The sequence below is a fragment of the Onthophagus taurus genome, chromosome 1 (genome assembly GCF_036711975.1).
Source record: "Onthophagus taurus isolate NC chromosome 1, IU_Otau_3.0, whole genome shotgun sequence".
Lineage (NCBI taxonomy): Eukaryota > Metazoa > Arthropoda > Insecta > Coleoptera > Scarabaeidae > Onthophagus > Onthophagus taurus.
The window spans coordinates 9,647,975-9,933,435 of record NC_091966.1 but is presented as its reverse complement, the minus strand read 5'-3'; the positions used below and the strand labels follow the sequence as shown (position 1 = coordinate 9,933,435).

The window sequence follows — 285,461 nt, the reverse complement described above, 5'->3', positions numbered from 1 at the left end:
CCTTCTCTTCCCCACGGTAGTAGCTCTTTGGGAAAATTTTCCGGACCTGGTGAATTACCGTTTTTTAGTTGTTTAATCTGGAATGTGAAATTATAAATAAACATAACGGAGGAAGTATATTATATTCTATTTCCTCGACTTTCTCAGCATCTGCTCTCTTTAGTTTTTGTCTTTTAGTCCTATCACTTGTCCGCTGATATGTTATTTTGGGTCACTGTTTCGTTTATATTCTTTTTTGTTGCTTCCAGATTCGATTTTGGGTTCCAATGTTATTTCTATATCTCCCCTATTCTGCTGTTTGCTCTCTGCCGTTATTATAATGTTTTCTTGTTGCGGTAGCTTTTCTATTAACGACTGTAATCGTTTGTAAAAACCTTTAGCTTCCTGAAATGTCTTTCCGGTGTTTGGAGACTGATATTATGTGGAATATGATAACAATATAGAATTATTGACCAGTTTTAGTTTTACTGGTTTTTGTTTTGTGGTTTTACACATAAATCACACAAATCGTCATCATTGGAACAACCACAATGAAACCAACACCACATCTACGACATTGTACTCACTCGTCGGTTTTGAATGATTTGAACTAATTTTCACCGCAACTCATTTCCTTTATGGAAAATTTTCTAGGCTCCTTTTATTGTTTTAGATGTTTTCATTTCTATTTGTTGCTTATGGTTGTTTCTTTACAACTTAGGTTTTGAAAAAATTGCAAGCCGCCGATGGTTTTCCTCGGCTATTTCCCTGATTTTTGGGCTGAATGTACTACCTCTCTTATCTTTGTAGGATTACGGACTACGGGACTACGGAGATCCATAAATCTCTGGTTGAGAAATGCGATTTATTTGAAGATAGTTTGGAGAAGACATAAACGGAATTCTTCTAAAACTTAGCACGATTAATAGAAATTCCCTCATCTGTTTGAGGTAAAACATCTGGATAACTCATTAAAATGAGGGCAGCTGATTGTGCTAAATTTGTCTTCTACCTTTAATCTACCTTTATTAAATTTGTACTTTATTTTATTGTGTTCAGCAAAAAGTAAAGAATATGGCATTTTTAGCCAATATTCTTACAGGCTCATGTAACATTAGTTTTTATTTGATATCATACGCAAATATGATGACGTATTTACTCAAGTTAACGTATTTATGTATCAGGCATTCTAATCTAATCTATTCAAGTTTATTTAGAAATTCCAGAATATCATTTGGCCTCATTATCTTCTTAAAATTACACTTTGGATAAAATCAACATCAACATTTAGCACGTTCTGTTCTTTTTTATACACTTGACATTTCGTTTACCTGCGGCAATAATTCGATATAATAATCCTACGGATAAACACATGTTACAAAAACTTTCTTTTAATTCGATTTGGTGGGCATATACAACCAGTAACTTATTAGTTCTGAATGGCTTCTTCTCAAACTACCGTATCAATACAGTTCCTCATCTCTAATAGATAACATTTCAGACTTTGATATACATAAATAATTATTACCGAACGCACCGAATAGATTTACCCATTAAACTGTTCCTTGACTGGAACGAGTTGTCTGGTATTTTCTTCATGGTAAGGTTGGCCCTACGTAGTTTTCTACTTCGTTGCTATAATTCTAAATTTTGACACGTTACAAATAATAATGGTTTAATGTCAATATATCCATAGATGAGTATCAACATGAAAATTAATTTAAAACTTAATCACTATTGTAACGTTGCCTCAATGATATTAAATCTTAATCACATGTTCATCAATCTCAAAAACTTCTTGTAAGTTGTTGCCTTCAATATTATTAATTTTATTTTACTTTAACTTTTGTAATACATAATTTAATGAATAACTCAGAAAATTTCAACTTTTAAAAATGATTACTCAGTAGTTATAAATAGTCAATTTAACACTAACTAAGTAAATATTGCAAAATATTTCATAGAAAACGTTATCAATGGATATGCAAATGAACTTCACCAAAACAAATTGCACGTGGTAGCCAAGTTAGAAATAGATCACGGTTAAATACCCGAAATTGTTCAAATTCACTGTTGCAGTTATTTACTGATTGTTTACGCAGAAATTTGACGGAATATTATGGATTTACCTCAAAAATCATCAGATTCTTAGGTGTAAACAAATTTGCTAAGTAGACAAACATATATTAATAATTATGTAATAACAAAATAAATTTAACATTAATAATTACTTCTTAAAACTTCTTTTTCGATGATAATCATAAACATCTTTTTACTTCATTGAATAACAGGCGGAAAACCCGTTTATTTATAATAGTGCTATTATCTTATGTATTCCCCTGAGGCGCTAATATTACAAGATATGTATTAATTAGCTTACCTTTTGTCCTTGACGCTCGTACAAATACGCTGATTTTAGAATGAAAATTGAGATATCTTTTCACCAAACTGTAGCATAGGTTTTGATAAATTATAAATAATTCTACAATACTTTTTAATATTTTATCATAAAGATTATTAAACAGTTTATTTACACAGTTAAGTTCACACAGTATTAGTTTATACCAGGTTATACTAATTAAAATGGGGTATGAAGCCAATTTCAAATCAGATCAAATTACTTCAAATAAAATTTAATGCTGAATTAATCACATGAAGAAAAAATCATTTTTATCAAATAAGTTAAATATTACAGTTCATATTTGAACATCTCTGATTCTTACTTAATCTGATTTATATCTATAATATTTGCACAGATAAACTGTACCTACTGGTAAATGTGCTAAAAAATAAAAAAATATTAATCTTAAATAAATTTTCTTACATAAAATAGAATTTTGACGCGCCGTTTAACCTCAGAATTTTATTACTATGTAAATTACTATCATGTGGTGTATCTGAAGCGATTAAAAGCGGCGGGCGTGGAAGTCGCGTTGTTCGAGAAGCAAATTAATTACGCTATTCGCTTGGAATAGTCTGCGAAGTTCGATTTTTTAAGATGATTTTTTTTGAAGTTTTGCCGAATAATAAGTTCGTTGAACAAAAGAATAAAACCTGTTTATTATAATTTTTTGATGTGAGACTTCCGATTTTAACTACACAAATTTTATGACCATTTGCAAAAAATTAGACCTCTCAACGAGTTGATGAACTCGCCAGATCCTGGATGTAGTTCTCCTTTGTACGATAGTTTACAGATTTTCGAAGTAAAAAGATTTCAAAGAAAAGCTTTAAAAAACAGTACTTAATTATGAAAAGGTTACGTTTAAATAAGATAAATAAAATGTAAATAAAAAGATCAAAGAATATCTTTAAACCTCGCTGTCTTATAAATTTACACTCATCCCTTTACCGAGAATTGCACCATGTACATACAAGATTAATGTTCTGCACATATTGGTTTATTTGTGTTGTGCTTGCTTTCATCATGGGTAGTCGACATTGATATTCTTTATGCGAAGTAAATATTTTTCTTCACATTTTTGTCAGCACATTGCTCTTTATGTAATCAACATATTATATCGTGCAGTTAAATACAATCTCTACATAAAATTAAGTGAGTGCAATAATAATTAAGTCATATAATTAATAAAGTTAAAAATTGTTGTTTATTATTATTTATTTCAATAATTAAAGCCACCAATGTCATCTGACTTGTTATCAGTGGATTTATTTTAATTTTCTTTCATTTATTTTTTTATTACATTTTAAGATATCATGAAATAAACAACATTTTAAAGTAAATTTGATGCAGATTTAATGAACCATAAATAATTTCATATTTTCCATAAACATTATTATTATGATTATTTAAATCCAACTCTGCATGTTTGCTTGTTATAGATATGAAATATAAACTCTAAAAAATCGTATCTCAAGAATGCATGGAGATATCATCATGAAATAACGACCATTTTGAAGCAAATTTGATGTAGATTTAATGTGCCATAAATAATTTGTTATTTTCTATAAACATCGGTGTTATGATTTTTTAAATCCAATTTTGCATGTTTGATTGTTATAGCTACAATAAATATTTAAAGTTGTTAAATTTACTTAGAAATGATTATCACAAGTCTATGCTAACTGGGAATTCCTTTGAATGCTGTTGCAATGAATTTAAGAGAATTAAACATATATTACGTAATTGTTCAAATATAAATCAATAATCTCTAAAAATAGCTTTCTTAAAATAAATAACGAATCAAAATTCAACATTCTTTATTAAATAAAACAAATTTCATTCAAATCAGGGTAAGAAATATGTTAAATATGCTCCTTGACATATATTTAACTATGTTAACCAAATTGTGTGTTAGATAATTCCCGCCTAAATATTACCAAACGCACAGAAGATTATTTAAAGAGCGAATGTTAAACTATTACAATACTTTCCTTTTCTATATTTTATATATCATACAGAATAACGCTAGAAACCTAACTTTTTACATTTATGCAAAAGAACTGATTAATAAAACTGAACCAAAACAAAATGAGATTTCTTGAAATTGAAGATATATTATTAATTGTCATTACAAGTAAGAGTTAACCACAGAAACCGCTCTCCATCTGTTGTGAACAATTTTGTTTTAAAAGAGCGTTCCTTTTTCAATGAACAAAGTAGAACATTGACTCACAAACGAAAACACAACTGGTGCTTATACAAATCGAGTTTCTTTCACATCAGCAGACCGTGATCATTATTTTCAAGTTAGCCCTTACGTAAAGTGACGCGAGGCACCTGCCTTTCCCGCCCAGGTAAGTCAATTTTAAGAAGAAGAGGTAGCACGCGACCTCCACTCACGGAAACTCCTCTTGATTCTTCGACCAACAGGTGTTAACGTAAAAAAACTAAAATAAATCTCGCTGGAATCTTCGAGATTTTTGTCAATACCAAAGAGAAAATACGTTATGAAATGTACGTGGTATTCTATTCATTATTTCAATAAGGTTCTCTTGAGTAGCGTTTGCGACGGCGCAATTACGTTACGTAATTTATAGACCGTTTAACAACGAATTTCCATTGCTGCTCGGTGGCCGTTGTCGGTGAAAGTATCGATCGTCACCCGACGGTAATTTATTCCCTTCGTGGAAAGGAACCGAACGGGTCTCTCTCCATTCATTGTTGTCGCTGAATGGAACTACCGTCGTGGGCGGAACCTTTTTGTATTCTTAAGCGGTCCTCATGAAAACTGCACCCATCAAATATCATTTCAACATATGATTATCTAAAAACGCAAAAAGATTATAATTTAAATGATTATTATTACTATATTAGCAGATATGAAAATTAAGCGTAAAATAACATTTTAAAAAATCAGGATGAAATCATGCATTTATTACACGAAACACCCTCGATAAAAAATTGGGACAAAATTTATTCCAGGTCTTACATTTAGTTATGGAATAGATCGACACGAATTTATTGACTACACTCCCACGTGTTGGTGGGAGGATTATTACGATCGAAAATCGGAGTAAGTGCTCTTAAAATTGAGAGTATAAACTCAAAATTGAATTCTACTCACGATTAGACATTAAGTAGGAACATTATGTTCTTATTGGAAAACCCGATAGCTACATTAGTACTATGTCTCTATCTTATACCTCACTGTATCACCTGTTTAGAAAACTATGGTGGAAACATCTTGTATGTTTTTGCTGCTAACGCAGAATCTTCGAAAAATATGTAATGATATAATTTTAAACAAATTGTAATGATATTGAGGAAAATAATGCATTTTACGAGACTTGTACAACGTTCAATGGCAATGAAAGTATTTCATGTAAAAATATGGAAATTGCTGAAACCTCCGCATTTATTCAGTTGCTACGTGACAACAATTAAAGTTCGATGTAAATAAATTTGTAAATAACTTTAATCTCTAAATTTATGCTTTGTTTAAAAAAAGTTATCAATAGTAACCAATACGTTAATTTACTAAGGTTTCATTTTATAAATCCTGTTTCTATTTGTTCCAAATAACATGTTCTACGGTAATTCGGTACAGCATAACACTATACCCCAAACGTGTCAAGCATCGAACGTGTGATAAACACTTACAACACTCCATTAATTAATGTTTGGTGAGAGCTCTTTCGGCTTTTATTACAGCCATTATTCTTAGATGCTATGCTTTCACTAAGGCGAGTTTTCATTGATGCGCATCCTTTCAGGTAAATTTTAAGTCATCTCATAGATATAGGGACATTATAGATAGTGTTTAAGAAAGTTGTTCTATTGGAATATTTAATTAATCATTTGTTCATCATTAAACTCTTCATCCTGTGACCAAAGAAAAAATGAGTGTTTTACTTTGAGCAAAAAATGTCCAAATCAGTTCATATTCTAATATATCTTATTGTCAGCGTAATAGGCTTGTAACAGAAAAATGTGCTGTTAATGTTTTGAAACCTTTACCGTTTTCACAACATTTTTTTAAAAAATTTTATCGGTGTGATTAACTATCTTTGAGATGTTTTTAATAAATTACAATTATTTTGATGCGCACCAATCATCTTTAACCACTTTCTCAAAGTTTTGAAACTGCCGGAGAAGATCACTTCTAGCTTTTTCAGCCTGTTTTGACCTTATCAAATATCATAAACTTCTACATGATCAACTAGAATCATGACACACACCAACTGACTCTTTCCATTTCTTGCTAACTTAGAAACACTTTCAAAAAGCATTAAAATGTTTTTTTTTAATTCTATCAGTGTCGTTAAATATCTTTAAGATGTTTTTAATAAACATTTGTTCCCCAAATAACTAATTGTCGGGCAGTGCCGCTTTCTTGAGACTCTGGAATTGGTTCTAATTGATCAGAACCAACGTTTACTTGACGAATACGTTTATCGGACCGAATGTCTTATCTTAATTTAATTAGAGTTCCACGAATTCCTGAATGAGGAGTACGAACTGATACCAATGAAGCTGGGGTTCCATAATTTAAAGGAGAACTTAAATCTATTTCACTCATTCCAGATGCTGCTGCTGGACTTGTAGCTATAACAGCGGGTGAAGAAGAACCAACTTCGCTATTCCTCTGAGGAGTATCACCTCACCGCATAGGAGTCGAATGGTGTAAGACTTTCATCCGGTGAAAGCGTAAGTCTGGCATTTGCTGAATATTTTAACTCAGGTTTTGATAATGTTTAAAAAAAACAATAAAATAGACGCTCCATCAATATTACAATCTATTGGTTTCTATGTCCCTGTGTATTCTGGTCTTCCAAAGCCTTTGTTTTTTGTGAATCGTTTCTACTTATGTTATTGTACAACTATTGTATGTATGATACAACTATTGTATGTTTAGCGGTTAACTTTGTATTACCGATATTTTCACTGTCCTACAAACTCTTCGGCGAGAAATGTCTTTTAGCGCTTGCAGAGTCTTGAATATGTGTTTTATTGTTGTTGCTGTTATTCGCTTAAGTTAAATGATTTTTTTTTTATTTTTGTAACTTGATTACTTAGTTGAAATATGTAATTAGGGAAATCTGTTTATTTCAATAAATAAATATCACTTCCTGCATCACCACCTCTAGAAAGGGTGGCTTGGCCTCTTCGACGAGTTCCATTAGCACCATTTCTAGTTTTTCAGGAAGGAGTTTGATCTTGTCTATTTGGAGTGTTTGCTGCACTACGTCCTCTTCGAGATGGTGTACCGAGAGCATCTCGTTTTGGTGTTCTGTTTACGTGGTTAACGATTTAAAAAGATTTAAGATTAAGATTGATTTTTAGAGATTCGTGGAACTCTAAATTAAGACCAGACGTTCGGTCCGATAAACGTATTCGTCTAGTAAACGTTGGTTCTGACCAATTCCAGAGTCTCAAGAAAGCGACACTGCCCCACAATTACTTATTTGGGGTACAAATGTTTCCGTAGCTCATTGCAAAAAACAATTTAAAGAATGTTTTTAATAAATTGCAATCATTTTGATTCGTACTAATAACTGTATACCATTTTCTCAAAGTTTTTAAACTACCGGAGAAGAACATTTTTAACTGTATCATCTTGTTTTGAACTTGTCAAATGTCACGGAGATCTTCTGATCGACTACATTTAATTTGACACAGGCCAATTGATTCATTTCGTTCCAAATGGACCATTATTACCAATCCACTCGTTTGGAAAATATTGGTTTAACCACTCGACAATTACTCTTCCGCGATGAGGTGGGTCACCATTGTGCTGGTACCACATATTTTGAATTAAGAAAATATTAAAAAGTATATCTTCAAATAAATCAAAAAGTGTGTTATTCAAAAAAATCTGTAATTTACAGCGTTCAAACGTCCATCAAGTATTAATAATAAATATTCCACACCAAACGTTGATGGTGAAACGTTGTTGAAATTTCCTTGGTCTAATCGGATGCGGATTTGTAATGCCCAGATATGTTCATTATGGTAATTATTTATACCATCTCGTGTAAAACATGATTCATCTGTCCAGAGAATATTTGAAATGAAGTCATTATTTTGGGCATGTTGCTGCAATAACCATTCACAAAATGCTAACCGTTGCTGATTATCTCCTGGCTGTAGAGCTTGACCATTCTGTTTACGATACGGATGAAGGACTTCGCGATTCAATACGCGCCATACAAAATTTTGACTTACATGTATGTTGTGTGCTATTCTTCGAATGCTGATGGAAGGATTATCAATGACGGCATTAATTACAGCTTCTTCGTCCTCTACATTATCTACATGCGGTTGAATAGCTTTTGCTGGAGCAGGATTACCTGTTTCTCGAAGTCTTGATATTCTCGTACTGATTGTCGACCATTTCCATTGCAAAAACCATACACGAAAATTATGTCAGCATACTTTTCAGTGCTCTAAGTGTACATTTTGAGTTTCTTCTTGTATGTAATAATTAAATCTTACAGGAAACTGACATATTATAATGACAACTTTGTTTTTGTTGAATCTTTGATTTTACTGACTATTAATAAATTCGCTGCAGAAAACTTTAAAGTGTTATAATTTCGTAAATAATTGAAATAGGACATCTTTTTTTGGTATCTGGATTAGCTATCATATGTCAAAGTTTCATGGTGAGTTAATAAATCATCCTGTATAAAGGTATGGTTTCTTACATCACCTATCATCGTACACTAATCTAAGTACGTTTAAGACAATGCCAGCAAACAAGTTTGTTTTTTACATAATCCTGGGACAAATAACTCAAAGTAACAACCACATTTAAATCACAATGTTACAACATAACAATATAATTTTTGGAAATTGTCATCTTATGCATCAGCAAAATTGTGCAGGAATAAGTCAATAAATCACTCAACTAGTATAACTAGTGCAACGCAAAGGCATGCAAACGGATCTAATAAATAACAATTAAATGAAACCGGTTCTCGTGGTACACAATCTATGTATACAATTAGGTTTAATCTATTTTATTACATACAAGTTTAAAGTATATCACAAACAAGAGAAGAAATTTATCTTATAATTGGTAGGAACAACAAAATAATACTCTTATAAGTTTAAAATTGTTTCAGAGATATCGAAAACTAATATAGCCTTGAATTAAATCAAATATGTTAAACGTTTCTTATAAGAAATTTTTATCGGTAGGTTGGTCGTTTGGTTAGAAATGTCAATATAGTTATCATAATTTGGATATTCCTTTTCACAGAAGACAAAAATAAAAATCATTTGTTGATGGGAGTTTTAAAATATGATTTTGAGAGTTACAGGTTTATTAATGATTGTAATCAACGTCAGGATTAGTCGATGCGATATGTTACGATGTCGCCGTCATGTAACGTTTTAAGGTGCTAAATATACTACATTCTACGCATAGAGGATGGGTATTAATAGTTTCCGTAGACTTCCTATACAACAAGCCCCGTGACTCGTTAGCATCAGCTGAGCAAGGAGGCGATTTTGGTCACATTTGACTGAACCCGACGCGTGGGCAATGTAACTTGTTTCGTTCGATGAACCCGGTTCATTTTTAAGTTTTAAGTTCTCGCTCGCCGGCCAACAGTATCTAATTGATCCTTAGGAGATTTACTTGTTTGGATGATGGCGACGCGACGTGAGAAACTACATAAATGGTTTTTCAAAGATAAATGCCCCACTTAGGTTGGGATAAGAAAAAATATCTCTAAATACAAACTACAAATATCAGAAAGTTTACGATAATCAAAAATCTTATCATTATTCAAACTCAAATAACAGAAAATCTACTACGTAAAATGTATGAATATACTGGTTGTAAATGCGCAGAAAATCTATATCTAATCTAACCGATATTGAGAATCGAACCAAAGAGGAAGATCGCTTACTCGGCGTTACTTGGAAAAAAGTGAAAACTAAACTTCGGTCCGGTCAGATAACCCAACGATCAAATTTCGCGGTTTGGCGTAAACAAATGCCGGCCGGCGACCAGTGGCGGCGGCAACGCTAGCAACGCAACCGGAGGTGCGCAGTCGTAACGGCGGCGATGGACCGCTACACCGAGTTCATTCATCTCTGATCCGACCGTAGTCATCGTCGTCGTCGACAACGTCGTCATCTGACATTTCGAGTATCTGTGCCAACTGTAGCGTTAGGCGCAGCGCCGCCTAACGGCCGCGTTTTTCCTTTTCTCTCCCTATACTTTGTTACGACACGACACTGGAAAGGCTATCGTTCAATAAAATTATTTCACCTTGGAAATGATAAAAATCCGTTTCTGCAATCACTCAAGGACGTATGCATGTACATAATTGATGGAACGTTAGAAATGTCTTTGTTGTAAGAGAATGCTTTTACTTCCGTTATAAATTTATAACTAGAGAGCATAGTAAAAATTTTTAGAGTTAACATTATACCATCGAGATTTATCTTGTCCACTGTGAATACCTGTGCTACAACGATTCACAGAATTACACGTAACCATGATTTCACAACGTTCTTAGTACTGTTTAAATGATGAAAATAAACGTTTTATGTATTGAGTATTTAATTATAATGGGAGGCAAATTAAAATGATTGACTGACATACTGGAACTACTTTAATGGATGGCATCGACTATCAAATTTAGAAAGAATTTCCTCAGCCGAATCTACATATATGTTAAAAACATTTTACATAAAAAACTTAATTCTATAATTATTAAACTTACGAAGAAGGATTTTGAATCCCTCTTCTTTGAATTTGACTTCCAGTATTTTCACTAAAAATGTTTTATGCAAGATTTATTTCAATATGATGTACTCAATTTTTCATTATTAAGTTTTTTATGTAAAATATTTTTAACATATATGTAGAGTCGGCTGAGGATGACTGTTTAGTCGAAACCGGTACCGAGAAAATTTAATATAAAAAAGCAAGAAAGAAGTTATTGTCTTTTATTTCTTAATTATTATCAAATTTTAGTCACTATCTTAACACCAATAACATCACAACAATAAAAATGGAGAACCGAGCGTCAAATATAATACCAATAGCAGATGGCATCAATCAGAGAGATAGTCTTAGCCCAATCCTTTTTAACTTAGTCATGGATGAAATAAATAGCGAAGTCAAAACCGCAGGCAAAAGATACTCATTGGGTCAAAGCGCTTCCTAAGAACAACCAAAATGAGAATGCTGCTGGCAATAACAGGCCATCCCCTACGTGACCACAAGAGAAACGAAGATATAAGACAACAGTGCGAAGTGGAAGATGTAGTGAGATGGGACAGAGCTAGAAGAAAAGAATGGAGAGATCACATGGACAGAATGGCTGACGATCGGATAGCTAAAATCGTAAAAAAAACCAGACCAAATCAAGGAAGGACTTCAGGTAGACTTCCGAGGAGATGGTATGAAAACCCAAAAACAAAACCATGTACTAAATAAAGAATTTGTACAATTTGTACGCAAATTTGTACACTTTTGTGATAACTCACAGCTTTTATGACTCAAGCTATTGTAAAAGGATGCTAGTCGGCTTGTATTAAGAGTTTTAACTCATGAAGATGCAAAAAGGTGGTTAATTCTTTGGCACATCGTGAATTATACAAAGATAAGTACTGTACTGCGCGTGTATTTCGTGTCGAACCACTTTTAAGTCTGCCCACAATTGCAGTTTATACCGAATAGTTTCTTTACATAGATACTAAAGTACACAAATATCTGTCACACATGCCGTAGTATTTACAAAAGTAATTTGTGACTCAATGGAAGGATAGTGTATGACGAGGGTTTTTTTCTTGCGAATTTTATGCAATTGTCTTGATATCTTCCCAACACAATTATGCTGTGAATTGAATCTGCTTTTAAGTACTTTTTTCCTATATTATATTTTGTTCCATAGCTAACGCAAAAATACAATTTGATAATTTAATGTTATGTTAATGCTATTGATTTTTAAGGCATGTGCTTTTGAAGATCACTAAGAAGGAATCTAATAATAGAAATGAAAACGTGACTTTCTAAACGTGCTTTAGATTCAGGTCATATTCAACATGAAACATCTTCATCATTTAAATTTTAGAATACCAGGTTATAAATTTTAGGTTTTGTTTTAAAATACAGCTAATTGGGGCCACAAAATACTGCTTGGAGATCAATGGTGTATATGTTACAGGTAAAGCGTCCGTTTCAGTGAATGTACACATTAGCCAGTCAATGTATATATTAACGTAACGTTTTACTGAAAGCATTTTCTGATCATAGAGTGTATACATTTACTAGTAAATGTGTACATAAACTAGGCAGTGTATGCATTTGCTAACAGATGTTAGTAAAAGTTATAAGAAAGGAAATTGGCGGTATAATTTTTTTAATGGAAGCGATTGCATGTGATGCAAGTAGTAAGTAAGTATAGTAGTAACAATTTTATTTTGAAATAGTGATTTCTTTAAGACTTTTTTTAATCCAGCGACTTTGTAATACTTTTTTGCATGATCAAAAAACGCAGACCATAGCTTTTTAACTCTTCTATTATTTTATTTACAAATTCTCGTCCGTTGTCATATTTTGATAAACTCATTTGAAAGCAAGTACTCTTTTGTGGAATTTTTTCGATACAACTATGAAATTTAATTTTCATTTCATTTTTATCCATTTTACTAACTTTTTAGTTAACCAAAAGTTAAAAACTTATTTTGAAACTTCCTAAGAATAACTATTATTCTAATTTACTGTTGGTGCTTTTATTTTGACAGAATCATTCTACAACATTCGTTATGAAATATATTATTAAACTTTAAACTTTAACTGGGCGTCAGTAGTAATTGTATACATCAACTAGTAAAAGGTTTACATTTCGTATTTTATATACACATTAACTAGGTGACTTAGTTAATGTATGCATTGACTAGACAGTGTGTACATTCACGGAATGAATGCTTGAACTGTAACATATACACAGCTCTTGCCATCTAAAGACGATTCAGTCGCTTCTGTGTCTTTATTTTGTATTTCGCGCGCTTGGCTTTTCCTAGTGATGTGCTTTTCATAAAGCCTAGCTTCTATATCTCCACTTATGTGCATCATTCATGAATTACATTGATCTTTCTTTGTAGAGTGTACATCATGAATCTTTCTCCAAGTATACGATTTTTTGGTATTTTTTGGTTATCGTGCCTGACACCTTCTAGAATTAAACATCTAGCTTAACTAAATCTTCTTAAAAACTTTTTAAATATACTATGATTTTTGTCTTAAGATATTGTCAATGTTTGCCAAATGTTGTCTTTTTTGTGTATACCATAAAATATTTTTTTGTTAGTAAAGTATGTGCATAAAATACTAAAAAATTTTTTGAAGAAGTATTCAACTTACTATTAATAGATACTTCCAGTTATATAATGGAAGGCGTTATAGGCCCTTCAGTCCAACCTCATGACATGACAATGAATTATGTAAGTGTTTAGCTCTAATTATACAAATGGTCCATAATCAAAGGGGTACACTCAAAGAACAAGTTAAGCCCAAGCAAGAAATTAGTTTTGCTTTTTTCTGGTAATTGAAAATAACAACAATATTCCTTTTCTATATTTCATTATTACCACCTTCCATTCGTTTGGTTTCTAACGTCCATGTTTTAATATTATAGCATATATTCTTTGTGAATACGAATTCCCATATTCAAGGTATGCTTACTTAACTACTGAATAAAATATGGTATGAACGAAACGTCGCATCGTTGGAAAACGCCTGTTAGCCAAAGTGTTATCAAAAATTAAAGCTTTTCTGGTTTAGGTTATCTTATTTTTCACAAGACGAAATTGAATTATTAATTATAATAGTTGAATTATTCTGAATACTGAAAATTTAATATCCAAAAGTACTAAAAAGAGCGTTCGAATAACATGATTTGCACTTCCGTTAGACAATTTCGAACAAACAGATCAAATAGAACATCATTTGATGATGAAGCGTTTTATTATGAATAGAAAAATGTCCGCAATCGTTAATGATTCCGGGGTTGTTTTTGCTGGCCATGCCGTTACGAATTCTACTACAACGGCAAATGCGATCCTCTTTTAGTAAGGGGAACTTTAAATTCTAATAAATGGTTTCTTCAAAATCTCTTAATCTTAATTTAATTAATTATACAGACGCTCTATCTGTTAGGATTTGTAAATTAATTTTTCAATTTCATAACGCTGTAAAACACCGTCTTCGTTTTTAGTCGTCTTTATTATTTTATTGTCATCCAAAAATATTTTTCTTTGGTTAAGTGTTGCGAACTATGTTAATCGCACTTTAACATTAACACTTTAACGTTAACACTAGAAAACCTAGATTATTCAGACAATCCTCTAGGACGTGCGATGTCTGCTGGAAGAGGTGGATACTGAGATTTTTTGTACAAAATAATTATAAAAAATAATTAAAAAAGACCTATGTGATTTGTGGTTGTCCGTGATTACCTTCAGGTTGATGCATTCCATTTTGCGACAAAATTGGACATAAACCACAAGTTATTACCAAATACAAAGGCCATTGAATCCATTTTTAACTAAACTTTTTGATTTATAAATTAGAAAAGGTGCAAGATTTTGACAATAAGACAACTTTGTCGGAGGTGAAACTAACAGTGTCAGCAAATCTCACAAATCCTTAGCAGTAACAAGAGGTCTTAAAGAAGTTTCTTGTATAGCACCAACACTGTTTAAAATATATTTAGATGGCGTATTACTAAGATAGAATGGAAAATGGCAAATAACGGTAGTACCAATGGATAGTACATCAACACTCTACATCTTGGCATTTGCTTACTTATTGATAATGCTGAATATATGACACGCAAACCAATTGACACTATTGCCTATCTCGGACAAACAAAACATTAAACATTGCAGTTCATATATACTTGGGCGTAAAAGTATCGAAGGATACTAGACCAGGGATAGACGAAAGAAATCTGTAGATTTCTGTAATCTGTAAATTTCTCTGTAAAAACGCCAAAAACGCATCGGATGGTCGTGAGGCTTCATGTCTTGCATTAATTCAACTTTGTAAGCCTTCATGCCGAGGTAAAGGCTTACAAACTATAACGATGATGAGTTGATGTTGATGGATTTTGCGACAAAAACGTGGATGGGGTGTTCCAGTTACACGAACTCGCTTCACGAATTGATCACTTTGACATTTATTCAAAATTTTCCACGTAAATTTCTTACAATTTGGGTTGAACCTGAAGAAGAAAGCTGCTACACTGACAAGGATTAAAAACGAAGACATAAGGGATATAATAAAAGTAAAACATGATAGGGTAGATGACCCAACTTAGATGGTAAGGACACAGAATAACAGTTATTCTGTGGTAAGGACATGTCCACATTGGACACCACAAGGAAGACGAAGAAGAGGAAGAGCTAGGTTGGAGAGCAGGTATTGATAAAGAGATGCGGATGAGAGGGCATCTATCTTCTCAACAGTAATCAAATCACTAAAAATATACTTAAAAAATAACTTCAGAAGGCTTCGACTATCTAACCAATAAATACGGACTAAATAAAAGTGTTCAATAATCTTACATTTAGAAACATAACATTTAGAAACTGCGGCAGTGTTAAGTTTTGAGAATAACATTAAAAACTACCAGTTGTTCTTCTTTAAGCAACTGCAACCCTCCTAAGTACCATAGGAATATAAATTAAATATCTTTGAATCAATCCATTTTTTATAAACCCAGTTAGATAATTTGGGATGACCATTTTTATAATCGTCATTCTTTCTGTTCTTTAGTCGGTGATGACAGTTTGTTGTATTTGTTACTCTATGTTGTTTTTATATCCTGAGTCTCTGCTTCTTACTATTGGGCATTTTTGATTTTTCAAATGGTTTTGCATAAACTCTTTTATTCCAAGCTATCCATACCTTAAGTAGGAACAGTAATTTGATCATTTAGGGTTTATTTCCGTAAGTATTTTTAATTTTATTTAGTTTTAGTTAAATAATAATAGATATTCCTATAATTTGAATGTATTTTAATGGATTCTATTTAAATCTAATGTTACGGTCTATTAAAGAATTACACGGCAATTCAATCTAATACAATAATTATTATTGATCAAATCAAATGGCTAAACGAGAATTAAATGTGTTTTTAATCTTAACCATATTCAAGTTGATTTTACGACTAAGCGCTCTCTCATAGATGTACGATTACCACACTACACGTATATCATTAAGTTCTTATATCTAATTCTTCAGATACTGAAAAAACCATAAATCTATAGATTTATTATACTTTATATATAAATATACAATGGGAGTAAAATTATTTTCTTACAATAATTACACGAGTCTGCATTCTATTTATACTTGTACGCCAGCATTGACATTGTCCTTCCAGACAAGCATTTTTAAACAATCCTAAACTGAAAATATAAATATGCCGCGATTATTTGAACAGAACCAGCTTCTTATTCCTAGGGTATTGCTTTTAATTAAATCAAGTAAAATCTACCTGTATCCCTAATTAGTAATGAATTGGTTTGATTTCGGTGTTTCATTAGACAATCAGGTTGACCTATTCATCGAGATGTCATGAAAATCATTAAATTAATCTTGTCTTGTAGTTGGCATTGAAATAATGTACACCATTAGCATTACATTTTATTAATTGATACTGTTTTATTGTAAAGTACTTGCTTATCAATGTTGTAAAACAACGTAGTAAATCTACGTTGTTAGCACACACTTGTTTCGTAGTACGTAATGCGGAAAAGCTGAATATCTAAATAAATACGCCATAGATATTTTACAACTACGTACAGATACTACAGATCCATTAACGCACGAATGCTATCATAAATACTGAAGGTCGTACGCACGCCTAGAAATGTCACGTGGCTTGCGTAACACTCGCCAGTTATCGGTTCAATATATATATGTATATATTTTAATATCCTCATCTGTGTGGCAAATTTTTTTTCTCTATATGGTTAAATATGAATTTTAAATCTCAAACTTAACGCGTACGTGTCGTGGAATATCTTATGATTATAGCGTAGTTGTTATAATTTATGTCGATAATTAAAAAAGGAAAAAAACCTTTTACCGTTTAGGTTATAATAGTTGTTAATCGTTTAAGTAGCGATTCATACGTTATATACACGCCCGCGCTATCTCCCGACATTTATTTTTGTCAATTAGCCTGATTTTTTTATACATTTTTTTTTAATATTCTATCAGCGAAACCTCGTTCCGCTGTTGCTATGCGATCCTACCTTTCTTTTTTTGCTATTTTGTCACCTGTGTTATACATTAGGTCCGTGTATTCTAATCAGGAGAAAGCGACCGTTAAGATGACGGGACTAAAAATCTCATTTCGAAAAGGTTACTAGACTTCACAGACATGAACGCCGACGATGTTGGGTTTACCGTCTTTGATTCTAGCTGTTCTACCTTTTTGCGAACTCGCTCCAAGTGGTTTCACATTTTAATTAGAACGCAAATTGATTTCTAAATTCGGCACGCTCATCAGCATTAGCCCCCGCGAGGTATAAAGTACAATTGCATCTTTTCTAAATCGACACACTTTCACATGTAAAATGTGGGAGTAATTTCACTTCTTCTCATAACTTTATTTTTTTTTTGTTAAATTCTACAGGATGTGAAAATGAATCGGAAAAATTTAATTTTTGATCATTCCTTTAATAATTTAAGGTGGCTCAAGAGAAAAGGTTAAACATAGAATTTATTTTAGTATCTAAAATTATAAATTACATTATTATTAGTTTCTCTCTTATGCAAAGGATATAGATGTCCAACCAGGTTTATAATATTAAAATTAAAAACATAGAAACTTTTTGCTTGAAATAGGTAGTCTGGCCCAAGTAGGGCTAAACCACCAAAAAAAGTATTTCCAAGAAAAATCACATTTAAAGAACCCCATTTTAGCCAACGTTAATTTATGATCTATCAGTAAGGTTCGAGTTACTTCAGGTTGGTGCGTATGACGTCACGTTGCTACGCGACCTAGCTGGATTCCAGTTGAACAGCTATTACAGACAAGGCCATTGTGGTAGCTGGGTGAACCTTACTGGTTGATCTTATATAAATTTCAGGTATGTTTAAACCCTTTGTGTCTCTACAATTATTATTGTCATGATTCTAACTCAATTAAACTGTGTGTTATTCGATTTTATAAACTTTCTTTTTATTTATACAGTAAAGTTACTTCAAATTGTATATATATTTTTGTGACACTAGTTTACTATCACTACTTACCATCATAGCAGTGCTGGCAACAAATTTATCATCACATCTGTTGTGAATATAATCTGTCTTTAGTTTACTTATACACGATTTCTCAATTAAATAATCAAATACCTAAGAAGTGTCTGATCACAAGAGCGCCATATTTAGCAATTTTTAGGTTATCTAAAAGTTTATTATGCCTTTGATAAATCAATATAGATTATATTAGTCTAAATAACAAACTTAGCAACCTTCCACCAACCCAAAAACTTCATGATTATCATTGTTAAATTCATTATAGCATTTAATGTCCTAACATAAACAAAATCACAACTTCTTAATATGGAGGATGTTGGGTATACTCTCACTAATGACCACAAACGACACTCATGAAGTTGTCAGTAAAACGATTGACAATATTAGTGGCGCTTGCATGCTAGGCAACCTAAACGTTTCCATAAATTGTTGTCCATAATTTCATAGTTTTTTAGGGTTAGTTGTGATATTTCTTTCCATAACTCGCAGGCAATGCTGATGGAACTTTCTGATGGAAATTATTGACAGCAATTCTCCTCAGTCTGTTTATCATATTTTAAGAAAATATCTATAATAAGGTCTGTAGCATGCTGTGCATATGACATAAAAACATGATCGTGTTGCTATAAGAATTATTATTAATATAAATCAATCAATCAAAAGTTGTTGAACAGTCCTGCATTAATTATTCATTAAAAATATAATCGGTAATAAAATAAAACATTATTTAATATATTGTGGAGAAGATACCATAACATGGTACCAAGATACCACAAGATCTCTTTATAAATTTTCCTTAGTGTGTCACTTTTGAACTTACTTCTGAACAAGGTTGGGGGGATCTGAAACATCAAATAATGTTTTAATAGACGCATAGCATTACCTGTAAATTTTTAGTTTTGGTTTTATTTCCAAAAATATCTTACAATTTCATCTGAACCAAACTTTAGACCTTCAAAATAGATACCAAATCGATCATCTATTTAACTCAGGTATCCCAATAACAGTTAGGATTAACCTCCGTGAAGTTTCATACAGATGTCTGTAGAAAGTAAATTACGCCCTAATATCGATATATACATACCGTGCTATTTACTTACCCTTTAAGCACTGTTCATTTTCAAAATACTTCTAATACAACCCTAATGCTGCATGATCAAGTTCTAATACTCTTTGAATGTCTTCTGGATAAAGAAGTAATTTCCAATTGACGAAGTATTTTCTTATCTTGCCGCTTAGTCATCATAAATGAGATGTCAATTCTATTTTTTGATCCCACAAACTCTTTAGCATTGCCTGTATGTGCTAGCTTAACTGGCGCTTCATTGTTTACCATACCGGTATGACGTCTAAGTAATACACCTGAACCCAGGTCAATAGATTTGTCGGCTTCGAACATCTGAAAGACTATCTGAAAATAATTTTATTGACTGCTTATCTTGTTACCTCTTTTTATGGAAGGAGCTATCATTCCTGATAGATTCCATATTTATTGTATTTTCTCCAGCTCAAACAAATCTCATATTAGAACGTAAAATTTAGGTCTATTGCTTGTATCTAGGTACAAGGCAGGCAAACCAAGCGGAGCTTCCATTGATAAAGTTGCAGTTACCTCCTGGTCTAGAGCTTATCATTTTTTCATGAAGTGTATGCTAATAACCAATGTGTTATCAAATGTATTTCATACGCAAATCGCTGTAACTAATATCCTATGGTATCCTATGGTAACTTTCTGTATTTAAAAAAAAGGACAAACCCAAATCTCCCTATCTGACCTCATCTCTGTCGAAACTAAGGCTAGATACTCATTTGGCGGACAAGCCGCGGCGACCAGGTAGCAACGGCCACCCGAACCTCAGCTATCTTTTATAATTTGAAAAACTGCATGTATTTGGTGACAAGCGACTAGCAGCCTATATTATATTATGTCTATGAGATTATTGGCCGCCTAGTACGTACCTAGCCTAAGGATTCATTCCACTCTCAATCAGTTATGCCACAGAATATCACAATCAGAAGACACACTCTATCGACACCTTAAATCTTTTTAAGTTCTAGCACATAATTTGTATAGAATGTATACGAAAATGCTATTCCATTAATATGGCGGACCACTATGCGCAGTGGAGAATGCGCGATTTGTGTTACAAAGGCGAGTTTGTCTTGTGTATATGTATTCTGTGGTCGTGCCCTTGTTATTGTTTTTGTCATTCAGTTGTAGTAAATGCACGATGCTTATTCAACGTCAATTTTTAAATTAAAAATGTCTGTGATTTGAAGATAGTTTTCCATGGCAAATCATGTGTTTACTAAAGAAACGTACCGTCATGAAACATCAATGGTTCCGATAATGTTGTCAAATCTGTTTATTTTATAGTAATAGTAGGTATATAGTATGTATGTAACGTAATCTGATGTTAAATCACAAACACATCTTTAAATAGATATGGAGGACATACGGAGTGACATTCAAGAACTTTTAACACTTTTACCCAATTTAACCCAATTAATATTACTACTGTAGGTATCTTTGACATATACGTTTCAATTAAGATCAATTTCATTGAAAAACTAATGTTATTTGTAGCTATACCACTATTTTGAACGGGATAATTAGTTTAATTGTTCGATTAATTTGTTGCAAATTGTGGAGCCAATACGCCAATCTTGTTGTGACTAAAATTTATTAGAATAATCTAAAATAAGATATTTATTTTGATATAATGTACGAGTAAAGACCTTGCCGTTTAAAATTCGCCTTGACCAAAGAGGATGTTACTGCATACTGAAGAGAGGTCAAGTTCAGGACAAAGGATAAGTAACAGGAGGTTGCGTAATATCCTGCTGATATAGATAATTGAAAGAACCGTGGACCTTCTACGAAAAATGAATAAAATTTAAATTTAAATCGTTGTTGCCACGTGTCTTTCCATGAGTTATTTCTAACTTGGAAGAGAATAGCTGATTACATCACGATCGTATAAACCAATCTAAAAAGATAATCAATGTGTGTCCACTGCGTGCGTTGTGGTTTAAATATTTGTGTGAATTATGAAATATTAATGGTATTCGGTATTAAAAGCATTCCAGTTCGTAAAAAGAAAAAGATTAATTTGCTTATCTACATTCTTTACCCGATTCTAAGTAAATTATAAAGACTTTAAGAAATTGGGTTAAGGAAACATTTAGAATGGTGGGTTTTTTGTGGAAATACCACGGTTTGAAGAAGGAAAACGGTACCGTATACCTGTATATGTGAATTGTTATTAAATAAACACAGGAGGTACAGGTTTTAACAGGGTTTTATGGCTCCGTAAACAAAAGGCAGCAGTAAAAATAGAAACTTTACGGCTAGAACTTTATTGCTCACGACTACTACTTAAACCTCGAAAACTATTTTCTTCCTCTACATACAATAAGCATTGAGATTCCCGTCAATAATCTTACCATTTAGACTAAAAAAAATAACAAAACTTATCACACACGATATTAATGTCCGTTTAAAAATTTTCCATTCAAAAAAGACACTCGAAGATAAAACCGAGTCTTGTATAATCAGCGTGGCATTCAAGATCTAAGATTTATGTGCCCGTATCTTTTAGAAACATATAAAACGACAACGATTTAGGAAGGCACTGACTTTGTGCATATCTTATCTTTTTCAAATACATTTTAATTAATTGTTATTAAAAATAATGTGCACGCGCCATAACTGGGTCGATCGCCTGGAATGTAACAAATTCCTTAGATATGCTAAGTTTACGCTTTTGCGAAAAACCTTGTAAAAACAACATACAAAAATAATTATAAACTTTTTTTAGATTAGAAAACTTAAAAATTCATAGTATGTGTTTCAAAACTAAATAATGTAAACAAAAGCGTCGATTCGACATCTAAAAATAAGATTCTTACATTCTTACGTGCCGCCAAACGATTTCATTTTCAATGCACCCCTTAATACATATTTACGATGTTATCCAAAATCTATTTTTAATCTTATTAAATACCTTCTCGTTGCTTTGTACGTAATAAATAACTTTAAGACATTATTTAGACAAAATGTACAAAGAAGCTTTAACTAATAATAACGGTATATGTAACAAGACGATAAAATAGAATCCGTTTTAATTTGGACCTAAAATCATAACTAATCGCGTTATTTAATTTGTTACGAGAATGAATCTCGATGACGTTAATCAAACAATGTGACAGATCCACAAAACGAATAACTCATCAGTAAATAAAAGCTACGTTGCTTTTAATCACTTATAAAACCATTATTGGTTGATATCGGAATAAATTGTTATGGTGATTAGTTATTTAATAAAGGAATTTATTAATTCTATTAAAAATGTTTTTTAGTAGTTCTAAGTATAACTTCATCGAGGCAAGAACGCTATGCGTTTTTATTCACGTTTTTATTCCCTAAGGCTTACTGACGTGTCCTTAATTGCTTTAACAGTGAAGCTACCTTGACATAATGGCACGCTTGCATTAAATAAAGGTTTGATGCCGCGATATATATTATATAGTTTATTGCCATTGAATGTTTCTTTCTTTCCTAGGATTGTTGATATTTTGCATGTTAGTGACATGTTAGTTTGACAATTGTCGATAATAAAGTCTACAATCAGGAAACAGCTCAACATAGTTGGCATTTAATTTAATGGGTGAGAGAAATATCAAAAATAAACAACTTAGCATATCATTTTACTGCCGATGCGTATCTAATTTGGTTTAATCACGAATTTTGTGAAAGCACGTCGTAAAGAAGGATTTGAGTTTCTAAAAAATAAATTTTCTAGGCTGGGGATAAAATTAAAGAGGGAATATTTGTAGGGCATAAAAATTAATCGATAAATCCTTTGTTTCAACAAGTCTTACTTCTATACAAAAGCTGGCACATCATAAAGTACAATGCAATATATCCTTGAAAATTGATTTTCCACACATTCACACTGCCATTTAACAGCTTTATCAGAAAAACATCGGCTCAGTTTCACTTTTACCGGGAAAGGGCGGAGTTTGAGAATCTATATCAGGATTAACATATCTTATTGAGTTGGAGACTACCCTCTGTCTAATTTATCCATGTTTTGATCTTTGTGTACTGTGTGGTGATTTCAATATCGATTTGCTGTACCTGACGAATGTATAGTGTCATATAGTGTAATGTAGAATTGATGGGGAGTTTTGAAATGGTATTAATTATTGATCAGCCAACAAGAATCACAGCCACTAAAAGTAGTTTAAGTGATGCAATTTTTTGTAATCATCGTGATTTTATCGCTGATCATGAACTTATATTCTGTAATTTTAATTTAACAGTCGAGTCAGTGACTTTGCCTTGGTATATTAGGTCTTTGAAGTATTTTGATCAAGCTCTTTTGATGATATATATCACCTACATGTCATTGACGATAAGGTAAACTTGCTAAATCATTTGTTGATCTCAGCTATTGACATATATGCCACCCGTGTGAGAGTAACTTCTGCCAATAATCCCTGTCCGTGACTTACTGATAATGTTAGATTGATGCGACACTTAAAAGATGAGGTTCTGTCAAAATTTAAAAAAATAAAAAGTCAGTCTGACTGGACCTACTATAAAGAATTAAGAAATCTTGTAAATACCGCTATTAAGTGTGAAAAACGCTTACATTACTCATGCTATACAGAATTCTGTTAACCCGTGGAAAGTGTTGCGAAAAAACAATTTATTACAATGTAAGGTTCATTCCCTTCCACAACACTTAAAAAACGGCGACGAACTAAATAATTTCTTCTTGGAAGCTCAATGCTATGGCCACTGTAGGGTTGATAATTTGATTAATGACTTTGGTAAGGCAAAGTTTGGCCCAGGTGTTTTCTCATTTAGGTTGGTATCCGAGAGTGATATTTTAGCTGAATTACATAAGATAAGATTAAATGCTGTGAGTGCTGATGGTATTGCTATTCAATTTATAAAAATGGCTTGTCCTGTAATCTTACCTCATATAACAAATATTATAAATACTTGTCTATTAGAAGGTGTTTTCCCTTCAATATGGAAACGGTCCATTGTGATACCGGTACCGAAGGTACCAAGTCCAAACGAATACTCATGCCTAAGACCCATAAGCATTCTGTGTTCCTTAACAAAAGTATTGGAAGAGATAGTTAACAGACAATTGACGGAGTGTGAATCAGTCTGGTTTCAGGGACATAGCTGTGAAACTGCTCTGAACAATATTGTGGATGATATTGTTACTGCAACTGACTCCAATAGATTGACTCTTCTGAGGCTGTTGGATTTCTCCAGAGAATTCGATACTCTAAACCAAGATTTGTTAATATCAATTCTTGACCATAACGGGCTTGATTCTGTCTCATTACCTTTTTTCAAAAATTAACTTAAAGGCAGGATTCAATCAGTCAGTATTGATCAGGTGAAGTCGAATTCTTTGGAGATAAAGTCTGAGGTCCCGCAGGGATCGATTCTCGGCCCTACAGTATTTAAAATTTATACGATAAATTTCAATAGCTTCGTTAATTTCTGTAGCGTCCACTATAATGCTGATGATACTCAGATTTATCTGTCCTTTTCTGAAACATGCTGCTTGAATAAGTTCAAGCGTGACTTGTATGGCATTATCGATGGGGCTCGGGAGTATTGCTTAAAGATAAACACTAATAAGACCCAGATCATTCTGTTTGGGCCCCCGAAGTTAAAAGAGAAATTTATTAATGGGTTTTATCATCTGTCGATGGGAGATACTCCTATTCTATTGAGTAAGTCTGTCAAAAACCTTGGACTGGTCATGGATGAGGCGTTGAGCTTTAGGGAACACACTAATCAGTTGATTGGTCGAACTTATGGCTAGTTAAAATTGATTTACTCTAATCGTTATAGTCTCGACTGGCACACTTTTATGCAACTCTCTGGTATTGTCACACTTCAATTACTGTGATAGCATATACGGCTTTTTTGGATTCCAAGCATTAGAGAAAAATTCAAAAACTTCAAAACTCGTGCATCCGTTTAATTTTTGGCCTGAGGAAATATGATCATGTGTCTTTTGGTTTTAAGCAGTTAATATGGCTGAAGATGAAATCTCGCAGATACATCCACAAGGTTTGCTTGTATTATAGGGTCATCACTAGGGTTCGGAATACCGACCGAAAATTGAATACCGGTATTTCGGTATATTTTCAATGTGATACCGGTATACCGGTATTAATACCGGTATTGGAAAAAAATATAAAGATGCTAAAAATCTAGAGGTAAAATAATGAATGAAACGAAATTTGATAATAAATTTATTATAAAAATGTAAAATAAATAAATAATTATTCATTATATATATCAATAAGTCGTAGTGCAAATGCTTAATACAAAATACTTATTTGTAATACGACTTATTAAAATGTGCACTTCAAATACATAGGTTTTCTAATGTATTATCATTAAGTTTACAACGGATTGTTGTACAAAAACTTTGGACTGATGAGAAAACCCTCTCTGATTCCACGCTTGTTGGAGGAATGGTGATTTGATTATGTAGTCATAAATTTTTTGAAGATGACTGCTTGGCTTCCAAAGTGATACTTTTGGAAATTAGTGGAGCAGATGATAATTTTTCGTTAATAGCGATATTTATTCTTATTCACTTGATGTACTAGTTAAATATTTTTGTTCATGTGATGTACTCGGTAGGTTTTTTTTGTTTTCGTCCGTTAGTCTATTTAATAAACTTATAATTTTTTGTCTTATATTCGTTTTGGTTAATAACGAAAAAAAAAAAATATTTTGTGTATTGTTGTGTAGGTATTGTAATACTTGAGACAAACTTGAGTGACGTTCTAATAGTCTCTGTAATAAAGTATTATGTAAGTTTTGCAATTGGGAAATTTGATTCTTTAACAGTTTCTATCATAAATGTTACAGCTACATCTGCTATTAAGAGGTTTGCATCTCTTCGATATAGAGCCTCCACTGCTAATTTGACAGGTGTTAGTGATGATATTGCATCATTAATTTTACGGAAAATAAAAATTTATAAAAATACGAAAATACCGAAAAATACCGGTATTGTGGAAAAAATACCGGTATTAAAATTTGACCAAAATCGGTCGGGATCCCGGTATCGGTATTACCGGGATTCCGTTATTCCGAACCCTAGTCATCACTGAAGGTACCTCTCCATACCTGCACGATAGGATTAAATTCAGAACGGACGTACATAATGTGAATGTTCGCTTCAGGGGTAGACTAACACCTCCTTCCCACCAGACAGAATTTTTCAAACGGTGTTTTTCTTGTCAGATATACACCATATACAATAATTTACCTCGGCACCTGATTGGACTGCCCCTGAACCGATTTAAAAGAGCATTGAAATGTTGGGTGATGGGCGGGTGAAGGAGGGCTTCTGTGTGTAACTAGCTGTCTATGTGTGCCTTTAACTTTTATATCTCATTCTTTTATGAGTTTTCATTATTTCCTTGCAATTGGTATTGGCTTTTTTTTTTCTTTTGTTTTGTCGTTTTTTTTTCTTAACCGTCTTTCTTTCTGTTAGGCTGAGTGGAAGATCAGGGTTGACCTGAACTCCGCCTATATGTTCGGGCTTTTTTTTCAATAACTAAATTAAATTTCTTTTATAATATTTTGTCATAATAAGGCATAAGATTGTAATTATAAAATTGCCCGAATAAAGTGATTATTATTATTATATATTGTGGTACTATACTTTGTTCACCGAACAGATGCAGTGAACCTGAGCAAAGCCGCGCCTATTTCCCCCACTATTACACAATAGCCAGTTTCACACACCCAAAAAAATACATACATACAAAGAAAGAAAATTGGGTATATAAGCACAGAGTGTGATTTCAGTGACACTGGCTTTGTGTAATTTAAAATTTGCTTAATTGTGTGAATATTTTTATAAAAATAATGGTTACCGGCAGTTAGGTTAGGTAACTTAGGTATCAAAAGGCCATTTCAAAGTTTATTTGAGAATTTAATAGTGTATATCAGTGGTCGTCGATAATAACAGGGATCGATAGAAAAATATAATTTTATGTTTTTATATTAGCTTAATGCCCTTTGGCATATTTTTAGCCACAATTCCACTGACAAGCACATTAGAAACTACTACAAGAAAAATGTCACATAAAGAATGTAAATCTATGGAATAGTATGAAATATTCGAAAAGATCAAATAATACGTAAGACGAGTGAAAAAGAATTTGGTTTTCGTGATAGTATTGAAGAGCTAGTTCAAGTATTTGCTTATTTAACAAGCCACATTCAAATTTAGTCGTTGTCGCTCGATGCTTTTTACAACTAGTATTCATTTTTATTATTACCATCAGTAATGTCCTGTAAGAGACAGTAAATTTCCTGTAAATTTCCTAAGCCTGTAAATTTCTTTCGGTAATCTGACGCTGGAATCCACCACACTTCGTATGCGTACCCTTACCATGCTCCTGTTCCTCATTTCGTTGATTCAGAATGGAGAGCTGAAAGGAACAGGCTTTCTCTACCTATCCCCACGAGCAAAACGATAATCGAAAGAAAACGAGGCAAGTAACACCATTGAATTAAAACTGGTTGTATTGTTATACAAGTGTATTTGTCAAATACACGAATATTGGTGATTTATTTTTTGTTTTTAATATTTTTTTACATTAATATTTATTCTGGATTTTCACCCATCTGCCTTAATGTTACATCACGATCCCTGCACACGGTTTGAGAATTAATGATGTAACACTATAATGAAATCTCTTTCGAATGAAATAACACAAAAGAATGAACGGTTATTAAGAAATTTTAGATCTTATATTATCAGGTGTGGGATGATTATCGTTAATGATCTGTAGCGATTTGCTTTAAAAATTGATAATAAATCCTTTCGAAAATTTCTGTATAACTTTATATGATTCTTCATAACACAGTGATAGTCTAGTTTCTTTACTCCTGTTTACCAAACACGAAATAAGATTCAATTAGTTAATATTAACAAAATAAGTTAGAGGTTGCGTATAATTATTAATTTATTGTTTTAATTACGATTTTGACAATTGTAGAAAACATTTAATAATTCTTTTAATTTGTTATACTTTTATTATATAGATAATTCTAAATTGACTTTAGCTTGTTGTGCGGTTCTCCCCTCAAGACCAAAGACGACGTGGAATCATTTTCTTAAAATTTATAACTATTCCAAGAAGGGATTTTTGGCAATACAACATATGTTTATTTTAAAGTATTAAAATTGTTAGTTTAAAAAGTTTTAGTTCGGATACTGTGGTACCAGGAAGTTAGGTGGTAGCGAACGTGTTAAAGGGATTGAAAGGATGTTATACTTCCCAAATTTTCTCAACTTAAGTAACAGTTATATATTTACATTTCTAAAGGCTGTTAATACAATGGAAATTGTTTATAAAATATTTTAATAAAATTAACTTACATAATCCAACTACATATTTGAGTTGAAAACAAAAACCGTAAATCTAATCAAAATTATTATTTTTTGATACCAAACAATTTAAAACATTTTCGTTTATAAACTGCACAATCTTAATTTTGTATACATTACACAGTAAATTATCGATCTGCATAATCCCACTTGAGACTCCTCTCCTGAGACTAACCCGAAGCTGTCACCTTACTGAATTTACAACAAACTCGATGTTGCCAGAAGTTCTTATTGTTCTTGGCCGTCTATTACAGATGTCACAAGAATCGTTCTATTTCTTGGAGTTTCTCCAATGTTGCTTTATCGATATTTAATATATTTATTATATATAGATATTAATCGATTAACGCAAATGAATGACTGATTATTTAGATTATTAGAAGAAATACAATAGAGTTGGCGAACTGGGCTTCAATTTGATTAAACCAAATTTCGGTTGTGTTTGTCCAAAAAGGTTGTAAAATCATTGGTGTCATGATTGATCGATGCAACTGCGTCATTTATTATGAGATTCTTTTAATAGTTTTTTATAAAGATAGGGGTGTTTTTTACCTGCATTGTCGAATCACTAATGATGCTGTTAAAACTACGTCTATGGTTACACCAAGGTGAGGAAATCTAATAATTTCAGTATTCTTCGAAAATTTATATTAAAATAAATTTTTATCCCTTAATCAGATCGGGGTCACCAATTTTACCTTGCCATCACTCTTCCTCATCAACCTACTTCCTGGGTAGTGAATCTGCTTGAGAAGCTTTATTAGAATTAATAAAACAGCCGGCATACTGTTACATAAATCAGTCTAAATAGTTGGATCTCTGGTGAAAACTGTGTGAATTTTTGTACATTTGTATTGATCTCATTCGCTATTTAGACCTAGTTAAAGAGTCGATGATCTTTTCTTACCAAGAGCCTAGGGATTCGATCTATTATGATAAAATGAATTAATCGATTTTGTGGTATCGTTAGAATCATTTTCAAAAGTCTAAAGATATATTAGCTATTATATTAATAAATTTAAAGTTAAACTATAAATAGAAATCAATACGTTTTTTTCTGCAATCCATTTAGAGTACATTATACAGGTTTCTCAGAATCTAAAATTTTGCAAAGAGTCACTTCTGAATTGTTACGCCCCTAATCCCTGCACTAATCGTTCAAAATCATCCAACTACCTTTCATTTGATTTTCAGGTAGTCAGTTATATCCTTTTAAACTATCGAGTATTTTCGAGTACTTCATATATTCTTGCAGCACAATATATGGTAAGTGGATGCATGACTTGTTAGTTTTAGAACATAACAGCGTATCAAAATGGTTCAGTATTGTGATTATTGTCCCTGAAACTAATACTTAAGGTATACAATCCCCATTTCTCCCCAGGGATGCCCATTTTAAGGCCACAATTGGACATAATGGTTTTCACACATTCCTTTGGGTATAATAAGATAATATATAATAAAAGTGCTTCGAAATGCTTCAGAATATCTAATAATATAGTTTAATAGTAATATTTTAAATAGTGCAGTCAAATTCAAATTTAATTCATGTAATTGCTTGTAATATGCGTTAGAAAGAGGTCAAAGCGCCACATGTTCGTGTGAGATATATTAAAAGACTTTTGAGCTAAGATTATTTTGCTTGTAGTAAACCGTAATGTTAAGAAAATTTATTTAAAAAGTGGACCAGGTCAATTTTGTTTTCGAACTTTTTCATGAAAACTAACAAAAGAAATTTTTATTTTACTTCAGTTTATTTTGCTAATGATTTATTTTAAATCAATTAGATCCATATATTATCCATATACCCAGGTACTTGTTCAAGGTACTTCATCAAATAGATGATGTACGTTTCTTTTCTTGCTTTTGTTCATTTTCCGTATAGTTGTGGTGTAGCTCATGGTGTACACAAACGTGGTGCTGATTATACATGGTTCTCAAGAAATTATGAAATGAATAGCGTAGAAATTATAGAGTTTCTTTGGATGAGTGATGACAAGCAATTTGTCTCTTTCATATGAATATATTTTTGCTGTTTCTTAATAACATATCTACTATAACTTATCCTTATAACTTATCTACTTTTGAGAAGCACTCTATAGTAATAATGAAATGAGGCCTAATAATCGATTATTGAATATATAAGCAAACAGTTAGAAGAATACGATTGCTCCTATATTGTTGATTGACAAATTATTATTGGCGTTGAAATGCAAAATACATAATCCAATGCAAAACATGAATTAAAATTTGATAATTTTCAAATAAAACAAATCTAACACATGGTAGGCATTATGTAAAGGAATAACTGTTCATGGTACGAATAGGGACAGTTGAATGGACTAATGGTTTACATTAATCCCACTTGTCAGTCTACTTTTACGTAATCCGTATAAATTAACATTATTTAGAACTCTTATTTTGTTTAAATGATATTTAAATGAGTTGAATGATGATAATAACAATGAGAACAGTTCATTCGTGTAAACCCAAACCGAGCAAAATAATATGTTTGTTGTAATGCTAATTTTGAATATAGTTGACTATTGTGAGTTTGGATACCAAAACCAAAAAGGAGGTACACCCAATGTTATGAGAGGAAGGTTTCTTAAATTATTTGAATAACCAGCCCCCAATGATAATTTCCTGGATCTAGGTATATAGTAACGAGGGACAATGGGCAATTCAAATACATAATACAAATCAAGCTTCATTGTAACCCATAACAGAAGTATCCTCAATTTACACTCTTTTTTAAAGACCTAGAAAATTATGTTGCAGGAAATATTCGCAAAGAACAAATTTTAAGATATTTCAAATCAATGGTTACACATCGAGGGATATCAAACATGTCAACAAACAGTCAACCTGTTGGTTCATCTATTTTTCTTTATTTATGGTTAAATCAACAAGTGCTGTGTAAAGCAAATCGAACAGAATTTTGTCATTCTTATTGAATTTTAATGCATATAAATAACCAAGCTTGGACTTTTGTTACTTGTAACACAGCTTTACGTTTATACCTCTTATTGTTTCTGCTAAATTCCTAATAGAAGATATTTTCAATCGAAGCGTGAAATTGGTTGAGATAATGTTGTTTGTGAATTCGGTGAAAATCGTTTTCAACAAATATTAGTTAAATCACTGCGATTTGAATTCCGTAGTGACTCAGATTTTTAAGAAACCAACGTATGTAGACTTACACAAATTTGCGGGTGCTTCATCAAATAGTTTGGAGCGGTAATTAATCACTGTTGACGGATATGTTTCCAAATCAAATCGCGCTACTCATTAATTACAAATCCTTCGTTTGAAGTTGTTTGCTGCCGTATTGCTTACTCGATTATCTAACTACCACGGAAAAGACAACATCCCTAATGCAGTAGAATTTATTTAGTTACATGTAATAATTCAAATTTTCTGTAATTCGAATTTTATTTTCCGTCCAAGAGTTTGAGTTATTTTACATTTTTTTTTAGATTGAGACTTCCTAGTAATTTATATGTATTATTATTATAATATATACTTTTAATGTAATTATTTATGTTGCAATCACTTTTGCTTATATAAAACACGGTCACTAACTTTCCTTGATTTGTCTTGAAAGAAACCGCAAACTGAATACCGTGTCGTTTGAAGGTATAATAATAATTAGTGAATGAATTGTTAACCTTCAAATATTTTTATATTTAAATTGATTCTAACAAAAATAAAGAAAAAAACAAGTATAGGTGAGAAACAATACGGAAATGAGGTCGCACATAATCAAGTAATTTGTTTTCATAAGTATAAAAAATAACTATATTATCTAGAATTATTTTTACGTTATATCATAGTCCATATAAAAAATTACAAGTGGATGTTTAGGTTAAATACTACTTCTGGTACTTTAGTTTTATCGACAGTTTATGGCTGAACGTTTATCATAATTATAAATGCTTCTTAGAACATTAAATTAATTTATCCCAATTTAAAGTGCCAGCTTAGTAGAGCCTCATAAAGCTGCTCAATTCACTTGACGGATTTAGCCAAAAAGTTGACGATTTCGATCTCGAGATCGAACTTTTGTACGTTTCTCTTTTTATACCTCCCATATACGAGAAACTTAAATAATATATCTAATTTTATGAGGGACTTAACCCGCGTGCGGTTTGCGGTTGAAAATATCAACTTACACTTTAACCAATTCATCTATAAGATTATTAAGTTGAAACGAAAAATTTCATGACGAATTTAAGATATAAATAGTTTCTTAACCGTTAAAAAATCAGTTGTTATAAGCTTTTCAAAACATTGATTTTCTGTTTATGTATAAATTTGACAATTTCTCAATTAAAAACTTTTTTTTCAGGAAATTTTTGTAATCATACATCAACGTTTTTATATCTTATCATAAACTGCAATCTCTTAGCTTGAATTCAAGATATAAATCGTTTCTTAACTGTTAAAAATTCAGTTATTATGGTTTTTTGAAAACATTGATTTTCTGTTTATGTATAGATTTGACAATTTCTCAATTAAAAACTTTTTTCATGAAATTTTTATAATCCTACATCAACGTTTTTATATCCTATCATAAACCGCAATGTTTTAGCTTCAATTTAAGATATAAATCGTTTCTTAACTGTTAAAAATTTAGTTGTTATGATTTTTTGAAAACATTAATTTTCTGTTTATGTATAAACTTGACAATATCTCAATTAAACACTTTTTTCAGGAACTTTTTATAATCATACATCAACGTTTTTATATCTTATCATAAACCGCAATCTCTTAGCTTGAATTCAAGATATAAATCGTTTCTTAACTGTGAAAAATTCAGTTGTTATGGTTTTTTGAACACAGTGATTTTCTGTTCATGTATAAATTTGACAATTCCTCAATTAAAAATTTTTATCAGTAAATTTTTATAATCAACATCAACATTTTTATATCCTATCATAAACCGCAATCTCTTAGCTTCAATTTAAGATATAAATCGTTTCTTAACTGTAAAAAATTTAGTTGTTATGATTTTTTGAAAACATTGATTTTCTATTTATGTCTAAACTTGATAATTCCTCAATTAAAAACTTTTTTTCTGTAAATTTTTATAATCCTACATATATGTTTTTATATCTTATCATAAACCGCAATCTTTTAGCTTCAATTTAAGATATAAATCGTTTCTTAACTGTTAAAAATTTAGTTGTTATGATTTTTTGAATACATTAATTTTCTGTTTATGTATAAACTTGACAATTCCTCAATTAAAAACTTTTTTCTGGAAATTTTTATAATCCCACATCAACGTTTTTATATCTTATCATAAACTGCAATCTTTTAGCTTCAATTTGAAATATAAATCGTTTCTTAACTGTTAGAAATTCGGTTATGATTTTTCGAAAACATTTATTTTCTGTTTATGTATAAATTTGACAATTCCTCAATTAAAAACGTTTTTAAGAAAATTGTTATAATCCTACATATACGTTTCTATATCTTATCATAAACCGCAATCTTTTAGCTTCAATTTAAGATATAAATCGTTTTTTAACTGTTAAAAATTTAGTTGCTATGGTTTTTCGAAAACATTGATTTTCTGTTTATGTATAAAGTTGACAATTCCTCAATTAAAAACTTTTTTCTGGAAATTTTTATAATCCTACATCAACATTTTTATATCCTATCATAAACCCCAATCATTTAGCTTCAATTTAAGGTATAAATCAACATAATAAAATCAACATCAACGTTTTCAACCAATGAAAAGGCTCCTAAGTTTAATCAAATCGGTTTTAACAGTCTAACATTTATTTTCAGTTTATTACCGTGGGGATATTTTATGACAAAAACTAGTTTCCCCGAAATTACTCCCTATGTCCCAGAGGTAACGTCATACCCGGTATAACACAACATTCATCGTAAATTGAGTTCAACCAACATAATCAAAAACTAAAACAAAATCATGTTACATATCTCTTTATAAAATTATATTTAAACTGTGATTAAGTATTACGAGTACTTCACTCAATTAAGATAACACTTACATTAATTAGTTTTATTAATGTACAACGACAAAAACGTAGTCATAAATAGTTCTAATTTAAAAAATCGAGACCGATGGATAAACGCACGTGCTGTATGCAGGTGCTTTCGTGCTTCTCCAAATTGGACACTGAACAAGTTTTATTACCAAATTAGTAGCACGGAGTGAAAATAACCACTTGTGTTCGAGTTTTTAAGTAGACGAAGAAACGTTTCGAGTTAACGCGATTACTTCCTGCCCATAATCCCGCATATGCTTAATTTTAACTGTATATATGTATAATAAGAACGGAATAACAAAAGGTTCGTCCGTAGGTTGTTGATACTTAATACACCTTGAATTTCTTAGGTAGTGGTGCGTTACACAAGACGGACTTGTGTAGAAACTCGTAGGCGATGATGAAGAAATTCTTGCGATCGTATAAATAAAGTAATACACTTATATATTAAATAGAAACGATTTAGTGCTGAATGCTTTTTGAACTCTCCCCTAAAATGAGGAGAATTAATCCGATAAAAGCCGCGGTAGTTTAGTTATTGAAAAAGCTGACTCGTTAACTTTTCCTTTCGACATAAACCCCGAGTAATTCGATACGATATAAAATTACGACCGTTAGGGTCCGTGACTGTCGTCGCAGTCACGAAATTAAGGATCCCCAGATGTTTTGGTCGACGGGGTTTCAAATCTCATTCTCGACCCTGGGACGTAACATATCGACTTTTTTGATAATGACGTTGGCGATAGTCAACCGAATAACGAACGCGTGCTCTATTTTTGATAAAAAAAGAATAGACATTATTTTTATAAATATAGCTCGCAGCGCACACAGTAGTGACTACGCCTCTACTTTACCAGTAGACAAAATTTAGGAAATGGATATCTTTAGATTTAGACGCTCACGTCGCGTTGGCGTTCTTCCAATATGTTTTTCGTGGGAGTCACTTGAATTTTAGCTGCATCATCGTCCTACTAATTGATATTGATCGCTTTTTTTGCACTATTACAGAAAAAATCGAAGACATAAATAACATTGATTTATTATTGTAGACACAATCAAAACAAATATTCTTAGATATTTTCAGAACTTATGTTACAAATGAATTATTGATGATTTGAGAAAAACTGAAACTTTACGAAATCTCTACAGTATCAAGGTAATTTTTGTACGCTGAATCTGAAATTTAACACTATAAAGTTACTTCAAGTTTTGTAAATATAGATTTGGAAGATTTACGTCAAATTTATGTTATTATTTTTATGAAGATCAGATTATGTCTTTGATGTCAAAATATATTTAGACAACTAAGTCAAATACAGCCGAAAATACTCATCACTATGAATAGACTTCTTATAACCATGACGCAAACGACTGGAAATAATGTTCTTGTATTATTATATTCAGGGCAAATTGTACATCAATAATTAATGTACTAGATGTTATAAACAAAGAAACACATCCAACGATAAATAAAACTCTGACTGTTTAATTTCTAATACTAAAGAAATTTTCCTTCGCATAAGTTAATTATTAAACGCACTGTGCAGTATTGATAAAACATTTGTTACAAGTGAACCATATATTTAGAACTCCGCTTTGGACAGCTGATGGGTGGATCGAGTAGCCTATCAGTTTATCACTATCGGTCCCAAACTCGAGTAACATACCAGGAGCCCAATTAGCATTGCTCGACTAACGAAGAAAATATAAGGTGATAGTGACGGCAATACAGAAAAGAAAGGGACTAGGAAAGACAGTTAAAAATACTACATTTATTCTTTATTACAAATCGCTTTAAAAATTGCTCTATTATTACAAACGATTTGCAAACACGTCATTTTCTACTTCTTGACAAAGATCAGCTATATTTATTCTGTGCTACATATTTTCGCCAATCTGGTCAGAAACTGTTTTCAATAAAATGTGACTCAAATCTTTTTGTCTTCATCACGTAGAACTTAAACTTTTTGATGATAGATACTATTCCTCTTTAATAATCTATGAATGTGTATCCTTTTGGAATAATGTTTGTAATGATGGAAATCGAAGGCTTTTACTTGGAACCGTCTCAACAAATTCAGGAATTTGCTCTTCTTGATTGACGTTTAGTGTAGGATAACTCCCTCCATCATTTTTTCACTAACCTCAGTTATTTCATCTCTGGCCTTTGCATCAAGATGCCGACGTTTTAAACAACAACTGCGTTATAATACATGTAACATATCAACATAATCTCGATTACAGTAATATCGCCCCATTTGAAGTATACAATATTGAAGGCAATGTTTTATTTCAATGTTATATAGCTAGTTATACTGCTTTTGTAAAGCTAAAATTTTTAGTTTTTTATTAATAACTCAATAACAAAGAAAAATCATTTTCCGTTGCAACAGTTTCACTTCAACTACTTGCAGAAACTTCAATATGATCGTTAGATCAAAACTGATCAGTATTCCATAAACTGCATTTATTTGAATAAAAGCAAATAACATTTATGCACATTGTTACTGATGTTAGATTTTATAAGAAAGATAGGTATGAAATATTAACTGAATTAAAAGGAGGGAATTAATGTCGATAGCAACACACATAAAGAAACACTAAAATTATGTATAAATAATATTTATGTAAGTAAATAGCTACAATCAGCTATGATTAGGAAAATAACAGCTTGGAAGAATGAATTATTAATAAACATAAAATTAAATGAGTATCAGATTTAATCTTGCAATATTGTTAGTTAAGTTTTAACTTTAATCTTGACTTAATCGTCTGGACCGAGAGGAGACTACCTCATTAAAAATACCAAATTCTAGGTGGAACTGCTTAAGCCGATCATTTTGTGCCGTCAAGATGGGACCACCTTCAAGAAGAATGATTGAGTGAAGTGCAGATATCATCGACCTTCACCTTCAATACGTTTATTAAGATATGAGAACACTGCTGAAAAATCTACTGTATGGTGGAGACAATCCTCTGATTGTAAATATTACCGAGATTAGTTCGCACTTTTGATTTCTTCTCCATTTCTGGATGAGAAGCAGATTCATCTGTATTCAGAAAAAATCAAAATCCAAGTTGAAAGGTAAATATATCGATAAAATAATTATACTACGTATATTTGCGATCTTTATTTCTTACTTGAAAGTTTTGTAAATAATTCTGTTAGTTTTGTTTGATGAGTTATTTCTTGTTATGATTACTTCCAATTTAGTTTTACTAAAATACTTTAGTTTTTGGCATTGTTCAGAATGTTTACATTAGTTTTGGAGTCGTTTCAAATGAAATAAAATTAGTTTTGTAAGTTAACCTTTCCAACTTTTAATTTATTTTTTTTTGCATTCGCAAAGTTTTATTGTCCTTTTTGAGTATAACAAAATTGTTATTGTAACTTTAAAACTGTTCATTCTTTGTCCAGAGATGCGCTTTACCGAATTACATCGGTCATGTTGGACGTAAACCTCGACTTCATTTACCCAGAAAGATTAATTTAGACAGAAAAGCTTTCCCATGATGCCAGAAATCATTGCATAGAACATATGTACAGTCCCCCAATACATTTCTCTGAATTGACACGGCTATAATTCCGCGAATGCCAAGTATGTCAGTAGGACTCTCATGTTTTCCTGAAAGAGTCAGTGAGACGCCTTCATTCATGCCCTCAACAACACATCTTTGAGAAAAAACCTAGTCGGAACAGATCCTGTCGATGTGGCGACTTCTACTAACTCTAAAAGTCTACACTAATGGGCCAAGTTAACTAAACATTGCTAGCTCAAGTGCTAATAGTGTTTAGTTATCGTTATCTTCCACGATCTCCATGCGAGTTTTATACTTTTTATTGACAGTAGACAACTTGGTTTGGCATTAAATAGAGAATTAACGACCTGGGTTAATTATGAATTATGTGTTAGACTAAACCAGGCAACATCAATAGATATTCGAGGTACCCCGGCAACAAGCAAATTGGCAAACTGGTTAAAAAAGCGTTAAGTCAAACGCCCTGTTCGCCAAAATCACTATTTCTTCATTCGATTGCATCCTATTAAGACCATAAAGGAACCACTCACAAAAAATGTACTGATTCATGGGATACAGTACCAGGAAGTCACATTTTCTAAGACATACCTCGACAAGAATTGTCATTTTCGGACGATTCTTGTTGAGGTATGTCTTGGACGTACTTCTAAGCTTCAGAAAATTCGTAAGCTGGTTGATGTAACTAATCTGCAAGTAACGAGAGGATGTACAAAAAGCCCAACGAGGTGTTGGTACTGTGTGCTTTTTAGTATGCTCTTGCCAATCCTCTACATAGTCACAAACGGAAATAAAACAACAAGACAGAACGTATTTCTAACATGTCTTGCAACCTTTGACATATCTGTTACTTGATAGGCCCAGGGCAATACACAATAGCTTTTCTTTGAGTACTAAATTTGTTGAACGGCAAAAATATCTTAAGCCCATTGAATTTTTGCTTAATGTATATAAAAGTGCAGATCATCAAACTAATGTATTAGTATCGTCACTACTTTGTACTTCTTCTCTACCTGTTCAGAAAACTGCTATGATCACCTACTTTTGTTGCTTGAGCTCATAGTTTATTCTATTATCTAGTTCTCCCTGCAACAGTTCTAATAGTATTTGCGTGAAAAATGTTTAATCAAGAAAATTGGATGTGTAAATAATGTAACAAAAGTCATTTTTTTATGTTATTTATGAAGCATGTTTTTAGTCATATTCATACTATAAACTTCTGAACTTTTTGCACATAGAAAATTATCCGTGTGTAGATTAGACTGGTGTTTTCATAAACCAACTTCATACGATTGCGATTAATAGAAAGTGAATATGTCATTCTTGATAATGTGCCAAAAAAATCAATGAAGAAAATGCTCAAAATATAATTTTAAGAATAAGTTATTCTCAGTTTAATGTCATGGTTGTTTCAGCTAAAATTAATTTTATCGGCAAATTATTCAGTTTACTTCAAGTACATAACTAAGGATTGTCCATTTAAGGCCACTTTTACCATCGTCTTACTTAACTTTATGTTAACTAACGTTTAAAACAACTCTAATTGATGCAAAAAGCTGTCGGCTAGTTTTACATGAGGATGATAAATATGATCCATACTGGTATTTGGTACACTACGCAATCACATACTTATTGAGTTTATTTGGAAATGTAATTGAGTGATTTACAATTTGTTAATTTACTATATAACATATGTTTTCGTCATAACTATTTTAGAACTTGCATGTACATTCTTAAAATACATTACAATGGTTATCTTGATTTAAAACAGCGTCGAGCTTTTAAATAAAAATAAAGAAACTTACGACCGAACACGTGCCGCGTAGTACAACCTGGTTTTTTATTTTAATTTAAAAAAGTTGGCAATCAATGTCGCGACAATATCTCACCCGACATAACGGTCATTTAACTTTAGCCAGGACCGCGAAACACGTTAATAAAATTAATTGATGACGCGGTTGCACACAAGGTTGACCACCTGATTTTAGAAACTTGCGCTCGTGAGCCTCCCGCACGAATAATTTATCACGTCCTTGTTGTTACGCATTAGCCGAGGATACGCGAAAGGAAACGTGAATATCGCGGAAAAAGTATAAGTATTCTCGGTATGAGTCAGGCGGTAGTTTTAATTTGGACGCAGATCGGGGAAGAGATTCGGTTGCCAAATTCCAACCTTGTCATTTTTAGATATATGTATGTGTAAACCCCGATGTGGGTGCCAAAAAAAGAATTTAATAAAAAGAAACCTTCAATTTCGTATAGGTTATTAACATTTTAATTTAGTTCATTGACCTGACTATTTTTTTTATAAAATCAAAATACAAGATCTAAGACAAGAAAAAAATTAAGTAGTTTTTTACCAGTTGTTAAATGAGTATAGATACCACAAACAGCCTATTGACGGAACATTTATCGAACATTTTGAAATCCATCATCATCTATACACTTACCTGTTTTAATTAAAAGGATCCTCGCTTTTTGCCGCAATATATAAATCCCAATATTCTGTTGTATTGTGAATTAAGTATGTGGAATTATTAAAAATTTAAATTTATAAAACATTGGCATGGAACATTTTATGGGATGTCTTGAGAATAACAGAAATGGTAAGTTAGTTTTAGACTTCTTTTTCAACAGTAGTCTGGATTTTATAAAATCAACAATTAAGGCAGCTCAAGCGCAACCTCAGAAACACTGATGTGGACAAGTTCAAATATGAGCCATCTGAGTGTTTGAGTGACATGAGATTAACTCAGCCCAATCGAGCTGTGATGTTGAAGAGTGTTCCTTGACGTGAACAGCAGTCTTTAACAAAGCCATAAATTCTAGATTTGATAGGGACCAAAAAATTAGTGCTCGATAATCTCTGAATTCAAGGATTTAGACTAGATTAAGAAATTGGTTTTTCGAATCAATGAGAGGGAAGAATCCGCAAATAGAAGAAGAAGATTTGACCAGAGAAACAAAAAAGACGAAGAGAACAGCAAATAAATGGGGAAATTGTGAACAAGCAAAAAGAATAAAAGGCACAATAGAGAAAATATTGGAAATAAAAGATTTGAGATAGAACATTGAGCAAAATACAAAGAGACAAATAAAACGTGCAGTTCTAGAAAGAAGACATAGAGGAATTGCTGAGAAGGGGAAGAGACCAACAGAAAAAGACCGACGTAAAAAGTGACACAAAAGAAATGGCAACACAAGCAGAAACAAAAAGGTTGGGTTGCGTTGGGTTAGGTTGGGTTGGTACCATACATCGACCACAAGAAACTAGCTGTTAGCTATAGATATTTATGAGAAGAATAGAATTTGCAGCAAAAATGTTAATTATCTATTTTGAAGACTAATTACCTAATCTTCGTAAATGTCTGTGAACCATTATTATATGTACAGAATTCCTAGAAGGTGTGTATAATGCCTAAAATCGGCAGGATATGTTTGAAATTAATTTTACTATACACATTTCCAAGATATTTCATATATTTCTTAATTATTCTAATAAAATGACAGAGTGAGCTTTTTAAGAAATTACATTATTAGCCTCAGTTACCAGTTGCTCTTGCTCCCAGTATTACTTCTTTACTTTCTTCCTTATTTCTGATAAACTCAATATTTTGATCTTATATCTTATCATTTCCTCTATCAGCTCTACCTCTCTTCCACTCAACGCTCTCGTATTCCATAGCTTTGGTCGCTTTCCGTGCATGTCCATGTCCATAGCTAGTCATTGATTCTCTTAACCGTTAAATTCGCCTTGTGGGAGATTAGCGTGATGAAAGTAGCCCCCATTACCATAGTACACCCGGACTGGGTTATTCCTCCCGATACTGGGTTGACATAATTCATTAGTTATCTAGCAGAAGCACCACATGCAGGTGAGGTTGGCATTTGGATATCTGAATGGTATCGACCACTCCTTTGCTCCTACAGAACGTACAGAGTTAAGTAAAAAACAAAGATGCACCTGTACAAAGCAGTATATGTGCAAACATTGATATGTGGAGTGGAAATCTGGCCAGCAAAGCACAAAAACGAAGTAACAGCTGCAGAATTGAGGTACTGAAGGCGAATAATAGACAGGGCCAGAAAGGATAGAGTCACAAATACAACCAAGAAAAGAGATTTTAGTTGGTCGTGATGGGTGATAAGAGGTTCCTAAAGAGGATGCTGGACGCAAGAAAAGAAGGGAAGGGGGAAACCCAAAACGCAGTCGCTGGACAACATCAAGAGTACGATTCAGCAGAAGGGAAGAAACATTGAGAAGGTAAAGATGATGACGCTGAATGGAAAAGAGTACCAAAAATGTAGGTACTGAAATATAAAGCGTTAAAAACTATCTCTTGTTGACATACAATAACCGTATTCAACATATTGCTATCTAGAGGAACATAACCATACCAATTAAAATAACAAAGTGAGAGAACCCAAAAAGTTGTAACGAACCACTTGCGTTGAATATCTTGTGGAATATTGCAAAGCTCTAATCTTACTCTCCACATTAAAGAAAAAAACATCCGAAACTGAGACATAAAATAACGAAAATCACTTTTTTCGAATCATAAACCGGACTTGAAATGATATATATTTTCTTAAACGAGCAGAAACCGAAAATTAAAAACCGAAGTATAAAAAGTAAAACGATTCGAAACCCTGGTTACAATGTAGGTTAAGAATATACCTAAAAACTTGCTCGATGTTAAATTATTTCCAATTAGAGGAGCTACACAGTCTCTAAGATGAGCAAGGATGTTCGCGCATGGCAATTGTGGTTTTTTAACTATACATAATTCCAACTCCTGGAAGCCGGTAATTTCGCGCGCATCTCACGGATCAGCGGCGACAACTAACGAGAGGGGCGCCTGAAGGTTCGAAAACGGCGGTATCCATTCATAAGGCGGTTCGGCGGGGCCAACACTCGCCGCCGTCGGCGGAATTTTCTAATTAGCCGCCTTCGAACCGGTTCTGCGAGGAGCGCGATCGCTCGATTTGGAGCACTTTCTCCCTAATGTATTCGGTAAAGCGGTTTTTTGATACACCCGATAAGAAATACATATTTTCAAACCTGACCAGATGAATCTCATCGTGATACATCATGTCTTTCTAAATTGGATATGAACTTGTATATCGGTATATTACACTTGGTATTTTATTCTAACAGTTAATCTATCTTTTACAGTTACTTAAATAATTAATATAAAATTATTGATCGTGATTGGTATTCAACCTTAACATTGGTAACGTTCATCTATATCCAGTATTTGCAAAAATTATTAAGTAATGCTGTTGAAAAGTTCTTATGACATCAAGTTGCATGTATTTCAAACGCTTTGTTTACCTCTGAGAATGAACCAGATACAGAAACATTTCTTATTTAAATGTTAAAATAATCTTTCATGGTTTTTCATCTTAATATAAAAAAATTATCTTATTTTTTTTCAAGATACCATTATCTGCATTGTCATTCATATATTTCATGACTTATCATAGGGTCTTTCATAGAGCCTCTGGCGTTGAGTGCCGCTACCCGACCACCCAACGGCCCCGTTAGGTTTACAGGCTGGGCTTCTGGTGCTTTTTTCGCTATCCAGGCGCGTTAGTGAGATGGAGGGGGAGGTGTGGAGGCGGTCGGCCACAGTCGGTTCTGAAGGGGCTTTTAAGCGTTGCGGCCTACTAAAATAGATCGTGACTATGCTAGAATTTCGGCCTCTAAAATTTCCGGTTACTATACGATCGCCGCTTCGGTCATAATCTCTTGGGGTTTATGGGAACACTCATTTTTGTTCGGCACCCTTAACTTACCCTATTCAATGAATAGATCATTCTCACTAATAACTTCCAATTCTTTAATTGTACAAAGTCATCAAAACTACAATGGAAATCTTGTGAAATAAACGTGGTTGGTAAAATGGATTTTATTTTCAAATGCTATGCATATCCGATTTTATATTTGTTCTGACCTTTTATTAGACCTATATCTCAAAACTGCTTGAAATATGGATATATGTATGTTTCAGATAAAATTTTTAGGAAATAGAGATCTTTTACAGTATATAATTGCCGTTTGTAATTTACATCATTGGAATTGATATTAAATAAAGACAAATTCTTACCATAATCCATACAGATGGATTCCTTGTTTTTATCAGGGCGATTAACAGCCTTAGATTTGTACGTTTTTGAATAGAACTTTTTGTACTTTTTTTTAACTTCTGATGTGTTGGTTTTTTTAGTCGAAAGAATGGCATATACCTCTTCATTTCTTTTATAGCTTCTGAGATTCTAATTTTGAGTACTAATTGTGCACACTAAAAGTCGCATCCCCAGATCTGTCCATATGTTGATAATTGACAAAATACAAAAATATACATTAACTATACAACTTTACTTGAAACACTATTTAATTTAGTGATTAAACAAGACCAGAAAAAATATAGTTAGAAATATAGCCAAAAAAGGAACTACAGATAGATCCTTTAGTGAATACTAACATCGATGGTAAGAGGCTCCCAAAGAGGATGATGGAGGCAAGAAGAGAAGGGATCGAGGGGAAGGGGAAAATTAAGAACGCAGTGGTTGATAATCTCAACTCAAAAAATATCAACATTAATATTTGCAAGTTTTTATGATTGATAACAATTATTGCATAATTGTTTTCCGTGTTATTGATACTCTATTGCATTCATCAAGGTGGTAATTCATTTTTCTAAATACAAACGTGTTAGTTATTCCACCGACGCCGATGCTACGGTTTCACTTTAGTGCCTATTTTTAACTGTTATAATAACAAACAAGATTTTAGTGTTAGTGTTGATTGTGGATAACACATAAGGGTATGATTTCGAAATTAAAACTGCTTTGTATTAAGAATGACGTAAAATCTATTTTTAACATTTATTATTTCTGTAGATCTCGGAATGTATCGAATTCTGAAGCTGTGACCAGAAGGTTTATTAAAAAATTTTAAGAAAATACGATTAGCACTTTTCAATTAAATTATGCATATGTTACATGTAGAAACTCGCATCCCAAAATAGATACAAAGAAAACCTATAAGTATAGCGAAAAACTACATTAATATTCGTTCAACGTAAAGGTAATTGAGAGTTCGTTGATTCATAACTGATATTTTGGGGTATTCGTTAAAACGATTAACGAATCAAATAACAAGGTGGGTGATTCTTCATGTGAAGTTCAATTATAAAATTAACAACCACAAATTTATTAAAAATTGTTGCACCTTTCAAATTATACAAGATATAACAACTTGAGAATCGCTTGCACAATTTTGCTGTATGAAGCCTTTGTTAAAATGGATTTTCACATCAGGTATAAATTCATCAAAAACTGTAACGTACTAAAATACAGTTAGATCACATGATGTTGATATATTAATATTTTTAGATTATATCAAAAATCAATACGATCAAGTAAAGTGCAATTTCATCTTACACGACCTGGTTAATATTTATATTAAATTTGTTAGTTTAGCTGTATTAAAAATGCAAGTTTATATAAACTTGCACTAAATTTCGACATCGTAACGTATTACGTATTTAAGTTATCGTATTTACACTACGATACATACAAAATAAATATGGAATACGGATTCAGGGGCATTCTTTCGATGGATTTATATCTTAATATTCTTAATCCACCAGCGTTTTAAGATTGTGATTCATTACAACACTTACTTTGTAATCGTATTTTGTATGCATAATTGTGAGATAATAAAAATAATCTTTATTTTGTTTAAGATTTACTAAATAAACAAAAAGGAGAATAAATAATTAAAGCAGAGAAATTTTTCACAAAGAACAAAGTGTACACATAAGTTTTAAAGTTTTAGCACCCATTCAAGTCGAAGATAATGTAACAGTTGAAACCTTTTTTGTCAGGTAGTTGTTCCGCTGACGCTTAAAAGATATAAATTCCAGGAACTAGAGTTATACATCTAAAGAGTGAAGGTTAAAGCAAGGTTTGGATGGGTCTTCTCCTTTAAAAACTCGTTTCTGCGAATTTGGGTGTTACTAATGTGTTTATTTAAAGACTATGGATTCTTCCTGAAATATTTCCTGCTTGGTAGACTACTAAATATGTCGGCGCCGAACCGCGGCATTATGAAAAAAATTCAACAGCAAAGTATTTTCACTTACTAAACAACGTATACATTTGTAAATGGTATATAACACTGCCAACTATCTTTAAACTTTTACTTACACATTACTCGACAGAGTCGTGCCAGAGATAAGAATTCTAGGTAGTAAACAAATAGCGTCGGTTGCAAAATAAACAGCGGCCACGTTCCATATGTATTTTATTTTATTTAAAATGATTTATTAAAATGTAGAATTTTTTACATAAATCCCAGTAACTTTATTATTTTTTTTCATGCACCTGTTCATGTGTTTCAATAAATAAATATATATAAATGAATTTAGGTAGATAACTTTGTTTTCTCAAATTTCTATCGTCTATCGTTTGGTAAGTTTTGCAAGTTAGAATTTTAAATAGCGTACGTTCGGAGTAATATAATGTTGAGACAATTAAAGTTAAATCTTACATAATTAAGTTGATATATACGATTTCATAATATCTGTTTCGTTGCCCGAAACAAAACTAATTGTGCCGTTATGATATAAGATAAACATTAAATATTATACATTAAATAGAGAAATATTAAAAATGATTAATAGTTTACCTATTGAATATCGTTTATCTTGAAGGCAACGAGGTTAAGAAAATAGGTTATCTACTAGTTAAAGTAATATGTCTAGGGGAATTTTGTAGTGACTTTGATGCTAACGACCAAATGAGGTTAATTAATTGTGTTAACATTAACTTAAGTTTATTCTCTAATTCTGTAAAATTCATTCTGGTATGCCTGATTGATTCCAGTTGAGGTTCTTCCAATTACCAAAACAATCGTTCTTCAGGTATGTTCGATAGATTTATGGGGGCCAGGTGAAATTCTCGATTAGGTATAATATTTAGGGTAGTTCGAAGAATTTCTTTCCTCAAATGAACACTGCAATCAGGAGTGATCTGCACTAATAGGTTGCCGGTTACTAATAGGTCTTGAAGTTCTTGTTTCGTTTGGTATATGGGTTCTCCGGTAGTATTAACGTGGAACAGCACCCCTCTCGGCTAAATGTGGCTGTAACTGTTATGCCCTGATAATTCTCGTATTTCTGCTTATCCCCTTTTCTATGGATTGATGAAATAAAGCCGATTTTCTATTCCTCTGGGCTCGGTTTTTCGTTTATGCATCTGATAAACAGCTGGCTTATCCTAGTAAATAGTTTAATTGTTCCGTTTTCTTACTAATTCAAGTTCAATATTTCCCGGTCCACTTACCTTCCTGTTTTTTAATCACTTAATTGATTTTTTCATGTCTTCTGATCTTATCTCCGCTCTCTCCCCTTCTATATTTATTACTTGTAGCTCTTCATTCATGTATGCAGGTCGATCTTCAGTAAGTAGCTTTCTGTAATATTCTTCCCAGTTGTCAGCTGGAATGAGTTGGAGGTTAGTTTTCTTCTCAGATCTTTTCTAAATTTTTGAAGCTTCCGTATATCTTCTACCTCCTATATACACGTAAATTTCTCTACATTTTCGATCTCAGCTCTCTCTCTTCTTTGTTGTATCACCAGTCTCTTTGCTGCATTTCTCTCTCTTATATATGGACCGCGTTATACTTCACTTGACTAAGCGACATGTTATTGTTTTTAGAGATTTTCATGCTGTCTGGTAGGTAAATGTGTAACTTATCTTAGAAAAAATGCAGAATACCGAAAGACCTAAAATACTATTTGTTTTAAAGAGTTAGATACGACACTTAGATACACCAAGAAATTCTACAATAGATAAAATAGATGAACCTACATTTTCGGGCCAGTGTCGTTTTCTAGATGTTAGTATAAAACTAAAAGTTTGTCTTTTATTTTATATAGAATAAATTTAACCCTACTAGTTTCGGCCCTTGGCCATGTTCAGAGACTCTGCAAATAGATTAACATCTCTCATCTTATCCATTTTACAAACGACAGCGGTAGGTAGCGCTAGTTAGCATAAGATATCACTATGTTGCATATTTTTATTACAATAAAACTAGAACTAACACTAGACCTAGAAAGTATCGGGTTTAGCCGTCTTATGAGACGTACAGCTAAATACAAATGTTTCTAGTTCTAGGTCTAGTGTTAGTTCTAGTTTTAATTGTTATGCAGCTCTAGATTGTTGTATATTTTTATTGAACGAAAACTAGAACGAGAACTAGAAACATGCGGGTTTAGTAGTGAAAAAAACTTTCAGTCGTCAATTCATTCTTCATAAAATAACCTTAAAAGTGAGTCCAAACATGACGCATTTATCTCAAAAAACCAAAAAGTTCGAACTTTCAACTTTTAATTTTGACATATTTGTCAACTTCATAAAAATCCTTTGAAATGAGTCCAAACTCGACATATTTAACTTTAATATTAATGGAAATACAATCACTTCCAGTTTGAAACGTCAACGTCAATTTTGACATATTTGTCATCTTCATTAAGAAACCTTTAAAATGAGTCCAAAGATGACGCACTTATCTCAAAAAACGAAAAAGTTAGAATAAAAAACGTTAAACCCTAAGTTAGCAACAATGAAGATAGCAATTTAATTTTTAAATATTAATATTAATATTAATTTTTTTCATTATATTTTTTTTTGTGACAAATATTAAGACATTTTATAAAAATTAAGAATATGTCAAAATGACATTGACATTTCTAACCGGAAGTTGCTTAGTTGGACTCATTTTAACCCTTTGTCTACCAGCGGTATTTAAAAGTCTCGCAAAATATAGATACGTTCAGCTAATCAAAGCTAACGTGATTATTAGAATTTAAGTGGGACTTAAAAGTACCGCTGGATGATAAATGACGTTTTTTAAAATTTAATTCTGGTACGGAAGGGGTTAAAGGATTTTTCGCGACGGTTACAAATATGTCAAAATTGACGTTGACATTCTTAACCGGAAGTTGACCATAACGTCATTAATATTAAAAATAAATATGTCAATGTTTGTACTCATTTTAAAGGATTTTTAATGAGGATTAATGCACTCCAATAATATACAACCAATCAGAGTAACGATCGTTTAAAATTTCGACCAATAACGTGAATTTCTAAGTGGATAAAAGTTACCTATGTAGGTTTTTCAACTGAATAAATCACACGTGATATTTTATAACTGATTAAAACGCGACTACCATATATATACTTTTGTTTACGTCACATTTTTGACAACTATAATTAAGTCAAAAATAGTTAATAAATAATTAAAAATTGTTGATAAATTGTGCAATTGTCGTGTATTAATCTCCCTAAAATACGCTCGAGCTTGATTTTAAATCACGATAATTTTATTTTTAATTCACTCAAGTTTTGTTACCCTTTGGAAATAACTCTCAATCAAAATCAAAAGATAAAATCGCTCCAGCTAAAGCTGTCGCGATTTTATCATGCTTTTGATTTCGAGTTATTTCCATGGTAACAAAACTTTCGTATAAAAATAAAATTATCCGATTAAAAGTCAAGCTCTTGTGTATTTATCCCCGACAAATATTAAGACATTTTATAAAAATTAAGAATATGTCAAAATGACATTGACATTTCAAAGCGGAAGTTGCTTATTTGGACTCTTTTTAAAGGATTTTTCACGATTACTAATATGTCAAAATTGACGTTGACATAACTTCATTAATATTGAAGATAAATATGTCGTGTTTGTACTCATTTTAAAGGATTTTTAATGAAGAATACAAATATGTCAAAATTGAGGTTGATATTTTAAACCTAAAGTTAGTTATCATATAATAAAAGTTTTATAACTGAAGTTAATCTAGTGTTAGTCACTTTTCCGCACTTTCTTTTTATTTTTAACGTGTTTTTTGGGTCATTTCACATTGATTAAAAAAAATCAGCGATTTTTAAACCACATGATGATTCTTGAATTTTTCCCAAGTTTTTTAATATTTCTTTTGTTAGAAAAGTACGTTCTTAAATTTTAACCTGTAAACTAGTAACACTTCGTCCTTAATTTCATTTTACAACATTTTAAACTTTAATTTTCTAAATTAGTAACTAATAACCTGATTTCGACTTTGATATGTGATCTTTTTTAAGAAAACAAAAAAAAATATGAAGAAACTTGTTTGTAAAATGGATAAGATGAGAGATGTTAATATATTTGTAGAGTTTCTGAAGATGGCCAAGGGCCGAAACTGGTTAGACTTAAATTCTATATAAAATAAAAACCAGTTTAAAAGTACAAAATGAAACTCTAGATTATTTTCTTCAAAATTTTTTTCACGAATCGTCATCATTTTGTCTCTAGTTTTAGTGACTAAATTTATGTCACGACTTACAGAAACATGTAAAACGTGACGAGTGACCAAGCGGCTTCTGTGCTTGTGATAGCTGTCATCAGTGTTCTGTGATAAAAATGGACAGGTCAATTTTGTCAATAGTTTAAGCCTGTCTATTCTGAGAAGTCTTATATTTTTAGAGAGATGAAAACGAAAATCCTGTGTTGTTTGTCCGGTCTTCACTGTATTTGGCGATTATTCACTTCAAATAAGCTTTTATACTTGTGATTTGTACCATCATTATCAGGTATCTTCAACTACTTTGGCCTTGAATTAGCAATGGAAAAGCTATTGGTATCAACTTTATTGTTACTAATACGGATGCTTCTCTGACCTTACAAAAATCATCTATAACCAAAAATATGTTGCCAATAGCAAAAAATCTTAAAGTTAGCAACAGTCTATATGTAGATGAGATTGTTTTTTATCGAATAACCACTACTGTATAGAATATGATACTTATCTGTTCGGGGTTGATGTAATATTTAATTTGTGTTTACAAATATTCCTTTGATAGCCGAAATCTTTTGATTCTTCATCTGACTGATGCTGGACATGGTCTTTATTTTGTGTTATTAAGCGCCCACTCCGAATTCAAAATAAATCATTAACCTCCTTCAAACCTTCTTTCTCATCAATTCAAATCGTTTCAAATGCTTTATGGTAAACTTTTTTTTTAAATTTTATCACTGTATAACACCGCTATAACACCACTACCACATCGTTTAAATCACTATTTTGGAATTCGGACGTTTATTATGATTGTTGAACCAATTTTATTCGATAAGTAATCCTTTATGCCAAATTCCAAACCGGTAGGAACAAAAGGCCTAAAATGTCTACCGGGTAGCGCTATCAAAGACATAAATATGATGGTAAAAGACGATTGTTGAGCTACCTATTAGATAAAGTTACCAATCACTTTATCTAGAATTGGTAAAAGTGTCTAATCTCGCTATCTCTCTTATTATCTAGATCGTGGTCACTTTTTTTGTTAACTTGTGTATTATATTAAAATCCACATTTGGTGTAATATAAAAACAGAATACTCCAAGATACTTTTATTATAATAACTGTGACTAACACTTTTGGTTGCCAACTTTACATAGCTTTAAGTAATTGGACAAATTGAGTGTACAAGAAAAGGAAACTCGAACGGTAGGCGAGCGTGTTGAGAATGTTGCTCGACGGGTCTCCCGCGAAAGGTTAAAAAAAATGCATTGGTACGGTGACGTAGTAACCAAACTACATAGATATACCTACCTACTGTCCTAGTACGGTTAGAACTGACTCGGTTTGCGAATAAATTACGGTTTACCAGACATCCTCCCGATTACGCAAAATGTCGTTAACGCGGCGACGTCCTTCACGATCATCGAAGCGAAAGAAGAAGCAATGCCATAAATCTTTCGTCGTCGACTTCATCACCACCTTTCCTAAGAATAAGTTCGTTCAAACACAGCGTAGGTAATTATTTAAATTGTAATGACCTTCTACTTTTGATTGATTTGCAAATCAAATAAGTTTCTTGAGGATTTAAAAAGTGAAAATCCACGCCAAACTTATGCTGAGATACTTTTTAATTTTATACGCGGTATCCCGGTTGTAGGTATAACCGGCGGAGTTGAAAAATACTGTGCGGAGAGGCGACCGTGGCTAATGCGGCGCTCATTAAGTTTGACATTAGTCGACTCCGATGGAAATTGATGTTTTATAACGGGATTCGTCCCGAGCACCGACAGACGTCTTTTTCTTAAACCCCGAAACCCAGATGTTGATGAGTTTAACGCATAATTGGATATTTCTGTATCAAATTGAATATTTCGTCGTTTAATTTGAAAACTTGGCTTCAAATTTAATTCATTATAAAGTTACAGGTGATTTAAAAGTAGAAAGTAGTATCTAAAGTATTTCAATTAAAAAAATTGACGCTTTAAAGGACCATAATTGACTGAATATCTTAAAGGATTTGGTTGACAGCATAAATAAATAAAATAAACTGAACCATCTGATGAGTTCTTCATGAGTTAATCGGTTTTGCTTTCTTTTTGATTTTTTCTTCTAAACCACCGTTGTAGAAGCAGCTCTTTTAACTAGTACGTTTTCAAGTGTTCTTTTATTGTAATTAGTGTTTTTGTTATAGTATTTCGATTATAGAAGAGAACCTGTCAACCGATTTTGACGAACAATATCTCATCGAATGCTTAATCCTTGGCCAAAACGAAAGTGGAGATGCCTAAATTACACTAAAAAGCGAAAATATTGCGCAAGAACACGAAAATAACACAAAAATTACTTTTTTTCCGCGACTATCAAGATCTATACGTCAATCAATTACACCCAAAACTGCAGACTAACATATCTCAATCCATTCCAGAGATACTTTACCTTGAAGCTTTAAGTGAAACACCCTGTATAAGTAAATTTATATAACGGAATAACTAAGGATTTCGTTTTACATAAAAACTGATAAATAAATAATTCGAAAAATCTTCGAAATGTCAAAATGGATGTTTTATAATAAAAAATCCATCTCTATTCATAAAGCTTTAACTGATTGAATAATTCATATTTGTCGATAAGTAAGTTACGTTTCGTTAACTTAATAATAAACGTTAACTATAAACTTTCAAGTTTAGTGATTTTTTGTACAATTAGTTTATTGTGTATGTGACTTGCATATTAAAAAGTAAAAAAAGTAAGAAGTAGTTTTCGAGAAAAACGAGTCTAAAGTTTTTATAATTGTTTGGCATGCGTTTGCTTATATTACTCTTCATTTCTCGTCGATAATATTTGCCTGTGTAACTACAATTTCGTTCCTATACCCAATTTAATTTTTAAATCACCTGTTCGGTCCTATGATCTTCCTTAATTTTCGTGTAACACTCATGGATTACAAAGAGATTTGCAAGAGTTGGGGGATTACTACAATACCACAATATTAATTCCGAACATTTACCGATGCCAATATTTTCAGCAATAGCGATGATAATAAGAGCCAGGATAATTCGGAATTAAATAAGAAAGATTTTGAAATGTACTGTTCTTCAAAGTGCAATACTGTTTTGTGAATCAAAACTCGAACAAGATTACTTATTATTGTTTCAAGATCATTACAATACTCGTGAAAATTTGTTATATCTATTTCGAGGCATTAGAATTTATTATAATTTTTCAAAAATAACGTTGAGTAAGAAGAATATAACTAAATAACTAAATCAGAAATATGCTAGAAAATTGTGATAGCCACACTGGAACTGGTTTTCCAGGGGTTATGCTTTTTTGTTCAATTTGAGCAATTTTTATTCATAACACATTTTTTAACTTTTAACATATTGAAGATTTTTACATTATTAGAAAAGACTAATGCTAGGCTATAACTGGTTATTAATTATGTATTAATTCAATATGAAGAATTTTTGTACATAACAATTATTACAACTAAGCAATATGAGCAATTATCACATACAACGTGTTTCTGGGTCGATTATTGAGTTAGCATAATTCAAAGTTCTTGCTTGAAGCTATTTCCAAACACTGTATACACATATGTGTGTATATCATGTAATTCACATTTATAGATAAATAATCCAGAGTCAAAATACTGGATGATTCTATAAGCTCCCTTACAAAAAGTCGATTTCCTTGATTGCATAGCTATCAATCAAGCAAATACTTAGTAATCAATATGCAATCTAGCAAGATAGCAATGTTATCTGATCAGATAAATAAGTGATTCCCGACAAACATGTCCCAACCTACAATAAATTATTAATTATTAGTATTGAAACAAACTTGGGAACGATAATTGGTAGAAAAAAATTAGTTTGTTCAAATCTCTGATCCAAAAACGGTAATTTTCAAATATCCTATATATTTTGTCATCTAATAATTCTTTTTGATTATTGCTTGTTCATTATTTCTAAACTAAAACAACGATATTGCGTTTACATTATGTTCGTCGTTCGCTAATAGAAACGTTGGTGTTGATGATTAGTTTCGAATTCAAAAAGGTGAGATATTTTCGGAGCATCCGTATGATCAAAATTAAATTCTTCTGATTTTTCTGTGTTTAAGTAATTTACAGAGATAGGTTAACGCAACTGACGTAAGAGTTCTCCGTTCACTTATTCGGTGTTTTAATTCAGATTGCAAACCTCTCCTAAACGATGTAATAATTTTTGAAAGTTCTTCAAGCATAAACTTAAAGCTGGCATCGAGCGTATAAAGGTTGGCATCGTATCAACATAATACATACACTGTAAGTTAACTCCTCGTAGAATTTCCTGACATGGATCCAACAATCATAGTCTTCTGAGCTAAGCTGTTCATAGTTCTATCGAGTTTAAAATAAGGTTTATATTAGTGGTAGAACGGATATCCGGCAACTATCCGGTCGGATAGGCCGGATACCGGATAGTTACCAAATATTCGGCTTTGGCCGGATATTAAAAACTTATTGCTTAGTACTCCACCATTCACAGGAATTAGTATCTCTTTTAGATGTTGGACACTTCAGATAATAATCAAGTTCAACCCCAATAGGACTTTTTTCATTGAATACAGCTTTATTTATATCAGGTTTGTCTTTAGCAACCTCATTGTAACAATCCTAATACGATATATAAAATCTCTTGTTGCAGTTTCATCTAGTTTCCTTCGCTTGTAATTCATCATCACATTCATTACTAACAGAACTGTCACTGTTATCACTTTCAATTATTTATTAAAGTATCCTCTTCTTAATGCAAAAAGCCGTTTTGAAAAATCACTTTCAGTTTTTGAGAAATAAATGTTTGAAATGATCGACAATTTTTTCGAATTTTGCAATTTTCATCGATAATTTTCAAAATTGGCTATAAAATTCACTTCTTGAAGGATGCTTGTGGAAATATCACCAATTATTAATTAAAGTATCCTCTTTTTAATGCAACAAGCCGTTTTGAAAGATCGCTTTTACTTTTTGAAAAATAAATTTATGAAATGATCGAACATTTTTTCGAATTTTGCAATTTTCGCCGATTAAGTTTTAAAAATTCGTATAAAATCCAGTTCTTGGAATATGAGTATGAAAATTCCCCAATGTGTTAATAAAAGTGTCCTCTTTCCAATGAACCAAGCCGTTTTGAAATATAACTTTTAGTTTTTGAGAAAACAATATTTGAAGTTTTGATAAAATTTTCGACGCTGCAATTTTAACGATAATTTTCAAAATTCGCTATAAAATTAATTTCCTGAAGGATCCTTGTGGAAATATCACCAATTATTAATTAAAGTATCCTCTTTTTAGAGGGTACTTTAAATCCTAAAATTAAATGTTTGAATCCTTAAAAAAGTTCATTTTGTATCTTGGATCCAAATAAGTTGACATAATATATGTTATCAGCTTTCTTATTAATTTCATTTTTATTCAAATATCGCAATAATATGGCAATGTAGGTTATCACTTCAGAAATGTACCGAAAATTATAACCATAATGGCTAGATAGATATGCCGGATAACCGCATATCCGGCCGAAGGGGATGCCGAATATCCGGTATCCGGCTTCACTATCCGTTCCATCACTAATTTATATCTTTGCAGTGTTTTCAGTTTACATAGTTCTGAACTTATGCCAAAAAATCTGACTTAACATTGTAAAAATTGCAATAACGTCAACAATACTGATTCGGTTGAACTATTGAACAGATGAATTAAAGGAAAAGGCACTCATAAGAACTGCTAACTGTTGTGGACATTGAGGTTTCCCACTAGCAATCAATTACTTAAGATATTTATGGAAAAGCTAAGAAATCGTGACAAACATTAAAACATGTATAAAACATTTATGTTTTTTTTTGATCTATTCAACCCACTGCGATAATCTGCAGCTTAAGTGTCGTGCTACATCACCCAATCGACTGTTGTGCAAGTGAGAACCCACCTTTAATCCAAAACAAACCCTTTGTTTGACGTCATCACTATTATTCACCTAATTAAGACATCCTTGTAACATAAAAACCGTTCTACTTGTGATAAGATACATAGATGCGTTAAATTAATTGTTAAAATGCCAGTTCAGGCATACTTTTAGATCTTCCTCAAGGATACTTCCTGGATTAATCCAGAAAGTGCCGCAAAGCCTCAGAAGATTTAATTATAAAGTTTTGATCATTTAAGCGATTTCAGGATTATTCTCCCTGAACTAACAGCTGGGGCCGATAAAACTGTTAATAATTTAATTCCTTCAATGTAACGGAGAATCGAGGTTAAAGATCGAATATGACTTATTTGGCAATATTGGTATAAAACAAAATAATGATGACCTGGATATCAATAATTGGTCAACTGACAATTTGGATAGATTGGTATTGCTTGCGTATTTTAGCGAAAAGGTAAGAAATTGGAAAGGTCATTATGTTAGATTATCATCATTATCTATTTTGCAAAAAATTTTATGTTAAGGTTATAATATGTCAAAGTAATTCGTTATCGAATTACTTCATATTCTTTATGTAAAAAAAAATAAAGGGTCACCAGACAATGGTATTATTAATAAATAATCAACTTTATATTGATGATCCTATTAAACGCCCATTTTGCCCTCATTTATGACATATACGGTGCTTGTCGAAGAGAAACTTGCAAATATGTCAGTAAATAATATAGATGATAGGGGTTCAGTACATATTATACTTATCAAATAAACGTATTTTCCTGCCAAAATGGTAACGATTTCGACTAAGTATCTAATAAAGTTTCTATAAAGCAGTAGATAATATTTAAAGCATGATGTATAAATGTATAATATGAATAATATATTGAAAAAAATAACGTGTTGAGTTTAATAAAATTAAAATATAGTCGGTTGAGTGCACAACGATGACGATGAACGTCAATTTAATCATAAAATTAAGTCGCGACATGCGTCAAAATCAGTAAATGAGCACCCCTTTTACGATCATATCGGGGTTACATTAAAGCGCATCCTCTACTATAACATGTTAAAAAGAGTAGTAGAGAAGTAAAGCAGGTCCCTAAGGTTTAATTAAGTTCGTCAGACCGTGACAGTTATAGTTCGTTGGTATTCCGATAAGTTTCTCGTTCGGTCCGGTCTCTTCTCTTGCGTCTTTTTATAATTAGAGGCGTGTGTGGGGCGCCTAACTAAATGCGGAAGGTGCCGTGTATTTTTAGATCTCACTATTAACCGACATTCGACCCAGCCATGGTGTATACGTTAAATAAAAAAAAATTGTGTGATATCGATTTATCGCAATTTGGAGTATTATTTTATTAATTTTATTTTCTAATTTTAATTTTATTGAATGAAAAAAATTGTTTTAAGATAACTGTGGTACATTGCTTGAAGACCTTGAACCGTATCTAAATTGGGAAAAAAAATGACCCTGGGTTTTTTTTTGTCTTTTGCTGTAAGCGGTTGTTTAAATTTATTCCTATCGATAATTCTAAAAATAACACCATTTAATTTACTGAGTTATTTCAATTAAGATAAAAATAAAGATCCTGAAATTACTTTTTATAACATTAAAAACATCTGTATGTTACTTTCAAATATAATAATCGCGTTTTTTTAACAAAGTATCAAAACATGATTATGAAAAATATAGCGGATATTGTGAATACCATCCTCTATATAATTCCAATAAATTTGGAATGAATGTGTTAACCGATTACAAAAAATTCAAATTCTAATGTTACTCAACTTTAAATGACCGTATCTAAATAGTATAAGAGTTGCAAGCGAATCTTAATACAGAAAACTTGTGTAATTTTAATCTTTAAAGTCTTGATAATGTATTCTCATTAAAACTTGAGTCACCTGTATTTAAAAAAATGCATAAACATTAACTATATTACATTATCATTTTTATTATTTCAAAAAGATTTTATGTTTTATTTATGTACATATTGGAAATGTATAATATTACATCAAAAATTCAGGTTGGTGGCTTTAAAGTTTGATAAACAGTTTTTATTTCCTATCACAGGTTCTTTATTTCATACTGTCTAATTATCATTCTGTCATGCTGCCTATTTTTTACTTGTTTCACATTCGCTTTTCTGCTTTCAATCCAATTTTTGCTTAAAATAACACAAAAAGTTGTGAATAACAACACAAATTCCTTTTTTTTAATTTTTGTCCAAACAACATTATTAAAAAACTTAATTACAGTACCGCTGAAAAGTGTATCATATTTTTGTTTGATGTGTGTAACTTTCTTCCTACTTAACTTTACATTTTCTACTTAACATGTTTTGAATATCAAACACACACCAGCTTTTATGACAAATCCAACAATCGAGAAAACACAAAATTGTATTTCTAAAAGCTCAGAACTCTAGAGTATTAATAATAAATTAATAAGAACACTGATAAGATATGTCAACTTATTTGGATCCAAGACACTAAATGAACTTTTTTGATGCTGATTTTTGAACTTAATCGATCTTAATCGATAACTTTTTCGATCATTTCAAAAATTGATTTCTCCAAAACTAAAAGCGATCTTTCAAAACGGCTTGTTGCATTAAAAAGAGGACACTTTAATTAATAATTGGTGATATTTCCACAAGGATACTTCAAGAAATTAATTTTATAGCGAATTTTGAAAATTATCGATGAAAATTACAACATCGAAAATTTTATCAAAACTTCAAATATTGTTTTCTCAAAAACTAAAAGTTATTTTTCAAAACGGGTTGGTTCATTGAAAAGAGGACATTTTTATGAACACTTTGAGAAATTTTCATACTTATACTCCAAGAAATAGATTTTATACGAATTTTTAAAACTTAATCGACGAAAATTGCAAAATTCGAAAAAATGTTCGATCATTTCAAAAATTTATTTCTCAAAAACTAAAACCGGTTTTTCAAAACGGCTTGTTGTATTAAAAAGACGATACTTTAATTAATAATTGGTGATATTTCCACAAGAATCTTTCAAGAAATTCATTTTATAGCGAATTTTGAAAATTATCGATGAAAATTGCTACATCGAAAATTTTATCAAAACTTCAAATATTGTTTTCTCAAAAACTAAAAGTTATTCTTCAAAACGGATTGGTTCATTGGAAAGAGGACACTTTTATTAACACATTGGGGAATTTTCATACTCATATTCCAAGAACTAGATTTTATACGAATTTTTAAAACTTAATCGACGAAAATTGCAAAATTCGAAAAAATTTTCGATCATTTCATAAATTTATTTTTCAAAAAGTAAAAGCGATCCTTCAAAACGGCTTGTTGCATTAAAAAGAGGATACTTTAATTAATAATTGGTGATATTTCCACAAGGATCCTTCAAGAAGTGAATTTTATAGCCAATTTTGAAAATTATCGATAAAAATTGCAACATCGAAAATTTTATCAAAACTTCAAATATTGTTTTCTCAAAAACTAAAAGTTATTTTTCAAAACGGATTAGTTCATTGGAAAGAGGACACTTTTATTAACACTTTGAGAAATTTTCATACTTATATTCCAAGAACTGGATTTTATACGAATTTTTAAATCTTAATCGGAGAAAATTGAAAAATTCGAAAAAATTGTTGATTATTTCAAACATTTTTTTCTCAAGAGCTAAAAGTGATTTTTCGAAACGGCTTTTTGCATTAAATAGAGGATACTTTAATTAATAATCGAAAGTGATAACAGCGACAGTTCTGTTAGTAATGAATGTGATGATGAATTACAAGCGAAAAGAAGGAAACTAGTCGAAACTGCAACAAGAGATTTTATATATCGTATTGGGATTGTTACAATGAGGTTGCTAAAGACAAACCTGATATAAATAAAGTTGTATTCAATGAAAAAAGTCCTATTGGTGTTGAACTTGATTATTATCTGCTGTCCAACACTTAAAAGAGATACTAATTCCTGTGAATGGTGGAGTACTAAGTAATAGATTTTTAATATCCGGCCAAAGGTGGATCCAAATGGCCGTTCCACCACTAGTGAACATCAACTTAATACTTACTTTAATACTGCTATATCTATTAACCCATTGACGCCCAGTGGTGTATTGGCGCACCACTGTCTAATTTCTTTTCTTACACTTACCATTGGCATCATGTGTATTTTATCTGAACATGCAGATCTAAAAGGTCTTACATATTATTTTTTGTTGAAGCATTTTGCTTCTGCTATAGCATTGCAATGTAGTGTTGAATCATGATACGTTATAAGTAATTCTGCGAATCAAAATAGACGTTATGAATCGAAGGCGACTCAGAAGACCTTATGAGTGGGTTTGAATACTATAACGATAGTACGTTAGATAATAAAGACTTAGATGAGTCTTTGGTGAGAGAGTCGGTGAAAAAAACTGATAACAGTATAAAAAGGTTTAGAAAAAAGATGCAATTATTTGCAAAAACTAGCCAGATTTTAATAGCGCTTGCAGAGATGACATAAAATATAATTTAGAAAGCAAATCTCGTTTCTTAGATATACTTTTGTTATCCGGTTACCGTAGACTGCCGCAGATAAAGCGTAATTTGCATTCGTTTAATAGTGGCTGACGTCTTTCTCATCCTAATATAGTTGCACAAAATAACAAATATATGGGAGGCGTGCGCACAAATGATAACGCAATATCAAATTATCAAATAAATGTGCGATGCAAAAAAATGACGGTGGCTGAATGTGTTAGTAATTAATCAAAAAATTGCAAATGAATCGAAAATGTCACAACTAGATTTCAAGTCGTATATTGTGGTTCGTCTGATGAAGACAGAATATAATAATGGTATCAATCAACCTGGATAATCTCTGTCTTCAACATTGGAAGGCTCCGTTGCCGGAGTTAAGCTGACAACGTGGCTCACGTAATCGAGGAAGATGATAATAAAACCAGACGACGTTGTAAATTGTGTAAAAGTCACATTATTTATATGTGGCTCAGGGATACCACATAAACGTATTTGTACATATTGACCAATGGTACGCGTAACTTTTTTATTCTCACAATTTTTTTTGAGTTGATACGTCTGGAATATCCTTAAATTATATGTTTTTCGTAATAATTCCATTAATTTTCTTTTTCTTGAATCTGTGCCAGTAAATATCTTTATTATTATAGTTTTAATATTAACACGAACTTCATTTCAAAATCTTTCTGCAACCTTACGCAATATGTTACCATAGTTATTTTTAAATCGATCTGATTCACCATAGGATAATAACGTGTACAGTGTTTATAGACGAACACAAACAATAAGAAAAACAACTCATAATCATACGCAACATTGCATGCAAAATTAAAAAGAAATGAATAAAAGTTGTATTATTTTGTAATACGTATGAAAATAATTAATTGTTAGGACACTACATAGTTCGATCCTTTCTATCTTCGTAATCTTTAAGAGGAACTCGATTTTGTAAGTTAAGATAAAAATTTCAATGATATTCGTTTATCTCTGGTCAGTACTTGTCTCGAAATCGCCCTCTTTGTCAGGAAGGAAATCGGAAGAGATTCGAAAAGTCAGAGAAAGTTAAACGTAAGTTGAGACAATGATCTATTCTGACAAGTTTTTCTGTATGCGGAATCACAAACGCACATCTACGGGATTGATAATTATGTTTTTGTGAATATGAATTGTATGTATTATTAATCTGCATATATAGATATTTTTATATTCGTCTACATTCAAGAGGTACCACAAACGATTTTTGCGATGAAACAGAAAAAGCTCTCAAATCAAATATACCCGAAATCCTGAACAACCTTTTGACTATTAACGTGGTAAAATCATTTCTAATATTAATGGTGGAAATATCAAAGAAATCGTGACTTCGTTACACAAACTAAACATAGCTATTACTATGAAAATTACTAATATTATCTTTAAATTTTGCGATGAAAAGGAAGAGTACAAATTAGTGCCTAGTCACATTAAGACTTTAATCAGGAACGTATCGAAACGTATCGTGTTTACTGAACTAATATTATCATAGAAGATAAAATGAATTACGAATCAGTATTTATGTTATACAAATCTAATATTGACCTAGTTTGACGATCTGTAACGTTCTTGAAAATTTTAATTTACGCCGCAAGTGGCATTCAGGAGATAAAATGAAACACGATCAAATATATTTCTTGTATTCCTTGGTACTACGATTATTCTTCGTGGATTTCAAAGGAATGGTTATGTACTATGGAAATTTCAAAATTACAAAATCTCATTCTGTAGAAACGTATGTCATTCTATTAAAATTAATTAAGTTCTTAGTTCATTAGTAAAATAGAAACTTATTACAGAAGCATATGCAAGAAATTTTTCCAAGCATCTATAAATTCTATATTATGGAATGTACTCGATTATCAAGATCTATACATCATTATGATTTGCCATCATTTCTTCTATCGCAATCACAAAATTGCAAAAGAGATACTAATTTGCAAACTAAACTGTTACAAATTACAGAGGTATCACACTGCTAAACTTACACCTTAGATCGAAGGCAACTGTCAGAAGAAATGAAGCCTCAAAGTAGGACTCATAACTAACGAATCCATAACAAAAAAGACTCTACAAGATTCCGAAGAAGAGACCCAAATCATCTCAACATAGGAACTATAGCATTCTTATAAGAGCTTGAACAACATATGAGATGAAAACAAATTGAGAGTCATTGAATGACGGATCTTGCATAAAATATATGGACCGATACAAGATGGTGCTGGAATGTGAAGGATAAGAATGAAACGCAAATTGGGCTATCTCAAGGATGGTGCAGACACATAAAAGCACAGAGAATAGCATGGCCATTCAGAAAGAATATCATCAAGAATATTACATTGGATATCTAGAAAGAATCAAAATGTAGGTATCTAGAAGAACAAAATTATAATTATATTGTCTTAGAAGTATGTATATACCAATGGTGTCCATAACGTCGATAGCGAAGCCGTTTTCAGTCGATCGCCAACAAAATCATGAATCTGAAATATCTATATCTGGGCCTCAGAGCCAAAAAAAGAAAGGAAGGTTAGTCTTCAAATGTAAAAAAGATTTAAACCCTTCGGTCGATCTTGGCAAGACATTTATATAAAAAGTCTATGGTATATACCTATATGTATGTATAGTGCGCCCTCGATTATTTGTAGGACTTTAAATGTGACTCGACTTCAATAAGTTTGAAGTAGTCTTTTAATCGAGCAGTTCGACATACGCATTTAGCCAGACCTATGTTTTAAATTTCGATTTAAAACATTAAAATGCATCAAATCATTCTCTAATTGTAGTCGATTTAATCTAAATGAACAACACGGTGTCATTCTAAAGGCTGTACAGAGTTCACGAGAAAGAATTGAGACTTGACATCTTTATAATCGAGTACATTGTGACGAAATACAACAAAAATGTCATTTTTGCGTTATCTTCGTGTTACGTTATCGTCGTTATCGAATCGAGCATTTCCGTATTAACCATGGATTAATCTTTCGAATGAGATATTGTTCATCGAAATAAATCGGGTAAGATGTTCACTTATTATTTTACTAGACATGAAAAAGTTGGAACTAACTTTGCATATGTAGTGAAGAATCGATGATGTAATGATTATTCCAAAAGAAGGACAGCTTCTATTTTCATAATATTGCGAAAATTTAATTATTCGCCTTTAAAGGTGTCCCAAATTACTATTTTGCATGAGAGCAAAATATTCGATATTGTATTGCCTCTGCATGTTGTAATAATATTCTCAATTCTAATTGTAAGATATATTATTCAAACAATAAAATACATAAAACTAGTTATTTATAAGATTTAATTTATATTATTACTATTTAATTGCTAATATTTTAATTACAGTATTTTGATTAAAATGGTTGATTGATGTGATAATTATTTTAAAAATAAAATAATAACCTAGTACTTCACCAGAGTTTAATTTACTTATTTGCCAATTAATAATAAAAAAATATTCCTAAAATTATTCCATCCGTAAAATATTCCTTTTTAGCTAATAAATGATAAATGTAAAATTTCTTACAAATTGGTTTCCAAGAATCTTTACAATAAGACGCCAAAATCGTTTAACATTTTCTTTGCTCTCATGCTTGACTCGATAGGTCAAGCATGAGAAATAAAAGCTATAACCATTTTCTATACAAGTAACAACCATCTATTTAGCCTATTTGAAAAGAAAGATACTTTTCGTGTCGACTAAAATACACTGACTGGCTGGATGCCCGTGGTTCATATTGTACTGAAGTTTTAACTTCCATTGGTTTGATTTAATAAAATTTTCTAAAGAATTAATAAAATATAAAATGGTAATAGATATATCCATATAGTCTCGAGTTTATTTAATTTTATTATTATGGAAGTATCACGCCAACCTGAACATCATTTAATTTTTAAGGTAACGTAATAAATATAAAAATATACTGTTGTTATTATTATTATTTTGATACAATATTGCGTATTATTTCGAATTGTTTTTATTGTTGTTTTTATAATGTGCGTCTATAACCACTGCACTCATCCAGTAATGAATCACATCGATTTAAAAATAATAATGGCAACATATTGCGCAAGGTTGCTAAAAGATTTGGTAACGAATTTCGTATTACGACACCTACAACAACAACAACAAATTAAAGTTAGATATTAAACGGCAAAACATTTAATTGAAAAACACAAACAAAACACTTAAACCACCTTTCTATTATTTTCTAAATTATCAATATGGAACGCGTGTGAAGTATATAAAAAATAATAGGATTTGTTGTGCCAATTAGAATTTCCACGTGGATTTTATTAATAATAAAATTGTATCAATAGCAAATTCCACTTCCTTGACATTCATAAAAGCCTGTAGAATGGATCGTGGTTATATATATATTTTTTTTCGTTTCTTGTCCGTCTAAAGAGCCAAAGAGATTGTATTTACAGTTACAATCAATTACCGGCAATTCATTTCGATGAGGCTGCGGTTTCCGTACGAGTTCACCGAATTTTAACCGCAACCCATTAAAGGTTTAAGAGGAATTTAAGAAAAATCGACCAAACAGAAAAAAAGAGGTTTCGGCCAAAATGATAGTTGCTAATGCCATCTAGTGAGTTTAATTTATTACTACGATCTGGACAATGTAGAAATCTACAAGTAATTTAAATCAATTGTTTTTACGATAGATTTCATTACAGTAGATATCATTTGTATAATAGTTGAATACAATAAAAGTTTAACCCCAGCAACAAATTTATTATTACAACAAAGTACTAATAATATCATAGCGTCAATATACTCACCCAATCTGCGTGATATTGAAGCTCTAAAATCTCTCGCTTATCATTTTGGCAATACACTAAAAGAATTCTGAAAAACTCTGTCCAATTTTGTCCTAACCAAATACGACAACAATACTTAAGCCTACGGAACTTGTTTTCTAGTACATTTGAAGAGTACTTCTTGCAATAATTCATCCGCCTTCTCTCAAAACAGAGCTGAAGCGTTGATGAGGCAGAACAAATGATGACAAAACAAAATATAAGCATGTAGATCAATCAATGATGGATGGAAATGTAAACCAAGATACTCAAATTATCATAATTATTGGAAGGTTTAGCAAAATGAATGCTTAAGAACAACTTTCATCAGTTTATGGGAATAAGTTTAGCATAGCAAATAAAAAATATGTTTGTTAAATGGTGTTTGGTTTGATGTTTTGGTTCCTGAATGATAACAGAATTTAGCAATTAACTTTGTAGTGGGTTAGAACACTACAACAATATTTATAAAACTGAGGGTATCAATTTAAAACGATATTTCAGTTTTTATAAGATATTTTATATATAATATATTATTTTTGTTTATAATAATAAATCATGATAACCTGGATACAAAAAAAAGGTAATTTGATAATTTAACAAAAATGCACACTACAACTATTCCTCCTTCCTATGAAAAAGAATATTCAGAGGTTCAAGAACTGTCGTTCGTATTTACAAGTAAGTGCAGATTTAGAACGGTTCTATTTCTGCCGAGGAATGTGAATCCAGGAAAAAATCGTGGAGCAGCTTTAGCGGCTGGTCAGACAATAGCTCTGCAGAAGAGCAACCAAGATCTCCATTTATTACCAGCTCCGCTGACAGTAATGCCTGTTTTGAGAATTCTGTAAAATTTCTCCAAATAACCATCATTTTAAGAGTAGTAAGTGGAAGTACAAAATTGATTAGTCCCTAAAAGGTTATTGAATTGTCGAAAAACTTGGGACTTGAATTGTCTTCCTTGGTTATAAGTGATGGTGTGGAAGATACCAAAAGTAAAAAAATAATTATGTAGTAGTCTGTGAGCCATAGTGAAAGAAATATTTTTGAGAGGGTAAACTTCAGGCTAACGAGTGCGCTCAGTAACTATGAGAGGGGCCTCATGCCCAGGTAAATGTGTTCAAATCTGCCTCTCAAAATAAGAATTTTCTGAAGATGAGACTTGGTATATTTATGAATTTTTTCACCTTTTTTTCCATAAATTTATATTTTTAGTCATGTGGGGCCAATACAAACGGGTTTTTAAACTGTGAAGCAAACCAGTATAGGAAATATTGTGATTGATCAAATATAGAAAAATTATATTATATTTTTTAGGTACATAAACTCGTGATTCATAAAAGATTCATATTTTGACGGAACATATGAAGACCACTCGTCTTCAGAGATGTCACGAACTTCTGAAACATTTCTCACTGGCGGAGCTGAAAGACATCCTCTTCATTGATGAGAAGTTATTCACGATTGAGCTAAAATGACAGAATTTTCGCGCGAACGGTTCAGGAAGCGTTCAATCAAAAGAGGCAGATCATGAATTATGCCGGAGTGACTTTGACCGGAAAAACATTGACTTTTGTGGATCAAGGAGTTCAAGTGGATTCTGATGAAGGAAGTGCTCTTGGAGCAAGTCTCACTTCAACGGGCGCCCCTGGACATTCCATCAGGACCCAGCGCCCGCTCCTAATGCTATTTGCACCAATTTTCTAGCCATAATCACCTCCACAGTGGCCCACTTACTCGTCTAAATCAGACGAGTATGCACTTTTTCATGTCTCGACAATCAGAAGCGCGCCTTTCAGACTGGGACGATCTCGACGTCGAGTACCTCTCCGCCAGGGTGTCTGCGATCCCGTGTGAAGCGTGGATCCTTCGAACTTTGATTGTACATTGTTGTTTGAATAAATGTAATTTCATGCCTTTATGTGCTATGGACTTTTATGACAAAAAAGATTATTATATTTAATACTAATTTGTATAATAATTCTATTTTGTCTACAATTCATTTGTCACCTGACATAACAACAAATAAAGTAGATTAGTTTATTTTTCTTACAAAATTTCTATTGAGTTCTACCAAGCATACATTATCTTGCAAGTATATTTTAAATTTAAGTGAAACATTTTGCGATAGATTGAGAGCATAAGTTGGTATAGAATATAATTCCTTAATGGGAACAATTTATGACAAATTAACTTTAGATCTTATTATCGTCGTTATTACAATTTGTTACTTAGTCGACAGTGTCTCTGAACGCCTTTAATGCGATTAATTTGTTATACAGGCGAGGCGTTTCTGTAAGTCTTACAGAAACACCTGTATATATCAAAAAATTATCTTATTAAATTCTCAATTTGATTGTTAAATTTTAAATCAAATAATCTTATTATTAATCACTTAGTTATTACATTTATCATGATTCCATTAATTAATTGAATTCTTTAAAATATATATACACCTAAAATTATTATTATACAGAATATATCACAGAATAAAACTTTATTAATCAAATACTTCTTATTTTCTATGCTTAGACTTTTTATGCTTTTTATCTTTACTTTTCTTTTTTTCCTTCTTATGTTTCTTCTTATGTTTTTGTATTTTCTCTATCAAATCTTTTTCAACCCACTGTTCCTCCGCCGGTTTTGAATTAATTTTAGGAGGAACATAAACACAAGTTTTTTCAACTGAAACAGGTAATGCTGGACCATAAAGAAGCGGATCTTTCGTCTCTTCTTTCTGATTCACTTTAGTGTCTTTTGTTGTCATTTCTGGAATTTCTTTTTCGCTAGTTTCTGGTTTTGATAAAGGCGTAAAATTAATATTAGATAAAATCCCTTCTTTCCTAGGTTTAAATTTTATTATTAAATCTTCGGTTAAAACCGTCTTTGTGATAGTTTCTATTAGATTAGAATCTTGATTATCCTCTTGGGATTTTTGTTCAACTTCATCTTCAGATTCTGATTCACTACTACTTAAAAACACCGCTTTAAAAAGATCAATATTTTTGGCTACATCTATTTTATCTGTTTCTTGAATTTGTTTTGGCTCATCATATTTCTTATCTAATGAAAGTCCTTCACTTATTTCTTCCCTCCTTACAAGATCAATTTCGGTAATTGATTGTTTTATGTCTTGAATTTGTTCTTTTTGTGGTTCCATGATACTTTTAATTTCTTCAACACTTTTGATTTCTTCAATATTTTTATCTTCAATAATAGTATCTTCCTTTGTGTTTATTAAACCAGGTTTTAACACTAATCCTTCATCTTTATGTTTTTCATACTCAAAGAAAATTTGATTTTTCTTTTTACCTCTATCTTTCCTATTTTCATCATACACAGGTTCTTTAACATTAAATCTTTTACAAACCAAACTACAAGGTTGCCAATCGATGATAACCCTTGTTAATGGTCCATACATTTTTAACTTAGCAGCATCTCGCATTTCCTTAGTTCCATGTTCTGTATATGTTGGCTCAACTTTTGCTAAAATATCATGTGGATTTTCACTAATACTTGCAGAAACAAATTTATCAAAAATTAAATTTGAAAATCCTGAACTTTCTTGTTTTATTTTAACATTTTCCGTTTTCTTAATATTTTCTTTATTTATTGTTGCGCTTCCACTTGGTGTTTCCTTAAATAATTCTTTTGAAGTACCAGGAACTTCTTCTCCAATATATTTAGCTCTTATAGCTGCATTCATATCCTTCCGTTTAATCTCTTTTTTATCCTCTTCTTGATGAATAGGCTCAAATCGTGATTTACGAATTTTATGTTTCCCACTAAAACTTTGTGGAATTGTGGGAGGTGGATATTTTTTATTATTAAGTAATTGAGATCCTTTAATAAATTCAGGATGGTTAAAGTTACGATTTTCATTTTTCCCCTTTTTTTCTTTGGTAATTTCAAAATCATACTGTGACATATCATCTTTAGCATAAATATCTTCATCATCATTTTCAAAAGCCCCCACACCAAAGGCTTGCCCAGAAATAGCTAATTTACGATTATTTTGATCTTTGACAACCAGTTGAGTTGACTTTCTTAAGCTCAATTCCGATTTATCTAAACCACTATAACCCAATCCGAATGTATTACTTTTAGGTGATTTTATATATACACGGAAAATGTTTGGGATGATGTCATCATTCTCAATATTTCTTTCTATCTCGTATGTTTTTGGCATTACACATCCATAAACTTTAGGTCCACCTTCATGTGAAGCTTCTAAAACTTCCTTTTTCTTTTTTAGATCCATATTTTTCATTAACAAATATCCGATAGTTTCATTTCCCGCTTCAATTAATGATTGTAAAACAGGAATACCTGGAATAGGACCTTCTGAAAAAACTGCTTTTTTTCTTTTTTTAGATGTGGAGTAATCCTTTGTAGCCCGAACTGTTTGTGGGGCAAATCCATGTTCCCCCATATCTTCATCATCCATAAAATCTTCAGGTTTTGCTACTTTTCTTTCAGCCTTTTCAGATCGGGAACTTTTAAACTCTGTGGGTTTCCAACCTTCTAAAGAACCAACAGTATTAAAAAATCCTGCTGAAAACCCTCCGGTAAATGCTCCATGAAATCTTCTTCTTCCATGGTCATCTGTTGCTATTTGATCTTCTACAGGGATTGGTTTTCGCTTTGGAATCGAATCTAATAAATAGCATTTTAGTTTAGATAATGATTTAAAATAATATTTAAAGTTAATATTTAAAAAATCTAACCTTCATCGTATTGTTCCAGTGGTTTTCCATAAAAACTAAACGATTCCTCATCCGAATCTGACATTGTAAACTTATTTTATTGAACTTTAAAAGAATTTTAGAATTCGATTTCTTTTTAGGTTAAGTGTACCAGATGCAAACTGTCACGAAATGTCATAAATTCCACAGAATAGATAATAACGATAACACAGAGTACTCTGTGAACGATAATAACACAGAATATTTAACAGCATTGAGGTTATACAAAAGTGTAGGAAAATAACGTCGTTAAAGAAAAATGAAAGGGAAAAAGTAGTATATTCAACAATAACTGTAGGGCTCATGAATTTACTACTTCTTTTACATTTAATTGTTATATATTTATATGAATTTCTATATAGCTACTAGCGCGCCAAATTCAAACGCGTTACAATAATTTTTGAATGTTTGGATTTACAAATTAATTTTAAATTAAGTGATTATATCTTATACATATATGAAATAACTCAAAGCTTTTGTAAATAAAAGTAAATTTTGGTATCCAACAAACAAATGGAATATCTTTTCTTTAATGTTATAGGCAACCAAATTTGCAATATTTACATGGAAAACTATTTTACTACAATCCTTATACAATCATTTAAGCAGCTAAGGCGATTTTCACTTTGGAGACCGGAGATCTAAATAGCTGGCTATTATTGCAGCCCTCAGGTTCTTTAACCATGAGTTTTATCCTCTCCCTGTGGATCTCTTTCCTCTGTTTTTCCCTTGCATAATAAATTGGAATGCTAAATACTTTTCCCCTCTCATGATGTGTCCCGAATATAACAGTTTTCATCGCACTTCTCCGTCCATGAGATTCTTAGCATTAGCATCCTCCAATAAATCCACATCTCAAATGCCTCCAGTCTCTTTACAATCGATCCCTCTCAGAGTCCAAGCTTCCATCCCATAGTACAGCACCGACAAAATGTAATATCTCCACAATCGTATCTTCAAGTCAAGGTTTAAATCCAAGCAACATAGGAAATCCCATTTCTACGAATGTACTCCTTACCTGCTTAATTCTAATTTGTTGACAGTTGTTGCTTTCTTCATTCACAGTTGTGCTCAAATACTTATATTGTCTGACCCTTTACACATATTCTATGGCTGTCTAAAGATATATTTCCCTACTAATTTGTAAAGACTAGAAGCAAGAATGAATTGAAGTAAAAAGGAGATGTAAAGCATATTTTTCTAACCTGCCCTTAATTTATCGCCCTAATCTGTCCTTATTTGCTTTGCAAATCTATTATTTATGTAATACAACTCTGGTTACAAAGTGATACTTAAGTAGTAATGATATACTTGACTAAAAGTTTATATCTATTAGATATTTATTTCTAAATCCTTTTCTTGGCATAATTTGGGTCCCATGCTAAAAGAAGAGTTTTATTCTTTATTTATAACAAATCTGCAAAGCTGAAGATCTAATGAAAATAAAGTCTTTCTAATCAAAATACAAATTTAGAATGATATGAATGCTTAAAAGCAAACAAAAGTGTATTAATCATCTATGGAATTAAAAACAACTCTATTTTTGTGTATTAGAAATAAAACTATAAAATATGACTCCATTTTTCTTTTATTCAAGATTTAACAAAAATAATTTAATAATGGTGGATTTATTAAGTGAATTAATCAACACTTTTCCTATATGTACATTCCTATGGATCTACTTCATCAATGTTAACCATCGTTAAGTATTACTTCTCTTTACCATCCATAACTTTATCAACCCACATGCTCAATTTATCTTCATCCTGTAATCCAACCAATCTTTCTTGAACTTTACCATTACGAAACACAACCAAAGCAGGAATTGTACCAACCTATAACCAACAAAGTTTTCATTATATTTGATAACACGTTATAAAGATTATACTTCATATTTGGCTGCAACTTCTCCTAAGTCATCCACATCAACCTTGGCAATTTGTATTTTCCCTTGACGTTTTGCAGCAATATTTTCTAGGCGGGGTTCAAGTGCTTTGCAAGGACCACACCATCTGGGGAAATAAAGGAAATAAAAATAAATCCTTGATAATCGATTATTTTCTTAACTTACGTAGCGAAAAAGTCAACAATAACGGGATCCTTACTATTCTCGACCTTTTCGGAAAAATCTTTGTCATCCTGCACTTTGAACGTCGCCGCTTTTAATAAAGTGTTTGAAAAATTTCTTTTCCAACCAGATAAATTTACCAATTTTACTGCAGTCGTACGTACACTCAACATTTTAGTTAATTCGGTTATGAAAGATAAAATCAATGAAAAATTTCGAAGCGGAACGATAAAAAACAAAATGTCAAATGTCAATGTCAACTCTAATGTTGGTAAAGAGGTTGTTTACTTGACATACTATTCATAACTTTTACAAGGATTTCAATGTTTTAGATAAAACAAAGAAATTGTTTTTATTGTTTATTTATAATTAAAAAATTTGATTTAAATCAATATTTTATCATAAAATTAATAAATTAATTGCAAATGATTTATAAATAGAAGTTTTAAAAATTCATTCATTTCTTCCCCCCACTACAAAACAATACTAAACGTGTATGTATTTTACCCCCACCTAGTAGCATCGCACACGTTCGTTGTAAGAGATGGCGTTGTTTACTACGTCGGTCAAAATATCAAATAATAAACGATTGTTTACGTCGCGGGGCGCAGCAACTCTCGGTGGTTCGCCGTTCTCGGTGTAATTTCTCCGTCGGGCACCCCGAACTTCTTAGAAATCTTCATAACTCGTAAATTCATTGGAAAACAACGATTGAAACTTTAAAAACAACAGCGCATCGTTTTAAAAATGGTGGACGATGATGGCAAATAACTACAATTGACTGCACACAACAATATTATTATAACTAATACAATTACTCAAGTTAAAGTTGAGTGTGTCTCGTCTCATAAAATACGTGAACGTAAGGTGTTTTGAAGGGAATTTTGGACAGTGTCTTTGGTATAGTAAACGACGGGGCTGTTAACGATCGATCGGTCTTCACGATGGCAGACAGAAATGAAAAGGAACTCCTCAAGTTGTTGAAGGCGCCCGGAAATAGTTTTTGTGCAGATTGTGGAAGTAAAAGTAAGTTTTATTTTATATTATCAAAGTTGATTGATTTCCCTGTACTTTATTTGAAGAATTAAAAAAAAACTTGGTTATAAAATTGTTTGGGTATTTGTTTCGATTTAAAACGCTAACTGGAAACAGTAAATGAAAGAATGTCGGGATATATATGCGGGTATCTTAATGGGCAATAAACTGCGAATTGTACAAAGTTTTACGGCCATGGAAATGTTTTAATGTTAACAATCCTGTTAAGCTTTTACTTTTAGTTAAAGCAACGTTTTATCAGGAACTATCACAAAAACATTAGAAATCAATTTTCTAAGAATTTTTTAAAACGATTTTTATTCAATTTATTTATAGAAGTTCAAAATACGGATTATTTTTAATGATTATTTCAATGTACTGAATTAAAAAATAAAAAATATTTTGTAATGTGAATTATCTTGCGGTTTGTATGATAAAGAATATGTTGCATAGCACCTAATATTATTAACTGTTGAGTAATGTGGTCTGTATTTTACGAAATTGTTTCAAAATGCCAAATAAGTTATAATTTTAGATATAAAACACCTTAATCTTATTTTTTGTAATTCGCGACGGTAATGAAAGCTATTACAGTATTCAAACGGGTGCTGTAATGAGATTTTAGTAACATTTTATGGAACCAGTTCAAGTTGGTGACATTGGGTCATTAATTTTTCTAGTTGTGAATGTGACAATTTTTGTCTATGGATGTTTAAACACGTTCTTAACATCGAATACAAGGTCCACAATGATGAGGACATTGAACTCTGAGCAATTTGTCTTATTTTGGGAGGTGTACATGAAACATTTTTTTCAGGTGAATACATTTTGTATTTTGACAATTTCTAATTGTCAATTCAAATTTCTATTTTCAAGTGTTACGGTGTTACCAACTGCTACATACCTATTTCCCTACATTGTCAAAATTTATTTTATTTTTGTTAAAAAAAAAGGATAAAAACGCGAATTACAAAAAATTGCAAAAAAAAAGACTTAAGCACTCGTTTATTAAAAAACTCGTGGCTTCGCCACTTTTTCTCTTTCAAAATCATGCACTTGTTTTACACGATTTCGCTTTTACACAATTTATAAATTACCAAATTTCAAAAAACTAGTAAAAATGTATATTCCGCTCCATATACGCCTATACAAAAATCAAATGAAAAAGAAAAGCTATTTCTTTAGAAATAAAAATTCAAATATTAGACGGTCTACGTAATAGAGAGTTTTGCTAAATTTTACTCAATGAATGAAGCCATAATAAGGACGATAAGAAAAAATGAAGACTCCCTCTAAAAAAGTGTAGCAGCTGAAACCTCTAGCAGTATAAGTGATTCGGTTGCAACACACTCCTACACTTCTGATAAGGTTTTCTGCTGACAAGTCAGGATTATTCTGGAAAAAAATACAAGAAAGAACAAGAAAAATCTTCCCGTCTATTGGAAAGTTAATAAAAAAGCATAGGTTATTTAATTAATAAGAGATTGCCGTTTAAGGCTCTTCTATTAATTGATAATACTCCAGGTCATCCTCCAGATTCACAACACGAAAATGTAAAGGTTATTTTTTTTACAGAAGAATACAACTTCCTTATTACAGCCGTTAGATCAAGGGATCATTTCAACTTTTAAAGCACTGTACATCAAGCAAACTTTCAGGTTTATCTTAGAACAAATGGAAAATGATGAATATCTTACTCTGATGATTGCTTGGAAGAAAATTAAAATTTTAAATTGTGGTAAACATGTTGGTCTTTTATACACTCAAATCAAATATTCAACGATCAACGTCTGCTGGAAAGCAGTATGGCCGGATGTTGTTGAAAGTGAAAATGATGAATATTCGCAGATTACTGAGTTAGCCCATACCATAGGAGAAGAAGGTTTTGAAGATATAGCTGAAGCAGATATTAAAGAAATAATGGCTGATGAAGAATTGAATGAAGATGATTTAATTAATATGATTCCTGAAACAAACAAACATGATGAAGACAATGATTCAGATGAAGAGCAATCTGAACCAGTTGTGTTCACAGCAAAAATCATTTCATACAATATGACATAAATGGTGATCGAGCTCTCCGATTCCAACGGGACCTTCGTAAATGCTTAAATAAATATGAAGAAGCCGAAGAAGTTAATTACTGAAGAAGTTAATTACGGATTTCATGACAAAGTCTTGTCAACCCGAGATCTTCCCTAATTCGTCAACCATTGAGCCAGAATCGCACCAAGAAAGCTCAAGTGATGAGAGTGACATCATGCCTATCAAAAAGAAAAGGTCTTTTTGTTTTTTAATTTTTTGTTTCTAATGTAAAATAAATTACATATGTACTTATATTACTCTCATATGTTTGTTGTTTTATGAACTAAGTACACTTTTGAGTTTTCTAAGATGTCTTACTTTTGTTTTACTTAAATAAATGACTCAATCGTGCACATTTTGGGTTTTTTTTTTCGTTTTACACGATTTTACTTAGCAAAATCCAAGATTTCAATGTACACGGTTAATTTAGGGACAATCTTCTCTTAAATGTTATTAAGTAAATTTTAATCGAAGTTATAATCCATTTTACCAGTCTTTATTCTATGTTCGTTGTCTAACTAATTTCGGCTACTGCTATCATCAGAGGCAAAAATCAATTTAATTTTAAAAGAAAAATATTATACCTAACTCCCCTCACACTTACTTAATACTTTTTGACTGAATTTACATAATAGAAAAATAAATCTATAAACTACTTTTGGTCTTACTACGTACTCGGCCATCATCAGAGGCTACGTCAAACGTTATAAAAAAAATGAAGGGTTAAAATCAAATTGCGTTACAAAGTAAAATATTATTAATCTCCTCAGTTCATTCTTTTTGTTACTGCTAAATATTATTTACAATATTATTATCTCTGAAAAACTGTTTACGTGGTTTAATCTCAAAGAGTAATAGATATCTGCCGTTCGAACCACCCTCTTCAACTATTTGCGAGTTAATCATTCTGTAAACTACAACTTTACGCGTAGTACAAGAAATATAAAATTCTGCACTCTGCTCCCGTCGAGCTATCACATCTGGGCTTCTGGACGAGCCCAAATGTTGTGAACACCCATCTCTATTGAAGCTGAAGAACAAACAATACATAAAAATTGTTTTAAAGTTGAAAGAAGTTTCTCAATATCAGAAAGATTTCCTGATGCAACTTCCTTGCAGAAAATGGTTCCTTTTTCGCCTCTAGCTTAACTATTATTGGTAGTAATCCAGTATTAGCGTACGTATCCCTAAGTGTGTTCATAGCTTCGTCTTATTCTTCCATCGTTAATTTATATTTTGTTTTAGTTACATCTAAAATAAATACAATTAAATGGTAAGACTTAAGTCCTTGTTTGTAAAATTTCTGATAACCTTATATTTGAGACAGTGATAATTCCAATTTTTCGGCAAATGATCTTCCTAATTTCTTCCACACTTCTACAGCATCATTGCATCTTTTTTGCAATTTGTCAAGTTCCCGGAATATTGGCTTTAACATATTTAAGTAATCTTCTGCAGATCCTTTGGATATATTGGTGTATTATTTGGTATATATTGTAGGATCAATTTCCTTTTTATTTTCTTCACATACTTTTGACAGTTTTTCCTATAGACTTACATGTATTTGTAGACAATCCACCATACTGCTCCACCTCGCATCGTTTAAAACTTTTCCATCAGTATATACAAGCCGTAGACTTAGATCTAACCAGGTGATTGTTTTTAAAATATTTCACAATTTGAATCACATGCTCTTTAACTTTAGTTACTTCAAGGTTTTTGCAAAGAAAATGTAGAAAGTGAGATGAGCATCTATAAGTTATAATAGAACCACCAAAGCTTAAGCTTCTGGACTAATTGGAAAATGTCTAATTTGAAATCTGAATAAACTTTATGCATTCTTTCATAAGACGGTTGTCCTTAAAGTGTTTATACAGTTTGAAATATTTTTTATTATGATTGAGCCATATTTAATGAAATGTTAAGTCATGCAATCATACCATAAATACATTGTTTTTAATTTAATCTTGTGGTTGAATTAAGTATAATTTTTCCCAATAGAACAAAATTCCAAAAATACAAAATAAAATAATGTTGTTCTTTTATTTGGTAAAATAAATACGATAATTTAAATAATTGTTTTATTATACGCAATAACAAAGACTCGGTCGCGCGGACCCTTTGTAAAATTTCACACTTTGTTCGGGCAATAAAAAGTAAATACTCATTGTGCAAACAAACCGGCTTTGCTAAAGCAATCCAATAATATGTAATCTAATCAATTATTGCTGTATATTATTCCTCAAGACGCAAACATGTTTGTAATATTGATGATGGGGTATTGATCGATTATTTGTTACGTACATATTTTTTAGGCCAGTATTTTTCCCTTCGTGTATTTGTTTTTCAGTGATGCATTACATTGTGGTTATCAAAAATATCATTCGAAATCATCAGAATCTTTCCAACTTCATTTAACCTTTGGGAGACTATCGAAACACATCTAAGATAAGACTTAATAAATCAGTCTCCAAAAGGTTAAAATTTTAAGATTATGATTGTTTAGAGAAGTCAATGACACCTATAAAAAAATCATTAAATTCTCCAGAAGGAGCTCAAATGGAAGTCTGGTTTCGTAAGTCATAAAGTTCAAATAACCGACACCAAGAAATTAAAAACGATGGTATTACAAAAGTAGTAACATAATATGGTGGCGCTAGGATAGTATTATTTGTTGTTTTGAAAACGATACGTAGTCGACGACCTCGGGCGCCAAACCGAAATAAATACGCCGTCGTGATCGTTTCGCGTCTCGCACGCGGCGTGTATAGAAGGCCGTGTAACGGCGGCGGACGGCACTAATTAATGATCATTACGTTACGCGATAGGCTGTAGAAAAACAATTTCGCGTGCGGCGCGTGTCTACTATGATAAATGCCAACAATCGAAGATATATTGTAAAATTTTGCTATCAACACAATTACAATACTATTCAAATTTCTTTATTGATTCCACTTCTATTCAACGTAAATTACTCGGGAAATGTTCAGATGAATGAATGCCATTGACACGCGAACCGGACGAAAATAAATATTGAAAAACAAGTCCTCACGATGAGTAATCTGTAAGGACGCTGTTTTGCAGTGGGGATTATGTTTTGGCAACATTGCAACTTTTTTACTGTTCAACACGATTAGAAGCATAGATATTGTGTACATTGTTTTTGTACGATTAAGATTTTTGAAACAGTTGATGTTAATTCTTAGAAATTAATCGATTCGTTTTATTGTTCGGAAGTTATTGACGATTCAGTTTTGAGGAGGAAGTAAATTTAAAAAGAAATGAGAACGAAACGAAAGTCGCATCCGACAACATCCGGTCCCGCCATTTTAATGTAACTTCCTGTCGTATCTGCCTAATGAGTCTAACGACCAGATATTATATTTAACTGTTAAAATGTTAAAACTTCGCTTATTTATACAGTGCGTGTATAAAGTTTTCAACTCTGTTATGCTTTGACACGTGCATGAGATATTTCAAGGGAAATATTTTCACCATATTTTTGGTTTTACACGTGCACTACTTATGAATTTGTTGACCAAAATTCGTTGGTTGATAGATTTTTTCATGGCGTTTAACTTCTATATTACGATGTGGTATAAAGTTAAAATAGTTAATTTGGCGAAAATTTTCAAAAAATTCACTTCATTGTTGTATCTTTTGAAATATCTTTATTAATGACACAATTTCTGTTTGTATTGCGGTTATAATTAACATTAGAAAGACTTTCGGCCTATCAGACCACTTAACCCCCAGTATTCGGGTAACTTTATTTCTCCTGATAAGGAACATCATTAATCTATACGGATTTTCCCACCTATAGAAAGTTCCAAAATTTCATGTCTTTATCTTTCGGGTACTTTTGAGTGAGACAAAATTATTATTTAGAATGTGGCAATTACTTTTCTTTCAAATTATGTCGTATACAATAGATAAATCAAGATCACAAAAAACTTGTGATTCAACCAAGACTAACATGGTATTCAAACATTCTTTTATTATCTTGTTTTATAGACATCGAAAGATAAGAGAGACTTGAACTAACAAGAAATGGCTCCTGACTATCCATTCGAAAAATAGTATGTTGGAACGTTCCCCGTGCGCCTTATTGGCAGGAATAAAAAGAAGAAACCTACAATAAACATTACACCGCTAAATATTGGGGAAATAAGGTATGCCATTAAGGCACTAAGATTCAAAAAGGCGTCTGGGATTCACAACCTACTCCAAAAGATATGGGACAAAGAAGTAATACCAGCAGTGTTGAATAAGTCTATATAATAGCCTTATTTACAAGGAGGGTGAAAAACTATCGTGAATGAATTGCTGTGGAATATTTCTCTTGAGTAATGGATATAAAATATTTTGGACTTTTATTATTTTTCAAAGAGTAAAATAAGGGAATGAGCTGACATGTTGTTTAATCTGGTACTGGAACACGCTACTGTGCTAATATTCTCAGAGTTATTTCATCAAGCTCTAGAAATTGCAATGAGCAGGACGTGTGGCAAGGATGAAAGTGGAAAAAATTCTAAAACACGAAGTGAGACATAGAGATTGCAACGATATTTTAAAGAAAAGCACGATTAGAGAATTATAAATTCAATGAGAACAGCTTAGTACTGACGAAGTTGAAGCTACAATTTTCTGTGACACGTTACCAAACGTGGTTAAAGAAAGGGGTTTGGTACCTGCCAAAACATATAATGCAGATGAGACCAGCTTCTATTGGCGTGCAATGGTTACTTACTTCTATATTAGCCTTTGCAAACGAAACATGTGCTTCTGCCTATAAAATTAGACAAGATCGGTTAAGCATAAAAGTTAAAGTTGCTTACTTTCAAAGACTTAAAAATATTATATCCACCGTTGTGTATATACTAATGTAATTGTTCCACATATACAAAAATATATGGACGGCAAGGTTTCCCTCAAAAAGTAGTGAAACGGTAAAACGTTGTCAGCTGAGAATGGGCCCTGATTCAACCCATAGGACGTCAGGACGTAATGACACAATGAAGAGATTGTACAGCAAAAATTAACTAAGGATCTGACCGCTAAAGGCCACAATAGTTTTGGAAATCAACAATGTGAAACTGTCATAATTCAAGCATCTTTTTACATAATTTTATGCGCCTTTAATGTTTTAATTAACCAAAAATGTTTAAAGTTATTTACAGCACATATCCATACTACCTAGCTGAAACGGCATAAACGACATTACTTGACTTTTCAGGAAAAACAAAAACATTTCATCACCTCATAATGAAATTGGCTGTCGTCTCTGTGATGTGTGTTTCTTGCGAAATCGGGCGAGCGTACTTCTGCTCGGCTAACGCAAATCTCATTGGGTCTGTGCGTTTGCAATTCCACCTGTTGGTCAATTTTTACTCTCGTCACATCCATAATCTCTAAAATTAGTATAAATCCATTATTAAAGATTATAACAGCCAAAAAAGTTACACCTTAAGTGTTATTGTGTTACAATGTTTCGGAGTGAAATTCCAACTTAGCGAATTTAACCACTCATTATTATTTTGTAATTCTGCATTCAAGCAACGTTTAAGAAACTCATTACGAGATAAGTCTTGCCAAATGGACGTAATTTTCTCTAATATGTGTAAATTCAGTGTGGTGGATTTGATGACGAAACTGTTAAATGTGCTAAAAGATTTTTCTTTACGCCACGTACACCAACTCTCTCAGTCTTCAGGATAGTTTTGATGTTGTAGCTTTTCATCCGAGGAACTTTTATGAATGTGTTTGAATATCCAAGCCATAGGTTTTCGAGTAAAGGCCAGTACCACATTAACTGTAAGAAACCTTTCCTTGTAAGGCAAATTCGTTTAGCTGTAGGTTTTATTAATATCTACTTGAAATATAAAATGAAGCATATTTCAATGCATATGTTATTTGTTAACATACCAAATTCAAAAAGAAATATTCAATGTTGATCGTAAAAATCGTTAAGACGGTTGTAATATTTGATGCATTTTCCATAAACCCATATCGGTTATAAAAATAGAAACGTATCAAACGTGCGCACAAATATGAACAATGTTTGTATATTGTTTTATATGGAATAGAAATATGCTAAATACTTTAAATAATTATTTAATTTTAGACATGGTTAATTGTTTTTTCAAATGTCATTGTTATTGACATAGAATTGTGGTATCGAATTCCGCAGGTAGTCGGCAACAACTACAGCGAGAAAACATACCAATTTAAACATGTTTTAAATATTTTATTGTTTTTTTAATTTTATTTTTTATATTTACTACAGATCCAGAATGGGCATCATACAACATTGGAATTTTTATTTGCAAGAGATGTTCAGGCGTGCACAGGAGTATGGGTGTTCATATAAGTAAAGTAAAACATTTAAAACTAGATCGATGGGAAGATAGCCAAGTGAAAAGAATGAGGGAAGTTGGAAATTATAACGCAAAAATGAAGTACGAAGAAAGAGTACCGCCGTGTTATAGAAAACCAGGAGAAAGTGATCCTCAGTAAGTATAATTTTAATCTGAAAGGTGACTTGTAAGAAACGGACGTTTTTAAGTTGGATAACGAAATTTACATTGAATTAGAAAAATCAAATTGCATTTGTATGTGTTTTTGATTATGATTGATCTACTTTGTATTATAAAAACCATTGTAATGTTGTTGCTCCCATTTTTATCAAACGCACAAAGATGACAGTGAAAATTTATTAATTAACCATTATCATAAATCGCTCAATACCTTAATTGCGGTACCACAAAATGAATTGCACTACGTTATATACCGCACGCGATTTGTGAGTCATCTTTACCGCCAGAGTTGCATGCCGGCTGCGATATGCATGCGAATTACAATGTCGTGGCGTATGTATATCAACAAGAAACTAAAATATTTTTGAAATGATCGCAAGGTCACTTTGATAAAGAATTAAACTACCTTCTATTGCAGTTGTAGGCCAAACACATTCCGACAGAGTGTTATAGGGTAATATTTAAATCTTATATATTGTTGTTATTCTTAAAAACTGTTAACAATTTGTTGGTTATTATCTCATTTTAACTCTTTATCGGTTTCATTTACCAAATGCTTATGATAATATTTGTTCTCTTACTAAGTAAAACATTGACGAGATACACTAAAATTATCTTGTTTCGACTTATTGATGTCTTTGTCACTTTTGTCTTGTCAATATTTATTAAAACATTAAGTCCGAGGTTTACATTTTTAATTTAGCAAAAAATGTTTACAATTTTAAAATGTTTGCAGGTGAACTGAATTTTACTACTGTAGAAATTTAATGTTTGATTTTTATCTACAGGGTGTCACAGAATAAATATTCCTAATGAAAGAGTACATTAGAAATCTTTAAAAACAATCTCAATTTAAGTTATACAATCTCAATTTATTACAGGAAAGAGCTAAGTTAAGGAACATTTTATTATAAATAATACCGCACTAAACTTTATAAAAATTGTGCGAAAATACAAAAATCCGTGCAGCCAAGAAATCGGTCCCCCTCTTCCGATCCATCTGTTTAGAAATTGTACATTTAGATAATTTCGGCAATTTAATCCAAAGTGTGCACCATCATGCTGGAAAACAATATTTACTTCGAATATTAAGTGATATATTTTCAAGCAATTCTGGTGGTGTAGAATATTTCAGAAAAATGCTATACATATGACCATGTAACTACATAATGGTCAGCCCAAGTGTTAACAGAAAACTTCCATTCATGATATGACCTGTGAACGGCACAACGATTTTCTTCTCTCCAAATGTGACTATTGTGTGTATTAAAATAGTCATTTCTTGTAAAATATGCCTCATCTGTCCATAATACATCACTAGGAAATGTTGCTTCGTCGTTAATTTTATTCAAGTAACATTCATCAAATTGAAGTCTTGGAATAATCAGAACGTTTACACTTTTTGAATGTGAAACGGATAGCCTTTCTTCAATACACTCCATACAGATGTGTGACTTTTACACATCGCCGGGGTAATGGTACGAGTTCTTGTTTTTGGGTTATTTTCAAATTGTTGCAGAATTTGGTCCTCAAAGTCACCATTTCGCACAGTACGAAATCCTTTTCGTACTTGGAATTCACCAATAACTCGAATACGTTGATCCAATCTTGAAAATGTTGTATGACAGGGAATGTGACGCTCTCCTTGCTTCGTTAGAATTACCGTAATCTACTCCATAGGCAAGGTGTGTTTGCTAATTCAATACATATTTGTAAAATGATACATTTTCAATCAAACCACTAATTTTCTAATTAAAAAAATGGGCATATATTTCGAATGACAACTACGAAAATGATTGTTGCTTTTGAAAGGTTACTGTGATTCGAAACATGTTTGGATAGTGTTTATTGAATAATCATTCTGTGACACTTATATAGTTATGTTATGGCACTATAATAGAACAAAAACACGTTTTTGAACTCTATTATGATAGCGTTTGTGATCGCGTATCGTTAAATGAAACACAATAAACTAGTTTGTTTTATGCAATTAACGAGAAGTGATATAAAACTATACAAATATCATTTTACAAAAAATGTATGGACACGTTTTAACTAACACGTTCGTTTAAAAAACGTATGACTTCGCCGCTCTGATACATAAACAAATATTTGCGTTGAGTTTTTATTATATTTCGAAATAAATTATATTATTTTGTTGAAAATTACTTTACTTTATTTAATTTACGTTGATATTAAATAAAACTGATTTACGTCGCAGACTAAACAATAGAATCCAAAGATATAAATCATAATATTACAACTCTGGAATATTGTTGATTATGAGAACGTTATTATTAAGCCTTTCAACAGCTTTTCTTGAAAGTGCATAATAATGCAATAAAAATTCCGGCAATATTTTATCGTCTTATGCTAAGGCATATTAACTTTTGCTTATCTAATTTATTTACTTTTAATCTTAAAAACAAATTATACAGTACCAAAATAAAAAGGTGCAGTGGTAAATAGGGGATTTTCATGATTTTTTACAGATTACATTTGTTTTACTTTAAGAGATTTCTGTTATACATATTTTTGTTTTTCACAAACATGACGCTCTACCAGATGTCAAAGACAATTTTAAATGTTAAGTGTTGTACTGTCAACAAGTAGTTCTTAAAAACGATAAGACTGCTTAAATGTAAGCTCTTAAAATTGGATAAGGTGTTCTCAAATTTAAATAAACAACAATGAATATGGATGGTTTTTAACCATTGCTATAAACAAGTTAAGCAATCAGTTCATAATAACTACAGTAATTTATGAAATATTTTATTTTAACATCTTTACAATATGAAAAATTATAATAAATTACTAAAATTTGTTGTTGCTGTAAAAATTCTAATGCTTAAATTTTACTTATTGTTAGTTAAGCTTTGTATATGAAAAGTTGGTGTATTGTACGCGAAACTTAAGTTATTATTAACTGTATTGGTTTACTTATTTCTTATTATATGGTACAAACGGACATTAGGAACCAAATTCGGGGAAATTCGGAAGCCGATTTAGATGGTTCCAACAGAGAAGATGAGAAATCTGATGAAATTACTCGGTACCAACATTCACAATTAGAAAAATAAAGTGCAGAAAATGGCACACATTTTACATAGGCTTCTTTTAAGAAGACGAAATTGTCTTAAGAGATTACTTTAACGATGACGAGACTGTCGTAATTATTGAACTTAGTTTTTTCATGATTACAATACATTACATCATTATTTACATGATAGTTTTGAAATAGGAGAAATAAAATAGGAAAGTTATTTTTCAAATAAAAAATGAGTAATGTGGTTTTGTGCTAATTAAAAAGATTCCTAAAGTTAAAACTAATTAAAACCCTAAAGAAAAGGTAAGCTCTTTATCAAACAAAATTGACTTGTTTAGCTTTTCTTGTGTAAAATAATGTTGTTATCGTTTTATAGTAATTATATGGAAAGATTCTAATCAACTTTACCACAATCTTTTTCGTTGAATAATTGTCGAGATATCGTTTACTGTATCCCACATAATTTTGCGAAATCAGAATCTTACAAATTGACGTCATCTTGAAAACGGTTTTAATGGTTTTTTACTTAACCGCAAAGTTAAAAATATTAAAAATTACAAGTTTGTCATGACGTCATTTATGGTATAAACGTATAAATGATAGTAAAAGACATAAAACAATTAAATGGCATATCAGAGCTCGATATTCAAGAACAAATATTTTTCTGATAGAAATATAATAAATTATACAAATGATCTTTCTGTTTTTACACGATAAATACGTTTTCGAAGATTCGTGTAAAAAATGAAAGATCGGTTCCGAGCCTACGATTGCATAAAATAATTAATAATAAAAATAATTAACTCATTAAAACAAAAGGTTTACAAAATCTTTTTCTTCTACTTTCGACTAGGGATGCTTCAAATATAAGGCTTGACAAACAAGCCTTATGTTTAGACTTTACTGCGCAGACGAGGAGAAGCAGCTTTGTACCCATCTCTTGGGCGGTCGTGCTTTGGCCAATCTACTCTCATCCATTCTTTCCACCTTTTCTTTCTTACTTGTGTCCATTTTTTACTACATCCTGTATGTTACATCTTTCTCTGATACAGGTGTTGGTCTGCCTATCTCGCAGTGTCACATTCAATCTCAAGACTTTCATCTCCATCACCCTCATCCTCTGTTCTAGTCTTCTTTGTTTCTGCTATCGGTTTACAAAATAATTACAAATAAAAAAATATAAAAGTTTGTCACAATTATCACTATAAACATCTTAGTAATCATATTTTTCTATGACCTTGGAATAAAATTAACGTTGTTCTTCTGCGGTGCTGATACTATTTCAATGTTTTTAGGAAATTCAGTTACTAACTGTTTCAGGAGTAAGATCTTGGACAATCAAAACAACTATTTTAACATGCCAATATTCCGATTAAATTTTTAATCGAAATACGACGTTTTGCCAGTTTCAAGAACTTAGGTATGTTTAAAAAAATTAATTTTTTAATAATTGTTTTTTAATTGATATTTTGTCGTTGTAGAAACACGCCCTAAGGAAGATTAAAAATTAACTGTTTCGTTCTCGGTTTGGCTAGGCCTTTATATAATTCACTGTAAGGTGCCATTAATGACTTCAGCTCACGTTGAAAGTTTCCCGCTCGTTCTTCATTAGGGTCATGTTTACCAAAATAATTATCTAATTTACTGGCCAATTAAAGACCTTCTTGAATTAATTCTGTAGTTAGAACAAGATCCTCTTCGTCATTGTCACTATGCTCTTTGGGATCAGGAGTTTGAAGGATAACCTATATCTTCACTTAAGGATTTCTCAAATAACAATTCCTCGATATCTACAAACGATAAATCATGAAACCTTTCTCCTCCAATTGTATGTGCCACTGTTATTATATATTTTTGACACATTCTGGCATTCAACATGCATTCAAAGTTGATGACTTTAAATCATTTAATGCTTATCCTACTTGATTAACTCAATCCATTTTGTTTACACCGTATTCAAATGATCGTTTTACGATCAAGGACGTAGCATTAAGTGATAGAACACAAAATTATACACATGGATGTTCTAAGACCGGATGTTCAGGCGTATTATCCAGAATCAAAAAAACTGTAACTTCGAGACCTTTAACATTCATATATTATTGGCAAAGATTTCAAGAACCGATCTCCTGATGTGTTGGAGCAACATAAATAACATATAAAACAGCTTTTTTTGTGATTTTGCTACGCAAATTCTATTTGGCATTCTTTCCCAAAAGAGACTACATTACAAATTTGATCAGATACGAAACGCTTGATCATACACAAATACCAAGGGTGTATCTCCTGAGCAACTTCAATAATTTTTGCAAATTTTTACAATTCATCTGGAGATACAGATTCGGCTTTAATTTTGATGTTGGAACCAGTACTTACAGAAAAATTAAATTTTTTCTACGTGAGATGAACTGATTTTTGTGCTTATCTTTGATCCAGAACATACCCACTTCCAAATAACAACTTTATTTTTTTTAAACAATCCTCTTACCATCAGCAGTTGCTCCTTGTCCAGTTGCAAGGCGATCAAGGATTTGAATTTTAATATCCAAAGATGTTGCAAAAATATTTCAGTTAAAGTTGTGACGTTGAAGCAGGGATGCGTAATCCATTCCACGATCCGGGTATGATCCGTCCAAGCGTAGAGACAAATATTTGAGAAATCTCCTCTGAATTCTTTCCAATATAAGTCTATGACACACATATTGTGATGGCCAAATTACAGAACCATACTCCAATTTGGACAATACAAAGATCAAAAACAGGGACTTGTACACACTGATGTTAGAAACAGCACGCGAGGTGCGCAAAACGAAACCAAGCGTCCTATTTAAAAATACGAACTACTTTACAATTATGCGCAACAATAATTTAGTTATATTTGAGATCAAACTGGTTATTTTTAGGTACAACAGATTCATATTGGTATGAGCCTATTAAGCCCTTATAAGTGCGAAAAATTAGTAAATAATTCATGAACGTCCGTTTTTTACAGTCACATTGTATTTAGTAAATTGTGATCACTTTTTAATTGTATTATTCTTTAGAGTTTTGATAGAACAATGGATAAGAGCAAAATACCAAAGAGAAGAATTCTGTCATCCAGAACGTCAAGCATACGTAAGCGGTTACATGGAAGGATTTTTAAAAAAACGTGGAAAAGAAGACAGCAATTTCTACCAACGTAAATTCGTGTTATCCGAATCAGATAACACTTTAAAATATTTCGTCAAAGAAAACAAAGATCCAAAAGCGATATTACAGGTTTCCGATTTAAACGTAATCTTTGCTCCGGAAAAGGTTGGTATCCCGACATGTTTACAAATAACCTTTTTAAAGGACGGTTCAACGCGACATATTTACGTTTATCACGAGGACCCCATTACTATTACGAATTGGTACATGGCGATTCGATGCGTAAAGTTACATCGTCTTCAAGTAGCATTCCCATCGGCCAGCGAAGATGAGCTGGTTGATTTTTTAACGCAAGACTTTGCCAAAGAAGGGTGGTTGTACAAAACAGGACCAAGAAACACGGATGGTTTCAAAAAACGTTGGTTTAGTTTGGAAAATCGAAAATTGATGTACCACGATGAGCCATTAGACGCTAACCCCAAAGGAGAAATATTTTTGGGACACAACATGGACGGATACGCGATTCGAGTCGGCGCTCAAGCAGGAGTGAAAGACCTCGGTTTCGCATTTACCTTAACCACACCTGAACGTACGTACAATTTATCGGCAATGACCGAAGATGAACGAGACGGTTGGATACAAGTTATCGAAAGAGTTTTGGAACGGCCATTAACGTTTCAAGATACGACTTTATGCACCAGATTGTTACGGAAACGCACGAGTAGTAAATCGATGAGTATATTTTCCGGAAGGTAGTCATGAGATATCACAGCGTCAAATTGGAACTTGATTTCGATGAAGGAGAATGGCACAAAATACAATTATGTACCATATTTAGTACTGGGATGAGGATGCGAAAACGTCAGATTGAGAAAAAAACTGGAATCAAATAATACGCATATGTGTTAGAGAATGAGGTTATGTTCTGGAAGTGTTGATAACTTTAAGTTTATTATTTTTTTTAATACTCAATGGACTCTCTATTTCTGAAAGATACTGTTTAAGGCGCGTAAAAAATAAGTAGGATTGTAAAGATCGGACAAAAAAAGTAATAATAAAGATAACCTCAATAAAAAATTGAAATTGTGGTGTTTTAATGATGGTCAAATTGTAAGTCATTTTTTATCTTAAAAATGTCGATTTGACTGTTATAATAAATAAAATAACACCTAAATTAGTCCATTGTATCCTGGTCTGATCATTCCTTTTGCTTCCTCGCGACTACATTGGCACTTGAAGACAATAAATATCAACGTATTGTAGTATTATTGACGACATCACCCAGTTATGTTAAAATTTTCTATTTGAAAAAGCTCTTAAATTGTATTGTCCTCAAGAGAATGGATCAATATGGAAAGACTTGTATAATGATAAATTCCTTCTATCTAATGAGAAACTTACCTGAAAAAAGTCCAAGTTTTGGTCTAGCGACTATAGAGCAAGATTGCAAGAAATTTAACAATTATTGTTCGCAAGAACTTTGCCAATTTGACGCTCTAAGGTCCCCGGCACTATCAGCGTTTTGAATTGCCAAAATTCTGTTTTAACATTCATGTATGCAGTCAACCATGGAATGGCATGTTGACGATTTAAATTCTAGAAGCTTATTGTCAATCCATGGAGCGTGAATTGAATGAGGTATGTATAAGTTATGCTATTACATAAGTAAAAAAAATATATATACAGGTGTATCTGAATGACTGCAACAAACTTCAAGGGGTGATTCTTTACTGAATTTTAAAGGTACTTTAATACAGGGTGCCCATTTGTATGGAATATAGTATATATCTCGGTAAATGTTGACTTTATAAAAAATTTTATACAAAAGTTGTTTAATATTTTATTTGCGATAATAAGATTGCATTCAATTGTTTTTAATTCAGAAAACAAATAAGTAACGCATAATACTTAAATTTTTTTAAATGACAATGTACCCTTTTGTAGGCTCATTTGATAGAGATTATTTTTTTCTTTACGATGACGTAAAATTATTATACCCTTACATTAGAAAATGTTTGAAAAAATGTAAAAGTTGTTTATTAATAAAAACTAATCAATAATTAATTAATTAATCTAGATATCCGAGATCGTCAAGTACGTCGAATTATTACCATAAATTAAATTTACATACAAAATAAAACAAATAAACGAAAAATTAGTGTACATTGTGGGCAAATTTGGGTGTTATTATAGGCTATCTGAGAAACTATAAGAAATACAAAAAAAATAGGTGTCATGTCCCGCTCTTTTTTTCCGAGACTAATCCAATCCCGTAAAGATCAAATCTCTATCTTCTTTTGTTTTGAGGTTATAGCCAAAAAGTCAAATTTTAGCGATTTCAAAAAATGCTCATATTTCGTTTATTTTTGAAATTATAGAAATGGGGTTAATACATTCTTAAGTAAAATATACTGCCGTTGAAAAATTTTAAACATAGCTGATACTTTTTGAGATATAACATAAAGTAGTATAAGATAGTTGATTATGATGTTACTGAAAAGAGCATATTTTTGGCTTTCCAATAATGTATCACACGCATGATGTATCTGCGGAAAATAAGCGTTATTTTTCAATTCTAAAATATTAAAGATTACAATTTAACTTTTTAATTATAGTAGGCGAGGAAAACGCTAAATCCTACTTTGTTACTATAGAAACGTGAGTTTACTTGTCATTTCATTCATGGATTTTGCGAAACGAGTTTCCCGTTTAAGAACTTCCGCATTATTTTTAAATAAAACGATAAAATTAAATATAGAATATATTGGAGTCCGCTTTGAAGATGATACATAAATCATCATATCCCCATTGAAACGGTGTTTCAATGGAAAGTCCGCTTCCAGTTTATGATCCCTAATTTTCCTCTACTTCACCCAATTTCAAAAGAAAATATTGGTGATATCAAAAAACTTCTAAGTCTTATGTTTGGGGAAAATACTACCGAAGCCTTCATTCATTGATACCGAACAACCTTACAACCAGTAAGTTTAGTAGAAGAAGGTGACAGTCTGTGACTGTTTAGTTCCTGAAGTTGTTCATATTTAATAATTAATTAATTAATACATTTCTTGTATTTTTAATAGACAAACTTTACTTGCTAACCATTTTTTGTTGGTGAACAAACCCTGACTTTGTTCACCAATAAAAAATGATAAATAAGATGCTGAAAAATTTAATTAACTATTCAAAGTTTTTATTCGTTGGTCAAAACCAACTTTATCCTGAATAATGGTACAAAACCAACTTTATTCTGTCATATTCATGCAAAACCATATAGCCACTAGGTAGTATTTACTGTCCGGACCCGCCTACTATAATCAAAATTTTGAACCGTTTGGAATTGAAAATTAACGCTTATTTTTTGCAAACACACCATACATGCGATACATAATTGGAAAGCTAAAAATATGCTCTTCTCAGTAACATCATTTATCATAAAAAGTTGCCTTAAGAATGTTTTTTCAGATTCACGAAAACACGAAAAATAAAGAAGTTATAGGCAAAAAACGAAAAAGTAATTTTTTTGTTTTATTTGGTCGAATTTGAATTATCCTGTATATGAAGTGAGTTGAGTATTTACTCCAGGTGTGTTTTCAACCTAGGTAGATACTTAGAAATTTTATCTCATTTGAACAAGTTGGTGTTTATGAATGAAATTATAAATATTAATGTTATAAATTTTTTATTTTTCTTGCCCAGTGAAGTTTTGACAAGTTTTACCTTTAACTCTGTAGACCGAAATCAACTAACCATATGGAGTATTTTTTAAACCTGGATTTATCGCGTCGATGAATATTTTTGGGTTCTTCTCCGCAGCAAAGTTATGGTATGACCTGCTTATGTATCTGCATATAGCACATCTTGGTTGGTCGACGTATTCTCTACAGAGAAAATCTGAGCAACACTAGCGCCTGGAATTTACCTTTTTAGCAAGCATGAGAAATGAGGTTACTTGGCAGATGTCTTCTAAGAGTGATATATAACTTTACTCTCTTTAGGTTTATTTTAGTTTTAGGGTTATACCTTTAAGTACAGCTTAAGCACCATAAGCACATATCTGAAAGCTTTTGAGTATTTTTAAATTTGCTATTCGAAGGATATTTTTCATTCTTTTGTTGTCCGCTCTTGTTTCTATAGCGTATATTAGTAGAGGTCTAATAGAGGTTTTGTATATTCTTACTTTTGCCTTTTTATTCATATTGTCCCGGAAAAAAAGTGTTGTTCCAGATAATCTCAGAAAATGTGTTTGATATTTGGCTGGTTTTGTTTGCTTGGTCTTTTACTTGCTTTATTCTATTTTGATATGAGGTGATTTGTATGCCTAGATAGTCAAATAACATAACTTACTCTTTTGCTTTGTTTTCCAGAGGAAGTTTGCATCTCACTGGATCCTTAGATAGATGTCAGAATGGAAAAACCTACATTTGCATTATTTGTTAGCTTATATTAAGAATTTGTAGCCAATATTTATATCCTCACGTGAGTGTTATATCTATTTCTTACTTATACTTGGAAATCACTTTCCTACTGTACACGTCAAGTCCACCTTTAAAACACTGGGTTATCATTAATCTTAAATGAGTGCAGCATACGCACCACTTACAGGGTTGTAGGCCTTTTTACGGTCTTTTCAAGTCACTTGCAGAAGTTAAATTGCCACTTATGTGCAGAACCCCGATTTTCTCTTGAATCTACACGTTGCGGGTTTACTTGTGATCCAAGATAGAAAGATGATCGGACTTTGGTTTTTCAGTCGTTCGTTATCTATAATATAATTTTCCATTACAACATCCATCTTTTATGCCTGGTAGATAATATTATCATTTCCTATTAACCACGCTTTTCGCTATTCCTTCTATATTACTATGTAGCTTAGTGTTCTTATTCTGTAGAGCACATTAAGATTTTTTATGCGCTATGATTTGATGAAATGTTTTCGCCTAAGTTATTTTGAATTAGGATGTTGTCAGAGTTTGCTAATGTAATACAAAGGGAAGTAACAATTTATTATAATAGTAATAAAAATTCGATTTATTAATTCAATTATAATCAAAAGCAATAAAAAAATTCATTTTTCGATGTTTTTAAGCTATGGAGGTATGACTAAAACAATTTTGGCCACTATTTCCACTTTAGACAAAAAACTGCCACATCATGTTACAAAATTTAATACATATATTTAAAATTGAATAAAAACAATGAAATTAATTTAAAGAAACGAGATCTTAGGTTTATGCTATAAATAAAGAAAAAAGACAGCGATGTTTTTTATTTTAATAATAAAATTACAATAACCCTTGCATTTCTTTCATAAATTGCATATAAGCATCATCCTTAGTAGGTTGTTTTTGCATATTTTGCGTGATATAGTCCTTTTGGCGTAATTCATTAATTAAACTGGTCCGCGATGGCTTCATCTTTTTATCTTCCCTCTTGACTCTTAAGGCTGAAGGTACGAATCGCGTCACATCGGCACTTAAATTTCTTATTTGCGGTTTAGCCATAATAGTAGCTCCCATACTTTTTGGTGCCTCCATTCTGCTAATTAATTGTGGTCCCGCGGATAGTACGTTTGGTGTTCCTAATTGTGCCAAATTAGGTGGTGGTGGTCCCGGTATTCTAATCATTCTCGCCGGTGGATGTGGAAGTCTCAAAGGTAGTCTTGGTGGTGGTAAACCAGGGGGAGGTCCTGGTGGTAATAACGGTCTTCCTGGGGGAGGTCCTGGCGGTACTCTTAATGGACCACCTGGGAACATAACTAATGGAGGAATTGGAGGTTGAATTGGTTTATTGGTTGGTGGTGGTTCTAAAGGTTCCATGATTGAAGTAGTTGAAGTAGGAACATCAACGGTTACCGATGGTTTTAATTTAGAAATGTCTTCTTCTTTATCCGTTTCCATCTTTTTTTGTACAGTTTCCATTTCTTTCATAAAGTCATCGACGTTTTGACCGGAAATAGCCACCATTTTTTGTTGTAACGAGGTTGGTTTTACTGGTGATTCTTTATCATCATCTTGTGATGATTCTAAATCATTCTGGATGTCATCTGTTTCTGTAGAATCATTCTCCTCAAGTTCTCCATCACTGTTAATATCCGGTGGAGGCCCTGGGGGACAACCGGGTGGTTCCCTTATAGATTTACCCAATGCTTGTAACTTTAAAGCTGTGGCAATGGAATAAATAGGGATATCCGGAGCTTTTCTTGTTTCAATAGGTAAAGGAATTTGTAAAGATGGATTTTGAGGTTGTTGAGGTAATGGAATTTCATCCACAGTGACTTGTTGGGCACTTCTAACTGATTCGTAAAATGAAACCAATTGGTTCTTTTTATGTTCATATTCTGTTTGTCTTCGTTTTAGTTCAACCCATTTTTCAGGATCATCTTTATGCTAAAAGTAGGATCAATTAAAATATTAATAAACACTTTATGTAAAAAATACAATACTTACATACATACTTAAAACCCTATCAAGGGTATCCCTAAGCTTTTTTCTTTTATCTTTTAAAACTTTTTCATTTAAAGGTGATGGTTGGTGAACATTAAATTCTAAAAGATCAATATGTTTAATTCTATGATCGTGCTAATAAGAATCAAATTTACCCATTTGATCTATTTTTTCCATTTCCTCTAACAACTGTTGGGGGTCCTTTCCTTTTAAAACGGCAGCTCGAACCATTTGTCGCTGTTTTTTATTCTTTTTCAACTCCTGCTTTCTAGCTTCTTTCCCTATTTATTAATTATTATAAATTGGAGTTTCTCCATTTAAGGTTATGTGAAATAATTAAAAATACTTACTTGCTTGATCAGTGGGGTTCATGTATTTACCACTTTTCGTGGTATTTATCGATCTTCTACCCATTTTTGATGTGTGAAATCAACGTTTTAAGGATTTGAAATTAACGTAATCTTAGCTTGAAAATAATAATGTTGACATTTAGGCTTCTTGACAACTGTCACTTATCAGTGGTTCAAATAGTATACGTTTCATTTATCCTAATTGCTAAATATTCCAATTCATAAACGTCAAAGGGATTTAGTTCAATTGTAAAAACATAACCTTAATTTTGTAAAATAAATTTTCATCAATTTTCATTGAAATCGTTGTAAATTTAGAAATGTTGATTAACAGAAATACTAAAATAATTGGCAGTAAAGTCATTTTGATACCATATAAAAAGGAACACGTAGAAAAGTAAGTTATCTTTGTTTGTAACTAAAACGCATTATTGTTAATAATTTTACTTTTACTTGTATGCAGGTATCATAGATGGATGCAATCGCCGGAATTATTACGGTTAACTGGGTCAGAACCGTTATCATTACAGCAGGAGTATGAAATGCAGAATTCTTGGATGGTCGATGCTAATAGTATTTAGATTACCGGAGTTAAATTCAATCTTTAACGCAAATTTATTTTTTAGAGTGCACTTTTATAGTTCTTGATAAGGAAAAATACCAACATACCAGAGACGAAATAGGTAAATACATATAATATTTTTCTCATATTATGCTTTTTAACCATCACAAATCTGATTAGAATCAATGATTGGTGACACAAATTTATATTTCATGGATACTGAAACAACATTAGCAGCTGAAGCAGAAATAATGATTGCTGAAGAATGGGCTCGTGGAAAACACTGTGGTATTGAAGCCATGGCCATAATGTTATGGTACGGAATCGAGCAATTAGATGTGAAACATTTCCTTGTACGAATTTTGGATGATAATGTGGCTAGTATAAAATTGTTTGAAAAGTTAGGTTTTATTCAGACAGTAAAAAGTGAAGCTTTTAAAGAAGTTACAATGGAAAAAGTTGTGGATCTTGTTTTTATTGAATTTTTAAAGGTTGTGTTTGGTTCTGTAGCAGTGACAGTTTATAAAAGTGATGATGGAGATGATAGGATTGAAATTGGGGAGCCAAGTCCATTAAAAATTCCCTATGTGGATGAATAAAATTAAATATAATAATATATATTTATTAAAAAGAATTGTTTTTAAGCTTTAAATTGTTACTTTAAATAAATTATAGACAATGGATCTTAAATGGATGATTATCAAATCGATATTTGGGATTACTTTTGTTATTATCATGTTGGAAAGTAGTAAAATAATATAATTTATCACTTTTTCCTAATATTTGTTTATTATTTACCTTCAACCAGTTTTGATTTTAGTCATAAAATCATTAGAATTATATTAACTCACAAAATAAAGAAAATAGACCATATTCAAAGTGTGGCTTTTAAAAAATTTTGACTAGGCAAGTGTAAAACCACAACACATTTAGAAATATTTTTGGCCACATAATGAACAACAGATTTCTTCTTTTCAAAATTTTTAAGAGGGAAATCCCCAATATCTATATTTTCAGGATTAGGAATGTCAAATTCTTCTCTACCTCCTGCATCAGATTCTTTTTCATTGTTGTTTCAACTCATTTTCACTGAAATCAGAAACTGATGGTTTCTAATTGTGTATAATTCCTTTCTGCAGACGAACATGTAGGTGGTGGCAATAACATTTCAGGGTCAAAAACCAGTCGTTATTATCTTCAGCTCATTAAGTAATTCATATCTATTAATCTCAAACTTATTTCCTACCTTCAATGATATTTCTTAGTCACTGCATTACTTCAAAAGCTTACCAAAAGCTTGCTATTGTGTAGTAAATCTCAATTACGAATGGTTGGAACAGGGAAATTTTTTAATGTGACTTGTTTAAATGCATTAAATAATTTTAATTTTTTTTACTATTTATGCTTTACTCTGCGACAGTATATTTATCATCAGAAATAAAACACAAAAATGCACCTAAAACATAATTCATAAACTTTATTAGTAAAATAAAAATGTAAATGTTACAACTACATGTGGCATTGAAAAAAGAAAGATGAAAGAGTTTAAAGAAATAGTGCTTTAAAAAACGTGTTCTTAAAAATCATCAGCCTTGGGCGTCATCCATTTTAAAAACATATTTTTTTAATGAAAGCACTTTATAAGCATATACTTACTAAGTAAATTGATTAAAATAACAGCTTCCCTAAAGCTACCAATATATTGAAACAAACATTGAAGCAGTGTGACTTAATTTGTAATATATCACCTTAACATAAAAAGAAACAAATTAAATCTAATTTATTTTAAATCATATTTCTTTTCTTATTGAATAATTCCTTTAGCTTTGAAAAGGTCGCGCATAAGCCCCTTTAAGTAGCGAATTTCCCTTTGAAGATCGCTGATTTTACTCGTCAAATCTTCGTTTTCCTTTAACACGCCCTTCTCCTCATTCAAAATCTCCTCAACCTCCGCCTTCTTCTTCAATCGATACCTAGTCGCCGCGTTTTTATTTTGCTCCTTTTTCCGATTTTTCTTATCAACCGGTGAAATTTTATACGGCTTATATCTGCGTCTAGCGGACGACTTTTCCGATTCGATTACAGTTTCCGGAATCCACTCCGGATCTTCAGACGACGACGAAGAATCATCGAAACTTCCTGAATTACTTGTACTCGGAGATGGCGGTGATTCACACAAAATATCATTTGCTCTCGCTCTAACTAATTCATCAACAACTGCCAATTCGTGTGCGATAGTTTGAGGAGTTTTTGGACAATCATCGAGTTTTTGAGCTGTGGTCGTATAAACCGGGTAGATTTGGCCGACAGTTATTGGCTCGAGGGTGGTTAGGATTGGTGGTGGTTGTGGTTCGCGCGGGGGGCTTTGCGGTGGTGTTAACGCTCCTGGATTTACCGCTTCCAATACATTTTCGAACTCTTGTAGTAAGTCTTCTGTTGCGTATTTTTGTTCTATGCTTGTAAAACCGATCTGATCTTCCAACCATGGGAAGCTAGACTCTGAAAATTAAATTAAACGTTTTTTATTTCAGTTTTAATAAAATAGGAAAAGAAATAATAATTATATAAGTGATATTTTTATGTAATCATTCTAGCAATGAATAACAATAATTAAAACTAGAACTAATATTAACTCTAGAACTGACACTAGTGCTACTAGTGATAGCTCTAGTTTTAGCTAGGACACATAGAACTAGAAATATTCTAGTTAACTTTCTAGTTCTAGGTCTAGTGTTAGTTCTAGTTTTAATTGTTATGCAGCGTTAGATTGTTGTATATTTTTATTGAACTAAAAGTAGAACTAACACTAGACCAAGAACCAGAATCATTCGGCTTTAGCCGTCTTATGAGACGTACGGCTAAACCCGAATATTTCTAGTTCTAGTCACAGTGCAAGTGTAAAACTAGAATTAACACTATACCTAGAACTAGAATCATTCGGGTTTAGCCGTCTTTAGAGACGTGTGGCTAAACCCAAATGATTCTAGGTATAGTGTTAGTTCTAGTGCTAGTGTTATTTCGAGTTTTAGTTGTCCCGCAAATATTTGAGCCTATGAACTTCTAACTAACGCCATTTTTTGCCCGTTGATTGTTCCTATTGGCAATTGCGAACTTACAGTCCGCCGCGTGTGACTGTAATAGGCGCTTGTACTAGAAGGTTAAAGAATATTCCTATTAGAAAAGTACATTTCTCGTTTTTTTCTTTAGAACTGAAATTCAACTAATTTTGCTCTAACTTGAATTCTCCCTAGCTGTAAATATTCTTCCGGTCCCTTAATGATTTGAGTTAGGGGAATTTCACTTATTTGTATTTTTATTTTATATAAAAAAGGCTTTTTTAAATTATCTAGGATAAATTGACTATGTGAGTAATGGTAATTTATATATCAAATATATGAAGGTCATAATTATGGGATTTATTCAACAAAAGAAAATATTTTATTGATACGATTTCGAATTAAATCCTCTTTAAATGGTTTATAGATTCCAATATAGTTGTTCCAGTTAGTGGAACAAGCTGTCAATTACACGACGGGTTTGGTTTGTGCGACAATTGTCCACTTGCCAAGGACGTACCGGCCAAGAAAAGCGCGGTCTCTGAATATATTAAGACGTTTTAAAAAAAAGAAAATGGGTGTATAGTATAAAGTATCACTCTGTGAGCCCGTGATTTTTCTATTTTTATATTACTACTTACTAGAGAAGGAGTTAACGGGAAAGCTCTTGGTTTATGTAAACTTGAAAGGAAAACCTGTTTTTTACTTAATATTCTTTTTGTCTAGACATAAAGAATTTTACTTAAATATGTATGACTATAAGGTGTAATTATTATGTCGTAGTTTAAACAGGATAGTGTTTAAGTGTTTAGTACAAAAAAATATTTGCTTTCTAGTATTTTGTTTAATAGTTTGAATTGGAGTTTTTAGTGTTAGAAGAATTTTGCTCAAGTGAAAGTATCGTATATTATTTTTGCGCGACCTTACTGAAATTCATTCAAAATGGAGAAGTGGGGAACCAATAATTTTTGAATCCACTTAAATTCTCAATAACTTACGAAACTCTACATTCAAAATCGGATTTCTCTTATAGTTCTTGCATCAGTAAAAAAAATTATTGAATTTTTTGCTAAAATTCATAAACATAAATAATTTTGTATTAAATGCAATAATTTTTAATTCAGCATCAATTATATTATCTAAAAACTACCTAGTTTCAACAACTGTGAGTAATTTTAGGAATTTAAATTCATAACCTTATAGTCGCGGACTTTGGACTCGTTCTCTATAATCGAGTTTTTTTTTGTTTTATTTTTTATCTTTTGCGAAGGACTTTCACTGTGGTCAGTACCACACGGATTTTTTTCTTTCTTTATTTCTTAAATAGCGTGTTATTTCGAAATTTTTGTTTATTTAGGACGATTATTAATTTTGAAATTATTTACTAACGTTATCGCGCAAAATTCTGAGAAGATTCTTATTTTTCATTGCTTGATTGATAATCGTAAGTTATCATAAGTTCATAAAATTTCTGTAAATGCTGAGATGAATTTGTTTCTATTGATATTTGTTAACGGCAAAATTAAACGAAATACACCAGAAAAATTCCTTGGGATTTCCCACTTTCTTAAATAGATCAATTATACGAAACATTTCAATTCCACAAATTTGTGATTATTTTGTTAACAAGAAATCGGTTATCTGAAACTTTTTAAATCCCCTTTAATTGGTTTTTATTGATTTCGATCAAGAAATCCTAGAAAATAACGCAGTAGGTTTAGGATTTTCAGACCAATTTCCTAATCAATATAGCTAATTAACCACGCATAAATACATATAGCGTTCTAAATACTTTCTTGTTTTAAAATGAGGAATTCTACAAAAATATGAAAGAAAGTTAACATTGAAGGGAATACATATAAATAGCTGTACAAATCGAGAATGAAAATGATCGACATCGTAAGAAACAAATTGTCAAGAAGACTGGAGGAACTGAGGAGCGTCCAATCACTGCCACGACTCCAAAGAATGTGCAGAAACTATGTTGTTGCGTTTAATGCAAGACGGAGCGTTTGATCAGGAAAAGGAAGCTTGGCGTCATTATCGGTAGCACTTGGAACATGGTCAGATCGTCTCCACTTCCTCAACGATTTCAAGCTAAAAAGATTGGAAAATTTTCGCCGAATGATTTGCATGATCGCTGATGCTCGTTTCTCAAAAGTTCTCATCAGTGATGAGAAGATTTTCAGGATCGAGGCGCTCCGAAATCATCAAAACCAACATTAACTACTCAAGAAGGGTCAGCAGAAAACCGCTGCTACAAAAATCATCGCAGCCATTTTCTTGATTTTGTGATGGGTGGGCCGGAATTTTGCGCCACCGAGAAAACGCTGGTAACGATGGTTGTCATTGATCTTGATTGATCATTCACGCCCTGCACAGTTACTTCTGCATATCTGTATTTACATAAATCAGATGAAGTCACCTTAAAATGAAAAAAGTCGTCACTATTTTAATAGGCGCACAATAAAATAACAATGGCCTTGGGACTTATAACATAAAAAAAATGTGATAAGCTAAATCAAAATTATGGAATTAACTTTATTATTGAAGAGATTGTTTTACGAAGTTTGATCAATATCAGACTTAATACGTATTCTAAATTTTACATTTTTATTCATAACGTTATATTCAAATTATGGAAAATTTGTTGAATGAGAATGGCCGATAACTGTCAGTGAATTTCGAATTTTCGCTCACAATTTAGGGAATTTAGCGATCTTTCGTGAAAAATGTTGGGGTTAAATTCAGCCCAGTAGTGAAAATTTTGTTTATTCACAGCCCCAGTGAGGTAAAAACGCACTTCACCTCTACTAAGTATTACAGTATTTGCTTACATACATTTCGACGGTTGGTTTCCAAACCATATTGGATACTAAATAAGGTGATCAACAGAACAGGATGAGATTACAACCACCAACCTACACGAATATCCGGCCCTGAAAATTGCTTAATTTGTTCTGCCGCAACTTGTATAACCTGTAGTGGTTAATGCATTAACTGCCAGCTTTCCATAAATAAGCATTCAGCATGGCGTAAGTATTGAGAAATCTGCTCAAATTTAGAGCAATCAAACACAAGGAAGTATACTAAATCACTGAGATAAGGTGGAACAAGGAATTGAGTCCTCTTTCAACATTCTGCTTAGTAAATAATTAAGTGAATTGTTGAAAATGTAGGGATAAGAGTACTGCCTTATAGTACACTAAATGGTATTGGCAAAGAACGTGAAAATACGTGATTGATCTTCATGAATTGATACTTCTTTTGCAAATGTTGAGAAATGTCAATGCCAATCTATGAAATACACATCAAAAGCATTGGAAAAATCAATATCGTTAAATCATGGATAGAATCAAGTTCGTTGATTGAGTCTTACATCCAGAAGAGCCATCGGAAAATTGTGGTTGGACATGAACCTAGATGACTTTCAACATTGTCAACAGTTGTAATATTTCATTGTCAGTGTAAGGCCTACTTTTACCATCCGTCTGATAAACTATCTAGAGCTCGTATTGGTTATGAGCTGGATTTATCTATCAGATAAATTTATTAACACCCAGTTTATTCACCTTTGGTTAAATTTAACTATCGGATATTTACCATAGTTACTGGTCAAATAGCCAATCATGGCATGTGAAATGTTTCCAGTAACCATGGTAACCCAGTAGTTAAATGTAAGCAAAGGTGAATAAACTGGGCCTAAGAGGTGGTAAAAGTGGCAGTAAGTTAAGTATGTCTTATTACGCACAAATACAGGGTGAGTTTTTTTCAATGTTTAGTATATAGATCTTGAAAACTAGCGGAGATAGAAAGACGATTAAATAGGGAAAGAATTGCAGTTTCATGAACTCAATTTAATAAGCTTTTTGTTTTTTGGATAAAATGCATGGCTAACTAGATATATCGAAAAAACCGTTTTTTTGTTATATCGTTAGATACCTATGACTCCGATATTATTGATTTTAGGAAAAATGTGTAAAAGAAAAATTTGTAGGGTATTACTTACATGTTTAATAAAGCAGTCTAACTGATTTTTTTATTTAAGCAATAATGTTAGAGGTATGACACAAACTTATAATTTTTCTAATGGAAACCATAATTGGCCATGACTTTATGAAAAAGGCCTTTTCTCAACGATTCTAATGATATACCACTTGACATGGATATTTTTATTAATAAATAAATTATAGACATTTATTCTTTTAATTAGCAAACTGTTCAGGTAGTATGCTATGGAAACAATTGATAGATACGTTTGATTATGACAGCTTAAGGCAAACGTATGTTTCGTTTAGTTTCTAATTAACGTTGATTAAGGCTGTGTAAATTGTAATCAATATGAAATACATGTAAAATCAAATACACATGTAATACCCTACAAATTTTTCCTTTACACATTTTTCCTAAAATCAATAATAGCGGAGGCATAGGTATCGAACGATATAACAAAAAAACAGTTTTTTCGAGATATCTAGTTAACCATGCATTTCATCCGAAAAACAAAAAGCTCATTAAATTGAGTTCATGAAACTGCAATTCTTTCCCTATTTAATCGTCTCTCTATCTCAGCTAGTTTTAGAGATCTCCATACTAAACATGGCAAAAAAACTCACCCTGCATAAAACTTCGACAATTAAAGTCCTATCTTAAAAAAGAACAAACAATTGTTGTTTAATATTTGTATTTGACATGATATTAATTAGATATGTATAAAGATTTTGACAATTCAACTAATTTCACCTGTGCCATTAGTTGCATCATTATTGATAAGAAATTTTTCCTTGAACTAAAATTAGAACTAACACTAGAAGCTTTCGGGTTTTGCCGTGCGTCTTTTAAGAAAAAGTTTGACGTTTCGAACTGGTTCGAAGTGAACCAGTCACTATTTCCAGTCACAATTTTTGAAGAAGGTTGCAACATGGCATCCGAAACGTCAAACTTTTTCTTAAAAGACGCACAGCAAAACTCGAAAGCTTGTAGTGTTAGTTCTAATTTTAGTTCAATTAACACATTAAATTTTTCCTTACTTCGAAGGTGTAATTTAATAAGTATAACCACGACTCACGGCAAATTTTAATGATTTTTTTGTGATAAGGAAGGCTAAAATATTCTATAGTTATCGTTGGCATTCAGAAATTGAGAGAAACATTCCTAGTTCAGAATTTTTCAGTAAATCGGTTAAGAGATTGAACGAGTTATTATACTTAAAGTAACCCACAGCTGCTGAGCGAATATCTCGATATCTTAATGTACTTGATGTACCGGTTTCTATCCCATGTGCAGTTTTATATTTCTTTTTTTTAATTAATTAATTATATTTTGTTGAGGTTATAAAAATAAAAGATTTGCAGAAGAATAAAGTTATCTTATTACTTTTTAAATTACAGAGAGAGGTATGATAAGATTTCATTTTATGCCATCAAGTCAGCAAATTCAGGAAATTGAATGTTCTCTTTGGTCATCTAATGTAATATTTATAATTTGGGAAAAAAACTACAAAAATTAAGAAACTGATAGTAGTTCGGGAATTAACTACATAAAGTATTTTTACTCTTCCAATCTCCTAGCTGACATACTGAAAATTACAACGCAAAATTTTTGGATTCTTTTTCTCAAAAACCATGAAGAAAATAATAATATATTAAAATCGGTGGCATCACCGGTGTGATAAGCTGTAAGTAAGTCATTTTCGAGGTTATTGTTATAGATGTGATTAAACTATACTTCATTTTTTTTTCTATAATACCTATGAAATTGTTGTAAAGTTGGCAAAATTAACAGGGAGTTTTGTTTTATCATATTTTGAAATAGATATGTTACACTGACGTTTGAGTTTTCGTTATTTAAAAAGAAAAGGTGCATAAAAATGTTGTGGGGTGTTTATTTGCCATTTATTTACCTAGAAAAGGTGTTTTGTTCTATTTAATTACTTTGTAACACGTTTTTACAATAAATATGTATTTCGTTAAAATCGTATTAATCTAAAAATTTATTAGTATTTTAACCTTAACTATTTAGTCAATGAAAATGTTACTAAAAATCAGGAAAACAACATAAATTTTATAAGGGTCCTAGATAATACCAACAGAAACCCTAAAAAATTTACATTGACAAGTATTATAGAAAAAAAACGAACTATATTATTTATTGGGCGCTGAAACTGGATCCATTAATTTGTGATAGGTCTCAATATGTTAAGAATTATAATCAGAATTTTTTACAGTTCTTCTCTACATTACTCACTTTAGAGACATCAAAACAAATTTATTGACACAACAAGTACAAAAAAATGTTATCTAAGATGAATGTTGAAATAATAAAACAAAATAAAATAAAACAAATATGTTAAAAGATAAACAAGAAGGAAATAAGTAGTCAGAGTTGAATAAACAAAAAATGAAAAAACAATAAATTTTGTAAGGGGTTTCAAATTAAGCCGTTTTGAGTCGAAAAAAAAAGTTACTTTTAAAATGTAAAAAAAAGATTTGAAACCCTTCGGTCGATCTTTGCCAAGACATTTATATAAAAAGTCGATGTTGATCAAAAATTAGTGGACACCACTGGTTTATAGCTTACGCAGAACACAAGATTTTAAATAAGTTTAAAGAAGTTATGATGAATTTGTAAATTTCGGAAACATTACAATCCCAACGTTTAAAAAGTGAGATAAAAAGAAATACCTCTATAGTTATCTGGTTTCTTTTTATATCCCTTTCTAAATACATTATTAAATACCACGCTTATATATTAAAAACTCCAGGCAATGATAGAAATTCTGGACGTACAGTAGGGAATCCGACGGAATAGAACTACAATAGAATTCATTTGCCCAGGGCACGTGTGTTTCATCAACCTAAATAACAGCTTATGATAGAGTCAAATTAAAGGATGTACTCGATATAATGAATTCTAGAAAAGTCTTTTTAGACTTACAGACAATAAAGCAAAGATTAAAGCACCAACGATGTCACTGAGGAAATCTTGGTTTTCCATGAAATCACAACATTAACATAATGTGCTGCGTAAAAAACAAAGATGATCTCCAAAAGTTCCTCCATAAATGTTGCAAAACATCAACAAAATACAATATGAGGATTTCCATAAAAAAAAAAAAACAAAATATTAATGATATCTAGAGAACCACGAAGATGCAAGCTAGAGTTAGAAGGTAATACATAGAAGAGATGATGGCCCAGTCAATTTCAACCCCCATTAACTACTATAACTCTATTTTTAATTTTTGAAATAAGCGAATAAATTAATGAATCCTTTGTTCTTAATTTCAATACTACTATAGATAATATAGCTTTTCTTGTGTCTATGATCTAAAAATATGTTAATATACGTAAAAGTTTTTCAAGATAGTATTACAAAAGTTAAAAAATACATCTAATCCTTTTTAGACCAGGTGAATATTTTTCACGACACCAACAAGTTGGACTTTGGACTAAACTCCATGTTGACAGAAAAAACTCCAACGCCTATATCCAAAAATATTTCAGATATAACCGGTTGACGCATAGTTAATTCACCGACGGTTCAACGTATTGAAAGATATGCATTTAACTTTATCTTCCCGGCGGAGAAGGCAATATACAAAGAGCGTGACCCCAAGAACTCGAAGAATCACAGCCTCCAGACTCGATTAACGATGAAAACTATGAGCGCAAATCGATGGCGCTATTTTCACTCTACAATAATTGTCTTTGATTTTTCGCCTGCTACCATTTGTATGATAACGAATCAAGAAATTGGACCCTGAGCAAACATAGAAGAGAAACCAGGACGAGGACGAGTTTGTAAAAATTAAAATATACGATTCGTCTTTGATTTTTCGTTTCTCTCATGCGGTTCAAAAGTCTATTTCTAAATTTGTTTAGAAACTGTTTATAACTGTTTTTTTCTTCCTTTTGGCAGAGTGAGTTTTTTTTAATATCACAAATCTATTATAAGAAAAATCCTGTTCTATCCTGTTCACTATTTTTAGTGAATATTAGTAAGCCTTGTTTTTATATCGATTTTCATGATAATTACAAAACGTTAGAACACCTTGATTCATAAACATTCATAAACTGTTTATTACAACGGAAGGAATGGTAATGTATCGACCAAGAGGTTGAGTGAGTGTCTAATGCAATCTTGTATGTTTATTGCAAATACATGGACCAGTTTTTTTTTAAACATTTCTTTTTCTTATCAAAGACTTATTAATAAATGAGAGCGTGATTAACAATCTTTGTGTTGGTTTTTTATTAATGTTACTTTAATAAAGTATTTGTTGATAACTGAAGAACTATTTATTGTTTAACATAAAGCATACACACTTCTTTATAAAACTCATACGGCACTAAACTTGACTAAAATACTCATTAACTGCGTGTCATCTTAACTTGGTCTTAACGATCTTTTTAACCTCAACATTCTAACGACTAACCGCCAAACTTGTGCCAACCTAAAAACTACTTCTAATAACATATTATAGATGGCGTACCCTAATACGAAACTCATTCGTTTAAAACATTTATTTATTTTAACATCTTCTCCTTAAACGAAAGAGTTTGCATTTCGTTCACATTATACATGAAACTATCTCTTAACTTTCTAAATTTAACATAATCAAGTGGTTTCGTAAATATATCAGCATATTGATCATTTGTATTTACATAGTCTATTTTAATTATACCCTCATTAACTTTTTCTATAATAAAATGGTAACGCACGTCAATATGCTTACTCTTTCTATTCATTATTCCATTTTTAATTAATGTAATGGCACTTTTATTGTCAACTTTTAATGTTGCCTTAATTTCTAAATTCAACAGTTCCTGTAACAAAGTTTTTAAATAGATCAACTCTTTACAACAATCCGCGGCAGCTATAAACTCAGCTTCTGTTGTCGACAGAGCTACTATTGGTTGTTTTCTGGTAACCCAGCTGATAGGTCCTCCATTGAAAAATATGATGTAGCCTGTTGTACTTTTTCTTGATTCGGTGTCACCTGCATAGTCCGAGTCACTGTAAGCTATTATTTCGTTACAGTTGGAGTTTATATCGTATTTTATACCATAATTTGTGTGTCCACTTAAATATTTTAAAATATGTTTTACATTATTAATGTCATTTTTGGTTTGGGTATTTAAATAACGACTCGCAAAGTTTACCGCGAAAGCCAAATCTGGTCTAGTCTTTTTCATTATATATAGTAAACTTCCCACTGCTTCACGATATGGATAATTTTTATTTTCTTCCTCTTTTTTTTCACTTTGTTTATTAATTATGTCACTTTTATTCAAAGGAATTTTTGTTGCACGTGTTTCATTCATATTAAATTTATTTAAAAGGTCTCCAATTGAATCAGTTTGATGTAAAGTCAATAATGTTTCACTTCTTTTAATCGACACACTTAAAAATGAGTCCGGATTTTCCCACACTTTGGTTTTGAATTCGTCTTTTAAGTTCATTAAAATAGTTTTAATTTTAGTTAAGTTTTCACCAATAATTAATCCATCATCTACATAAATTATTAGTATCACTTTATTATCTTCCGTTTTGAAAATACATCTTTCCGATTGAATTGTTTTTAGACCAATATTTCTAAGAAATCCTGTAAATCTTTCGTTCCATTTTGATGGAGCCTGTTTCAACCCATATAAGGCACGATTTAGTTTACATATTTTATTTTCTTTTTCATATCCTTGGGGAATTTGCATATAGACCTCCTCTGTTAATTTTCCATAAAGAAATGCAGTTTTTATGTCAAACTTCACCATTTTATAATTTCTTTGTGCTGCTACTGCAAAAATTAATCTTGTTGCACTATCACCAATGACTGGACTATAATTTTCTTCAAAAACTGTACCAAATTTTTGTTCGCAACCTCTAACAACCAATCGGGCTTTGTACACTCCATCATCTTTAATTTTAAATACCCATCGGTTTGATAATATCTTTTTTCTTTCATTACCTTCTTTATTTACTAAAGTCCAGACATCATTTTCCTCAAGCGATTTTTTTTCTTCTTCTATCGCTTTCTTCCAGTTAATGCTATCCTCTCCTTGAATCGCCTCTTCATATGATAAATAAACATAATCTTTTAATTTCTCTGGTGGTCTTCTGTTTCGTTGTTTTCTTTCTTCTTTTTCTTCTTCATTTTCCTTTTTTGTTTCTTCATTATTAGTGGTCTCTTCTGTATTTCTTGCTTTTTCTATTATATCTGTGTTTTCTTCTTCCTTTTCATCAATATCTTCTTCTGTTATGTCATTTATCTCTTCTCCATCTGTTTTATCTTCACCAAAATCTTGTAGTGTCCAGTTTTTCTTATTGTTTACAAATTTTACATCTCTAGATATCACAACCATTCTTTTCCCTTCATCGTACAATCTATACCCATTTGATGAGTATCCAATGAATAAGTATTTTTCGCTTCGTTCATCCAATTTTTTTTGATATCCCAATCTCTTTGCATAAGCATTCACTCCAAAAATCTGTATATTTCCCAAGTTAGGTTTTACATCTGTCCATAACTCATATGGTGTTTTATTCTCATTGACAGTTGGTGATCTGTTTAAGAGATATGCTGCGACTCTTACGGCTTCTCCCCATAACTCTTTGTTTACGTTTGTTTCGAAAATCATGGATCTTGCCTTTTCTAGAATTGTCCTATTTAATCTCTCCGCTTTACCGTTTAACTGTGGTGTGTGGGGAATTGTGTAATCCATGAATATACCTCTTTTCTTTGCCCACGTTTTTAAATCGTTGTTTACATATTCTTTTCCATTATCACATCTTATTTTACTTGTTTTTATATTCCATTTTGCTTCGGATTGATTTACATATTCTTTAATCGCTTCTGTGGCTTCAAATTTACCTTTCAATAAGTATACCGTCGCAAAATGAGTAAAATCATCTAAAAACGTAATAAAATACTTCATTCCGTCAAATGTTATTGGATCTATTGGTCCACAAATATCCGTATGGATTATTTCTAGTGGCCGAGTTGCTCTTTGCCGTACTTCATTAAATGGATTCCTCGTGTGTTTCGCTTTAACACACACTTCACAGAATGTGTTTTTTAGAATATCAAAATCCTGTGGCTTTAAATTCAAACCTTCACTCATCCCTTGTAATCTTTTCATGTTGTCCACACCAAGGTGCCCTAACCTTCTGTGCCAATCCATTTTGTCGTTGTACGTTGTTGCCGAATGAACTTCTTCCTTCTTTCTTAATATTTCAATTTCATATAATCCTTTTTCATTCTTCTTACCTTCTAAAATCATGTTTTTATTTTTGTATACCTCTACCTTTTCAGCTTCAAATATTACTGTTCCTCCATTTTCTGTAATTTTATTTACCGATAAAAGGTTTTTACTCAAATCCGGAACATATACAACATCTTTTAATGTACAACATCCTGTTGTAATATTTCCAGTTCCTTGTGCTGTCATTTTTTCGTTTTGTTTAGCGGTTCCAATTTCTGTATTTTTCTTAATTATTTCTTCAAACATACCTTCCACATTTGACATGTGTGCTGTTGCTCCTGAATCAACAATCCATTTACCTTTTTTTGAATTTTCTCCACTTTGAACTTCTGTTAAAAATGTTACGTCTTGTTTGTTCTTATTATTTTTATTCCTAAAATAGCAATCTTTCGACTGATGATTATTTTTCTTACATATGATACATTTAAATTCAGCCTTTTTACAGTCCCTTTTTAAATGCCCCTTTTTATTACATTTGAAACAAGTTTTATTCATTAAATAAGAATTTTTCTTTGTTGTATCATTAGCTTTAAACGCTACTTGTTCTTCATTTTTTTCTTCGGTTTCATTTCTATTTTCTTCACACAATAAACGAGCAGTTAAGTTTGTTAAATTTCGTTCGGTTTTAGGCGTCGATTCCCATGCACTAACAAAATGTTTGTATGTTACCGGCAATGTTGATAAAATTTTAGTTATTATCATTGTTTCGTTAACCTCTTGTTTTAATAATTTTAACTTATGTGCTAGATTTTCCAAATTAGAAATATGCTGTGTCATGTTACTTCCTTTTTTATATTGATAATTATAAAATTCTTGTAATAGTCCATATTTTTGATGTTCCGTATCTTGTTCAAAAATTATGCATAACTTATCATACATTTCCTTAGACGTTTTACAATTTAATAAATGTGCCACGATTGACCTGTCTACAGTTGTTATTATCAGCTTTTGAGCTGCTGCATCCTTTTTATCCCATGCGTTTTTTTTTTCATCACTTTCGGGACGATTTTCTTCTCCGGTAACTACGTTGTACAGTTCCTTTGCTTTCAAAAATATTGTTACTTGAAATTTCCACATATCGAAGTTGTATGTGTCTTTTAACATTTCTATATTTACCAGTTCTTCAGCCATGTTTTATTAATTTCTTTAACCAGAACGTTTTACTTGTTATTTTACTTTCAATTTTTAATTTAGCCGGCCTGGGCCCATAACCTGTTGGTTTTTTATTAATGTTACTTTAATAAAGTATTTGTTGATAACTGAAGAACTATTTATTGTTTAACATAAAGCATACACACTTCTTTATAAAACTCATACGGCACTAAACTTGACTAAAATACTCATTAACTGCGTGTCATCTTAACTTGGTCTTAACGATCTTTTTAACCTCAACATTCTAACGACTAACCGCCAAACTTGTGCCAACCTAAAAACTACTTCTAATAACATATTATAGATGGCGTACCCTAATACGAAACTCATTCGTTTAAAACATTTATTTATTTTAACACTTTGTATAAACAAATTCTCCAGTCATAAATTTTGAATAAAAAAAATATATATATTTCAGATTTCTTTTTAAATAAACATACCATAACACGCAGCAGCCATATCTTCACTTTACAAATCGAAGGTCGTCTTTCCCTTTCGTTTTCTTATTAATTTCGATTCAACAAAACCCAAGAGTCTCAAAAAATAAGGTCTTTACCTATTATGATTGTTATTAATAATCTCTATCTAGTGTTGGTACAAAAAAAGAAAAAGATAACTTCCTATTCTACGCAGTCTTATTTCTTAAATAAAAAAAACGTCTAGTATTCTTTTATAATTATTGCTTGTGGTCGACGACGAAAAATCCAAATTGAAAAGAAATATCGATCTCAACGTCTTTTCACTAGTTTCTGCGAATTGAACACGATTTCGCGGTTCCAGGTGTAATGATAGTTGAACTTCATGCTAAACACGCATACGGTGCCGCACATTTGCACGGATATGCATCGAGAACACGGTGTGTTCAGCGGCGGATGGCGTCTTCGATCAAAAAACAGTGTCACGGGTTTCAAAACAAAAGCTTAATTCTTAGCTGTTGCTTCTCAGCTAGATTATTTTTTGATTTAAATTTCCCGAACGCAACGCGATTCGCGAATTACAACTTGCTACTGATCGTTTTGTCATGGAGAACGCCGTCAAAGTATAATTTTCTCCTTCTCCTACTCCATCGTGGCCGTCGCGTTTGTCCTTCGAGGTTGCACCGCTCAGATCACATTGGCGCTACCGTCTCAGTGGAAAATTTTAAAAACATTTTGAATCGCAAATAAAGATAGGCACACACATGTTACTGCATTAATGGAAATTATTCATAAAGTTGTACACGATTTGCTATCTTAGCTTTTATTACATTTTCCAATATCGATGACAAACTGTGCACCTATTTCTTCTTGTAATTTTATTTAGGTCACGTTATCTTTGATAAAATTTGGAAAAAATTGTTACCGAAATAAACCACTTTTTAATGAACTTGTGACACGAAACGTTCTTCTTTTTGATAAACTTACTTATCTCCTTATTCCATTGCTGTTGCTAACAAACTTAATTTCTAACTGGATCTTAATTGTTACAAAAGGTAATTTGTATAACATCCAAAAACAAAAAAATAATTTTAGACAAAAGCACTGAAATGTTTCCAAGATAAGGAAAATGTGAACTAATCTATCGCCGCTTGGACAGAAGTCAAAAGAAATAGAAACAACCGAAAGACTAAAATTGTAATACAAAATTGTTCAAATTGGCTAAGGTTGCAATACAAATCTGTTGATGGATGTAGTGTGATGGATGCGGACAAGAAGAAGATTTTGAACGACGATTTATGCAAGATGGATAACAACAGATTAGTCAAGACAGCTAGGAATGGTCACTGTCAAGGCAACCTGCAGGGCGTCTAAGCAGCGGAAAGAGTGTTCGACAACCTTATCCCAAGATAGTTAATAGAAATGAATCTCGCTCATATTTAATCTATAACTGGTTAAGGTAGTTTTCAATAAAGCTGTTGTTTTATAATACAATGCTGAATGAGACTAGTGGAATAATTCAAATAAACCTAGATATTTGAAGACGTATCGATACGTACGTGTGATATCGATATTGAACTGGATGATTTGGGCATATTTGAAGATCAGTATACGTAAGTAAATTTACCCGAAACATTTCTAACGTAAATCCCTATTGGTACATCATCCTATAATATGCAAGAAAGTAGTGTAATAACAGATCAGAATCAATCCAAGGTGATGAAGGGTACTTTTTACGCAAAGTATTGTATGAATACATACATCCTTATACAGGTGTAACAAAGTAAATGCATTCCTTAGGTGGTAATGATAGCCAAATAACCCAACGAACGATACCGAACCAGATATTTTACTGAAATCCATACACAAGGTATGGTGACGTTTATGATTAGAACCCATGCTTATGAACAAATATTTTTTCTATTACCCCTAAATATACTTACATCACATTACTACTTAAACGTAGTACACTTTTATAATTATTGATTAAAATCTAAAAAGGAGAAACTTGTTCGATCCTGTTAGTAGCTCAAAGGATTATTCCCGGCAGAGAAAACCCAGAAAAATAAAAAAAATTCTTTTCTATATCTCCACTCAATCGAAAAGGAACCTCGTTGTTGTTCTAGAAATAGGATGAAGGAAAAATTATATGAACTAATTCATCATCGCCAATATTTCGTTTCTTTATTGAAACTTCTTGAGAGCCTGGATAAGTCTTTGATCTTATTCTTGGAATAACGTGGTTCTTTTTCGATTCAGTTGAGACATACAAAAGAAAATGTTTTATGTTTCTGGTTTCACACTGTCGGAAATAATCCATGGAGCTTTTATTATTAAGTTTATTGTACACGGTATAACTATAGACCTTTATCCACTAGGGCAGTGATGCTTAACCCACGACCTAACTACATATTTTATCCAGCCCGCGAAGTACTTTCACCTAGATTTAGAACCTAATGTGTTTCTAGAACCACGTTAGTTCAATAAATGCGCTACAATCAGTTAGCAGTTCTTAGTTGACGATAAAAGGTAGGTCTAAGCTATACCACTGAAATTAAACAAAGAAAACTAATGCATTTTGTTTTCATGTTTATTTGGACATACAATTTCATCATTTTGAAAATATCAGTGGCATTCTTTTAGTCTCTTTTCAGGACATTTTGAATGGTTTTTACTTTATTCAGAACACCATGAGCGCATGTTAGACATGATTTATTCGCACTTTCTAAGGGAACATCTTCAAGTCTTTACTAAAATTTTCTTAATGATCTGCGTGGCACCCCGGCTGGTTAATATTTTAGGTCTTATGATATATATGGGACTGTTCAGGGCTTATTCAATCTTGAAAAAAAGAGTACGAAATAATTAATTCTATTGATCGATTGAAATGTATCACGAAAGTAAAAAATTGTTTTGGACTGCCTGATATTTAATAAAAGAAGACGGAAATATACTTTTTTTTACCAATATTGAAGAAAAAGCATTATGTTTAATATGTACAGAGCTGCATAGAGTGCAAAGTTGGGGTGAGTCTACTAGTAGAGAGAAATTTTATTCTTCTATTTTCCCTGTTTGATTCTATTAGATTTAATTTAGTTAAATATAAGTCTGTTAGACAATGCAAGTTATTAGATATTGAAGAAAAACCTTTTAGGTTCGTAATTCCTACAGTACTTATCTATACCAACTTATTACCAAATTTTTAAAATACGTTCACCAAAACTCCTTAGTTATGAAACGGACTGTATAAAGAAGTATAAAATAATCCTTTAATATGGGCGAAGGTGCAAAACCTATCGTCAATATTTCGCGACTTTGCAAAGAAATTTTTATTCGCTCGCAAAATCACAGCATCACAAATGTTTTAGCTGCGAAGAAAATGTCATCACGGTCAATTAAAGTAAGTAAATTGGGTTCATTTTCCTGCCATAACGTTGTTCACTCTTGGTATATCAACACGAAAGTTGATTAATATAATTAACTGATGTCATCTTCGATTAACTCTCATAAAATCCTTTCTTTTTTATGGATCTGATAACAGTTCGTCATACATTTTTGCATACATTTGATACGTCTACCAAACTTTTCCACAAATTTTATAAGGTATGTTTATCTATAAATGGCATATAAAAAACTAATAACATACAAATAAGATATAATACATATTTTCAAAAATTATCTAAAGTCATTCTGAATAACGCGAAAAGAACTCATTTCTATATCTCTATTTATTTTTCTGAAACAGCTTCCAATTGCGCACTAATAACGAATGAACGTGAAGAAGTGACCTTCACAGAATAACATATTCGTGGCAGTACAATATGACAACTTCCGTCGCATAATATGGGTGAATATAAATTATTACAACTCCAGATTGTAAACTAATAGATTATCATCGATATTAGAATTTGTCAATTGTTGTAAAACATTTTTAATGTGTTAGTTACCATTCGAAATAAATATTATTTAAAGAAAGTGTTCATACTGGCTGCAACTGTCAAATTATTATTTATCATTTGTTACAAAAAATGTGCTATTATTCATGTTGATATTTCAGAATTAACAAAGTATCAAAGAAAAACAAAACAAGAATGTCAAGATTAACTATATCTATTTCTTTGTTATTGAAGAAGTTTATTTTTCTTATTTTTGATTGAATCACAATACACATATAATAAACGTTATATCAAATATTCAATACATAATTTCCGCTTTTTAAATAACGGTTTTACACAATTTTTAGAATCACAACACCTGGAAGTTTCGAAAATTTTAACCCTACACAACTTCAAACATTTTTTGGATTGAATTTCTTCATTATTTGGTATTCTGAGTAGCATTATAAGATTTTACTTGTAGTATAAGTCGTTAATGCAATTCAAAACTAAATTATTTCACTCGCATTTCTTAATAGATAAGTCGATTTTATTTTGATCCTTGCATGCACGCACTTTGGAATTTGCTAATCTATGTATCTTCATTTTGTTTACTGCGTAACTGTTCATTGTATTTATCTTTGAACTGGTAACCCACACTAATAGGAAAAAATTGAATGATTCCCCATTTCCCACTTGATTATAATTTAATAGGAAAACAAAGTTAATTCGTAAACATTTTCTTTATCATTGGGTTTCTCCTGTTTTTTTTTCTCCAGACGAATTAATTACAATAAAAAAAAAACTCATTACAATGAAAAGCGAATGTATTTTTTTTCTAGATGTGCACACCTATACGACCCTCTTGATTGCTATCTATGTATTTGGTCCAGACGTGCATTTTTTTTTCAATTACTCACAATCGATAATTTACATTTCGAGTAAACAACATTAGAATTTTAAATTTATCGTAAACGAAAATCATGGTATTTATTGTCAACTAATTAATCTTAGGTCAGTTCTTGATTAAAAAAATATCACTTTTAAATATTTAACACTAACTATATGCAACCAATCCAACATTAAAATGTATGCAACCACATTAACTTCATCTTACCTTCAATTATCCATTCTGATAGATCTTCAAGCTCCTCCAAATTTTGCAATAACGAGTCATCAATGGGCTCCGCTTTGGTAGAAGAAGAGTTCCGTTGTGCGGCGATCGCTGGAGCGTTGCCGAGCAATATTTCGGCATACTGTAAGCTGTTTTTTTCGACATCACACTGCTCCGATGATTCGGTCCAATAAAATCGCGCGTCTTCGTCGGAAGGAACAGCCGTCAGCTCATCAGCAAAGATGGGCGACAGCGGCTCTTCCTTCCACTCCATTATCAGCACCGGCGAATCTTCCATTGGTACGATTGCCGATGATGCCAGGATAACTGAAGGAAAGTTGTTGGTTCTTGGGGGTGGAGATGATTACGTTTGCCGGTATGAATGCGGCACGTTGTGGGGACGCCATGATGGCACTATAAAAAAGCATCATAATATAAGTATGAATTTTTAAAACAACTTAGTTTTATGAATCATATTTATAACTATATCTTTTTACTATAACTACTATATCATCTTTTGTTAAGATCATATGTTTGTTTTGATTGTGTCCTGACATGATTATCTATCAGAGTACAATAGATGATAAACATATTGTCAAAAGTGCGTCATTTCTAATATACGTTTTTCTCCCATGTTTTCTTGGATAATTATTTCAAACTTGGTATACATCTTATATTCAAGAATAGGTATGGTATATACAAAATCGTTAGTCGTATTAACAAGCGTTTCTTTTTTTTTGACTGGTGCGTTATTTTTTGTTTGTAAAATAAACCATAAACGCAATCAAGATTAGGAAAGCATAAAATCTATTACAAAAATAATAAGCTGGGATATTTGTATTGATTCTTAAAGTCTTATAATAGATTTAATAAATGGTGGAGACATAGAGAATGTAAGTACGAAGCCTTTCACAACATAGAGAATGGTTTGGAAACGTAACATTCATGAGACAGATTTGGAAGTGAAGATGAGAAGAAAATATAAGGAATTGAGAGAAAAACAATGGATTTATAGAAGACACATACGTATAACATAAATGAGAGTATTGACGAAGGGACTCAATAGAGACTTGGCGCAACGTCTCACAATCAGTGGAAGGAACAGGATATGCTGGAAGATGTATAGGTAAGATACTGGATATCAAAATAAGACAGGGTGAAGACAACGGTGTGGTATGAATCAAAAATAAAAGGAAAAAAATGTTGAAACAAGATCAGAGTGGGTGTAAGCAAAATGAACAGATCCAGTACCCAGCCTCAAGTGTAATTTATTCACTACACATTTAGTGCTTTTTTTTATTTATTCAGTTCAGAGCTTAATGGGCATTTTAACTATCCGCAAAAGATATCTTGATAAGCGACCAATGAGAAAAATAACGGTAAATATTATTGTAATTTGCAGTCATGTCTGAAAAAATATATGTATTTCTAATTCTATAATTAAGCAATGCCAAATAGTTGCAAATTGGAGTATATATCATCTGGTTTATACATATAGGAAGTTTATAAAGAAAAAGTTTTGAGATTGTGAATGAATCTGTAAATGTTGGTCCTTCAAAACTGAATCCATTTTAACTATTTCACAGAAATTTATGAATTATATACAAACTTATTTTATATTCCTAATGATTACTATAAAAACAAATTTCTTCTATCACGTGTGGTATTAGCAGATGAAATTCATATTGATATAAAGAAAATATGTTTCATCCTAATATACATGTAGTGTGTTCACAACCTCCAACTACACATGTATCTGACGACAACCAGAGATGTTAGACTGGTTGCCGGGACCGACGGCTTAACGTCCCCTCCGAAGGACGGGGAGGCGACTCGGCGTGCATTCACTGGGAATCAGCCATGCACCCAAGTTTCTGGGTGTTGGAGTACCAGCCCGGCTTGGGGGTCGTCTTCAAATTGCTGGGCGTTGGAGTACCAGCCCGGCTGAAGGGGAGGCGAGAAGCGGTATCAGCCTGATCGGATGCCATTTTCGAACATCTTTCACTCCTCCAAATAGACCTACACATGGCCGAAGTAAACCGTGAGGATGTACAAAGGGACCGTTGGGGCCCAAGTGCTTTGGTTATACCACCTGTGGTTTAACCAACCTCACATGAAACTACATACATACATACATGTAGTGTATGTAGCATGAGCTTCTTAAATCTCAGCGTCGTTGGTTCGAGCCCCACATTGGTCGCATAAAACATCAACGATAGCTTTAACATTCAAAAATGGAAAGCATTACCTCGTGATAATTAAATATGGTACCTACTTTGAATGAAGAATGAGAAAGTGGTTTTCGAAACATTATCAAGAGTTGTATGTACAGGATGGTACATACATGATGGAAATTCAATGATAGGCTTCCCGTAGAGGCCAAAATGGAAAATATCGTAAAACCACCAAGTGCAATTATCTTGGTTATTATTATTAGGTGGAGTATTATCACTAAGACATTATATGGACACTTTTTTACAGAGAATTTGATGACAATTTCCGCTTTTTTAAACGGAAACAACCACTGATTATTCGCTTATTAAATTCGTTATTTTTTCTGATTACAAAAATATAGAGTTCGACATGTCTATTTCTTATTGTTTTAAAATAAAGCTAAAAATAATAGTTATTTGTATTATAAGTAAAGAAAGTATACTTTTCTTCAAGAATAATGCATGAAGTTTTTTCGGACACTCAATTTAAATGAATTACCTACATTTTATAAGAAATTATTTAAAAAGTACACGACGAGCTCGAGAATCAAATTGTCGTTTCTGCCGTTTCCCTCACTACAGCAACCAAACAAAAAAAATAAAGTAGTGATTCATCAGGAGGTGTTATCAAAATCGGCACTAACATGTGGTGATTTACAGTTACAACAGTGTACATCAAGTATAAGCTCCTCTAACCTTAATAATTGTACGTTCAATATTTATTCTAATAAATAATTAATTGTTTATTTGGTTGCTATATAGAAATGGTTGCTATAAAGAAATGAGGTACTTTTCTTTACGATTTGTAACAAGGAAATATAGGCCATTTCCAGTGAGTGTCCGAAAAACTTTTTTTTTAGTGTTGTCGAAGAAATTAAATTTACAGTTTCCTGTAAATTACGGTACTATAACTAAAAATTAAAAAAACGTATTTCTTCAATCCAAAACAATGCAATCCATTAAATATTTCGGTGTCAGTTGGTGTAATAAATGTAATTATTTGTTTTTAAATACCAGAAAAATAATACCCCGTAATTTATATACCGCCCAGTAATATACAGGAAACTGTAAATTTCATTTCTTCGACGACACTAGATTTCGACGGCGTTTAGAAATGTTATAAAAAAAGTTTATTTTTAGATTTATTCTAAAACAATAAGAAATATCGAACCCTATATTTTTGTAATCAGAAAAAAATAACGAATTTAATAAGCGAATAATCAGAGGTTGTTTCCATTAAAAAAAAAAAAGAAATTGTGTTCTAAAACCGAAAACCCCTACCTGACTACGTCACCAAATTCTCTGTAAAAAAGTGTCCATATAATATCTTAGGTATAATACTCTACCTATAATAATAACTAAGATAATTGCTCTTGTTGGTTTTACTATATTTTCAATTTTGGCCTCTAGGGGAAAAACAAAAGACGATAGCGCTTTGAGGTTTTCGACATTGGAATTTATTTAAAAAAAGAGATCGAGACATGTAAGCTACTTTTTTTCTAACTTCTATAGTTTCCGAGATAGCCTATTCGGACATCGAATTTGAACCACCTGTACATAGCTTCACGTGGGGGTGAATTCCTTCACAGCACTTGGACCCCAGCGAGCCATACGTATGTACATCCACACAATTTACAGTTCATTAAAGGGTCAGAAAACCAGCCCAAGATTTTAATGAACGTTAATATAGAACAGAAGAAATTTCTTTATATCCGAAATTTGGGCCTATGGTACGTCAAAAATGGATTCCCTAAAGTACGCAAGGTTGAGACAGTCACAAACAATATGACTTACCGTGTCGTCTTCCATTTCATACCCTCTATAGAAAGATGTATTCGTCAGCATCATGTAGAACATGTGCTTACGTAACCTGCAGTGTCCGGTCAGGAAGTGGGTGAGGAGCCTCAAGTCACTTTTTGATTTTCCCAGGATCTGAGTAGATTTCTTCCGGTCAGGGTAAAGCAGAGCTTTCTTTGCAAAGACACCTATTGCAGTCTCATCCCATCCATCGTATCAAGAGTTATTGGAGGATCTAAATGAAGCTAGCTGGGAATGTTCCGTCCATAACAATTTACGTGGGGAGCGGAGTTGACAGCAGAATTCTTCAAAACGTCTTGATACGGATATCCGGCATATCTTTCCGGTATTATGGTTACAATTTCTAGTACATTTCTGAAGTGTAGCCTACATTGCCACTTTATTGCGATATTTGAACCAAAATGAAATTAATAAAAAGCTGATAAGATATGTCAAATTATTTGGATCCAAGATACAAAATGAGCTTTTTTGATGTAGATTTAACAAACAAAGCAAGAAGATGGCATTTATTGGAAACACTTACAGCATAAACTGAAAGTGATAATAGCGCCAGTTGCTAGTAATGAATGTGATGATGAATTACAAGAGAAAAGAAGAAAACTAGAAGAAACTGCAACAAGAAATTTAATTCATACATCGTTTTGGGATTGTTACCATGAGGTTGCTAATGACAAATCTGAAGTAAATAAAGCTATATTATTTATATATTTAAAGTTATATAAAGTATTAAATGAAAAAGGTTCAATTGGGGTTGAACTTTATTATCTGTAGTGTCCAACACCTAGAAAAGATACTAATCCCTGTAAATGGTGGAGTACTAATAGGTTTTAATATCTGATAACTATGCGGTGTCCAGCCGAATTTTAAAAGATGGCTGGATATCCGTTCCACTTCTAGTAATTACGACTATCTTCTAGCCAAAATATCTGAGGTTATGAATGGGTTAAGTTATGTGGATTTAAGACAAAAAAGTTAATAATAAAATTCGGATAATAAATTTAAGTTTATTAACTTCTGCCATCTTTTGCCCGGCGATCGTTTCTACTGACAATTGCAGACTCAACTACTGGAAGATTAAGAATCCGCTACTTTCTTAGCCAATGAGAGCGCGAGATGATTTATCAGGAGAATGGTAAAAGTGGGCCTAATAGTGTGAAGTCAAAACAAATTTAATCACAAGTTCAAAGTTATATCTTGAAAGCCGACATTGTATTTTTTATAACTTCACTTAATTAACAATATCTTAATTTCCTTTATTTAATTAATATCCTATCGATAATAAAAATTGATTAAAAAAATACCTGACACCATAATTTTAGGCAAATATAAGATAACAATTAGCAATATTAAACATTTTCATTGATAAACAAGACGTCACAGTTATGACTCATTCCCCAAAAACCCTTTCGATTACTCTAAGGTGATTTGCCATCATGAAAACCGCTCTTTTTGTAATTTTAACATAGATTGCTTCTTTCCGATTAAGAACTGTTATTTTTAACTTTGTTATGTTTAGATAACTGATTATAAAATCAAACATATGCCACAATTTCCCCCTCAAAACTCCTTTACAAAAACATCATCAAACCATAATAAGTATTTATGTCATTTTCATTCAAAAAAAAACTACAAACATAACCAAAAATTTGACATGAAATGAAGTTGAATCATAAAAAAATGCATGACGCAATCACAATAATGTAGGTAGACTCAAAAACCGTTCTCTTTTAAACATGGCGAGTATAACGTGAAAAGTATTGACCCCCTTATAAAACTTAAAGAAAACGATGACATGCGAAAAATTGATTACTTACAGCATTTTGTGTGATTTGTGAAGGCACACTTGCGTGTGCAAGTTTCCTAAGCGTGCTAGAACAGCATCTTCACGGCGTTATTGCGGATACGAGGAAACCAAACACCTTTATCGACACATGGGTAAGAGAAAAGTGAAAGATGGCGGCGATGATGATACGGGTCACGTGATTTTGCCAAATTTTTAGCGCATGCTCAGACAAGTTTTTTTTTCTACTTTTGAAATGTAGGCCTTTGCCTATTTTTTTAAATTATTCCGCTCTTTCGTTTCTAAATTTATGCTTATCATGTTATTTGTTTCTAAACGAGTTATGTAAAAATGAAAGCGGCTAACGTTTGTTGTTTACATTTTTTAATTGGATTTTATGGTAATGAATGACACATTTTTTTTGCAAGTGGAAGATAACCTCGTTTATCAACAACGCTTGAGAAATTTAATTGTAATTATCGGTTTCCAGTTGAATTTTATTTTTAAACGTTTTTAGTTGTAAAATGGGCACTGTTCATCTTGCGAAAGGTAAAAAAAATACTTATTAGATTAAAAGTTTTAAAATTTAGGCAATTACATGTATAATTATTGAAAAACAGTTGTTATATAATAATTAATTTTTTATTGGCCACGGTTCTTGTTCTGCTTGACTTTTCCAAGACATGCGATACAATTCACCATAGAACGTTCTTATGCTTATGGCTTATATATCTGTTCTGTGGTTTTGGCAATTCTTTGGCATGCCGGTCTATGGCGCAATGTCTATGCATTTTTTGAAGATTACTTAATGAATCGCAGACAGCGAGTTTCTTCTGATGAGGCTGTTGTGTTGTCTGGCGTTCCTCAGGGATCTGTCTTAGGTCCAATTCTCTACTTAATTTATACTAGTAATCTTTTTAGTGTGTTGCATCACTGCTATACAGGGCTGTCCTTATCCTGAAAAAAATCCTTATAGGCAAAATGGGCAAGAGAAATAGCTGGAAATTATTTTGAAGTTCGTAATTCGACCGCTAGGAGGCGTAACTGCCATAGAGAAACATAAAATTCCCGCTATCTCAGAAAGTTAGACGATGAGCTATAACTTTAACAATATTCATTTAGTAGCTTGAATAATACCGCATCGCTTTTGTTTTACGATATTTCTCATATCTGTCATAATAAAGGAGGGGGAGGCCAATGCGTTTTAAAATGTTTACATTTTAATATCTCCTGGACCATTCAACCGATTTGAATATTTTTGATCTTGTTTGAAAGAGCATTTTATACTCTTTTAAAAGATATTATTCAGTAAGACCGTTTGGTTTAAAACAAATAAAGTGATTACATATTTTTGTGACTTTTGAAAAAAAAGTTAAATGAAACGGTACTATTTACTTCACAGATCCTTGGTCACTATAAAATTTGCTAAATGTTAATGAAAACCGCATCTCGATATCTCCATCCATTCTCGAATTATAGAAGAAAATGTTAAAAATTCGTGTATCTTAATCGGATCAAGTTACCTTAGCAAACAAATAAGAGGGCACAAAAATGTTATTACCTAGAACCTTCCTTCACACTTTATCCAAGCTTAGAACTGGTTCAAAACTACTTTTAGCGTGTTTAAAAGCCAACGGATCAATGAAACATCAACAATGATAATAAAACAAAATAAACCAAAACACTTAGAATTACTAAAATTTTTGGCTAAAATAGCTCACAAATGTTCGAAATGCCGTCCATTAACCACGATGCATTTATTTAATCTTCTTTTGTCTTTCGTCTTTTGTCATATTTATTTTATTCTTGGTTATTGGTTTTTCTTGAAAAGTCAAGTCGTTTAGTCTACCCCATAGATAAAAATCTAAAAGGGATGAAAGCAATGTGGGCTTTGCTCGAATCAATAATGCGTATTATGCAAGTTTTCATCAGCTTGTTAAAATATGCTTCATGCATCCATAGCCCGAATTATATTTAAAAGTCAATGATAATTGTTCAGTCTGTTATCATAATCGGTATCTGTTAAGGCCTGATGTAAAACAATGTGGTGGAGATATATATTATTCTCTTGAGGAATCTTGTGGATAATTGTTTTTGGGGTTTCCAGATTATATGGGATTGTATTGCGCACCAATGTGATTTACGAATTCATAGAGATGTCTAAATGGGCTACACGTTGCCAGTTTCCCGTAATCGATAAGCCAATCTTAAAAATACTTCTAGAGATGTCTTTCTTTATCGTAGTTGCATTGCACATTTTTGTCATGCAGTTGAATCATATTCGAAACATTGAAAATAAATCATCATATGCGCTATCATACATCGTTTTAGGCTTTCCATTCCTAGATACCATAAGCAATTATTTAAACGTTCATTTTCTTCTGTTATTCAGTGTTTATAATAGCATCCCATTGAGCATTTTGCAGCGAAGTGAGCATGGCTTTAAGACGGCGATTAAGAAGTGCTTGCTTCAGCGACGGGCTGATTAGTATACCTTTTCTTTTCCATTATTCTTTACTGTTTAATCTTGTTATTACCTCTTTGGAATTAAATATTGTTTTATGTATATATATTTTTTGAAAAGTTACTTATCCTACAAAAGTAGACCCAGAATCGAAACCTGAATATACTCGTATAAGAAAAGAAATAAATTCCAAAATAAAAGTTATAACGAGAGAATATTGGAGTAAATTCACCAGCAATATGGACTATGACATGTATGGAGATTAACATGTTGACCCCGGCGTGTATCAGCTGTGGTACACGCATTACAATATACTTGCAATATAAGGCAAATGCTGCCCGATGGACAAGACAAACAAATATCGCGCCGGCGTTAACGGGTTAAAGAATGGTTTGGAAAATACTCCTAAATCAAAAGAAGCCTTTCAACAAGTATATAAAGATAAATATGGGGTGAAATTGGGTGTTTGGGTGTGCATATCTCAAGCACTTACGATCCTGTAAATGACAGATAGCAATTTCAAGTACTGTTTGGTCGAACAAATTCGAAGATAGTAAAGTGTGGATATACAAAACCATTAATGACTTACGGCATTGAAATACGTGACATAAATAAAACTAAGAGCATGTTACAAGTAGCAGAAATGAAAACTTTGAGTGAATTATGAATTTCGGCATTAGAGACACATTGGTGCGCAATACAATCCCATATAATCTGGAAACCCCAAAAACAATTAGGTTCAGGACAGTGTGAAATGGGAAAGACAATGCAAGAGATTTTGATGAAACCACATCCATAGAATGGCAGATAACATATTGACGAAAATTGTGCTTACAAGTAATCAGTCTAGAACCTGGCAGTTTCTCAGGAGATATTTCAGTTGCAGGTCTAGCGAGGGAGATCCACCAAAATACTTTTATAAACATCTCACACCCAATTAGCACAATTTTGAGTCGTATGTATAACAACTGAAATTAATTGTTCAGTAACTCAGAAAGTTCACATGCATTATTATATTTATTAGCCAATATCGTTTTTTTGGTCTTCTTCTTCCACTTGTTGTAGGTCTGTGTGTGTGGACTTGCAGCTGTCCTTCCTCTGATACTGTACGGGGTAATCTTTCATTTATCCTTTTCACGCGGTTGTTTTATCCTTTTCTTCTTTGTCTTCCCCATCTTACCACATCTACTACACCACATTATTCCCTGATGTTTATATTTATTGTCCAATCTCTTCTAGTCTTACCCAGAAGTATTCTGCGCATAGCAGAATACATAATAATCTTTTTTTTATCTTCGTGTCTCTATTTCGTATGTCATAACGGGCCTTATTCAAGTTTTATAAATTTATGTCTTGCTGTTAATTCGCATGAATATATTAGACTAAACGATCTCTCGTAAGTATCCTGATGGTGATATTTTGTTGATCTGGTTTTTTAAATCTTGCTGGGCCATGACTGTTGGAGATATCCAGTACAAGATATTTTAAATGACTGATTCAGACATACCCAGCTTTATCAACTATTTACTAATTAAAGCTATTAAATACATATTAAGTTTCAGCCGCATAGTGCAATTAGTAAAAATCAATTTTATTTATAAATTGAAACATGTTGGATTTTTAATAATTTCATAGATAACTCTAATTTTTATTGTAATATTAATAAAAGCCGTTACAGAAAATTATAAAGATTTTTCTTTTTCTTTTTAACCATTTTCTGCTTTATCACCAGTTTCAAAAGCATATTTCATTTCTTCGAAAGATTCGCGATATTCTCGACGTATTTGCTCGACTTCGGCCCGATTAATAATAAACATATCATTTTTAGACTTTTCCTTTTCTTCATTTTTTTCATTAGCGATATGAATCAAATTTTTCTCGATATCATTAAGTTTATTCTCCATCATTAGCTTCCGCCACGGTCTATCATATTGAAATTGAACGTCAGAGTTTGTTTCGGTAAAAGCGTATTTCTTCTCATCAAGTTTTTCTAATTCTTCATTCAAATGTATCAATAATTTCGAATCTTTTTTATACAATTTGAAACCGATATCTTCCTCAACAGATTCAGTATCAGACGAAGATTCTGGTGGTTCCTCTAATGTTGCTGTATGAATATCGTAATTATTGACGATTTCTTCGTATGATTTTAAATATTTGGTTGGATTGGTTTCGACTTTTTCTTCCATTTCTATTAGTAGTTTAGCTAATTTTATTTTTTCTTCGTCTGTTAAAGAACATTTTGAATTATACATAGTTCGATTTTTAGCCAATTGTATGTTTTTTTCGATAAAGTTCTTTTCTAAGTCATTTTTTGGTTTTTGCTCTTTTTCTTTGTTTTTAAGAATAGTTTTAATGTCGTCTTTTATAATTTCCTCTGATTTATTTTCATTTAATAAATAATAAGGAAAATTCTTGTCTAATAATGTTTTTTTGTTCAATTCTAACGATAGGTCAATTGAAGATCTTATTTCTTGGTGCAATTCTTTACGTTCTTCTTCTACAATTTTCATTTCAGAAACATTTTCTTGTATTTTATTTTCAATTAATTTAATATCTTTAAATATTTTTGCGATTCTTTTATCAGATCCTTTGTAAATATTGTCCTTAAACGATTCTTTTTGGTTTTCTTTAGTTTCATCAAAAATAAGATTACTTTTTAGATATTTTAATTCTTCCGCCATTTGCAGAAAAAACTCATTCATTTCCAACATTAAAAATTTTGTACTTTTTTCTTCGCCGGGTTCATGCCTTTGGAAAGTGTTAATCAAAGTTAAACTTTTTCTTAAAGAATCTTCCAAACTCAAACTATCATCTATGTGGATATTTTCGATTCTCCCTTCTAATTCTTTGCTCCATGCTGATTCGGGAATCTCCGGAAGTTGACCTAAATGTTTTTTTCCCCATTCCTTTATTTGTTTATGACGTAGTTGAGATTTGTTTTTTGAAACGATTTCCGGCAAAAATCCCTTTTTATTTTTTTGCTTTTTTAAATGGGACATTATTTAATTCTTATTAATCTTTAAAATTTAAATCACTGTCTACATGACGTTTTTGTAATATTGTTTTTGTTTTTATTAACAGGTAGCTTGTTGCCACCAAAGGATCCAAATAAACTCCGATTATACTCTATGAAATTTTGTCCTTTTGTGCAAAGAGCTCGATTGGTACTTTTGGCCAAAAACTTGGATCATGATATAGTTAATGTTCATTTACAAAACAAACCTGATTGGATTTGGAGCTTACATCCAGAAGGTGATTAAAAATATTAATATTAGTTTTTTTAATAATTTTGATTTTTTTAGAAAAGGTTCCAGTTTTAGATACAGGGTCAAAAATAATACCGGAAAGTTTAAATATTTGCGACTATTTAGAAGAAACTTATCCAAATCCCCCTTTATATCCAAAAGATGAAACCTTAAAACTGAAAGACCAAGCGATTATAAGAAACTTTGGGGATTTGCATATAAAAGTTTTTTATAGCATCTTATTTAATAGGCAGGGATTATCAACGGGAGAGCTAATCCAAAAAGCAGTTCCGGTTTTGGAATTTTACGAAAATGAGTTATTGAAGAGAGGAAGTGACTTTTTTAATGGATCTGAACCTGGAATGGTTGATTACATGATATGGCCTTGGGTTGAGAGAATTCCGATTATTCCAAATGCCATAGAACTATATGAGGCTTTACGTTTTGAACGATTTGAACGTTTACGAAAATGGTTTGGGTTAATGATGGAACATTCGGTTGTTAAAAAGACTATACTACCGGCTGAAAGACATCGTGCTTTTGGTTTTCAGTTAATGGCTGGAAATAATATTGACTATGATAACATATAAATAAAAAATAAAAAATGTTAAAATTAATAAGGTGTTTTAAGAATTTATCCAACATATCGACATGTCTAAAATTGCTTAAGTAAACTCTAAATGGGGTTTCAAGTGTCGCACATTATACACGTCAACTTATTAAATATACCTTTTAAATTTCAGCATGAATCTTATGCGTATTTAATCCAATTTGTTTATGAACTCTGTTTGACTAATCTTTTAACCTTAATCCAGTTTTTCTATTCCAAGAGCTATGTTACTTCATTTAAATCTTTTACTTGATATTTCTAGAAGTATTTCACTGTTGTTGGTGCGCCAGGACATTATGTTCCAGCATGCTGTTCGTGGAGAAATAATATTATTTCTCCATTTTTATTTCATGCTTTTCATGTTTTTTCCGTATTAGTTCTCGTTCTCCAGTGTTCAATCTGTGAGCAAACAATAACTTTTCACGTCGAGCAGGTTGCCAACCTCACCTGACAACTCTCCTTCTTTATTCGGACTTGGAACCGGCAACTGTGTTTGCTAGATTACTCGATCTGCCCAGCTCCCATCACAGGCAGAGTTAATATTATTGCCAAGGTTTGAAATTTTGAGCTAAAATATAGAAAAGAATGAAAACATCTGTACGATAGAATACTGTTATCAAGGATTCCGGAATTCTATATATAAGTTCTTAGGATTTCATGCCTGGTGCTATTGGAAATAAAAATAAAATTAGAAACATTTAGAATTCTATGTTGCAACCTACTTCAAAAACAAGTTTAAACGTGACTTAACTTTGTTCTTGATCTAGTTGAAATTAATTATATAACTCCAAGTATGTGGAAAAGGACTATTAAACATAATGTTAGTTTTAGTTTTATAGTGAGAAAATAACACTTAGCTTGTAGGTATTAATATCGCCGGAGAACACTCATTGCAATTTCTACCTGCAATCCTTGCTGGAAATCTTCTATTTCAGCAACACATGATAGATCAAGTGAACAGAGAAAAGATTTTCAAAAAAAAATACAGGAAAGGAATGAAGCAGGAGACAAGAGGAAACAGCTTCTAGCAAACAAATATCTGACTTTGAAATATATCAGTTAAAATGGAAGTTGGATCAGAATTCTTCGTCCCCCTTTGCAAGTAGTACCTTTTTAAGACGTCTCCTAAAGCGGTTCAAAATAGAGTCTGTAGTGACCATTAGCCAAAAATACGGCCTGGAATAATCTACATTTTCTATTTTTCTGATAGAGATTTGGAATATGGACCGATAAATGAGGGAAATATTCTGACTGCCTTTGAACGTCCCACTAAAGTACGGATTGAAGGACGGTTATCTGTGGGGCCAACGATATTGCATACATCAGACGTATGTATGCTGCTACTACATTCGGAATAAGGTAATTTCGGAGCTCCGAATAAAATTAAAGAATTATTACTGCTGATAACTTCAACATAAAACAGTTCAATAGGGCGAACTAGAGACGAATTTACAACCTCCAACACCTATAGAAACTCAACATTCTATAAGATGGGATATTAGGAAACCATTCTAGACCTAATCCTAACCAAGGATGGTTAGACAGGCAGAAGAGAAGGCAACGATCACTTTGAATCTTAGAGCATCTTCAATGCCAAGAAAAAGAAATCTTTAAAATCTTATAATAACGTAAGCAGATCCAACAGGGTATCCTTATGCAAAAGGGATTCTTCCATGGTCAAATGTAAACACCAACAAACAGCAGCGACCTTAAATCGGCAGAATTTAAATATTACATGAAATGCTAAGAGGCTACTTAATGTCGCTATGTATAAGACTTAAGAAGAAGAAACGGGATTATATCAACCGAGCCCCTTGGGGCCTTAGGGGCATTATGTTAAACCGCACTGTTTAATCCTGACGCTTTTTCAAACTACCGTGAAGCAACCACAGCCATCCTATCAATCTAATGTAGCAAACGCTGCCAGCATGGACTGTCTCTGTAGATATAAGAGAGCTGAATAATTTAGTGGAAAGCTTTTCTTTTTATCATTCAAACCTATTTTGCTTTCTGAGTGCAGCAGAGAAATTATTCCAGACGCTTCCAGTACATTGAATTATGCATCATTCAGTTCAATTCCAGTACATCATTCGACAGAGTATACGGTTTCCAAAAAGGAAGGTGAATGCTGAAACAAAATGTGGTTGCTTCAGATATCTTTTGCAAATTTTTAGAAAATGTTTTATGGCTAGAACACTCATCAGAATAATCTTATTTCAAAGATCCAAGAATTGAGGAGTCACAAAAGGATCTGTCCTAGGCTCTGGAGAGGCGTTTTATCATTGAGTGCTATCCTTATAAATGCCTGAAAATTGAGTTATGAGAAGGATACTCACCCAGATAACGAATCGGGGTCTCCTTTGCAATAGATATTTTTGAAAATGAAATTTTCAATTGGTAATAGGGATAATATCGGTAATGGATCTGTATATTATTTGGTAGTTACATTGACTAGTAAATTTTCTTTCCAAGAACATAATAAAACCGCTCGTAACATTACGAAAATGCGAATTGAAAGGACATCTCTGACTCTATATTACTTTACAGATGTGAGGTCTGGGCTGATAAACAGACACGAAATAACTGATAGCTTCTACTTTGCATTTTTTAATATGTACTGCTTGTTTGTTTTAATCCAGTTAATGTTCGCCAACACGGTTTATTTACAATCAAAATGCCAAAAGTAACCATAAATACAGAAGAAAGCAACAAGGCTAATATTACAACCTTTTCTTATTATATTTGAGATTTTTTAGCATTTTTTGTTTCATTTTCTTTAGTTTTCCAAACGTTTGAAATTTCTGAAGATTAAAAACTATTTTCCTAAATTTCTTAAACTGTAATATATTAGAAAATGAATTTTGCAGAATAAAAATTACTGATGTAGGCATAATTTTTTCACGTAATAATTTAAGTGGATTATGTAGTTAAGAAATTTTGAAACAAGATTGGGATACTGTATTATACTCATTTTAGTTTTGCTTGATTGGTTGTCTATATTTATTAAGACATTTTCTACTAGAAAAGATAAACTGTCTTCAGAAGGCACTGCGACAGATGACATTTCAAATGATTCAATTTTTGGGTTAGATTTAATGAAGGAGAATGATGAACTATATTCGGTTGAAAGAAGACACTGGTTTATAAATTACGTATCTCTGAATCGATTTCTTCTTAATGGCATTTGGGTGATAAAAGACGCTATTGTTCGTTGGAAAATTAAAAATTATTTCGAGTTTTCCATCCGCCTACTGTCCAATTGTGACAGGATAATGACAATTGATTATGAGGTATCGTGTGGTACCCTCGTGGGCGGATTATATATAGCCGAAGGGCGGCATTGTGCACGTTTTGGTGATACCGATCGCTTGGTACTGGGCGACTCAAAAAAATAAAGGAAACATTTAAACAAAAAAAAATAGAAAAGGAATGGGCAATACGGCATACCTTTTAGTGATTCTTGGATTCGCCCTTTTGGCATCAGGTTAGTACAAAATGTTTTAAAAATTGGTTTTTGAAAAAGAAACTGGTTGGTTTCTACCGCAAAAACGTATAACTTGCTTCTTATTCGGGTTAAAAACGAGTTTTTACAAGTGTATAGTGAGATTAAAAATTTTCAAAAGTGCGTTTTAAATTAACCTGGTGAACTTTCTGGGCGACGATATCCGCAGGAAAATTACTTAGACCGAGCATCCAAAACATTGGGTTGGGTTCAATTTCTCATTATGATCAGAACATATTTTATTTGAGCGGTGAAAACGCCGCCCAGTTAAGTTTTCCTCTTCAACCCAAAAAAACGAAATTTTTAACAATGTAGAACCCAACCCAATTATAAAAAGCCGCTTTCTTTTGAAGGTGCCAGAGTTAATCCGCAGGCGGCTCGAAGCCAAGCGAGAGCACGACAAGTACCTGCAACCCGAGCACGATCAATTTTAAGTCTCTTCGGTGTACCAATGTCTGTTGATGCCAATCATTGGACCTCGAAATTGTTGAGAATTGTCTTCGATTTATTCGTCTACGTTTTCAATTTGATTGATCGGCAGAAACTACTTCCCAAAGTTATTGTATCAGTCGTCATTGCTTTAATCGGCGGAATTGTTCAAGCCGCTATGACCTCTGTTATGATGATTGTTGGAATGCTTATTGGACCAGTGATCAGTGATTTATTCCGACGAATTGTGAGAGTTTAACAATGTTCTTGTACTGTGTTGATGTATTTTAATTATTATTTACTAGCAGTAAGATATTTTTGAATAAATTTTAATTATATAAACTTACTTTCGTTCATTCTATACTGAAAATAGAATCCTATTAAGCAGAATGTTATGAATTAAAAATCTTAAAAATGTGTATCATATATCATATTTTCAGCAATAATTTTAAAGAGGTGTGTATCTGGCAAGACTATTGTTGAATACTTCTACTACAATGAAAGTTACATACCATGCAACCATGGTCGGCTCATTTCGAAGGTCATCGTCGAGTTGAGTTGTCAAAAAGTCTCATTTTATGACGGTGCTTGTTTTTTTTAGTGTCTAGTTAGGAGTCCTTGTCCATTACCTCTAGGACACTCTTACTAAATTGTAAAAATAACTGCGCTTTTTCAGACGAAGAAATTCTTTTACTGGATTATATGATATTGCGTCTCCTCAAGTGCTAAGTAATAATCCATGATCAACTCGGAGGTAATCATCTACAAAATAGATTAGAGTTAGTAACTATGGATAAATTTTACCTGTTTGCAAATCCCTTACTTTCACCCCTGGGGGTTACAATAAGCTAGATTGGAGGCTGGCGAAAAATATTTCCGTACTTGTATCACTTAGTCTGTTACTCCCATGCTTATAGATCCTTAGAATGTGTTTATTCTCCACATCTGTGAGATGTGAGGTTGCAAGGTTTTATGAGGACGAATTTTGCAAATAAACCATTCGTTTTGTACTCTAGTAGAAGTGAGTGTTTCCACGTACTTCTAAAGTGATCTATTTATATCCGCGATAACAGACTATTGCACCTTACTTAACATAATAACAAAAATAATATCTTAAAATTGTTAAAGACTTTTAAAAACAACTTTTAAACCTGTCTTCGTTATCGACCTAGACTTGTCTCCAAGAGCATGATTTCATGCAGCATATGGTTGTCTTTCATGGGCCAAATTGGATCAAAATATCTAAAGATCTTGGATATAGTATGAGCAAATGCAAAGAAGAAGGCTAAGGAGAACTTCTATTTGCAGACTTGGTATGGGACCTATCATACCAGACATCGCCAATCCCATTATTCGTGATAGTTTACTAACAAGAGAACTACTGGACTTTTCACGGGGTATCTATATCTATAATATAATCGATTTGATATTCCCATGTAGAGTATGTGATGCTTTTTGAATAGAGAAAGCCTTGAAATATTCTTAGTTAATTGATGTTTTTCAACGTCGCAGAAAATATTACTTTTACAAATTCCAATGCAATAGTTTATTATACCAGAACTACTATCAAAACGTTTAACGAACAACCTCAAAAACAGTGTTGGTGTTTTTCAGATACACCTTAAGTAGATACTTTGAATTATTACCTTCTTATAATTGTATAATATTGAAGAGTGTTAAGTGATAAGGTGTTTTTTCCCGCTACAGCTTCTGGAGATGAATCGCCTTCAAAAGCCAAAACATTGCAAAGCGACGCCGTTCTCAAGCAAGAAGCCAACCTCTTCACGGATACCCTCAAAACGGTTTTGGAAAAGTCAGGAATTGGTAAAAGGTCAATAGTTGGTGCAGTTGCAAAACAGGGAGCCAATTGGGTTATAAATATAATTAAAAGCGCCATGGGTACCATCAAGAAATACATTCGGGTGGTAGTAATACGTTTGGGAAAATTTCTGATACCTAAAGTTGGACGATATCTAAGCAAAAATCGGCTTAATGGATACGCGGCTTTAAGTCTGTCTATTGTGGGTGTTTTAAGTGTTCTATCTGGGTTAGTTTCTGGTTTGGGTGGATTGATTGTGGTGTCGCTTGGAGTACCTTTCTATCCATTAGCCGAAAAGGCTTTCGCTATTTTGGGGATTAATGTTAGAAATATTGTTATTTGGTTTCAACGTGTTGTGGATGCGTTCACTCTTGTCGGAGGTTTTGAAATGGCTCTACATGTAATTTCCAAAATTGCAATTGAAGCCGCTACAATTATTTTTGGTTAAAAACAAAATGTAACAAAGAAAAGCGAAATATGTACATTAAAAAAGTTTTAATAAAAATAGCTTTTAGAATAATTTAATTACGTCTTTTCTTTTAATTCTTTAAATGTATTTCTTTCTATTTTAAATTACAAACATTTTATTTGTTTCAGCTTTACCTGAGGAATCTGTTAGTGGTAAGTAAAGACGTTAAATCGTTCAGTTTTTTTACAACACATATTTGATTGATGTTTAAGATGAAGATAACATTATTTGGCAACATATGTATCAACGTAAGTAAAAGAATGATATATAAAAAAAATCAATTTAATGGATGTTAAAAATATTATAGATGCTCATAGATTTGACGAACCCCTAGTACGAAGAAAACGCGATTTAAAACACTCTGATCCATCTTTAGAAAGTGTAGATGTCAATCAAAACTTGGATAGAAGACGAAGAGATGTTCCTAAAAGACGAACTAAACGAGAAAATCTAGATTCGGATGGAAACTTAAGTATTCAAAGAAATAAAAGGCAGTCGCAATATATTCGTAAGTGTTTCTAATTAAAATAAGAAAATATTTTTGCAAAGCTGCTGTTCAGCTAACATTTTTTAATGTACTAACAATGGCTTAATGGAAGAGGACGCAAGTAAATTATAAATGAGAGCTGCTTCAAAAAAAAAAACAGTCTGGCATTGAGCAGGCTTCACCAATCCTCTAATTGCAATTTTCAGCCATCTGGCAAGTTATGACTTACATAGAGAAGTAGAACAACATAGAAACAACTGTTAAAGTATTTATGCAAAATTTCGAAGACATTCTGACGAATGGTGACAAACCTACGTCAAAAAATTCCAGATCCAATATGATTAACATCGCGTATAAGCTTTTCATACTGTTATTTTAACTCTATAATTGCCCATAATTTCCTTTTTCGTCTTAAATCAATAATTTGGTATCCATTCTTCGTTGACTTCTGTTGTCTACAGGACGTTATCATCATTTGTTCTCTAGACTTGAATAATGTCCACATCCAGTATACTTTAAACAGCTCATTTTCGAGTCCTCTGAATTATTAATCTCCAGAGTCCGTTCAATGGCGAATCTTATGCATTAACGACACAATTCTAGCTTAATTTAGACAGGTAGTAATTCTGTCTAAATTCTGTTTCACAATAATTTCATTGAGTTTTTATAATACCTTACCTAAATAAGCAATAAGTCCATGTTCATCCGATGCTATCAGAATCTCATCAAGGTAGTTCTGAGAATTGATTTTGCGCCTTTTGTCTTCCCGGTTGAACTCACTTCGAACAAAGACCTGAAAGGCATGACTCTTTCAGGCTCTGGCGTTTGAATGTTTGCTCAATCAAGAATAATTTCTCGTCAGTGAAGTGGATGTGAGAAGCCACATAGTAATGTATTTCTATTAAAGATAAATTATCTTTAACAATATTTTAAGTACTAATACCACAGCTGCCTCGGCTTCTAAGTAATACATTTGTATTAAAGAAAACTTCACTATATTTTAAGTACTAGAACCATTGCCTCCGCAGCATGGGTTTAAATAAGCCGGCCTGCGAAGTGTGAGTCTTGCTGCTTAGTCATTTTTCTAAGACTCATCTTGAAATTCTGGTGGACCTTGTCCCGGATACGCTTGATCATGGTGGGAGTCACGGGAGGTCTTCCATTTCTGGGACGATCCTCTATCTAGCGATCTTCCGATCTTTTTCTGAGTCGCCTATGTTTAGAAGAAAAATTTGCTCTCCTTAGTTTACTACATATTTTCTTTACTTTTGAAACTAATTTAAAAATGATTCTAAACTTGAATATTTTTATTACAGCTTTGCCTAACCAAGGATCAAATTTATATGGATCACCCATGGGAGGAAGTTCATTTATGAGATCACCAAACCAGCTTTACTCTCCACAACATTATCCATACGAAAATGCTTTATCAGGTAATTAAAAATATTTACTATTCCTTAGATTTAATTCATTATATATAAACGTTTTTAAATCGAGCTTTCTAATATGAATTAATTAAAAAAACAAGTCAAAACGCAAGAAGATGAAAAAGTTTTAAAGAAGACATTATGTATTGTTTGTTTAGGAAGAAATTAAAGAGAATTAATCCTTAAAACTTTTTCAACACATCTTTCTTTCGCAGATGTATCTGAAAAACTCCTCGCATTTCCTAAAGTTAAAAGATCTACGGATAATATAAAAAGTAATAAAAATCTTCAAATAAAATTCTCGCCATCCTTAAAAGTCGAGGAGGTTTACGATGAGGAAAAAAAGAGAATTTTAACTGATGTGGATACCATCATTACGAAACTTATGAGTGATAATAAAACGGATTTTAATGAGGATTGGAATGATTTTAAGAAATCTATTACGAAGATTTACAAAGACTACGCGAAAGAAAATGTTAAGGGAGAGGAGGTACAACAAAGATCTTTATTCGACAAGAACGCCGAAGACCTAGCTCTTTTTCAAGTGCCTGGTTTGGATAAACCATTAGATGACGCTCCTCCGCCGATTTTAGAAGAAGAGAGTTTCTTCGAGTTTGAAAGTTAAAGAAAATAAATGATAATAAGCATTTTTCTAGTAGATAAGAATTTAACAATAATAATTTTAATTTTAGAATAAAAGGGAATGTTTTGTGTTTTAATTTTTATTTCTGATGAATCCTCTTCCTGTTTTTTAGTTGACTATTGGGACGCTATTTGTAAATTGGTTGGAAATGAGCAGGATTCTCTGACGTTTGGAGGATACGCAAACATGCAAGAACAACGGATTTTAACGAGGAATCAAAAACAAAAAAAGAATAGGATTTTTAATAAAAGTGTTAATAGAAGATATTTTAAAAACAGAAGATTTTTAACTACAACCAAAATTCCCGTAAACAAGGGAAATGTTAACAAAAACATTCCTTCTACAACAACGAATTCAATAGAAGTACACCGTCCTAAAAGTAATACTCATGGACCGTATGTAATAAAGCAAAATTCTTTGCCGAAGCAGATTTTTTGTACAAAAGAGTTTTATAAACAAAACTTGCCACCGACGACTAGGATTACCAAAAAATTAAAAAATTCTGCAAATGATCATTCATCTACATTAGCAACAATAGATATAGATTTAAGGAATCAAAAAGATTATTACAATAGTATGCAAGGAAGAAAATATTCGAATTTAAGACCAAATGGATACCATAAACAATATCCTTTAAGAAAGTATTCTTCCAAATCGTTTCAAAAAGGAACAAACTTGAATACGAAGAATTCTTTTTCACAAACAAGAAATGGTTTTTTAAAATATCCTCAACAACAGTTTTTACCGAATCTTAAGAGTGGCAACAATAGAAATGAAAACAATGATAATAATTTTCAACTAAAAACGGATAATTTTTCAACAAAAGATGAAGAATTAAAACATTTTTCTAAACCACATCTATTTTCAGACCAAGTTAACAACTTCTCAAAAAGTGACCACCAGAAAAACTTTCCTAATACTTTGGATATTAAGTGGACGGCAAGTGTAACAAATCCTTATCGAAAAGAACAAAACATTGAAGCAGAAGAGTACTCAAAACCGATTCATTACAATCTTACATCAATGCAAAAGAAAATATTTTATTCTCCCACAGAAGAAAAATCAAACAAATATAGTTCTTTGCGCGGTCCAGAAACTACAATAGAATCATCACTTCCCAATGAAGATTCTAATGATGAAGACGCGGATGATTTTAATAATCCATCTTCAAGCAAATTCATAAATTATTTCGCAGCAGATGCGACTTTGCAGGATAGAGAAAGAGCTAAAAGTTTCTCGCCAAATATTTTCTCTAAATACCCCATAACGCCTTCAACTGAATATCAAAAAATTAAATTTCTCCAAACGCGCCCGACAAATGTAAAGGAATTTGAATCGCCGTATCCCTACGGGATGTTTGGACGCTTAGATTATCCAAAAAACAAATTTCAAAAAAATAAAGTGAAAGAACACCATGGATTGTTGAGAAGACAATGGAGAAAATTTACTTCTTGGTTGGATAAAACTTATGCAAAGTTATCTAAAAAGAGTCGAAAGGAATCAAACAAAAAACTTATAAACAATAATATTGTTGCGATCGACAAAAGGAAACGAAAAAAACGATTTACGTATAGCTGAAGTATTCTTAGTCCTTTGTAGATGGATTTTAAGGTGAAACGATAGAAATAAATATTATAAACTTTATGCGATGGTGATTTCTGTGTTGTGAAAAGTAACATAGCTGTAGCACATTGGTAGTCTAACAAATTTGCTAGGGCTATGATATATTTTTTTTAAGTATTAAAATACTTAAAATCTTTTATTAAGTATAACTTATTTAAATTATTATATATATAATAATAATTTGAATAAGTAGCCGTTTTGGCTGTATTTTTGTTGTATAACATATTTGCAAATATCGAAGTTGAAATTTCCGTGGAATATGATCAGTTTTCTCCTGTTTTGTTGACGCCTTCCTTCTTATGGTACTACAGCCAAAATTAAGCCCCGTTCTCCTTTATTTTCTGCATCAAGACCTCCTCAGTCTGCTGCTCCTTATCGTCACAATCTCTCTTTCAGCAGCTCACGTGCATCATCACTTCATCTTTCCAGCGTTTTCGGAGTCTGCCCATCGATCTATTTTCATGCATTCTACCGTTGAGAGTTCTTATTGATAATCTCCCTTCTTCCATCCTAATAACATGTCCTGTCCATTTGTAGTCTGATGAACTGTACGAGGGGGGCATCTCCAATGAGTTGATGCAATTCGTTGTTATTTGACCCTTCTCCAGGTACAGGAATGTTTTTACCCATAAAATGAATTTTGCAATCGCAAATTTTTAAATACTAAGCTACTACATAATTTTAATATCGTCTGCGTAAGCATTAAGTTGCAACACTTTTTTAATTGTTAACAAGATTTTCCACACTATACATAGAACGAGCAACTTTCGAATTAAGCCATGCATGTTTTCAAAAAGTATTTGACGTTTCAGATGCCATGTTAAAACCTATTTCAGAAAAGAGTTCGAAGTGACAGTTGATCATGAAGAAATACTTTTTCTCAAAACATCCATCGCACTAAAGTGTTTTCTCTTGATTCGTTTGTGCAAAACCAAAATAGTGCAAATATGCTAATTTCAATGTTTCTGGCACTTATTCTGCACTTCTGATATGGGTCTTCCTTTTTTGCAAATATAAACTGTCCACAAACGTAACAAAATTGGTCACATTCTAATTTACATGATCTATTAGACATTTTGTGAATCTGAGTAACGTTATCTTGAACATTGATTACCACCCTAATGCTAGAAAGACAAAAGGTTATGAAAATACAAAGCGCATAAACATATATTGGAAACCTCAAAATCGAAACAACAACATCGTTCAAAAATATAAAAGGTATGAAAGCAGACTTTTGCAAATATAGACAAAGTGTAAAAGATGAAATATTTAAGAAAAAACCTCTCCTAGTCCCACTTTTATCATCATAAATATCTTCTGGCAATTATTTCAAGTCATTTTATTATTTTCTAATCTTGTTTCTTGAATAATTAAAGACTAGTTACATTTAGATTTCTTCTATTTTTAGGCTTACCACCAAATCAATTACCAGGATATATACAACAAGAAGATCCTTGTATAATACTGTTAAAAAACATGATGCGACATTGGTTAAATTCGATGTTAATCCATCAAACAAACGGTCAATACGATAAATTCAAAGAATTAAAATCATACTATAACGAAGCCAACGAAATAATTTTAAGAATGGATACGAAAAAATGTTCTGCTTTTATCGATTCTATTCGTCAAACGTCGATTTTTCACGATCAAGATGAACCAGAAATACATTCTTCACCAACAGACTTAACAGTTTCGCCAAACTTACAAACAACAACGCCTTCAACACCTGTTATTAGAAGTGATTTCAATGATCACATTCAAAATGATTTAGTTAATACAAATAATTCGGAACTACTTGAAAAATCGACCAAACTAGAAGATAAATTATTTAAAAACACCAGTAAATCAGCGTCGAGAATGAAAAGAAAAAAAGGACAAGTATTGAAGAAAGTTAAAGAAGTTGATTCTATTAAAAGGAAAGATAGGAAGAGGCGTAGGAAATCAAAGCATATGATGGATACCGATGACATGGTAGAAATAAATAAATTAAAACGTTTTGGAGAATATTACAATCAATATGAAGATGATTATTATGGAGATTATCCGGGTCCAGGCGATTATTATCCGATGTATTCCGATTATATGCCGTTCAATCGACCGCCCCCACCGATGATGGGAGGACCGAGAAGATTTCGACATAGAAGACCTTTTGGTCCATATGGTAGACCACCGGGAGGAAAGCGATTAAGAGGAGAGATGGAAAAAGAACAAGAAGCGGAAAAGGAACAAGAAACAACAACACCTCCACCTCCTTCTACAGCACCCATTAATATTGATGATCTACAAGAAGATATTCCAATTCAGTTTCTTGACGAAGAACATGACTTTGAAGATGTAGGATAAAACCATTGTTTATAGATACTTATGATCATAGAGTAGAAGTCCGAGTAAACTAGCTTCGTTTAAAGTCCCTAAACATATATTTTTGATGTAAACGATTTATGTTAGTGATTCCTATAATGTGATGACGAGGAATGTGGGTGTTATAATATTCTTAACATTGAGTATAGACAATTTCTCTTGACTTCTTCATTCTATCATGCTATCATGAAGCAGATGATTTTCCTCACTATCTAAGTAGTAAATGTCCATGAAAGAGTGTCTGTTGACCAACCATAAGTATCTATAAACAATGTTTAAATGACGTTTTTTGTGGTCTAAGTGTTTGTTTTTGTATTTGTTTTTAAGGTAGAATCCGCACCAACTGGGTTATCGAATAATTTCACAACAAATAAAGTAAATGGTAAAAATGATAATGAAAATGTTGGGAAGTTAGATAATATAATATTATCACCAGAACAAAATAATGAAAAGCTTTTGGTTGCTTCAGATTTGAACAATATTATGTTTACAACCGCTAATGATCATCAAATATTAGATAACACTGTTACTTCTAATACATCTACGATTTTACATGATGAATCTGCTGGTTCGAACGAATCTCAGTTAACAACTTTATCGGATGTATCAACGACAATGCCTCCTCCACCTCCAGACACAAACGAGATAATAAATAATATATTTAAAGATATTCAACAAGATTTAAGAAATAACGCAATGGGAAATGTAAAAAAAAATGATTCAAAACTTCCTTCCGATAACGATTTAGAAGACTCGATTTTAAAAGATATTTTATCTGGAATGGACGAAGATGAACAAGAAAACGTTTTGGAATTATTAGGGAAACCGCAGTCGCTTAAAGTTGCTGTGGATCGAGTTGATTCTTCTGAGATACTGTCTGATGAAAGTGATCCCCATCAAGAAGAAACTTCTATAACTGGGAATTTATTTGAAGCAGAAGAAACACACTTAAAAAATGGAAATGAATTATTTGAAACGAATAATCAATTAGATGGTGAAAGGAAGAACCTTCAATCACTTTTTAATGAGACTCAAGTCATTAAAGACAATAATCAAATAGAAAGTGAATTTGGAAATGCAGCTAACAATGAAACACAAAAAGTTATTGAACTTATGAATGTATCAGGACATGAATTGATGAAGCCAGAATTTTTATTAAGTAAATCACAAGAAACTATTATGGAGCATAATCAAGAACAAAATGAAATCAAAAAACCAGAAATTAATCTAGGAAATGAATTGGGATATGATGGCGAAAATGAAACTCGAAATGCTTTTGTTGATATCAATCCATCAGCATATGAAATACAACAATCAGAAAATACGACACAAGAAATGGTTGGGGAAATCAATGAGGACAAAAATGAGGTCAAACAAATGGAAGTTACAAACCTATCCGCACATGAATTAATACAACTAGAAACTTTACAAAATAATTTAGAAATAATGACTGAAGGATATCAAGATAAATCTGAAACGGACAAAACTGAGAATAAATTCGATAAAATGGAAAGTAGCAATGAAACTCAAAGTGTTATTGAAGTTGTGAATACAACAGGACATGAAATGAAACCATCCGAATTTGTACTAAGCAAACCAGAAACAACTATGCAAATGGAAGGTAACAATGAAACTCAAAATGTTATTGAAGTTGTGAATACAGCAGGACATGAAATGAAACTATCCGAATTTGTACTAAGCAAACCAGAAGCAACTATGCAAATGGAAGGTAACAATGAAACTCGAAGTGTTATTGAAGTTGTGAATACAGCAGAACATGAAATGAAACCATCCGAATTTGTACTAAGCAAACCAGAAGCAACTATGCAAATGGAAGGTAACAATGAAAGTCGAAGTATTATTGAAGTTGTGAATACAGCAGAATATGAAATGAAACCATCCGAATTTGTACTAAACATCCCAGAAGCAACTATGCAAGGAAAAAATGAAATTGAAAAAGCTGAAATGAACTTTGAAAATGGATTGGGAGAAATGAGAGGTAAAAATGAAACTCAAGAAGTCATTGAAGTTGTGAATGTATCAGAACATGAAATAAAACCATCAGAAGTTTTGGTAAGTAATCCAACAGGAGCTATTCAAGAAATAACTGAAATTGAAACAGCACAAATGAATTTTGAGAATGAAACGCAAAAAGTTATTGAACTTGTAAATGTATCTGAGCATGAATTAATACAACCTAAGGTTTTGCCGAATCAAGGAGAGAATATTATTGAAGGATATCAAGGAAACACTGAAATCAAAGAATCATCATCAAGTGAGGAACATCAAATAATACCGGAAGTTTTAGTAAATAATCCGCAAAATATTATTGAACAAAGTAGTCAAGAAAAAAATGAAATTGAAAACGCTGCAAATGTAATCAATACTTTAGGAAACTTAGGAGTTAACGAACTTATAAATGTATCAGGACATGAAGTAAAACAATCCGAAATTATAGAGAGCAAAACAGTTAATAATGTTGAAGTAACCAATCAGGAACAACATCAAATTACAGAAACAATAAATAATTTAGAAAATGGGTTGGAAGAAGTTGGAGTTAATAATACCGCTCAAGGGGTATTTCAAGTTATTGACGTGCCAGAACATGAAATAAAACAATCAGAAACTTATATAAATCAACCGGTGAATCCTTTCGAAGGAATCATTCAAGAAAAGAATGAAATTGAAAAAGCTGAAATAAATGTAGAAAATGAATTGAAAAAAATAAGCAATGAAAATAAAACTGAAGAAGTTATTGAAGTTGTGACTGAATTAATACAACCAGAAATTATACAAACTAAATCAGGAAATATAATAGAAAGATATCAAGGAAAAATTATGGGAGAAGTTGGGAATCTTGGGGAATATGAAATAAAAGAATCAGAAAATACTGACATCAAAAAAGAAGAAATCAATTTAAAAGATCCATCCAATTTGGGAGAAGTAAAATTTATTCGAAATGAAACACAAGAACTTACTGAAATCGAAAATAATCAACTAAAACAAGAACTAATTCAATCAAAACAAGAAATAATTCAACCAAAACAAGAAATAAATCAACCACTACAAATGGAATTAAAGTCGATTGAAATACTTACTCAAACAGAACATGAATTAAGAAAACCAGAAACTATTACTAATAATATTGAATATCTTAATCAACCAAAACAAGAAATAATACCGCCAATGAAATCAAATACATATGAAATAATCACTCAGCAACAACACTTGTTGAAGAAACCAGAATCAAATTTTAATGAAAATGAAAAAATTCATCCAACAAAACAAAATACAATACAAGTACAAGTAAAACAATCCAAAACAAATCCAATTGAAATGACTACTCAATCACAACATTGGTTTAGAAAACCAGAATATAATCAAAAAATGCGCAACATAATGGAAATAGTCAATAAGTCAAATCATAAAATAATGAGATATGAATCTCTAACAAATGAAATTGAAAAAATGATCGAAAACAATCCAAATTTAAACAGATTGGATGATTATGAACCGGCTAAAAAAGTTAGTGAATCTGATTTTAAAATGATTCAATATGATTTAGAAAATGGGCATTTAAAGAAACAAAACGACAATTCTAAAAGTAATAAAATCGGATCTGACTTTAATTCAAACGCATTAGAAACAAAAAAAGATGCTCAAGTTGTTAAACACCGTCCGCGAATTGTAAATTATTTGCCAATATATTCGTATGGAACTCCAGATAAAAGTTCCGTATTACACGTTAAATACATTAATGAACCGAATCATCAGCAAAATATACCAGACATGAAGACTCCGTTGTATAAGTACCCTGCCAAAAGTGATCGACGATTAAATTTATGGAATATGGTACTTTTTAATCCTTATGATGCAGACTTTATTTTAATTGAGGACTCGTTTCCAAACACAATAATTAATTATCCATTTTATTTACCAAATATAGCGCCAAAACCGTTAAATTATTATTAAAAAAGTGAAGGTAAGAAATATTTGCTATTATTTTGTTCATATTCATCAACATTATCCGTTTTCATTTTGCACATTTTATAATGTATCTTTTAAAATATATCACCATATACATCGTAATTTGTATTGCATCAATTCGCATTATAATTATTAATAATAATTGTATTTCTGAAATCTGAAGCATTAAGTTTCGTAGCATTCTATCCTGAAATACTTGACTATTTTTGATGTTCGAGTCACTAGCATAGCCCCAGCGTTGAATGCTATAGTGCCATATTGGTTTTAAAGCAGTAGTTTGTTAGAAATTGAAAGTTTGAAGTTTTTTTTTGGAGTATTGCGTTTCTGATTGTTTATAATTTCTCAGTGGATAACTTCTGATCTTTCTCCACTGCAAGTGATGGTGTGTCACTAGTGTACAGGGTAGGACCCAATACATTGCTTTCAGGCGATGATTTTAAAATATCTACGTATTGTATTTGCATTTTGTTTACTTTATATATCAAGCTTTCATGCTAAACTTTGTGCCACAAGCGTTTGACAAAGTTTTCCATACTAAGCTAACCATACTGCCAAGTAGACTTTGCTGTTGAATAGTGACGGTTATTCACTTGGTCCAAATTAATCCAAATTGATAATTTGCGATTAGATTATTAGTTTCTGTTACTGACCCCAGTCTTTTGAGCGGTAGTTGAGCAATAGTTTTAGAACTATTGGTAGTAGTGTTTTCCTGTTTTGCAACATATTAACCGCTGCAACTTTTCAGCATGCCTGTATGTGTTTTTATAATTAAATGGCTGCGCTGAAGAGATAGATCAACACAACTACCTCATTTCTATTCAGGTGCTTTATGTTTTCTCCTGTCATGGTCTTGATTTCTCACATCGAATCATGGACCTTCTTTGAATTCAAGTCTCATCTCATCCGCTACTACTTTAGAAATAAGTGATGTGATATTTTCCATTCTTTGGTTTACAATATTGGTCATTTCTTGTTTTGCCCTGGGTTGATTGTAATGATCTCAGCCAAATGTACAGCAAACAGGTTTACATTTGCTTATTGTCTCTGTCCCATTCCCCATTGTTGTTTCTAATAGGAGGAACAGAGTGATAATCGGTCTCTTCATTTGCTAACAGCTCTTCTAGATAGCGCATAGTTTCTTTAAGCTATTGAATTTCTCTTCCAAGTTTATGGATCTTGTTGATATAGTTTTATCTGAAAGATCCCTTCACTGCTGCCATATTCTTCTAACGCTTCGTTTTTCTTTGACAAATTCTCTAATTCCAAATGGACAATTCACACCTTTGGTTACATCCTTCAGTGTTGTTGTACGCCGCTTTTTTGTTGTTTAATCGTTCCAATTTTATTCTGAAGATCAACCTGAAGACTTCTCCACTTAATAGTTCTGTTAGTAAGAGTAGCTCTGGTTGCTCTTTTTAAGTCCATGTCTGGTGATGAAGAAGTGTAATTGGTCAGCTATCCTATCGATTGCTACTTACAGTTGCTTTCTTAGATTTCTTTCCTTAATGTTCTTCCTGGCGGGCCAATGTTTATCGTTGAAGTCACCACCAGCTATAAACATTTCTCCTAAATGTGTCAGGAAAATTATGCTACTTTTGTTTTGATGACTTAATTCGGATTACTATTACTTAAATGTCCTGTCTTTGCACAAGGCATTCTTGGAAGTGGTTGAATGATTTTTGAAACTTGTATTTTCATTAGATTCAAAAACTTATCCCCTTTCTAACAATCAACTCTATTGAGTCATCGTGTTATATTAATAATAATAAACATACCTGTTGTACTGAAAAAGGTCTGATACCTTACAAGGGTGGTTTGGGATTCGAAATTTCTCCTAAAGCTCCTATTTGAGGTCAAAACTCGCCGTAATCTAAATTTTGATTGCATACTAAACTATGAGTATTTTCATCCATGATCAATTTCAATACCTAGGATATTTATGATCTTCAATAGCCAAAACAAATGTATATGTGATGTGGGTATTACTAATAACATCATTGACACGTTCACTAAGTAATAAATGGACAAAAGGAAAGTTAAACAGGAAAATATAGTTAAATAGACAATTTTGATGTACTGAAGGAAAAGTTAAAATCATTTCCATTGCATTTTGTTTATTTTCTTCATACCAATACTGAGGTCCACGTCATTTTTTCATCACAAATTTTAGTTAAACTTTCATTTTTAATTATCAATTTATTAACATTTTCATCAATAACCCTTTTTTCTTCAACAGCAATGTTGTCTGGATTTCTTCTATTAGGAAGTGAAGGATCTTCTTGCACTAATGAATCAACTAAAATGTCTTCACAAACGAACGAAAGTTGTAATGAAGGTACTGGAGTATCTAATAACTAATGTAAAAAAATTGTTAATATAGTGTTACGTGTAATTTAATAACTAGACAATTAAGCTAACATGTTGTTGTATTAAGTTAAAAAAAAAACTACCTATTTAAAAACGAAAAATAATCACCTGTTGTAATTTTTTTCCTCTCAAGTCTTTCGAGTAAGCATGAATTTGACCCTGGTCTTTTAAAAATACGTTTCTTATTTCGGGAAGAATATTTTTAAAGAAAGAGTGGTCCTCTTTTATTTGTAAATTATTTACTGTTAAATCTTCATCTGATGATTCTATAGCAAATAATTCCTAAAAAACTCTTTTATTTATTTCTCGCTATAATCTAAGAGTTAACCTGATTAGTGGTGTAACTTACAAAATTTGATGTCAAAATAAAAATAGATAACCGATGATCCCAACGATTGATATCAGAAGTAACTGAACTTTTCGGCACAAAAGTCGCCGCTGCAACATCAGAAACATTTTTAAGTTTCTCCATAAAATATACTGGATCTGGTGAGTTCAAGTCGAAAACGAATAATTTATTATCTGGTGTAAAGACGGCTTTATATGAACAGTTAATGTCAGATATAACACCATGAACGTCGATTTTAACACTCCAAACCATGGATAAAGTGAGCAAGTTCCAAACACAAACGAAATTTTTCGACGCCGTCAATAAAAGATGACATTGTCGGTGATCTGCACCAAAAGATACATGGCAAAGATCATTTTGGTGAATTGGATGACGTAGAGAACATTTTAATTCACAACTCTCTGGTAACCAAGTTGTTACAATCGATTCGAAACCGATCGCAAGTAAAGAACCATCTGAAGAAAATGATGAAACGTTGGGCGTTAAATTTCTGTAAGACATTTCGCCCGCACATTCCCAAATCAATCCTTCACCTAAATTAAAAGAAAAAAGTAATTACATAAACTCAATGAAATGTGTTTAACGTACGATAAACAGTTTTAATTGGTATAACTTCCCAAAGTTTAAATTTTAAGTCTTCACCAATAGTTACACAGTAAAGTTCTTTTTCATCATTGGAGGGTTGAAATGCAACATTTTTAACGCAGCCTTCATGTGGGAATTCGATTGAAGTATTTAAAATAAAACTGTAAAAAATGGTTAATAAATGGTGTTTTTTGAATGAATCATTATTTCTTACTTTTGTTGAGTTTCATCAAAAAACCAAAATTTTAACCGCGATTCAAACACAACAGGATCCTTTCTTTCTTCCACAGTAGCCATCCAACGTCCGGTTTTATCAAGAACGACATTCGTAATAACTAAATTAACAATCAATGTATCTCGTTCGTTTGTATATTTATTTTTACCACTTACATCCATCTGAAATTCAAAATAAGGTATAATAAGGTAATATTATATAAATTTAAAGCTTAGAATTTCGCTTACACTATGTATCAACTCTAAATTTTTTGGTGAAAAAAATTGAACATGTCCCGAAATTCCATTAAAAATTAAACTTCTACTTCGAGGATCAAAAACCAAATCAGAAGCGAGTTCATCTGATATGACCAAATGTTGAATTGTATTTTTAATTTTTAATTGAGGAGTTACAATGTGTATTGCATTATCGCTTGTTGATACTGCAATAAATTGATTGTTCAAAGCGATAGAAATGTGTTCAATAAACCCAGGTAATCTTGGTAGAAAACTTTGATGATTACTATTAACAATCCATTTAACTAAAACACATTCGGACGCTCCTGAGTAAAATTGCGTCCCTGAACTTGAAAAACACGCAGTTTTAGCAGGTAAAGTGTGCCAATGATAATTTGATTGTGTTGGATTCTTTTCTAAAAGATTTTGCCATAGTACAACACGTCCTGTATTATCACCAGTTAAAACAACATTTTCTGTTGGATGGCAAAGAACAAACGTAAATGTTCTGTCTTTTATAAAGTGTCTAAAACAAAAAGAAATTAAATTTTTATATTAACTTTATATCAATTTTAAATGTACCTTCGTAATACATTTATATTAATTTGATAATAAAATAATTTTGAATCTTGTACGGCGGCAATAAACGAACCATCATTTGCTACATCAATATGTACCTTTTTTTTAATTTTTAAGTTAAACTTAATTATTTTTGACTCATTTGTGTCTAAATTAGTCAACTTAAAGTTGTATTTTTTGGTTGATTCATTTTCAAAGCAAATAAAAGCATTAATTATTTCGTTATTGTCGTCATCAAATGTAGTTAAAGTTTTAAAATAGACAACTTTTTTTACGTTTGTTTTCTACGAAATAAAAAAAAATTAATTTAATAAACACAACAACACCACGAAAGTCTTCGTAGAGGCCAGAAATTCGTATTTATGGACAAAATAAACGTTTATTTATAATTGTTAAGAAACATTTCATATATTTTCAAGGATTAATAAACGCATCACCTAAAATGATGACCAGTTTCAAACTGCAATAACTTTTGAACGTATTGCTCGATTTGAAAAAGTTTTTTTTTATTTGAAGGGTCTACCCTTTGCCAATATTTCCTCCCCATTTTAGCACTCTTCCATTTAAGCAATGGTGAATAACCCTAATGCGTGTTTTCTTCCTACACTTTGAAGGTTTTAGATAAACATCCAAACGACGCGGAAAATTTAAAAGGCTGTAGCAACCAGGTTTTCCAATTTTGGAAAAGTGCTTAATAAAATGGACAGAGCAGTGTAACTGGCAACAATTTAAAAGAAAAGGCCTTAGATTTTGCAAAAAAAAAATAAATCTTCAAGGTTTTGTTGCCCGTACCTAATGGTTGGATAGAAGGTTATAAAAAGACTAATGATTTAACGTTAAAAAAAATCTGTGGTGAGAGCAAATCTGTTGATAACACGGCTTGTAATGCTTGGATTAATGATTTACCCGAAATTCTAAAGGAATATGAACCGAATAACATTTTTAATGCCGACGAGATTGGATCATTTTTTAAATGTCTTCCTGACAAAACTATTTGTTTCAAAAACTACGATTGTCATGATGGAAAATACAACAAAGAAAGAGCAACATTATTACTATTGCGCCAATATGGATGTGGCAGAAAAAATACCATTATTTTTGATTGGAATACTAAAGAATCTTGTTTTTAAAATATGGATTTAGACAATAAAATGAGTCATCAAAAAAGAAAAATTATTGTTTTTATTGATAACTGCTCAGCTCACAAGGACATTCCTAAATTAAACACCATCAAAGTTTCGTTTCTTCCTGGTAACACAACCAGTGCTTAAATTACAACTACTGGATCAAGGTTTTATCCAAAATTTTAAAGGATTTTATCAACAAATTGTTGTGAAACACATACTCAAATGTATGGAAGAAGAAATTCCATGGGAAATAAATTCATTGCAAGCTATACTTCTTTATTGCAAGGAAGGTTTGGTTTAAAGTAACTGAGAAAAGTTGATAATTGTTTCAAAAAAACCGGTTAGATGAAGAAATGAATGTTGATGAATTTCATGAAGATCAAGAACAACCAGCGACAGAATGCGAACATGGACTGTTACTGAAAGAAGCGAAGATCAGATCACTGCAGGATTTCATAAACATGGACAGTGGTTTAAGTATTTGCAGATATCAAAATGATGGCGACATTTTGGAACTTTATCTTAATGAAAAGTTGGATCAAGAAGACCACAGCAGAAGAACGAAAAGCTATGAATGTTTTACAATCTTTTTTTGAAGGCTGAGAAGACAAATGATCATGTTTTTAATTTATTAAATGATTTGGAGAAAAACAGAATAGCATATAATCGATTATATTTTCTAATTAATAAAATGTTTCATTGTAGCCATTATTTCTTTCCATTTTATTCATCAAATATCATAAAATACTGTTTATTGTTTTGTACTTTTTATTAAAATGGATGTTATTGTTTTTTAATTCTACTGGTTTCAGTCTTCTACAAATCCACCTTCAGGACCTTTGAATTACCTATTGTAAATGAAACATATTGTATTTTATAATAGGTAATTCAAAGGTCCTGAAGATAGTTTTGTAGAAGACCGAAACCGGTAGAATTAAAAAACAATAACATCCATTTTAATAAAAAGTACAAAACAATAATAATAACAATATAATAACAGTATTTTATTATAGTTAATAAAATGTTTGTTTTAGTTTAAATAAAATTGTTTTATTGCTTTCTGATTCCATAAAAAAAACCTATGTATGTGGGAATAAGATTTTTAAAACTGGGATTTTGGATTACTGGGACACCTCTATAAGTGGGATTTTAAAGTTGTTCCCCAAAGATCCTACTTATCCAGGTTCGACTGTAATAGCTTATTTTGTAGAATTTCTTCACCTGTAAGAAGACTTTTATGACTAAGTGCAAGTAATTTTCCATACTATTTCTCTTAGCTTCAATCCAGTCGTCGTTTTCCACAGGATGATAGATCCATTTTTAGTGCATGCAATAACATGTTCCTCATCGTTTAATACATTTACATTAAAACCAATTATTTCACTTTTTGTCCGTGGAAATTCAAGGATTTTATTCCCCGTTTCTACATTATAACTAATTATATTATAAGGTTTTGCAACATACAAAGTGCTAAAAATGTAAAGTGTGATTTTTTAAGAAAAAAAATCTTCTATTAATCTTTACCTTCCATCCTTTGAGAAAATTGGTGCTAATGAAATTAAATTACCACCTCCTTTGTAAACAATTTCAATTTTATTTCTTTCTTTAATCATTTTAAATTCGTTATAAACTCCGTTTTAACCTCTAAAACAAACACGCACATGAAAATGTTAGGTTAAAAAAATATCAACAAATCAATGTTGACAACAAATAAAGAAAATCCCTAAAAAATTTTTTAATGGCGGTAATTTTAAATATTAAGTGGAGGATAAATTGTTTATTTTAAGAGTTATGTACGCCAAGGTTGCTAAAATAGGTCACTAGCTTTTCCCCATTCAATTTTAAAGCAGAAAAAAATTTTTACTACGCACCATAGGGCAATCAAACAAGAATGAATGCATTTCGTGTGGTGCAGCGGTGTAACAGCGAGTCTTCTTCAAAAAGTAGGTCAACGAATATCCGTGCGATTATTATTTCGTGCGACAATCATATAAATGCAAATAATGCCCTCTGCAACGTTCAGTTTACGATACGAAACCTTAAGAAGAACATATAAATTAAAATGAAGTGGTTCTGCCTTTTCACTTTTGTATTTTTGATGATCAAATACATTTTTTGTTTACCAATTGGCCAACCTGAAGAGGTAAGTGAAAATTTACAAGTTTACAATTTTATTTTTTGAATAACAAAAAAAAATGTTAAAAATAGAAGTTTGTAAAAGGAAATTTAAAGATTAAATGTTCAATTCTAAAAATAAATGATGGAAACGTTTCTTGTTTTTTTATGTTAAGCAATCACATTATTTATATAACCCCTTCATCCGGGATTCAATTGAGCAAAGATCAAGTGGATGCACTTTTAATCTATTTATTACATTTTATTGTTTTAATATAGTATTTAAAAGCCAAATACCATTGTTAAGCTGCTTTTAAACGCAACTTAAATTTTCACTTTCAGGGATTGTTCCTTATCTTTTATTTTTTTCTTTGAACTTGTTTATATCTTCAAAAACAATTTGTTTTGACATAAGTAATCTGCAAAATTCTAGAAAATGTTGATTAAACTTAACCAGAAAGAACGTAAACAGGAATTACTAAGAATAAGTTCATTTGTGTTCATTCTATGAAAATTGAAATGAAAACAAAACGATCATTTATTTTATAATTATTAGTTTCATTTATGCCAAGTAAATAATGCTCGTCTAGATACTTAGCAGTCTACTAGACCCATACAATATCCATGTGCCTAGATCCATTTATTTAGAAACTTGTGATGAGTTTATTCTTCAACGATCTTCGCATTTTTTTAATCAAAATAAATAGCAACTTCTTCTTTCCTTTTGCTTTCTACTTTATTGGATACTTCCTCTCGTGCCGGAATCACTTGCAGAGTAATCAACTCCGATGGAAGTACAATGACTAATCCCTCCAACTCCTTCGAAAATGATGTGCATAAAATATAAAAAAGATTTTTACTTGTATCTCAGTTAAGGTATAATGCGAAATTATACGTTACATATTAATTATGCCTTTTTCATTGATGATCTATGAAAGATTACAGTTTACAGCTAACATAAGACGATCTATGCGGCTTTAACATGATTAATGTGTAACTCAATATTAACGAGATTAAAGACGAATTATTAAATATCATTAACATTAAATAGTATAACAATAAATTCTCCTAATCATTTATTTATTTGAAGAGAAAGGATATTACGTCTTGTGGCGTGTAACTATCTGATTTATTAACGATCCATTTCGAATCTCTAGATCGATCTGGTATAGAAAACATGCATACTCTAGATGGTTCATTCATTATCTTCTCCTTTAAAGGCATAAAATGCAAGGTTTTATGTATTCCTGAGTAAGACATCATGGAAAGAAACCTCAAAACTTTTTCAGAAATCGTTTATACTAATGGGTCACATCTTCTTCTTCCTTTGGCTCTACAACCGTTGGTGGATTTTGGCCTCTTCAACAATTCTACGTCATTCCCGTCTACTAATAACCACTATCCACCAGTTCCTCACTCCCATCGCCCTCAAGTCATCCTTCACGTCGTCCAACCATCTTTAACGAGGTCTTCCTCTTGGTATTTCCTCTGTTGGTTGTTGGCACTTTCGTAAGTATTGGATTAAGAAATATTCATGTTTGTTATATTATATAAAGGATAAAACCTTTTCTTATGGTCTTCAGATCCCATAGGTTGGTTACTTACCGTATCTGTTCTTCTGTAACTTCTTCTTTTTGTTGACCCATTGGATGTCCTTGGACGTATAACGATTCTTCTGGAATATAACCTTTAGAAGTCGTTCTTCATTCTTTAAAGTTTCTCCTACGTATAATCTCCTGGCTCTTTTGAAAAGTAGTATTGGATTAAGAAATATTCGCGTTTGTTGCTTTATATAAAGGATAAAAGCTTTTCTTATAGTCTTTCAGATCCCATAGATTGGCTACTTACGTATCTGTTCTTCTGTAGCTTCTTCTTCTTGTTGGCACATTCGATGTCATTGGACGCATAACGATTCTTCTGGAATACAACCTTCAGAAGTTGTTCTTCATTCTTTAAATTTTCTCCTTCGCATAATCTCCCGGTTCTCTTGTGGGTAGGGATGTGATAAAGCTTGTACGTAACTATTTGTGCGCGTTTTCTTCCAGTACACTCCAAGTTTGAGTTGTCCATTATTGGTCCTGATTACTGATATATCGAGAAATGGTAACTGGTTATTCTTCCTCCATAGTGAAGTTTATGAGTGGATCTGCCTGTTTAAATAGTTTAAGAAATGTTCAAATCTTTGTTTGCCGTCTTTCCACATTACAAAATTAACATCTATCAAATAGTAGTCATAATTTTGTTTACCAAGGACTGGTCTTTAAAACAGGCTCTTCAACAATTCCATTTAGAAGTTGGTGACGACTGGTGATAACGGTGATCCCACGGCTCCTCCCTCATAAAACTCTCCATTCCAGCATTAGTAAGACGATGACAGGCAAAGCCCTGCAGGTTCTAGGACGTATCTCGGTAATTAGCTTACAATTAGTTACTAGAGTAGTATCTATTGCTAATTTTCCAACGATTTTGTGATTTTTGAAGTTGTTTCTGAAAGATGTAACATGGCATTTAAAACATTATACAGTGATTGCATTCAATTTATATAAAGTTCAGTGATAAACGCAAAAGTGCGATAAATGTAATTTGAACCAAAAATGCATCATGCAGTTCATTTGCATTTTATTTGTTTATGTCGCAGGAACTTTCAAGATAGGTTTAAAACTCTCTAACTCGATTAATGTCAATTGTCAACTTTATTTTTAATTCATTTTAATTTTCTATTTAATTCAAGGTTATAAATAGTAGATTTCTGATTCTAAGGATCTCATCTAAGAATAATAAGAGGCACTCTGTAGTTTTGTTAACAAAATGTTGACCTAACAGATTTGTAATTGATCTTAGATAAACTCTAACCGACCATTAATAATTATTATATATATTTTCTGTTTTAGACAATGGAGGTGATGATGCAAATTCCTCAATGGCATTGTATGCGATATCGCAAGTTCGAACTTCTTCGCCGATGTAGAAGCTTCAAGAATGGAATACGAAGGTACAACAATCGAACAGGGGAATTAATCGATATACATTAAATTATGGATTTTTTGAAGTTTGAGATTTTTTTTATGTACTACTTAACTAAAGAAGCTTGTTTTATTTGGTTAAACTGCCTTAAATGATCTCAAGTCATCGAAATTATATATTTTAGGAATAGTTGTTAAATTTTATTTGTAATTTAACATTCCTATAATTAATTAATATAAATATATATTATTAATTCATCATAACTTTATTATAAGGTTTGTTTGTAGCAGTTCATGCAAAATAATTTTCTATAAAATTGCCAAATGTATTTAAAAATCTATGTTAAAAAGTGAAATAAATATTTTTTTCTATTTTACTCTTTGTTTTGGTTTAAGATAAAAAAAAGTGTAGATTTTCAAAATAATATATTTATCAATTGAAAAAAATGTTGAAAAAAAAAATAATAAAAAAAAAGATAAACATCTCTCCACGAAATTGTAATTAAAAATAACTATTTATATATATATCGCATTAATATGTATATATTTACACCATTTAAGTTAATCATTTTACACTCAACAAATATCTTCTTTGAACGGCCGCGATACACACAATCATGAAATAATTTTTAAGAAAAAAATCAAGTATAAACGAAAAAATTTGATGAAAATTTATGAAGATGCGAATAATAATAATTAAAAATGTACACGTATTATTTAGATTAACGCCTGAGCCACTGCAATTACATATATACAAACATTACAAACAAATTTATATTTCGGAATTAAAAACAATCTCCTCGTCGTCCTACAGTTACTAAAACATTAAATAATTCAGGTAATGAGACGATACTTAAGAAACATATAAAAATATAAGTGATTAAGAAAAACAAAACAGAAGAGAAATAAGGAAACCAACAAACTCAGGTCGAAGGAGAGAGAGGTTAGGAAGTCCTAAGGAATACAAAGGGCAGTCAGGTTAAAAACGTACAACAAATAACATCCAGATACTTTTCAATCTTATAGCTGGTACACACAGAAATACTAAGTGAGGGTCATTTTTTTTTCATTTTCAATTTTTCCTTTTTTCATTGTTTATATTCGGTGTTTACTTGGTTCCGATTGGTTTTTAGGTGTTGTTTATACAATCACTATAAAAAGGTTCATACAAAACACTTTTCTATTCAATTCTCGAGTATTTTAATTATTATTTTTCGATATGTATAAAGTTAGAATTACACAAAAAGTCATCACTATAGTATCACAAGATCCAAAATTATTGTTATTAATTCACTTGAGACTTTGTCCTAGGTACATTCTGAGTACTAATACTCTATACTAATATAGCAGTTGGAAGTTGTCATATGTTATTCTAAATTATAGCAAAATGTTATTTAATCTCAAGTGAATATTATGTATAGCAGCTTATCAGTTTTAGCTCTAACCTCACTTTCGTCAACATGTTTGTTTCTATTCTAAACATTTTAATCAATTAAATAAATAAATTTTCTTAAGAATAAACATTTAAGTTATAATTTAGTATAAAAATTTTCTATTAAGTCTTAATAAAACATCCTAGAGATTTTTTTTTAATTTTATCACTTATCTCACCTCACTTCCATTAAAATAAAAATTAAAGCCTTATAATTAATTTGGTCATAACAATAAACGAGGATTGTTTATGAGTAATATAGATTGTGGTTAAGTTGTGTTTAAGAAATAAAATTAAATTTTTGTAGTACTTAAGGCAGAACATTAATAAAATAATAAGTAAATTTTTAATAAACTTTCTTTTACAAAGGTAGATTCAACCAAAAGGTATGTTGATTTTGAGGATAAATAGTTCAAGCACAATCTAAATTACTACAAGTAAACCATTTTGATAGGGCACCTAAATAGGCGTAATTTTTGTTATTATATACAGTAAATGACATCTATCTAAAATGCCTTCTAAAAATGATTAACTTCTATCCTTGCTCAGTTATAACGTAAAAACTGTAAACAAAATTTTCACAATCATTTTGGATCTTATATCACTAACTCTAAATGGAAAATAAATAAAGAAAGAAAAAAACTATAGATATTAAGTTAATAAAGTGATGATTAATCTTTAGAATCTAAAATAACTCTTTTATGTCTAAAATAATCAAAAACAACTAATAACACATTAACAATTAATTCCTGAGTATCTTTTCTTAAGTTTTCAAAAATTAATAAAAACAATTTTATAGTGATTGAAATGAAACAATTCACCTTAAAAAGTTGATGACACACTGGAAACCTACTGATTACAAGACTAGGGGGCGAAATCTCGGCGGGCTGAGGATCAAAAAAGGTTGTTGTTCCGCAACGCGTCTCTGATGCAGAGAAACTTAACGGCTTTTAGGGACTTTTTTGGGGCGTGGTGAGGGGTTAGGAGCACTCATTCGGCGTAGAGTGAGTGCCTACACCGCCCCTATACCGAGATCTCATAATTCAGATCGTACACACTAATGCGATCGGGCGTAGAAGGTCGTCCGCCACCACCGCCACCTTGTTGCTTGTGTACAGCGCACGGTTGTTGCTGTTGCCCGGGCGTCATTTCGACCGAATCACTCATCTCCAACGCCCGTACAAACGACATCGGACGCCGACGCGCATCTTGTTGCTGTTGCGATTGCATTGTCGAGAGACCTATTGAGGTCGCCAATTGATTCTTTCGGTGCACCTGCGGGCTTTGGGGTGGAAACACAGAAACGCCACCTCGCATTGCTGGATGGTAGGTTCTCGATTGCGATTGGTTATACGTTTGCTGCTGCGTTGGGCTTGTTGGATTCGAACGATAAAAATCTGGATGTTGTGCAGGTGGTGGATAACCTAAAAATTTTATATTAATGTTGTTTATATCAATAATATAATCTTAAATGTTTGGAATCATAAATGTTAATGTGGATTTCATTTTTGAAGTTATAAAGCTTCTGAATGACTTCTAAAGTTTATAAAAGTTCAGATTGATCAATATCTAAATAATGTTGGATTATTTACCAGGTGATGTGTCCTTCCACATATAAACACCTCGTTGCGGCGAATTGGCCAATTCTCTAATATTATCAACGGTATTATTAGATCGTGGATACGATAATTGTTGCCCTTCCTGTCGCACAAGTTCACCTTCTGATAAAAACCTCCTCTGGGGGCTGGCATAACCACCAGTAATTCCCTGCGAAGATGGTTGCCTTTGATTCGATTGACCTTGATTTTGGAATTCGTAATACGGACCGACGTTATTTTGGTGGTTCGTGTTTACGCTGATAAAGTCGGGACGGCGGGGCTGCGTTGGGGTACTGGGGTTTGATCTATATACAACAAAAAAATCTCCAGCTTCTACATATGTAACTAGCGCAAAAGAATTAAATAAAAAAAAAAGAAACAGTACATACAGGGAGGTTGGATTTAGGCAAAGAAATAAAGAAGAGGAAAAATTTCACCTAAAAAATTAAGAAACAGTTGTAAGAAAAAAAAAAAATAGATTGAGTTAATTAACCCTTTATCGCACATTTAAATATTATATTAAAAAGACTTATAAATTATTTAATTATAAATTTATATGCGTGTTTACCAATTATAAAGCACAAGAATAGCGTATGAGGTAGGTTAAATAAATACAAATTCTAGAGGGCTTATAAGACAGAAACAAAAAGATTTTTTAATAAACATCACATTATAAATTTTGCCATATAATAGAATGTAAACAGCCAGTCTAATAATATGTGCGTTAAAGGATTAGACAAAAATGAAACAACAATAAAAAAAATACCTTCGAATTGGACTAGACATAACGAGTGGAGTAGGCATGCCGATCGCTTTAATTCGTTGCGAAGGCGATGGTCTTTGGGCTCCCAAAGACGTTTCCGGCGTACCACTTCGATGGTTGTTCGGATCGAGACCTCGAGTTCTCGGATGCGGACTATGCCTCGCGGCGGCATATTGTACGCGCGGGTGTCGCGGAGATTCCCCTTCGACCGGAGGTAGGAAGAAATTGCTTTTTGAACCGTGCCTTTGTAACGGAGGCGTGGGTTCGCAGTCTTGTGATTGAGACGCTGACGGCTCTAAATCCGGATCGGACATGTCTCTTCCAGGCGATAACTAAACATTTTTTTAAATAAATAATTATATAGATGTTATAACACACAAGACACAAAAAAAGATAAGTGATTCAATTTTTCTTATTAAAATTAATTAAAGACAAATGAAAACATCGAAAGAAGCAAGACAAATTACTTTATTATATGCATTTGAATTCATGTTTCGTACGCCGTTACTGTTGTCCATGTACGTCTTCACTTGACTGTCGTTCGTTATTGTTGCTATCGGGCCATGGGAGGAGCAATGTTTCCGTTTTGCATGATATCTTGATGGTTTTATAAGGCTAATTGAAAAGAAACACATACGTGGTTAATTATCATACAAGGGAGTTCTAGAATAATGATTTCTAGAACAAACTTCCAGTGTACAGAGTTGAGTACATTTATGCATCATTCTGGGACACTTTGTTGTAGGACTATTGGCTTAAGATTTGTGGTTTTACCTTGGAAACTGAGGACCGAACTGAGTGTAACAACAGTTCTCCCAGCAACCTCTAGAAAACGGATTATAACCGCCTTTGAACTTGCCGGTGACTTGTTCATTCGTAGTGCGACCTCTCGTAACCAAGACCATATGGAAGCCAGTCAGTCCAAATATTGGTATTGCCAGTAATGATACAATAGCCATTAGCACCATTCTAAAGATATTAGTTAAGGAAGAAAATTGCAATAAATACAAGGTCTTTGGTAAATCAAGAATTTTACCTACTTACAAAAGCCTGAGCAAGTTAAAGTAAGAAAGAGAGAAGCAAAGAAAAATGACGTCTGTTATTATATAAATAGTTTATCACTAGTATTATACTTTGTAATGCATCAATTATGATAAATTACTAATTTAGGTTGGTTCAAAATATGTAAGTTAAATAATGTTGTTGAAAAAACATAAAATATCTGTATATTACAAATGATCTGTATATATAATATTTTACAAGCGTTTTGTAACACCTCTATAAATTAAAAATTACATTTAAAGGATACGCGACGATTGGTTCCACTTCAGATAGTCTCTCCTTTTTTTGAAGTACAAACACTAGACTAAGTGCGAATATGCTTATCATATGCAGGCTGAGCGATATTAGAAAAAAGAAAAAAAATCTATAGTTTCTCCTGCCAATACAGTTATTCACCCACGGGCAGTGATGATCAAATGTCTAAAACAATAAAAGATTTTTTTTTATTAAATCACTTAATCAACCAAAAATGTGTTAAAACTTAATTGATCGAGATTAAGTAAATTAATATTCGATAAAAGTAATATTGAAATTGATTGTATTTACACAGGGGTTTTATCAGTATTTAGATTTGTTTGCACAATAGCAAAGTAATCTATTCAATATTTGGAAAACGAAATACACATTATACAGGTGTCCTTTTAAATCAATTTTTACATTATATACAGCAGGATGTATCTAAAAATGTTTCCTTAAAAAGTTAGGCGCGAATTCCAAAATTAACAGAAGCTTGTTATTGCTGCCATTTATGCGACTTAATCAAGTTCGGTTTGGTGCCAAAAACAAATTATAAGACAGCACAACAACAGCTGGCACAAATCCAGCGGTTAGCATGTCTTAATATAACGGGTGCAACGAGGTCTTGTCCAACGATTGCTCTTGAAGACCTACTCGATCTCACACCACTTAATTTATACATACAAAAGGAGGCAGCTTTAAGTGCCTTATCACTAAAAACATGCTCTTCACTCAAGTTAATGCAGAGTAACCTCAAAAGACATTTCAAAATTCTCAAGGACCCATGTCTAAACCACTTGACTGAAATTTAAACGGACCTTATACCGACAGAATATAATTTCGCCTATATAGGGTGAGCCTCAACTTAAAAGAGGAACCCTCACCTGGTACACTGATGCTTTAAAGACAGTTGGATTCGGAGTAGGTATAAGCATCAATGGACCAAATAGCCGCATTAAATAGCCCCTCAGCTCGGATATAACCATTTTTTAAGCAGAAGTTCTTGCTATAAACTTCTGCACCGTTTTGAACCGATCTACACCAGTGACTCCGCACTGATCAGAGAGTGATCAACAACCTGAGAACTCACTAGGGGCAATGATGTTACCCTATGGTGGGTTCCATGTCATAGAGACATTGAGGGCAATGAAAAAGCGGACGAGCTGGCCAAAGAGGCAGCGAAAACGCCTTTTATTTGACTTCAACCCGGTTGTGGACTACAAAAAAGACACTTAAAACAGGTAATTAATAGCTGGGAGGTCTCAAAGGTAGCCTTACGCTGGAAAGTATGATAACTCCGTCGCAAAACCAAACCAAAGAAGTTTTATGGCTCACCAAAGGGCATCTAAGGTCGTTCTCAGGCTTCCTAACCGGCTATGCGCCTCACATTGGACAAGCTGAGGATCAAACTTGCAGACTTTGTAAGGAAGAGTCAGAGTCGAAGGTACAAAATTTTAACAATACTAAGGTAATACATTTCGAGGGCTTAAATTACAATAGACCTTATAGGTCGCGGTGTGAGAGGGGATGCTCCCCGCTGCCAGGTAGCGATAATAATAAAGTTCATTGTTGTCAAATTAGATATTACCATAACATTTTTAATTTATTGAAGATTTCAAACCCTTTTTCACAAGGATTTGATAATGTACTTACTTATTACAATGAAAATTAAGTCAATTGTACTAATGAATTGTTTGCTGGAAAATAAAGCTTTTATTACAATTATAAAAGTATTACATACTAAAACAATAACTTTTAATCAAAGCTGTAAACTGTGTAAATAACAATTAGTGGTAAGAGGATATCTATTTAACATCCCTACTATATTAAATCCACATGAAAACACCTTGATCATTTTACTAATGATTTATAGGACACCTGTATCTAAACAATTTATTTTATTTGCATATAAATAAATGAAATCAACATTGATGACTAATTAATACAATACTGATATATTTCCATATTACTCATCTTATTAAAAGGCTATAAAGTAAAAAGAAAATAAAACTTAAAAAGAAATAGATATTACATCATAAATGTAAATATTGATAAAATTTTATCTTGCATTAAATTAAATAAAAATTGAAAGTACATACTAAATGAATTAAATATGACATCATTTAATACATATGAAAAGTAAAATAAAAGTATAACCAATGAAGCGAGAAAGTAGGTAAAACAAATAAGTATTACAAAATTAGAATTCCTTAAAATAACTTAAGAAATATAACCTACTTATGAAAATAAACACTAACACAGTGAAAAAAACATACCTCTATGCAATGATTACACACGCTACAGTGTGAACACCGTGGTGGCCGATAAAACTTACAAGTGACACACCATTTCATTCGAACAGTTACACCATGTACCTCAACGTTTTTATAAAGTGGCGCTCGAAAATCGTCCTCCCTATCTTCGTCGGGTGGTGCTACAAAAAATATATCATGATTGTATTAAGAATATTCATGAAATAAATATATTTAACCTTACCTTTTGGTATGACACCTGGGTCCATAAAAGTGGCTAATGTGAAGTTTGCTAAAACAAAGAAGGTTATAACCCCTTGGTATGCCGGCACCCATGGGTATTTTAAAATATAGTACTGAGCCCTAAAACAAAATAAAATAAGACTAATATACAAACTTTTCTGAAAGATTCTTGATGGTTGGTTGTAGTGGAGAGGAGAGATTTACTTACGGATAGTAAAAGAAAAGTGTCGTGGCGCCCAAGAGTATCGTCCAAGCGAAGGTCGCCGGTATATACCTGGTTTTTTCATCGCACTTGGGCATTTCTGTTTGCTCAGGTTTAGGATAATTAAAAACTAATGTTAAAAAGAAAAATAGTTCTCGTACACGACAACATGGCTGAAGCAAACATGTGAAGTTATCGCCGGTCGGGAACGTACCAAATGTCAAAATCAAGGACAATATATTAACATGAAATTAGGCACTCTTTAAATCATTAAAAATATTGTAATTTAAATTTATTAACAAAAATTAAACTATAGGTAACTTAAAAAATTTTATTAAAATGATAAATATCTTTTAAATTATGAAATTTAAAATAGTTTATCACCGCTCTGTAAAATGTGGTTCTCACATTGACTACCGTAATGAATTTGAATGGCGCAGATTAAGTTGCATAAATTAATTAAATTACATTTGAATATTGAATTTAGGACTTGCGTCTAAATATAGCAATATAAACTCTCTATTACAATAAGACCTCGTTTTATTTACATCATAGGCCTAGAATTGAACGTAAATAAATGTAAAATCGTGATAATAAATAAAAAGAAAATAAGAAATAACCCGAAAGAAATATTTATTAAGGAATAAAAGATAGAAGAAGTATCATCATATGAGTACTTGGGCAGTATAATATCACAAGATGGAAGGATAGATTTAGACATATATGCAAGAATAGGGGCAAGAACAAACAACGTATATCATACTCTAAACAGAACAATTTTTGGGAAGAAGGAGATAGATAAAAAGATAAAATTGTTCCAAAAAAAAAGTGATAGTTCCAATATTAACATATTGCAGCGAAACCATGTTTAAAGCAGTTTCAGTTCTCCAAATGCATCTTCATATTTAATAGATTTATGTAGCAGATTCGTTGGATAATGTTGAAAGACTTAGCTTATTTAACCTATTGCCGAAACAATAAAACCATAACAATTAAATGGTATAGTATTACTATCACATTATACTACTATTTGGTAGCAATTTTTTATCTACTTCCATTGATTCTTGTACCGATTCTTCTAAAGATAATATTGCAAATGTTCAAATGCTTTTTAATTTATCAGATTCGATCATCTATCTTCTCAAATTTAACCTCGTAAGAACCTTTTTAAGCATTATATATAGGTAATACAGTTTAATTTAAATGTATATGATCAAATAGTATGCAACTCCATACACGAATGTCCCATTTAATTGAGGCAAAAAAAATGAGGTTATGTCAATAAATCATTCAATTTTATACGTTTAGAATCTTCAAATAATTTAAATAAATTGTATGGGAATTATATATTAGAATTAATTTGAAAAAATTAAAAATAATTTATAGGTAATTTAAAAATAATTAGATCTAAAAATACAACATTTTTAGGTTGGTATTGAATGGATGTTGTGATGACGTCAAGTCGGTACTGTAAACTTGTGAAGCGTTTGGTAACATGGCTGATGTGCATTATTGCACTAGTTAACGGTAAAGCGATCAATTCCTGTTATAATAATTGGAAATTTTTCAATTCACAGTTTCCCGCGATGTTTCTCTTTACACATTGACCGACATTTATCAGCGTTTAACCAGGTAAATGCACAAAATTAAATTTTTCCCTGTATGGCGTACTTCTTAGCGTATATTTATAATAATCAACTTCATTTTCTTTTCAATGACGCAAATGACACAAACAGCTACTAATCGAGGTTATAACCGCAATAAGCACAAATCTGTTTGATATTTCACATTTTATAACCCCAACAATTAATTATTTACATTGCTATCTTAAGGTTGTATTTTGTAGGTCAAATTATGGATGTAAACGAGGAAGCTGACGCTTCTTTATCGAATACCAATGAGGAAATTGGGAATATAAACCAACATGTTGAAGCGTTTTCTGAAGAAAGCTTATATGAAAGCAATGAGGAGGTGAGGCCGCCAGATTTACTGCCGGAAAATGTTGTTGTGGTCGAAGAGGCTGTGGCTACCACGATGGAGAGTCTTATTGTTAATGATAATGTAGTTTATTGTGTTTCTAATAATAATCAAAATACTGAGTCACTACAAATTCACACTGAATGTGTAACTGATGGAGCTGTAACTTATGTTACTGTTGCTGAAACTGCAAATCGAGAATCAATTGTAACTGGATTTGTAGAAACTGTTTCTTGTGAAAAATCTGGTGCTTTAGATGGTGGTGAGATGTTATCAGGGTTTGATAACATACCCCAAGATACATTAATTGTACCAGATTCTAGTAATTATGAGTTGCCTACGCAAAGTTATGAGAAATTTGTTCAAGATGCTATAGCAGGAGAAATTGAAGAACCTGCCATGGAATCACATGAAACAATTAAACAGGAGCATCTTGATTCTCAGTCCAACAGCCAATCAGATAACATAGAAATGAGACTTCAAAAATTAACAGAAGAACAAGAGAATGAAGATTATGATAAGGATGAAAATGTTGAAAAAACTCCTGAGTTGTGTAATGAGCAAGAAAGTGATAATCAAGATGTGAACGACCAACATGAGGAAATGGAAGAACATGTTATTGGAGAAAATGTTAGTGCAGATGAAGAATCGGAAACTCCAACATCTGAATCAATTGTAATTACCACTGGTAACTCTGCTCATGATGATAACATAGAAAAACAACTCTCGAAAATTGTTCATGATGAAGAACCTCATCAGCTCTCGATTGCTGAAGAAATATCCCGCGATTTTGATGACTCAGACATGGAAGAATTATCATTAACACACGAAGATCATGAAAGTCATGATAATGTTATTGAAGAAGTTGTTAACATTGCCAAGCAACTGGGGCATGGTCCAGTTACTGTAACTGATAATACAGGTCAAGTTTATTATGTTGAATCGGTTGAAGAAGTTATTGTTGTTGAAAATGACGGAAAATTAATAGACAGTAAAGATTGCAAAGAAGCCGCTTCTAAACCACCACCTTCTATTCCAAGTCATTTATTGGGAAGAAACATAAATAATCCCATTGAAGATACTTTTAGAAATGGGAAAACCCCACCAAGACCAAGATTAGGAGTAAAAATTCCTTATAAAAATCTAACAAGTCAAATTGTTAGCAAAGATGAGATAACTAGAGAAGTTTTACAACGATCTAAAAGTAGAATGATGCACAATCGAAGTTCACGCGAAGCCTACTTTGCTAAACAACTCACAAGACGACTTGCGAAGAAAATTACACCTGGCTCAAAAAAAGATGACCAAAAAATTACAACACCAGAAAAAGCGAAAGGAATCAACAACACAGATTTAATAGCAATATTAGAAGGAAAAGACGAAGAAAAGCACCAAAGTGAAGCTATGAAAGATGAAGAAAATTATGTTTGCGCTATGGATAGAAAATTAGAAAGAGAATTGGCTTTGAAACAACTAAGTGAACTCCCCAGACGGGGTCGTAGACGAAAAAATTCCGGATATGATGTAATTGAAAATGTTAATATTCCCCCAAGAGTACGGAAAACCGAATTAAAACAAGATAAAGAACAAGTTAATCAAGATCATCCCAAAGAAGTTTTGATCCAAATCAATAAGGAAGATAATGTGAATGAAGATGTGACAATGAATAATGAAATAAATCAACAAGAACAACTAACGCAAAGTGAAAAAGAAAATGAAAAAGAAATCGAAGAAGAAATTGTAGCAGAAATAAATGAAGAACCAAGTCCTGCCATTGAAAAACCAACAACAAGATCAAACACTCAAAAAATTAAAATTGAACGTTCTGCAGAATCAACGACGGAAGAAGAAGAAGAACAAGAATCGCCATCAAAGAAAACACAAAAAAATTTAAATATTAACGAAAAGAAATGTAATAATCAACCAATAAAAACTTACGAAAGAAAAAGGAAATCTACGGATGAAAACTTAACTGTAGCTGTTCCTGAAAAGAAAAGTAGTCGTATAATCAAGAAAAAGATCATTTGGGATCCCGATGATCCAACCACGTCAAAATTCGCGTCCGAAAAAATTTCCCCCCAAAAAGTAATTCCAATCAAAGGAACCACAACGACCGTAAAAGTAATCGTTAAAGAAAGACGCAAATCAGAACCTCAACCAATAAGCACTTTGATATCTCCAACGAAGAGTCCAATAAAAAGAGACAAGACACCATCAAAAATAGAAAAGGAACCAATAAAAATCGAAAAAATTTCGCAAAAACCAGATGTATCGAATAAAAATAAAAAACGTTTAACTGAAGTTGATAAATTATTAATGGACGAAGGAGCGGTTAATTTACTTTATTCAGTTAAAAATGAAGATGGGGCGAAACGCTTTACCGGAAGTACGATTTCTTTGGATAAAATCCAACAAGATTTAAGAAACAAAACGAAAGAAATCAAAAAGGACTTATCAAACAGTACTGATAAGGTCTCCCCAAAATCGCTTCGAAAAAAAGATACTTCATTATCCACCCCCACTAAAAAACCAGTAACTCCAGCATCGATTTCTCGTAAAAGATCAAAAGATTCTAATCGTAGTTCGATTCATAGTCCGCCGGCTTCTCCTTCGCCGATGATCTACGTAAACCACGCCGATGCTTCAAGAATTATACGAAGACACTCGAGTAGTTCTTATTCCAGTAACGAAGAGGGCGATGCGAATTCAAACGAACTAAAGGAGAAGAAAATGGCTAAAAAGAAATTGAAACGAGATCATCCAGCCCAAAAAGATCACAATAAACAAGAAGACAAAGATTTAAATGTTAAAAATAAAACGGATGCTACATCGGAAATTGATAAGTCAAAAAATATTAATGAGGAGATCTTTGAAAAATTTAGTGAAGATAATAAAATCAATAAGTATAATTTTGATTATTCGAAATTCAATCGGTACAAAGCAATTAATGTTGGACAGTTGGATAATTTGGTTCAAGTGTGTTTGTTATGCAATGGTGATAAAGAGAAAGTTTATTTAACATATGAAGTTTTGGTGGAATTAACTGATTTGTTGAAAGAATTGGAAGTTGATGAAACCTGTAAACTTGTCGTTATAAGCTCCATGGCGTCATCATTTTGCCATGGAATTAATTATAAAAATTTACATATCGAAAATGAACAAACTAGGAAGGAAGTTGCTCAAAAATTAGCTAAAGCAGTTACGTAAGTATTTTTTTTTAATCAAAATTATAGTTTATTAGATAATTCTTGTAAATACAGATAGCGACAATTTGATTCTTAAGTTATTCATAGTCTGTTACAGCTCATAAATTGTACTTCTATATAAGTTGACCAGTTGTGGAACCTTTCCATTATGTTTCATGTGAAATTGGTTGATTGTACATTATTTTGTGGGATTCGTTTTTGAATTGCTGCTTATAAATTAGTTGACGTTAATATTAGTCTCAGTAACAATTAGTAAGTTTCTTATTGCTAACAATGAAACACTCTACTACACTGTACTTGCCACTTGCAAACAATTTTAGTAAGTGCTCGCATATGCACTGCCATGCAAACATTATTTGGTATGTCCAAACTTGTCCGCGGCAGAATTGTGTCTTGCAAATGCCGCGTGTTGTTTCCGCGCTATGTTTAGACGCACCTTAAGATTTAATGTTAGCTTTTGTACCCAGGAGTCTTACTTTGCAATGATCATACTATTAACATTTATTGCATAATAATGTTGATGAGTCACATAGAAAAAAAATACGTTTAGAATAATATAGTTGAAAACAGCGCTTATTACAAAGTATCGCATTTTTTTTGTCCCTAGATTAGAAACATAATCTTGGTGTAGTAGGTTATTTTCTTATTTTGAGAGCGTCTTTCTAATTCAATTATTGGAATTTTTAGCGCTCCTTTTATAATCGCATGAACATTATGAGTAAAAGTTAAACAATTTTTCCGTTAGTTTAATGACAATTTTACTACTTCTAAGGCAAAATTCTTTAAAAATATCTATTTGGTATTGTTTCTTTCTTTCTTTGTTATATATTCTTCTAACATGCAATAGGATCACAGCATTTATTCCATTTGTAATTAGTTGCCTACACACACAAGCTGTGCCTAATTTGTAACTGTAATAACCCATAGGTTTTGTTATGGAGATCTATCATTTAAGGATTAAAACCCGGATAAAAGAGGAGTGTTCCAAGTGAGGTTAACAACCTGCTTGCGGATGGAATTTGATTAACTGAACAGTACAGAAACAGATAAAACAGCATCAGGAATCAGTTGGAAATCTGATACATAAAAAGTTGGAAACAAGAATCAACTACATAAATTACATCAATGGTAATTGATTTCTTATACTTATATGCGAGAATTGGCAACAAGGTTATACCTGGCATCAAAAACACATTCAATGAAGATACTATAAATGAAAGAGGCGAGAGATTAATACAATTTTGTGTCCAACCTAAATTAAGTAACAGTATATACTGCCCTGTATGTAGCCACAACATAAAAATACCTTTCCTTGGGATATTATCATCACAAATACAAACATTAACTGCATTGAAATACTAAAGTGAGAACGTCATCGTTCGTAAAGGCGAGAACTGACTACATCATTGTATTAGCAAATATAAGAAATTTAGTCAGCCAACAAGAAGAACAGCTACAGAGAAAAGCAGTGAAGTAAACATAGAATCACTGGAGGATGACTCAGCTTAGAGGAAACTCTGGGATATATTGAGAAACAGAATGAAACCAGTAAATGAGTTCATACACCTACAAAGATAAAAATACTTCAAATAGCTATATGAAGACATGACAGAAAAGGGAGCAAACCCAGAACCTCTTCAAGCAGACGTTGGGACTGATGCTTAATCGGGATTCATCTTCTCTAAAGGAAAAATGAAACAACCAATCTAGATCTTGAAAACAGATAAGCAAAAGGATACCATCTCAATGGAAGTGCAGTATTAATTTCTAAACGCAAAGATCCTCCAAAACAAAATTTTTTAAATTCGAAATAACGACAGAGAAGTATAATATGGAAATGTCAGTACTGAAAATGTATTTCGTAACAATAGCCAAACAACATTAGCAATAAAGACTTAATAGAAGAAGTCAGAACAGAAACGCAAGAACAGCATTGATATCGGGGTACTTCTGGGATGTAATATGGAGGAATAAATACTTACCTACAAGTAAGGTGAGAATTTATAAAGTTTGTACGACTGGTGATGATATGCCATAGAAGAAAGGACTGAAAACACCACAACCAGAACGCTTCTCAGAACAACAGAGATAAAAATTCTTCAAGCAATTGCTGGCTCCTCTTTGCTAGAGCGTATAAGATGCGAAGACATTAGTGGAAAATGTAGGGTGCATAGTCAGATGGGCGCGGGGCAGACAAAGAGAATGCCAAAATACAGATTGCCAAAAATCGTCACATTTGCTGGATGTGTGCCGAAGAGATGATAAGAAAGTTTAGCGTCCCAGACGAGACTGTGAACTGTTAAAGAAAGATAGGGCCGAACTCTGTTATAAGAGGAAGAAGATCATATGACGAAGAGTTACTGTTTGCACAATTAATAAAGAGTGTAAAATTTTGAAGACCTTTGTAAGTTTGAAATTGACGTTTCTTGACACAAAGGTTAAGAAATCTTTTGTATCTCCAAAACTATTGAAATTGATGGATCTAAATTGTAAGCCTTCTTTGGGGCGTACTTAACCCAACATTTTTAGACTTTCAATATTTTTTGTATTATTCGCAGTAAACTTCAAAGGTAGTTTAGAGGAACACTCCCAGATAACAGATTGCATAATTCAAGAAAGATTTTATAATTACACTAGTTTAATCTAAGGTCTAAGACATCTGGAGCTACATTGAGCGGGATAAATTTCAGAAGCAGTTTGGAATCACATCATACATTCCATATTGCCAGAACATGTCTGGAATTGCACTGGCTGAAACCCAGACTCCAACAAGACTTTTGAAATCTTACTGGTTAAGTGTCAGAGGTACTCTGGAATCATACTACATAGATCAGACGTTCTAAACTCTAAGGAAACAACTTATAAGTGCACTGGCTAGAGTCTGGTATGTTACTTCGTACATTCTGTGTTTATTATGTGAATGGAGTCGCAATCATCACAATGTAATTGGGCCAATACTGTGCAGTCCGCAGATAGCAACCTGGGATACTAATGCCATCTACTAGTACTACATGGTCGTAGTTACTTTAGATGGTAGAACATCTGCATCGACACCCTACATAGCCCCTAGACAGTAAAAATAAGTTCACCTACGAAGTAACGTTGGTAACAATTCCCACCTTTTCATTTTGTTACTGAGATTCATCACCAAACTTTTCAGGTTTAGAAAGACCTCCACAAATTCGTTCGTGTCTAAACTATCAAAAAATATTTTGTGCTGATCACTCTGACGCCCATCTGTTCATTTTCTATTTTCTGACAAAACTTATTAAGTGTTGTGGTATTTCAAGCAGTTTGCAGTGTAGCTTCTCTGGATTATAGACAAGAGGTGTTTTATAGACAGAGTTTGCCACAGGTTGATTTCTTGGCGTGATATTTCGCTAAGTATACTTCCACATTCATCATATAAAAGATCTCTGCGTCGCATAATAATATGATCTTCATCTCATATTTATCCAGTTTATTTGAAATATGCATACAAATGGACAATGATCTCCAAATCCAAGTAGCTCATCATCAACTGTTCGATATACACAATTTTATATATTTAATTAAAAATGATCATTCCTTCTTACATATACATCTCTATTGGGTTCATATTTAGGCTGCATTCATAAAACAGCTTTTATAGTGATATAGGCTTTTTTTTTAAAACAATTCTGTTTGTTAAAAATATCCTATAGAATGAAGTTTATCTTCATCTGGACTTCACTTCTGGAATAACAATTTCATGTGATAAATAAATACAATACCAGATATCTGTCCGTTAATTTTTCTCATAATTAATTAAACACTATACAAATTTGTCATTTCAACGAAAATATTTGCAATTGAATTGAATAGTTTGCATAAATGAGAAATATTTGCATCTCAAGATAAAGCATACAGCACAATTAGAAAGAGTTGACACTGGTTCTTTGCAGTATTGTATTTTGTCTTTCAACAACAACAATAAAGTCGCATCTAATACTCTGTGTCTTATTAACAAACATCTTCTATTTTATTTTTACTGGGAGTATAGTTGTTATTGTGCTTAGTGTCGTCACCAAATTAATGGAACCACGATTTATCCAATGGCAATTTAGTTTAAGATGTAATTTTATTTTTGTACTTGACAGACTGAATTAAATACATCGTTTTTGATTTTAGTTTGAAATAAACCAATAAATTCTATTTTCTTATGTTTTTCTGTTATAGGAATTATTTAAGAGTATTAGCTGATTTTCCAAAAATAATTGTTGCTGGTGTCCAAGGAGAATGTCTAGGTCTGGCAGTAACAATGCTACCCCTTTTTGACATGGTCTTAGCGAGCGATTCAGCCACCTTTAGTATTCCAAATGCGAAATTAGGTTGTGCTGCTGAAGGTGGTTCATTATTATCACTACCGCATTTAATGCATAACGCTTTGGTAATTAATAATACTTATTGAAAAACAAAAATTTAATTAATAATTGCTATTTTTTTAGGTGAGTGAAATGTTATACGCTTCGAAAAAATTTGTAGCTGCAGAGGTGTTACGTTTTGGAATGGTGACAAGGGTTATTTGGCCAGAAAAGTTTCAAAAGGAGTTAATTACAGCTGTAATCGAAATTTCTACGAATTCGTTACAGGTAAAAAAAGATATTTTTTATTTAAAGGAGATTTTATACAGTGTAAACTTTTTTAGTTTAAACAAATTACAAAGAGACAGTTAAGAAACAGGATGAAAAATCAAATTCAAGAGTCGTTAGCTGGCGAAGAAGACATTTTATTGGAAACGTGGATAAGTGCGGAGTGTCAAAAGAATTTTGAAAATTATGTTTAGATTAAGATCAGTTTTTTGTGCATTTGTATTGCCCGTTTTATTGGTACAAAGTCAATTTTTTGTTTTTATTTTTAGTTATATTCCCTTACAGTTGATTTTTTGACTGTAATCTAATGTCTTTAGGTTATACTTTACGTTTGTTTCATACACCTCATTTCAAGAGAACAAATGAATATAAAATGAAACAATAAAATATAATGGAGTGTATTTAGAAGTGATTATCCCATTTTGTCTTTTGCACATTGCTCCAGATGCCTTACTTAGTGAAAAAAAATTAATATATTTTTATACTCGTTGGTGACTAAAATTAAAAAGAAACAAAAATTTTGAAAGACATCTGCTTTTTTTGGGATGTGATCGTGTTGAAAATTAAAAAAAAATTATCGGTTTCAATTTATTTTACAATTTATATTAAAAAGCAATCATTTTCATTTTGTCATATTTTAAATATAAGTTAGGGGATTAAAAAAACTAAGTTGTAGTTTGTTAGATATTTTATTTATAGGTTCAGTTTATAACTTTTTTTAGGAAAGTTCACTTAACAAGAACTTTTTTCTTTAAGCAAAACAGTCTTCTGTAATTCTTGTACTTTTTTGATAGGGTTTATTGATGCGGAAAAAAACAATAAACCTGAACTGCGCGTTTTTTTTCGTCATTGTTATTGACTAACTTGAATTGTAAGTGTTATCATGTTTTATAAATATATAATAGTAACTATATATATGTACACAGAGTTCACTTCTATTATCATTTTGTACTATAGATGAATGTTTATAACATTCTCTTTTATTGTGCAATTTAATAAAAAAAGAATTGTAGATGAGTGATTTCTTAATTATTTGTCATGAAGAATAAAGTTATAAGATAAATATTTTACAGAATTGATTTTAACACCATGGAAGATCTGCATACATTTTTAATCATGGCACTGCTACATGAATAATTTTGGAGCATGGAGACAAGATTAATAACTTAAAAATTCACTGAACAGTACATGTTAAAATTATTGAAATTAAATGTTAAAAATAATAAAATTGATTTTATAGGAAACCCCAAACCGGAGAATGGGGGAGAAAAACCAAACCTTTAATTCAGAAACATAACAACAGGTGGCGGCAATAAATATAAATTTTACATACTTAACTTGAAATATATTTTTTTGTAAAAGATTGAAAAACATTACATGGTTCATTAAATCAATTGTAAATAATATAGTAAATAAATGAACAAAACACCAAAAGGAAATTCCATAATTTTCTTTGTTTCAGAATCCTTCTTCTTTAGGTACCGTCTCCGATTCGAAGGTTGGCAATTCTAACTTTTGAGGCTACGGATCTGAATAGTTCGTTGCTGGTGCAGCCAAATCACTCCTCAAGGTTCTTCAGCTAGGAGTCCTATGGACCTATCCTATGGACCTCTTTTCCAGAATTTTTACCTGCATAATGATTTGCAAAAGATGGTACTTTTCCTTCGCATGATATGGCCCATATATAATAACTTACTCCGTTTGACTCTGCGTTGTCTAATTTCTCTATCCATGAAATCTTTAAAATTCGTCCATATATCCATGTCTTCTTGAAGTCTTCCTACATCAATCGCCTTAAGTGTCCACACTTCCACGCCATAGAACAGTGCCGATAGCACTTTTCACCTCATTCTCATTCATCATTCTCACTCTTAACTCCAGACTCAGATCCCGACAACAAAAAAGCTTCTTCATTCCATTAAACATGCTTCTAGTTTGTTCAATTCTAATGCTCACCTTTTGGGAGCTGTCGTTGTTATCAGTAATCGTTGTGCCTAGATATTTGAATTCTTGTACTCTTTGAATAGGAATACACATATATTATTATTGTTTCTTGTTTTTGTAATTAACCATGCTTATATTCAGTGCCAACCTATATTCTTCCCTTACAGTAACTATGCTATTAACAAGCTTTTTTACATTATTAGCAACCAAGAAAGCATATACTGAGCTTAAATTTTTCGTATCAGTTCTAAAGTTTACAGATTCCACCTCATTAATATATACAATTGCTAGAAAAAGTCCCTTGCTGTAGGTTAACTCCTTATTCAAGATATTTTTATATCTTTCAAAATCAAAGTAACGCGATACGCAACTAAAGCACTCCTTTTTTTCATTACGAGTCAGACGATTTCTTTTATGCTGATTAATCCGATACGTATTGGGAAGTAGTTCCTATACGAACCATCGTAATTCCTGCATGGAATTTTGTAGATGATATTTGACCTAGATAACATTGGTACTGATTTACAGAGATTTGCGGAGCACAACAGCGAATTCAGTTGTTTAGTGAGACCAGGAGGTAGATAAGGGATTTTTGTATATTTTTAGTTATCTTAGTTCGGTTAATTGTCTGTTATGGAAGTGTTATGATTAAGGATACTACCCAGAAGACGAGTTGGAAAACCATTATTGATAAAAATACTCACCAACCTTTTTTTATTTCTATCCCAAAAAACAGGGTTGGAAATTAATTTAATGCCGCATGCAGACAATCGTGTTAATCTTTTGATTAATAGGATGATTGGACTGAAAGTTTATGAATCTACAAAAAAAAACTATTTATTTATAAACATTTTGTATTGCCGATTATAATTCAATTTTAATGATATAGTGAAAAGGTGGTGCTGGTGTGTGCACCAGACAGGACGTCGCGCCTTTATTTTTTTATGTAGGTAAAATAAAGGCGTGACGTCCTCTTTAGAACGCATCTACCTTTCCGATAGGACGAAACCTCTCTCTCCAGACATGGCTTATTTCTGTTTCTTTTTAATTTATAAATCGCTCTAAAAAATTAGAGAGACATAACTTTGATAAACAGACAACGGGATTCGACAAATGCAATTATATGACATATTTTGGTTAAAACCGCGTTAAAATTCACCCAACATCTTACTAAACCGCGAAACTATAGGGAATATCGAAAGAACACAATCTACCACCTGTTCAAATTTGAAATTTTATTTGTCGGATAGTTTTTGAGAAAAAAAATAGCAAAGTGGACAAAGTTGCACCCTCACAAATCGGGTACTTTTTCATTTTACTCACTATAAAAAGGAAACCACGGAGCCTAACATTTTCAAGTTATTCTTTTGGCACGGATTCTCAGTGTCAAGATAAACTAAGTAGAACTTTAATAACAACCTCGATAACAACAAGATTGAGTTAAGTTAAGAAAGATTTTATTAGAAATAATACTGCATTAAACTTTATAAAAATTCGAAGTTACGACCACCATTTTTGTTATACAAGTTGTAACGATTTGCAATCAAATGCTAGAATAATTGGAGCCACTAATTCTTCCTCTGTATTAACAGGTGTCTCATAGCCAAGTGGTTTAATATGACCCGAAATACAAAAATCAACTTGAGTCATATCCAGTCCAATTGCATTTACATATTTTCACTAATTTAATCCAAAGTATGCTGGTGTACCATCATGCTTAAAAGTAATATTTCTTCGAATACGAGTGAGATAGTTTCAACTAATTCTGGATTCAGAGTATGTGTAGGTAGCAAAAATGGTCCCACTACATAATGGTCAACAATTGATACTGATTAATTTCCGGAAACATGTTTATTAATAAAAAATGTTTAAAAATCATTTCTGGAAATAGGGAATAGTTATTTCGTGATACCATGAAAAGATGTTTATGGAAGACATGCTAATATTATAGGGTTTGACTACAAAAACGTGGCTGTTCTAACATGACTATAGAGTCAACATGATAGATCGCTTCATTGCTGATGCAAGACATCACTCTGGCACAATAGAGGTCAAAAGTAGCCATGGTGCTAACGTCGAGTCTTATCACTACCTCATAGTAGTAATAGCTCAAAGTGATGTCCTCATGCTGTGTAGTGACTGTGTCCTCTTACTGTGTAGTCTGGCTATAAAATTAATTATAATAACATTTTTCCGAAGTATAAAATTTCATTTCACAATTTTCAATAATTAATTATTCACGTCAATATTTGAGACGATAGCATGAAATAAATTATATTTTTATTTGTTGTTTTTACTTATTTTTATGTAAAGTATAACAATGTGATATTGAAAGAGAACACATCGCGTTCTCAAACTATTTGCTTTTAGAGAAAGAAACATGTTTTTATGGACTAAATTCGATATACAACATAAACCAGAAGCGTTAAAATATACACCACAAGAAATATGAAAAACATGTTAAAAAATACATAAACAACATTAAAGAAGTTATCAAAACCAATGATTTGGACCTTTCTTAACTAAAAATACGTTATTTTGTTGTTTACAAAACTAAATTATGTCCTGTACATTCATTTTTAATGTAATTATCACCGTCAGAAACTACCTAATTGATTCACATCATCATAGAAGTCGTAATGACCACGTTGTATAACATTCTACACCAAATAATAAATGTCCAAACACTAGTATTTCTATTAAATTCCATTTACCGTATTTTCTCGAATCTAATCCGCACCCTTTTTACAAATTTTGTATGCTCTAAAATCAAATGCGGATTACAATCGGATGTGGATTACATTGGAAAACCAACTTTTTTTACCATCATTGCATTTTTAAAATCGAGGTGCGGATTAGATTCGAGTGCGGATAAGATTCGAGAAAATACGGTATTCATGTTGCAAGTTAAATAATTAAATTAAATGATTTAAAAGAAAAACTTCTTTTACTGCAAGACTGTCTTGCAATTTCTCTTCGCCGATAATGTCCTTCTTGGAATTGATTTTATAAAAATTTTCAAATGTTATAGACATTTAAGTTTTTTCATTTTGTGACATGTATATTTTTACATCAATATTATGTGTTTTATATAGTTTCATTGACTTTTCAGACTGATGATGAGGTTGAAACCCGAAACTAGTTTCTGATTTAATTAATAAATAAATTTGGTAAGTAAAAGAAGTTTTTCTTTTAAATCATTTAATTTAACTAGTATTTCTAACCTTTACTGATTACAAGATTCTAAGACAAAAATTGTGTGAGTATCATGTGGCATACTGCTTAAATAAATTGTACAGCGGAAGTATGGAGCAATTATATAAATCGCGTTAAAAAGTTGATTGAATAAGATTGGCTCATTCACATGGGTAATACTTCCTTTTACTCTGGGTGGTCAGGTTACTATTATACTGTATTATTATCAAAATAATGGTATGCCAACTATATTAGATCAAATTAATGGTGGAACGGATATCCGGCAACTATCCGGCCATTTTAAAATTCGGCCGGATAACGGATAGTACTCCACCATTCGCAGGAATTAGTATCTCTTCTAGGTGTTGGATACTACAGATAATAATCAAGTTCAATCCCAATAGGACTTTTTTCATAGAATACAACTTTAATTATATCAGGTTTGTCATTAGCAACCTCATTGTAACAATCCCAATACGATATATAAAATCTCTTGTTGCAGTTTCGTCTAGTTTCCTTCTCTTCGCTTGTAATTCATCATCACATTGATTACTAACAGAACTGTCACTGTTATCACTTTCGATTATTAATTAAAGTATCCTCTTTTTAATGCAAAAAGCCGTTTTGAAAAATCATTTTTAGTTCTTGAGAAATAAATTTTTGAAATAATCGACAATTTTTTCGAATTTTGCAATTTTCGCCGATTAAGTTTTAAAAATTCGTATAAAATCCAGTTCTTGGAATATGAGTATGAAAATTTCCCAAAGTGATAATAAAAGTGTCCTCTTTCGAATGAACCAACCCGTTTTGAAAAATAACTTTAGTTTTTGAGAAAACAATATTTGAAGTTTTGATAAAATTATCGATGTTGCAATTTTCATCGATAACTTTCAAAATTCGCTATAAAATTCCTTGAATATAAAAGTTCTTGAAGGATCCTTGTGGAAATATCGCGAATTATTAAAGTATCCTCTTTTTAGAGTTGCTTCGTTACTTAAATCAGCATCAAAAAAGTTTATTTTGTATCTTGGATCCAAATAAGTTGACATATCTTATCTGCTTTCTTATTAATTTCATTTTTATTCAAATATCGCAATGATGTGGCAATGTATCACTTCAGAAATGCACCACAAATTATAACCATAATGGCCGGATAGATATGCCGGATATCCGGCCGAAGGGGATGCCGAACATCCGGTATCCGCCTTTTCGCAAAATTACTATCCGTTCCATCACTAGTTCAAATCAATAGTGATCATAATCCTTTGAATGCTTTAGTTAAATGCACGGCTTTTAAAATCTCAATTTTACTCCAATATGAGCCATACAAGTGAAGAACAACACAAATTTCTTTATTTGTGATTCAGCTACTTGTGTCCAAATACTACTCGTGGTTTTTCCGTCATGATGCATAAATAAATATTGAAGTTCACATGATGTTCAACATATTTAAGTTTGTCCAACGCCACATTTTATGATTTTCCAATAAATTCTTTTATTTAGTCATTAAACATTTCATGGAATAATAAAGTCTTTTTAATTAACAAGTTTCTCTTTCTTTAAGTTAGAAGAGTACATTTAAAGCAGTAAAAAAGAAATGGTGGAGGTGACGTGAGTAGCGCAGGTGCCATGGGGGCGCCTCGAAATACACAGGGTATAGAAATCCGCGTGCGAGCGCGTGATCCGTTCAGATTTCCAACGGCCTGGACGGTGAAAGGAAGGAAGGAAAGAGGCATAGTAGACCAGGAGGACGTCACTGCCGCTAACAGCAGAGTACCAGTAGCAGAAGGAGGATCAGCGGGCGCTCGTCCGATCCCCCGCGTTTACGCGCCGACGAGCATGCTGCCACCTCACGGACCGCCAAAGCTGCCGATGACGCTTTGAAAAGGTAAGCATTTACGTCACTATACTCGTGTTAACTACGGTTGAATTATTTTTGCTTTTACCTAAATTAAGTGAATTAAAATTAAATATTAATCCCAGCTTATTTTTATTTCAAAACGCTTTCAAGTATTTTTCATTTAAATATTTGTGTCCCACAAAAAGTTTCTGGAAACACAATTTAACAAGAAAAAGCATGCATTGTACAATTTCTTGAAAAAAATTATTGATGATATCTTTTTAAGTTTTTCATGGAACTGAAAAGAGTTTCCAACAATTTTAGGATACTTTGAAAATAATTGCGTTAAATTATTCTGCTGTATGAAATAATGAAATAGTATGTAACGTTTTAAAAAACATTGGTGTTATTCAAGGACAATTAAATAATACATCATTGTCGCTTTTTTCCATTCTTTTAATTAAACGCGTCAAAATATTAATCATCCCTTTTTTATTTTTTTCCTTTGAGGAAAATTCGTGCGCGAAAGAAAAAACTTTACTAATCATCTCGCAAATCGCAGCAGAACCGACAAAAGGCTCAGTAGCGCGTGAAAAGGGGCTTTAAAATCCACAATCACGTTCATAACAACGGGGAGAGGAGACAATATATGTAAATTATTGCCGGTTTTCCGTGAAAACGAAATATGTATTTAAATAAGTAATTTTTAAACTTTTTGCTGCGTTGACAAAAAAAAAATGTTAAAGATAAAATCGGTTTAACCCGCAGTAAAGATTCAATCGTAAAGCATTGACAAAGCGGGTAGAGATTTTTATATACCTACAAACATATAGAGAGAAAGCGAATTTTTAGGTGTCATCACGTAGCCGAGATAAAACTAACGTTGACGAAAAACGCTGATCGTAAAGATCTTATTTTTTCTCTTTCGTTGCGTTGCGTTGTTGGGGGCGAGGGGAAAGAAAAACTTTGTCTCCCCCTCGTTTTCCTTCGGAAACGTGTTCTATTGCCATCGTTTTAAGAGGTTGTCTGTCGACGACGACAGCTTCCTTTCGTTTAAAAGGTGTATCATTTTTGTGAGCGTGGTGTCATAAAATGCAAGGTGGTGATAAAGAGGGTTTTCTGCTAAAACTTTTTTTTTGAGGTTTACTATTCATAAGTTTTTTGAACATATAACTAATAATGAATAATAATAATCATCCTAATAATTTTGATACAGATCGCCTAAGGCTTCACCACGCTACGACCTGAATCATAATTGTAAGTCGCTCTATAAATTTAGGAAATCAAAATTTCGTTTTCAGGATTCAACTTCAAGGAAAATGAAGTATTAAAAATTCAAATCGCGTTAAAATCGGTTTAGCCATTTCCCATTATTGACACATAACGTTTCGAAAAAATTCATTATTTCACACTTTGAAGCATTGATTAGTAAACGCTTAATTTATTCTATTCGTGCTTTGTAATGTTAGTTTGAGACTTAATAAGGTTAATAATATAAAAGAAAAATCTTTATCGAGTTTAACCGTGCATCTCTTAAGACCACTAAACTCGAATGTTTCTAGATCTAGGTCTAGTGCTAATTCCACTTTGAGTTAAATAAAAATATACAATAATCTAGCGCTGGGAAACAATTAAAATTAGGACTAACGCTAGCACTTGACCTCGAACTAGAAGCATTCGGGTTTACCCGTGCGTCTCTTAATGCGACTAAACCCGCATGTGATATCTTCGCAACCGCTCGATGACTAATCATTTTTACGTAACATATGTGAATTTGAAAATTTTCGATTCTGCGATTTTCTTTTTATCGCGAGTTAAATGAAAAAAGTACCCGATTTTTGAGAAAAAAGATGATACTGGTGTGTGCTCCAGACTGGGCGTCGCGTCTTTATTTCTTTCCGTAGGTAAAACAAACACGCGACGTCCTGTCTGGAACGCATTATCGTTTCCGATTACTATCCGTGCAAAAAGTCAAGGCCCCTCACTTTATAGATCGATATCTTCGCAACAGCTCGATAAAAAAAATTGCGACAAAGTTTGTTGTAATCACTGAACATTTCTACGTAACATATGTTAATTTGAAAATTCGGATCCACGGTTTTCTTTTTATCGCTGGTTAAATGAAAAGTGCCCGATTTTTTACTGTACCGGCAACTTTGTCAACTTTGCGATTTTTTTTCTCGAAGACTATCGTACTAAAAAATTGGATTTTTAAACAGTTGGTATCCTGATGTGTTCTGAATGAGTGGCATATTTTATTTTATTCATATTCCATACAGTTTCGCGGAAAAACCCCGGTTTAGTAAGACGGCATTATGTCGAAAACGGCTGGGTGGATTTCCTCGCGGATTTGATTAAAATATGTCAAATAATGTCGGTTGTCGGATTCCGTTATCAGTTTTTCAAAATTAGCTCCCTAATTTTTTAAGAACGATTTAATGGAATTACAAACAGATGGTGCGTCCCAGACAGGACGTCGCGCCTTATTTCTTTCTGTAGGTAAGATAACGGCGCGACGTACTGTCTGGGACACACCATCTGTTCTGATTAGACGGAACCCTCCTCACCCCGCATGGCTAATTTTGAAAAACCGATAACGGAATCCGACAACCGCCATTATTTGACATATTTTAGTAAAAACCACGTTGAAATCCGCCAGGTTGTTTTCGAAATAACCGCATCCTACTAAACCGCGATTTTCCGCGAAACTATATGGAATATCGAAAAAATAAAATATGCCCCACATTAAGAAGACATCGGTTTACCACCAGTTCAAATTTGAAATTTTTTCGTCAACTAGTTTTGGAGAAAAAAAATCGCAAAGTAGACAAAGTTGCTGGCACTCTCAAAAATCGAGTACTTTTTTCATTTAAGTAGCGATAAAAGAAAAACCGCGGACCCGAAAATTTCCAAATTAACATGTGATACGCAGAAATGTTCACTGATTACAATAAACTTTACCTCAATTTTTCCATCGAGCGGTTACGAAGATATCGATCTCTAAAGTGAGGGGCCTTGACTTTTTGCACGGATAGTAGACGAAATTATGTTTCAACTCTATATCTGAATCTTATGCCTCTTTAATTAATGATTCTAATGGGTATTCAGAATTCAAACAGGTTATATTCATTCTAGAATGAGTGTCTGAAACAACGTTATGTTTTCCTTTTACATAAGTAATTTGGGAAGTACATTTTACAATGTAGCTAACATACCTTGTCTGTCTAGGCGATTTCTCTGATTTTGAAAAGAATACTGTTACTAGCGGCTTGTGGTCAATGAATGTAGTAAATTGCTTTTCATGTAAAAAATTTTTGAAATGCTTTATAGCTGAATAGATTGATAATTCCCTATCAAATGTGGAATATTTGACCTGGCTAGAACTTAATTTCTTTGAAAAAAAATGCTATACCCCCTCTCGCGACATGGCAATTCGCGTAAATTGCTCTAAAAAATTAGGGAGGCATAACTTTGATAAACAAATAACGGTATTCGACAAATGCAATTATTTACCATATTTTGGTTAAAACCGCGTTAAAATCCACTCAGCCGTTTTCAACATAACCGCATCCTACTATAACGCGATTTTCCGCTAAACTATATTGAATATCGAAATTTTTTTCAAAAATTCAAACTGTTAGATGCGTTGCAAACTGAACTTCTTTAGTCCAGAATGCAGATGGTTTAGAATATAGGTACGTCTAAATGTGCAAATTAAGACTTTCATTGCTATTCTCGGTGTTTTCTCCTAAACAGCGTTCCAGTAAATCCTCTGATGTTAAATCTGAAAAAGAATAAAGTGGTAGTCTCTTGTGCTTAAAATTGTTTAAATTGTTATTCGCTTCTGCTTGGAACCATTTACACCACCTATCTTACCCAGGGAGATAATAACGGTGTTGAGGATTGTTATCTGTTGAACTATTATGGTAAAATGCAGCCCACATTTCATTTTTAATTATTGGCACAGATGCGGTGATTCTTCGGATTGCTAAGCCATAATATGTGGTTAGATCACTGATGACTTTCTCTACATGAATTATAGATCAAATAACGATTTACAATATTTATGGTACTTTTGAACGTTTTTGCGATAGTCACACTTGTTATTGTTTTCTGCAATATGTGTGTCCACTTGCATGGCTCTAAAATCTTCAAGTAATGGTATAATTTTTATAAATCTTATGAAATAAGTGTACTTTTAATTCAAAGGTCATTTTGTTTGAGTATCATCTATATTTTTACCACTGACTAATATTATAAATTGAAACGAAAGATAATCTATCAACTAAATCAACTGTTTTTGGATGAAAACATTGTTCATGCACTTTAACATAATTGAAATCAAAATTAAAAGAAATCAAGGAAACTTTAAAGAACCATCTCAAACAACCACGTACTTGCTACAGAGATTAATAGCGTCCTTTAGAATAATCTATAGGTGTTTCCCAAGAATTTTTGTATTTTGTATCATACCAGTCTTAAGCCTATCTAAACATTTTATGCGCTCTATCTTCAAAAATAGATTTCACAATAAGTTTCAAAAAACAATGGATAACAGCAAATTAAAGCACGAAATACCTTAATCCTTTGTATGGGAAATAATAATAAATCAGAAAGTCATAATTTAATGCAAAAGTATGAAAAAGAGACACAAAAAAGATAAATGTTGCGAATTTGAAACTGTAGATAACTTTTTCTTGGTTGTTTTTTCGATCAGTTAAAATTTCGAATGTTAAAAGGTGCGAAACATATATAATATGATATTTGTGTTGTATCTAGTACAGAGAAGTATACTTCTCTTAGGTGAAGTCAACAATAGTTGACTGAGGTTAATAATTTCTTGTGATCAACTATGGGGCCATCGGTTTGTGGCCACAATGTTCTCGTACAAACAAGATTTCCACGTCCTCCCTATTTTCATTATAATCAGATATAAATAGCGACACACTACCAAATCCTTCAAAACTTTTTTCATACCCAACCTGTTGACGCTTTCTTAGCCCAAATATTTTAGCATAACAATCAAATATTGGTTGTTCAGGTTTTATTATATTAATTTGGGGAAACTAACGCGCGCAACTTCTAAAATTATATGTTCCACCCCCTAGATTTTTCGAAGGGCAGTCGATCATCCTTCACACTCTCTTTTTTAACGTCATATGTAGAAAATTATAAAAGTCTTACCAATTCAGTTTAGTTGCAACCATACTTTCATTCAGTTATAAACTTTTTTCGGGCTGAAAGTCGCTATAAAACTCATATTCAATATTTTCATCAAGGGTATTATCTTGCATAATTTATCGAAGTTGCGTTCTCCTTTCTTTGACATCTTTGAGCTGTCATTTCTCGATTTTCTTAAATATCGATCAATTTTTAATAAAATAAAGTATTGAAGATGGTGAATCTGTATCAGTAATACTTGTAGTACCTGTATTAAGTTAATTAGAACCTCAAACTCCTCACCAGATACTTATTGATTTTGTTCATTTGTTTCAAAAATTTAGATTAGCTATTCAGCCATCATCAAAGCCTAAACATATCATCAGCATTATTGCTTGTCAGAATCGCTTCCAATAGCGGAATCTACAACTTGCTCATCACTTATATTATCTATTAAAGCGTACATAGTTTCTTCTATATCGAAAGAGATAACTTAATTTTTATGGAACGTTACTTTTACAGTATTTGGCATATATTTCTTCATAAACTTAAACCTCACAGCTGTTGATACTTCAACCACTTCACCCATTACTCACTAGAGAACACCATGTAATGCAGAAAGGACACAATCCATACAGATGACGTTTTTATGCTTAACTGGACAAAAATCTAACCATTAACTTTTTTAAAGCGAGTTTCTCTTGGTACTATTATTTTTTGATAGAGAGATACTTAGACTATATCATTCGTTGGAAAATCAATTTGTTTTAAATTTGAACAATGCAATACTATGTATGAGTTACTTCAAATTTCTGGTTCTCTATTAATATCGTTTTCACAAGTACCCTAATATTAACGTGTTAGTAAATTTTCAAAACTGTTGTTGATGATAGCTGAAATAACGTGTTGATTGTAGTGTGGATGAATTAATTTGCAAATATCTTATGATGGTAACTGGAACAACTGGGTTCAAAAGATAAGAGGGTGGAACGTTTTGACTGAAATCCCGATAACATTTACGGCTTGGTTCGTATGGAATTTCGCTGAACCGTGTCCCTTTGTGGTCGTGTCCGGCCATTTGTCAAGGGTCGTAATCACGCGGTTCGTGTTCATTTACATGGTTGCTTTAACACTGACGTCTCGTGAAATTGACCGTTACCGACGAGACCAACTTCCACGCTAAGTTAACGATGTCACACTGCGTGTAATTACAATCATCAACACTATTTATAGACTACACTTGTTTTTAATAAGTTCTTAATTTTCCGATAATTTTTGTTTTATACGTTAAATGGACCACAATTAAGAATATTAATGATTTTTTTGATGATGGCATCAATGCTGCGATCCCTAATTAAAGAGTATCGGATTACCCACTTCCATTTACCAAATTAAAACCCCACGGGCTCTCCCTCGAAACAACACAAAAAAGAGGCACGTACAAAAAGAATTACCGCTTTGTTTGATTTTTTTTTTGAATCATCGATCGTATTTTAGCTTATAGATTATCTATATATGTACATGAAGCCGCAACAAACTCTATGCACATTATACATTGTTCTGTTAACCGCATTTACGAATATCTCCGCATAATAAAATTCAACTTTTTATTGAAAATAACCTTTATTGTTTCAACAGCAAACTAAAATAGAAAACATAACAAGCAATGACAACATTTCTAAAGTTTTGTGATTTGTTCATTTCGTCGAATTCTTAATGGAAACGAACCAATTTTGTTAATGGCGAGATGTCTTAAACACACATTCCGACAGTGTTGTCGAGTTTTTTTCTTTCTTTTTGTAGCGTCGTGAACACAACCGAGCTTTAAAGAGAAATTTTGATATTAGATCTTGTCAAAATGATATAAAAAATAAGATTGGTAGTAGTTTCAACACATAACGTGGGAATAAAGACTTCTTATAAAATAAATTTCTGTTTAACAGGTCTTGTAAATCTAAACGTGAATGCAAAGATTCAAAGCATGGGTTTAATTATTTACACTGCAATTACAATGCAAGCTTAATTCAAGTATTACATAAGACATTACTGACGCCTAGATGAAATAGCTTATAAATAAATTAAAATAAGTGTAAAATAATATCAAAAGTTTCTATAAATAAAAAAAAAATAAAACTATTACGAAAACCAAAAATATGCTCCAAAAATATTAGTTTAAGCGCTTAAAATGCACTATAAAATTTAAAATATGCATATCCTTTAAAATCTGTGGGTGAGGTTAAATAAAGTAAATGAACAATATTTGTCCATTTACAATCACGAGTTATTTATTAGTTCGACTTATAAAAACTAGAAGAGAAATAGAAAATACAAAAATAAAAATACCGAAGTGAGATAGTTCATAAAACTAACTTAAATTTTGATTACGATAAATCGATGCTGCCAAGGCAAAATGGCATAAACTCTAAAATGGTCACTTTTTACTTATGCTAGTTACACCGTGGAACAATATCATATTTGCTCAATGTTATTCTTCCTCTCTTAATCATATTTCTTAGCGTATGTCATCATAACGACAAGATTTTTAGAAGATAGGGTGGTTAATAGTAGTTTCCTAATAGTAATCTATTGCTAAAATGTATTTGTTATTTATTATTGAGACATATGTTAGAAGAATTCAAAACTTATCCAAAAATAATTTATCAAAATTTTTTATTACTAGTTTAATGTAATTTGGAAATGAATAAAACTATTCTCATTTATTATCTAGTTTGTCTATTTACTTTAATCAATACCGCCAGAAATCCTAATTGAAAATAAAACAAATACTAGGGATAGCGTAATGGGACAATATGGTTTTCAACACTCAATAAAGATAATAAACCAAAATAATTTCATTATGAGCAACATATTTATTATTTATGTTAGCTTGACTCAAAGATAATTTCTGTATCGTTATTTTTTTTCTTTTTATAATGTAAAATTTTTTATTGTAAAAATTTATATTATTTAGAAAAAACATGGATATGACCATGGACGGAAAAGGTGAAAATTGTACAAGTAATGGAGAAAACGCAAAACCGCCACCGCCCGTAAATGACGCAAAAATGGATAATAAACCTGGCGAGAAAACAAACCCCACGTTGGGAACAAAGAAGGATACAAAAATGGTACAAAAACCAACCCGCGATTGTACAAGAGTGGTCGTAGTGGCACTAACTCCGGATCGTCAAAGAGAACAATGGAACAAAAAGGTGGAGTTTCTTTTGGCTGTGGTGGGTTTCGCTGTGGATTTGGGGAACGTATGGAGGTTTCCTTATATCTGTTACCAGAACGGAGGAGGTAAGTTTTAACAAAACAACCCTTTCACACCCAACTTAATAGCGTTATTTGTCGCCGCGTCGAGTTTACCGTGACTTGAATAGGGAGCTAATGAACGTTTCTCGATCTTATCTCTTCGAATCGGCAAATCCGAGACGTCTGCAGGGTATTGGGTTAATTGGAAGCGTACTTCTTACTCTCTGAAAGCTTCTGTACATACTCTGAAATTGAAAGAGTAAAGTGTTTATCGCAGCTTTTTTTCTATAAGACTCGAGCGCCCTCTCTTCACTTGAATTCATTCTGAATTGGAACGCGTTTCAAGTGGTTAAAGTTAAAAGGATCTCTTCCGGGCCAACACATAATTACTTTATATTGTAAATGTTTCAATCAATAGTTTTAAAATCCTTTACTCTTTGACAATTTCAATATTCAATATTATGTGGGTTCAAAATTATTTCATTGTTTTAAGTGTTAAGTTTTTATAGTGTTACCAAGAAATGCAGAAAACATTTCAAAAGTGGTGAAGTGGTTTTTTTTTCAAAAAAATATGTAGTTTATATATAACTGTGTAAAGAACACTTAGTAGTGGCAAGATACAACGATAACCGAAGTCAAAAAATGTTTAGCTTTGAATATATTAATGGGACAAGTTGGAAAAAGAACATTGGAAGGCTGTCAAGTGTCGACTATAAGATGAATAACAATCAAGTTAAAGCTGCAATAAATAAATTTAGTATTGAATGGCATACATAGGAAAACAAAAGACATAAGCGTGATGTTAGCATACAAATGAAGATCAGAAATTTGGATCTCCCAACACCTGCGGAAGACATTCACAATGACCTAAAGGAAAGAAATTTCAAAATTATAGTAAGTAAGTCAAAATCTCGAAAGAACTCCAACGATAAAGTACATATTAGAATGTCATTGTATATGCTGATGCTATCTTTAATAGATCAGAGGATATCACCATAATCTACGAGATACCAAATGAAAGTGAAGCAGTAATAACAAACTTTTTCCACGGAGGATAATTGCGCAGAAGACTATTTAAGTACAAACTGCACTTAATCTAAGACACACTTTCCAAGTGCGTTAACTGTTTCGAGACCAAATATCGGAACTGGATGCACTATTTGTGGATAATGAGTAAAGATTTGTAACGAATATTTTGAAATGTATAAATTATTTGGTCAATTCTATCTTTGTATTAAATTATATCGAAATCGATTCTATTCTAAAATATATTTCCTTCTTTTGATCTTTATCAATAAATATTGGGATATTTTCCGCATAACAACTATAATTAATAAAATTTATATTGATTTTAATTTTTTAGGTGCGTTTCTTATTCCATACACTCTTATGCTCATCTTTGGAGGCCTACCTCTCTTCTATATGGAGTTAGCACTTGGACAATTCCACAGAAGTGGTTGCTTAACAATTTGGAAACGGATATGTCCTGCTTTAAAAGGTAAGCTAATACAAATAAAACATCTTGAAGTAGTATTTATCATCGTTCTTAATAAAAAGTCTAAATAGAAAATTAGTAAACTTAATATGTAATGTGAAAGGTTTAATTTCTGTTGAGAAATAAAATTTTAAAAATATCTTTTTTCTTATTTTTTAAGAAAAAGGATTTAAACAGGAAGGATCTTTTTTTCGTTAACATGAAAACAAAGAGTTCCTCTTTTCTCCTAAGGGTATTTCCGCGGATTTCCCGACCGATTTTCCCCGAACAAAACGGACGCCTCGCGCTTCAGTTCCGGCAATAATCGAGGATTTCCCTGAAAAGCCCCTGAAGACGCCAGTTTTCCCGAGATCGCTTCGTCGCTTACCTTCCGAGTAGTCAACAATCACTCACAATTCCCACCAACCCCGTCCCTTCCGTTTCCCCTCGTGCTCGAATCGGTCGCGAACGGAGACAGTTTTGTTTGCGGAAATGGAGCCTATTGTTTGTCAAAATCCCCCATTTACTCATTTAAAACGGGGCCAACAGTAACGAAACTGTCGGCATTAAAAAGAAAATTGACCTGTTTTTTTATTGAATGTCAAAAAGAATTTCTTTTTGCGATTCTTGTATCTGGGATTAATTCAAAGGATTTTTCAAAGAAAGACAAAAAATAAAGGTGGTGGTAACAGAGAAAGATTAATTAAAAGAAAAGATTTTAATACATTTCTTTTAACTCTTTTTTTTATTTAATTTTAAACGGTAAATGTAAAACACGAAAAGAAGTGCTAGGAACGTAATTTTAATAAAATGAACCGGAACTGTTTAAAAAAATGGTATAAAAGAAAAATGATGAGCGAAAAAAGATAATTACGGTTTAAAATTGCATTCTTTCATTTCATAATAAAATTTTTTTATGAACTAAAATTGTTTTACGGGGATTGAAACACGCCTAAGTTCAAAATTTAATTAGTTAATCTTTAAAAAGATACCGAAACCCCAACAAACCCACTTCTAACGATCGTTTTAATGGTTTCCGCTTGTTCCTCGTAACAAAACTTTTCAGGAATCTTAATTAAAACAAGCAGAACGCGCCATCACCTGGCCGCGGTATGTTTTCGAAGTTAACTTGAAAAAAGTTGGATAAATCTCGAGGTTAACTTAATGGCGAAACTTGCAGAAGGAATTTCGATCGAGATAGTCGACTGAAAACGACAGCGAAAACCTTTTAGTTATTTCTTTTTCACTCCTTAACCTTTTCTTCATGTTCAATTCATTAGGACGTCACTCTTTATCTTCGCTCTACGTTGCGCGGTAGTAATCGTTGAAAAGAATTCCCATGATATGTATGAGATGCTGGAGAGGTTCCTCGTTATTTACCATCTACCGTTTATTCCACTTGGATTACAATTTCAAATCGTCGTGGAACACTATCGTGATTGTTTTTGAAAGAAAAAAGGGACTCTTCTCCAGATGGGGAAAATGTTTAATCCCTGAAACGTCGTTGGGAGAAAAAGAAAATTTTTATTTTATAGAGTTGCTAATATACAAGGTGTTTATCGTTTTTTAACAGCACTTTAGTAGTTTCTAGAAATACAACTTTTAGATTTTGAAATTCAAGGCCTTGGGAATAAATTGTTTGGAAGTGCTCGTAAAATTATACGGTGCTTATATTACAATACGGTTAAGCCAGTTTAGCAATTGACGTAGTCCGTTTTATTGTTTTTCCTTAGAATATGTCGACGCTGCCAAGCAAAAAGGGCATAAACGCCAAAATGGTTACCTTTTACTTAGGACACCTTTGAATACACCTCAAAATTTTTAAATTTGCATCCAACAGTTAAAGTGGCATAATGAATAGCTATAATATTGGTTAAAAGTTTACGCTTTCATGACTACGTGATGAAAGTTTTTTGTGTTTTCTGAAAAATCAAGTAGATGTCGTTTATGCCGTTTTGGTTTGGCAGCGTTTGTATGCATATCAGTTGTAAATTACATCAGTACCGTTATTGTGCAAGTGTAGTCACTAGTATAAAGTCAACATGCCAACAAAGCTTCTTCCTCCTTCTTTTCTTTTTCTAACACAGTCTCGCTATGCTTCTTCTTTTGCTGCCTTCCTTGTTTTCTATTTTGATTTTATTCACACTTTCCAAAAACTCCTTTCCAGTGCATCATATGTGAAGAGACGTGCCGATAAGCCAGAAGCGGGTGTACCCTCGAAAGTAATATCTTTCTGCCCCAGTTCCCCGAGGTCTAACCATCGCTCACCACTCCGGAAAAATACGCACGGAGTGGACCCCATCCACCACGTCGCATCCATCACACACTTTCTGACCAAGGTCCAAAGTGGCTGGTTTCTGACCAACCGTCGAGATTAGCTTCGGTAGTGCTGGGCACACATCAGCCTGGCAAAGCCAGATACTCCCCAACTCTCTCTCCTGGCCATCGGTCATCGTGTACTATTATTAACAATCAAGTCCGTCATAGCAAGCCAGCCCAGGCAATATAAAAGTTGGGAAAGGGTTATGTGACCCCTAGCCCTCCATCACTAATAGTGTCAGGGTTGGAATAATAATATGCCAGAGAAGGAAGGAGAAACATGTGTGCCCCCAAGATGTGAGCCTTCTTGGCTAACCCAACCCTTTTTTACGAGATCGGAGAAAATCTGTTAACAGACACACGACCTTGGATCCTGAGCGACCGGATGGTGTGAGGTTGGGACCCATAATTGTCATCCCGACACACAAAAAATCCGGCGGAAAGCGAGGTAAGCGTCTTTTCTGGACCGCCCTGGGAAAGCGCTGCATCGGATGACATACTGTCACTTGACTCCATTATACTTTTATGTTGCTAGATGTCATATACCAGTAGTGTCCAAACCGACGATCGTGAAGCCGTTTTGCGTCGATCGCCAACAAAATCATGAATCTGAAATATCTATATCTGGGCCTCAGAGCAAAAAAAGGAAGGCTCCCCCCTTCTCCTTCACCGCCAGGAGACTTATCACTTATCACATGCAATCCCATTTCACACGGCAGCATTGCGTTGCTCTCATTGCAAAAGAAAAAACATAACTATTACATGTTTATATTTGCTAAAAATCTCATACCGCACCTGGGGAGCAGGGTCTTTATTAAGAAATCTCCCTCTTCCTCTCCACCGCCATCTAGCATAGCTGTCCCATCGTTCTGCAATAACCTCTCCTCCATTTCCGTCATTATTACGACCTCCCTCACGAATTCTTCCACGGTTTTCCACTTCTCTTCACTATCCAATAAGGTGGTAATACAGATTTCTGGCATTAGAGTGATTCCCAATTTCTCCCAGATTTCCTTTCGTCTGTCCCTCCTCTTTATACAATAAAAAGAAATGTGTTCCACGTTTCGTTGCTACTTCTCTTGGGTATACAGAGATAGGCTCTGAAGCAACCATGTCCGTTCAGAAATTTGATTCCCCACAACGACGAGTTATCCATGTTGTTATTTCGGGGATTATTCTTTTCATCCAACGAACCTTTCCCGTGTCCTTAGCGCATCGTTTGCTCCACTTCTCCATTATTTCCTCTCCTGTATGGCAGTCCATTCCTTTTTTGCTGTCCACGTGGACATTCTCTTTTTAGCCATTAATTCAATTGGGGGTGAGTTTGCTATTACTAATAGTGCTTCCGAGGAGACAGTTCTGTATGCACCGGTGATTCATAGCAATATTTGTCTCTGCATTCTTGTCAACTTCTGTACATGTTATTTAATCTCCAATTACCCTGCTTCACGCTTTACAGACGCCGAGGAAACAACCGAGTCTATCAACTTCCTCTTTTCCATACTTGATCGTTGCTTTCGGCTAAGCTACAAGATATATACAGCAACGAGTCACAAAAACCTTTATACTGCCATCTACAAGCTTGGGACTGTGGTCGGAAATAAGTTGAAACAATATGATACACTAATAAAATGTTTAGCATCGCAATTTTTATCACAATAATTTTACTTTTCACGTTTTCTTTTTTTAATTTTAGGTGTTGGTTATGCAATTTGTCTAATTGATCTTTATATGGGAATGTATTACAATACAATAATAGGATGGGCTGTTTATTATTTAATAGCTTCATTTCAATCAACATTACCTTGGACAAGCTGTGGAAATCCATGGAACACTCCTACTTGTAGATCTGTTAAGGAACAAATAGGGAATGCAACAAGCCCAGCTAAGGAATTTTTTGAGTAAGTAAAGGTTGTCAAGATATAGTACATGTCAAAATAATAAGTTTTTTTATAAACATGGGGTTCTAAACTTTACAAACCAAAAAATAAACATTATATTTAATATGTTGTTGTAAACAACTTATATACAAGCACCAATATCATACAACTTGATTAGAATAAATTGTAATACAAGTCAATAATATAGAACTTACACATTGAAATGATATTTAAACTTAAAAAAATATTCTGAAAATTATAATAATCTTTTTTCAAATTTCAGACGTGAAGTCTTAGAACAGCAGAACTCAATGGGTTTGGATAGAATTGGACCAATAAAACCAGCTTTAGCAGTTTGCGTCTTCGCAGTGTTCATTCTTGTTTATTTTTCACTGTGGAAAGGTGTAAAAAGTACTGGAAAAGCAGTTTGGATAACTGCTCTAGCACCATACGTAGTTCTAATAATCTTATTAGTTCGCGGAGTGACACTTCCGGGAGCAGAAGAGGGAATCCGATATTATTTAAAACCCCAATGGCACCAACTACTGAAATCAAAAGTCTGGATAGACGCTGCATCGCAAATCTTCTTTTCTCTTGGACCAGGATTCGGAACGCTTCTAGCACTTTCCAGTTACAATCAATTCCATAATAACTGTTACCGAGATGCTATTTTAACTAGTACGATTAACTGTTTAACAAGTTTTTTGGCGGGTTTTGTTATATTTTCTGTACTTGGTTATATGGCGAAAGAACAGAATAAATCTATAGAAGATGTTGGTATAGAAGGTCCCGGTTTGGTTTTTGTCGTTTACCCGGAAGCTATAGCTACAATGACCGGATCGAATTTTTGGGCGATAATTTTCTTTTTAATGTTGATTACCTTGGGATTGGATAGCACTTTCGGTGGACTTGAAGCGATGATTACTGCATTATGCGATGAATATCCAAAGTTTTTAGGACGACACAGAGAAATTTTTGTTGGTGTTTTACTTTTGGGAATTTATATTTGTGGACTTCCTACAACTACTTATGTAAATAGACAATATTAAAAGAAAACAACATGATAATTTCTAACAATGACCTCTAATGTTGTTTAAAAAATTCTCTTCATTTCATAAGTGACGAAATTCAATATTTTACATTTTACTACATTTGGTCATTGTTCTAAATTATAATTTTAGCAAAAAAAGAATTTTTTATTCTACCTAGGAACATTTTTAGGGTGGAGTGTATTTAGTAAATATGTTAAACGTTTACGGTCCAGGTTTGGCGATATTGTTTGTGGTTTTTGTGGAAGCTGCTGGAGTATGTTGGATATATGGAACGGACAATTTTGCAAGAGATATTGAGAAGATGATCGGACATCGCCCCGGTTTGTTTTGGAGAATATGCTGGAATTACATTAGCCCAATCTTCATTCTCGTTATTTTTATCTTCTCCCTTTTAAGTCACCACGAAATGTTAGGATCAGGAGTCGAATATCCCGAATGGAGTTTTAAAGTCGGTTGGGCTTTAACTGCTTCTTCCATCATTTGTATTCCTGCTTATATTGTATACAAGTTTATAATAACACCAGGAAGTGTATTACAGGTAACTAAAAATATTTTAACTACTCGTATCGTAAACTGTGTCAAGTTTGCTTGTTACACTTCTAACCAGGGTGTAATATGTGAAAAAAAAAATTTTTTTTCTTATAGCGATGGAAAATGATGTGGAAACCGGAACATTCATCAGAAAACAGTACATTAACTTATTGTGGAGGGGCCGAAGTGTGACCGCCAAATAAAAAGCTTCAAACAACATTTGAATGGTTAGTTTAAAAACTATTTAATTTAAAAATCCTAGAAAATACCAGCCATATTTTCACGGGATTTTCGTATTTATTTCTTTAAATGAAGGGTCTAACACGGAAATAGACCAAGCCCAATTTTACGACAAATTTAATTAATAATTATGATATTACATAAATTTGCATAAAAATGGACCTGGCTTGTTCTTGCCCTTGTAATTAATTAAGTTTTTTTATAGAAATTTTATAATTAAATCAACATTACACTTAAGCGATGATAACCTAAAAAATGTATATATACAAAATTACTGCTGTACGTGTTAGGCTTTAAATATTTGTATAAGTATTAGAAGAAAACTCCTATTGTAATAAATAAAATGAATATTTGCGGACTATAAAACAATCATAAATACAAAAGATGAGACCAATTGAAGAATTCAAAGATAGCGTACACTTACATACATCCAAAACTAAAATTGTTTAAAATCAAACTTTGAAGGTTACAACAGCCATTGTGTCTTCAAAGAATCAAAATTTGTAATCGTGGTGTCTTCACACTGTCGTATTAAAAATATCTTAAATTAAAAATTCTTTTAACAGTTTTAAATTGTGAAAATCGTCAAAATCTTAATTAACAACTAGGACTGACACTAACACTATCACTAGACCTAGAAGTTGTCAGGTTAAGCAATGAGTCTTTTGAACAAATTTTTGATGTTTAGGATGCCATGTTGCAACCTTCTTCAGAAAACTTCAAATTTGTTTCTGAAGAAGGTTCCAACATGGCATCTGAAACGCCTAACACTTTTTCAAAAGACAAACGGCTTATCCCGAAAGTTTCTAGTTCTATGTCTAGTGTTAATTCTAGTGATAGTGTTAGTTCTAGGTTTAGTTCAATTAACATCTTCCGTGAAAGCTTTCACACTTATATTACTTGTTACTCGTCAGCGATTAAAGATTTATTTAAGTAAATTTGCGAGTAAACTGGATCAATGTCATTGAGACTAAAGTAATGAGCAAAAAGTTTATATTAAATATTTTTCATGACTTTATGAAGCTAAACTTTGATGCAGCTAAGCTAAACTTTCGAAAGTTGTGGAGACACTCTATAATTAAAAATACGTCTGTTTCTTTTTGTTATTACAAAAATGGCAATTTAAAAGACAGCCACTTTTAAATTGTCAATATTAGACAATAATTTTTGTATATCAACTTTATTATTTTTTATCACTTATTTAAAAAGTTTTTTTTAAATTTGTTTAATTTTTTAAATATTTAAACAAATTAAGTTGTTTTCTGAAATAGAAGATTGTTTATAAACGGGGCCTTGAACAATTTTTACCTTTAATAAATATTTATTTTTTAACCTTGCAGTTTTTATAAAACATAAAAATAAAGGAATGCCTTTATTTTCTTAACCTCCTATATTATTACAAAGTAAACATGGAGAGGTTTAACAGCGAAAAAAAAATTATAAATATCACACATCATTTTATTTTTGACTTTCATAAATACATTATACGATAATAATAAATTAAAAAAAAGATTATATCAAATTTTACATACAGTACATTTCATAAATGTTTTGGCAAATTTTAACACTACGTTTCTTATTAATTAGTACTGAAAATAGGAATAAATCAAATTAAATTTTGTCAACACATTCACTTAACATCCTGTTTTCTTTTAATAACATTAGTATACAAAGAAAATACAAAAAAAATTGTGGTAGAATTTAGGCCTGTCGAAAATTGTATATATGCTAATTGGACATCGTAGGTCGTCGCATTTCGCTTTGAAAGAGGCGTAAAAATAGCTGTCAGCGGGGTAAAAGGAAACGTCCTTCCTAGTTAATGGCTTGTGAAAACATACCGATACGAAGACACAAAAAATTGAAGGAGGTGCGGCGGCGACCCTTGACGCAAACTTCTCTACGCAAACAAATTAGTAGTAATACGACACGTCCTTCTCTCTGGTTGGATTTAAGGGCGTATTTTGCATCCCGGTCATGGAAGATTCATTTCCTATGGAAACCCAGCTATTTGATGTATCCCTGTCAGTAACTACGTTATTTCCTTGCATTATTGTTGGTGAATCACTTCTTTGAAAACTAAACGGCCATGTCTAAATAGAAATTAGATTAAAAAAAAAATTAATATAACATATTTCATATAAATAAAGACAATATCATATGTAAACACACTTTTTCAAAAATCATAAGTAAGCCTACAAGTGCGGAATAATATCGTCTGCTTTGAGACGGAATCTATGATTCAAATTATACTTATTTATATTTATTTAACTTCATAATATAACATAATAAGTGGATAATAAATAAATAAAACTAAACAAACTATATAAAAAAGAAAATGCAAAAAGTGCTGGTAACTTGCAGAAGCAGAAGTTATAAAACGTTGTCATATACGTCTATCAAAAAATATATTGGAAAGCTTAGGCCAATGTTTAAAAGATCTCAAAAGAACTCCATTCATATAGAAGACAGATGCATTAAATTATTTTTCAGTGACTGGAATTCGTCATAGCACTTGCTCCAAGTAGAGAACAATAACTATAATTAAGATAATGTAAATACTCAACGTCACCAAAATCAAAATTCATGAATGTTCTTGTGGCATGGTAAACGCAAAGGGGCTCCAGTTCCTTATGCGTGGATAAGGGGTCTTAGGACGGAGATTGTAGGTTTAATTAGAAGGTAGGGATGGGATAATGGCTTCCCCCGTAAGGTATCGGATCGACCGTAAGGGTCGCGTGGACTGTGGCACCACCCTCAAGTAGACGGGAAGCCTGGTCATCAAAGTCTAGCGCGTACATTCAAGGTGGTTGAGAACAGGGATGAATGGAGAAATGCTCTGGAGAGCAACTCCGATTAAGAAGAAGAAGAAGTACTGAACGAAATCTTCTATCTATATTTCTAATCAAAGTGATGTCAATTATTTACGAAGAAGACCATACAACTGAGCAATACCACAGTTGCTCAGTAGCTAAGAAACCTTGTCAGGGCGAGTCAACAAAGTCTTTATAAATGTGGAGAAAAAAAATGGTATATCCAATATCAAATTACGCCGCTCATTACCTTAATCTCTTTAACACGATGTAAGTGATGGTTGTTCAACATATAATTATGGTCGATCAGATTATTATTTATATTTATGTATTCACATTTACCCGCAAATGAAACTACTTAACATTTGGATGTTTTTAAAGAAAGCATGTTGCTATTATACCATACCGTAGTCTAACGATATAAAACGGCACATGACGTCAGCAGTATACATTTACATAGAGTTTTGCAAAGCTTGAGTAAGTCAAAAAGAACATCTTGTATGCAGTGACCCTGACCTGGAATCTCTTCGAGGATGGAGAGTTAATAACCATGACCTCAACCTTAAAAAACATTCAACGTCAAGATCAAACCGCGTAATCTTCTCCGTGAGAGCGAAGAGATCAACGTCAAGATCGAGTTTTCTGGTCTTCACCCTTCTCTATATAATTGTACGCTTCAATTTTCTATTTGTCAGGTTGAATTCTAAGCTGTTCATTTCATCAGTTTGAGTTTTCCAAAGTCCTAAGTTTTCAACCTTAGTTAATTTGTGTCAGAATTAATTTTTATTTTAATTAAAAAGATGGTTAAAGAAGCAATCATTAATGAGGTGAGGGAATTTTGTGTACTAGATGACATGCAGCATATTTTTTGGAAATTAAACACCATAGATTAGCGTACAATGGTGGCTTGAAATATAACATTTGTTTTGGAAATCTTTGTCATCTCAACCAAAAGACCTTAATAACTACGAAAGTAATAATCACTATAAACAATACACCTTAGGCCTTAGACCATGAGATCTATTGGTACACCAACTGATCTAATACCAAAATCAGATACAGAGCCAAACCAAAACAAATTAAAAATGGAAATTACTTCTTTTGTCTTGCTTCTACATAGTAACATCTCTGTTGAAAATATGGTAACAATTATCTAGTTTTTTTGATCCAACAGTACCTTGTGGAGAAGAACCACAAACATATCTTATAAAAATATGTAATTGTGGCTTTTACAATAATTCAATGTAACGTACTGATTGTATGCATACAATTGCATAGAATTACTGTATTACATTCAATACTTTATTACATACTTTATTATTTAACGTACTAATTTCATACTTAATGATAATGTTTGTTTTATTCTTATTTTAATAGCCAAATTTGATATTATCTCAATTTTTGGTATATGTATACAAAGTATATATAAAGATAAATAATATAAAGAGAAAATATAGTAATAAACGCCGAGATTAATTAAATTAATAGTTTGATGATTATAAGTATAAGAAAAAATGAGGTGTAAAATCACGAAGAAATTCTCGTATGGATTCGGAACGTTTTAGAAAATAAGTTTTTGTATAAGAGTTGTAGCAAAGTTTATTCTCAACAATATTATTTTATACTTTTTCTCTAAGATGCATCAATATCGGGATAAGTTCGGAAAGGTGAAAATTAGATGAAATCGTGGTTTCACATTTTGTTGAGGAGCACAAGAATAGCGCAATTCGGAACGAAAAGTTTTAATACAACAAACTTTATTCTTAACAATATTGTTGTTTTACACTTTTGCTCACAGATAGATAAACATCGAGAAAAGTTCGAATAGGAATATAAATTAGATGAGATCATGGTTTTATATCTCATTGTTGGTAAAGCACGGGATTCGGAACGTTTTAGAAAAAGACTTTTAATATTAAAGTTGTAGCGAACTTTGAGATCGGGCATTTCCACCTTCGTGTTCATTATGAATCATACATTCGATCAATATCTTGATGACTAAACTTGATTAATTAATAAAGGAGATAATTTAAGTGTTTGATTAGTTAGTATTTTAATCAAAGTTGTTAAATATTTCGAATCGGACATTTCGTCATTCGCATTCTACCAGACCCAAGTTTTTAATTGAGATATAAAACATTAAAATTCGTCAAACCGTTCTTTAGTTATAGTCAATTTAATCTAAATTATTTTTGTCTTATTCGGGACTAGACTTTCGGGCCCTCAGGACATAGTGTTCTGAAGGCTGTACAAGGTTAACGGGAAATAATTGAGATTAGGCATTTTGTGATTTCGATAGAAGAAACTATGGCGAATTGAATGACGTGTAGAACTTGATAATCAAATACATCATTTACGAGTTATAACCATCTAAGAAAGGTAATTTTTGTGTTATTTTCGTGTGCTTTCACAATATTTAGCGTTTTCACTTCCAGAATCTCTCAATCGATTTTTAGCGAACAATATCTCATTCGAAAGCTTAATCCTTAACCAGTACGAAGGTTAAGGATTAAGGTTAAGGATTATTGAGAGATTCTCTTGTTATAATCAAAATACTATGCATATAAAATCTCCTCTAATTGGGGGCTAACTTCGCATAGGTGGTTGAATGATACATATTGATTTTGTATGATATATATTTCATGATCCGATAGTCTGTAAGAGACTAACTTCCTAATTTTAGGATTTATTACCTAAGTTTAAAAGAAAAAGATATGATTCTTAAAAAATTAGAAAAATATCTCACCAGATGGAAACATTTGTCTTCCTCTCTAGTTGTTTATCAATCGCATCGAAACGGCGCCACTTCATCCGTTTATTTAACCGACGTTTTCCTTTTCTTTTCTACAAAAACCGTATGGACACAACACGTTTCAAGCTAAATTTATCATTTGTGGTTTTTAAATGTTATTTAGTTGCAACAGCTTGATTATTTTTAGTTTGACAATCTTGGAATTGTACATTACGACAGAATTTATCCAACAGGATATTGCACTAATTTTGTACCTCAAGAACTGGTTGAAAAAGTGTTTTTTAGAAGAATCAATTCTTAGAATATGCGTGTATTTGTATTTTTAGCATTAACTTTTCTTATATGATAAATGATGTTCTAAAGTCAGATAGTTACTTATGGAACATCTCTATGGAACAAGATCGACATGTGTTCAGATTAAGTGTTAGTTCCGATTGACGGATGTAAGCTTAAAGTTGATACAATGCTAAATATAGTTAAAATGGATTTGGTGGATTTAAAACCGTAGAGATCCATCAAGATCTCGAGGTCGTATTTGCTTTTGCAGAATCACAATACTTTCTATTTATATACTTCGTATATGCGAGATAATAAAAATGTTATCGATATGATGATGACGTTTTTTGTGTGGAAGAAGAAGTATTAAGAAGAATATTTTAATAAATAAGAGTTGCACTAATTAATCTTATACTAGAAACAATAGTAATATTTTTTTACAGCGAAGAAAATATTTTCTTAATAACAAACTTACCAAAGCTAATGGATGTTTATGAACTTGATCGGTATTTACTGGTTGATCCATAAGTACCGCTCTTAAATAAGCAATATAGCTAGTTGCTAAACGTAAAGTATCTAATTTTGAAAGTTTTGTATCCGCAGGAACCCATGGTAAAGTCGTTTTCAATCGACAAAAAGCTTTACTTAAGACCCTCATTCTTGCTCGTTCCCTTGCGTTTGCAGCGTTCCTTTGTGGATGTTTTGAATCATCTAAATCATCATCCGAATCGATTGCATCACTTATTCGACGTTTCCGTGGCATAACTTATTCACAATAATTTAAAAAAATTGGTATTTAACTTTTGACGTTCATTGAAAAACTGAAACTGAAGCGATGATTTTGAAGTTGTGAAAGGCGAGGTTTTCTATTTTGGCGAAAGAGGTTGGATCACATTGGGACCGCCTGAAATTTATTGCTAGGATCATCGTTCCCAACCAATCGCGAGGGAGAGGAATCTTTTAAAAGGGAAACCCTCCTTCTCATTTCGTGTTTATTTTTAAACATACCCAATGACTTTATTTATTGTGTTTTGTGTACAATGAGTAGTATTTTTTCACAGTTTTTAGGAAGAGCAACCCTCTTAATCCTAACAAAACAAATATAATACATGTATTTAGTTATTTTTGTTTTAAAGGTCTTCGAAGGTCTGATATAATACGTAAACAAAAATTTTGAGAAGAGTTACTAAAATTTCTTGTATAAATTGTTAAAAGTAATAGTTAAGTAACAATAAAAATTCTTGGTATTTTTTAAATTTTTGGTTGAACGGATAGAAATAGGGAAGTCGTAAAGGCGAATGATAGAAACCAAATGTTATACGTCGGAAGGTAATTTGATACCTAAAGACACATAATCCTTCATCCCTTATTAATGTGTTAAGTGTATTAAGGTGCGGACAGGAAGAATTATTTTTAAGGTCGGACACGTGACTTACAAATGGAACGTTTCAATGAAGTTTTATTGCACATTTATAATTAAAAATAATAATTTTTGAAATTACCTTCCTTACAAATTTCAACCTTACAATTCGCTTAGGAATCTAATTCTCATTAAGTTACTTATCTCTCATAATAAACATGCGAGTGTCGGAGAAATATCGTATCAGTGTCTGGAAAATGCTGAAATTACAGAAATATCATCCATATTCCATGTCCATGCATCAAGATCTAGACGACAAAGACTCAAAACCTGAAAGCGAGCGATGTACGTAGCCTTGCGCCGATTAATTGATTAGGTTGAAGAGCTGAGAAGCAAACATCTTATCTATATTGAGACAATAAGAAGAAATAAGCCTCAAATGAGGGTGGGCGCTTTTTAAATAATATACAAGAAGATAGATAACGATTCTGGTATGCTGATCAACCCACTTACTTACTTATAAATGAAATATTCAATCTCCTATTTTACAAACATGTTTTGGTTATTTCTACAATATACTTTATAAAAAGTTTACGTTATTTTCAAAACAAAGAAATAGTAAATACCGGTACTTTTTACACTAATTAATATTGAAACTATGTTAAACCAATGCCAAAGGAAATTGTACTATCGTTAAAATAGTTTTACGGTGAAAACATTAATATTATATTAAATGTTATAAAGTGTTATCTACGCAGTTCGTAGTATTTGTGAAGTAGTGGTCTCAGTTCATTGTTATTTGTAGAACATGAAACAGAAGTAACATACAGAAGTAATACATGAATCAAAGATTAAATTTAAAAATTACTATTCTTCAATTACCGTTCACTGCACAAATATTTATTAATTTCGAAAATTGAATTTTGTTCACTTAATTGAAGAATAAAATCATTGTAAAATTTATTCTTTAAGTAATTTATTATTTTGCTAGTAGATTTATTGTTATGATTTTACTGCGAAGACTTTTAATTTATTTATTTTGTAAGTATAATTTTTTTTATATTGTCATAGATTCTTAATCTCTTGTTTAAATTGTTAATCTAAATCAAGTAAATTGTGAAGATAAAGTGACATTTTCGGATTTCCCAAATAATTGAAGCAACCCAACCCATCAAACAATCTTTATAATTATAAATAATAATATCGTAATAATTTATGTATATAAAATTGTGATATCTGTATTAAATAGTAATTCACTCAATAATAATAAACATTTTTTAGTGTATCTTTGTGTTGATTCAAAACACAAAAAAGTCCTTGTAAAAAGTCACCAGCATGGAAAGAAAATCGTAAACTATTTAGAAAATAAGGACGTAAAAAGTGAGTTGGTTTACATAATAATTTATCAAGGTAGGATACTTACTATGGTTTAAAACAATATTTAGGAGAAAGCCATCATAGAGAAACATCCGGAACATGCTACGGAAGAAGACAATCACCAATAAAAATAAATTCCAGCAAAACGAAAAAGTTGAGTTGGTCTAAAAACATTCATTTCTCAGAAAATTATTATAGTTATCCAAAAAAAATGCATCTCATTGTAAAAAGCAATTCATGTAAGAAAAATTATTATTTATGTAACAAGGTTGGAGAGTCATACTTTTTTTAACGGCATATTCCAGTACATATTGCTCTTAATTATGGTAAAAAATCAATACCAAGCGTTCAAGGTAACATATTAAATGGAACTTATAAAATAAATCATATTGTCCTTCATTGGGGTGAATTTATCGAAGGTTCCGAGCATACAATTGATGATGAAACTTACAGCATGGAGATACAATTAGTTCATATAAAAAAAGAGTATAAAAACTTTGAAGAAAGTCTGAAGCATGAGAATGGAATTTTTATTTATTCGACATTATTCAAGGTAACGTTTAAAAAAAAAAATTTAAGCTTACTTTAATAATTTTTAAAATCTAGCTTAATAATAAAAAAGGCACAGCAGGATTAGAACTAATCGCCTTCCACGTGCCTTCATTTTCAATTCATCCGAAATATAAACGTTTCAAAATTGCACCGTTCCCAATAAGTTGGTTAATGTCCAGCTTTGATAGTTATTTTTTATATGAAGGTTCAATAACTTATCCACCATGTGCAGAAGTCGTTACGTGGATAATATCTTCGCAATCACAGCCTGTTAATACCGATCAACTTCGAAGATTTCGAATGTTATATAAAAAGTATCCAAGTCTCAAACTTAATATTAGAAATCGACAACCTTGGAATGGTCGAACTATTTATAGAAAAAATGTAAATTAAAATTGGTTTAATTGTAAGGTTTAAAAACATAAATTAATTAAACATATTTTTTTTTAAATAGTTGCTTTTTTCCAATTTCCAAAGTAGCGCGAATTTTGCTGTGTAATGTTGTAATGTAGAGGTGTGTTTTAGTTTGAAATCCAAGGATAACTCCGTTATCTCACAAAAAATATAATGTTTTATTTTGTTTATCCTCATTAGACGTATACTGTGCGTACTGTGCTATGGGTGCGAGACATGGTTTATGACAGAAAACGCAAAGAATAAGCAGGAAGAGAAAAACGTGGAACTTAACCATCTGTTCAAGGAAACCCCTATCTCGAAATTCATCAAGCTGCAAAGATTACGAATATGAGCGAAGATAGTGTGCCAAAGAAGGTCTTAACTAGTGATGGAACGGATAGTGATTTTGAGAAAAGCCGGATACCGGATATTCGGCATCCCCTTCGTATATTTTGAAAGTTATCGATGAAAATTGCAACATCGAAAATTTTATCAAAACTTCAAATATTTTTTTCTCAAAAACTAACAGTTATTTTTCAAAGGTTTCATTAACACTTTGGGAAATTTTCATACTCTCTATTTTATACGAATTTTCAAAACTTAATCGGCGAAAATTGCAAAATTTGAAAAAATTATCGATCAAACATTTTCAAACATTTATTTCTTAAAAACTAAAACCGATTATTCAAAACGGCTTGTTGCATTAAAAAGGAGATACTCTAATTAATAATTGTTGATATTTCCACAAGGATCCTTCAAGAAATGAATTTTATAGCGAATTTTGAAACTTATCGATGAAAATTGCAACCTCGAAAATGTTATCAAAACTTCAAATACTGTTTTCTCAAAAACTAAAAACTATTTTTCAAAACGGGTTTGTTCATTGGAAAGAAGACACTTTTATTAACACTTTGGGAAATTTTCATACTCATATTCCATGAGCTGGATTTTATACGAATTTTTAAAACTTAATCGGCGAAAATTACAAAACTCGAAAAAAATTTCGATCATTACAAAAATTTATTTCTCAAGTACTGAAAGCGCTTTTTCAAAACGGCTTGTTGCATTAAAAAGAGGATACTTTAATTAATAATTGGTGATATTTCCACAAAGATCCTTCAAAAAATTATTTTTGTAGCGAATTTTACATGTTATCGATGAAAATTGCAACATCGAAAATTTTATCAAAACTTCAAATATTGTTTTCTCAAAAACTAAAAGTTATTTTACAAAACGGGTTTGTTCATTGGAAAGAGGACACTCTTATTAACACTTTGACAAATTTTCATACTCATATTCCAAGATATGGATATTATACAAATTTTTAAAACTTAATCGGTGAAAATTCGAGAAAATTGTCGATCATTTCAAAAATTTATTCCTCAAAAACTAAAAGCGATTTTTCAAAACGGCTTGTTGCATTAAAAAGAGGATACTTTAATTAATAATTAGTGATATTTCCACAAGGATCCTCCAAGAAATGAATTTTATAGCGAATTTTGAAACTTATTGATGAAAATTGCAACCTCGAAAATGTTATCAAAACTTCAAATATTGTTTTCTCAAAAACTAAAAGTTATTTTTCAAAATGTGTCGGTTCATTGGAAAGAGGACACTCTTATTAACACTTTGACAAATTTTCATACTCATATTCCAAGAAATGGATTTTACACGAATTTTTAAAACTTAATCGGCGAAAATTGTTAAATTCGAAAAAATTGTCGATCATTTCAAAAATTTATTTCTCAAAAACTAAAAGTGATTTTTCAAAACGGCTTGTTATATTAAAAAGAGGATACTTTAATTAATAATTAGTGATATTTCCACAAGGATCCTCCAAGAAATGAATTTTATAGCGAATTTTGAAACTTATTGATGAAAATTGCAACCTCGAAAATGTTATCAAAACTTCAAATATTGTTTTCTCAAAAACTAAAAGTTATTTTTCAAAATGTGTCGGTTCATTGGAAAGAGGACACTCTTATTAACACTTTGACAAATTTTCATACTCATATTCCAAGATATGGATATTATACAAATTTTTAAAACTTAATCGGTGAAAATTCGAGAAAATTGTCGATCATTTCAAAAATTTATTCCTCAAAAACTAAAAGCGATTTTTCAAAACGGCTTGTTGCATTAAAAAGAGGATACTTTAATTAATAATTAGTGATATTTCCACAAGGATCCTCCAAGAAATGAATTTTATAGCGAATTTTGAAACTTATTGATGAAAATTGCAACCTCGAAAATGTTATCAAAACTTCAAATATTGTTTTCTCAAAAACTAAAAGTTATTTTTCAAAATGTGTCGGTTCATTGGAAAGAGGACACTCTTATTAACACTTTGACAAATTTTCATACTCATATTCCAAGATATGGATATTATACAAATTTTTAAAACTTAATCGGTGAAAATTCGAGAAAATTGTCGATCATTTCAAAAATTTATTCCTCAAAAACTAAAAGCGATTTTTCAAAACGGCTTGTTGCATTAAAAAGAGGATACTTTAATTAATAATCGAAAGTGAGAACAGCGACAGTTCTGTTAGTAATGAATGGGATGATAAATTACAAGCGAAAAGAAGAAAACTATACGAAACTGCAACAAGAGATTTTATATATCTATGGGGATTGTTACAATGAGGTAGCTAATGACAAAACCTGATATAAATAAAATTGTATTCAATGAAAAATGTCCTATAGGGGTTGAACTTGATTATTATCTGCAGCGTCCAACATCTAAAAGAGATACTAATTCTTGTGAATGATGGAGTACTATATCTGGTAACTATCCGCTATCCGGCCGGAATTAAAAAAATGGCCGGATACCGGATAGCTGCCGGATATCTGTTCCACCACTACTCTTAACCCATTAAAATTTTTTTTTGTAAATACTGATTTTTGGACATATTTTATACAAATATGCTATAATCTAGCTGCTCATCTGCCTAGTGTTAGCTTTAATTTTAGTTGCTCCGCAAATATCTGAGCTTATAATTCGGATAATAAATTTTAAGCTTAATAATTTCTAACTAACGCCATCTTTTGCCAGAGAATCCTTTCTATCGGTAAATTCGTGTAAGCGTGTATACTGGAAGTTTAAACCACAGATATATAAAGTTTAAGCTTTAGGCGACATTCGTCAACAAACAAATGTGAAATAGTTTCGAGATTTCAAATTCTTAATTCAAAAATACTTCTTGGCATTTATAATCTTATTCCCACTTGACAATTTAAACTTCAAATTTCCAAAAATGATAGAATAGTCAAATTTGTCAAGATTACACGCAAAATTTTCATTCGACCCAACTCCAACATCCATACTCAAAATTTCGTGGTTAAATCAAAACTAAAATCTCATCCAAATGGAATTATGTAAATAAATTTGTGGCCATCCCATAGAAAACAATGTCGAAATGAAGATTTTAAAAACGATCTACCGCTACCATTCGAAATTCGTCCAAGAAATGCAACAAGCATCCCAATTTGATTCTAGAACAATCACCTTGTTACCCAGTATCATCTTTTTGGTCGGTTCCTTCTCGTTGATTTATCAAATTTTTCATAAACGAAACACTAGATTCACACCGACAAGATTAAGAATATATCGAGTAAGTTTTATTTATCAAAAAAATCGTTTATTTTATATTTATTTTTTAGGAATTAGGTTTCCATTGGACTTATTTTTACATCGTCCGTATGTGGTTAGTGGTAATAAAAGGTTTCAAAATGGCAAATTCCTCTTTGGAACATTATGTAAGCGAAAATGGTGATCCAGATTCAATTTATTTCAAAAAAACTGTTTACACGCTACTTTTAATGACCTTATTGATCGTTAGTTCGATTCCCTTAACAGTCGTTTTATTTAAATATTACATGAGAGAAACCATACCGGATTTTTTGATGTGGTAATGAACCAAAAAAGTTCCAATCAAACACTAAAAGCCGTTTCTTTATTTTTTTATTTCCATGTAGGATCGGTCAAGATCCGTGGCTAAGAAGCGAAATTGGACTGGCAGGTCATTATTTAGATCGACCCCCCAATTTTACACTTCCGAATCGACCGGAATGCGCTTACAGATCGAAAAGGAGCTGTAGTAACGAGGATAATGCTAAAAGAGGGGTAATTATGAGGAGTTGTAAATCTATGATGACTGTAAAATGTGTTAAATCAATTCAGGAGTTAATAAGATAATGAAGAAAATTTTGAGATAATTTAAGTTTTTTTTTTCTTTATTATGTATGAATAAAGAAGATTGTGTACAAATGAAAAACTAAAATATTTATCATAACACCTTTTTTTTTCTTAAAATATTGAGAATTCTTAACAACTTTTTATCTAACGTCATCACAATTTTCTGAATCCGAATCGGATTCTTCAGAACTTAAATTATAATACAAAGGTAAATTTTCATCGCTCTCGTCATCGTCATCAAGACCTAAATCCAAAAATTTTCTCTTTTTAATTTCCTCGTCTTTAAGTTTATTAAAATCATATTTAATATTCCTCATTTTTTCATTTGTGTCCACCAACTTATCCCATTCTTTTTCCTCAATTTTAGTTAATACCACCTTAACACTCCGTCCGTTATTATCTTTTTTAATGAGATTACTAACGTTATTAAAAAGCGATAAATTCAAAACATATTCCTTTTCATTTAAAATCGTTTTAAAAACGAAAACTTTTTTCTTAAGCACTAAAGCTGTGAAGTTTTCGACATTCTCTAGTTGGATATCCAAAAAAATTTGCGTTTTGGTTTGATACCAAAGCAATTGAGGGGCGTAAAAATTTTGGGATGCAGCTTTAATAGGAATATAAAAATTCGAATCTTGAGATGTTGATGTTTTTTTGGGTGTTGGTTTAACTCTACTATTTTGAGTTATTTCTTTCATAAACGTTCGAAAATCTGTACAACAAAAATCCCAACCACCATTTAGAAAACTACACCGATCGATATCTGCATACATTTCGTCCTCATCTTCAATCACATCATTTTTATCCGGTATAATCTCGTCAATCTTTTTTATGTCGTCATCACTGATATTGTACTTTTGATTAGCAATATTTTCATTCTCATCATCACTTGAAAACTGATCATCATCCTCATTGAAGTTAAGGGATGGTAAAATAACGTCTTCAAGTTTTGCCGTTTTATTATCAATTGCAAATCCGCAATCAATTAAAATCTTGTTGATAAATGTCTGTTTATTATCGTAATTATCCAATAAAGCTACTGAATACTTTGTAGAGTAATTCGTTGATTTTGAATCGATTACGTTTACTAACAAATTGCGGAAAATATCTGTGTCGGGTAGGAAGCAGTATTTATAAAGAACATCTGAAGATTCTTTTTGCCAAGTTTCGGTTATTGGTAGTATTCCATATAATTCACATTCAATAGCCTAAAAAATATTAAAAAATAATGCACAATGTAAAAAATATACATTTTTTAAATTATTAAAACATCATTTATACTACATTAATGTAAAATGTTGAGAGTATGCACTTGGAATTTTGGAATGTGAGAACAATGCTCCAGCCATTTAGGATGGCTATAGGAGCATTCACAGCACTGCAGGAGATTAAATGCAAGGGAAATGGATATACAGGTTGGTCCATTTAACGTGAGACAAGCGATTATCTCGGAAACGTTTCATTTTACATAAAAATGAACCAAATGAAAGTTGTTCTGTGCGAAGGGGAAAACCATATGACGATAACATTTTTGACCGTATTTTCAAGATCATATGAAGGTCACGACCAAGGTCTGCACCATACGTCAAAATACTGTGTACACATGGATTGAAGACTTTTCTCCTCAAACACATCGGAGCGCGTTTGAAAACGAATTTAAATCGTCCATAGGTAGCCATTCTTAGACAGCCTCTGGCGACGCAATTGCACAGTTCAGCTGTTTCTGACTCGTCGTTGCAAAGTTGACAAGTTGATCCTCAGCTTGTACAATGTGGAAGAGGTGGTATTGGCGTTATGGCCTATCATGTGCTTCAGATTTTATCAGTTTGCACATGTACGTATAATGGAGGAAATGGATTCAGATTTTGCAATCAAAAACATAGGGTGCCATTTAAAAAAAGTGGTCGTGACCTTCATATGACCTTGAAAATAAGGTCAAGGTCAAAAAGTTATCCTCATATGATTTTCCCCCTTCGCACAGAACAATTTTCATTTGAAAATTTCATTTTACATAAAAATGAACCGTTTTCGAGATAATCGCTTGTCTCACGTTAAATGGACCACCTATATAAGTAAACAAAGCTTCTTTCTTTACTATAGCGTGACTAGAGGAAGGACAAGATTGTATGGCATTGTTCTATGCTATTGTTAGTTAGTTTAAGTTAATTTAAAATTACCTGAAAGGGAAGTTTAGAAATATGTTCATTTGAAAGATATTTCAAATCATTTATGTGAATTTCTGCAACATCTCCAAAATCAACAAAGAAACATGTCGCAATTTCATCATTGATTTCTGTTATTAGAACTCTATTATAAGCAGTTGATCCGGAATCTTTTCCTAAGTAACAATTACCGACAATAACTTGCTCATTTTCTGGATAAAACGGTTTTTTAATGGCCGCTTGAATTTCATCTTCCAATTGTAAGTATCTAAAACATCAATTAATCATGATTATGTATTAAGTATTTTTTAAAATACCTACAAATCGAAATATTTTTCCAATTTCACATAAAATTTTTCAGGCGAAAAAGCATGACTAAAATAAACAACGTTAAAAATGTCAGGTTGCGTATCTAAATAAGCCCATTGTGGTTTAATTTGTTGAACACATTTAGTAGTCGATTTAACACTATTGTCAATATCATAACATGGCAAATCCAATCCAGATTTTGCACAAATTCCTTTCAATTTTTGCAAAACACTTTCATCAAAATCTACAATATCTAAACAAGACAATTTCTTTTTAAAACTAAGCAAAGTTACGACTTCTTTCGAGGATGAAATATCTTCACGCATCAACAAATCTTCTAACCAAAGAGTTTCGCCAACTTGCAACACAATTTTCGCAACAAAATACGAGTTTGGATATTTTTCTATAGCTGAATTTAGAATTTTTTCAGCTTTAAGTTTACTTCTGAAATTCCATTCTGTATCTCGTTCGAGTGGTACTATATTCGCAAGTATACCTTCTAAACTTTGCGGTGGCACATCCAAATATTCGGGTGCTAATTCGAAAAGTGCCCTTGCACCGACATCTTTCTTTTCAACGCCGCCATCGATTAATTTAATTTTAATTCTGTCCGCAGCGTTTGTAATCTTTAGTCTCGTAAGTATTTTTAGTACAACGCATCGATGATATGTTACTTCTTTTGCGTCAAAATATACATATAAACGACCGACCTGTACATCGGTAACCATCGTTTTATTTGCCGTAACGCATTTATAGAGTTCTTTTGTAACTAAATTCGTATAATCGCGTACATTTAATTTATTTTTATCGGTTCCCCACCATTCTAGTACTTTTATACCAAATCGAGTAACATCAGCAACGTTTAACACTTTAAATTTGATTATTCCCGCATTTGGTACGTCTTCGCTTAAATCCAACTTCGCCGAGAATAAATGACGTTTCTTACAACGAAACGTTTTACACTCTCCCATCAATTTTAAACGTTCACATATCGCAACGTTATTTTCAATCTTTAACGATTCCTCATCTCTTTCCACTTCCTAAAAAAATACATGTACAAAAATGAATTTTCTATTCAATTTTGTTTACCTGGCAAAATTGTTTAAAATTATCTGGTAGAATGGTTTTCATTTGTCTCAAAAAGTAGTACAATCTTGGAAATTGTTTACTACAAGTTTCATCGACGAAAATATGAATTTTAACTGCTTCTGATCGGTTAAATTTCGTGTTAAAAGGTGAATCATGGGTGTCTATTACAGATTTGAAACTTCTTCCAAATGATGACCAAGACTCTTCAGGTAGTGAGTAATGTATTAAAATTTGAGCGGTCGTTATGCTTAGTTCGCTCTCCAAAACGCAATATGTAGAGATCAAGACTAAAAATAAATAAAATTAGTAAGTAAATTAAATCAAATAGTGATATATACAAGTGTCTCAGATAATTGGTTCATTATGGGGATTAATTAATTATTGTTTTTTCTTTCATATCTTTATAATTCTTAAAGTCTTAACAGTATCTACATAAAATTCTGTACTTTTAGGGTCTTAAATCAGAACATTTGTACTTCTGTCATTTGTAAAAGTTGCTGTATATTTTCTAATTTTTTCTCTTCTCTAGCATATTTTCAAATATATTTAGTTCTATGCTTAACAATGAAACTCCTCTGTAGTTACTGCAATTGTTTATATCGCCTTTTTTGTGTACTACTTGCCAACCTTGTAGTACTTTTTCTTCTCTTCAGACTTCTGTCCCGCATTCTTCACTATTTCCGCTGTGATGCAATGTTTTCCATCTGCCCTTCCCAACTTTCATCTTCTCATTGTATCAATTACTTCTTGTTTAGTAATGAACTTTCATACTCTTCAGTCCTTTCTGTTTCATGTGTTTCTTGTTTTTCTACTGAGTTCTGTGCCTGTAGTAGTTGTTCAAAACGTTATATCCATATCCTTATAACTTCTGCATCATCCATCTTGTCTTCAAAGTAACCTTCCTGACCTCTGTAAGACTTTTCATAACTCGGAAAAAATTGTTGTTTCTTTGTTGTTCAAACTTCTTACCAAACTTGTTCCATGTTCTCTCCTTTATGAGAGTAACTATTTCTTTAACTAGTTCTGCGATGTTTTATTTTACACATACTTTTGAAAAACTTTTTTTTTAAGTTGTACTTTCTGTTTTACACCAGACTGTCTGTTTTTACCATTATTCTGCAATATTGTGCTACTACTTTCTTTGCTGCAGTAGTAGTAACTCCCATAAATAATTTTAATTGTTATCAAAATGCCTAATTTTCCATAGAGAACCAATTATCTAAGATACTTATACTAATTTAATTACTCATTTACCTGAATTATTATTCATAGGAGTAGACATCCATAAAATTTCTTTTTCCACGATTTCTTCCTTATTCGAGCTTCTTTTAGATGAAATAACACTAATACCCATTATTTGAAAATATCTCTCAAGTTCGTCAACTTCTTCATCATTATTGCAAACAATAACTGTTTTTAAGTCTTTCGAATATTGTTTTAACATTGCAACAATTCGTTTTCTTTTTTCGTCTTGTTTAATAAAATGTATTTCAATATTTGCTTTAGCGTAAATAGCGCTTTCTAAATGGGATCCAATGCAAATAACTGGAGTGCTTTCCATACTCTTTATAAAATTTTCCAATGGGATTGTCCATTTTATTGAAGTCATTACCATATGGACAGTGTTAACAAAAATACGATGTTCTAACATACTTTGTGTTGCTTTAGCGATATTGGTTAATTCTTGGGGTGTTTGCTCGAGGATTTTATCGATATTTTCAATAACTAAATGACATAATCTTTTTAAATTAATTATGCGACTCATTAGGATTCTTGTAAATATAATGGGGGTAGAAACGATTAAATCAGCCTTTTTTAGTTTATTGAGAGATGTATCATCCATTGGAGGTACTAAGGACATTATATTAAAATTTTTTTTAGTCTGATCTAAAATTCGATCTAAGGAATAGCATATTTTTTCTACCCCTTTTATACTGTCCATAAGAATAACAGCTATAGGGCTAGGTTCCTTTGGTAAAAAAGGATAACGTTCATCCTTTTGCATCAAAAATGATAACAAAGCGGGCAAATAACACATTGTTTTTCCCGTATCCTGATTATTAATAATACAAGCATTCATTGTTCGCATTAATATTGGCCACATGTACATTTGTATCGATTTTGGAGTTTTAAATTGGTTTCTTGTTAACGCATGATGAATAGGTTTCACAAAAGGAACGCTACAAATGTTTGCAATTGGATCTGGTAGCTGACCAGGCGAATGAATTAAGAGATTCGGCGACATATCTTTTTCAATTTTTGTTTGATATCGATTCTTATTCTTAAGAATTTTGATTTCTGATTGATTAAGTTCGGTTTTTAAGAGCAGTAGTGGCTTTCCTTTTACGAAATTATCAACTACTTTAACTTCGTCGGCGAAAACTTTTCTAGTTTCAATGGGATCGTCATCAAAAAATTTTTTGCAATTTTCGCATTTACAGTCAAAATTATTTTTCATTACAACCCCTTTCAAATCACCATGATCTGACGAATCGATTGGTTCAACCCCATGCGATATAACGCTATTTGCCTCGGAAGATGATGAAATAGTATCTGTTGAATAAACAATCTTTCTGTTTGAAGAAGAACTAGACGATTTTGATGATTTCGAAAAGTTTGAATCAGAATTTGATTGAGTTTTTAAATCAGATTTTAAAGACGTTGCTTCAGATTTTAACGATTTCTGTTTAAAGTTTGATAAAATCTTCCTTAATTCGCAAGGACTAATACTCTTATTTTTTATTTTAGATCCCTCACTTGGATTTAAATCATCACATTGAATTTTAGTTGTTGAAAGATTAAAATCTTTTTGAACATCTTGTTTATTTACTTCACAACTCAACTTTTTTAACAATTCGCCTCGCCCCCCCGATTTCTTTGACGGAGATTTACTTTCTAAATTTATTGAACCACTTGAAATATTTGCATTCATTGAAGTTGAACTGGTGGAAGCTAGCATATGAGATGAATCATCAATATTTGGGTTATAATCAGATAAAAAGCTTCTGTTTAAGGATGAATCTTGATCTTTTACCGAACATTCTTCATCTTGTGTTAACGATTTATCCATACAATTTAGCCAATTATCAACGTCGCGCTTTTTATTTATCGATAACTTGGGACGACTTCTTCCACGACCTATTCCTTCAAGTTGGCAAGGTTCATCTGGGCAAAAATCTTCTTCTTCTTCAGGTTTTATGGTAACTGGAATTTTTTGTGTAGATTTTTGCAGGCCTACAACATTTAAAAAATCATATAACATTTTCGTTAGGGATTAAATTTTTACCGCCCAAAAACTTTTCACTATCCACCATAACGTGACCTTCCTCTAAAAGTAAGGATCCCAAATTTAAAGTAACACCATCGGTCATTTCGAATATAAAATTTCCACATAACATATCCATAAACGTGTGTTCTTCGGAAAAATACACTTTTTTAGCTTCGGAAAGCTTCTTTTCGATGAATCTTTCAGTGACGCTACTAAAGTAAGGTTTCCAAATGGTATCATTTTTATTTGTTTCAAAATTAAACACCTAAGTCGTAATCATTATTAATTTTACACGATAAAAAATAAAGATATTAAAAACCTACGTTATGTAACCCAACAACATTATTTAAAGTTGCTATCTTAATTGTTGGTGGTGTAGAACAAAGTTCTTCGGGTAATTTATAAACTCGATCGGTTGTAATATAGACGCCATAATCCAATAACCAGCAGTGATAACCTCCATTATCACTTTTAACCACAACGGCCCTTTTAAATATGGTTTCGTCTACTAAAGCAACTAACTGCAAATGAAGTTATTATGTAAAATTGTCAGAAAAGATATAGTCTACAACAGCGTTCCGCAAACTTGTAGTAGCGACCCAAAAATATTAATAAAATCTTAATGGAACCCATAAGAAGTTAAAAGAGGGGATAATTACTGTTATAGAAAATTAAACACAGTGTTGGCATAGATTTTCTCAAATAAATATATATTTTTAGTCTTAACTCTGTTATTCACTATAATAATAATGTATTTCGGTTACACCATACAAACAAAACAATATTAATTTTGAGATAAGCATTTCTTCTAATATCAGTGATATGTTATGCTGCTGCAATTCGTTCACCAGTTTATTTATCCTAGGTTCAATCTGATTTAATGCTATTCTCACTGTGCCATCAATGCTTTCAAGACGGTTTCTGTACTTATTCTTAATAGCAGCGAGAGCTGAAAATCCACTCATTCCATTGCCTTTTCAAATAATGTTGGGTATTCGTTTCGTATTTGTATCCAAAATTTTACTAAATTTTTTTGACTAATGAATTGCGCATGAAGTAATTTATCACACGACAGCTCCATTAGTTTTTCATCGTCTGACGAACACAAAATATTACCTTCGTCTTTTAAAAACGAATTTTGTATCCACATGTTCCCTATGTCGATGTTGTTAACAGGAGGAAAGTGACTAAGAAATCTTTCTTTTAATTTTAGCAAATGATTTTTGAGTATGGTATTCAATCGGCATCGTCTTCTTTATGCAGCTCCTTATATTTAATTATTTGATGATAACATAGGAACATATCAAATTCTCCCCTATCTATTCGATCTTTCCAAATATCAATTTTTTGATAAATGCGTCAACTTTGTTATTGCACATGAATAGGTTAGTCATGCGCCCTTGCATTGATAATATTAATTCATTAACTAACGAAAAAATATCAGCTAGGTAAGCAACCTTTGCAAGCCATACGTTGTTTTTGAAGTGTTCTGCTAATGGTGAATTTTGGTCATTTAAAAGTATCTTTATTTCGGTTCTTAAGTCAAAAAATCTTTTCAGTACCTTCCCTCTCGAAATTCAGCGTATAGGTGAATGTAGTAATAAAACTTTGTGGTCTGAACCTATCTCTTCACACAATAAAGCGAAAACTCGAGTCCGAACTGCGCTATTACGACTATGATTTACAATTTTTCCATAGTGATCTAAAACTATGTCTAATTCTTTGTTTATATTTTTGGAAACCAACTGTTCACGATGAAGAATGCAGTGGGTTTTTGTTATATTTTTATGCGATAGTTGCTCAATTTATGTAACAACACCTCTGTTCTTTTCCTACCATCGCCACTGCTCCATCCGTACTTAGACTCAAAGTATGAATTTATGGTAGCAAAAACTTCAGAAGATGTAGTGTAGGATTGTAGTTTTAAGGTGCATAATAATTCCTCTTTCATATCCTCCAACTCAGAATCAATACACCTTACATATACTATCAATATAGCATTACTTGAACATGGTGATATTCAAATTTTTCAAGTAGTTGTAATTCCAGGTCATTTGAAATACTAAGTACTCGTCTGCCTATTATTTCAGCAGACATTGGAATATTGTTAATTTGCACAGCATATTCTTCACCAAACATTTCCCTACAAACTTCTTTGAAACATGGTCATAACACATTTAGACCACATTTGTTAGTACTTCCCCTATATTAGACGCTTTTTTGGTCTTAGCAAGATGCAATGCTGCTAAATAAGAACATTTCAAATATTTCTTATCTGTTCCAACATATTTAGTTAAACTTGATTTATTCGCCTTCGTCTTTAAGTTTTCTTTTAAAAAAGTCTTAAAAGTTTATTTATCTATACATTTATTCCAAGGAATGTGTTTAGACTCAAAGTATGAATTTATGATAGCAAAAACTTTAGAAGATGTAGTATAGGATTGTAGTTTTAAGGTGCATAATAATTCCTCCAACTCAAAATCAATATACTTTATGTATACCATCAATATAGCATTACTTGAAACATCTGTGGATTCATCTAACTGCAAGACATAATATGGTGAATGTTCCAACTTTTCAAGTAGTTGTAATTCCAGATCATTTGAAACACTAAGTACTAATAAGCAGACAATTATTATTTCCGCAGACATTGGAATATTGTTAATTTGCACAGCATATTCTTCACCAAACATAAGAACATTTCAAATATTTCTTATCTGTTTCAACATATTTAATTAAACTTGATTTATTCACCATCAAGTCTTTAAGTTTTTTTTTCTGGTGTGAAAATGTCTTAAAAGTTTATTGATTTTAAAGATGCGTTTGCTAATACAGTTCCACACACAACACAGTGTGGTAAATCAACATTATCTTCTTGTATAGATGTAAAGTTAACTTGATTTAAAGTTTCGAGTGTATTTTAAGGAGATTAACATAAGATAATTCCAGAAACAGGAGATCAAGTCTAGTGGATATTTCAAAATGTTAAACTTTTACATCAAAAAAGCAGAGTAACAAAATTGTAATATTTTGGAATTAAAGAAACAAAATTAAATTTCAATAGTTACTTACCTGGTGTTCTATCTGTATCATTAAAAATTGTTAAATCACATTCACTTTTTAGTTGTTTATTAAATAACACATTCACATTAGGAAAAACAGAATAGTTTTCATTCAATAGTTAGAAAGCTAGATGGAGGTTAGTTTATAGGGACTCCCCGAGCAACTTAGCTTTCAAGCTGATCTTAATCAGCTGATATTCAGGAATTTTCTTCCCAAAATTGGGTCGCGACCCAATGATTGCGATTCACTGGTCTACAATTTAATCACCTGATCTGATTCCGCATGGATAAAATTAGATTTTTCAGATAAACGTTGTAAACGACTTTTAATTTCATCCAATTTAGATATATCTTTGAAGTCTCGAATGTAAAAGAAGAAGGAATCTACGATTCTTTCCACCACAACTTGCTTTAACTTCATTGTAATCAACTAAACGTCAATTTGTATACTTCTACTATGCATATGAGATATATGTTTGAATGTAGTATTATCTAGAAACAATAAACGAAAATAATGTTAGTAGAGACATGTGCAGACACAATTTAATGTTTTGTTGAAAATTATATTTGGAATCAGAGTTATGACTTTCATACTTTACCCACTTGAGTCTCTGTAATCATCACTTCATTTTTAAGGTAATCATTAATAATTTCTTACCTTATTTTAAATCAAAATAATTAAAGTTTTCTTAAACAATTCTTAAACACAACCTTCACGTAGTTATGTGCGTGGTTAACAGTTTGTTGTGGTTTGGCATGAAAGTGGCGCCAAATTCACATCCTAAAAAGACAGATAATGAGGCTTTGTAATATTTAATTTGATATAATTATATGAATCTTACTATAAAAGAATTTTGCTAAAAATGATTTAAAACACGAAAACCACGGAACTAAGGTTATTTTAATTTTCAAACGACAAGGCATACATTTTGACAGGAAACACCAAAACATAACCTAATTTAATGCAACATAACCTTACTTAATTAGTAACCATTTTTTGTTCAACAATTTCTTTTTAAATAAGGAGGAACATTTTAAATTTCTTCAACAACAATAAAACCATAATAAACATTACTTACAGAAATTTAAATCAGAAAACATCAGAACAGAAAAATGTTTATATTATCTGAAATGAAGCATGTAACACGAATACCGCCTGAATTATTTCATTTAAAGTTAAACGATGCGATAGCGGGCGAATTAAATAAAAAATTAGCCAACAAAGTAGTTTTAAATGTTGGTTTATGTATAGCACTTTATGATATTACTAATTTAAAAGAATCTTACATTATACCAGGAGATGGAGCTTCTCATACTCGTGTTTCATTTCGATATGTTGTATTTAGGCCGTTTATTGAAGAAGTATTAATGGGCAAAATTAGAAGTTGTAGCCAAGAAGGTGTTCATGGTATGTATTAAAATGAGAAAAAGATTGATTCCCAGTTTTTAATTAATTTTTTAATTATTCTACTTTACTATGTTTCTTTTTTAAGTTACATTAGGTTTTTTTGATGATATTTTAATCCCACCAAACGCATTACAACATCCAGCTAGATTTGATGAAACTGAACAAGCTTGGGTTTGGGAATATGATACAGGAGATGGAAATAAACACGATTTGTTTATGGATACTGGAGAAAATATTCGTTTTCGCGTTACGGGAGAAACTTTCCAAGAAACTTGTCCTGCTGGGCCAGCTACAGGAAATACTGTGCAAGAAGCTGGAGAAAACGCTGAAAACAAAGTACCATATTTATTAACTGTATGATTTTTTTCAAATAACTTTGTTTTGTATTTATTAATAATTTATGTGTTGTAGGGAAGTATTAATGAACCAGGTCTAGGATTATTATCATGGTGGGATAACTGATAGTTAACTGTTTAGTTTATCATATTTCTACTTTGCATAAAATTGTTATTTTTGTCTAAAATATATGAAAATTAAATAATTTTTATAATAATAAACTAAAAATTGAAAACTCAGTAGTTAATTCTAGTTTAAAGTTCAAGCAAGATGTAGATAAAGTAATGAACTACCAAAAAATTTAAACATAAATACGATGCTGTTCATATTCAGAACTCGCTCGCTCGCTCGACTCGCAAACTCAGACTCGTTCGATAAAACATCACTTTGCCGACTTGGTACATAAATAACTATTGTACTAAGAAATTATGTAATTGAAAAATAAAATTAAGTTTATTAATATTTCATTTAAAATAACAATTTACTAGACACAAAAAAAAAGTGCTTAAAGATATCATCTAAAACAATTAAATTATTTATACCCAAAAACAAATTATCTATAAATATAAATTATCTATAATTTCACTAAAAAGAATCAATTTCTTCCATCTCGTTCTTTACTGCCATCTAAAAGCTTATAAGCCGGGAGATAAACCTCTTCATTACATCCAATTTTATATAACAAACTAGGATTTTTAATAGTATTATTAATACTTCCCAAAGAAGTATAGCCTTGGTCATATAAATCGCAATAAGGAACTTGAAAATACAACAAATAATCCCAAATATCACTGTAATTCCAATCAAGTAATGGAGAAATTCTCATAACTTGTGGCCAAGAAGAATCAGTCATCTAAAAAATTTAACTATTTCTCTTTAATTCTTTGGTGACTCAAAAAAAACTTACTTGACAAACATTTAAATGTTCAGAATACGGATCAGATCTTCTTGTTCCCATTAAACAAGCTTTAAGATGAGGTCTGTCTTCTAAAAATATTTCAAGACCTTCTTTAACGCCTTTTGTAATAGTAACAATTTCCAGATTATGATAATTACTGATAAGATCGATGAAAGAATTTACTTCATGGAAGGGATTTAAACTTTGAATGTACATGCAAATTAAACGTTCTTTGAATTCTGGATAATGTCTCTTCAATACGCAAAGAACTAGATGTAAAAGTACTGTGCAATCTTTACCACCATTGAAACTCAAAAAAATGTTTTCTGGTTTATACTGTTTAAAACAAGCTTCTATACACTGTAAAAAAGGAATTTCAATTTTAATAAATACTTTAATATATCACTAACCTCAATAGCTTTATGAATATGATAAAAACAATTTTTATTATAAATATTTGCTAAAAAATAGACCTCCTTAGTCAATTGGTTTCCATATTTTTTCTTAATTTTCTTTTGATATTCAATCAACAACTTTAAATCGAATGACTTAACCTCCAAAATTTGATCCTCATTCTCCTTATTACAGTTAATTTGTAGACAATTGCACTTATTTGAATTATTTAGCTCGATATCACAATCTTTAAAATAAAATTGTTTTACAAAGGATATTTTGTAATTAAAACCTTCAATATATTCTCTTAAAATGTTCTCAAAAACCAATTTAAGGTTAGGTTCTTGAATAATGAACAACCTTCCTAAATAAATAACCGGACTTAATTTTATAGAATTATCATACTCCAAAATCTTTGCAATTTTTGGTACCATAACACCTTCAAGTGACGTGTTTCTTTCATTAATAGATTGTACCAAAACGAGTTCCGTATTAAAAACATTGCATACAGAATTTAGCGTATCCTTTAACGTATAATCAATGATGATTAAAAAATCGTTCTGCTTCAACCCATGTTCTACTTCATACGAAATTGTATTAGGATCTCGTTCTATAGTTGTTACTTTGCTTACTGTGTAATGTAATCTGTTTAACTGTTCGGAAAGGTACTTTACATCACAATCTAGGGCACTCACGTTTAGATCGTTTAATATTAAAGTTGATATCGATCTAGACATGCTGTTGGAACCACGTGAAGGACCAAATTCTAAAAAATTGAACTTTGCATTTATATTAATATCACACTGACGTTTGTTGGATTTTCAAGATAAGTTAAAGTAAACACAGACAAGCCATGTTTATGAAAGTTGTGCCATCATAGGAACTGTAAAAGTGGTTTAAAATGTGAAAGTTACAAACCATAAAATGTAACGTCAGCACGAGGAGAAATGAAAAACAAAGAGATATTTATGATATTTATGTAATAAGTAGATATGTACTATCTTTTATTTGCCATTTATAGTCTGATAATTTCTTTAGATTTGGTCAATACTAAATAAAGAAAAACTACCATGTTAATTATTGTTATTTCCATCAATTCGCATGGTTTAATTATGGTTTGAGAATTGAAATAACTGATAAAAAAATCCTTTTCGGTTTCTAGTATTGAGAATTAACCAACAGATGGCGCCCCAAAAGAAACTGTCGATGTCAACAAATAAAATGCTTTCAAACAAAACATAACCTATTATTATAAAATCAGTTTTAATAACCCCTATAAATTATTAAACATGAAAATCGCCGTAGAAGGTTGCGCCCACGGCGAATTAGAAACAATTTATGAAGTTTTAAGTTTACTAGAAGAAAATGAAAACATTAAAATTGATCTGTTGGTGTGTTGCGGGGATTTCCAAGCAACCCGTAACGAAGAGGACTTACGATGTATGGCTATACCACCCAAATATCGAGAAATGTGCACATTTTATAAGTAAGAACGTTCACGAAGTGACAGCGTCGAAATTTATTTACAATATTTTGTTTTATTAGATATTACAGCGGTGAAAAGAAAGCCCCCGTTTTAACTGTTTTTATTGGAGGAAATCACGAAGCTTCTAATCATTTACAAGAATTGCCATATGGAGGATGGGTTGCCCCCAATATTTATTATTTAGGTTATGCGGGAGTTATTAATGTAAAAGGTACTAAATTCTCCTTTTTATTTTTGTTTATTATTAAAAATAATTTTTATAGGAATTAGAATAGGTGGTATATCAGGGATATACAAAGGTAGGGATTATATGAAAGGTCACTATGAAAAACCACCCTATAATGATAATTCAATGAGGAGTGTTTATCATATAAGAAATTTAGAAATATTTAGGTTAAAACAACTTTCCAGACCTTTAAATATCTTTTTATCCCATGATTGGCCTACGGGGATAACAAAATATGGAGACTGTGATCAATTGGTTAAATTCAAACCACATTTCAAGTAACTAAGTTTATTTATTTTTTAAACTTCTTTTAAGTTATTGTGTAGGATCAAATAGAACCAAAATTTATGTATATGTAGAGTGCAGCAAAAGTCAGTTAACTAATATTAATAAATTAATAAAAATAAGTAGGTGCTAGTTTTGTCCTGATTATGACATAGTCGATCATGTTAATTATATGTATGTCTCTTGAACTACAAATATTGGATCATACTTTACTATGCATGTTAAAAAAATGTATTATAGTCCATAATTGTTGCATGCCTTAATGGAAAATGACCCTTATTGTAGACTTGAGTGTTGCAACTGGTACACTAGGTGCGTTGAAAACCACGTACATTTTTACAAATTCATTCTCTGGAGCTATAAAGCGCAGTTCAAACTTAGCGGGCGAATTAACCTTCACAATTGCGTTTTCTGGCCATTTGGGAATAATTAAATGTTCCTGGTAGAGATGAGCAAAACTGTTATTTTGAAATCGCATTTTTTTATTATTACAAAAATTCAGCCGTGACATGACAAATAAACCACAAAAATAAAAGCATTTCGACTTTTTTCCGCTAAGGCGGTTTCGCCTATCTGTCAATATTTGCCCTGCTTTTGAAAATTACCTTTCACAAGGAACAGGCGAAATACATGAACTAAGCCTCTCCTGCGCAACACATGCTAGGTGCGGAAACAAATATTTATTTTCTTTCCACCATTTCAATGCGTCGTTGTTGCGAGGGAACTCCTTCGTAATCTAAAAATCGCTGTATTTCTAATATAGCCTTGGTAGTAGAACCTGTAGGTACGGGCTACAGGTTGGTAATTTTGAGCTGCCTTTTGAAAATCCTCCTAAAATCGTCATCTTCTATATTTTGATTTCTGGCTTCATTTGACTTAAATACACCTTCCGTTTCACTATCAGCTCGGCTTGCTAACTTGTCCGAAATCTTTTCAGCTACCAAAGAAATGACATTTCTCTTGTCTTTAAAAGGTATTTCTTTAAATCTTGGATCAAGAAATGTTACTATTATAGAGAGTATTTTTTTAATATACCAAGAACACATTTGACACATTCAGCGAAATGTCGTCTTTATTAACGAAAGAGGCAGTTAAGTATTCCTCTCCTGAAATATTTTTGGTCACACTTTGGAAAGGTTTAAGAATATGAACCAATTGCTTAATAATATCCCGTTCCTCTATTGTTAAGTGATGTTTTAGTTCCATATTAATTATAGACATAGTGGCTTTTACACGTTCTTCTAAGACTATAGGTATATTAACCGTTCTAACATGTAAAACATGGCGTTCCAACGTGTGGATACATCTTGAAAAAATTTTAGAGGGTTATTTCCCGGATTCTGTTGTTACCCTACAAGTCTTGCGGTAGCGCGGTGGTTTCTTTTAAAGTGCTCTACAATATGTTTTCCCCATCAATATTAACTATCTCTTCGTCTTTTAATCCATCACTAGTCACAACTAAATTAATGATATGAGCAAGACAACCTCACAGCGCAATGCATTTAGGACCGCTTTTCTATCGGCGGTATTATCCAAAACGACTAGGTATTAAACGTTTGTTTTCTATTTTCCATTCAGTAACGACTCTATTTAACTCATTTGCTAAATTTAAAGCGGTATGTTGAACGGAAAATTAGAATAATCTAATAAAAGTGAAATTGGTTGAAAATTGTCATTCAGAAAATGGGCAGTCACAGTCACAAAACTTTCCATATTAAGAGAAGTCCATCAATCAGCGGTTATAAAGACGCAATCGCCGATACAGTCACAATAGCAGATATAGTAGCAGTTTACTATTTTTGTTTTTTTGGACATCTCTAATTCCTGGTATAACATCGTCGGCCGTAGTTGTTGGAATGGTGAATCCAGAAAAGTATCTGGAGCTGTTCTAAGTTAATATGAACCTCTTAGTGGTCACTCCCAATTCTTTCGCAAAACCTGCAGATCCATGTTCCCACAATGCCAATTATGTTGATGACGGTAGTATACAGTTTGAACACAAACTAAAGTTTTGTTCAACAATAAATTACGTTTTTTCATCATTTGTTGTTATAAATTTATTAATATCGGTTAACTGACATTTGTCGCACTCTGTATAATGCATAATATGACTGCTATATATTGTTAGTTTCACACTACAAGATTATTTGATCCTATGGGACTGGTTAACAGTAGACACTGACTGGTTTGACAGCAATAGGACATAATTATAGTGACTTCATTGAATTCTTCATCTTCTAATGTTTACACAAAGGTGATAATTTAAGTTTTCTGTTGATATTTATTTAAACATTCTCTTGTATAAAAGTAGCACAAAAGTGCAAAGATCACAAGAAAAACATAGATTTCATGTGGTAGTCGTCTTAATAAAAGAGCAATACTGTCTTTTCAAAACCTAAACATCATGCCATTTGGCCCTATAGGTACCTATGTGCTTCATACTCGCGTTATCATGAACCCCAATTCTACCTGGCCATTTTACTTTATCTATTAACTCGTTTTTTATGTCTTGTTGCTTTCAGACCGTCGCGTCGTATGTAAACCAAGTTTTAGTTCAATTTTACTTAAACAATTATATTTTAGGGCTGATATAGCAGCTGGAGAATTGGGTTCACCACCATGCGAAACACTTTTACATCATTTACAACCAGATTATTGGTTCTCAGCTCATTTACATTGTAAATTTGCCGCGTTAGTACCGCATCAAACGGGAAAATGTACAAAGTTTTTAGCATTAGATAAATGTTTACCAAGTAGGAGGTTCTTACAAGTTGTCGATGTCGCCGATAATGGTGGTGAATTAAAATTAGAATATGATTTAGAGTGGTTAACAATTTTACATCATACAAATCACTTATTAAGTGTAAAAAATAATACGCAATATATGCCTGGTACGATCGGAACGGATAGATGTAATTTTACACCAACAAAAGATGAGGAATCTTTTATTTTGAATCGGATGAATAATAATTTAGAGATTCCTTTAAATTTTGTTGCCACTGCTAAAGTGTACGACCCAAATTGTATCCAAAATTCTTCTTCGCTACAACCAAAAATTAATCCACAAACAGAACAGTTCTGCAGTAGACTTGGCATAAGCGATCCTTTGAATCTAATTTTAACTAATTCGTCGAAAAGTTTTACGGAATATGAAAGCTTTGATAGAAGTGAAAACATGAATTCTTTTATAAACGATAGTGATGTTGTGCTGGAAAATAGCGATTACGAATTTGATACTAGTACACCTAAGAAAGAAGGAATCTATTCAAAAGTCAAATTGAATTTGCCATCACCCAAAGCTGATATACCAGAAATGAAAGAAGATGATGGAAATTTGAAAAGAACTTCTATTGAGGGAGAAAATTTAAATGAAACTGTTGATACAAATGTGAATAATTTAGAAAATAAGAAATTCAAAAGAAGAAATGCTAGTTTATATGATACTTCCAATATGGAGTAATAATTATTGCAGTTATATAGAAATTTGTAGGAGTATTAATTTTTAATTGTATATATTTTGGTGTTGTTCTTCTTCTTCTACTTTTGACTAGGAATGCATCCCTGTTTATCAAGCCTTATGTTTGGACTTTACTCCAGATGAGGAGAAGCTCTGTGGCTATTAGGCATTTTTTTTTCAGTCGTCCATACATACATATTCTGGCCAATCTCCTCTCATCCATTCTTTCCACATGCTTTTTCCATTTTTTTTTTCTTACTTTTGTCCATTTTACTACATTCTGTATGTTACATCTCTCTCTGGTAGAGGTGTTGTCTGCCTATCTTGAAATGTCACATTCAACAGATCTCAAGACTTTCATCTCACCCTAATCCTTTGTTTAGTATTCTTTGTTTCTACTGTCGTCTCAGTACCATATGTTGTTGTTCATTTTCAATAAATAAGTGCCATGAATTGTTTTAAGGTTTAAAAGAGCGCTTAAAACGCTGTGCCTAATGCAACACTTCCTTGGTAGTAGCAGTAGTTTAACACAACTATTTAATCTAAAGAAGAGGAACTAGTTAATATAATTCATAAATTGTAAATCAATACAAATAATAAATAAAATTTTATAAAAAATCCAATAAAATGTTTAACAATTAATAATAAATAATTTTAAATTAAATTCTTGTTTTTGACAATGCATAAATAGATGAGTATGTATTGCCAACCTAAAATCAAGTTCAATTTTACATATACAAATTTAATTTCTTTCTTAATAATTAAGTTATACGTAAAAATATTTAAATAATGTTAACGTTCTAAAAATAATCGAAATAAACACAATAATCGGGAATTTACAAACAGTTTTGTTAGAAAGTCGCCATTAATTATTCAAGTCGAAAAAATCCCTAGATTCCAATGTGATCGATCGAGCGGCAGTGGATTTTGACATTTCAAATGACAGTGCACGGGGACAACGTGAGGATAAACGTAACCCCAATCCGCCGCTGGTGGTAAATTTACGTGCGATTTTCGTTTGCACGACTACGAAATGATTTCAAAATCTACCTAGAAGAGCCCGAAATGGATAACATCGGCTCGGTAAGCATTTCGAAGCGACGTGCGTTGCAATTCGAAACCAAAAAAAATCGCTTTTCAGATAGAGTTCTTAGATTTAACCGGCGTCGGGGAAGAGGAAAAAAACGGCATCCTTCACTCGTTACACGCTTGGAACCCCAAAGTGGAAGTACCATGGAAACGATCTTTTCATGCACAGAACAAATGTACAGGTAAAAATTATGTAATAATATGCAATTGTTGTGTACAATTGTGGGAATAATTGAAGGGTTAGGATGAGTAATGATCTGTGCGCTTTTTCGTTAAAGTTTGGGAAATAAATTGTATTCAAAAAAGCCTGTATATCTCTGCTATTTTTGGTGTATTGTTATTATCAACAAACTTTAATGGATTTTTTAAAATTATAAAGTACATAGAGTGTTATGTGTCAGAACCATTATTAATTCAATTATAAGCTATTAATAATTATTTATCTTATATTTTAGTGCCACAAAATACCCCTCACATAAACGCTCATCTCCCAAACATAACCCAATGTAATGGCCCACCTCCAAACATAATAATCCCACAGACAGTCCCATTAATTCCATCTCACCAACAACCCATATACTCCCAATACTCAGTGACATGTTACCAACCAATTTCAACAAGCGCCACAGCAGTTCCCCATTATTCACAAGTTTATCCATATCCCCATAGTCCAGGGATTCCTGCACATATAACAGTAACTTCACAACCAGTTTCGCCCATCATTGTTCAAAGTTATGGATTCACAACAAACCATACGACAACATTTACATCTCAAAATCAATACATTCAAAATCAAGATTATGGAAGTGGTGGTTTAGAAGAGGGTGGTGTTGAGGTTGAAGAAGATGTAAACACACAGAATGGGACGAAGGTTGAAGAGAAGGAGGATGTTGTGTCAAAACCACCAGTTAAAAAATTATGGGCTAGTTTATTTCAGCCAAATAAGACTCATGAAAATGTGGAAAATGGTGATGAATCTTTAAAGATGGTCAATGTAAAGGTTAATGTACAGAACGTTGATGTAAATAATCATATGGACGAGAGAAGTTGTGTCAATGATGATATGAAGTATAGATATGACGATCCAGTTTATCATAGAATAGGAGGTTAGTAAAAATTTCAAAAGCCCATGAAGTGTTATAGACTTTTCACACATACAGTTTCACATTTCTGACCAATTTAAAACTTTTTATTTCTCCATGTGTAAGAATGTAAACAAATCCAATGAAATGTGAGTATATTATTTAATCTGAGAGATTATAACGAGTTTCTAATCAATTAGAAGCATTATTATGATGAAACCCAATATATTGTTATAAAAAAATATGAAAATGATAATGTTACACTTATAAACAAATTATGATTAATGTTTTCAAGTTTGATTATGAGTTGGTGTTTTTATAAATTTGATAGATGATTTAAACTAAAAGAAAGTTACTAATGATAGAAGTAGGGAGATGGCAAATAAATGATAGATTGCAATTTATGTCAACAAAATAACTTCTCATATTTAAAGCTTACATGGTTTTCAGTATTCCAATCCCTTCAGGGCCACTTTTAACATCCCTTGATAAATGTATCTGATAGATAAATCCAGCTCTTAGCCTTTGAGAGCGCTTAAAACCGCTGTAATTATGGTAACTATCGTTTATCAGAAGGAAAAACTATGTCATAAAATTATAGACGCTTCATTAATGAAAGATTAAGTTGAGTTATTGAGAAACTGTCATTCTTTTAATGATGTGAAAAATCATTTTGTCATGATAATAACATTTTGTTGAAACAATTTTTAATATTTACATATCCGTTTATTTGCAGTAATGATTCAAAAATATAAAGAAGTGCCAAAGACCAATATAGGTTGTACATGCATGTGATGTCATGCATAGATCTCATAAGATTTGAAAACCATTTACTGGTTTGATATCTCACTAAACAGTTCCATGACAGGAATTTCAATAAAGTTTGTTTATTTACTAAATAATTGTTGAGGTATGGATGGAGTCACTCACTAAATGGGACAGCTAAGCAGTTCTACCCTATGTTTCTATAGAATTAATTTTTATTTTAAAAGCAAAAAATTTTGTTTCATGTTTCGTTTAATTTTTTGACAACCTGGTTTACAAGAAAATGTAGTATAGATACTATTTGGAGAATTGTTGTAAAATGCAACAATAATTTAGACTATATTATATTTCTCTTGAATTTCTTCTATTACGTAATATTTAACTCACAAATTGTTAAAAGTTTAAACAAAAATTGCACACTTAAAATTATTACGACGGTGATGTATATTATTATGGATCAAGCAATATGATTAATTTGGTTATACCGGGTGAGGCATTTAAATTAAGACGATCTAATAGCTTAAACCATCAATTTTATCTAAAAAAGTTTCAAATAAAACTTTTATCATATGAAGGGTGAAGAAATTTATACAAAGAATGATTTCCCTACAGAAATATCCCATCTTGTACATCACTTTATCCTATTGTAAAATAATGTGCCAAGACTGGAGATCTTCAGCAGCGAAAAATGCGGCACTATTTTTGCTGCTGTTTGGAATAATGCATGAATTTCTTCTCGCGCTATTTTTCGTAGTTCTGCTGCATCCCAACGCAGTGTATCTTTACATTAAAAGCTTCACACTTTACATCAATATTTGTCATTGGGCGCAAATATGCATTACTAATCAGAAGAAAATCCTTATTGGTAATGTCAAATAAATTACCAACGAATGAATGTGTTGTGTGGGATTATAGGTGACATTTTATTAATGAGAAAAATTTACAAATTCTCTGATTCATGAACTACCAGTAAAGTAAATGCCAAATAATCATTCTTGAAATAAGTGGGTAGGTATTATATATCTTGATTTTGCTTTCTGGCAACCCGAAATTCGACACACTTTTATTGTTTGCTCTCTTCTTCTTCTACTTTCGACTAGGGACAATTCCCTGTTTGTCAAACCTCGTGTTTTTGGTTTTATTCTTTTTTCCGGTTTTTGTCCATTTCACTACATAATATAGGTTAAATCTTCCTCTAATGGAGGTGTTGCTTTGTTTCTCGCGTAGTGTAACATGTAATATAGATCTTAACATTTTTATTTCTATTACTCTCATCTTTTGGTTCTTTGTCTCTTCTGCCGTCGTTTTTATTTTTACACATTTGTATTTGTTCTCCCGCCACAAGTGTGACTTTTGTGACTTGTGCTCTCTCACTTCGCTAAAGAGAATGCGAAATGCGTCAAGAATGTGTTTCCCATTTTGATTTCAGTTCTTCTGGGAAAGTTTTTTTTTATTATTTTACCCATTATCATATTAAATATGAAGGGGCTAAGTGAGTCGCCTTGTCTAATGCTTGTGTTTACATATATATCATTTGCTGTCATATGTCCTCCTCTGATCTGTTTTGTGGTTGTTAATGTTGTATATTAGGTTAATTTGTTTATTCGTTAGACTTTCTGTTTTCATTATTTCTAATACATCCTTTAAGCACACTCTGCCAAAAGCCTTTGTCATATCGACAAAGCATATGTACGCAAGTTTATTAAATCCTAAGCATTTTCGTACAACATATTGATATATATTTTGACAACATATTGCGGCAGAAGTGGATCTATTTTGTGAATACTTTGAAAATACTGTTAAGCAGTGTTATTTCTCGATAGTTTTCTGCCTGTGTCTTCTGTCTTCTCTTCAAAATTTCTATCGTTGCACTATTCTTCCACTCATTCGGTATTTTTTGTTCTTCAATGGTATTCTTAAATAGGGTTAATAACTCATTCTATAATTTTTTTCCTGCGTATTTAAGTATCACGTTGGTGATTTCATCTGGTCCAGGGCTTCTCCTATTCTTATGGGTCTTAAGGTGTTTTCTATCGTGTTGTTCTCATATCATATTTGCATTTACCTTATTTCATTCTCTTCGGTAGTTGTACCAGTTTCCATTTTTCACTTATTTAGCTAGTTTCTTTACTTGAACCAAACCCTTCTATTGTTTGTATTGACATTTATCTGTCTCTCTCCTATTGACTCCACGGCGGCGTCTAATATATTATTTTTAACTGTTTTCCATTCTGAGTATCTTGACTATTAAATGGTTCTTTCTGGTTTAAGCGACCTTCATATAGATATTATGTCCTTGTGGCTTCTAGTGATTCAACGTTGAATTTGCTAATCATTTGCGATTTAGACTTCGAGACCTTAGGCATTTTTAGTCTCACTTTACCAGCTTATGATCGCTTCCAGAGTTAGCACCATTTAAGGTTCTTACGTCCAATATTGTTTGAAGGATGACTTCTCTATTAGTAATAATGTAGTCTAATACCGACTATTGCAGTTTTGTATTCTACCATGTATATTTGTCCTTCATGTCATGCTTAAAGAAAGTCTCGTTAATTCTCATGTTATAGTTTGTATAGAACATTTTCAGTAATTCGTCATTTAGGTCTCCCATAATCACGATCTTCTCCTATTTTGTCCACCAGTGTCTGCAGTTCTTTATAAAATCTTTCTGTTTCTTTGCTTATGTCTAGTGCATAAATTTCTCTCTATTTTGTTCTCTTTAACTCTTCTAAGATATCCTGGTCCTTTGCGTTCCAGGACATCATGTTTTAAGTTTCAACTCTAAGTTTATTTTGATTCCAAATCTTAGTCCATTTTCGCGACGTTGTCGTCATCTTTCCATCAATCAAATTGCGAGGTTGGCTTGTGGTTCTATGAACTAAATTTGGTTTTTACCCTAAGTAGGGAGCTGACCTGACCTTTATCCTGGCTTAGGACCGGCAATGACACCTGCTGGGCTACTCAATCCACTCAACAAAGTGCCTCAGGTGGAGTTTGACTAAGATATAAAAGTCAATATGTTTATTGAGACACTGTTTTAGTTTTGACTATTACTAACTTTTACGTCAACGTTACATATACTTACGTATTAAATAAACCACGAGGACACACAATTTTTAATCAAACTCATATGTAAAGCATTACTGATTTAAACATTTCTTTTTTTTAGAGTTTCTTTCTACTCATATAATTGACCATAAAACAATCAGTCTACAGCCCCGCGGCTTAATAAATCGCAGCAATTATTGCTATATAAATTCCATCCTTCAAGCATTACTGGCATGTCCACCAGTTTACAACTTACTTATCAAAGTTGCTGATCTAATAACAACAAACGCCAAAAGGAAACATATCCCGGTTATTGACAATATGTAAGTAGCAATATTTTTATTAATATTCAGTTGAAGAACTCATTTCTTTCTTTTGTATAGGGCAAAGTTTGTAAAAGAATTCCAACATTTACCGGCTGCTCAACGGGTTTCGAGGCGCGTCGATAAAAATGTTAAACAAGACCCGAATTCTATTATTAATTCCGACGTCCCTTTCGAACCTGGGTACATTTATAAGATGTTGAACGGGATGCGTTCTGACACGTTTGTGGTGGAGGGGCGCCAAGAAGACGCTGAGGAGTTTTTGGGTTGCTTATTAAACGGTTTAAATGATGAAATGTTGGAATTGATGAAATTGGTGGGAAAGCAAAGGACTAAATCGGTTATGGAGGAGGTGACTATGGATGACGCCGCTGATAGCAAGGAATGGCAGGTGATGGGGCCGAAAAATAAAGGATGCGTGACGAGACGCATCGATGTCGTTCAAACACCTTTAAGCGACATATTTAGCGGACATCTACGGTCTAGGTTACACAGAGCAGGGGATAAGTGTACAGATAATATTCAACCATTTTTTACACTACAACTTAATATTGAAGTAATTTTTTGATTTATTCATTTAATAAAGTTGTATTGATTTTTTTGTTATTATTTTAGAAAGTAACTACTGTCCGAGATGCCTTAGAAGCTTTGGTTTGCAAAAACCAATTGGAAGGGGTTACCTCTTCAAAAACAAACAAAGAAGTTGAAGCTTGGCAACAAGTTACGATTGAAGAGTTGCCTTACGTTCTTGTTTTGCATTTAAAATGTTTTGATTATAAATTGGATGGATGTACAAAGATTATTAAGGCATTGGAGTTTCCAATTGACTTAAAATTGGATTCTAGTAAGTTTACTGCTGTAAGGTTACATGTTAAAGTAAATGATAATGTAATTTATTTTAGAACTGTTGTCATCAAAAACAAATTATTCTTCAAAAGAAAAGCAATACAAATTATTTGCGGTAGTATATCATGATGGAAAGGAGGCGAGTAAAGGTCATTACTTAACGGATGCTTACCACGTGGGATATGCTCGTTGGTTACGTTATGATGATGTGTCAGTGAAACCGGTTGCTGAAGAACAAGTGTTAAAACCGCACGGAACTCGCGTTCCGTATCTCCTCTTTTATAGAAGAAGCGATTCAATTCGAAGTAAATGAGATGGCCTATTCGTAATTTATATTATATATATTATTGTCTAATGATTAAGATGTTTGATTTCTATCATTTTTATTACCTAAGATTAAGGAATAAAGTTTCTATTAATAAAGAAAACTTTTCAATAAAAAAACGTTTTATTCAAAACAATTTAGGTTAATTAATATAAATATTCAATTTATAACCCATCTATTTATTTATTTCAGATTTTATATTACATTACATTTTTTGACTAATTATTCAGATAGTTTGCGTTCTTAACATCTTCTTTTTGGAGGTGGAAGAGGAATTTTAATATGTGTTAAAGGCGTACTTTCCCAGTAACCTGGGAAACGGTCTCCTGAAGACATGTTACATTGCATACTTAGTGGAGCTTCTTTGTAAACTTCTTTTAAAAGCTCAACACGCATCGGATTCCATTCGATTGAGTTATAATTTGAAGAAATTGAACCTCCATTAACTATATTTTGATATTCCCACCTAAAAATTAATAAAAATACGACTCATGTATCACTACACATACAAGTATACAACACTTACGATCGCATGTATTCAAAAAATGTGCTCAAAGCTTGATCACTAATAGCACTTTTGCAAACTTCCAAAGTCGTCGCAGGAAAATAATGAATATAATTAACGCACATTTCGTCGCTTATCGAGAATCCACCTAAAGTTATATTCGTCCTATCCAAAGTTTGATATTCGCATGTTGTTATTAAAGCATCACCCTTCAAAAGGAAACTTTAGAAAGATTGATGTAAAAAAATCAACTTACCGGAAGAATTTTAACCGCTCTTTTCAATCTTCTTATTTCTTGAAAGTGCGTACTATAGTGATTATCTCTATTTAATTCCATTAATTCATACCCATCTCGAATGTGTCTCGTCCAAACCTTAGTTCCGGTTAAATGGGTATGAAGTTGGGAACCAAAAACGTTGATACCATCGGGTGGAAGACTCTGCATAAAAAGGTATCAATCCAAAAATTGATTTAATTGATAAAATAAGGCTTACTATAGCCGTACATTCACTAACACAATAACCAGTAAGTGCAAATGAGTTTAAATGTGGAGGTATAGCCATTTTATCTGTATATTCCAATCCAAGTTCGATTATTCCTGCATCGTATCGACGTAATTTTGGTGAATAATAAAATCTTATTCCACTACTATCAATAATTCCTAAAAATAATTAGTGAAAGAAATATAAGTTTTGTTAATATCAAGAGATTCAAAATTATTGTGATGCAAATTATTGTTTCAAAGTTCATTTGAAGATATGTTTTCATGCATGATCTTCATATAGCTATAGCAGAATTCCAGCATAATCTATATGACCAATACTCAACAGAATTTAATAATAAGTTATGGCTATTACTTTTAAATCAGAATAAGTATTACTAATATTTTGGCAAAGAACTTCTAATTTGATCAAAACATTAAATCACAATCAATTTGAATCTCACAGTATTTATAAACCTACCTTTTTGTAGCATAGGATTATTGTAATGAATTTCAAGCATGATATATTTATTAAAATTAGATCCTCCAATAGGCAAACCAGCCTCCTTTCCGTAATAACATGATTCAATTAAAATTAAAAAAGAAACAAATTCGACTTACTTTTGGGTAATAAAACATTGTTGCTCCCATAGCCCAAGCAGCTATAACCCTTTTACATACTTGCGTAGAATTTGGCCTTTTCAATCCAAAACAGTCCCCAACGTAAAAAGGAATATCTTCATTCGCTGGAGCTATGCAGTGAAAAATTTCCATGTGATGGACAATTCCTTCATTTTCTTTCTGAATATGCGACTCATATCGATAAACGTGATGTTTCTCTTCAAAAATTTCTGGCAATTTATGAACATGACACCAATAAGTTGTTTCACGATCGGGAACTTGAACTTTATCACTTAAAATGTCCAAAGCGTACACATTTCTTTCAATATCTTCATTTCCGAATTCTAAATTAAGATTTTTTAATAATTGTACTCGAGTCATCGAACTATCATGAGTTGAAATATTCAAACCAGACGCTTTATATAAAGGACCTTTCCCTCTGGACCAAACAATATGCGTCGTCCCATCTTCAATTAAGTAATCTTCGAAATCGCAAGTATCAAATTTTCGTTGAAAAGTAAATTTGGTTATTGCTTTGTAAGGCTTTATGCGAAAATTATTGCAGTTTTGTTGACTGTCCAATACTAGAACTCCGTTATCGTTCGCGTAAGTGTCTTGAAAGTGCAATTTTTGTTTCCAATCGTGATACAAGATGCAATAATCAGCCGGAAATGGTTCGCCGTAATCAGAAAAACCAAACGCGAACCACCCGAAATCACTCGGTAGATGTATTTCGAAGATTACTAGCTCTTTTTCGTAATTAACTTGCCAACTCATTGTTATTGAACTATTTTGATCGAGAGGAACGTGAAATACTTTTTCGGTAGCTCCTAAAATAATTAATAAGAATGTATATTGGTAATAATAATTTTAATAATTTGCTTTAGAATATATATTAACCGAGAAAACATTTTGTAATAAATAGAAGGAGTATAGAGAGGATAATTTTCATCTTGAGAGTAAGAACGAACTGGCTAAGAACTTCAAATGGGGACCTGGTTTTATAGGTTCAAAATCGCGCTTGCGTCCAGATCATTAAGTTTGAATAATGGTTTAAATTTTACTTTTAATAATGAAATTTTATGAGCGTTTTCTTTTAAACCATTTTTTACAAAATTATAATTGTTTTTCAAATCATTATGTAGATTTGTTAATATATTTTGTTCCGATTTCCGAAATTTTGTAAAAAATATAGGCACATTTGTTGGTCTTAAACATTTTGAAACAATGAAATGTAATTAATTATAACATTCAAAATTTAATAAAAAATAGTTCTTGATAATTTTTAGCGGTATGTGCGAAAGAATTTCGTGATATAAACGGATAAACCGTTTTGCCAAATTAAATTCCATTCCATTGTGCTCGATGGAATAAATATTGAGCGGAATAGTACTGCGAATACCAACGATTCGCCAGGAAAGTGATGAAGTTGGTAATAAGGTGAAGGAAATCCTGTAATATGAAGCAATTTCTAATCTAATCTTGAGGTAAATTTCCTGCAATTACTACTAATTTGTGCAAGGGGATAATTAAAAATTAATCTTAATTTCACATAAATTTCAAATAAAATTTTTAATTTACAACATTGTACAACAAATTATAATATCAAATGTATAGAATGAAAATATTTGCCAACAGATCTCAATGAAATTGAGAAATGAAACATCTTATGAAACATTTTGCGTAAATGTTTTCAGTATTTTTGCGCTTTTTATGTGATTATCGAAAAGGTAAATACCAAAAAATTTTATTCGTATTAATCGATTTAGAAATGATTTTTCTACTTAATGAAATCACACGTTTTGTTATATCGCTGATTATTAATAAGCAAGATGCATAAAAAGTGGCATTTTGTCTAAATTAACATTTTTTCATCATCAGTAATTTCGTTAGGGTTATTTTTTCGAAACCTTTAAAATTGTTTTCTGGTAGAGAAATAAATTTAACATCGAAAATAAAGAATGGGTTTTTATCGTATTTATTGTAGTTTTTGAGATATCCCCTTTTAAATTCACCATTATAGCTTTTTTAGTAAAAATTAACACGTTTATGAGAAATATCTCAAGAACAAAGGAAGATATCAAAAAATTTTATTCTTATCAATCGATTTGGAAATGATTTTTCCACTTAATGAAATCACCCGTTTTGTTAAATCGGTGATTATTAATAAGCACGATGTGTAAAAGCTTAAAAAATGCGATTTTTTTAAATTAACTTTTTTCTTTCATCTCTGAGTTCGTCGGGGTTATTTTTTCAGAATCCATAAAATCGTTTTCTGGTAGAAAAACAAATTTAAAATCGAAAATAAAGAATGGGTTTTTATTGTATTTATTGTAGTTTTTGAGATATCTCCTTTTAAATCAATCAATTTGGCTTTTTTAGTAAAAATTTAGATTTTTATAAGAAATATCTCAAGAACGAAGACAGATATCAAAAAATTGTATTCTTATTAATCGATTTAGAAATGATTTTTCTACTTAATCAAATCACACGTTTTGTTATATCACTGATTATTAATAAGCAAGATGCATAAAAACATAAAAAGTGGCATTTTTTCTAAATTAACATTTTTTCATCATCAGTCATTTCGTTAGGGTTATTTTTCCGGAACCTCTAAAATTGTTTTCTGGTAGAAAAATAAATTTAAGATCGAAAATAAAGAATGGGTTTTTATCGTATTTATTGTAGTTTTTGAGATATCCCCTTTTAAATTCATCATTATAGCTTTTTTAGTAAAAATTAACAGGTTTATGAGAAATATCTCAAGAACAAAGGAAGATATCAAAAAATTTTATTCTTATCAATCGATTTAGAAATGATTCTTCCACTTAATGAAATCACCCGTTTTGTTAAATCGGTGATTATTAATAAGCACGATGTGTAAAAGCTTAAAAAATGCGATTTTTTTAAATTAACTTTTTTTGCTTCATCTGAGTTCGTCGGGGTTATTTTTTCAGAACCTATAAAATCGTCTTCTGCTAGAAAAACAAATTTAAAATCGAAAATAATGTATGGGTTTTTATTGTAGTTTTTGAGATATCCCCTTTTAAATTAATCAATTTGGCTTTTTTAGTAAAAATTTAAATTTTTATAAGAAATATCTCAAGAACGAAGGCAGATATCAAAAAATTTTATTCTTATTAATCGATTTAGAAATGATTTTTCTACTTAATCAAATCACACGTTTTGTTATATCACTGATTATTAATAAGCAAGATGCGTAAAAGCATAAAAAGTGGCATTTTTTCTAAATTAACATTTTTTCATCATCAGTCATTTCGTTAGAGTTATTTTTTCGGAACCTCTAAAATTGTTTTCTGGTAGAAAAATAAATTTAAGATCGAAAATAAAGAATGGGTTTTTCTCGTATTTATTGTAGTTTTTGAAATATCCCCTTTTAAATTCATCATTATAGCTTTTTTAGTAAAAATTAACACGTTTATGAGAAATATCTCAGGAACAAAGGAAGATATCAAAAAATTTTATTCTTATCAATCGATTTAGAAATGATTCTTCCACTTAATGAAATCACCCGTTTTATTATATAGGTGATTATTAATAAGCAAGATGCATAAAACCATAAAAAATTGTTCTTTATTTTAAATTAACTTTTTCCTTCATCTCTCAGTTTGTCTGAGTTATTTTTTTAGAACCTTCAAAATCGTTTTTTTTTGTAGAAAAATAAGTTATAAATTGAGAGTAACGAATTGGTTTTTATCGTATTTATTATAGTTTTTGATAAATCTCCTTTTAAATTCATCAAATTGGCTTTTTTAGTAACAATTAATACTTTTTTTATATTATTAAAAAATTAGGTGGTATATTTGTTATTGTTATCAGTATTATATAAATCAAGTTAATACGAAAAACTTAACATTATTAACGTATTATAAAGGTAAGGTCTGTGAGACCCAGATTGTTGAGTTAAAAATAAAAATACCAATACTTTAATAAAAATTTATTTATTTTTTTTCAATCATTTTTAGTATAGATAATGTAACAATAATTGTTTTTATCGTCTCTTTAGAAATAACAATCAATTTGACAAATTTCCAATTTCTCCTGCAGTTCACTTAAATAATATTATATCGAAATTGTCATATATTTTTATATAAAATTTTGTGCTGATTGAACAAATAAAACCATAGATTGTTGTTCACCAGCGACAATGACGGTTTTGTTAGGTACACGTATCAATCAATACCATATTATTTATATATATTTTTTTTAATGTACGCTCTCACTTCGGCGTCGTTTCTATTCGTTGTTTTCATCCTTTTGATCCACAATTTTCTAAAATAGAGAAACAAAATCTATTTCAAACTATGTTTTGTAACGAAATTGTTTGGTTTTTCAAGGTTTTTGAATAAATTCAAATAATTTACGTGAATAATTGCGTTTTATTGAAAATTTAGAACCCAAAATTACAACTAAACAATAATTTTTTTGCAACAAATTAATTTGTGGATATACAAATCAATAAAGATATTGTATTCCTTAGCTTACATATCACAATTTTTTTTATAATAAACAGTTCGAATTATTAACCAATTATCATAATAATAATAATTATCAGATTATTAATTTTATACCATTCAATACTTTTTTATTTTCATTTATAATTTTGTACTATACAGATATGTTATACCGCACCATTATTGTTAATTCATTAATAATAAATCACACTTGTTAGGATTTTCATTTTTTATCGTTTGAAGAACTTACATGTAAATTCTTCAGGTCCTTCGGTTCGCTTGTAAAAGCTGAGCTACCATCCGATGATGTTAATGATGCGGAAAGCGGCGATGAGTGAGTGCTCAATCCTTGCGCGGCGCTGGTTTGGTCCATTAATGAGGGATTCACTTCATGACAACTGCTCGTATCGGGCGATATCACTTTTTTGGTCGTCACTTCTATTTGCGACCTTAATTCAACTATTTTATCTTCTAAAGCTCGATTGATTGCCAATTGTGTCTGATATTTTGATTCTACAGCCTAATAAAAAATAACAAAATATTCAAATAATTACTTTGTTTTATTATTTGCATAAGTATATTTAATAAAGATTGATTATTCAAATTATAGTGGAATAACCCTACTAAGTACTGTATTGAAACTTTATGAACTTGACATAAGTTTAAAAGGTGTGATAAAATCAACATTATGCGAATCACAAATGGATTTAGGAAAGGAGAGGTATGCAGGACCATGTGTTTATTAATGCAATAACTGGATCTATAAATCTGCAACATAACTTAGGAGTGAATAAAAATGTGGCAAATTAGAGTAAATGAACTTAAAACTAAACATGGCAGCTATAATAATCGTATAGAAACTTGCGAGAATTACTTGACTTTTACACTTGAGAACTAAGATCGGTCGTCTCCACTTTCTCAAGCACACAATGAAACTGAAAAGATTGGATAATTCTCGCCGAATGATTCGCCTGGTCGTTGGTGCTCATTTATCAAAAGTTCTCTTTATTGATAAGAAGATTTTCAATATCGAGCCGTTCCGCAACCATGATAACTAACGCCAACTACTCAAGAGGGGTCAGCAGAAGACTGCTGCTGCAAAAATCAACGGTCGCAGTTATTTGCGTACTTCTGTGACTTCATCTACGCCACCAGGAAAGCGCCGTTGATTTTTATTGATCGCAAATTCGTCGGATGGATTACTCCGTTTGGTTCATCTTATAGCAAAAAATCTCAGGAACACGATACGCCACCCTAAAAGTGCTCAAAACAACTCTGGAACGCGCCTGGGACGAAATTATGCTAGAAATGTATGCAAGCAACGTTGGATATTTTCGAAAACGAGTAAAAAAACTGTATTCAAGTCAATTTTGCATATTTCTTGTAATTTTTTTGATGTTTTACCAAAGATTTTTATTTTTTGAATGTGTTATTTTATAGAATGGAGTTAAGTGGTACTTATAGCCTGTTGAAATGTGTAAAAAAAGTATGACAACTCTTGGAACACCCTGTATTTGTATATGTTCTTTGAATACGAATTTTTATTTTTTTTTTAATTATAATTATAACAAATAAACGATTATTACCTTTATTTTGGTGTTACATGCCTCTTTAACATCATTCAGTTGCTTTTTATGACTAATGGTTGTATCATCATGTCTTTGTACCTTATGTTCCAAATCCAATATTCGAGCTTTGCAAGCGTCCAATTGGTTTTGTTTGGTTTCTAACTGATTATTATAACCTATAAACATACAATTTTTTTAAATAAAAATTATCTTTTATCCAAGATTTTTACCTTGTATTTCATATTTGTAAGCTTCGGTAAGTTTAATCAATTCAACATCTGACCGTTTTAATAATGCCGCGTCATTCATTCTTTCTTGATATTTCAACTGTAGTTCACCTAATAAAAGAAGTTCTCGATTTAAACGGTCCAATTCAAGGCGACCTCTTTCACCAGCTTCTGCTTGCTCTTTAGCTATCTATAAGAAATTATTTGAAAAAGTTTAAATAATAGTACATTGATTTATATAGCATAAAACATCAATTTTTCTTCAAACATGCAAAATTCTTCATACACTTATTTAATTTTAATCATTATTAAATTTTTCTTTCAAATATCATTTCTATTGAAGTTCACTTTCATTTGCAAGTTTTAATAACGTTTGAAGAAAATTAATTTTAATATGGATTTATTTACTTTTACTTCAGTCATTGTACTAATTAAATCAGATTCTGCGCTTTGCCATTTTAAATCGATCGCAATCAATTGATCTTTTGTTGAAATTAATTTTTTCTCTAATTCTTCATGTTCTTCCTTCAGTTTAGAATGTACAAGTGATAAAGATTTAAACTACAAATATAAATTTAATTAATAAAGGAATTTATAGCATTTCTATATATGTAATAAGTAATTCTCTACTTGATAGAACCTTTTGTTCCCAAAAAGTCACGTTATACTGCGCGTCCTTTTCTTTACTAATGTGTTTTCGTTTCAAATCTTCCATTTCTTCCGTTAAATTATCAATATCTTTTTGTTTTATTTGAACTTGGTCTTTCTATTAAACATAAAAGAATTAAATAAACAGATTTATTGCTATAAAAGATCAAATTAAATTTTTACCAAAGCTGCTTTATGTTCCTCTAAAGCTCTTGTATTCTTTGCATCCGCTAATAATCTTCTATTTTTACAAGCGTGCATTTCACGACGATGTTTTTCAAAGTGAAGCTGTTGTTTTAATAGTTCTATTTGGTTCTTGAAGTATTCTAATGATTCTTTCTCATAAGTTTTTATACAAATATCATTATATCTACAAGGAACACCAAGTCATGAATGTTTCATAAAATAAACAAATGTTTAATTTACCTATCAGTAATATCATAAGTATTACAAGAATTTGGCCTATCATGTCTTGTAATAAGTGTACCAGGACTAGCCTTGATTTCGTTACTTTCCAATGTGGGAAATATACTCAAAAATAAATGTTCATAAGGCATAGGCCAAATGGATTCCGTTTGAGTTTCTGATGTAACTTTATTCTTTAATTTGTCATTGTCTACATCCAAACCATTTGATAACGAAGGTTTTCCATCCTGATAATCCCCATTGGTGTCTTCGTCCGTTTCTATTAAAGTTTTATTGATATTATCCTTATTTGCAGGCACAACAGGACTCTTTTTCATTTCTGGACAAGAATTGGTTCTTCTCACTTGATTGTTTGGATATGAAACCGCTACAAAATAAAAGTATTTCAGTGTTTCTACTATTTTTGTAGAAAAACATACCATTTCCAGGACTACTTCCTGTTGATAATTCATATTTTTCAGCATCATCAGCACATTGACTGCTGTAACGAAGACGTTGAATACGTTTTGTAAAATCATTAATTGATTTTGAGTTAGGCATATGTAATCCACCTTCAGTACATGGAGATCCATGTTCTTGCTCACAATTATTATCAAGGTTTTCATCAGCTAAAATTATTTTTATTAATTAATTTTTTTAAATATTTTGAAATTAATTTACCTCTTTCTTCAACTTCATGAACAACACTATCACATTGTCTCCATCCTGGATAATCATTAGAACCCCCATCCCTAACAATCTGAGATACCTCCTCATCCTCTTGACTAAACGGAGCAGATTCCATGCTGGATATTGTATTGAAATTGTGACTTTCTAACGGTATTTTAACCGGACTTGTTGGAGGAAGACGACGTAATTCCAAATCAACAGTTCCAGCTTGACGTTCTTGAACGAGTTTTTGTAAACGATTTCCAATTAGTTGATCTCTTCTTGGTAGACCAAACGCAGAAGAGTGTTTGTCAAAATTAAACTGAGCGCCTTCCTTTCTCATTGGTGATGACGGTTGCGAATTTGCAGGGGTGTTGTGGCCAGAAGAAGTAGGAAGTTTTGTTTTTTGTGTAAATGTGTGTGATATTATTGTCAATGGATTTTGTGGATGTGTTCTATGCCCCACTCTGGTATCCTTTAAGTATATTTATAACAACAAAATATATACGTTATTTATAATTGAAACATAATAATAAAAAATGTGCGTTAATAAACGTACTCTTATAGGAGTGGTTTCAGGCGTAGCTTCAATCGCAGCTTCAGGAGGCGAAGAACTTTCTTGTGACATATGGGATATTGACGAAATTATTGTCGTTGGAATATTCTATAAAATTAATGTTTTGTTAATACAAAATTTTCAATAATAATGCTACTGCCTCCATTATATACTATTTTAAATTATTTAAAGATGATACAAATATGAATTATTTAAAATAATTTGTTTACCTGTGAAAATGGAATAGGAATTTCAGTAACTGGAGGTGTAGAACAATGCAAAATCATACTTGGACTAAAGAAGTTGTTATCACTTATCGATTGATTCGAGTTAATATTTCTTAACATCTGCAATTGATTTGATGATTCTACAATCAAAAGAATTAAAAAAAAAATTATACAAAAATATCAAACATACCATGAGTAGCTGAATTAGTACTTGATCTGGATCTAAACGATGACATAAAACAACTTTCATGGGAACATCTATCTGGTAAATCCAAAGAAAATTTTTCACACTCTATTATAACATCTTCAGCTCCCATTGTTTTCCATCTAAAAAGATTTTTTTGAAGTTATCTTATTTCATCTTAAATTTATAATCTTGTATTACCTTTCTATTGATGTTTCTGTTTGTTTAGATGTTGTTACAAGATGTGGATGCATTCTTACCGTATCTAACATGGGCTACAAAAAAAATCGATTTAGAAATACGCAAGTTTATTGAAAATAGCCTATAAGAATTTAATTAATCACGTTCGACCAGAACTGTTAAAATAATATTTGTGTTTTGAAATAAGCTGGAGACTTAACGAGACTCATTCTCATTGCGCCACCTCTTTTGGTTCATTTGCGTCCCCCCGTCTATATTCACATTAAAGGAGCGAAAATGGTGTTTTAGTTCAGAATTTATTTTTATTTGAAGACTTACCTTTATAGTATGTGTAAATATAGGTGTTAAGCTTTTATTACGATGTTGATCCCTCAGGTACGCCAAGAAATTGCAAGGATACATCCCATACAGTCGAAGGAAGAGAGCGTATAGAGCTACTTGCATATGAACCATTTGATCCTCTATTAATTTTGCTGATTCAGTAAAATTTAATCCTGCTAATCGACTAAAAATATGAAAAAAATACGATTAGATAGTTCTAATAAATGAATCTATTTCATTTCCTTTTTACCAAAATACATCAAACACTTCTCGCAAGTAATCTCCCATTAAAGATGGAACTATTGGTAAAAGTACAATTAACGGCATCAGGGCGCTTAATAGGATCAGTATATCCGGTTCAGTCTAAAACAATATTTAAGTAATCAAATTACTCATTTTTCCATATTTTGAGACTTTAATAAACTAAACTTACCTTTAATAATCTCAATAAATCTTTCATTAAGGAGTGCTGCGTTATTTTATATATCCAAGTGGGTCGGCTACGAACTACATGACCAAGCAACGTTAATCCTTGAAACTTAATGCTGTCTTTCGTCCCTTTTAATGATTCTGTTAGCCTTCAATCAGACAGGTAGGTAGAGAGAGATTTGTTAGAGATTGTTCGTACTGAACACAACACACTCACTTATCAAATAGAAAAGTGTGATGCGGCTCCTTCAAGTCTACCAATACTTCTATTAAACGAGTCGAATTTGATTGGAGGTAAAAATCGTACAAACCGTACACTAACCATGGCTCTTTTACTATAAATATTAATAATAAACATAATTTATATAAAAATTAAACAAAATACAATTAAAAATTTTGTTGTCTTATATCTGTATTAATACTGGATATAATTTTTAATGTAGAAGTAGTTTTTATTTTAGCTTTTCTAGAAAAAAATATAGTAGTAATAAAATAATAATAGTATAGGTAGATAATGCTTTCCTGTTTATTCAGAAAATGGAAATTCTTTTGCAAATGCTTTTTAGAGCAAGTATGCCCTAACAAGACAGACTCAGCAAAATTTTCTCAACATCAGTCACAAACTTATCAAAACACACGAAAATAGAATAGACACACAGTGTTCAGCGTTACAAATATAATCTTGTCCAGAAATGTTATCCAGTTATTTCTTAGATTGACACCAATGTCAATACCTTGGTATTAAAATTATATTAATCTTAAGAATATCTTCTATCTAAAAATCCGCTGGGGAATTTACTGATTCTGTCTTTGTCACGTTTTTAAACATCAATTGCAAAACAAATAAAACATTAAGTTACATTATTATTAAAGAGAGTATCCATATCCATATCTTCATTCTTTAGTGATAGTGGAATATTAAATACATCACTAAAAAGCTTGATCTTTTCTTTATCTAAAACTGGGGTTTGTCAATATCTTGATATCAATAGCGGAAAAAAATAAAAAAAGTCGCCATGTACAAAATACACCTGAAATTTATTAACCTTCCAGTCCGTGTAGAGTCGCTATATATTATACCTAATTCAAACAAAAGCTTTAGTAATTTGAGAAGAACACACTTTAGGCTATCTAAATCAGGGTTTTGTCAGGTCAATATTAATTGGTGTCGTCCAAAAACGACGCTTTAACAATCTTTTAAAACCATTTCTTTTTGTAAAAACAGCCTTATCAGGGAGCTTTTGAACCGCATTAAATCACTTTCGAGATAATAACTTTCTTATAAGATACAGAAAAAACTCCCAGTTCATGTGGAATCTAGAGGAAATTTTTTGCTCTATAACTAATAAACTCCATAGTTGCACAAGCATTTTTCTCTATATGCAACAATTTTCATCAAAATTAGTCATTTTCGGACTCCATGGAATATAATCATCGAATGTTATGCACTAGCATGGCTAAAAGTGTAAACTGTATTAATAGCTGCTTCGCAACCATCTAGGTATCTATGATATACCAATACAATTTTCCTAATACATTTAATTATAGACTACTGTGTATGTCTTCATATACTGAAATGTAATTAGCAGCTTCAAGAATCCCGTCACTTATCTACTTTGTAGATTTACCTCTGGTTTGTAGATCATCTTTTTCGCCATTGTACTGCTCAATATAATTTGAGCAAAATTCTAAATTAAAATAATGACTTTCAGAAATTTCGTACTTTTTAATATTTTTGGACAAAACAAGGTTCTAAAATGTATTTTCTTTAAAAAGTGATTCTTAACATAAATGAATCAATGATTGGTTTTACAACCTGTAGTTCAATATAAACAAATTAATTTTTTTCAAATCAGTCATAAAGTTGTAAATAGCAAGGGTAACATGATTACCTTGAACTTATAGCAGTTCTATTTTGTCGTTTCTATTTGTGTAAGAAACAATCATTTCATCATATAATTTGTTTAAGGCTCAAACAACTTCTTAGTAACTTCATCAACAGGTTTAAAAATTTTAATGAAACTATTAATCAATATGAATGCTGCTAATTCTACAATAACTTTACTTGACGCAATTAAAGACTTAAACACAATATGGAAGTTAGGTATAAAAGAACGAACAATGCAGACTTGCTTCAAGAAGGTAGAGTTTTTAAAAACGATGAAATGCTACAAAAAGACAAATGGGAGGAAGAAGATCTTTTTGCCTCATCTGAAATGTTTTTATATGAAATCACTGCAGATATACAGTGTTCATTTGATGATTATTTGAATATCAATGATGGTATGTATCCATACAATGGAGACTCCAACTAAGATATTGTAGATAGTGCTATGAGAACTTCAATTCCAGATCAAAACGGTAATTTTTAAGAAATCTAATAGTTCTTATTGTTTCAGAATCAGGTGAAGGTGATGATAATCTTGAAAATGAAATGAATTGAAATTGAATATGAAATGCATATTCCTCTCTTAGAAAGCTTGAAACCTTTTTTTATTATCAAGAGAGAATGTTCCAGATAATAATGTTTATAAATCCATACATTTAATAGAAGACTTTTTTGTTCTTAAGTCGAAGTTTTCTTCCACTCCCTTAGTGATTTGAGTTAGGGGAATTTCCCTGTATTTAAGGGCCAAATACAGACAGCTTGATGCTACAGCATTAGTGAAACCAAGATGATGTAAGCCGGAATAGTATGGCAGGTTGTTTGCAAATATATGTAATAAAAAGGAAATAGACTTAACAATGTGCCAAAAAGTTTTAAGTATTGCTAGATACAAAAAAAAGGCGAAGTCTGTAATGAATTATGTATATTCTGTGTGCTAGTACTACTAAAAAACTTGTTATAAAATCACAAGCATAAATGGAATCATTTTCAGCAGTGTTGTTTTGGGAAGAAGCATATTTTGGAAGAAAATATATTCTGAAAGTTGAAAAAAAACGTTGTTAGGAAATAACAGAAGTGGTGATTGTAGAGCTCTCCATTTATATATATAGAGTTAGCATAATGTAAAAAAATGCAAAAAGATTCATCTAGAAATTAAATATAAGTTTGCTTTCTTGGGAAGTATAATAATTTAATCACCAATACAAGATCATACCATATCTATGATCCTTGAATAACTCTATAAACAATACTTTATAAACAATGTTTACAAATTCCTTATGTTAGTTTAATTTATGATAAATTATAGTGATAGAATAGAATTTACAGCATGTTTTGTTCAATCCTATTATATTTAGCTATAGACTCACTGGTATTATAAAAGTTACTTAATTTTTTTATAGATACAAAAACATTTTAATTAAAATGCATACTTATCAATTAATAGGCTTATCTCCAAAATAATAAGGTAGTAATTAAATAAGTTAACCTTAAAAATAAAACAAGATTTTCAAAAAAAAATTCTTTCTCTTTTTCATATAAGTAACTTTAGCTTAAAATGTAATTAAAATATTATAAATAAAAACAAATACCTGAACTAAACTGTTCGTGTAATAACCTCTTGGAATCTTCCACCAGTTTGGGATCGTTCGATTCCAAATTCTGCATTAAGTCGACCATTGTTGATTGTATAAAAAAGAACGTGGTGGTGTCCTCTAGGATACATTAAATTTTCGTTCAATTGATGTTAGACATAACAGACCGTGGGTTGCTGTTTGTAGAATTGGTTGATGGTGTGGAGGTGTTGCTCATTGTTGAAGCGAGAGCGTTTTATAACCTAAAAACGATTTGATGGAGAAAAACAAACAACAATCGAGGAAACCGATTCGATCTCATTAAAAGGGTCCCCCCGAAATCGCGGTAAAACTAAGAACTGGAAAGGGGGGCCGCGAAATAAAACGGGCGAAAACGAACGTGAGCGTAAACGTGTTGGAGACGTTTAAGGGAGAATAAAAGAGATCACAGTACGACGGCGCGAAGGTAGTGACAAAGCAACGACGATGAAAAACAATCGCTTACCGATTGACTGTCAAATGTTATTTTTTATATGCGGTATGTTGTAAGACTCCGGCGATTGTATGTTCGTCGCGGGGAGCCTTCTATTGCTTGTTCCTTTTTATACAACGTAGATGATGCAACAGCTGTTCTGTACCCCCCTACATATACCCAACCATTTGGTAAATAAGTTGATTGATATTGCCAACCCAACAAAAATAAATTACACCAGTTATTTAAATATGATATTTCAAAATATCATAGTATTATGATATTTCTTTAAAATAATATTGCTTTTCAATCTCATTACCAATTCAACCACATGTGACAGTAAAGCTCAGGGTGTAGCTGAAGATTTGTAGAGCCATTAAACATTTTCAACTGTGTCGCTGACAATCATCACAAGCACACTTCAACTTAGGCATAACATCTGTACCTTATGAAAATTATGATACTTTATCTTGACCTTAACTTCGTTAATTGCTATGCTTTGACTTTGGGCAAATATTGCGGTATTTCAGTTACAGCTTTTGTTTCGACAGAATTTCTTCAAAAACTACTAACTACTTTGCCTATGTCAGAAACTGCTACAGGAATAGATTTGTACACTGTGTGTTTCAACCAAGCTGGTTTGAACATGAAGAAAGTTATTTATTACAATAAACGAGTCACCAGCAATACTTGGATGTAGGAAAGGCTTGATTCCATGACTCAACCGTAAGCCAATAAACAATGAAAATATGATCATATCAGTGCATCATATCAGTGTATTATTCAATGTGCCAATGGCGAATCATTACTTGAAGAAACTGACGCTCAGTTTGATCATATACTTCTTCACAATAATTGAAGATGGCTATGTAAATGCTTGGTGCAAGATTTTTGCAGTATCAGAAGACATCAAAAAGTTTCTTTCAAGTGATCAAAAAGCAGTAAGTGAGAATTTAGACTTCCTCCTCAATATAAAGAATACACGGACGCATTTTTGTTACTGTTATTTTTAGGCACTTCAATCGTTTAAACTTTAAAATACAGCTACTACTACTACTATTGCCTTGTCATCAGCGGTATGATGGCGATCTTGGTGAACCATATACTTCTCATTTGTGGAATTGATATTTTGTTGGTTTCTTTTTCAATTGATCTCCCCCCAAGAGGGTTCCATTCTAGGACTCTATGACCAGACTCATTTATGTCTCACTCCCGACCGTACTTTCGCCGTTTTATTTCTTCGTTTGCACTAGACTGATCAGTAATTTCCCATAATTCGTCATATGAAATAACTCGTGGCCGAATTTTTGTAATATGTACCGCAGGCAATTGTTAACGAATACCTGTAGCTTGCTTTTTATGTCTTCAGTAACGAGCCAGGTTTTGCATCCATACAGCAGAACTGATTTAACACAAGCGTTGAAAATGTTCAGTTCAAGAGCCCCTCATGTTTTCTGAACGCCGGCCTTAAGGTCTAGTGATGCGCCAACATTGGCTTAAACTACAAGACGAAGGTAAATTTGTGTTCGAACTACTTTCAGAAGTAAAGAGTTTTTCAAGAAAGATTGTCATTTTTTCCGAAAATATTGGCGAAAATCTTTAAAAAAATTGAGAACGGTATGCAACTGTTTTTCATTTATGCCCAATGATATATGGACCAGATGTTTTCAAGAGCAACCCTACAGTTGAAAATAATTGGATTCCAAGACGATGCTGCTTTAAAGGACAAGCATGCTTAAATTCTAAAAACACTTTCTTAGTTACAAATTTCTAACATAACGAAGTGCAACCCAGAACTCTCTCATTTTCTTCAGGATTCTTGATAACGCAAGTAATATACTGCCATCTTTACAAAAAGTCATCGTGCATCAAGTATTGGTAGACGACCAGAAAGTCACCAAGATTAACAGAACCCAACTCGAGGATTAGCTACGTTTAGATTCCAGATTTAATTGTTAGCGTGAGATTTCGACTTTTAAATCATCAACCTACCTTGTTATCTCCAGACTCGCTATCATATTTGCTCTCATCCTTAGTGTGAATATACGGCAGACATCTGACTTGCTCTCTCTGAGGTCGCTTCGTGATAAGGGTGTGAAAGAAATTCTGGTTATGTGTTCTGCGTTCCAAAAGACGTGATCTACGTTGACCTTGGCTTCAAGATGGAGGTTCCCATTTTGTTAAATTCGCGTTGCAGTCCTTCATCGTGTTCAACCATAGCAAAGATCCACTGTTCAAAATGTGCGTAAATCTTAATATTTATTCTTTCGAAAGGAAAATTAAGGTTTGTAATTAAAAATTACTAATTATTTAAAATAGGTTACAGTTTAGCTAAAAGGTCTTGTGACATCAACTTCCGGTACAATTTACGCATGTAACAAAAAAAATTGACATTTTGAAATACAGTCTGCAATAAACTTTAAGTTTACATCATTTTTTTTGCCTTGAAATATTTTCCAGTAAAGTGGGCAATTATAAACTACAATTTATTGCAATAATGCTTTATTAAAAAAGATGTTATTAAAAAAAATTAATCAAATTGTACAAATCAGTATAAAAATTCAAAAATTTTCTCCGAGTGGTTTTATTGTTAACTCTGTAATTTCAACAATTGGACGCGTACTCAACAAATAACAAATAGCTTGAGCTAGGTCTTCGCTTGCCAAAGAGGGATTTTGTTCCAAAAATTGTTTATATTGTTCCGCATCCATAGCGTGGCTAACAATCTCTGTATCAACAAATCCTGGACTCACATTCTAAAAGATATTATCATTAAAAATACCTTAACAAATAAAGTGATGTAATAAAAACTTACGCATGTTCTTATTTTTAGTCCACAATGTTGCAATTCTAACCGTAGAGCTTTGCTCAAAGCATTCAAAGCAAATTTGGAAGCTTGGTAAAAAGCCATATCCATTAATGGAGTTTTGAAAACGCTCAGCCCAGCGACGCTATTAATATTAATGATGTAACCATCAACAATATTACATTTTTTTATTATGGAAACTGCCTCGCGTGCAGCTACAGTTGCCCCCATTACATTTGTGTCCATTATCGATTTAAAATCTTTCATTTCACCATTAATAATCGATCCAGGTCTTACAATTCCAGCATTATTCACCAAGACACTTAACGGACCCACATTCTGGGTAATCCATTTAAATGCATCCACAATTTCTTTTTCACTGGTTATATCAACTTTCAAAGCGCATAAATTTTTTTTTAAAGATGGTTCTTTTGCACAAAGTTGTTCGATTCTTTCTTTTCGGCGAGCTAATCCAACAACCTATGTTAAAACGATGATTAAAAAGAAGTAATTTTGTGATTAATTTTTTACCTTCATTCCATTCTTGAGTAACATTTTTGTTACAGCAGCTCCAATTCCTGAACTTGCTCCTGTAACAACAACAATTTTACCCTTGTAATGGTCCATGTTTTTGGAACGATTGAAGAGATGGGAATAAGAGATGAGAATAAGTTGAGATCCTATATATACAATCCGAAGTGGTTTCGTGTTTAAAATTTTATGCTATTATTAACGTAGCGTGCACATACAGTAATAATTATAGAGCAGTTAGTATGTCCTTCTAGTTCTCTGAGGTCATGTTTGATAATTAGGGATAGTTTCAAAAATTATACTAATTTAACTTTGAAATACAGAGGAGATTGGTTTCTTTTATTTGTTGAGTTTATCATTTCTTTAGCAGTCTTTATTTAGTTATTGGTTAACTATTAAATTTAATCGTTTTAAAATATATGAATTTTGTTGATTTCATCCAAATCTAATTGATTTTGATAACATTCTTAATGGTTCCAAAGGATTCTCGATAATCAGTTATGCATTTAATACGATAATAGATATTTTTTCTTGATCTTGGTTCATATTGAGCAATGAATAAACCAATTGAAAAAATGTTATGTGGTTAAAGAAATGAAAATGTTGTTATGCAATGGGGACATTATGGATGTAAGTATGAATGATACAATTTTTGGTTATAAATTACAAGTTATCTCCACCACTGAATATCATTCATTCTGCTTGTGATTCTGCTGCACTATATCTGCAGTGTACCCTTTTGTTGCTTCATTCAATGAGTACAATCTCACAGGATTTGCACTAAAACATAGTTTAGTTTCATACAACTTATTGTACTTAATTTGTACTACTACAATAGGCTTCTACCTCTGCATTATTTGTATGCCACTGAAATACATACAGGCATACTTTCAAAGACTTGTATATTAATTAATTTTATTAAAATTTCAATTTAAAAGCGACCTCAGCGACATCTATTACTTAAAATATAAATTTGACATAACCTAAAAAAAAAACCAAACCTATACTTACTGTGGAAAATATCAAAAACATAATGAATATGCTTTCAAAAGTATCATTTAGCATTTTATCGCCTAAACAAGGTATATAGCAAACTTAAACTTTCACAATACTTAATAATTTTGTTTCAATAATCAAGGAAATAGGTCATTCATCAGCATTTTATCGAAAAGCACTGTAGCTGTGAAAATCGAGCAAAATGAAGAGCCCCAGAAAAATAATCTTGCCGATTATAGGTTTAAATACCCGGAATTCCTTCCAGATCCTAAAATAGAATTTCGAAATTCGTTAAGAGAAAAACTCGAACGTAAAGATATGTTAGCGAGAAGAACTCAAATCGATATTCCAGAATTTTATGTTGGTTAGTAAATTTTTAAGTTGTAATTGTAAAAGGGTAACATTTAAATTTAGGTTCAATATTATCGGTGACATCTGCCGATAAGCACACGCCGGGAAAACCGCAAAAATTTGTTGGGATTTGTATTAAAAGAGAAGGTTGTGGTTTGCGAGCTAAATTTATCTTAAGAAATATAATAGAACAACAAGTAAGATAAACTAATTTATTAATTTAATTAAATTAACTATTTTTTTTAAAGGGTGTCGAAATTTTATATGAACTTTACGATCCAAGCATTCAAAAAGTAGAAGTTTTAAAACTTGAAAAACGCCTCGATGATGAACTCCTTTATTTAAGAGACGCCCTCCCAGAATACAGCACTATTGATGTGAACATGGAAGCTGAACAATTACCTGATGGTGCGCCGGTACCTGTTAACAGTTTAAAAGTAAAACTAAAACCAAGACCTTGGTTGGAAAGGTGGGAGCGGAAAAATCTGAAAGGTGTGCAAGATTTGGGACTACCTGAAAGGTTCTATAAAAGAGCTGAGGAATTGGCTAAACCTTGGGAGAAGTATGATTTAATGAAAGAGTACATGAGGACAATTCCTGAGGAGGAACAAAAAGAAATTTATTCAGAAATTCAGACTCATTTGCAAAAATTAGATATTACTAAACGTAAGATGAAGAGGAAGAGAACTTTTGTTCAACCTGTTAAGTTAGGTTAAAATATTGATTTAGGAAGTTGTCAATTTTTAAATAGAATTTAAAAAAATCTTAACTTTTTATTAGCTTGTCCTTGTAAACATGTTCTTTCAGGTATCCCCATAAAAAAAAGTCATAAAAAAAAAAAGTAATAACATATCACCAAATCTCGAAATGAGATAATTATGAAACAGGGGTCGAAGAATAGCTATTGTTGTTATGACCACACACCGCCAGGCTCCATCTTGCTGAAACCACAAAAGCTGACTATCAATATTCCGTCTTTGTAACTCTGGCGATGATGTCGAATTTTCGTATCGCGCACGAAACTGTAACCTTAGGGCTATGCGGTGGTTTCTCAAGGAAGTGTCGAGGATTTTCTGTAGCCCAATACCGACGATTTTGTCGGCACCATTAAGGTGCAAATGCCGCATCACTCATTACCACCATAATGTTTTCATTTTGTTCATAAAGTCACTCGTTGGCGGTAATCTGTTACACTTAGCTTCTGCACAATAGCTATCTTGGAAAGGTGAAATTGTAAGTCTGTATGCAAAATCCGTCTTACAGTGCGATTACTGATTTCAACTGCAGCACAATGTTTGCAAGCAGAGCGACTTGGGCTTCTCAATATTGCTTGTCTGACAAAGCTCTGACCCTTTCAATGTTCTCTGAGGTCCGCGCAGTACGTTGGCGACCGGGCGTTTCTTTTTAATCATTGAGCCCGTAGTTCGAAGATGATTAACCCTACGCAAGATTGTGTCACGCGTGGGAACACCATCATTTTGATGAACATTATAATATATAATCTATGACAAAACACACGTATTTTAACAAAACAATCGTACGCAATTATCCGATGTTCTAGCGTCCACGACTCCATGATAGTAACTGAGTGAAATGCTATAGGCCAACAAATGCAACAACACCTAACGAACGGCCCTCCCTTCTATCACGAGAGAATAATAGCCTTTCCAAAACCGCTTGATTGGTACTGATAAGAGTTTGAAAATATACCTAATATATGTTCAAGAAACAAACTATCTAAACAATAAGATTTTGGGACTAAATTTAGATTATCTATTGATTTATTATTATATTATTATCATTGCAATATACCAAATGTGAGTTAGCGGGATCGTTTGGACTGTTCGTGTATGACAATTTTTTTTTGACAAAAGTAATGTTGAAATTGGAGATGTGCCCGAAAAGTTTGCTGAAAACTTGGTCAACATTGTGGAAACTTTGGGTGCATTTCTTGGCGTTCTGGTCTCATAAGCATGTGAGACTCGACGTTAAATCTATAAAACAATAATCAGACCCATATTAACATATACCGCAGAAATTTCGCGAGAAACCTAAAAAACAAAACAAATATTGAAGACAACGAAGATGAAAATGGTATGCAAAATAGCGGCAGGGCAGTTATGGATCGAGAAAGGAGCGAGGAAATCAGAAGAATGTGTAAAATCGATAATATCAGTGAATGGGTATTGCAAACAAAAAGAGAATAGAATGAACACTTCAACCGCATGACCGACGACAGAATAATAAAGATTACCCGGGACAAATCACTAATGGGATGTAAGGGCATCGGAAGACCCCGATGCAGTGATAACCGCAAAAGACTGAAACATGGCAAAATGTCGAAGAAAAACAAGCAAATTGCTTACATATAAGAAAGCAGAAGAAAGAAGATGCAACAATAAGGACCACCTTCACCGCCTTTTGTTATTATTAGTTAGAACCCAGATTATTAACGTTAACATTAACGAATTATAAGGAACATTGCCCAGAATCAGAACGTTAACAAATATACTAGATCTTGAAAAGCCTTTTCCATATTATCGATATTGTGTAGCTTCCTTTCGTGGGTATACAACTCAGAACCAAGTAAGATATGTTGATTCGTCAAATGCACCCCGCAGTTTGAACATATAGATATAATCTTAGGTTCCCTCTTTGACCTTCGAGCGGATTTTATAACAAGAGCGGGCGTGCCCGATTTTATAACAAGAGCGGGCGCGTGTCATAAATGTTATGATATCAGGTCCGTATTAATAAAAATTACGTTATTTTTAATAAAAAACATTTTGCTAAAGTAAAAATATTTAATTCATATTAAACAATTGTTAAAAACATAAAATGAAATCGATTAATTTTTGAAATCTAACAACATTTACAAACTACATACCGGGAATTTCATATAAGTCGAAATATATGAATGCAGTAACCATAGTTACGAAACTACTGTGTACTTGCACTGCCCACATAAAATGCAACATAGCTTAATAGTACAGGCATTGAGCAGTTTTGCTTGGAAAAAGGTGACGTCCTTATGACAATCTTGAGTTTTCGTCCGTCTTAAGATACGCACGGCTAAACTCGAATGTTTCTAATTAATTCTGGGTGTAGTGTTAGTTGTACTTATAGTTTAATAAAAGTATCCCACAGTCAAACGCTGAATAACAATTAAAACTAGAATTAATACTAGACCTAGAAACATTCGGGTTTAGCCGCCAACTTCCGGTTAGAAATGTCAACGTCAATTTTGAATTCGAGAAAAAATCCTTTAAAATCAGCCCAAACATACATTTAATTCTAATATTATTCGAGATATAAGCAAGTTTCGGTCATGTTTGGACTCATTTTAAAGGTTATTTTATAAATATTACGAATATAATAATAAATTTAAAGTTGACGTTTTGTTGTTCAACGTTAGATTATGGTATATTTTTATTGAAAGAAAAGTAGAACTAACAGTAGATCTAGAACTAGAAACATTCGGATTTAGTACTACGTGTCTCAAGACGAAAGATTCTAGTGGAAAACTAGAACTAACACTAGACCTAGAAACATTTGGGTTTAGCTTTCTAGTTCTAAGTCTAGTGTTAGTTCAATTAGAATATGCAACATAGTGATATCTTATGTTAAGTAGCGCTACCTAACAGTGTCACTAGAACTAACATTAGAACTAGAAACATTCAGGTTTAGCCGTCTTAAGCCTTTGAATATATTGAATATTTCCATAAACTCACGAAAAACCGAAAAAATTGAAGTATTGAAAAAAATTTCGGTTCCGACAAAATTGTCATTTCGGACCTGTATTTTTCAAAAATGTGCAAACTATCCGAAATCTTCATGTAGAAGTCAAAACGTGTTTATAATACATTTATATCCCTTAATACATCCCATAATATAAATACGGCCTTATAAATCAGCAAGTAATGTGTAAATTTTTTGCATTTTATAACTTTTTTTTGTCATAACGATAGAGTCAATATATTTTTTTTAAATATTTTTTATCATGTTCAATACATAGTTATATCAATACTTTAGCGTTATATCCTTTCAAATGCATAATATAAAAAGATATAATATATTATCAAAATGAAAATTGTCATAAATTTTATAACAGCGCGCCCGCTCGAAGGTAAATAAGTAACCAGAAGTTAACTGTGTGTGCACTATGCGGAACCTAGCAAGTTTAACCTGCTCCGGTCTAGAGAAAGTAATCTGTTGCTTCCAAGGGTTGATACGACGAAGAAAACTTATGTTGTTAGTCATCTTGTCATATATTGTATTATTTACATACATATCAATTTGATGGTATCTAAAGCCTTGCGAATGCTAGGTTTGATTTGTAAAATACTTATGTTTTAAATGTTCAATACAATACTCTGGCTATGACTCTTCTTGCATACATTTCAAGATTAAGACCCTTAGCCAGCGCTTGTGATGCTGAACTCTTCTTCTTGAAGCTTATACATAATATGACACCACTGATATTTCAAAGTATTGGAATTAATCAGTAATGTCCCTTGAGTTTTCTCCCCTTACATAAAAAGTACCTTAAAGGACCCCAGAGAGTCCCCTTGGTGCAAATAATTGTATGCAGAATACAAAATATATAATAGACTGTTTAAAATATGTTTATTAGAACATCATTTTTTAACACAATAAGAACTCTGCTTTAAATACAAAAAAAATAACAAATATTTACATATATATTACAAATATTTAAACAAAAGTCATTTTAGTAAAGAAAAACATCACATATCTTATTTACAAACATAAAATAGCTTCTCAATATTAAAAAATCATTCTAATTTGACACACTTTCATTATCAAAATCAATATTTTCAGTGTAGACTTCGCATTCGTTAACGGTTTCCTCATAAATAAACAGGTTACATCTCACTTGATGTCTCTTCAATGCATTTGAAGCGTAATAACTAGCCCCACATTCGCATTTATATGGAGTTTCCCCAGTATGCATTCTCATATGTACCGTTAAATTTCCTTTAAGAGTGAAAGTACTGCCACAATCATAACATTTATATGGTCTAACCCCCGTATGAATTCTCATATGCGATATGAGTTGTTGTCTTTGTACACAACCCTTTCCACAAATATCGCAAATATATCTTTTTTCACCTGTGTGCATATAAGTGTGTTCCTTTAATCCTGGTTTGGATCGAAAAGCTTTTGGACAATATTGACACTTAAACGGGGTTTCACCCGTATGTATTCTCATGTGAACTGTTAAAAGTGGTTTCATACGGAATTTTTTACCACATTCGCCACATTCATAAGGTGCTAAATGAATGTTAGGACATTGATGTGCCAAATGTTCTCTTCGCGTTTCAAAAACGGTATTACATAAACTACATGGCCAAGAATTTCGGTTATGATAACTGTTTTTTCTTCCCATTGCATGTAATCTTAAATGCCTCTCTAGCGGACCTCTTTGAATAAAACATTTTCCACATACGTCACAAACATGCGGTTTATCATTAAAATGACGACCACGTACGTGTATTTTTAAAGCGGCCGATGTTGTGAATGAATTTCCACAAAATTTACATGTATACGGTTTATCGCCAGTATGTATTCGAATGTGAGCTTTTAATTGTTGACTTTGAGTGCAACGCTTCCCACATATATGACATTGATACGGTTTAACTCCCGTGTGAGTATAAACGTGTTGTTTTAAACTTTCTCGCGAGCTAAATACTTTATTACAAATCGTACAAGAAACTCGACGTCGTTCGTCGTGAATTAACATGTGCTTTTTTAAGCGAGCTAGACCTAAAAATGTTTTTCCACAAATGTTACATAAATGATCATTTTGTGAATGAAAAGCTTGCATATGAGCTGTTAGTTCTTGATGTGTTGTTACTGGGATTGAACAAATCCTACAAGACTTTTTTTCAGAAAATTCCTTTGCTTCTTCTGAATGATATCTTTCGAAATGGCTTTTAAATGAGTGTCTTGAAATGGTTTTTCCACAATGTTCACACACCATTTGACGATTTGATCTGTGGGTGTGTAAGTGTAGAGAAAGTGCTTTTTGATTAGAAAATTCTAAAAATACAAGTTGATTAAAAAAAATTCAAATCAAATTAAAAGCGTACCTTTGTTACAAATATTGCAACACTTCTTAAAATTAAGATGATCTAATATATGTTTATTTAAATAATGAATTTGCCTAAAAACTTTATTGCATTTCACACATTTATAAGGAGGTTTGATATCTAATTCCTCTCCGATTTCCGTGGTGCTTTCAATTTCAGTTTCATCATCTTTCTCGTTATCATTTAAATTTGAATTTGCTTCAGCTTCAGTTAATTCCTGTAAAATATCTTCAAAAATATCATCTTTATCGTTATTTTCTTGTTCTACATCTTCACCTTCTTTTGCAAGGATTTTGATCAATGTTTGTTTTTTAATTGGTAAACTTTTAATTTTAGAATTTAAACCTTTTGTACTCATATTTCCAGATTCATCTTCAATAACACTAAAAATTTGATTGCCTTTAATCACTCCATCATCATCAGTAAATACAATAACTTCTTGTTGGTTTCCTGCATTTTCAACAAATTCTTTGGGGACATCAACATAAACTGTTACATCTGTTAAGGGTTTAGGTGCTATTGCTTTAAATTGTTTGTTGTTTGTAGCTAATTGCGCGCTCAATCTGGTTAGTTTTTGAGCATACCAAGCTTTTTCACATTGAATAATAAATTCGTAAGCATTTAATAGTTTCCCAACACACATTAAACATACATGATATGGATTATCCTCAGGAGAAAGCTATGAAAATTTAAAAAATTTCAAAAACTTAATGGACTTTATACAAAATAAGACATGTCCAAATAAAGAATTAAAAAAATTTAATAAAATATACAAAAATGTTTAAAACTCACCTCAATTCTAGTAGAATAATAAAATAAATCGGCGAATGTAAGATCGCAATATTTCATGGAAAATATATTTTGGCACTCAGTACTTAATGAACATACTCGACAAATCGAAATCGTATAATCGACCAATTTAACTATGGAAATCGGTTCTTCTTTTCCAACCGTTGCCATTAGGAAAATGTAAAATATCTTTCGATCAAAATTTAACACACAGATTTGTAGATGACGTTTAACATAACCTCACTAACTAATATTTTTTGATGGGCGTTCAATGATTTAATATGGTTTTAATAGATGATGTGGAATGGCGTAATCCAAAACAACTGCGTTGATATGGCGTCGTTTTTCTATCTCTATGTATTGACGTCAGTTGGGTATGATTTCAATGAATTGAACAAGGATAGATAAATAAAGGATTCATGCAACGGTGTAAAATAAGTTGCCTATATGTAACAATATTAATATAACCATAACAAAATCATTAAACGATTTGTTTTTATTGTTGTAGTAAAAATTGTTACAGAATAATCACAATTTTGTAATTCGTACGTAACTTTTCAAGAAAAACATTATTATTATTATTGCTGAGGGGAACGACCCCTCTGGTCACCACAACATATAAGATTTATTGTAACTTAAGCCCTCCAAAGGTTTAGGGCAAATGTAAGTCTTTAATGAACCTTAGTATTGCTCCAAGATCTTGTTCCTTTTTACAATTAATGGTATTTTACTCTTATATATTCTCAAACATACCATTAAACTTGTTTGCTGTGTTCTTTTAATCCCAGCTTAGATCAGAAAGCTTTTAGAGAATATTAATACTTAAATGGTGTTTCCCTTGTATGTATCCTCATATTGTGAAAAGTTGTGTTGTGCAAAATGTTTTACCACATTCCTTATGATTTGAAATGGTTTTCTTACCAACTTAACACATCATTCTGATTCAATTGTAGGTGTATAAGTGAGCAGAAAGCTTTTTGATGTAGATAGTCTGAAAATAAAAATCTAATTAGTTTTCTTTACATTCAATTAATCAATAAAATCTTACGTTTGTTACAAATACATTTTTGTTGAAGTAAGGTTATTGAAAAATGCTTTTTCATAAAATAATAAATAAATGGTAAATGTAATATCTTATTTCTGTTTATAAATGGTTTAAGTGTTATGCTTTTAAGTTGTTTGTAGCTAATTGTACCCTTAATCTAGCAGCTCAGTTAGATTTTTAATGCAAACTAAGCTATTTAATATTGGTTAATAAATTTGTAGGCATTTAATAGTTTAACACATATTTAATATAGATTATATCGGATTATCTTCCACAGAATGCTAACATTTAAAAAGTCTTTGCAAAATTCAATTGATATTTATTTCATCCTCTAAAAAATGATAAAACTTTCATCTAATCGGAAATCTCATAGAATAAATAAAAAGTAATCCTAACTATATTTTGAGATCTTATAGTTAAAAAGTATATTAAAAATTCAATTTATTTGCTAAAATCAGTTTTTCATTAAATATCTCTACAATTAGGAAAATATAACGTTTTTTATAGTTGTAGGTTAGGTTTAACATAACCTCACTAATTGAATATATAAATATTTGTTGTCAATGAGATAAAAAAACTGTTTGGTTATAAGTTATAACCAATTATATAAATTTTATTTATCATTTAATTAAAATGATATTTTAATGATAATTATTAAACAAAAATCTAATTTTAGTAATATTTTAATTTTTTTCATGTTGCTTCCCTTTGACGTCACAATACAACAAATGTCAAAAATCTGTCAAACATTAAAATAACATCACCTATAATTGTTTATTATAGTTTTTACGTGAAAAACAACGTTGTTACAAATTAAGTAATTGTGTTTTAATTGTATATAAAAGTAGCTTTAGAAATATTTCGTTATAATGCAGAATTATATCCAAGAGGATTCGATGGTTATAGACAAAATTGTCTATGAAGTGAAATCTCAGGGTATTTTTGATCAGTTTAGAAAAGAGTGTATAGCTGATGTTGATACGAAACCTGCGTATCAAAATCTACGGCAACGCGTTGAAGGAAGCGTTAGTGGGTTTTTGAACAAACAGAAATGGAGCCCGGATATGAACAAAAATCATGTTCGAGAGATGTTAAGAAAAAACATTTACGAGTAAGTCTACTTATCTTAATTAGAGCTTAAATTGTATTTGTGTATTTTAGATCTGGATTTTTAGAGACTGGAGTTGAACGAATAGTAGATCAAGTCGTGAACCCAAAAATAAATTCAATATTTCTTCCAAAAGTAAGTGAACTTGTTTATAAATTCTTTGGTATTCGACACCCAACTGAGGAAAAAAAAGATTCTCAACCATCACAATCAGAAACGTTGCTCCCCACTGATTTAGAAGCAGTATCACCTGAATCCGATAAGCACTCAGAACCGGGAAATATTGAAGATCAAACTTTGGATGATTCAAAAATTGATGAAGATGAATCACCACCATTCGAACCTTTGGAAGAACAAGGCGCTTATGTCGCCCCAGAAGAGACATCAATTGATAGTCACATGTCTGGATTTTCTGGTTTAATTAGTCATGACTCAAATGGACACGAAATTTCAAAACCAGCAGCTAATGAAACTTCAAATCAAGAATCAATTACATCTAAACAAAGCTCTGATAGACTGTCCATTGTTATGTCTGATGATAATGACACCAAAATGGAAATTGATGAACCAAAAATTGAAAAAAATAAAAATAAAGATGATAAGGAAAAGAAAAGCAAAGATGACAAAAATAAAGATGAAAAAAGTCATAGGTCAAGACATGATAGTAGATCTGATAAAAGAGAGAAAGATCGGAAGGATTCAAAAGATTATAAACATAGGGATCATGATAAAAGTAAGGATCGGAAAGATTCAAGTTCTAAAAATGGAAAAAGTGACAAAGATAAAGAGAAAGAAAAGAGTAAAAGTCATAGTAGTAGCAGTCATAGACATAGTAGTAGTAGCCATCGTTCACATAAAGATTCGTCTTCCAGCTCAAGAAGTAAATCAAAAGTATCTTCATCATCCAGCAAAGAATCATCAAAAGATAAATACAAAGATGACAAGAAGAAAGATTCTAAAAGACATCATTCTTCATCATCATCATCCGATAAACACAAAAAGGATAATCACCATTCAAGTCACCATTCGAAAACATCATCCTCTCGGAGTAAAGATAAAAAAGATTCAAAAAATAAAGACAAAAAAGATTGCGAAAGCGATACAAAGAAACGAAGTGATCGAAGATCAACGGATCGCGATTCAAACGATGGTCATTCAAGTTTAAAAAGCACATCGAGTTCTTTTGAATCATTTTCTTCCAATGTTCAATCTTCTCAACAAGAAAAAAAATCTTCAAATAATACAAATTCGGGAGATTCTGGTAATTCTGATATGGTAGATGAAGTATCTTCCGCTGTTAATTTAGATGAAGAAATATCGATAAGTAGTGGAGAAATTAAATTATTTAAACCAAAATTTGCTTCAAATTTTCAAGAAGCTAAACGGTTGATGAAAATTCGAAAAAAACTAGCTGAAATTGAAAAAGAACGAAATAACCATAAATTATTCGAACCAAAATCGGGGGAAAAACCGATTAAAACTCTTCTTGAATCTCCTCCATTACCCTCTGTTAATGTAAGCGCCGCTTCTTGGGATGCTTTAGAGGCCAAATTAAATGAAACGATCGCAAAAGAAAATTGTTATGTGGATGAATCATCTTATGGATCTGATGTAGATGAAAAAGATGTGAATGATAAAAAAAATGAAATGAATGATGAGGTTTATTATCTTAAGACAGATGATAGTCCAAAGACGAAAAGATACAGAGACTTTTTAAGTAATTATCTTGGCAAAATTGAGAAGGGATGTTGTGATAAAACTAAAATTAATTTAAGAAGTGAAAATCTTAAAAGAAAATTGGATGCTAATTCGGATATTAAAAATAATAATAAGAAATTTTCCATTGAAGGTACTTTAATTTGTTATGAAATTTTTGTTATTGTTTGATATTTTTTTTATATTGTAGTACATGAAAACTTTTCGCTACCACTTAGCCCAGCTGAAAGTGATAATTCTATTGATAAAAAATCTGATATATCAGAAGCCTCAATATACGATAAAGCTAAAAGAACCATTAAAGGTATTAATTTCTATATACAAATATTTGTTTTTTTACAATAGATTTATGGACTGATAATGGAAGTGTCACAACTGTGTTTCACGCGCCTTTTAATTAATAATAATAATTTATTTGTGATGTCCACACCACATACAGCATTTTCACACATCAGATTGTCTTAATACACATTTAAGAACATACATACATGAATATACATAAATACAAGCGTCATATAATTAAATAAGTAAAATACCAACTCGACTACATATACAGTGCTTCCCAAAAGTAACGGATAAATTCGTTAAAACAATTAAAAACGGTTTGTAGAAAAATCTCTGAGGCGGGTCTAAGGATTTAAATTTTTTTTTATGACATCATCGCTATTTTTTTCAAATAGCAATTCCCCATTTATATTACGGAATATGAAAGAGGATTTCTTTCTGAATTTGGTACAGCCAAAATTAATATTAGGTACATAAGAAAATTTTCGAGAAAAATTGCCTTAATGTTTCATGATTTTCCATTCATTTGAGGTAGAAAAATAGCAGTAGCCATGCGTAACCATGGCAACCAGTTGTTTTAGATATTTTATTAAGACAATGATTAATTTTTGATATCTGAAACAGTTGGTTATGCATAGCTACTGCTATTTTTCTATCTCAAATCTGTAAATGATTAAACTAAGGAATGAAGCATTTGCTAAGTATAAAAGGATTAGGAGTCAGCAGAGTTTTCAATATTATAAGACTACGAAATTACGTCACGGGTGCTATTCGCCCAGAAAAAAGTAATTTTTTGAAAAAAAATTGAATCGTCGGTGACTCTAAGTGTTTGTGGAAAAACCTAAGAAGGTTTAACGTGTTGAAATCTTCTGCTATTTCGTTGCCTTCTCATTTGTCAGATCTTAATGTTATCAGACAATTTTTAGTAATAGTGTAAATGACTCCTTGGTTACACCTGATACTGATCTTCTTGCTTTTTATAACAATAATAGGATATGTCCTGCTTCGTCCATGTTTGCATTTAGTGAGGTCTCTCCTGAGTGTATCCAGCAGATTTTATTGAACCTAAGGTCTACAGGAGTTGGAGCTGATGGAATCAGCCTGGATATGATTCGACTGTGTTGTCCCCGTATTCTTGACGTGCTTGTCCATCTTTTCAATTTTCGTTTGATTCATTCAGTGTTTCCAGATTGCTGGAAGTATGGTTTTTTTGTTGTTGTTCCCATTCCCAAACTTGTTCCTATCACTGGTTGTAAGAATCTGAGGCCCATTACAATTCTGCCGGTTCTTTCAAAGATCTTAGAAAGACTTATGATAAAGCAGTTAAATATTTATCCTATTATTGACCTCTTGTGTTCTTTTTTTCGTTTTGAAAAATATAATATATGTGTAAATTTAGCGCGTGGTTCGCACCCGATTTAGTTTTATGTCACTAGGCATCGCTTCTCGAAAAGGTTTGGCATGAGTCCAAATAACAAGAAACGGTCTTCATCTAGTATAAATGAACGGCTCCTAGTGGGCAAATTTTAGTTTCAGAACAACCACCAGAAACAACGGTTGTAATAAACCCAATAAACGTTTTAAATTTGCTAATGACAGTTTTTACTGTTATGAATATTCCCCAGACTCCTCCTGTAAATGAAGCAGAAGTCAGTTTAAAAAAAAGATTGTAACATATTTTAGTGGAAAGTATGGAAGATTATAATTTATAATACACAAATTGAAGACTAGACTGTGTCAGTTTTCGACTCATCAAATAACATCAATAATGGTCAGCAAAAAGATACAAGTGAAAGATTTGTAGGATGTACTGAATACCACACATCAGAAGCGGCAAATTATTTGACAAGTGGGAAGAAAGGCTATTTAAAACTAAAATCGTAATAAGCAAATTCCTAAAAGTAACGTCGAAGATACAATTGCAAAGATGGGATAAATATATACAGAAAAGAAGAACATATAAAGAAAAATTTGCAGAAATTACAGAATTTGTTATTAATCAAGCGTGGGCCGGCCTAGATAATAAATTACTACTACATGATATTGATATACATAGATAGGCTGTACAAGTTAGAAATGAAAAGAATTTATCTTCTCAATTATTGAAAGCATCATGTAGCTGGGTGCAACGTTTTAAAAAAGCAAAAAAAAATAACAATGATGTAGTAAAAACTTTAGCAAAATATTTCGTTAAAGAGGGAAAGCAACAAAACCAAATGTATGGACCTGACAACACCTACAATTTGGATCAGAGCGGTTTTAACTTGAAGTTTCATTGAGGAAGAACATTAAGCGATTTAGGTTCAGTTGGTTTCATCTACAACACACATTTACACAATTCATCCCTTAATATATGCTGTTGGGAAACTTCCTTTTTCACTTTTAATTGTTTTAAAAGAAACCACTGAAAAAATCTGCAAAAAATATGAAAAATTGGCTACAAAATTAATAAAAGATTCTTGGAGTGGCCATTGTCCTGAAGTTATTAGTGAAGTAATTCCTTCAAACACTAATTTTAAACATTTATCTGTACCTACAGGGACAACCAGTCAAATACAGGTAGATGTATTTGGTTGCAAAATATGGAAAAATGTTATTAGAAGATTCTCTGATTAATTATTCCATACCGATATGATGTCAAGTTATTTCAGAGGGATAATACATATATTAAAATTCTAGTCCCTAACGCATAACCGGTTGTTTTCCCCTCTGTTTATAAATGTTTTTAAATACGAATGTTTAAAAGTGGATATGTACATGAGAGATCAAATCATTTTGAAAATCCCGTGTTTTTTTCAGACTTTTCGAGAAGCCAATGTGTGATATCTGTGAGAATGTAGTGATCATAACATGTGCATGGTTTAAAAAATCTTTGTGTTTAAAACATTTTTTCTACGACTTTCATTTTTGATTCGAAGATTGACATATTGTCAATATTAAAAGTATTGATGGGATGGTATGACGAAAATGAAAATATTTGATATATTGACAATACATATGGCAATCTGAGGGAGATATTGACAATCCTTATATTTACGATTATATTACGAATTATATCGCGTAATAATGAATTCAGACAGATATACTTTTTAATGGACGAAAGTGCTGTTAACTCCCCTGATAGTTCATTAACACATGCAAACATTACATGACATCTTTGACTGCCAACGCAAAACTAAGTAGATTGTCAATAAATATTGATAGTCTGAGGCAATTACAGTTTGTCAATATTTATTGGCCATATTGACAATATATATTGACTATATACTTTTATTGATTATATATTTTGATCGTGTAAAAGGCGCTTAAGAAACGTCAATTATTAATGTAGAATAACATTTTTTGCTAGATTCAACCATTTCTTTTGTTAGTTGGTTTTTAACTCATAAATAAATAAATATCTTATTTATCTAATAGGTTTATATTTATTATTTTAAAAAAATGAGGGTGTCTAATATCGATAGAAACGTTTTGAAAACATAGTTTTTTAACCCCTAAAACTCACCCCCGGTGTTTTTACAGCACGTATAAAGAAAGACGCAAACCATATTTTGGTACATTCTATAATTGTACCAAATTTCATCGAAATCAGTGAGATACAGTTGTAACACTTCCCTTCTCAGTCAACATAAGTTATTTGAAATTATATTATTTTTGAAATGATGATTGATTTCTTTTCAGCTACTTCAAACTCTAAGAACAGATATTCAAGCGAAGATCTTTACAAACCGCGATTATCTTTTTCAAGTTCGAGGCGAAGGATGAAGAAAAACGCAGGTATTGACTGACAATTACTTTTTTACGACTCCTTTTATTACCGTGCTCCATGTACAGTGAATTTTTAATAATTAATCGTAATTAATTGTAACAATGGGCTCATAATGATTGAAAAATATTATGTAACAGGTTTAAATAGGTAAATTTGAACTTCTTTTTTATTAGTTACTACTGAAATCGATGTTGTATGGTGCCCTATTACATTCTCGATAATAATTTCCGATTGACACTCTCTTTAATACTGTACCATCACAAATGATTACATTTTTCTTTTCATTTCGATTATTAATTTGTATAAAATTATTTTTGATTAATTTTCTTGACATTGATTTGGCGAAACGGAAAAAATTGGTGGTCCTCATTAATCAAAATATATAATAATTAACATTATCTAAATTAAGTTTGTTAAAGGGTTAGAAAAAAGGTTTAGTCTAGATTTTTTGTAAAAGACAATAAAATGTATTTATTGGAATCTATCTTTTACGTCATTTAAATCTATCTTTTCCTCGAGAGGAAATAAGTAGATAACAAAACAAAACCTACGATCCAAATCAATGATATCCCAATTCCGTTTAAAACTTCAAAGTGTTCGATATTCCAACCTTTTCTCATAATGTGACGTAAAGATTCAACGGCAGCCGTAAATGGGAGCGATTTAGATATGTATCGAAGTACAATTGGTTGACTCTCCAAAGGCCATAACATTCCTATAAAGGAAAATAAAAATATCTTTATGTAGATTACTATTTTAAAATTACCACATAACAGAAAAACGGGAAAAAACATTCCTGTACATAATATACTAGCCATGCTTTGATTTTTACTAACAACGGAGATCCAAAAACCTATCAAAAAATATAGTTAAACTTAGTTATTTTGAGCTTTCAGCTTTGATTTTATACTTACCACAAACCATTCCTCCTATTCCTTGTAAAAAAATCATTAATGCTATCAAAAATAAATTCCCAACATACTCTATTTGATAAACTACGAATGCAATGATAACTACTTCAATAACTTGAAAGCAAACAATAAATGATTGGGTCATAAAGTGCGTTAAAATGATCTCGGCGGATGTAACTCCAGCTACGATTGATCTGTCCCAAACTCCTTCAGATCGATCTTGAATTATGACCGAATAAGTCATCGTTGTTGTTAAAAAATAAACAACCCTAGGTTAATAAAAATAATATTAATCTGTTTCAAGATGATTTATTTTTGGAGTTATTACGAGAGTAATATCCCTGGAACCATGGAATTAATAAACTCTTCTTTCTCATTACCAAATAAATAATGGAAATTTAAAGGTTGATCTATTAATTTTTCCAAATATTCGCAATCTTTAAATATTTTTTTTTGGAAATTTACGAATTTAGCGAGTAATTTGGATTTTAAAGTTAATCCAATTTGGCGATCTAAAAATGATTTACTATTAAAAGTAATGTGGAATGTTCAAGCGGTAGTTTCAAATCATGCATAGATTAAAACATACTTGACATATCCAACCATACTTTAATTTCACTTAAACTTAAAGTTTCATTATCGATTTTATGATCATTTTCCATTCTTTCTCGTAAAGCTTCCGTGAAAGTTTTTGAAATATATAAAACCCCGACAACTTTTCCATGAATTGCATCTTCCATTGCTACTTTAAAATCGGTGTAAAAAATCTAAAAGGAAACTTAAATAAGTTATATAAAAAAGAAAAAGTGATATAAAATAAAACAACACCTTTTTAATATGCTCATCGTTGAAATCGTCTAAAAATCTGCAACTCAATTGTTGAAAATCGCATTGATGATTATGTAAAAACGTGGTATTTTCTCTATTATAACTGTTACATGTATCTAAAGAATGTTCGTCGTTAACTATTCCAAGATTTATATTAACATCGCGTCCTATTGCTATTAAAAATGTTAATATGTTTACAACTGGGAATAATATATTAATTGATAAACACCTAAAACAATTTCATTTAAATCTAACTTTGGATTCAATTTCTTTTATTTACGTCAAGTTTTTGAAATATTGCAAATTATTTTTTCGTAATAATGCGATTACATGATGTTTATTTACTTTTAAGTTATTCCTCCGGATGTTTTTGTTAATAGTTAATTTCTGTTTCGAAATTAAAAACTAAAATATGGCAATAAAATAAGATAACGTAAAGAATCTTATAAAAACATACTGAGTTTGATCTAAATTCTCTTTCCTCTTCGAAATAATTTTCTTGTACGTTCTGATTAAACATAATTCCACTTTCATGTTGTTTACAAAGTTTTAAAAATGCATCCTCTAAAGTATCCGTATTAAATGATGTTAATAACTCGGATGGTGATCCTTCTGTTAATAACGTTCCGTTGCGCATTAATCCAAGCTAAAGAATAAAAAAATAATTCTAATTTGATTGTGCGTTAGCTTACGTCAATGATAATCATTAACTATTAAAAAAAAGTTCACTTTTTTAATTACAAAACATACTTTATCGGCTTGATTTGCCTCTTCAATATAATGCGTTGTAATTATTATAGTCGTGTTGTTGTTATGGGCCATTTCAACTAGATAATTCCAAATACTACAAAAAAAGATGATTATCTCATTATGTAACCATAATCTTATTAATTAGTTACCTATTTCTCATAACTGGATCTAATCCAACTGTTGGTTCATCTAAAATTAATAATTCCGGTTCGTGAACTAATGCGCAAGCAAAAGAAATTCTTCGTTGTTGACCTCCACTACAATTTTTTACCATTTTATGTCCCCGTGGAAGTTCTAATAATTCCTTTAAAAATTCGTAACGTGCTTGAATGTTTTTTTTAGACATTTTGTAAAGGTGTCCGAAATAGTAAATTGCACCTCGGACGGAGAATTCGCCGACCAAAGCTACGTCTTGTGGCATATATCCCACCCTTGGGCCCGGAACTCCGCTTACATCTTCACCGGGAACTCCACCCAAAACCCAAAGACAACCCGAATCAATTGATCGCCGCCCAACTATACAACTAAGAAGAGTGGTTTTCCCACAACCGCTTGATCCCAATAAACCATAACTAATTAAAGTAAATAGATTTAGAAAAAATCATAAATCATTTGTACTTACATTGTTCCTCGTTTTACTATCATATTTAGTTTAACAAGAATTTGTTTTGTGCCATAATATTTATTAACTTTTTGTAAATATACAGCGTAGTCTTCCATTGTATTGTAGAAGGAAGGAATTTTAAAACCGAGACCTGCCTTTTGTATTTGTGGAGTGTGTTTTGTAATGCTGAAATAGTTAATGATAAGGTTAAATGGAAATGATAAATAGGTGCAATTACGTATGTTGTTCTTGGATTAAATTAAATAAAAAACATTAGAATGAAAAACGTTTTATACACAAGCTATAGGGTTATTTTTAAATCAATTAAATTAAAACAAAGTATACAGTGGCAGTCAAAAAGCCACTATAAAGTATAAAATGCCTTTATAATATTTTTCCAACTTTAAAATTTACATCCATGGTGAAATTGTTTTGTAAAATTGTTTTACAAAATGATTTTCAATGATTAAAGAGTTCCTAAAGAAATTTAATGATAATAAAAGAATTACAAAAATTGATTTGAATCTTTTTTGAAAATGTGTACCAAGAAAGAGAAAAAGCTTTTTGGTTTATGTCAAAAGGCATTAATAGATGGGAAATATTTTGAGGTAATTAAGATTGAACAAGGTCATAGGCGATATTCTCCAGAAAATTCGAGTTTAGAAAAAAGATAAAGCTGATTAATCACTGAAAATTTAACAGCTAACACACCTTTAAATTGTTTATTTAAAATGATTTCGAATATCTGCTACTGAATCGTTAACTGAATTACGTGTAGGTATCATAATTACATATTTAATAAATTTTTGTTTACTGACATCATTTAAAAAAGGTATTTTTCTTCATTTTATTTATTTACACGTTCTTCACAAAAAAATTTACATTTTGTTACAAGATTTTTGTGTGTTACAATAAATGTACAACTTCCATAAAATTGAAGATGACAGAAATAGAAGATGTGGAAAACATTAATTGTACATCAAGCTAAACTAATTAATTTTAAAATCTATACATTATTAATTTAGTAACAAATTTATCTTTTCCTTTTAACTAAAAGAATAGAAATAATACTAAGTCCAACAATCCACGCTAAAGAAATACCAATTCCATTTAAAACATCAAGATTTACAACTCCCCATCCTTTTCTCATCACATTTCTCAAAGATTCAATAGCAACGGTAAATGGAAGACATTTAGATATAAAACGAAGAACGGTCGGTTGTCCTTCCAAAGGCCAAACCAATCCTTAAATCATTATTAGAAAAAATTAAAACATAATCGAGTGAAGTCGTTTAAATCTTACCACATAATAAGATAATTGGGTAAAACGTCCCAGTTGCTATGATATTAGCCATATTATGATTTTCGCTAATTATTGATATCCAAAATCCGAAAACCATCCCGCATACTCCTTGTAGAACCACCATAAAAGTGATTAAAGCAATGTTTCCGACATATTCAATTTTGTAAAACAAAAATGTTATAATCATCACTTCGATCACTTGAATGCAAATGATGATGAATTGAGTAATGAAATGGGTGAGTACAATTTCGACGGAAGAAACTCCAGCGACGATTGAACGATCCCAAACTCCTTCCAATCGATCTTGAATCATTATACTTGATGTCATCGTTGTACCCAAGAAAAACATGATTCTAAACAATTAATAATAATAAAAAAATGCAATAACATTATTTTTTTACACTTACGTTATAAGAACTCCGGGAATCATAAAAACTGTAAAAGTAGTTTTATCATTACCGTATTCGTAATTGAAATCGATAGGAATATCTGCTAATTTTTCAAATAAATTACAATCGTTTATCAAACTTTTTTGAAAATCCAAGAAGAGACTTAGTAGTTTAAATTTTAGTGTTTGACCAATTTGACGATCTACAAAGAATTAAATTTATTTGATTTAAATTTTATTAATTTAATTTTTGATTTACTTGACATATCCAACCAAACTTGAATTTCGCTTAAACTCAACGTTTCATTATCAACGCTATTCCCTTTTTCTAATCTTTTTTGAAAAGCATCGGTAAAATTTTCAGAAAAATACATTACACCGACTACTGCACCGTGAGAGGTTCCTTCAAAAGCACTTTCTAAATTATCATAATAAACCTGAAAGAAAAATAAATTTTTATGATAAATAATAATTATTTTGTATATTGCTTTGTTAAATAATAAATTTTAATATTATTATCATGAAGTAGAAGAAATTGATTAAGAATAGGAGAATTTCATTAAAATTATAAACAAAAGTTGTTTAAGCCGCATCGTTGCTTCTTATGGAATTCTTTCATTGTTATAGGCGGATATATCAGCAAAAAAATTCTGAGTCTCATGCTCAAACCGTATTTTTAGGATAAGTAGAAATCCAGAATTGTTTGTGACTTCTTGTGTAACCTCATCTATCTTTTACCGAATTTTTCACTCCGTTTTCGGTACTTTGGTTTTTATTGTCTATCCATATAAATTAAACAAAAGGTGTTTTTTTACTGTATATTTTGAATTGAAAATCTATACGGAGAATTATCTACTCGACAATTATGTTAATTAATTCCACACTTTTCCAAATAAAATCTCGTTATTTAGACAAATTTCATGGTCAGTATATATTAAAAACAACTAACAATAACGAAACTATTTATTATAGAATCATTCTTAATAATATATTCTTGTTTCTACGAATAGTCACTTCAAGGATCTACTATTACCCGAGTATTTATAAGCTTTTAATTGATCACTCATCATTTCCTTTACGGATCCAGTAACATTTTATTTCATGTAATAAATCATTTTAAAATTAAAAAAACTCAATTAAAAATTGTAGTTAAAATTTTTTTAATTAATTTTAAAGATTAATATAATAAAAAAGTTATAACATCGTAAACGAAATGTTGTGACTTTTTTAATGAATAATACGTGATAAATTCGGTGTTTGCTATATTTTTTTAAAGTATTAACGTCATTTGATTTACACCTACTTTATTTGTTTATGAAAACAACACTCTCACCTTTTTAATCATGGGATCTTCCATGTCCTCCAAAAATCTACAGCTTAATTGGTGAAAATCACAATCGACGAATCCGTGAGGTATCGCCGTATTCTGCCTTAAGTATCGATTGCATGTATCCATCATGTGTTCGCTATTTACGACTCCTATTCCAATACTTTTGATATCACCACCGATTGCGTTTAAAAAGGCCAGCATCTCCAAAATTGCAAACATCAAATTAAATAGAAGACCACTAAAATTTTCATTATTACAGTATAAACAAAAAGTAGAGAATTATATTTTAAATTTACGCAGTATTTTTGAAATATTGCAAATAATTCTTCCACATTAAAGCTTTTATGTGATGTTTATTTATGGTGTAGGCTCGTTTTTGCTTTTTCTTTTTATTTGGTTCGGATAATTTAGTCAACATCTACAACAACAAATTTTTTTTTCAATCATTTTTGATATAATAATTTCAATTTGAATTACATCTGTAGATCTATGTCCCAAATCTGATAAAGCAATACTCGTTTCTGAATAAGCGCTTTGAATCCTTCCATTATCTTGAACATCCGGTGGATTATTCGGATCTCCAAAAGCACCATCTTCTTGTTTTTGGCTCAGTTTCAAAAATACTTCTTCTAAACTATCCGTGTTGTAAGCTATTAAAAGACGATCTGGGGAATCTTCTGCTAATAGACGACCACCACGCATCAAACCAATCTAAAAATATAATTGAGAAATTTTTTACATTTTTCTTGTTAAAGTTCCTATAAGACAAGTTTGGAATCGCTTCAAAATTCTAAATGTAGTATCTTTGTGGGATATCTTAAAAAAGCTTTAATTAAGAAGTGGATAGTTTTTATCTGAAATTATGAATAAGCTGAATTTCATGAAAAGTAGGACAAACGCAGTATTTTAAAACAGCCCAATCCAACAGCCGATCTTTAATATTAAAGGCAGTTATCTCAATTAGCTAAAATAAACGTTGGTAAATTAATATCTCAACGAAAAGATTCCTTTCTTCAAAGAGGTGTTAATGATTAAGTATAACGATCGAGATAAAATCTTTATACATTTTCCTCGTGGACTTAATATTGCGCGGTCGAATTTGTGCACGATTGTATTAAAATAACATTGCATCAAAAATATCTAAGGCACGTTGTAATATAGTTACTCAAACGATTACTGATGTATTGTTGAATAAGCTGTATTACAAAAAATCTTTTGTAAAATTAACGCAATGGCTATAAGAAATAATCTGATTGTGTTCTCATCAAAAAACAATCTGAAACTGCTCAATAGATGCTTGGAAGATTGACTGATTGATAATCACTTAAGGAAACTTACAAAAGTATAATTGACATAAAGTTTCACTTCTTCAGGAATTTAACAATTTTTTATGAAGAATAACCATCGGGTCAATCTACTGTAATGTGAATTCATCTTCAAAAGTGTTCAATAATTAAAAATGCTCTTAGGTTCAAATGCTGTAAGAAAACTTGCAAATACGATATAGATCTGCAGTAGCTGCAAGGTTCTTTTAAAAAATACAGCAACATGGTAAATTTGTACCAAATGTACTAAATTGTCTTCACCGAAAAGTGAAATGTGAACTTGGAGCTTTGAGTAAAGGAAAAGCTTCAAAATCCTCAACTATAAGGTGTAACTAGGGCTCTGAAACTACAGCTTCAACAAAATTCATTTCTAATTCTTCATAACATTAGTCTCATTCATGTCATATTACTGATAGCATCGAATTGCCAATTAATGTCTGATAACTTGCCATAATTTACCAGTCCACAACAAAAACATACTAAACTGGATACTTTATCATGCCATGATAAAATGCCTAAAATTTTGCCAAAAATTTTCCTTTCAAACTGTTATTCTAAGAAAACTCTATACTTTCCAAAGATGTTTCAAACATTTCAAATCTGTCACGAAGGATGTACGCAAGATTATTAAGCAGTATTCCCGACTTGCGGTTGTATAGGTTAAAGTTAGGTCAAATATCTTGGAATTATGAAGCTTTTATATTTTGCGTGTACGGTTTTCGAATTACTGGCATAACCAATACTTTTAGAATTAGTTGTACTGAGTTGTTTTATAAGCCTCTTTACGGTGAGGTCTATCCAATCATAGAGGGCGGAAGGATAATTATATTCTAGTAAAGACACAAAAGCTGTTATTATATCAGTATGCATACTTAAGCATACCTATCATGTAAGCGTTTTGGTTAGAGATATTTTGGTTCTACTATTACAAACTCTTTTTAACGTTATTAATCAAAATTAGGAAAGACTACTTGGTCGAAGTAGTCTTCGGTAGTAGACTTCAGAAAGTAATATTACTGAAATATATAATTGAAATGAGAAAAAAATGCAATTTGAGTTATTAATTAAGAACATAGACGACCTTGATAAATATTATAAACTTCTTTTCTGTATATAATCCCTTTTTAATTATATGTTACGTTGTGGCATCTCTGCATATAATTTTTAACAAGAATATTTTTTTTAAATTTACTAATATGTATAACGAAATTAAACGTGAGTAGTGTTACGCATAAGAATTGAGTTTGCTCAATTACATAGTTGATTATTTGCTCATAAATAATTAGCTTAGTCATTAATCTAATAGCATTCGTAAGTTGTGACCTTGACAGCCACATCCTCTCTCTGCAACACGTCTACATTTCACTTGCACTTGGACTTGTACTTTATTTTCAATGCCCCTTTTTCTAACTTACTTACATAAAATTACAAGGATACAAACGGTTATTATGCATAAAATTTTTATGAAATACTTATTCTTGTTTACATTCTATTCCAAGTAATTTTAATAAAACCAGCCTTTGACTTTGTAACGTTATTAGTGTGATTATTTAAAATTTATTTTAATAAATATTTACCCGATCAGCTTGTCGAGCTTCCTCGATATAATGGGTTGTAATTATTATCGCTGTGTTGTGTTTATGAGCCAATTCCACTAAATGATTCCAAATGCTGCAAGCAATCAAGGTTAATAAGGTTAATTAATAACAAAAATAGTAGGAATATTTTTTTTTATTTTACCTATCTCGTAAAACTGGATCTAAGCCCACGGTTGGTTCATCTAAAATTAGCAATTCCGGTTCGTGGACCATAGCCGCTGCAAAAGATACTCTCCTTTGTTGACCTCCGCTACAATTTTTAATCATTCGGTCATCAGGAGGAAGATCCAAAATATTTTTTAGGAATTCATAACGTTCGTTAATTTTCTTTTCGGGCATATTAAAAATTTTTCCGAAGTAATAAACTGCACCTTTTACAGAAAATTCTCCCACTAAAGCTATATCCTAAAATTTAAATGTTAAAAATAGTTTCTATAATAAAGAATAAATATATTCTAGATATTATAGGTTCATTAATGCGCATTTTAATAGATTTCTATATGGAAAGGAATTTTACAAAATTGATTTTTAAAATATTCACTGATTATCGTTATGATAATGATGATTTTTATTCTAACCTGTGGCATATATCCAACTCTTGGCCCAGGAACTCCACTTTCCTCACTTCCAGGTTCACCACCAACCACCCAAATACTTCCAGCATCTAATTTCTTTCTTCCAGCTATACAACTTAATAAAGTTGTCTTTCCACAACCACTAGCCCCCAATAATCCATAACTAAATAGTCAAAATTATTTAATTTTTTTTTAATAACCAATTTCGTTTACTTACATAGACCCTTTTAAAACTTGCATATTAAAGTTCTGAAGAACTTGTCTCGCCCCGTAAGATTTGTCTGCATTTTGTACAAAAACTGCGTAATTATTCATCGCACTTGAATCACTTATTTAATTTGATCACTTTTATAGGATTAATTTTTTAAATGTTTTTGAAATATCCTTCAGTGAAAATTGATGAATATTTAATAAAACTACAAGATTACAAGTGAGAATCAATCCAACCTCTCTGAAAACGCATTGAGAAGTGAATGTGATTATAATTGAACGGCGGCTGTAGGTAGCAGAGTGATTAAAATAATAAAGAATTTAAACGTATAAACCGAGAGAGTGCAAAGTATTTGTCTTGATTAAATTTAATCATCGGCGTGAATAGTCATTAAAAAATGAGCCATCGATTTAAAGGTGGAATTGGAATATATTTCAACTATTAATGAATATGTATGAGGTTCCAAAAATGTGCAAGATGTTTTTTAAATTTTTTGATAGATAACATCCCAAGGATTATTATATGAATAATTTTAAACAGGAATATTGATTGATATTTTAAAACAAACCCACTTGGAACAACATGTTAATCACACACAATATAAAAAGATAACACAAACTCACTAATTTGAATAAAAACTTTTTTAGTCGTCTATGTTGTTAAGATCTTTAACACAACACAACTCTAAAAACTCAAAACAGAACCATTTTCTTCAACTAATTGTATCCATAAATGGTCATTCTTTCATGGCCACACAACACAAAATAGCACGAATCATAGCGACGTTTAGCATCTTATGAATCTATGAACCTAAATTTCATGCAGTCGATTATTAATTTAAATAGTCTGATTTTCTTTAAAATTATTAACACAATTTTTAATGAATTATGTTTTGTTCTAATACTCTTGAATCTTTTTTTTTTAAATTTTATTCAATAAATGTAGTGATTATTAGAAATTAATTAATTGAATATTGTTAAAATCTAGTAGTTATGTTGGTTGCTAATTCACTTCTAATCTTTTTGAGAAAATTAAAGTAAAAAATAATTTAAGAAAAATTTAGTAAGCAACCTTCCACAATTTCGAACACCAATTTTTAAATACTTATTTACTCTTCATTGCCATTCATAGTCATAAAACCAGTTATTATGTATACTACAAGTCTTTAATTGATCTAATGAAATCAATTAATGATCTAATTGAAATCTTTAATGATGTCGAACACTAATTTTTAATTTCTTATTACGTATCAAGGTTGAAATGTCGTAATTTCTTTTTAATGGGAATTACAGCGACTGTTTTATAATTATAAATCAAAATTAAGGGTATTAAAACATCATAGAGATCGCAAAATGTGCCACCTTGAATAGGGTACCAAAGTATTTAATACTACTATTTGTATTGAAAGTTTTTGACATTATATAAGGTCTTCAGGACTGCTTCACAGTGAGTAACAAAATTACTAGGTCTGAATTAATTGTTTCAGAAGCGAGATAACTCCAAATATTCGAGGAACAGTTTAAAGATTCTATTTTTTCTCTTGTCAGTGTAAATTCTGTTAAATTTGTAATGCTTCTATGTTTTCCAAATGTCTCAAACTCTTCATCCATTTTGGTACCCATTGCAATATCTTCATGTGCTTTTCTTTTCAAAGGTGCACTTTAAAATATTGCATTTCTCGAGGAGTGATTAATGCTGTGTTATATGTATCGGTTTGGTGAGGTGTCTCTTCCATAATTTTGCTTGGGATGGTTGAAATGCAGCATCAATGTCTTGAATTTAGAGTTGTTCTAGAATGTTCTAGAAAATTTACACATAGAATAATATTATTTATAATTTTTATATAAATTTTGTTATTTTAGATGATCTTCATTAAATGTGTCGTTACTATAAACGCGCAAAATTTAGCAGAAACTGATAGTGAGCTTCAATACATTGAAAATTAAAATCTAACTTAGGTTAAACTTAGGCTTTATTAAAGAAGAACTAGTCGACTCTAGACTCAGCGAGAAGAACATGTTAGTATCAGGAACTAATAATTATTATAATAATAATTAGTAATAATAAATTAATTAATATTATTATTAATAATTAATATCATTATGTGAGAAGAAATTATACTGTTTTTCGAAATACCCATCTTTTTCTTATACAGTGCTAGCGTAAAGTAACCCCCCCCCCCCCCCTGTTTAACTTCCGAACAGATTGAGATATCAATATGAACAAAAAAACGTCAGTTTCTATATTTTATCAGCATAAATATTTTCTTATGGAAAATTTTGCCATCACTTTTAGTTTTTCCGGAAAATAGATCATCTTTGTTTTTTTAAATGGAACACCCAGTATATTATGGTATCTTCCGAAAGATGAAAACAATACGAATCCAACGGTATCTCACAATCAAATATCGGGTTATTAGTTTTTCGCATAAAAATTAAACAAAATGCGGAATTTCGTCGGAAAAACCAACGTATCTTCGTCGACTACCTGTCGAAATGCAATCGGCCAGATAAATGGTGGACGGTAGGTTAACGGTCGGTATACGCTCGAGCTAAGACGGATTTAAAATTGCAACTTCAATTACTTATTTTTTTTTAGAAATGAAATAAAAGTTGGGTGGAAGTATATTAAATTTATGAATTAATCATATTTTATCAAAAAATATTTATAAAGAAAAAAAGTCAATATAAGAAATGAAATTTTCTTATTAAAGATTTTGCTAGTATAGGTAACGGTTGAAAAATTGGCTTAGTGTTGTTATTGAATAATAAAAGAATTTTTTATTTATTAAGAATCAACTATTAAGTAAATTCTTCGATATGATTACCCTGAACTTCTAGGCAGTGGTACCCTTGTTTATAGATATACATGTATATCTATAAACAAGGGTGGTACCATCTTTGTAGTGTTTCCTCTCTCACACGGCTTAACATGTGATGATCAATATTTTGGCAGACGTCAATAATTTTTTGTTTTAAATCCTCAATACTACCCAACGGAATTGCATATACCTTGGATTTTAAATAACCCCATAAAAAGAAATCTAAAGGTGTCAGATCTGGTGATCTTGCTGTCCATTAAAATTTTTATCAAGATAATTTCGTACCATTGGCGCATAATGTGGAGGTGGTCCGTCTTGATGAAACACTAATTCCATTTCAAAATCGTCAGGATTCTGTTGTACAATTTGCAAAAGTCTTGAAAAAAAAACATTTACTTTCTAGAGAAATTGAGTGATAACTTCACGATATTCATGTGGATTAACGTCACGCCGGTTCAATTTTCCACCCAAAAAGAAAGTACATTCATCACTGAAACAAATATGTTTCAAGTATAATCGATTTCGTTCAATCATATTTGTCATTAGCTCACAAAATTCTGTTCTTCTATATCAGGGTCATCTTCTGTTAATTCATGAAGCATTTTTATTTAAAATGGATGACATTTATTCTTCTTTAAGTATTTCCACGTCGTCCAACAACGACGCGGAAATATTTAACACATCACACGTTGATGCGATAGCAGCAGACGACATCATGGGCGCATTAACTACTTCTGTTAATATCTGACGACCAGTTCTTTTGCGGTCTTCGACGCTTCCAGTTTCCAAAAACTTATTCACAAGTTCTCTTAAATATTTTCGACTAATTGGATGTTCAGGAAATCGTTCCTTAAATTGTTGCTCTGTTTCATGTAGATTTCTGTCAGCACGAGCGAATATTAAAATTGCTTCGATTTTGTGCTCTAAACTCCTTCTAGCCATCTTCTTTCTTTGGTTATACTTGGTCGGGTAGAATTCAAAGATAGAAATGAAGGAAAATATTTGCATGCTGCCTTAAATACAAAATTTCAAAGTACCTACAAACTTTAAAATTGTTGTTATGACAATTTTTTCTTAGAAGTTTAAAAAAGAACTTTCTTTTTATCCTTTTC

At 31.7% G+C, this 285,461-nt stretch overlaps 29 protein-coding genes and 4 long non-coding RNA genes across 41 annotated transcripts; 13 read left to right on the top strand and 20 right to left on the bottom strand.

The window, feature by feature from the left end:
- Positions 1 to 47,009: 47,009 nt before the first annotated feature.
- Positions 47,010 to 48,663, bottom strand: LOC139430046 (uncharacterized). Its single transcript, XR_011640615.1, has 2 exons — positions 48,067 to 48,663; positions 47,010 to 48,000 (listed from the first exon to the last, which is right to left on the bottom strand). It is a non-coding gene; the product is annotated as an uncharacterized lncRNA (long non-coding RNA).
- A 19,767-nt stretch (positions 48,664 to 68,430) lies between these two features.
- Positions 68,431 to 71,491, bottom strand: LOC111417368 (G patch domain-containing protein 1 homolog). Its single transcript, XM_023049624.2, has 2 exons — positions 71,132 to 71,491; positions 68,431 to 71,060 (listed from the first exon to the last, which is right to left on the bottom strand). The coding sequence occupies exons 1-2, from the start codon at positions 71,193 to 71,195 to the stop codon at positions 68,920 to 68,922; spliced, it is 2,205 nt and encodes a 734-aa protein (XP_022905392.2). The 5' UTR covers positions 71,196 to 71,491; the 3' UTR covers positions 68,431 to 68,919.
- Positions 71,492 to 72,719: 1,228 nt separating this feature from the next.
- LOC111417370 (thioredoxin-like) lies at positions 72,720 to 73,491 on the bottom strand. The gene is made up of 3 exons (XM_023049625.2): positions 73,221 to 73,491; positions 73,038 to 73,161; positions 72,720 to 72,984 (listed from the first exon to the last, which is right to left on the bottom strand). The coding sequence occupies exons 1-3, from the start codon at positions 73,388 to 73,390 to the stop codon at positions 72,859 to 72,861; spliced, it is 420 nt and encodes a 139-aa protein (XP_022905393.2). The 5' UTR covers positions 73,391 to 73,491; the 3' UTR covers positions 72,720 to 72,858.
- A 255-nt stretch (positions 73,492 to 73,746) lies between these two features.
- LOC111417356 (arf-GAP with dual PH domain-containing protein 1-like) lies at positions 73,747 to 90,134 on the top strand. Its single transcript, XM_023049606.2, has 3 exons — positions 73,747 to 74,243; positions 82,624 to 82,849; positions 88,964 to 90,134. Exons 1-3 carry the CDS (start codon positions 74,162 to 74,164, stop codon positions 89,805 to 89,807), a joined length of 1,152 nt encoding a protein of 383 aa, XP_022905374.1. The 5' UTR covers positions 73,747 to 74,161; the 3' UTR covers positions 89,808 to 90,134.
- On the bottom strand, positions 81,247 to 82,476 carry LOC139430045 (uncharacterized). Its single transcript, XR_011640612.1, has 4 exons — positions 82,263 to 82,476; positions 81,803 to 82,149; positions 81,597 to 81,748; positions 81,247 to 81,537 (listed from the first exon to the last, which is right to left on the bottom strand). It is a non-coding gene; the product is annotated as an uncharacterized lncRNA (long non-coding RNA).
- Positions 90,135 to 94,203: 4,069 nt separating the features above from the next.
- LOC111417378 (WW domain-binding protein 11) lies at positions 94,204 to 96,017 on the bottom strand. The gene is made up of 4 exons (XM_023049634.2): positions 95,848 to 96,017; positions 95,653 to 95,778; positions 95,501 to 95,598; positions 94,204 to 95,440 (listed from the first exon to the last, which is right to left on the bottom strand). Exons 1-4 carry the CDS (start codon positions 95,909 to 95,911, stop codon positions 94,337 to 94,339), a joined length of 1,392 nt encoding a protein of 463 aa, XP_022905402.2. The 5' UTR covers positions 95,912 to 96,017; the 3' UTR covers positions 94,204 to 94,336.
- A 67-nt stretch (positions 96,018 to 96,084) lies between these two features.
- LOC111417406 (microtubule-associated Nat9) lies at positions 96,085 to 97,189 on the top strand. The gene is made up of 4 exons (XM_023049675.2): positions 96,085 to 96,244; positions 96,311 to 96,420; positions 96,474 to 96,530; positions 96,590 to 97,189. Exons 1-4 carry the CDS (start codon positions 96,168 to 96,170, stop codon positions 97,006 to 97,008), a joined length of 663 nt encoding a protein of 220 aa, XP_022905443.2. The 5' UTR covers positions 96,085 to 96,167; the 3' UTR covers positions 97,009 to 97,189.
- A 671-nt stretch (positions 97,190 to 97,860) lies between these two features.
- LOC111417404 (bZIP transcription factor crc) lies at positions 97,861 to 123,221 on the bottom strand. Of its 2 annotated transcripts, XM_023049670.2 has the most exons (3): positions 123,129 to 123,221; positions 117,287 to 117,697; positions 97,861 to 98,908 (listed from the first exon to the last, which is right to left on the bottom strand). In XM_023049670.2, the coding sequence occupies exons 2-3, from the start codon at positions 117,579 to 117,581 to the stop codon at positions 98,214 to 98,216; spliced, it is 990 nt and encodes a 329-aa protein (XP_022905438.2). In that variant the 5' UTR covers positions 117,582 to 117,697; positions 123,129 to 123,221; the 3' UTR covers positions 97,861 to 98,213. The 2 variants fall into 2 exon arrangements, with proteins under 2 accessions (XP_022905438.2, XP_022905439.2); XM_023049671.2 differs by lacking the exons at positions 117,287 to 117,697; positions 123,129 to 123,221 and adding an exon at positions 112,319 to 112,909.
- Positions 123,166 to 129,548, top strand: LOC111417405 (pyrimidodiazepine synthase-like). 2 transcript variants are annotated; one of them, XM_023049674.2, is made up of 3 exons: positions 123,166 to 123,249; positions 128,643 to 128,813; positions 128,864 to 129,548. In XM_023049674.2, exons 1-3 carry the CDS (start codon positions 123,246 to 123,248, stop codon positions 129,394 to 129,396), a joined length of 708 nt encoding a protein of 235 aa, XP_022905442.2. In that variant the 5' UTR covers positions 123,166 to 123,245; the 3' UTR covers positions 129,397 to 129,548. The 2 variants fall into 2 exon arrangements, with proteins under 2 accessions (XP_022905442.2, XP_022905441.2); XM_023049673.2 differs by lacking the exon at positions 123,166 to 123,249 and adding an exon at positions 123,444 to 123,643.
- On the bottom strand, positions 127,129 to 128,614 carry LOC139430033 (uncharacterized protein PF3D7_1120000-like). The gene has a single exon (XM_071196617.1). The coding sequence runs from the start codon at positions 128,558 to 128,560 to the stop codon at positions 127,265 to 127,267; it is 1,296 nt and encodes a 431-aa protein (XP_071052718.1). The 5' UTR covers positions 128,561 to 128,614; the 3' UTR covers positions 127,129 to 127,264.
- Positions 129,549 to 132,445: 2,897 nt separating the features above from the next.
- LOC111417402 (uncharacterized protein MAL8P1.12-like) lies at positions 132,446 to 149,667 on the top strand. The gene is made up of 8 exons (XM_071196607.1): positions 132,446 to 132,900; positions 135,764 to 135,787; positions 135,848 to 135,883; positions 135,943 to 136,143; positions 137,439 to 137,555; positions 141,224 to 142,152; positions 142,507 to 146,161; positions 148,403 to 149,667. The coding sequence occupies exons 1-7, from the start codon at positions 132,846 to 132,848 to the stop codon at positions 146,149 to 146,151; spliced, it is 5,007 nt and encodes a 1,668-aa protein (XP_071052708.1). The 5' UTR covers positions 132,446 to 132,845; the 3' UTR covers positions 146,152 to 146,161; positions 148,403 to 149,667.
- On the bottom strand, positions 148,264 to 153,312 carry LOC111417361 (WD repeat-containing protein l(2)05287). The gene is made up of 9 exons (XM_023049612.2): positions 153,148 to 153,312; positions 152,889 to 153,093; positions 150,500 to 150,780; positions 149,930 to 150,443; positions 149,682 to 149,863; positions 149,471 to 149,628; positions 148,883 to 149,415; positions 148,642 to 148,815; positions 148,264 to 148,520 (listed from the first exon to the last, which is right to left on the bottom strand). The coding sequence occupies exons 1-9, from the start codon at positions 153,234 to 153,236 to the stop codon at positions 148,290 to 148,292; spliced, it is 2,367 nt and encodes a 788-aa protein (XP_022905380.2). The 5' UTR covers positions 153,237 to 153,312; the 3' UTR covers positions 148,264 to 148,289.
- Positions 153,313 to 154,217: 905 nt separating this feature from the next.
- On the bottom strand, positions 154,218 to 156,573 carry LOC139430031 (uncharacterized). Of its 3 annotated transcripts, XR_011640601.1 has the most exons (4): positions 155,986 to 156,567; positions 155,587 to 155,888; positions 155,344 to 155,524; positions 154,218 to 155,242 (listed from the first exon to the last, which is right to left on the bottom strand). It is a non-coding gene; the product is annotated as an uncharacterized lncRNA (long non-coding RNA). The 3 variants fall into 3 exon arrangements; XR_011640600.1 differs by having other exon boundaries at positions 155,587 to 156,573; XR_011640602.1 differs by having other exon boundaries at positions 155,344 to 155,480; positions 155,587 to 156,573.
- A 537-nt stretch (positions 156,574 to 157,110) lies between these two features.
- Positions 157,111 to 164,694, bottom strand: LOC111417344 (zinc finger DHHC-type containing 8). Its single transcript, XM_023049590.2, has 9 exons — positions 164,497 to 164,694; positions 164,290 to 164,408; positions 164,070 to 164,227; positions 161,804 to 161,976; positions 161,269 to 161,463; positions 160,962 to 161,109; positions 160,498 to 160,826; positions 159,726 to 160,036; positions 157,111 to 159,557 (listed from the first exon to the last, which is right to left on the bottom strand). Exons 1-9 carry the CDS (start codon positions 164,586 to 164,588, stop codon positions 159,157 to 159,159), a joined length of 1,926 nt encoding a protein of 641 aa, XP_022905358.1. The 5' UTR covers positions 164,589 to 164,694; the 3' UTR covers positions 157,111 to 159,156.
- A 1,232-nt stretch (positions 164,695 to 165,926) lies between these two features.
- On the top strand, positions 165,927 to 175,300 carry LOC111417327 (HP1 and insulator partner protein 1). The gene is made up of 5 exons (XM_023049564.2): positions 165,927 to 166,122; positions 166,337 to 169,670; positions 173,871 to 174,081; positions 174,140 to 174,283; positions 174,340 to 175,300. The coding sequence occupies exons 2-5, from the start codon at positions 166,345 to 166,347 to the stop codon at positions 174,475 to 174,477; spliced, it is 3,819 nt and encodes a 1,272-aa protein (XP_022905332.2). The 5' UTR covers positions 165,927 to 166,122; positions 166,337 to 166,344; the 3' UTR covers positions 174,478 to 175,300.
- Positions 175,301 to 181,133: 5,833 nt separating this feature from the next.
- On the top strand, positions 181,134 to 198,505 carry LOC111417391 (sodium-dependent serotonin transporter). Its single transcript, XM_023049646.2, has 7 exons — positions 181,134 to 181,310; positions 189,394 to 189,722; positions 191,041 to 191,175; positions 195,167 to 195,371; positions 195,634 to 196,381; positions 196,572 to 196,940; positions 197,048 to 198,505. The coding sequence occupies exons 2-7, from the start codon at positions 189,401 to 189,403 to the stop codon at positions 197,123 to 197,125; spliced, it is 1,857 nt and encodes a 618-aa protein (XP_022905414.2). The 5' UTR covers positions 181,134 to 181,310; positions 189,394 to 189,400; the 3' UTR covers positions 197,126 to 198,505.
- Positions 198,506 to 198,610: 105 nt separating this feature from the next.
- LOC111417371 (basic helix-loop-helix domain-containing transcription factor HLH54F) lies at positions 198,611 to 203,908 on the bottom strand. The gene is made up of 2 exons (XM_023049626.2): positions 203,487 to 203,908; positions 198,611 to 199,263 (listed from the first exon to the last, which is right to left on the bottom strand). The coding sequence occupies exons 1-2, from the start codon at positions 203,772 to 203,774 to the stop codon at positions 199,084 to 199,086; spliced, it is 468 nt and encodes a 155-aa protein (XP_022905394.1). The 5' UTR covers positions 203,775 to 203,908; the 3' UTR covers positions 198,611 to 199,083.
- A 1,193-nt stretch (positions 203,909 to 205,101) lies between these two features.
- On the top strand, positions 205,102 to 206,790 carry LOC111417398 (carbonic anhydrase 1-like). The gene is made up of 5 exons (XM_023049659.2): positions 205,102 to 205,412; positions 205,653 to 205,751; positions 205,817 to 205,987; positions 206,054 to 206,301; positions 206,355 to 206,790. The coding sequence occupies exons 1-5, from the start codon at positions 205,376 to 205,378 to the stop codon at positions 206,691 to 206,693; spliced, it is 894 nt and encodes a 297-aa protein (XP_022905427.2). The 5' UTR covers positions 205,102 to 205,375; the 3' UTR covers positions 206,694 to 206,790.
- Positions 206,791 to 209,584: 2,794 nt separating this feature from the next.
- Positions 209,585 to 210,991, top strand: LOC111417333 (uncharacterized). Its single transcript, XM_023049573.2, has 3 exons — positions 209,585 to 210,310; positions 210,360 to 210,607; positions 210,675 to 210,991. The coding sequence occupies exons 1-3, from the start codon at positions 210,116 to 210,118 to the stop codon at positions 210,892 to 210,894; spliced, it is 663 nt and encodes a 220-aa protein (XP_022905341.1). The 5' UTR covers positions 209,585 to 210,115; the 3' UTR covers positions 210,895 to 210,991.
- LOC111417332 (putative ATP-dependent RNA helicase TDRD12) lies at positions 210,915 to 221,205 on the bottom strand. The gene is made up of 8 exons (XM_023049572.2): positions 221,053 to 221,205; positions 218,046 to 218,243; positions 217,741 to 217,987; positions 215,709 to 217,688; positions 214,455 to 214,741; positions 213,378 to 214,405; positions 213,072 to 213,324; positions 210,915 to 212,102 (listed from the first exon to the last, which is right to left on the bottom strand). The coding sequence occupies exons 1-8, from the start codon at positions 221,203 to 221,205 to the stop codon at positions 211,035 to 211,037; spliced, it is 5,214 nt and encodes a 1,737-aa protein (XP_022905340.2). The 3' UTR covers positions 210,915 to 211,034.
- A 60-nt stretch (positions 221,206 to 221,265) lies between these two features.
- On the top strand, positions 221,266 to 222,767 carry LOC111417334 (RNA polymerase III subunit H). Of its 2 annotated transcripts, XM_023049576.2 has the most exons (4): positions 221,266 to 221,420; positions 221,866 to 222,192; positions 222,278 to 222,546; positions 222,604 to 222,767. In XM_023049576.2, exons 2-4 carry the CDS (start codon positions 221,898 to 221,900, stop codon positions 222,652 to 222,654), a joined length of 615 nt encoding a protein of 204 aa, XP_022905344.1. In that variant the 5' UTR covers positions 221,266 to 221,420; positions 221,866 to 221,897; the 3' UTR covers positions 222,655 to 222,767. The 2 variants fall into 2 exon arrangements, with proteins under 2 accessions (XP_022905344.1, XP_022905343.1); XM_023049575.2 differs by lacking the exon at positions 221,266 to 221,420 and having other exon boundaries at positions 221,747 to 222,192.
- A 195-nt stretch (positions 222,768 to 222,962) lies between these two features.
- Positions 222,963 to 224,960, bottom strand: LOC111417355 (FAD synthase-like). Of its 2 annotated transcripts, none has more exons than XM_023049602.2 (4): positions 224,889 to 224,960; positions 223,837 to 224,585; positions 223,436 to 223,786; positions 222,963 to 223,381 (listed from the first exon to the last, which is right to left on the bottom strand). In XM_023049602.2, the coding sequence occupies exons 2-4, from the start codon at positions 224,554 to 224,556 to the stop codon at positions 223,124 to 223,126; spliced, it is 1,329 nt and encodes a 442-aa protein (XP_022905370.2). In that variant the 5' UTR covers positions 224,557 to 224,585; positions 224,889 to 224,960; the 3' UTR covers positions 222,963 to 223,123. The 2 variants fall into 2 exon arrangements, with proteins under 2 accessions (XP_022905370.2, XP_022905369.2); XM_023049601.2 differs by lacking the exon at positions 224,889 to 224,960 and adding an exon at positions 224,738 to 224,867.
- Positions 224,857 to 229,937, top strand: LOC111417354 (lariat debranching enzyme). Its single transcript, XM_023049600.2, has 4 exons — positions 224,857 to 225,305; positions 225,365 to 225,516; positions 225,569 to 225,809; positions 228,400 to 229,937. Exons 1-4 carry the CDS (start codon positions 225,109 to 225,111, stop codon positions 229,274 to 229,276), a joined length of 1,467 nt encoding a protein of 488 aa, XP_022905368.1. The 5' UTR covers positions 224,857 to 225,108; the 3' UTR covers positions 229,277 to 229,937.
- A 268-nt stretch (positions 229,938 to 230,205) lies between these two features.
- On the top strand, positions 230,206 to 236,784 carry LOC111417348 (ubiquitin specific protease 10). The gene is made up of 7 exons (XM_023049595.2): positions 230,206 to 230,356; positions 230,415 to 230,544; positions 230,818 to 231,468; positions 235,379 to 235,580; positions 235,641 to 236,136; positions 236,196 to 236,424; positions 236,483 to 236,784. The coding sequence occupies exons 1-7, from the start codon at positions 230,339 to 230,341 to the stop codon at positions 236,737 to 236,739; spliced, it is 1,983 nt and encodes a 660-aa protein (XP_022905363.2). The 5' UTR covers positions 230,206 to 230,338; the 3' UTR covers positions 236,740 to 236,784.
- Positions 236,785 to 236,909: 125 nt separating this feature from the next.
- On the bottom strand, positions 236,910 to 239,318 carry LOC111417408 (Tyramine beta hydroxylase). The gene is made up of 7 exons (XM_023049678.2): positions 239,259 to 239,318; positions 238,359 to 239,188; positions 238,219 to 238,303; positions 237,751 to 237,917; positions 237,513 to 237,695; positions 237,278 to 237,465; positions 236,910 to 237,217 (listed from the first exon to the last, which is right to left on the bottom strand). The coding sequence occupies exons 1-7, from the start codon at positions 239,308 to 239,310 to the stop codon at positions 236,995 to 236,997; spliced, it is 1,728 nt and encodes a 575-aa protein (XP_022905446.2). The 5' UTR covers positions 239,311 to 239,318; the 3' UTR covers positions 236,910 to 236,994.
- Positions 239,319 to 242,523: 3,205 nt separating this feature from the next.
- Positions 242,524 to 252,389, bottom strand: LOC111417407 (tuberous sclerosis 1 protein hamartin). The gene is made up of 20 exons (XM_023049677.2): positions 252,233 to 252,389; positions 251,746 to 251,990; positions 248,486 to 248,603; positions 248,273 to 248,417; positions 248,090 to 248,202; positions 247,837 to 248,023; positions 247,519 to 247,592; positions 247,324 to 247,460; positions 247,137 to 247,273; positions 246,910 to 247,014; positions 246,363 to 246,825; positions 246,122 to 246,310; positions 245,703 to 246,069; positions 245,460 to 245,646; positions 245,269 to 245,394; positions 245,037 to 245,189; positions 244,632 to 244,818; positions 244,420 to 244,577; positions 243,084 to 243,353; positions 242,524 to 242,651 (listed from the first exon to the last, which is right to left on the bottom strand). The coding sequence occupies exons 2-20, from the start codon at positions 251,831 to 251,833 to the stop codon at positions 242,616 to 242,618; spliced, it is 3,240 nt and encodes a 1,079-aa protein (XP_022905445.1). The 5' UTR covers positions 251,834 to 251,990; positions 252,233 to 252,389; the 3' UTR covers positions 242,524 to 242,615.
- A 2,295-nt stretch (positions 252,390 to 254,684) lies between these two features.
- LOC111417386 (farnesol dehydrogenase-like) lies at positions 254,685 to 256,457 on the bottom strand. The gene is made up of 3 exons (XM_023049642.2): positions 255,537 to 256,457; positions 255,015 to 255,485; positions 254,685 to 254,955 (listed from the first exon to the last, which is right to left on the bottom strand). Exons 1-3 carry the CDS (start codon positions 255,630 to 255,632, stop codon positions 254,761 to 254,763), a joined length of 762 nt encoding a protein of 253 aa, XP_022905410.1. The 5' UTR covers positions 255,633 to 256,457; the 3' UTR covers positions 254,685 to 254,760.
- A 51-nt stretch (positions 256,458 to 256,508) lies between these two features.
- Positions 256,509 to 257,652, top strand: LOC111417385 (mitochondrial ribosomal protein L19). The gene is made up of 4 exons (XM_023049641.2): positions 256,509 to 256,618; positions 256,675 to 256,896; positions 256,947 to 257,080; positions 257,132 to 257,652. The coding sequence occupies exons 1-4, from the start codon at positions 256,570 to 256,572 to the stop codon at positions 257,597 to 257,599; spliced, it is 873 nt and encodes a 290-aa protein (XP_022905409.2). The 5' UTR covers positions 256,509 to 256,569; the 3' UTR covers positions 257,600 to 257,652.
- A 3,840-nt stretch (positions 257,653 to 261,492) lies between these two features.
- Positions 261,493 to 264,119, bottom strand: LOC111417331 (zinc finger protein 431-like). Its single transcript, XM_023049570.2, has 3 exons — positions 263,786 to 264,119; positions 262,994 to 263,672; positions 261,493 to 262,943 (listed from the first exon to the last, which is right to left on the bottom strand). The coding sequence occupies exons 1-3, from the start codon at positions 263,951 to 263,953 to the stop codon at positions 261,682 to 261,684; spliced, it is 2,109 nt and encodes a 702-aa protein (XP_022905338.2). The 5' UTR covers positions 263,954 to 264,119; the 3' UTR covers positions 261,493 to 261,681.
- Positions 264,120 to 264,259: 140 nt separating this feature from the next.
- Positions 264,260 to 265,331, bottom strand: LOC139430010 (uncharacterized). Its single transcript, XR_011640577.1, has 2 exons — positions 264,831 to 265,331; positions 264,260 to 264,773 (listed from the first exon to the last, which is right to left on the bottom strand). It is a non-coding gene; the product is annotated as an uncharacterized lncRNA (long non-coding RNA).
- LOC111417328 (uncharacterized) lies at positions 264,289 to 272,185 on the top strand. Of its 3 annotated transcripts, none has more exons than XM_071196554.1 (5): positions 264,289 to 264,445; positions 265,703 to 265,938; positions 265,989 to 267,784; positions 267,842 to 267,955; positions 271,618 to 272,185. In XM_071196554.1, the coding sequence occupies exons 2-5, from the start codon at positions 265,724 to 265,726 to the stop codon at positions 271,722 to 271,724; spliced, it is 2,232 nt and encodes a 743-aa protein (XP_071052655.1). In that variant the 5' UTR covers positions 264,289 to 264,445; positions 265,703 to 265,723; the 3' UTR covers positions 271,725 to 272,185. The 3 variants fall into 3 exon arrangements, with proteins under 3 accessions (XP_071052655.1, XP_071052654.1, XP_022905334.2); XM_023049566.2 differs by lacking the exon at positions 264,289 to 264,445 and adding an exon at positions 265,531 to 265,644; XM_071196553.1 differs by lacking the exon at positions 264,289 to 264,445 and having other exon boundaries at positions 265,530 to 265,938.
- Positions 272,179 to 275,012, bottom strand: LOC111417329 (ABC transporter G family member 20-like). The gene is made up of 11 exons (XM_023049568.2): positions 274,817 to 275,012; positions 274,344 to 274,766; positions 274,195 to 274,288; positions 273,902 to 274,090; positions 273,725 to 273,849; positions 273,445 to 273,673; positions 273,206 to 273,383; positions 272,945 to 273,128; positions 272,620 to 272,885; positions 272,472 to 272,558; positions 272,179 to 272,420 (listed from the first exon to the last, which is right to left on the bottom strand). The coding sequence occupies exons 1-11, from the start codon at positions 274,912 to 274,914 to the stop codon at positions 272,209 to 272,211; spliced, it is 2,085 nt and encodes a 694-aa protein (XP_022905336.2). The 5' UTR covers positions 274,915 to 275,012; the 3' UTR covers positions 272,179 to 272,208.
- Positions 275,013 to 275,633: 621 nt separating this feature from the next.
- Positions 275,634 to 282,309, bottom strand: LOC111417330 (ABC transporter G family member 20-like). Its single transcript, XM_023049569.2, has 11 exons — positions 281,535 to 282,309; positions 281,321 to 281,480; positions 280,885 to 281,147; positions 280,722 to 280,815; positions 278,297 to 278,530; positions 278,116 to 278,237; positions 277,823 to 278,057; positions 276,749 to 276,926; positions 276,509 to 276,692; positions 276,102 to 276,454; positions 275,634 to 276,043 (listed from the first exon to the last, which is right to left on the bottom strand). The coding sequence occupies exons 1-11, from the start codon at positions 281,630 to 281,632 to the stop codon at positions 275,832 to 275,834; spliced, it is 2,133 nt and encodes a 710-aa protein (XP_022905337.1). The 5' UTR covers positions 281,633 to 282,309; the 3' UTR covers positions 275,634 to 275,831.
- Positions 282,310 to 285,461: the final 3,152 nt, after the last annotated feature.

What these genes read in the sequence shown, in the direction of transcription:
- LOC111417368 (XM_023049624.2), bottom strand. Translation starts at nt 71,195, where the DNA reads ATGTCAGATTCGGATGAGGAATCGTTTAGTTTTTATGGAAAACCACTG. An exon ending in ACTGGAACAATACGATGAAG is followed by an intron (nt 71,061 to 71,131) that starts GTTAGATTTTTT and finishes GCTATTTATTAG; the next exon opens with ATTCGATTCCAAAGCGAAAA.
- LOC111417361 (XM_023049612.2), bottom strand. Translation starts at nt 153,236, where the DNA reads ATGATTAAAGAAAGAAATAAAATTGAAATTGTTTACAAAGGAGGTGGT. An exon ending in ACCAATTAAAACTGTTTATC is followed by an intron (nt 149,416 to 149,470) that starts GTACGTTAAACA and finishes CTTTTAATTTAG; the next exon opens with GTGAAGGATTGATTTGGGAA. An exon ending in GAGGAAAAAAATTACAACAG is followed by an intron (nt 148,521 to 148,641) that starts GTGATTATTTTT and finishes TTTTTACATTAG; the next exon opens with TTATTAGATACTCCAGTACC.
- LOC111417407 (XM_023049677.2), bottom strand. Translation starts at nt 251,833, where the DNA reads ATGGTCGACTTAATGCAGAATTTGGAATCGAACGATCCCAAACTGGTG. An exon ending in TATTTACACATACTATAAAG is followed by an intron (nt 247,593 to 247,836) that starts GTAAGTCTTCAA and finishes TTTTTTTTGTAG; the next exon opens with CCCATGTTAGATACGGTAAG. An exon ending in TCATGAAGTTGAAGAAAGAG is followed by an intron (nt 246,311 to 246,362) that starts GTAAATTAATTT and finishes AAATAATTTTAG; the next exon opens with CTGATGAAAACCTTGATAAT.
- LOC111417348 (XM_023049595.2), top strand. An exon ending in TGCACAGAACAAATGTACAG is followed by an intron (nt 230,545 to 230,817) that starts GTAAAAATTATG and finishes CTTATATTTTAG; the next exon opens with TGCCACAAAATACCCCTCAC. An exon ending in AGTTTATCATAGAATAGGAG is followed by an intron (nt 231,469 to 235,378) that starts GTTAGTAAAAAT and finishes TCTTTTTTTTAG; the next exon opens with AGTTTCTTTCTACTCATATA.
- LOC111417408 (XM_023049678.2), bottom strand. Translation starts at nt 239,310, where the DNA reads ATGAAAATTATCCTCTCTATACTCCTTCTATTTATTACAAAATGTTTT. An exon ending in TATTACAAAATGTTTTCTCG is followed by an intron (nt 239,189 to 239,258) that starts GTTAATATATAT and finishes TAATTATTTTAG; the next exon opens with GAGCTACCGAAAAAGTATTT. An exon ending in TAATCCTATGCTACAAAAAG is followed by an intron (nt 237,918 to 238,218) that starts GTAGGTTTATAA and finishes AATTATTTTTAG; the next exon opens with GAATTATTGATAGTAGTGGA.
- LOC111417334 (XM_023049576.2), top strand. Translation starts at nt 221,898, where the DNA reads ATGTTTATATTATCTGAAATGAAGCATGTAACACGAATACCGCCTGAA. An exon ending in TAGCCAAGAAGGTGTTCATG is followed by an intron (nt 222,193 to 222,277) that starts GTATGTATTAAA and finishes TTCTTTTTTAAG; the next exon opens with TTACATTAGGTTTTTTTGAT. An exon ending in AAGTACCATATTTATTAACT is followed by an intron (nt 222,547 to 222,603) that starts GTATGATTTTTT and finishes TATGTGTTGTAG; the next exon opens with GGAAGTATTAATGAACCAGG.
- LOC111417391 (XM_023049646.2), top strand. Translation starts at nt 189,401, where the DNA reads ATGGATATGACCATGGACGGAAAAGGTGAAAATTGTACAAGTAATGGA. An exon ending in GATATGTCCTGCTTTAAAAG is followed by an intron (nt 191,176 to 195,166) that starts GTAAGCTAATAC and finishes TTTTAATTTTAG; the next exon opens with GTGTTGGTTATGCAATTTGT. An exon ending in GACTTCCTACAACTACTTAT is followed by an intron (nt 196,382 to 196,571) that starts GTAAATAGACAA and finishes GAACATTTTTAG; the next exon opens with GGTGGAGTGTATTTAGTAAA.
- LOC111417354 (XM_023049600.2), top strand. Translation starts at nt 225,109, where the DNA reads ATGAAAATCGCCGTAGAAGGTTGCGCCCACGGCGAATTAGAAACAATT. An exon ending in GAAATGTGCACATTTTATAA is followed by an intron (nt 225,306 to 225,364) that starts GTAAGAACGTTC and finishes TTGTTTTATTAG; the next exon opens with ATATTACAGCGGTGAAAAGA. An exon ending in AAATTCAAACCACATTTCAA is followed by an intron (nt 225,810 to 228,399) that starts GTAACTAAGTTT and finishes ATTATATTTTAG; the next exon opens with GGCTGATATAGCAGCTGGAG.
- LOC111417333 (XM_023049573.2), top strand. Translation starts at nt 210,116, where the DNA reads ATGAAGATTTTAAAAACGATCTACCGCTACCATTCGAAATTCGTCCAA. An exon ending in CAAGATTAAGAATATATCGA is followed by an intron (nt 210,311 to 210,359) that starts GTAAGTTTTATT and finishes TTTATTTTTTAG; the next exon opens with GAATTAGGTTTCCATTGGAC. An exon ending in ATACCGGATTTTTTGATGTG is followed by an intron (nt 210,608 to 210,674) that starts GTAATGAACCAA and finishes ATTTCCATGTAG; the next exon opens with GATCGGTCAAGATCCGTGGC.
- LOC111417398 (XM_023049659.2), top strand. Translation starts at nt 205,376, where the DNA reads ATGATTTTACTGCGAAGACTTTTAATTTATTTATTTT. An exon ending in ACTTTTAATTTATTTATTTT is followed by an intron (nt 205,413 to 205,652) that starts GTAAGTATAATT and finishes AACATTTTTTAG; the next exon opens with TGTATCTTTGTGTTGATTCA. An exon ending in AGAAAATAAGGACGTAAAAA is followed by an intron (nt 205,752 to 205,816) that starts GTGAGTTGGTTT and finishes AACAATATTTAG; the next exon opens with GAGAAAGCCATCATAGAGAA.
- LOC111417406 (XM_023049675.2), top strand. Translation starts at nt 96,168, where the DNA reads ATGTTGATTAACAGAAATACTAAAATAATTGGCAGTAAAGTCATTTTG. An exon ending in AAAAAGGAACACGTAGAAAA is followed by an intron (nt 96,245 to 96,310) that starts GTAAGTTATCTT and finishes ACTTGTATGCAG; the next exon opens with GTATCATAGATGGATGCAAT. An exon ending in TTGGATGGTCGATGCTAATA is followed by an intron (nt 96,421 to 96,473) that starts GTATTTAGATTA and finishes TTTATTTTTTAG; the next exon opens with AGTGCACTTTTATAGTTCTT.
- LOC111417331 (XM_023049570.2), bottom strand. Translation starts at nt 263,953, where the DNA reads ATGGCAACGGTTGGAAAAGAAGAACCGATTTCCATAGTTAAATTGGTC. An exon ending in ATTATTCTACTAGAATTGAG is followed by an intron (nt 263,673 to 263,785) that starts GTGAGTTTTAAA and finishes AAATTTTCATAG; the next exon opens with CTTTCTCCTGAGGATAATCC. An exon ending in TTGCAATATTTGTAACAAAG is followed by an intron (nt 262,944 to 262,993) that starts GTACGCTTTTAA and finishes TTGTATTTTTAG; the next exon opens with AATTTTCTAATCAAAAAGCA.
- LOC139430033 (XM_071196617.1), bottom strand. Translation starts at nt 128,560, where the DNA reads ATGTCCCATTTAAAAAAGCAAAAAAATAAAAAGGGATTTTTGCCGGAA.
- LOC111417356 (XM_023049606.2), top strand. Translation starts at nt 74,162, where the DNA reads ATGGCAGACAGAAATGAAAAGGAACTCCTCAAGTTGTTGAAGGCGCCC. An exon ending in TGCAGATTGTGGAAGTAAAA is followed by an intron (nt 74,244 to 82,623) that starts GTAAGTTTTATT and finishes TATTTACTACAG; the next exon opens with ATCCAGAATGGGCATCATAC. An exon ending in CCAGGAGAAAGTGATCCTCA is followed by an intron (nt 82,850 to 88,963) that starts GTAAGTATAATT and finishes ATTATTCTTTAG; the next exon opens with AGTTTTGATAGAACAATGGA.
- LOC111417402 (XM_071196607.1), top strand. Translation starts at nt 132,846, where the DNA reads ATGGGCAATACGGCATACCTTTTAGTGATTCTTGGATTCGCCCTTTTG. An exon ending in ATTCGCCCTTTTGGCATCAG is followed by an intron (nt 132,901 to 135,763) that starts GTTAGTACAAAA and finishes TATTTGTTTCAG; the next exon opens with CTTTACCTGAGGAATCTGTT. An exon ending in AAGGCAGTCGCAATATATTC is followed by an intron (nt 136,144 to 137,438) that starts GTAAGTGTTTCT and finishes TTTTTATTACAG; the next exon opens with CTTTGCCTAACCAAGGATCA.
- LOC111417386 (XM_023049642.2), bottom strand. Translation starts at nt 255,632, where the DNA reads ATGGACCATTACAAGGGTAAAATTGTTGTTGTTACAGGAGCAAGTTCA. An exon ending in TACTCAAGAATGGAATGAAG is followed by an intron (nt 255,486 to 255,536) that starts GTAAAAAATTAA and finishes GTTTTAACATAG; the next exon opens with GTTGTTGGATTAGCTCGCCG. An exon ending in GACTAAAAATAAGAACATGC is followed by an intron (nt 254,956 to 255,014) that starts GTAAGTTTTTAT and finishes AATATCTTTTAG; the next exon opens with AATGTGAGTCCAGGATTTGT.
- LOC111417378 (XM_023049634.2), bottom strand. Translation starts at nt 95,911, where the DNA reads ATGGGTAGAAGATCGATAAATACCACGAAAAGTGGTAAATACATGAAC. An exon ending in GGAAAAAATAGATCAAATGG is followed by an intron (nt 95,599 to 95,652) that starts GTAAATTTGATT and finishes TTGATCTTTTAG; the next exon opens with AATTTAATGTTCACCAACCA. An exon ending in ATAGGGTTTTAAGTATGTAT is followed by an intron (nt 95,441 to 95,500) that starts GTAAGTATTGTA and finishes TCCTACTTTTAG; the next exon opens with CATAAAGATGATCCTGAAAA.
- LOC111417404 (XM_023049670.2), bottom strand. Translation starts at nt 117,581, where the DNA reads ATGGAAGATTCGCCGGTGCTGATAATGGAGTGGAAGGAAGAGCCGCTG. An exon ending in ATCAGAATGGATAATTGAAG is followed by an intron (nt 98,909 to 117,286) that starts GTAAGATGAAGT and finishes TTTAATTTTCAG; the next exon opens with AGTCTAGCTTCCCATGGTTG.
- LOC111417330 (XM_023049569.2), bottom strand. Translation starts at nt 281,632, where the DNA reads ATGAATAATTACGCAGTTTTTGTACAAAATGCAGACAAATCTTACGGG. An exon ending in CAAGTTTTAAAAGGGTCTAT is followed by an intron (nt 281,481 to 281,534) that starts GTAAGTAAACGA and finishes TTGACTATTTAG; the next exon opens with TTATGGATTATTGGGGGCTA. An exon ending in AAGATCCCATGATTAAAAAG is followed by an intron (nt 276,927 to 277,822) that starts GTGAGAGTGTTG and finishes TTTTTCTTTCAG; the next exon opens with GTTTATTATGATAATTTAGA.
- LOC111417328 (XM_071196553.1), top strand. Translation starts at nt 265,697, where the DNA reads ATGCAGAATTATATCCAAGAGGATTCGATGGTTATAGACAAAATTGTC. An exon ending in TTAAGAAAAAACATTTACGA is followed by an intron (nt 265,939 to 265,988) that starts GTAAGTCTACTT and finishes TGTGTATTTTAG; the next exon opens with ATCTGGATTTTTAGAGACTG. An exon ending in AGCTAAAAGAACCATTAAAG is followed by an intron (nt 267,956 to 271,617) that starts GTATTAATTTCT and finishes ATTTCTTTTCAG; the next exon opens with CTACTTCAAACTCTAAGAAC.
- LOC111417327 (XM_023049564.2), top strand. Translation starts at nt 166,345, where the DNA reads ATGGATGTAAACGAGGAAGCTGACGCTTCTTTATCGAATACCAATGAG. An exon ending in AAATTAGCTAAAGCAGTTAC is followed by an intron (nt 169,671 to 173,870) that starts GTAAGTATTTTT and finishes TTTCTGTTATAG; the next exon opens with GAATTATTTAAGAGTATTAG. An exon ending in TTTCTACGAATTCGTTACAG is followed by an intron (nt 174,284 to 174,339) that starts GTAAAAAAAGAT and finishes AAACTTTTTTAG; the next exon opens with TTTAAACAAATTACAAAGAG.
- LOC111417332 (XM_023049572.2), bottom strand. Translation starts at nt 221,205, where the DNA reads ATGAAGTTAAAGCAAGTTGTGGTGGAAAGAATCGTAGATTCCTTCTTC. An exon ending in TAGTGAAAAGTTTTTGGGCG is followed by an intron (nt 217,689 to 217,740) that starts GTAAAAATTTAA and finishes TAAATGTTGTAG; the next exon opens with GCCTGCAAAAATCTACACAA. An exon ending in TTTCTAAACTTCCCTTTCAG is followed by an intron (nt 212,103 to 213,071) that starts GTAATTTTAAAT and finishes AATATTTTTTAG; the next exon opens with GCTATTGAATGTGAATTATA.
- LOC111417355 (XM_023049602.2), bottom strand. Translation starts at nt 224,556, where the DNA reads ATGTCTAGATCGATATCAACTTTAATATTAAACGATCTAAACGTGAGT. An exon ending in ATATTCATAAAGCTATTGAG is followed by an intron (nt 223,787 to 223,836) that starts GTTAGTGATATA and finishes CCTTTTTTACAG; the next exon opens with TGTATAGAAGCTTGTTTTAA. An exon ending in AACATTTAAATGTTTGTCAA is followed by an intron (nt 223,382 to 223,435) that starts GTAAGTTTTTTT and finishes TAAATTTTTTAG; the next exon opens with ATGACTGATTCTTCTTGGCC.
- LOC111417344 (XM_023049590.2), bottom strand. Translation starts at nt 164,588, where the DNA reads ATGCCCAAGTGCGATGAAAAAACCAGGTATATACCGGCGACCTTCGCT. An exon ending in ATTCAAATGCATATAATAAA is followed by an intron (nt 160,827 to 160,961) that starts GTAATTTGTCTT and finishes AAAAATGTTTAG; the next exon opens with TTATCGCCTGGAAGAGACAT. An exon ending in ATGTCTAGTCCAATTCGAAG is followed by an intron (nt 160,037 to 160,497) that starts GTATTTTTTTTA and finishes TGTTGTATATAG; the next exon opens with ATCAAACCCCAGTACCCCAA.
- LOC111417371 (XM_023049626.2), bottom strand. Translation starts at nt 203,774, where the DNA reads ATGCCACGGAAACGTCGAATAAGTGATGCAATCGATTCGGATGATGAT. An exon ending in ATAAACATCCATTAGCTTTG is followed by an intron (nt 199,264 to 203,486) that starts GTAAGTTTGTTA and finishes ATTTCTATTTAG; the next exon opens with ACATGGCCGTTTAGTTTTCA.
- LOC111417329 (XM_023049568.2), bottom strand. Translation starts at nt 274,914, where the DNA reads ATGGAAGACTACGCTGTATATTTACAAAAAGTTAATAAATATTATGGC. An exon ending in GAGAATTTAGATCAAACTCA is followed by an intron (nt 273,850 to 273,901) that starts GTATGTTTTTAT and finishes GCCATATTTTAG; the next exon opens with TTTTTAATTTCGAAACAGAA. An exon ending in ACGATGAGCATATTAAAAAG is followed by an intron (nt 273,384 to 273,444) that starts GTGTTGTTTTAT and finishes GTTTCCTTTTAG; the next exon opens with ATTTTTTACACCGATTTTAA.
- LOC111417385 (XM_023049641.2), top strand. Translation starts at nt 256,570, where the DNA reads ATGAATATGCTTTCAAAAGTATCATTTAGCATTTTATCGCCTAAACAA. An exon ending in CATTTTATCGCCTAAACAAG is followed by an intron (nt 256,619 to 256,674) that starts GTATATAGCAAA and finishes TCAATAATCAAG; the next exon opens with GAAATAGGTCATTCATCAGC. An exon ending in TATTCCAGAATTTTATGTTG is followed by an intron (nt 256,897 to 256,946) that starts GTTAGTAAATTT and finishes ATTTAAATTTAG; the next exon opens with GTTCAATATTATCGGTGACA.
- LOC111417405 (XM_023049673.2), top strand. Translation starts at nt 123,619, where the DNA reads ATGGGCACTGTTCATCTTGCGAAAG. An exon ending in CACTGTTCATCTTGCGAAAG is followed by an intron (nt 123,644 to 128,642) that starts GTAAAAAAAATA and finishes TTTTATTAACAG; the next exon opens with GTAGCTTGTTGCCACCAAAG. An exon ending in TTGGAGCTTACATCCAGAAG is followed by an intron (nt 128,814 to 128,863) that starts GTGATTAAAAAT and finishes TGATTTTTTTAG; the next exon opens with AAAAGGTTCCAGTTTTAGAT.
- LOC111417370 (XM_023049625.2), bottom strand. Translation starts at nt 73,390, where the DNA reads ATGTTGAGTGTACGTACGACTGCAGTAAAATTGGTAAATTTATCTGGT. An exon ending in ATTGTTGACTTTTTCGCTAC is followed by an intron (nt 73,162 to 73,220) that starts GTAAGTTAAGAA and finishes TTATTTCCCCAG; the next exon opens with ATGGTGTGGTCCTTGCAAAG. An exon ending in AAGTTGCAGCCAAATATGAA is followed by an intron (nt 72,985 to 73,037) that starts GTATAATCTTTA and finishes TGTTGGTTATAG; the next exon opens with GTTGGTACAATTCCTGCTTT.